This window comes from Anastrepha obliqua, chromosome 5, assembly GCF_027943255.1.
Source record: "Anastrepha obliqua isolate idAnaObli1 chromosome 5, idAnaObli1_1.0, whole genome shotgun sequence".
Classification (NCBI taxonomy): domain Eukaryota; kingdom Metazoa; phylum Arthropoda; class Insecta; order Diptera; family Tephritidae; genus Anastrepha; species Anastrepha obliqua.
In genome coordinates, this window is record NC_072896.1 from 42,144,909 (window position 1) to 42,427,731 (window position 282,823).

Genomic DNA, 282,823 nt, shown 5'->3' on the forward strand with positions numbered 1-282,823 from the left:
TTTCTTCTCAGTTAATTGCTGAAAATTATATATTTTGAAAAAACTATTTTTTTTAATTTAACGTATTTGAGAAAATTTTATTCTTTTATTTATTTGGTTTTGAAAAAATTTCATGCTTTCGAAATTTTTTTATTTTACTTTATTTCTTCAAAATTTTTTAAAACAATTTTTTTTATAATTTTCGAAAACACCCCTTTGAAAAAATGTTTTCTATGTGTCATAGTGGTATTCCATTAACTTTTAGGATTATAGTCAAATACTTACAAATATCTACGCTTTCACAAATAGCAACAATAAACAAATTTCCTCAAAACCAAAAAATTTACTTTTTTTCTAAAAAAATTCTAAACAAACAACGTAATAAATTTAGAATTTTGTGTTCACGAAAAAACAGTATTGTTTTTATTGTATTAACTGAAAACCAAAATGTTGCAAAAAATCAAAACAAAACTAAATTATTTTTTTGTGTTCATTTGGTCCATATGTTCCATAAGAAGTTGATATGGTAAATAATATGCACGGTCTGTTACACGCAAATTTCCATTGACCATTATAGTGACAAAATTATCGATCAGCAATTCCAACAGGATTTCAAAATCAGAGTTGGAATGAGTTGTTGTCTGGTGTACTTCTGAAAAAATGAGAAATTAACAAAATAAATTTAAAAATTCGAATTCCATCTTTATCTTGTGTATGTTCTTTTTACCTTTGAATTTTTCCAATGAAGCACCACTCATTTTAAATTTTCCAAGAATTTTTTTTATCATTTCGCGTTTCTTTCTATTTTCATTCGATTCCAACATTTGTTCATAGCCGAAAACATCGTTTGCAAACGCATTCATTTCCATATAGAATTGGTCAAAGAACGCATTGCTCAATTGAATTGAAACATTATTTTCATAAATACTTAGGACCTTAACTTATGCACCTTGGTACATACCTAACGCAGATATTCATCGCGACCTTGACATCGATACTATTGATGAAACAATACAAAGCGCTAGCAGAAGACACATAAATAGACTATTAACGCATACAAATCCTATGATGAGAAGACTACCAAATAAAGAAAAATCTACCCAAAGTCGGCTTAACCGTCAAACACCTACAGATCTTGCAAAATACTTGTAATCAATTGTCAACTAATCGTATATGTCATTGTTTGTTAACCACTTGTTTTTAAATAATATGTATATACTTCTTCTAAATGAGCTTGGGGGCATTGGCCCTTCAATATCACTCTCATTCCATCTTTTTGTAAATCAAATTACTTATTGTCTAACGACAGGTGTAATATTTTATGGAAGAAATAAAAAAAAAAAAAAATTTTTCATTCGAATCATTTGAAATTTCTGTATACAATACATTTCTGTATCACAATACAAATACAAAAAATTCAAAAAAAGTTGTACACATAAAATGAATGTCGATTCGAAACTTACTTTAATCTAACAATCGAGCAAGTTTTGTTTTGGACAATATTTTGATTTTTTCTTTTTTTTATATGAAGAAAATATTTAAAAGAAATTTTTTTTTGCTAAAAACCTTCCCCTAGTGGATCCCTATAATATGAAAAAAGAACGAATAAAATTGGCCTCGTATCGGCCCAAAAAAATGCGGACGAACGAACATCATTTCATTTTTATATATATAGATTTCATATTTTCACATACTTTCATTGTGGCATCCAGGTACGTTTTCCACGTCACGTCAGTCAAATGCGTGGCAAAGACCCAGTGTTACAGTCCTATTAGACAGCTGATGTGTACCAACAGGCAAGTCGTGGAATCACCGTTAGAGAAGTTCCTGAGGACCTGGACATATCGATTGGCTCGTGCCATTCAATTTTCGATATAGAGGTTTTCTTCGATTGCAGGGGCGTTGTGCATCATGAGTTCTTGCCACAGGGTGAAACGGTCAATAAGGAATATTACCTGCACGTTATACGCAATTTGCCCGAAGCAATCGCCAGAAACGTCCGGATTTGTGGAACAACAAAAATTGGCTCTTGCATTACGATAACACCCCTACTCACACATCGTTGCTTGTGCGCGACTTGTTGGCCAAAAACAACACACTAATGATGCCACAGCCACCGTACGAGTATTCCCCAAATCTGGCCCCCTATGACTTTTTCTTGTTCCCGAAACTGAAGAGGCTCATGAAAGGACAGCGCTACGCTACTATTGTCGAGATAAAGACGACATCGAAGGAAGAGCTGAACCAGATAAAAAAACAAGATTTTTTGAAGTGCTTCGAAGATTGGAAAAAACGTTGGGACAAGTGCATAATATCTCATGGGGATTACTTTGAAGGGGGCAAAAAGATATTAATGAATAAATAAATAATTTTTGAAAAAACACAAAATTTGCGATTACTTTTTGAATACACCTCGTATACTGGTGAAAGAAAAGTGCAGCTGAAAACGGTAATCACGCTCCATCAAATACAACTTGTAAGGAGTGGTTTCGACGCTTCCAAAGTGGCAATTTCGACGTCAGTGAAGACGCATGACGAACCCTTGATGATATGTCTAAAAAGTTGAATGTTGACAGATAAACCTTCGGTCAAAGTTTGCATGCGATGGGAATGGTGCAAAAAGCAGGTAACTGGGTGCCACATCAATTGAAGGAGAGGGATAACGAGAGACGTTTGGTGACGTGTGAGATACTTCTTGAACGCCAGAAAACAAAAGCATCGCATCGTGGATCGCAGCATGGATATATTATGATAGCCATAAACGTCGAAAATATTTGAGCCTGTCAGGTGAACCAGGTCCGTCGACAAGGAAAAAAATATTTATGCTTCAAAGGTTATGTTGTGCATCTAGTGGGATCAGAAGGGTGTCATCTATTATGAACTTCATAAATTATCTGAAACCATTACTGGCGATCGTTACCGACTGCAGCTAATGCATTTGAATCGAGCTCTGAAAGAAAAGCGGAATGGGACGCTAGACATGACGAGCTGATTTTGCTGCATAACAACGCCAGGCAACGCGTTGCTAAATCGGTCCAGAAATATTTAGAGGGGCTGAATTGGGAAATCTTGCCCCACCCGCCGTATTCCCCAGACAATGCACCTTGGGATTACCATCTGTTCCAATCAATGCACTTAGCCCTTATTGGAGAGCGGTTCACTTCTTACGAGAGCATCGCAAACTGGCTCAATAAATGGATCAAGTCGAAAGAACTCGAATTTTTCGTCAGAGGAATCCGTACGCTGCCTGAAAGATGGAGTAAAGTTGTAGCTTCCTATAGCACATACTTCGTAACTTTGGCTAAGAAAGAAAGGAAACTTATTCCCATACCCAATATTTACTAAACAAAATTAATTCAAAACAAAGTAAGATAATTCATTTATTGGTTGGTTAGCAGAGCTTCTATTTGTGGTGTGCCTCCTGGTGTTTTTCCCCCAACAGATGGTTTCATTTATGAGGAGCTGTTTCTGATAGAAATACATCAGTAGGTGATAATAAACAACTTTTCTATTATTTGATTTTTCATACCCGGAATTTATTTCAAACCCCGGGCACTACCGAATGCTTAGTGCGCCTTCGATTCTACACATCTCTGCCCGCTATGTTTGGGCTCTCCTCGCATAACGAAAAATTTGCATGTAAAAGTAACAACGAGAGCAAGATTCATCAAACTTCAAGGCTCATAAAACTGGTAAAACTCACTATTTGCAATGCTGCCAACTCTCTTTCAAGAGAGTTCATACAGCGACACTTTTTTTTGCTTCAGCTTTGCGAATTGTCTTTTTACGTTCCTGTTGTGTTCATACACCTTGTAATTGTTAGTTTTTTTTCTATACAACCAACAACAACATTGAGAGGAACGAGAACCAAAGAGTGTTTACAGTGCACGAGCATCACAAGTAACGAGTTAAGGCAACAAGTGTTTTCCTGTATGCGAGCGGTCTTACTAACACTCATTAAGTGCTTCCAAACAAATGTAATGTTTGGCAGCTCCTTTCCAGTGCAGCCAACATATATGTATTTATTTATGTCAGTTGCTTCATCTATTCGCCACTTGCTTGGCGAGTCGAAGACGCCTTTAGTTGCATTTATACTTTATAAAATTAGTTAATTTGTATGAGTTAATAATTTTTCATGGAAACCGAAGGCCACAGTTGCCAGTACTTTAACTGTTAAGTGCAATAATTTTTTTGTAATTAGTTTACCTCTAAATAAATAAAACCTATTGTTTACAATGGGGAGTATCTCCAAAAGAAATTTTTAATTTTATTTGTATTACAAGAACAATTCAAGTAATAGGCTTTTTAATAATCGAATGTGGTAAAGTTTTGTTATAATTCTGCCTTTATCCCTTCCTATAAGACAGTGCCTAATATTTCCTACTGCTTTTATTACTTCACCTGTATAAATCCAACAAGCGCGCAAATGAAGAAGCAGATTTTTGCAACGAAACCCACTTTATAATGAGGTTCAAAATTGTGTAGAATTTGCACAAAGAACAATTGAAGGTTAAAGGGTTTGTAATTTAATTATATGCCATATTTGACGTAGTTGTGATCAATACTGGAATATAATTTGTGCAATTTAAGACATCGCTATTTACTACCAATTATCGAGTGCTCGTATTGGGGACTCCCACCAAATGTTTCCACAACTATTGCAGCCAATTAAATTTTGTTTCATTAAAAATGTACCCGGTAACTCACACATTTTCATTTCAAAAACTAAATTTTCTTTGAAGCAAATTACATTAATAAGACAATCAACAATTATTCCTCTTCAACTTCAACTAAAGCTGAATTTCTGAGTATAAATACAAAGTTATTAGCTACTTTGTCTCAATGTGAGCTAACCAGCAGTCCAAGTAGCACACGAGTCGAGACAACTGCAATAATGTTTCACAGGCACAATGTGATGTGCATTGTAGTAGTCACATTGGCAGTTGGAAGTGTAAACGCAACCTTCAAGAAAAATCCATTCCTGCCACCCGCGCCACAGCAACCAGCTTATTATCACCCAGCGCCAGCACCAGTTTACTATCCTGCGCCCGCTCCAGTTTATCATCCAGCGCCAGCTCCAGTTTATCATCCAGCGCCAGCTCCAGTTTATCATCCAGCGCCAGCACCAGTTTACCATCCAGCACCTGCACCTCGCCCGCCGCCACCACCACCACCACCGCACCCCCCACCCCAGCAACCACCACAAATCATTATTGTACCTGTACAAACGTATCCAGCACATCCACCTGCACGCCCACGACCACGTCCGCCACCACGTCCAGTGCATCCCGCTCCACCTCCACCACGCCCAGTTCATCCTGCTCCACAGCCAATCTACGTTCAACCGATAATCGTTCAACCGGTGCCTGTTGGAACTGGTGGTGGCGGTGGTGGAGGACATGGAAAAGGTGGCGGAGGTTGTCGCCCGTGCCATGGTTAACACAAACCGATAAGAACTTAGACTCAAGTAATATTCCAAATAAAATTATCACATATGAGAATTTGCAGATATTTAAATTATTTGTATATAAAATTGGTTGAAATATACCTACAAACGCTCCATTGCTATTTTCTTTCGAGGTAATGAATCAGTTTATCAAGAAGAAGCGTTCAGAAGATATGAAACTATTTTTGCCCAGCTCTGAATTTTGGGGTTTGAAAATTTTCATTTTAATTGAAGTCAAAACATGTGACTTAACATTAATGAGATTGTTGGAAAAAATTAGGTATGCAGTTAGGAATAGTTTTCAACAGAATTCTTAAAAGTCAAAGGCAAAATTCGTTTGAAAATAATTACCTTTTATTTACAACAGTTTGAAGCGTTTTTTTTTATTAGTATTAAGTTTTTTGATAAAGTCGTGCCAACTCGCCAACTCTTAAACCACTCAGGCTACAAAAAAGCCCATTGTATTAAAAGCTCTGGAAAGTAAAAGAGATAGGAAAGAATTGAGACATAAAGGTAAACTAGTCCTGGAAGAATTTTTTAAATTCTTGGCAGATATGAAAATATCCTCCAATTTGAGAGAACGAATATTACTCATTTTTTTAACATTGAAACCCAAATTACGTAGCCTTGCTCTAGCAAAGGCAGGGCACTCATGAGAAAATGCTCAGGGCTATCCGGCTCCTCGAAGCAAGACAGGAAAATCGGGTCCAATGGTGGTCATAAACTTGGGTTGTGTCCTGTAATAATGCCGACCATCAACCGAACGTCTTTCCTTCCAAGTTTTAGAAGAAAGTTCGGCAGTTTTCTGTTCGCGCTTGTCACAAAATACTTTGCAGTTCTGCAACGTTCTAGACCGGACCATCGCTTTTTATGTAAATTGCATATATAAACGCTGATCCAATTCATGATTCCTGTAGAACTGATTTCGATTATTGGCTCTGGTCGCTGTGGATTAACCGCTGGTCCACAGTTGGCCAATTAATCGGCAATTTTATTTCTTTGAACACCGCGGTGTGCTATAACTCATATAAGTACAAGCTTAATCCGTCTTGAAACAGAATTTAGCTTCTTCTTACATTCTTGAACAATCTTTGAGGTTTGCTGTCACTAAAGACTCAAATCTGTTTCCCGCTCCATCTTCTCTCAATTATTCATTCTGCTACATTCAGAATGGCAAACATTTCCATTTAGACAGCTGCCATTCCTTCCATAGCGTAATGAAGCGGTTAACGCAAATGTAATTAACCACTGTCGGTCATTATCCTCCAATCTAAAGCTCCTTCTTCCTTTTCCCCCATTGTTCGGTATTTTGCTTCCACCATCTGTTTTTCCTCTGTATGGCATCATAATGAACGAATTTAGTTCGTTGTCCAAGTGGGCCCTCGTTTGGGCAGCCGTTTATCCAAACCTAGCCTACGCTATGCCCAAAAAAATTTTTTTATAAGTAGCAGAGAAATGCAGATGATAAAATAGTAGATGCAAAGCGGAACTCGCTTAAGCAGGGAGCATAAAAATATAAAAACTCAGTTACAAATGTTTAGCATGGAATTATTTATTCTTTCAATCGTATTAAATATCCTGATTTATGATGGGAGCGAAATTTCTAAGCTCCTCAAATTATTTATATATCTCATTTGGATTTTAGTTCGTTACAAAAACGGCTCATTCAACAATTCGTGGGGCGATTAGCCCTAGACATTACAATGAATGTCTGACTGAGATGAAGTTTCCCTTAAATTTACGATGAAAAAGTTTGTGCTAAGGTGGGTTGGGTGACGGCCGTGCATTTTTACGCATAGAGACATATTTACCGTTAGGATACGGCACTAGTTGCGACAGCATTCAAAGAACAGTTAGTCGCTTTGTAAACAAAGCGTTGACCAGACTAAGTGCCACGCATCATTAATCTTTCCACTAAGTTATCCAACGGCGCTGAAATTATGCGACATAAAATTTGCAATTGTTGTGAGGTTGCGGTAACGGATAGTTTTTAAGCCAGCGCGGGTTTCTCACACTTTTGTATGTATGTATCGACAATTCATGAGTACATACCTCAATGCATTTAGCGCTTTTATATTAAAAACTTTGCAAAACTAATCTAAACAACCAAAAACTCTCTAGCAGAAGTAATTTCTATCATTGCCGTTGCCACTTCAATTTGACTCCAACTATGAAGGAAGCCATTCTCGTAATTAACTCGGCCCTCGCGGCTGTCATAACTTAATGGGCCGCGCACCGCCACTCGCCTTTCTGCCCAACCATACTGCAATGTGACAGCTCGAAAAAATCTATAAATAAATAATAACTTCTCGAGTAAATACAAACGCAGCAGCCGACCGGGTGGAAAACCATAAAAAATGCAAAAAGAATATTGAAAATGTAATTGTAATTCAGTAAACACGTGACCAAGAGCGGTACGACCGTAGCGGCTGGAATGGTTGGTGGGAAAAGTCATCCACGTCTGGCAGGCGCTCGTCCTGCTTAATCGACCAGAAATCCAGATGCAAACAAACGGGGATGCGGATATACAGCAAGTAATAGAAATTTACCACAAAAACAAAAATAACAAGCGGAATGACGTACTCGTAAAAACCAATCGTGAGTATGAGAAAAACAGGAATAACTGTTGCAATGACAATACGATGAGTACTAGCGCATCCGGGTGCAGGGTTGAAATGAGCGGGCCAGCCAACGAGGAGCACGAATGGATGGCGTCGTGGCGCGACCTGCGTAGATTCACTAGTCGTAATGGTGTACTGAAGTATACACCGAATAGGACCTGAGAACTCTAACGCGCTCTACCAACGTACATCCAACGAAAGGGCAAAGGGTCGTGTAAACAAGCGCACGGGCCGCATGAAAACAGGAAGCGCTGCACGAGTCCAATGAGCGCTTTTACACATTTTTCGAAATTCCATTTTGCTTTCAATGATATCCTTTTCAAAAAGGATACACTCGAGTGCTACATATTATAAATAGATGCGCACTCAAACAACCGTTGGTTACAAGTTGCACATGCAACAATTGCAGAACCGTACACAATGAGTTTGAAGCGTACGAGTTCGAGTGCTTGTGTGCACTGGAAGAGCACGGCAAGTTCGTTTAGTGTTGTAGTTTGTAGCACATCTCACGTTCCGCACGCTGGCAAAGCCGCGGAGACTACGTGTGTGTCTGCTCCGAGTGACGACGACCGCCGCCGATGCGCACGGATATGTTGCTGCAATTTATTGCTGCAATGCAGCGCAGCACAATGCAAATGCGTAACGAGACTATAAATTATTTCGGCATTAACCCATTGATTGCTTCGCCACCATGTTGCACTATAGTGTGGTGCGCTGTTGCGTGGGATATTCGTTTGTGGCACAGCGCATCCTCAGAATAGCGTATGAGCACGCACAAGCTCAAGAATGGGAGCGCGTGTGGCTTGATTTTGTGCATTTTTTATTTACTTTTTTCCTTTTAATATGCATATGCAAGTATATGTATGCATGTGTGTATGTACATTCATATTTATGTACGCATGCAGTTGAGTGTGTGCAAAAGCAATATGTAGGACTAGCCCGCATGTTGCATAAATTCCACTCATGCAAGACATTCCCGTCGTTGCCAATTTTTCGTTGCACAAACACCCATATGCACGTATGTATGTATGTATTTGTATGCGCATATTTATGCACTTTTTTCGTTTGTGCCCAAAATTTATCGCCGGTAGTTTCAGTTCTTATTTAAATGAAGAAATGCTTGCACCGGCAAATTTTCGATGTGGAAATTGGCGAACTACGGTGAATCTATACATAAATTTTCCTGCACTAATTCAAACTGGAAAAATGCTTGCCATAACTCAGTCGGTAATTGAGTGGCTCCATATACGCGTACATATGCATGTGTGTTGATACACAAATTCGAGATCTTAAAATGGAATACAGGGAAAAATGTTGGCCCTTAAACCACCTGCAACGTCTCTAAAAGTCTATTGATATAAATAACTGGTAATTTTGGATTAAAAATGGACTATAATCCTCTAGTGAAAGTCATGGGCAAAATTTCATCTTCCCACTCTAAGGCACTTTGGATGCCCACTGCGCGTGCCGGGAAGAGCACATAATCAAATTAAATATAGTAAGATGATATCGCAGACCGGACTGCGAACGCCCAGAAGCTTATATCCAAATGTTTCAGCCTCTTTGGCTACAGTCATTTTCTTTATTTTGGCACCTACTGTAGAGAGAATGAGAATAACGAGAGGCAAACTTTATTGTTGCAAAAAAGTATTGCGTTGGGGAATAAGTTCATAGCATTTTTATATTTCCTTTTATTTTACAACGATTTGTTTGTTGTTTGAAAAAGGGTAAGTTTTCATTCGAACTCTTTTTGTTGATTGTGTCTCAGTAATGATTGTAATTTTGGGTTATTTAATTGTTTATTAGGTTTGAGGCTTACAAATGGAATACCCAGGAGGGAAAAATCAACATTTTCGACACCTGAACTTCTTTGCTTTCCATCGAGGTCAAAAAGTTTCCGAAGCAGCCCAGGACATTTGTGAGGTGTAGGGAGAAGATGTCACAAGCGAATCTACAGCACGAAAATGGTTTGCAAAGTTCAAAAATGACGACTTTGACATCGATGACACGTCCCACAGCGGAAGGCCTGCCGAATCCGATGAAGGACGTCTCAAATCATTTTTGAAGACGCCAGTCGCGAATTGGCGGAAAAAATGAACTGCGATCTTAAAGCAGTTCTCATTCACCTTCATTAAATGGGATTTACCGAGAAATTGGGAGCCTGCGTGCCTCACGAGCTCAACGAAAAACACACAGAAAGTCGCTTTTAAATTGCTTCCCAGCATCTCGCCCGCCATCGAGCAACACGCGCTCAGAAACAGCAGATTGTACCAAATCGTCACGGGAGATGAGAAATGGTGCCTATACATCAGCATGAAGCAAAGAAAGGAATGGCTGGCTACAAAGGATACGCCAAAGCCGAAAGTCAAGCCGGATCTTCATCCAAAGAAGATCATTATATGTGTTTCGTGGGACTGGGAGGACATGGTGCACTGGGAAATGTTCGAAAAGAGTGTCACGGTCAACAAGGAGCTCCCCTTTGCCCAGCTACACCGCGTGAATGAGGCTATTCAACTGAAAACACCTGATTGACATTGTCAAACCATACTCCTTCGCGACAACGCCAAGCCCCATGTTGTCAAAGCCCTACTCCAAGACCTCGAATGGGAGGTCCTTCAGCAGCCGTCGCAATCTCCGGACCTTGCACCGACCGATTATCATCTTTTCCACTCCTGTCAAACCATATGAAAGGTGTCACTTTCGATAATAAAGAGGTCCTTGAACAACTTCTTTGAAGGGGTTGTAAACAGCAACGACGAATATATAATTGATAAACTTATTAATATAATTATTGTTTTATGTTTAAATAAAAGTCTTCGGTAAAATCGCTACGAACTTATTCCCCAACCTAATACATTAATGTGTCTGAGTGGTTCATTGCCCATTCTGAGGTGCTATGAGGCGAATGCTAACATCGAATCTTTGATCCTTGTGCAAATCACTAATCAACATTTAGATATTTGAATATCTTTTTTACTAAATTAAAAAAAAATATTTTGAGTGATGGAAATTTGATTGACGTACGATGACATCTGCAAGAATTAAAAAAAAAAATTGTCACCACCTTGTACCAATTTCTCATTTCGCAGGTTGAAGTATTTACCTTTTAGTATAAATAAGTAGGTACAAGAAATATGTACTTTTATACTCGATTTTTTTTATTACAATACCTTTAGCTACAGTGCATTGATACTTTTTCGTGTGGCATACATTTTTACGGCAACGCTGTGAGCTATCATTTTTCAAAAGTTCATTGTTACATATACACCTATTTAGAGAAGAAGGCCTAACTTATATTTTCGCCACTCAATAAAATTTTCTATGTTTTCCCCAATTTTTAGTTGCTTTGGACTGGAAAGCCGGGAATAAATTTTTTTTCACAAAATTTATTGCCGTTTTCGCAACTAACCTCTAACTTTACCGACCTCTCTATTGCGGCGTTAAGTAGAGGTAACCATAGCCGAATGGGTTGGTGCGGGACTAACATTCGAAATTACACAGGTTCGAATCTTCGGGCATGAAAAATCGAATGATGGAAAAAGTTTTTTCTAACAGCGGTCGCGACTCGGCAGGCAATGCCAAACCTCCAAGTGTATTTCTGCCATCTGCTTAAAACTGTAAAAAAGCATCAAAACGCACACCTAAATTCGCAGGAGGAGCTCGGCCCAGCACTCAATAAAGGGTGTAAACGTAAATTATATATACATAATGTGTATATGTAAGTGCAGTTGCTTGTCGCAGTTGCATTTAATACTAATAAGTAGTTAGGTAGACATGATTAGTAACTTGTTGTTGCTCCGTATGTACTCAGGCAATATCGCCTACGCGTTTAAAAGCTCTTGAGTTGCCATTCAGTCGAATCAGTGGATTCACTTTCATGCACTTAAGTGAGCACATATTTAATTAGAGAAGATGACAACAACACTCGCAACAACAACAATAAGGCATGCAACAGTAGCTTCTTGCACTCCATTAATTAACCGCACATCGCATCAAACGCATCACACAAACGCACACAAATACACGGACGGAGGGTGGAAGATGTGACGCACAAAGTGCATTAGATACGACGACAATACTAGTCGTTATCGCCCGCCGCCCTGCCTATGCCTCAACAAACGTTACCATCCCCAGTGCAACTTGAACCGCCAATGACGCGTACACGCGCACACTTAACCCGCTTCTGCCGCGAACGAGTGCAAGAAGGCAGGCGACAGAACAGCACCCCGAACGCCGACTGCAATTACAGAAATGAAATTGCGATTTTACGGTGAATATTATAACACAGCATTTGTGTGTATGGGTTCAAGTTCGGCACAATTTTAACATGCCGCAAGTGGCAAATGCAACCAGATAGTGACACCAATTCGCCTTTATAATGTTGTTCCTCACTCTTCTTTTGTAACTGACTATTCTCACTTAAATTCTCATTTTCCCTTTCCATTTTTGCGAAATGCAAGTTTTATATGACTCGAGGGACGATAGATGCATCCTATCCTCTGTGGTGTGCAAGTGCAGCAAGGTGGCATATACCCACTCCACTACACCACTACCACTGCCGCTCAAAGCGAATACTTACAGTGAAAGTTAATTATGGCCATTAAGTCTACACCCGCGACCACTGCCAATGTGTGGCATTGCACATCGACGCCTGTTGGCGTTGGTGAATGTATGAGTGTGGCAAGCGCAACGTAGTCATTTCAGTTTTTAGTTGACGGCAATGTAAACAACTCAACTTCCGACCGCCAACAAAACACTCACGCATTACCCAGCTAACAGACATGTCGGGCGCCATTAAGGCAGCCATGCAACAACGCTGTTGCAGTTCCTGACGGTGCGGTGAGAAGCGGGAGTGCGCGGCGTACATTCGCAGCAGTTGAATTCCGAACGCGCAATACGTCATTTCGTTTAATTAAGAGGGCGGGTGCTGGGTGTTGCCTGTCACACTATAGAGGTCGGCAGGCTGCCACACGTCATCGGCCGCTGTTGCCACATTTTCGCAACATTGCAAAACAGCTTTAAGGCATTCAGTAAGCCGCTACAATGTTGATCGTATGTAATTGCAATAGCCAGCTGGCCACAAGACAGTGTGCAACACATTAAACGAGCCGCACGTGCCGCACGGCAATGAAGCGACAAAGCGGTAAAGCCGACAATATTGCGAAAGCAAATGCGCGATAGCTGGCAGGCTTACAACGCGCAACGGTCAAGAACAGGCTACTACGGCTAGCAACACTCGCCATATGGGTCGCCTGATAAAGGATTCGCCATTGTGTGTATGTTGTGCGCTTCCCACCCGGTAATCATTGAATCATTACCCACGTTGCACACTGCCTTGCCGCCCACTCAATCAGCCACTCCTTTGCCACTTTGAAGCTTTGCCATTTCTTTCGGTTTAATTAAATTGTGCAACACGCGGCATATCGCTGGTGCCACGTCGGCCCCCTCGTTTCAATGCTATTGAGAGAAGAAATATTATTTACATGTAAAGGAGAGAAATGAGCACTACGCATACGAATTCGAAAAAATAGCAGTTGAAAGATGCTGAAGATTACGGTGAAGTGGGCAGGGATGCAAAATTAAGTGCACGGCATAATTCGATTCAATTTGCTTCTTTACCAGACGCAATCAAATTAGGCGCAAAATGTTTTTCACAAAAGGCGAGATATTGGGCAAAAACATAAAGTGCGGCGGTAGTGGCAATTACAATTAAAACAACAATATTCGCAGCGCGTAACTAAAAACAAGAAACGCGAAAGACAATCGTAACCAAAGAAGAGGAAACATAAAAGCACACACGAGTACAACAACAATCAAAAGACGAACGACACAAAAAAATTTTATTGGGAGTCTTCGTTTGAGCTGTTCTGAAATACTTGCATACCTACCAAGATTGCGCCTTCCGAATTCGCTGTGACGTCACTCCAAATAAAAAAAACATAAGGAAGAAAAATTAGTTGTTTGTGAATCAGAAAAGTATTATTCATGCTTCACAATTCAGCACGCGGCAAATAAAAAAGTAATTTATTTTGCTTTTGTTGGTTTAGTTGAAAAAATTACGTTATTGGTTTTCAAAATCGCAAAAAATAAAGTGGCGGTTTTCTGTACACCGTGCATGCCTACATACCAGCTAATTGAGAGTGAAAAGTTGCTAAGTCCACTTTTTCTGAAAACGTTTATTTTAATGGAAAATGCAAGAAACATAAAAAATGCATCGTTTTCTAGAATATCAAACTACCTTTTTTATTTCTAACCATTTATATTCAGTGATAAGCAACGTTGCGTAGTCAAAAGCCACCGAAAATGTGATAAGTCGAAAAGAATCCAAAAACTAAGTGTGGAAATCAATTCGTTTGAAGAATTTTTCCCTTAGAATATTCGATCTATCGATTGTATTAGTGATGTTGCAAAATAAGTGCTTAAAGAAAATGACTTTGAGAGGTTTGTATTCTTCCCAATAAAATTTCAGAATTTTGGCTAATATCTAAATAAGTATATGTGTACGCAGAATTGGATTGCACAGCGCAAGACATAAAATGTTGACTAAAAGCGCCTCCGATTCGTCACTTCGAGCTAAGGTTAGGTTAAGTTAGGTTAACCTGGTTGGCAATAAGCCACGCATAGACCTTTTGGCCCCAGCGATACCTGATGGAGACTGACCTCTATGAATACTGAAAGTAGACATCATGTAGGATGTCAGCGCTTGGAGGTCCAGATCCAGATCTCAGAGCTGGGAGATCCGATTTTGAGACGTCCTCCAGACCCTCAAACAATGGGGCTCCATGTCGAGCTTAATCCAACAAAAAAGGTTCGCGGAAGAAGAGCCTCAAAGCAACTGGTTAACCATTTGCCTATTTTTTCGGAAAATCTGATTATGCCGGAACTGTACTATTAGAGAAACTGAAAACAGTCAATTCTGCGTGGTACACAACCATTTGCTTGTCAGAAGTTGTTGCAAAAATAAGGAAAACCAACCATCGAAGGCGGATCATCTCCTTCACCAAGCCAAAGCGAGGTCTCGCGCATCGGCTCACACAAGGGAGTTTTTGAGCAACCAAAAAAATCGAAGTAACCGTACAGCCCTGATTTGACACCTAATGATTTCTTTTTGTTACCGAACATCAAAAATAAAATGCGGGGTCAAAGTTTTTCAACGCGTGTAGAAGTTGTTCACAGCTCGGTTTGGAGGTATCAACTTGTGAGTACCAAAAGTGATTTGAAAGTTGATTTTAAACGAATCCAGAAGTCATTTAAGCCATTTTCATTTTCGCAGTAAAGCCATTTTCATTATTCTTTTACTGTATTTTCATTATTGTGCGCAAAGTATAAAAGGCAACTTTCGAAAGTACCCTGGGCTTTGTGCCAGCCACTTAAAAGATTTAAAGTAAAGGGTTTTTCAATAACAGGTGTTATTTTGAATAGTCCGCTATTTCGGTAGATGTCTCTTTTGAAGCTATCATTTTTTGATATTTGACAAGTAGAAACTACGCCATTGATAAAAATGGAACGATTCACGCTTAAACAACGCATTCAAATTATTAATCATTAAATTATCAAGTTAGTGATGTGAAGAATAAAACCAGAGCACGTCGCTCAAGAACAGCCGAAATTATTGCTGTTATAGCCGAAAGTGTTGAAGAAAACCCAGGTTTGTCCATTCCTCGCAGTTCTTTGGAATTAGGCATTCCACAAACTTCATTACATCGATTTGGGTCTTAAGGCTTATAAAGTCCAGTTAACATAGGAACTCAAATGCATAAAAATGATCCGGAATTCCATCGAAAAATCATCTTGAGTGATGATGGGCCTCATCCACCTCGGTGGCTTCGTCAACAAGCAAAATTGTCGGATCTGGGGCTCAGAAAATACAAGTGTTATTATTGAAAGGCCTCTCCATCCTTAACGTGTGACTGTTTGGGGCGGTTTATGGTCTGGTGGAGTCATTGGTCCTTACTTTTTCGAAAATGAAGCTGGAGCAACAGTTACGGTGAATGAATTGCGCTATTGAGAGATGATTAAAAATTGTTTATGGCCGGAATTGAATGGTATTGATCTGGACAATGTTTATTTTCTACAAGACGGCGCTACGTGCCACACAAGCAACAAAACTATTGATATTTTCCGGGAATAACACCTCTTATTGGAAAACCCTTTAGTTAGCACTAATCCACTTTTTTGCAAGCTGATGTCAGTTCTTAAAGTCATTATACTGTTGAAATACTCAAGCCAGAGGCTAGTTATCAGTGTAATCTTCAATTAAATGTTTTTCCAAAATTTCTTTGCACAATGTGACCAGCACCAAATGATGTAAAACGTCCCACATTTGTAGTAGGGCCCACATCTTGCAGTGGCGCCGGTTTTGTAGTTTTACATCATTCCCAAATGATCAGTCCTAAAACCTCTGCTACTTTCGCCACTGTCTTAACTCTCCGTAGTGCCCCCGAGTCTGGCCAGACTGGCTTTTTCGACTTTGGACGTGAATTTAACATATTTCTACTATAAAAAACGACTTGAGCTTCCAGATAGATTCCTAAAATTTAATTTTCTATCGATTTATGGATATAACTTTAAAAAGGATACAGGACGAAAAAAGGCCAGACCCGGGTGCCCAAACGAAGGTTTTAAACAAAGTGTCCAACGTATGGTTAAATGAAGCATTCCTATATGATTGCCTTTTCAGAAGGATTAGAGCTCCTGTTGTCCATTAAATCAAATGGGTAAACACTTGCTAAAAATTCGTTACACAAATGGTAATAAATAAGTGAGAGTTAGATATTTTAAAGAAAGCGCAAATTTCTCGCAATTAAGAGAGATGACTTAATTATATGAGCAACTAAGTACTGACTTGCCGCCAAACAATGCACTTTCACCATAAAAAATAACCAACAAAAATAAAAATTATCGCACGCGGCATTATTTAACTCATCGTACAGTTATTTTTATCAAAAAAAAAATGTAAGCTGTTGTATTTAGGGTGGCTATGTTATTTTGATTATTGTAATTTCACTACTTGACAACTTAATTGTGTGAGCAGAAGTGTACGTTCGTATGCGCAATGTTTTTATTTTGAAGTAGAGCCGAGTACGAGTACGAGTATAGCGACATGCCTTGGCAGCAACTAAATTCTTATTAACAAACAACCAAATCTGCGTATATGGGCAGCTCCCCTGCGGTTCAGCCTTATGATAAGTCGCCAAATTTAAAGTTTTTCTTTTTAATTTTTCTTCATTAATTTAATCATCTTCAATTGCTTATGTCCGTCGCCTCATATTCAAACCGCTGTTTCGATACTCATTTGGCTTGCTGCACTTCCTCTCTAGCGTTTGTGTGTCGTGCATTAAGACCTTCACAGATATTCGGCATAAAAAGTCAAAGAAACGATAAAGTGACCATCCTGGGTTATAAAAACTTATGTGCTTCATACAAATTGATCCAAGTGAATACTCTGCGGTAAAAACTTGAACTTTTAAGACAAACTTCTCTTTCAGTATCTATTAAATGCGTGCCCGTTCTTCTGTATGCCGCAGAAATATGAAGAATGTAAAAGAAGTATGACAAGTCTCAAAGTCTCTCAAAGCATTAAAGAAAAGTGTTCTCCACAATATCTGTATCATTCTCAAGAAAATAAATAAATAAATAATTGGCACGGTGTTTGACCGAGCTCCTCCTCCTATTTGTGGCGTGCGTCTTGAAATGCAGAGTCCTACAGTTTTAAGCCAACTCCGAACGACAAATAGTTTTTCATGAGGATCTTTTTTATAGCAGAATCCACTCGGAGGGGCAACGGCTATTAGAAAAAAACTTTTTCTTCATATTGGTGGGGCGGCTACGGTGGTCCCAATGGGACGGATGGGACATACTACATAAAATTGATATATTTTTTCGCAATAGCAAACAATTTATTGTTAGTTTAGTTTGTTTACGTCAAACTGATTTAAAGGCTTTAATTGCTTATTCTTCTGTTGCTCATATAGGAATTGTTTTAGGAGGTCTTATAACTCCAAGATATTTAGGATTTTGTGGTTCTTATACATTAATAATTGCTCATGGACTTTGTTCTTCAGGACTTTTTTGTTTAGTTAATATCACATATGAACGGTTAGGTAGTCGAAGTTTATTAATTAATAAGGGTTTATTAAATTTTATACCTTCTATAACATTATGATGATTTTTGTTAAGAGCTTGTAATATAGCTGCACCTCCTAACTAAATAAATGAATAGCTAAAAATAATGCGATAGCCATATCACTATCACTGAGGATATCACGCTTCCAGCTATTAGCGAGCAGAATAGTAGATAAGGTAATTATTTTCCGTATACGGATGAGTTGGTGCTGCAAAAAGACAGGATCATCACAGTGAGTATGTCGGAATGAAAATAACGTAACGTAAATGTTTGCTTTCGTTTACTTTTGAGAGACATCGTCAGTGAGTCAATATAGCAACAGCGAATCGGCAAAACACTCGTACTTATTACGCCTCCATGTATGTATGAAGTAGATGTGCACATACATAAGTGATGCTACTGGGCGGAAGGCGATTGCTTTTGAATGTATTTGGATCTCAGCTGTAGCTGTGTCGAACATACCATACTGTGGAATTTTCGCCAAATAGCAAAAAAAACAGAGTAAATAATATATGTATGTACACACATATTTCGAAATCAGAACGTGGCGCACCCGAGGCGGGAAAGACCGGCGTACAACCGCAGACAGTCGTTGGCGACCACAAAGCAAAATACACACATAAATTTGTACGGCCGGTATTTAACAATGCAAAAAAAAGTTAACAAAATATTAAATTGCATGTGAAATAAATCCACGCTAAATACATATGTACATACGTATGTATGTATGTATTTGAAATCAGATGTATGCATAAAATATAGAATAATTTATTCAATCACATATTTTATTAATTAAAAAGACAAATTTTATTTCCAAATATCATAATTTTTATAGCAAATAATTATATAGGATACATATGCACCTATACATACATATGTACATATGTATGAGAACAGATATGTGCGCAAATTCAGATATGTACAGAAATATTTATTATGGTGCGAATTTTAGGGCTGTTTAATATAAAAATTTAATTTTTCTGTGTATTAGGAATTGCGTTTCGAAGGTAAAATATCTTTTTGCGACATTCAGCGCCCATAGCTACCTTTAAGTAAAGAGCCTTTCAAAAGACGCGCTTAGATGTTGTTTTAAAATAGAACCTGTACAATTTAGATTCCTTCAGCGTTCACTATTTTTATTCAAAATACTGTACCCAACATTTAAATGTTAAAAATTACATCATTTAATTGTCCACCATGAGCTGGGACATTGGTTGGTTGGTTGGTTTAAGTGGTGATTCGTCCAAAATACAACTAGCGCTTCCGCACCATTTTGTTGACACATCCTCGTTACCAACTTGTTTACCAGATATTTACAGCATGACTATATTCAGTCTGTGCAGCTCAGGAACCTTATTAGGTTGTTGTCATCTAAGCCAGACAGTTGTTTAAGACTCTCGAACAGCGGTTTGCCCGGAAAAGGGTCGACTGAATTGGTCTCAGAGACTTCGTACCCGGTTATAGGCATCTCCCTGACTGTTGTTAAAGGGGAATTGCACAACTTATTTCTCAGGAAGGCGCAGAAAAGGTGGAGCTCCATTTCTTCATGTGCTATTGCGAAAACCCTGTGGCCCCAGTACAGGAAACGCAGGTCGCAAAAAGTCCTAAGGATTCCACTACATTGAATTTCCAAACTCGTAGCTGAGTTTACCGGTCATTGGACGATCGACACATACGCAGAAAATCTATAGGAACCTTTCGGAGAAAGAGACTGCACTTTCTCTACAGCCAGCCAGAGCTGTTGCTGTAATGTGGAAGGTTGATGGAATTTTGGTTGGCGCTCTACATCAGGCTGTCGATGAAAGGAGCTCCCAGTGACCTTAGTCGTCTAGCTACCAAGCCGCTACAACATTTTATAAGTTACTTTCAAATAGTTAATAGAAGGCGGCCGCCATAGCCGAAGGGGTTAGTGCGTGACTACCATTCGGAATTTAGAGAGAAAGTAGATTCGAATCTCGGTGAAAGATCAAATTGAAAAAAAGTTGTTTCTAATAATAGCCGCCCTCGGCAGGCAATGGCAAACCTCTGAGTGTATTTGTACCAGAAAAAAACGCCTCATACAAAAAATATCTGCCGTTCGGAGTCGGCTTGAAACTGTAGGTCCCTCCATTTGCGGAACGACATCAAGACGCACACCACAAATAGGAGGAGGAGCTCAGCCAAACACCCAAAAAGTGTTTACGCGCCTATTATATATATTATAAAAGAAGGCGGCCCTGTAATGGCCCTGAATGGGGTTGTGCAGAACTACCATTCGGTTGTTCTCAGATTCAGTGAATACTATGAGCATCTTACAAAAATCTTCTGTTGTGCCGAAGCGGTTTAAAACTGCAGAGGACCTTACTCGCAAACCCGCGTCAGGCGCAAACGGCTAATTGTAGAAATCGGTGAAAATCTTAACAAACATAAAAACGTAAATTGCTAATGTTTTCGTATGTAAAATTCAGGTCTTTTTTTAATTCGCGCCTACACCTTTTCCGGGTGTGTGGCCAAGCTCCTCCTCCTAATTGTGGTGTGCGTCTTTATGATCTCTTTACGCGGCCTCCGAACGACTATGGTACGTTGATGGTAAAGTACTCTCCAAGCGCTAACTTTTCTCATATTACGGCTTTATCCAAGAGCAGGGTTTCCAACTGTGCGAGAAGCAAAATAACGCCAAAGAAAATTCAATGTCCTTTTGTCTAGTTGCCCATTTTTCCACTTAGTTATAAATTATCGACTGAAACGCATCATGTGTTTTCGACACATCACCGACGTGATGGTTCAACAAAACAGGCTACTCGCGCATTGAGCTTTGCGGACATATCTCACAAGATAAAAAAACAATGCACTGCTTGCACTTCGGATCATTTAATACGTCCAAAAAAAATTAATAAAAAATAATAAAGAAATAGGCATTCGTTAAAGAAATATAGGGCCCGCCATTTATCGTTACGGATTTGAACTAGGTATTATTTGAAGAATGGTAACACTTAGCTGTCATCTGATTTGACAGAAAATTAGTTTTATTCTTCCGCTGAACGAAAATGGTTGTGTATACGCTCAAAGAACGCTGGGAAATATTGCGACATTACTTTGAAAATCATGGTAATGTTGCAGAATGTGTACGAAAATTACGTACGGCAATGGGAAGAAGAAAAGCACCGAATGAAGTGTATGTGCGTTACTTTGCGAAAAAAGTAAGAGAAACTGGGTTGCTTATTGACAAACCAACGCGTGACCGACCGATTTGACGCCGTTGGATTATTATCTTTGGGGTGCCGTCAAAGACCAGTGTTATGCCAACAAACCAGCAACAATTGATGCACTGAAGACCAACATACGCGATGTCAATCGAAAATGTATTGAAAAATTGGACCGATCGTATGGGATGGTGCATGGCTAGCCGAGGCAGCCATATGAATGAAGTTGTGTTCCATCATTAACCGGAAGGATTGTACCTCAAAATAAAAAAAAAACATTTTGGAAAAATATTGAGTAGTTTCTTTTTTATAGCATTTTTAATTCCGTAAAGTTATATGGCGGACCCTGTATAAACAGTGGTTGGAGATGCCACTGACGAAATCAAATGAATGTACTTAAGAATTCCAGTAGCGTAATACACACAATAAAATAATTTTTATTACAAGTAGGTACATGGCGTGGCGGTAGGGCGTGTCGGCATTTTACCTACAACTAATTTCCACTGTCCCTATGTAGTTGCTAGTGATTCGTCCACATCAGTTGTCCTCAGGCGTGCCGACTGCCAACAAAGCACACTTCACAACATTCAGTCAATTTCACAACTGCTGAATCCAACGGTAAAACAAAATCAAAACTTTGAAATGTCTTCCTTGTTTGCTTCGTCCTCCCACAAACCCCTCCCATATGTGCTTATTTAACGTTTATTTGTAGGTAATATTCACACACATTTACATACACATCTCTGTGCATCCGTTGTGGGAATATGTACGTGTCACAAACGTGCTTGAGCGCGTTACTAAAAAGTTTTCGCATTTCCTTGCCACCTCAGCCTCTTGTACAACCAATGTCACCAAATCTACGAAGTTTCCACTGTGACCCATTTCTTCTCACCACTACTCCCTTCGTCTTCTACTGTTCATCTGCGTGCCTGTGAGTCTGTGTTTTGACTTCATAACTTTATTTCTAATTTACAAGTTGCGTAAAATTATCATTACAATCACGCCCGATTTCTAACTTCATAATCGTCTAAATCCAATTTAAATATGAATGAAAACGATTTCTTGATTAAGCAGCGAAAGATCATTGCTCACCTCACCTCCACCCACGACCGAATCTGCTAGCATTTGCTTGAACAACTAGAAGACAAGCTGACATTTAGTCAGTCATTCCGTTATTTAACGAAATTCCAGTTGCAAAACACTTCGGCAGCGCATGCAAATGGCAAACCTCCGAACGGATTTGTACCATGAAAAAGCTTCTCATGAAAACCATCTGCCGCGTGGAGGTGGCGCAATAAAATGGAAAGACTTGTGAAGCCAGCAACAAATTGTAGTTCTACATTTGTTTATACATACAACTACATAGATGATATTAAAAAATGATATCATTCAATGAGAATATCAACGGCATTGACCGAATGCGCTTTGACCCTGAATGCACCCCTTGAGCCGTATTGCACCCAGATACAATATTTATTTTTGTTTTATAAAGATTTGTGCAATAATAAATTTTTTAACAAATAATTACTTAGCAACAAAAGCATTCGGCTGTCAGAAGCAATAAAAGTTCTGTAAACTTATAAAAATTTAAAATGGCATGCGAATTATTACACACGCGACTGCAAAAATTATATAGGAAAAATTGCATATGCACAGGAAGCTATAGATTTTATATGGTAATGCTGCTTACTCAACTTCTAATTTTCTCAAACTCAAATTATCGTATGTCGCACCAACTGGGCAAACATTCTGACACTCAGCTGCTCGACTCGAACAGAGTGGAAAAACGGGAGGCCTTGCAGTAAGGACGGTTGCGCCTTCCAAATTCGCTGTGTGGTAAGAGTCATGAATAAAGAAGCAAAAGGAAGGGGAATTACTTGTTTTTGAAGAGGAAGAGTAGGCGAAAGCAATGGAAACAACCAAACACAAGAAATTATACGCATACACACACACACACCTCCTTGCCACCGCGTCTTCCGCATACAAACTGCATTTGGAGGCTTTATATTAATTGTGCATTCAACAATCCAACACACGGCACTTCGTTTGCATTAGTTTGTTTAGTTTAAATCTCACAAATCACATTAATACCAAGCCATTCGATGAATTTTCACAAACATGTAATTTATCCTCCTGTTCGTTTGTTTTGTATTGGAAAGGGAACTGACGTCAGACTTATCAAAATTTCGAAAAATAAAGTAACTATTTTGGCTACCTCACATACAAAATAGTTTTGGTTCGAGATTGTGACTCTATGCTATTACTTACTCAATGGTTAAAGGGGGCATAAATTATAGACCAAATAAGAACTAAATTCAAGTTGTTTAGGATGCAAGAAAAATGTTCATTAGAAAGAAAATTTGTTAGCTCCAACACCTCCACGGGCAACATCTAACACACAATATAAAAATTATATAAGTAGATACAAAGTATAAACAGAACATAAAATATAAAAATATATCAAAATATGACCATTCAAAAATAAATTAAAATTTAAGGAATTGTAATTGAACAAAGTATTAGGTACGCAACTAAGTTCTCCCTTTTTTTTATGCAAATACAACTTTATTCTGAAAAAAGTGAATCAATGAAAGTATTGCCCATCGCTACTACTTTTTTCCCCATCTTTCTGGTAGATCTCGTAAAACTCTTCATCTTTTGAGGCTATCCACGAATCAAGCCATTTTTTGATGTCTTCATAAGAATGAAACTACTGGTCAGCTAGACCATGTGCCATCGATCGGAACAGATGATAATCGAACGGCGCAATATCTGGAAAATATGGCGGATGGGGTAGGATTTCCCATTTCAGTGTTTCCAGGTAGGTTTCAACGCATTTGGTAACGTGAGGCCGAGCGTTGTCATGCTGTAGAATGAAGTGATGGTTTCGCTTGGTTTTAACAGTTCATAATAAATAACACCAACTTGGAAGGTACATAGCATAACCTTCGCAGCGTGAATATTTGGCCGAGGCGACGACGTAGAAGCATGACCGGGCAGTCCTCATGACTTTCTTTGCTGTAATGAATCCATTTTTCATCACCCGTCACGATGCGATGAAGAAAACTCTTCCTTTTTTGCAGCTGGAGCAGTTGTTCACAGGCGAAAAAACGACGTTCAACATCCCTTAGTTTTAACTCATAAGGAACCCAAGTCCCCTGTTTCTGAATCATTCCCAAAACATGCGATCGCTTGGAAATGGATTGGGGGGTAACTCCTAATACTGAAGCAAGCTCTTCTTGCGTTTGACACGGATCCTCATTGAGCAATGCCTCCAATTCAGCGTCTTCGAAGGTTTTTGGCCTTCCTTCACGCGGACGGTAGTCAACGTTAAAATCACCGTCTTTGAAGCGACGGAACAAATCTCGGCGTGTTGTCTCACTTAAAGCAGCATCTCCATAAACTTTTGGTAGCTCTCGAATTTTCGAATGCAAGAGAAAAAACAACACTTCCCGCAAATGACGATTATTCGACACAAAATCAGACATTTTCACGAAACCAAAAGTATATGATACCAAAACAAAATCACTAATGTGTCGCAGCAGTTTCTTTACCATACCTATGTCTAAGCTTGGTTTATGATGTTTAGGTTATGTTAGAATCGACTAGCACACACTGCTGGCGGCATCTATTGACAAACAGCGGGAACTTAGTTGCGCACCTAATAATTAATAAATCCCTCCTTACAATGCTAATAATAGCTTCACATATAACTAGATTATCAACTTTTTCGAGCTTAACTCTCTCTAAATTAATTGAAAAGCGATATTTCTTATAAAAAGTTTCTCTCCCGAAACCCGAGAAATTTTTTTCAGTACTACCCTGTGTTTCCTGTGTTATCGGTAATTATTATTAGGAGAAACGTCAAAGTAAAAACTAAATAAAATGGGTGCCGACAAATTAAAGAAGTTCGTAGACATAAGGTCTGTTCTAGTAAAAATTATCTATTAACTTGCCAGTAACTTAATTTGCCGAGAACTCTCTCTCTCTCTCTCTCTCTCTCTCTCTCTCTCTCTCTCTCTCTCTCTCTCAGAGAGACTATGAAAAATAGGTACATGAAAGCAAAACCAGTAACAATTTGCAAGTTTTACGAATAGCTGCTTAAATTGTTGGCAGGAAAAATCACAAATTCACTTGAGCTACCTTTGATTGGTTGCTTGGCTAGAGGGGTGATTCATCCAGACTCCAACTAGCGCTAACGCACAATTTTGTTGCCATATCTTCGTTACCAACTTGTTAAACGGTTAATCACAGCATAACTATATCCAGAGTGTGCGGTTTATGAACCTTATTAGGTTATTTACGTCTAAGTCAGACATTTATTCGAGACTCTCGAACAGTGGTTTGCCCAGGGTCCACAATCTGTGAGCTATCTCATATTAAATTAAAAAAAATAAATAAAACAAAGAAAATGCAAAATAACAAACTTCGAATCACATGATTTCATTTTGTCCACAATAATTGGTGCCATTTCATCATCACTGACAGATTAAGAACATTCCATTAGCATTTGCAATTCGCAAATTTGTTTATTTTTACTTTGCGATCAGCTGTTGTTCTCACTTGCAAATTCTTACAAGTAAAAATGTATACAGTAAGAACTTGCAACTTCCCCTCAAAACGAAATGTCATTTTGATCTCTCATTTTCCACTAGGTCACAAAAGGTGATAATTTATAACGATTCTTACAAACTATTTGCTTCATGAACAGGCCTATAATTCTAATAAAATGTTTGTTACGCATTCGTATTACAAAAACTGCGTGCGTCCCTAGGCGCTTTGGCCTGTTATGGCTTATTATAAAATGTATTATCTAGAAAAAGACGCAGGCTTATTGGCCCTAGATGCCCTATACTCCAATAGGAGTTGAAGGAAAGAAATTTAGAAAGAAATCAAATAATAATAATTTGCTGCCATAATTTTTTGCAGCCTCAGTAGACGTCGTTCACGGATTAGTAGCAATTTGGTAGCAAATTGCACAATTAAAATAACTATTGCTTCTTTTAACTAAGCCTTTTCTTCATTTCGTTTATAATAATCAAACAAACCAAAACCACTAAAATATACCAAAAACCAAATTCCAAAACAGTCTTGAAAGGCTGATTGTCAATTTTGCAGCTAATCTGCTGTATGTGAACGGGTAGATTAAATTTGTGGATTTATTGCTAATCGCTGCATATGCGAACATACTTCAACTCATGAGATGCACTAATAAAAATGTAAAGGGAATTTTTAAGGCAAAACTGGCCGATGTGTAATTATAACAATTACAGTTGTAGAGGTAATAAACACCGATGTTTGCACAAATTGCTGATTACAAATAGCTAATTATAACAAAATGCCGTAATAACTAGAGAATTTACCGATGTGCATATGTACATATGTATATATGAATACACAAGTACATATGTACGAGCATTTAAAAGTACACTTTGACTTCCGGCTAGAAATGTTAGGGTGGGCTCAGAATCATCAAAACATATAATATTTCCCTCCTTTTTTCATAAAATCAGTAATCTAGGGGATTATGACTTTTCAAAAACTACTTTCACCTGGTAAGAACTAATTTTTAACTAAATTAACTAGAGAGTTTTCCAATAACAGGTGTTATGAATGAATGGATTGCGCAATCGAGAGATGATTAACGATTTTTTATGGCCGGAATTGGATGATATTGATCTGAACAACGTTCATTTTCAACAAGACGGCGCTACGTGCCACACAAGCAACGACACCATTGATCTTTTACGGGAAACGTTTCCGAACCGTGTATTGGCCACCGAGATCTTGTGATTTAGCACCTTGTGACTTTTTTCTTCGGGGCCACCTGAAAAAAAGGTCTACGCCAACAGCCCAGGGTCGATTCAAGACCTCAAAGATGGAATTCGTGAGGCTATCGAGGACATAGGGCAGCCACTTTGCAATTCGGTTATGGAAAATTTCATGAAAAGGATATTGTCCTGTAAGCGTGGTCGTGGTGGTCATTTTCCTGATGTTATTTTCCACTATTAACGGCATACCTTCCTCTTTATAATGAAATAAACATCCGGTCATTTATATTAAAAATAGCATTCTAGAGGTGAACGTGTAATAGTATTATTTTTAATTTAATCTGATTTTCGAAATTTCAAATTTAGTTTAAAATCCCATAATATCGTCCCCTTAGTATAACAATAGCCTATGTGCTTATAGGCTATTATTTTTTTATTGAATTTTTGAATTCTCCATCGTCGATTTTATATGTGGTCAAAATTTTATCAAATTCTAGTTCCACAAAGTGGGTCAAAACGTCAGTCAAAAAATAATAAATATTTACAGACATAACGAGATTTGAGTGAGAGCTACTTTCAACAAAAAGTTTGAAATTCATTTTCTCAAAACATCAAAAAATGTATAGGCTATTTTAATACTAAGGGGACGATATGTAGGTGTACATTCCAGCAGAATAACTTCAAAAGTTACGGATAAAACTTAGTCCTATTTTTTTCAGTAGCTGGATAACACTTGCCTGAGTCGCCGTAAGAAATTTGTGCTTGTTAGCTCATTGAGTGGGCTCTTTTTGATCTGCGTATCTCCATCCACAAGTATAAACAGAACCAAATCTGTTAAAATTTTTCGTATTGCATATGAGAATAGAAAAGGAAAAATTCGACACTTAATCGTAAATATTCGTAGTTCAACTTTAGAACGGAATTTTGAAACTGCAAATTAATTAAATTTCAAAAAAATCGTATTTGTACTTTATTTAGAGTCTATTCCAAGGCGCATTCATTAAAGGTGGCAGCACTAGACCAACAACAATGTATTGTATGTTTGAATGTCAAAGCAAAGTAATGGCAACAAAGAATGAATTCGCAATGTTTCATTCTGAGCTGACAGCCACATGGACACGGCGAAAGAAACAAAACAAATCAGCTGATTTACCGTTGTCACCTTTAATAGAGTCGCCTTGGTCTACTCTATTTATTCACATAAAAAACTTATATTTACATTCAGCATTTTTATACTGGAATATGAATATAAAAGTGAACAAAATTATAGAATTCATGTCCAAACGCATAATCGTACAAAATTGTATATCTTTGAAATATTTTACGAAACTCCCTAAGCACTATTTAGTTACCAATCCTTCGTCTCTTAAAACTATCGGCATGGATTCCACCAAGTTTTTACAAATGTCTGGCAAAATCTTGTACCATTCAAGTTCCGAGCTTCCTTCCTTTTTGAAAAACTTTATTTTTAGTTTTCTGGAGAATTCCTCCCAAACATGCGCGATTATATCGAAATCAGGCTATTGAGAAAATGTTTGGAGGAGTGCTTCGGGTCATTATCCTGCTAGAAAGCAAAACTGTGCAATACCATATACACAACCGTTCGTTACTTTGCCTAACATTAGCTTTAGGAAGGCGCAGGTATTGAAATTTATTTATATTTCCGACACATTAAACACACCCCAGAACCCAGTAATCTTTTTATTCTTTGGCTCAAATTCAGTAGTGGACTTTCCGCATACATAACACTTTCCATTGTAACCATTTTGTTTTTTTTTTTTCTTAAATATTTATTAAATTCTACGGCGGGCATAAAGGAATTTTTTTAACTTCGTTTAAATCATCAGTTCTTCGCGATCGTTAAGTTTCTTCTCTTGGTCTAGACGGCTTTTATTTACAATCAAAGAGTCTCTTTTGTATCTTCTCATTATGCATTGCACTGTAGAATGAGTTCTGGTCTTTAAACTGCCGATTTCCCTAAAAAACAGTTTGAGAAAAGAAAACGAAAATTTGACAGCTCAGGCGTAGGGCGGAATGAATACGACATTATGGCGGGAGAAGAAAACACCATTATTTTTGACATCGACCTATCGGCTGACGAAGTTCGCGCAGCGCATCTCGTAGTGTTAGGCGAAGATTAATTGTAAAAAAGAAGAATTGTATCAAAGATCTTCGCGAAAGGTGAAGACGCTGACTTCTAGACATAGGAGTAAACGTACAAATGTTGTTGGCAAATACCCAGGTTAAGAGGTTCGTATTTGCCATTATTCCATGCGCTTGGCTGGACAAGGGCGAAATAAATTTAGTTGGAAAAGATGGAAATCCCTTTGAAAGGTGTCCAAAAAAAATACCGTTGATATCACTTGATATAAAAAATTGACGTTGATATCACTAAGAAATGTAAACATGGTGGTGGTAGTATTATGGTTTGGGGATGATTCTCCTGGTATGATATGGGCAAGCATCTTTACGTTCAAATACTTTAGAAGGTTAAATGCTACCCTTTTCTGCCTTTGGGAAATGCCTTTAAAATGGCAGTACCAGCTGGATAACGACCGAAATCATACATATCTCCATCAGCTTTGACAAAACAATGGTTTTTGGGCAATAGAGTCGAACTAATGCATTATGTAATGTATAATGCACAATCTCCAAAACATTCGCCATGTAAAGATGAAAAGTAAATTACTACAATAGGTCCTAAGCTGCCTTGTTTGATACTAGTGGATTTCCCTACAGGGTACATCAGCTGGGCACACTACTACAAAACATATACATATGTACACATATATGTATATGCCATATTATCATACATAAGCACACACATACATAGGTATAAACTATGTGATACTTATTACAAGAACATTCAAATTCACTACCATTTCAATTAAATTTTGTGGTATTGATATTTATGCACCAATCATTTTGTGGCATGCAACAAAAATCAAATATTCGTAGAAACCGACATACAAATGTACATTCATATGTATGTATGTATATATGTATGTATGTATGTATGTAGGTACGTATATACATAACATTCAAAAGAGGATTTAACAATACGTCGCACAGTGTGGCGTTTCAATATATATTGCCGCCAGAAATGGAATGAACCATCGCAAAGCAATGAAATTTTGAGTAGTTAATAAGTAATAAAATATATAGAAATACTAAAAAAATTTACTAAATACGTTTACCGACTTTCCGTATATGCGAGAAATTAAATTGTTTTCCACTTTAATCATATTTGAGATACCATAATACAAAAAAATCTAAATTTTCATCGCATATATAAATTAAGGGGGCTTTTTGGGCTGTTTGAGAACTATCGCTATCGATAACTATGATTTAATAGCTGAGAATGGCAAACTGTGTTGACCTTTCTGTTCAGCAAGGATTGGCAAGTCATCATGAATCGTTTAACGTCAGCACAATGCTTCCAAATTGTGTAAATTTGTAAAAAATTGTGTAAAAATCTATCTGCTCGCGAAGTTCATATAGCGAAGTGTTGAAGAAAACGCCGAAATATACTGTCGTTCTAAACCTGTTGGCCTTTGTCCTTCGACTACGTGGACCATTTTAAGTAAGGATCTTGGCTTATATACCTATGAAATACAGCTCGTGCAAAATTTGAAGTCAAATGACCATCCTTTGAGTCGAATTTTAGCTGAATGGGCCCATTTAAATTTATTATTCAGATTTATTGGAAAAAGTAGTCAAAAATTGGACTGATCGAATGAACCATATAACTTTTAGCCGCGGCGGATATACATATGGCGGATATCATATTCAAAAAAGAAATGCCATGCAATTATCAGCAAGATTAAAATAAAAAAAGGTTTATTGCAACAATATTTCTGTTGTATTATCATTTTAAGCTCTTAAAAACCTCCTCTGACGAAAGGTCGTTAAAATTAATATTCGAAAAATCAGTTTCTGATAAAATGTATATCTTGTCTGTTAAAATTTACTCTTCATGTATTATTACAAAGAGGTTAATGTCATTGTAATGTTTTTCCTATTTGGATCGGAAGACATGGTTAAGTGTAAAAATATGTCTTCATTGCATGCTTTTCGTGAAATTTTTGTTGTGTTTTTTTATACTCCTTTCGCCATGCTTCTAAAGGATTTTCGAAAAGGCTTCGAATGGAAAGTCTAAATATTTTACAATTTTGCACCCATGGACTTCTTCATTGAAAATTGTTGTTGGAATATAATAAGAGGAGTAGTTACATACAAGTTTTTTTAATAAAAAAATCTATATAAATGTTTTTTTTTTTGTTGTAAAAATGTGTAATTAAAATTACATCAACGAAATAGAGCAAGAAAATACCTTTCATTTCATATATGTATCTATGTACGTACCATAATATGTTACATAAGTTACAACCGTTTGCTCTCTTGCTACTCGTGGGCCTTCATACAACAAAAGTTAGCTCTTTTCAACACACCTTCCGTTACAAAATACACTACGAATTGAAGGCTAGCACTTCTTCTTCTTGATTGGCGCGATAACCGCTTACGCGATTTTGGCCGAGTTCAAAAAAGTGCGCCAGTCGTTTCTTTCTCGTGCTAACCGGCGCTTGTTAGGCACACCAAGTGAAACCAATTCCTTCTCCATCTGAACTTTTCAAGGTAGATAAGCCTGTCCTCTTCCTCTGCCACTATCACCGGGTACCGCATCGAATACTTTGTGAGCAGAAAACTCGCCGTCGCTAACGTGCAAAGGTCCAAAAATCACTGATTGCGATTCACTTGGAAGTGGTCAGAACACATCTTCTGCATATGGTCCAATTAGTTCACAACTGCCGTGCTTCGCCCAAGTATCATCTGAGTAGTTCCCGAACATCTGTTTAAGTGAGAGCTAATGTAAGAAGACGAAGCAACTCAGAATATCTCTCCATCTGGTATCACTAGGGATCAAAAGGTCTATGCGTGGCGTAATGCCAATCAGGCTAACCTAACTTAACTCAGAATATCTGGTTGTGCGCTGTGTTTGGGGCCCGCCACGTAAAAATACCTCCCCAATGAAAATGAAAACTAAGCCTCGAAGGCTAGCACTTACTGGCACGAAAAGAATTATATTTTTTGAATATGCATACTAAGTCTTAACTAGAATAAGTAATTATGTGCTGGAAAAAGATGACAATACTTTGTAGTCATTTATGAAAGCGGCCGGCGGAAGTGCATTGGTTCGAAACTCCGGACACGAAACACCAACTGACAGCAAAAGTTTTTTCTAATAGGGAACGCTCCTCGACAGACTGGAAAACTTCTGAGTCTATTTCATAAATGAAAAGATAAGGACCTTAAAAACAATTCGCCGTTCGAAGGCCTCTGTTTGTAGAAAAACATAAAGTGGCACCCACAAATTGGGGAGCAGCTCGGTCAAACCTTTTTTTTTATCGTTTTTTAAAACGTAACAGTTATTGATCAAAATTAAAAAAAAAGTATTACTGTCATTAAAGGAAAGTCCCATAATTGTCATTCGTCATAAACGAATTTTTAGTACATTTCTATAAAAAAATTTGGTTTTCAAACAAATAAAAATGTTTGCTGATATCGCCGTAGTTAAAATGCGGCACGGCTGTAGTGAATTGGAAATAAATCAATAGCATCTTTTTTGAGGAAAAGCTCTGTGATGTTTATTAATTGAAGTAATTTCTACCAGTCTGATTTCCAATTTTGTTGGATTGATTAACTTTAGTCATTCCATTATTGGCCGCCATTTAACACTGTGCATTTGTATGTAAAATATTATATATGTATGGGTATACATACGTATGCCCACGTAATGCCATACAATATTGCTGGTTATATTGCTTCTACAGCTGCTGCTACTGATGCTGTCGCATGGAGACATCTGTGGCAGACACATGAGCGTTTTGGGTGAAACCGCTTCGCACAACCAAAACCGCTTGCATCAATGTGTTGCAACAAAACCAGGAATAGCAAATAGCAATAAAACTGTGACCATGAAGATTAAAAAGAGAAAAGCAAACAAAATAAAACTAAAATAAAAAGACAATTTTATTTACATTATCAGAGAAATTTTTGCGATCAGGAATAGAACTGAATTAGAAAATTTTAAACAGTAGAACGAAGCCTAAAAAAGAACAGTAGAAGAAAGAGAGGCCACATAAAACACAAGTTGACAAAGTACTATATTTTTATATCGCACAAAGTCATAAGATCCCTTCTTGATTTAGAGTTGTTTTAACGACAAAATCTGTAGTCTGTCAGCCGGCAACATACCCCTGCTAAATGCAATGCAACTTTTGTGCTTGAACAGCATTGGGAAATATTACAAAATTATTGTGAATTTATATCATATTTATTGATAAGAAATATTGGCCGAAATGAAGCATTCTGCTTAACCCGCCGTACGTCACGTTAATATTGCATCTTCTTCTACGAATTAACTTGCGGGCCAGCCTATAGCTTCACATGATGCCATGCTTAACATATTCTGTGTGGTTTCACTCAGTTATTGCATTCCTATTTTAAAATAAAGTCGTTTTAAACTTCATAGGGTATTTTTTCGTCCCACGCGACTATTTGTTTGCAAACAAGAAGCTCGCAATTTGCGTTGGTTAGAAGAAGAATACGATGATGCGGCAATGATACAAAGAATGATAAACAATTGAAGGTATTTCATAATTTTATCTGTAGAAACTGGCTGTGAAGGTTCCCAGACTGCTACTCTCAAATTTATGTACGTAAATACTTTGTCAACAATGTTGTTTACAACGTCGTCACATAAAAATCTTCCGGAAATTAGAGTTTTGCAATCTTAATAAAGGTGAGGCTGACCTTGTCGATAGTCTGAAATCTAACTATTCCGTTGTCCGCTCTTGCTGCATGTGGCCACTTCGTTTATTTTTTTCAATGCTCTATATTGGTAGTATGAATGCTCATATACATAGGTACATGCACACATACATATATAATATTTAATACTTTTCATATGGAGCAGAGAATATTTGTTCAAGTCACTGCCAAACAATTTAATGGAATGTGTAGCGTAAAATTGTTCAATTTTGGTCAAGAAATTTTTTTTTTTTTGAAAACTTTAAACTTTCTTTTAATTTTGAAAACTTTAAAGTTATAGAAATAAATTAGTTACCTTTGAACTTTTTATATAGAGGGTGGTTAAATTTCAAGGGCCACACCTAAACGTCAACGACACCGTTGGACTTCTTTTTTTGGGATTATTTGAAAGAAAAGGTGTACGTCGATAAGTCCGCAACAATTCAAGAACTAAAGGATGAGATAATTCGGCACATTAACGGCATAGAACACCAATTAAACCCCAGCGTCATAGAAAATTTGGACCATCGGATGGAGCTGTACCGCCGAGGCCGCGGCAATAATTTCCTAAAAAAATTGTATTTTATTCAAAATCAACACCGGCCCTTGAAATTTAACCAGTTTAGTTTATTAAAACAATCAAAGATTTCACATAATTTGTGAACTGTTTTGTAAATTTACTTTAAATGTGAGTAATATGTTTTGTTAAGTTAGTAAATGTGTTTTTTTTTTCAAAATATATATAAACATAATTTTTGTTAAATAAAGTTAATAATAAAATCTAAAATATTTTAAATGCAACTAAATAAAATTTGGGATCATTAAGTACGCCACGTGATGGATAATGGCAGTAAAAAGTAGCGCGACGGACGGCGGGTTAAGCGTGTGAAACTATTCCGTGCACTTGACCTTAATGATGGATAAAACTCACGACAGAGAATTCGCCTGAAGAAAATTTAGCACAAATATCTCATTTTATTCAAAATCAAATTGGTTCCGTAGGTGATGATCAACCACAAGGCGCTGCGTTATAGCTACGTAAACCTTAGAGCTGCTCAAATTGACCGAAAAATCCTTAGATGAGAAATCGCCTGTAACACATGGGCTGAAAAGTCCCGGGCCTAACACATAGACGAAACTATTTTTATTGCATTCACCTCTTTTTCAGTTAGTACTAGCCTAAAAAAGACAGCTGTTAAAATTTCATGACATCCTATTCATTGTTCTGCTAAGAGTGAATCAATAGATCAAAAAGAATTTCGTGTTTTAATTTTACACTGCTTCTCGATGGGAAAAATACGGGTCAAGCGAAGCAATGGCTTGAAAAGTGTTATGGGGACTCCGCTCCGTCAAAAACAACAATGAAACGAAGGTTTGCTGACTTCAAACGTGGTCGTAGGGGAAAAGTGAAGTCGCGTGAATTAGCTGACAGCGTAAAGATAACAAAGGGATGTGTTGGCTTTATATTGCATGAACATTTGACTATGAGAAAGCTCTGCCAGCGACTACTGGCTGTTCGCAGGCCTAAAAAAATGCTCGCCGGTAAGAAATTTCGCTCGAATGAAGAGGTTATCACTGAAACTGAGGCCTGTTTTGAGGCAAAAGATAAATTGTTCTACAAAACTGGTATTGAAATGATAGAGCGGCGCTAGAATGATTGCGTTGTTCTTGATGGAAATTACATTGATGAATACACCTAATTTTGAACAAACCAAACAAAACATGTTTTTTTGTTAGGCCCGGGACTTTTCAGCCCACGAGTTACTATATATGTAGCAGATGGCGCAAAATTAATCAAGCGATTTTGTTTTTGAATAACTTTCTTACTAAACAAATATTTTGAATGACGAAAATCTTTACTTTACAGCCCATGGGAAAACGTGATTTCCAGTAGCAACAGTGGAGAAAATTAACCTCAAGCCGAGTACTACGAGGACGTACATATGTACATATGTATATGGTAGGTATATACACATGTACATATGTATGTATGTAAATGCTTAGTGCTGAAGACATCGCTACATTAAAAAGCGCTAGATTAAGGTAACTCTGATCCAGCAAATGTGGTACCTATGGACAAGAGACATTCATAGCTGCTAACCGCAAATCGCAAATATTTACAAACATATGTAAATATGTACATACGTACACACATATGTGCATATGCAAGTGCAAATAAAGTAACAAAGAAACTGATAAATATGCCACAACCGGATTTTATTTATTGCCCAATTGAAAGGTGATCCTCAATTGAAAAGCCTTAGTGTTGCACTAGTTTATCGTAATGTACGGCGCTTTTTTTCTAATCCAACAAACTATCCAAAACACCTACATACATATGTACATATGTATGTACAATATGTATGTACATATGCATGTAGGTAATACTAAAAATGGTAAGACCTAATTAAACAGTGGCATAAATTGAAGATAAACCCAAATACTGGCCACCTTTTCTGCCACAGACAGTTTGACAGGTAAGCTAATGATGATTCAAAGATATGTGCTTACACATATATGTATGTGTGTGTGTATGCGTATATGTACATATGTATTACCCGATATTCCAGAAAATGTGCAGTTGCTGACATGATTCTATGGCGCTGCCCCTTATCAGTGTATTTACTTGAAGACAAACAGCGCCAACTACCCGCAGCGCACATACATATGTACACACATAGGCTCGAAGATATGAGTTGTTTGTATGCAGTTTACTGTTGTTCGTACTATATTTGTTGTAACATTTGTTTACAAGTTTTGTTTGCGCTTTGGTTGATCGACTGGTCGCATAATTGACTGCTCAGTGGTTCGACTGTCGGTTTGTTTGCATTTGCGGCTTTATCAGCGCTTGCCAACATATGTTTTTTGGTAATTTATTATTTACATAAAAATGCACATAACTACTTCAAATGTACATACATACTTACGTACATTCGTCATTTACACACTTATAATAAATTATCTACTGCCGACTCTCTTCCCGCAATCACCAGTACCATCATAAATCGGAATCACTTTACTTTCATTCAGGTTTAATCCCAAATGATTTCTTTATTGGTTTAAAATAGAAATATGCATGCATACATATATACGCACATATGTACATACATTCGAAAGTATACTATTGAAGTTGACTACAAAGTTGTGCATATTAAGATGGGTCGGTAACCTTAAAATCCCACACAACATTTCCTTTAGCTGCATTTTTCTGCTACAAGCGGCAAAAGAACTTTTGGGGTGATTTTCCCAATGTCGGAATATATCACTAAATGACTAAAAAGAAATTTCCCAATGGCTGGTTTGCGAACATCTCATCAGTCAACTTCTAATAAAGTTTATCGGAAAATGAACTGCTGGTTCGCTGCTAGCCAGCTAACAAAACTAAAATCTGGCAGCTGATAATAGTGAAAATAATAAAAACAATTTCATTTTCATGTTTCATCATTTTGCAAGTATACAATGATTTTATTTTAATAATGGAGCATTTGGGGTTCAGACATGCAGTTATGAAATTTAGATAGCTGGACCTTTAATTGAGCTCAATTTGCCCTACGACAACTTAATGAATCTATTTGCCATTAAGATTTAATTGCGCATAAATTGAGTCAGATTCCTGATGCAAATCTGTGCAGATTGTTTAATGAGAACACGCAATGTCACGAAAACAGAAACGAGGAAACAAACGGAAGCAACAATTTTTCTTGAGTACGGCGGCCGCCGTAGCCGAATTGGTTGGTGTGTAATTACCATTCGGAATTCACAGAAAGAACGTAGGTTCGAATCTAGGTGAAACACCAAAGCTAAGAAAAACATTTTTTAATAGCGGTCGCCACTCGGCAGGCAATGGCAAACCTCCGAGTGTATTTCTGCCATGAAAAAGCTTCCCTTAAAAATATCTGCCGTTCGAAGTCGGCTAGAAACTGTAGGTCTCTCTATCAAGACGCACACCAATTATATATTTATATATGTATATAAGTAAAAACAAGTTATGAAAAACTGAGGATAATACGGTAACTTTCTTTGATTTGTGGTCACAGTGAGTAAATCTGCGTAACCAACAGAAAAATGGACACATCTACGCAGAGATGCAGATGACCTCTCTAAGTGTTCTTTTAAAGCTAAATTCCTCGCCATTTTTCTATTTCCAAACACACAATCAAAGCATTTTCTAAGCTAAAAAAAATAAAATAAATAAGTAGTTGGCGCGTACACTTCTGTTAGGTGTTTGGCTGAGCTTCTTCTTCTATTTGTGGTATGCATTTTAACGGTGTTCCACAAATCGATGGAATTACAGTTTTAAGCCGACTCCGAACGGCAGATTTGTTTTTTTAGGATCTGTGGAGATATTTGGAAATTTAAAAAAATACATAAGACAGAACTTATATTTTTATTCCATATTTTTCAATATATAATATTTCAATATTAAGAAATGAAGAAGTAATTTAACTTGCTGGAATCGTTCTTTTGTCACTCGGTTGCAGATTTTGATAGCCGGATACGCAGAAAGAAATATAACTAAAATAAAAGGATACGTGTAGAAATCTTTCCTAATTAAATCCAACCGAAGTAGTTCAAAAAACTCAACTTAGGTTCTGCTCGCTTGACGAAAAATTTGCAACAATAAAGTTATCAAGCAAGATTCGCCGCTAACTCCCTATTTTCTCTAGCTTTCTTTTCTAATATTTGGCAATTTTCAAGGAAACTTTTGTTGCTTCAACTTTGCGAATCCTCTTTTGATGTTCCGTCATGTTCAGACATCTTGCAATTATTAGTTTTTAATCTACAGTCAGTTACAATGAAATGAAGACAAAGAATTTGGGGTTAAAACAGGTACTTAAGTCTTCCCCACCTATAGGATGTTTTTTTTTAGCTGCATATCGATAACTATGTTTTGACTGCTGAGAATGGCAAACTGTGTTGGCATTTCTGTTCAGTAAGATTCGGCAAATCATCATGAATCGTTTAACGCCAGAACAACGCTACCAAATTGCCGAAATTTCTTCTTCTTCTTAATTGGCGCGATAACCGATTACGCGATTTTGGCCGAGTTTAACAAAGCGCGCCAGTCGTTTCTTTCTCGTGCTAACCGGCGCCAATTGGACACACCAAGTGAGGCCAAGTCCTTCTCCATCTGATCTTCCCAACGCAGAGGAGGTCTTCCTCTTCTTCTACTACCACCAGCTGATACCGCATCAAATACTTTCAAAGCCGGAGGTTTGTATCCATTCGGACGACATGACCCAGCCAACGTAGCCGCTGGATCTTTATTCGCTGCGCTATGTCTATGGCGTCGTAAAGCTCATACAGCTCCATCGTTCCATCGTCTGCGATATTCGCTGTTGCCAACGTGCAAAGGTCCAAAAATCTTAAGCAAAATCTTTCTCTCAAACACTCCAAGCGTCGCCTCATCGGATGTTGTCATCTGCCACGCTTCTGCGCCATACGTTAGGACGGGCATGATGAGAGCCTTGTAGAGTGTTAGTTTTGTTCGTCGAGAGAGGACTTTAATGCTCAGTTGCCTACTTAGTCCAAAGTAGCACTTGTTGGCAAGAAAGATTCTACGTTGGATTTCAAGGTTGACATTGTTATAGGTGTTAATGCTGGTTCCTAAGTATACGAAGTCTTTTACAACGTCGAAATCATAGCTGTCAACAGTGACGTGGGTGCCGATACGCGAGTGCACCGACTGTTTGTTTGATGGCAGGAGGTACTTCGTTTTGTCCTCGTTCACCACTAGACCCATTCGCTTTGCCTCTTTATGCAGTTTAAAGAAGGCAGAACTAATAGCTCGGTTATACGCTCTTATAAAATATTGTGCCTGAGCGATTAAGTTCTGCGGCTCGTACGATGCTCTCCAACAACAGGTTAAAGAAGTCACAGGAAAACGAATCACCTTGTCTGAAACCTCGTTTGGTATCAAACGGCTCGGAGAGGTCCTTCCCAATTCTGACGGTGCTACTGGTGTTGAGCAACGTCATCTTGCAAAGCCGTATTAGTTTAGTGGGCATGGCAAATTTAGACATCGCGTCATACAGATAACTCCTTTTCGTACTGTCGAATGCAGCTGAAATGGTGTGTGTCGATTCTCCTTTCATGGGTCTTTTCCAAGATTTGGCGTGGAAATTGTGGAAATTTACTTTGGAAAAAAAATTTAATAAATCTGTTCGCAAAGTTCATAGAGCGAAGTGCTGAAGAAGACGGTGAAATGTTGATTCGTCGTCATTCTCAACTTGTTGTACTTTACCCTTCGACTATGTGGACATTTTATGTAGGAATCTTGGCTTTCACGCCTATAGAATACAGCTGGTGCAAGAATTGAAGCCAAATGACCATCGTTTGCGTTTTTGCTCATTGAAATTTACTATTTATTTAAATTTATTATTGGAAAAAGTAGTTAAAAATTGGACTGATCGAATAGGCCATGTAACTCGTAGCCGCGGAGGACATATACCGGATATCATAGACAGAAATAAATGCCATGATTTCTGATTTAAATTATCATTTTAAGTTCTAAAGCACCCGATTTCTGGCAACGAGTTCGTTCGCTATCAATTTTTGCTACTTGACGCAGTGCAAATTAATGATACTTTATAATCATATTTTAATCAGTTTTTTTATAAATAACAATTAAAGCATAGAGATGATAACAGCTAATATAAATTGTTTGTGAAAGCAAAACAATGGGGAAAGTGAACGTCATAGGGTATTAGCGTGGTGTGGTTAACAAAATTAAAATTTTAACTTCAAATAACTTGAACTATATTAGCGTCCGGCAGCTAAACGTGGGTATATTTAGAGAGAGGAGAACTCCAGCTTTCCAACGGTACCACTTTTACCGCTAAAATCGGTTGTTTCCACTTCCCCAAACTTTCCCCACTAGACATCTTGAAATGTTGCACCACTTTAACGTATTGGATATTGCCATGCAGAACACAACCAACACTAGTAATTCCTGCTCCTTTTCATTTCTGTTTTTTTGTATATTTACATGTATGTAAATGTGTTAAAAAGACCGCAATTCAAAACTATCTCACAACATGCAATTGACTTTTTAATGAAAAATAGAAAATGCCAACTTGAAAAGGGTTAAAGTTATTTCCCATTTGAGTTTACTTTTATAGTTGCTGCACAAAAGAGAGAACTGACAAAATCACTACGCTATTTTTCACTTCATTAACTTAGAATTGAAAAATCTGTGTGTCTTCCTAATGCCTGCAGTGTCTTCCAGGCAGAAGTACTGGAAATTAGGGAAGCTTGTAAGTTACTAATCGCAGATTTCTCTTTTAAGGGCAATATCGCTATTCTTTCGGATAGCCAAGATGCAATCCAGGCATCCAGTGCCAATTACCACAACCTCTAGACTGGTGGAAGAAAGCAGAAATAGCCTAACAACTTGAGTGTAAACCATAAAGTCACAGGACTCAGACACCGCAACATTGAAGGAAACGAAAAAGCGGACGAATTGGCAAAGGGGGATCTGCCCTGAATAAGATTCTTACAGAATCGATATTCACACCACTGAGTGCAATCCAGAATACAATTTCTTTAAAATATCTACAAATCGCGGATCATAAATGGATGGACCAGACAACATGCAAAGTTAGCAGAACGCCTACAATCACAAACAAATGTCAATACCGACAAATATGAAACGAAGGAATGCCTGCAGACTCACGGCAGTGATTACTGGCTTCTGGTCTATCGGAGAACAAGCAGCCAAAATGGGCATCTCTCACAACACACACTGTCATAGTTGTAAACGAAACGATTTTCCATTTCCTCGGTGAATGCCCTGTCTTATGGAATGAGAGAATGTCAACCCTGGACAAGCCACTGTTCGAGCGTCGCGAGCGACTGTCTGGCTTAGACGTCAACAATCTAATAAGGTTCATAAATCCCACGGACTGGATATAGTCATGCTGTAATTACTGTAGCGAGGATGTGGCAATAAAATGGTGCAGAAGCGCTACTTGGATTCTGAATGAACCACCACTTTAACCAACCAACCATTTAATTTAAATGTGCATATGTATGTATGTAAATTGTGTCTTCAAAGATGCATATTATTATTTGTCAACAGCTTTAAAATGTTATAATTCGATTAAAATATTTAATAATTCGATTAAAAACTTTTGATTTTGCAGCAAATTTTTTAGTCCCACAGCTTTTTCAACTTATTTGCGACCCGCTCTAATGCTCATCATACATATGTACATAGGCATACACATATTTTTATTTGTGCATTCATATTTTATTACAGCATTAGTAGAATGCAACTAATTGAGTGACCGCAGTGGCGCTACTCTCTTTCCCCATCATAGACGTCGCTGTTATCTATACGAATAAATCATTGAACAGTCAAAATATATGTGAATTTTTGTTTGTTTTTGTAAATTGATGTGATGTGTTGACTACATTGTGACATGCATACAATCGCAGATGTCGTATTTTATTAAAATTGTCACTCTTTTCAATTTCATAGTTTCGAAATGCCCACACATACATGCATATGGCCTTACACTATGCATAATCACACACATTCGACGATAAGCATTTGTACTTAGTATGTAGATATGTATGAATAAATGTATGCCGCTATTTAAATACATATAATTGAATGTGTGCATGTGTATGCATGCATGTACATAAAAATATTGTATAAATATTCACACATACATCGGAACGTAGTTAGCTGATTGTTTTCCTTTCACTGCATCACTTTTAACCCACACACATCTGTTGCACTTCTATATGTAGATCCATCGATCAATCATTCAACCGCTTGTCTATCCGTCGCTTGGCCGATTGCCTGGTTAGCTCTTCTATAGATCTGTCATATTTATATTTATGACATGTCACAGCACGACCTTATTCAACCCGCACTTCCGTTTCATCCATCAGCTGCGCAAATTATCACGATTTATTTTAACCGCACCATTAAACGACGGTCGATGGTCGCTTAATGCTTCACGCCCGTCAAGTGCATTTGCTTGAAGCAGCAATAAACAACAACAACAAAAACAACAGGAACAATGAAAATAAATAGCAGCAGGTGGTCGCACCACCAACAACGCCACTTTTGTGGCCACACAACTCCACCTCATTTCTTTTTCAGCTCCTACCTTGTCAAGCGCTTTACCACTGGCATGTGCACATATACATACATACATATGTATATACATTATATATTTATATCTGCATACTGCATTCCATAGCAATGATGAATGCCACACCGCTCAAAGGAATAAATTATATTAAATTAAATTAAAATGTTTGTAGGGACGCGTGATCGCTCATTTGTAAATGATGTGCCCACATTTGTATGTATATAGACAACAGATTATTTAATATATACTTACATATGTATGTACGAGTATGAATATTTATGCATTTATGCACTCAGGTCCCTTAGCTGCATTAAATTGGACTGCCTCAAGACAAAAGCAGTAGTAGCTTTTTTGTAAAGGTGCTAAACTGTCCGTAGTAGGCGGCAAATGCTAACCAAAACGGAGCATCCCATAGTAGCACACAAACAATTTTAAGATTATTAAATTAATTCTGTTAATTTTCTGTTCCAGTCCGTCGTCCATTCTCCCAACGACTACAAGCAATTTTAAGATTATTTAACTAATTCCGTTAATTTTTTTTCCATTGCGTCATGTATTTTCCCAATAGCTGTATTTCTTAATATTCGGAACACCATTTCTAGCAAATATCTTAAAGGAAGCCATTTACATCGCAGTTTGCACTATTTGCCTCTGGAGGAACTCGTAATAGCTGAGTAGACAGTAGTTCGTTCTACAAAGCCGCGAGAACCTTCTCCCGACGCATTTTAATCAACAAATTGTGCACAGCGTTTCTGTTAAAATGTACGAGAGAAACTGGGCTAAAACAAGCGAGTAGAAAGCGAATCTGTTTGCTGAACATTTGGAAAAACCTTTAGCTCTTTAGCTCGAAGACACTGATCAAGACGAATCTATTAAAAGTGGTATCGGTAAATCAGCTGATTTGTTTTTTGTTTTTTTTTTCTTTTTCTTTTACCCTGTCCATGCAAAGTATGAATTCGGAATTCATTCTTTGTTTCCTACTTTGCAGTGACAATCAAATGTACAAAACGTTGTTGGTGGCCTAGTGCCTACCACCTTTAACGAATCTGCCTTGGCACTGGTGAAGCAGAACCTATTGAAAATTGCCCTGAATACGATGAAAATATTATTCCAGTTACACCGAAAGAAATTTGGAAAGGAGATAAATAAAATGCAGTTTAAAAGTTTTCCTGAATTTGATTTAGTCATGGGTGAAGTCATTCGTAATCTGCCATAAAATTGCATTGCCTTTTTGCCCAGTTTATTTAACAAGGCCCTAAGCGTTAGGTACATATGTACATATCTACATATTGAAAATTCGCCGAAGTTACCACAATGAGTAAGCCTGATAAATCACCCAACGAAGTGTCCTCTTACAGGTCAATATTTCTGTTACCAGTTATATCGAAACTTAAAAAACAAAATTCTTTTAAAACGACTACAGTCACTTATTGAAAATAAACGCCTGATTCCCATTCACCAATTCGGTTTCAGAAAACATTATTCAACACTCGATCAAATACATAGAATTGTAAGTGCCATAGAAAGCGCCATGGAAAGGAAATAAGTGTGTTCAGCCGTTTTTCTTGATGTATCGCAAGCTTTCGGCAAAGTATGACACGAAGCACACCTCCAAAAACTAAAAACGGAAGCGGAAAAGCATTTTGGGTCATCTGCTATATCTCCTGTTTACCCACAACGCATCAGCAAATCCCTGTGAATGACACCGCCATACTTTATTTATTTATTTATTTATTTATTGTCTTTAAATGGATACATTCTTACAGACTATATTAAGCTAATGTACAATAGTTTAGTAGTTACTAAGAAAAGAACGATTTAAGATGATTGACTAAGATCCCATACGGCCATGTAAAATCAGCACCGGAAGAATTGAAAAACATATTTAAATCTACACATGCCCTAGGAATCGGAGCATTCACCCCATAGTTGGTTCTCGAGAAGCCAATTTTAAAGGTTTCGTACTGTCGGAGCCTCATATTGGGTATATTAAATTGAATTTCACTTAAAAGGGAAGGACAATCAATAGATCCAGAAATGATACGAATAATAAATGAGCACGATAGAATAGATCGTCTGCTATCAAGAGGTTTTAAGTCAATCAATAAACATCGAGAGGGGTACGATGGTACAGGTTCAGAAAAATTTAAAGATCGGAGCGCAAAACGAAGAAAGACTTTCTGAACTCTCTCAATCCGATTAGACAGACCTATTTGGTACGGTCTCCAAATAATAGCGGCATACTCTAATCTTGATCTAACAAAAGCACAATACAATGTTTTGAGAGTGTATGGGTTAGTAAATGCAGAACAATTTCGGCGTACGAATGCTAGCATCGCATATGATCGTCTTATGACGTGGTTAACATGGCTGGTGAAATTCAGCTTAGAGTCGAAAATAACGCCTAAGTCTTTAATTTCCTCAACGGATTGCAAAGGGAAGCCAGCAATACTATACGAAGTATGCAAAGTATTGTTTGATTTAGCATATTTTACGTGAAAGCATTTGCTAATATTTAGTGACAAACGGTTTAAATAGCACCAGTTCCGAACATTGTGCAAGTCAGCTTGCAACTTTTCAGAGTCACTAAGACTGTTAATCACCGCAAATATTTTTAGATCATCAGCATACAACAAGTGTTCTGCAAACGAAAAGCAAGAACCAATATCGTTAATAAAAAGTATGAAGAGAAGGGGTCCTAAAATACTTCCCTGTGGGACACCAGAGGACGCAATAAATGCACGGGATGTCGTATTATCAACGGCTACAACGCAGTGCCTGTTGGACAAATAAGATTTGATCCACGACAAAAACGTGGAGTGTATACCCAATGATGCAAGCTTCGACAAGAGTATTCGGTGCGATACTTTGTCAAACGCTTTAGAGAAGTCTGTATAAATTGTATCAACTTGGGATCTGTTCTGAAAGGCTGAAATGCAGTAACCATTGAAAATAGATAAATTAGTGACAGTGGAGCGACTTGCAACGAAACCATGCTGGCCGCAACAAATTACTAATTTACAAACAAATACTAAGACCGGATGGGATTTACGGCATACAATTTTGGGGATGCACTAGTCAAAAGTACATCACCTTTATTCAATATCTGCAAAACAAAATCCTGCGGAGCAAAGTAAGGAATCGCGAACTTCATCGTGAACTTGGCGTACCAACTGGAACTTAAATAGCGAAGCAATTTGTCATAGCTCACAAACAGCGACTGAAAAATCATGGCAACGATGCAGCATCCAGCTTACTTCGGCTGAATTCTTCCCGAAGACGATTAAAACGCACAACGGTACCAGACCTTATGAAAAGCGAATAGCGGTTGAATTGTAAAATGCTTCTTACTATAATTTCTTATTAGTATGCTTCGTTCCAGTGCAATCTTTCCAAGTAAGCGGGATTGGAAAGAGAGGAAAATCCGCACTGAAGCTGGTACCTCTGTCTTCACTGACGGCTCCAAGATGGACTCGGGAGTCGGAGCAGGTGGTTTCTCTAAATAAGCCAATTTATCTATTTTCTTAAAATTGCCAAATGCTGCTAGTGTTTTTCAGGCAGAAGTCTTTGCGATCCTGCAGGCAAGCAAAATACTTAGCGAACGTGAGAGTGAGGGAGATATTAACAATTTTTCCGATAGTCAAGCCGCGATCAATGCTCTGACGACGCCATGGTACAGAACCAAACTAGTCAACTCCTGTAAAAAAGTGAGCAAATCTTTTGCATGTGCAGGTAACATTTCTCTGATCTGGATTCCAAGACATAGGCACATAGAGGGAAATGAAATTGCTGTTGAGCTTGTCAGGAAGAGAGCTGAATTGGCCTCAGACACCTCCCAGTCAGTCATCGGCATCATCCTGACTGTTGTTAAAAGGAAATTGCTCATCTTATTTCTCAGGAAAGCGCAGAAAATATGGAGCTTCATTTCCTTATGCGCTATTTCGGAAACCCTTTGGCCACAGAGAAATAGCCGGAGGACTCAGAAAATCTTGGGAATTCCGCGCCATTCAATTTCCAAAGTCGTAGCTGTATTTACCGATCATTAAACGATCGGCACACACGCGGAAAAGCTAGGTTCAGCAATTAACCCCCTTTGCAGAAGCTGTGGGAATCCTTCAAAGACGGAGACTGTTGAGCACTTTTTTAGTATAAGTCCGAGTTTGGCAGTTAGACGATTATGGTCACTGGGTGCTCCTTTCTTCGACTGCCTGGGGCAGTGCGCCATCCTAAATCCCAGCTCTGGCAGGCTGCAAATATCTGCTTGTTGAGGGTCTCAAAATGGTATCAAATCGGCGCTTTAGTGCTATGTAAAAATGTGAAAGATCGGATAATTTAAACTATCTGAAATGAAGTTCAGCCATACCAGTTTTTTTCTTGAAAAGTAAAACGATTTGGTGCTGCTTATATATATTTTAATGCAGTCACACATACATACATCCCCAATGGGCTAGCTGGCATTTTTGGTCATCACCTCATTAGGTTAGGTTAGGTTAAAGTTGTGTAGGAAAGAAGAACAAAATTAACACTATAAGATTACTTCCGTGTTTCGCGATGAAGCACCGTTGTTGCTTTATTTTTTGGTCGAAATGTTGCTAAAGTGACAGTTCTTGGCTGGATTTAAGTCCAAGTCGTTCGCGTAACGTAGAGCCATTAGTCGAAGCACCGCTCTTTATCACTGTGCAACTTGATAAAAGAAGTATAAATGCGGTGAATTTCCTAAATTAATTGTTTTACCTGAAGACAATAGTGAAAATCCAAGATCGCCGTGCACATACTGTGAAATTCGACATGCAGTTCAACCAAAATTCCGATTGCGAAAAAAATTGTTATTGTAACAGGGAAGCCTAGCACTATATCTGACTTTCAAAAAGTTCGCGCTCGAAATGCTTTGAAAGAAACCGTGCTTTTTGACGCAAAAATGCAACGAAGAATGGCCAACTTTGAATGTGTAGTTATTTAACACTTGTTTGCGAAACTGGGCAACCTTACAAATTCTATTTGCATTAGTGACTTTATAAGCGCTCAAACACCGCTCATCCACAACAATAGCCTCGCCGAAATGCGTTCGTCGCATTGGTTCCGCCAATGAGTTTAGCCCACCATTCATATAAAATACAGAGGGAGGCCACAATGAAAGTATTGCAGTATGCAAAGAAATCAGTTATTCTGTATTGTATGTTGCCTACATTGTTGTTATGCCGAAAAGTAGAGAGTTATATCTTAGACAGACGACAGTGCTACTCGGGATTGCCGCCGCAGTTAGATTAAAATTGTAGTGTGGCAGACGGTTGTGTTCTGCGGATTAGTGAACCGCTGTCAGTGAAAGACAGAAAGAAAAACTGAAGCAGTATAAGGAAATGCTTTCACAATAAATCATAATTTGAGTAGAAGCTTCTAAATACACCGCACTAAAGCGGGACAAGCTTCATCTATTACCGTTCTTCAAGTACAAAATTACTGCGGTCCGCCATAGAAGTCTATAGGTATATATCGCTTCCGCGATGGGTTGCATTACTCTTTCAAATTTTTCCAAAAATTCAATTTTTTCTCATTGAAAATATAAATTTCCGGCTTGTAGCATAGTTCACTTAACCTTTTTTTGTCTTCTACAATTTTGAGAGTGCCAATTGCTATTGACACCAAGGCGTCGTGATTTATTTCCGCAGATCGACTTAAGGGGACCCGGTGGTCTAGAAATTTCAAAAAATCGATTTTTTGTTTATTCGATTTTTCGAAAGTCTAGTATCTTAGGAATATACTGTAAAATTTTCATGCGGAAATTCCCAATATTATAGCTTCTACAGCCCATCAACTAAGCGATCCGCGCGCTCCTGTACCTCAAACTTTAAACTCATTTATCTCGAAACGACTTTTTTCGGCCCAGTGTTGTCAAAAAAACAAAAAAACTATTTAACCGAATTGTCTGAAATGTTAATATGTTGTTCAATTATTGTTATTTTTATTGTTCTTATTTCAATTATTTCCATTTTTAGCGTGTCAAATTCAAAACCTCGCCATTTTATCAATGTTTTTTTTATTCTAGTACGGGACATAGCTACAGTCATACTGATTAATATTTTTTTTTGGGTTTTGGCTTTCAAATAAATAGAAGAGCCAAAATGGACAACACCGCCCAGGGTCATTTTTTAAATTCAATCATTTTTGTATGTAAAAGAAGTTAAATAAAAATCCTAAAAAATTTAAATATAGTTTTTCATTTTTTTATTGTAAAAAAAGCTCTAGACCACCGACCCCTTAATGACATCGTTTAATTACACGGCCTATATACCAAGATGTATTTTTTGTCAGCAAACTAACTGATAATTAATATCGGACATAAAATATAAATTAAAATGTATTTAGTTAAAGATCATGTTTCCCGGAAAATTTAGTGATACGAGGGGTGCCTTTTATATTTCGGGATTTGGCAACCCTAGTGTTGCAATCTGGCGATTGACAGCTGTATCGCAAAGTTTGACATTTTTTGGCTTTTACGTACTCAGAACGTTTTGAAATACCAGCGCTATTTGTGTTGTTTACAGTAACTTAAAGGATTCATCTGGGTCCAAAAATGGAATTAAATCGTAAAAATTTTCGTGCGATTATTTTTTACAACTTTCGACGTGGATTAACTCAGCAACATTGCATGGATGAACTTAATTCATTTTTTGGCGATGAGGCTCCATCAAGGACCAGTGTTTATCGATGGTATGGTGAATTCAATCGTGGTCGTAGTTCACTCCAAGACGAATTTCGCGAAGGTCGTCCAAAATCATTTGTTGATCCGAAAACCATTGATGCTGTGCGCGAACTGATATTGCAAGATCGTCATGTGACCTATCGTGAGATTGAGACAATCTTAGGCATTAGTGGGACCAGCATACATTCAATATTGCATAAATATTTGACTGTCAAAAAAATTTGTTCGCGTTGGATCCCACACAATTTGTCAATTGCTCAAAAAAAGGCTCGTGTCGATTGGTCCAAGGAAATGCTCAAAAAATACGATCGCGGGGCTTCGAAACACGTCTATGACATCGTGACAGGTGATGAATCATGGATTTACGCGTATGAGCCCGAAAGTAAACAGCAGTCGACTGTATGGGTGTTTCAAGATGAGCCAAATCCAACAAAAGTTGTTCGCACACGAAGCACTTCCAAGCAAATGGTCGCCTGTTATTTCGGAAAAACTGGACATGTCGCAACCGTACCACTAGAACAACGCAAAACAGTAAATTCTGAGTGGTACACAGCCATTAGTTTGTCAGTTGTCTTCCAAGAAATTAGGAAAACCAATCGCCAAAGACGGATCACTCTTCACCAGGACAATGCGAGCTCTCAAACATCGGCTCAAACAACTGCATTTTTGAGCACCCAAAACATCGAATTAATGGGTCATCCGCCGTATAGTCCTGACTTGGCACCGAATGACTTCTTTTTATTCCCGTACGTGAAAAACAAACTGAGAGGTCAACGTTTTGCGACACCTGAAGAAGCGGTTGCGGCATTCAGAATGCATGTTTTGGAGGTACCTCATTCAGAGTGGCAAAAGTGCTTCGACACTTGGTTCAAACGCATGCAAAAGTGTATAGATCTTCATGGAGAATATTTTGAAAAACAATAAAGTGATTTTCGATGATTACAATTTGTTTTTGTTCCCTAATCCCGACATATAAAAGGCACCCCTCGTAGTGAAAAAAAATTGCATTATCACTAAAACTTTAATTTTTTTTCACTATCATTAAATTTTCAGTGATAATGGACTTTACATTTAAACTATCACTGAATATACTATACAGTGGAGTGCAATTCAGTGGCAGTACAAAAATGCCCAACCCTGTTAGCGTAAACTAGCATTGTCTCTAGTCTTTCTTGTTCTTCTCTTTAAAAATTAGGTTATCTTTTATCCAAAATGTATATTAGCTGGCAATTTCCGGCATTGTTGGCATCGAAAATTCCCCTAATCCACTTAAAGTATGAGAATTAAGTCTACATAGTTGTCAATCCGCACTTGTTGCACTTTTCCTAAGATAATTCCGAATCAAGTCGTTAATCCCGATTAATGGCCCCCTCTGTTTAGGCTATTAGTCCGTTCCGGCAAGACTTGCAGCATGACTTTGGCAATCTCTAAATACATACAATCAGTCCGGCTGTCATTTTATTTATGACATGGCATTCTATCGGGCCTATAAACTCCAGATTCGACACCCAATGAATTCTTCTTGTTCCCGCACAGCAAAGACAAACTGTGTGAAGAGCGACTTTGGTCGCCAGAAGCTGAAGAAGTGAATCACATCATCAAGTAGAATATTAAAAAAACCAAAGCCATTTACATTGACAAATTACTGTGTTTAGTTTTGTGATTGTAATAGTTATTCCTAATTTTTGCAAGTAGGGGTTCGATAAGGCCAACAAATTATCCATTATGTAAAAATTTATAGTTCGATGCATGAACTTCGTTTTGTGCTGGATAATTTTTGCTGGTTAAAATTTCTTAAAGCACAAAGAATCGTAAAGCACATGATTGAAACAAACTAATTTATTTTTTGTGGAATCTAACCCTTTATGTACTTATGCCCTTGCGCCGGTCTGAAGTTTGTACTTAATAGTGAGAAACGGTCAAATGGAAAATTGAACAAAAAACGTGAGTATATGAAGTATATACATTTATGGTAATTTTTCTAAGCATCAGAATAATTTTTAAACAATCTCAGCGAGTATCTCTTGTTCTATCGGTTTTTGCAAATGATGATATATTTTGCGTTCGTTAACTTTTTAGCTTCTTCGGTCATTGGGAGATAATTTTTGCATTGATATGGATTGATGGCTAATTTTGTTATCGAAAACAAGTTAAACCCATAGGCCTTATAGATATCAACACAGGTCTCACAGATCTTCTCGCCGAGCTCGTTGCTTCTTTGTTCTTTGGCAGTTTTATGTTATTTTGTGTTTGCAATTGCAACAAAAGCTCCTGCTTTGCAACACCATAAAGCTCCTGATCCAAGTAATGAAGCGTTGCAGTGACAAGCTTGGCAATTTATTCGGTAGTTGGCACAATCCGCTGTTGGCATTTCATGGTCAGGCGCGGAGTTTTAAGTTAAAAATATCAAAAAGTAAAGAAAAAAAAGTACGTATATTATATATATATGTATATAATTGGCGCGTACACCCTTTTTGGATATTTGGCCGAGCTTCTCCTCCTATTTGTGGTGTGCATCTTGATGTTGTTCCACAAATGGAGGGACCTACAGTTTCAAGCCGTCTCCGAACGGCAAATATTTTTATGACGAGCTTTTTCATGGCAGAATCACACTCGGAGGTTTACCATTGCCTGCCGGGAGGCGACCGCTGTTGGAAAATGTTTTTCTTAATTTTGGTGTTTCACCGAGATTCGAACCTACGTTCTCTCTGTGAATTCCGAATGGTAATCACGGACCAACCCATTCGGCTACGGCGGCCACATTTATTATTTATACATTTTATATTTCAAGAATATTTTCTTCCAGCGGATGAAAAGAAGACAATTCGTAAGTGATTCAGCTCGCGTAAAATCCATGACCAAATTAACAGTTATAACACATTTGCCGAACTGCCAACTAACAAACCGCCAAAGTACCTCAATTGGTGTGAGTGCCCCTGATAATGAGCATCATTTGGTTAATTTTTCGTTCGACACTCAAACATTTTATACATTTTTATTAACCATATTTAGTGTTTTTGGTAAACCCAGTGAAAATATATTACCGCACGCAAAGAAAAAGTGAAGTTTGGCCCCTAAGTGTATTTACTTTCATGTACATTTGCAACATCATACAAGTTTTTTTTGTGAATAACTTTTAAACGGGGAAAAAATCAGTAAGCTCCTTCAGATTAATTAAACTGGGGCTAATAAGCCTCGATGGGAGCCACCCTCAACTTTTTTAATCCCTTTTTCCATGCGCTCCACAAAGTACATAACTTTTTTACTTTATTACATTTTTTTTATTTAACTTTATTTTTTTTATTTTACCTTATTTTCTACTTCATTTTATTATTATTATTATTTATTTATTGAATTAAATTTGTATATATATATATAATTGGCGCGTAATAAAATTTTTAATAAATTATAAAATTTATTAAATTTTTATTAAATTATAAAATTTAATAGTAGGTTACAGCGCCAGCTACCAGGGCTATATTTATTTATTTTGTTTATCTCCTTTTAGTTTGTTTAAATTTTAAATTCCTCTAGGGCATCTAATAAGGCGCAGACTTACCGATTAATCGCATCACCTCATGCAGATTCAGGTAAACGTTTAAGTGACATTGCACCAATGCTCCGTAGATTATAAATAATCCAAAGGCAAATGTTAAATTCGCTGAACACACCGGCATTTTAATATCAATCAAATGATAACCGAACACTTCTAAATGGGGATGTATGTACGTCACTTGATGCCAGATGTATTTATTTACAAATAACTGCTCATTTGTAAATGTATGTTTACATACATTCGCACATATACTGGTGGACTATTTTTTTTTTAAACTTTGCACTCTTTTATCAGCATTTATTCATTTTTTCTATTATTGATTTTTTTTTTTCTCAATATTTGAAGCGGTATCTTTGCCGGAAAGGCACTGCAGCTAATTTAAAAATTTGCGCGCTCACTTGCACATTTTTGTTTTAACATATGTATGTTGTTGTATCATATATACGAATTTCTCGAAATGAGTATATCAAAGTTCACTAAGTGTTTGCCTGTTACATAGATTCACGTGATTAGGTGTACGTGTGTCTAATTCTGCACTTTCGTTTAAACACGCAGCATCACCGAATTATTTTTTTTTTTTTTGTCCGCACAACTACTTAAGATACGTTCACCGTGACGATTTTCCAGGAACTGTCAACTGGATAAACAAACAAATCGCATTGGACCTACTTGCAACGGCAGAACGTACGCAGCACAAGCGACAGCAGTGACTCTGCCGGGGACACCTTTGTATACTCTGCATCGCGGGTTAACAACGGCAGCAACAACAATGGTAAAAACAGGAAAAGTGACAGCAGAGAAAATTAAATAAATTCTCTGGTTGCACCACCACAATAGAGGATGTGATGGCGTTTGCAATGGCGCTCACAGTGTGGATTGCGAATGCTTGGCGCCATCTGTCGGAGAAGGAAACGCACTGATAACTCTCAGCAGGGAAGTTAATGAAATGAGTAGGCGCAAATGTTACTGTTAACATTTTTAGTACATTGAAAGGTTTGCTAGTAACGGATTTTAGAACATCGACAATACAGACACCACACTGAGTTTTCATCCACAAAAATTTCAAAATACCACACATCTCTCACCTCAAGATTTCAACTATTAAATTTTTTACTATTTTCTTATTTTTGAAATGATAAGCGAATGCAAAAAAATTATTACACAACTTTTTTTTTCGATTGCATTAAAAAAATTAAATAAAATAAAATAATATAAAATAAAATAAAATAAAATAAAATAAAATAAAATAAAATAAAATAAAATAAAATAAAATAAAATAAAATAAAATAAAATAAAATAAAATAAAATAAAATAAAATAAAATAAAATAAAATAAAATAAAATAAAATAAAATAAAATAAAATAAAATAAAATAAAATAAAATAAAATAAAATAAAATAAAATAAAATAAAATAAAATAAAATAAAATAAAATAAAATAAAATAAAATAAAATAAAATAAAATAAAATAAAATAAAATAAAATAAAATAAAATAAAATAAAATAAAATAAAATAAAATAAAATAAAATAAAATAAAATAATTAAAATAAAATAAAATAAAATAAAATAGAATAAAGTAAAATAAAATAAAATAAAATAAAATAAAATAAAATAAAATAAAATAAAATAAAATAAAATAAGGAAAATAAATAAAATATGGCGGAAAAATAAATAAAAAAAATGGTGAATTGATATTGAGTCATACAATAGTGGGGATAACGACCCGGTGCTTTGATTTCTGCAACTGCATTGTGAAGCAAATATGTGTGATGCCTATACGTGCGACGAGGATAAGTTTTAATAAAGTGCTGAAAAATAATTAGTGCGGTTTTTCCTTACATACATAAATGAATGGACATAAAACAATTTAAAATGTAATACAGTGTGTCCGATGGCTGAATTAGATACTTAGGTACTAGTTAAAATAAAAAATAATTACTAATGATAAAAGTTTATTTAAATAACTAATACAAAGAAGACTAGTGCGGACTTAATTTTTTTTTTTTAATTATTTCCTCTAAATGTTACCATTTACGTGTGGTACACTCTTAGAATCTTGCCTCCGTACGCCGTGCCACTCACTGGAGAAATCATGTCGGTATGCCATTAGCCTCGCCAACTATATTTTCTTTTAGTGATGAGATGGTCGCAGGGTTTGTTTTATAGAAAAAAGTCCATAAAGGTAAGATCGGGCGACCAGGGGAGCCAGGATATGTCACCGAAACGACTTGTCAGTTTGTGCGTGCCATGGCACCATCTAAGCCATGCTAAAACCATAACTAACTTCGTAACTTGGTAGTAAATTCGGCTGCCTCGACAGCAGAATTCTGACCTCTCATTTCACACGTATTCACACACTCATCCAATGAGTTGGTGTTCAGACGGCAACGAAGTAATATGAGTGAGGACTGTGCTGATTTTTTTTTCGTTTATCACAAACCCAATCTCACCTTTTTCGGTAACAAGCCGCTGTCATGACCCCAGTTACGTCAGCCAATCAAACGAATCTTTCAATCATTCGCTGAGATCCGGTTAATCGTCTAACATTGGCCACACCTTCTGAATTTCGTTCACCATATTGACAGCCGAAGCTAATCTCACAATTTTGTCCTCCATAGCGGATGGCCAAATCGGGTAATGTATCATCAATGAGTTATACCAGTTTTATGGAACACGGATCGATTTTTGTGTAACGTAATTTTTAGAACTTCTGTATTGCATAGGGAGAATTTTATGTTTAACTAACACAGCGCCGAGGCTACTCGAAAGAAATCAAGGTGAAAATGCAAAAAATGCACCTCCAGGAACATTTTGGAACAACATTCATGTATTCTGGACCTCGCTTTGGACTTTAACTCACATTCGGCCGTGCTCCTCCCCAAATTTGTGGGGTGCGCCTTCATGTTTTTCCACAAATCGGTCCTCCGGACAGCGGATGATTCTTTCATGTGGCGATTCTTCACGGCAGAAATACACTCGGAGGTTTTCCATGGTTTGTCGAGAGGCGACCACTATTAGAAAACACTTCTTCCATTATTTGGTATTTTATGCCTACTTTGGGTTTCGAACCAGAGCTCAAACTGAGCTACGGTGGCCGTGAAATATATTTTTATGGGTAAGTATTTTCGCTAAAGCGCTAGCATATAAAGGCTGTGAGATGTAACTAGGCAGGCAAATTTCCGAGTGCATTTCTACCATGACAAACCTTACCATAAAAACCCTTTGGCATTTGGAGTCAGCATAAAACTGTAGCTCCATCCACTTGAGGAACAATATCAAGACGCACAGCTCAAATTTGAGATGACCTCAGACGTACCGGTAAATTCTCTTCCGAATAAAGTAGGAATACATTTTAAAGTACCCGAACGTACTTGACCGCATCCATATCACCTTCAATATGATGAATTGGATCGGCACCCTTGCAGGAAAAGCAGCCCCATAACATTATTGAGACCTCAACGTGCTTTGTGATTGATTGGACGAACTTTGGCTCGAATGCTGCACTTTTGGCCGCTGCACGTATTTCCTACCATCTCGATTAACTCTATTTATTTTCGTTTCATCGCTGACAGCCACATGGACACAGTGAGAGAAAAAAACAAATCAGCTGATTTACCAACACCACCTTTAATAGATTCGCCTTGGCAAAAAATCCTTGCAAACTCTTCAAGGAAAAAGAGATAAATGAGCGCATTTCATTAAATCTAATCACAGCAAACATATTCAAGCGCCAGTATCGTTACGGCTCCTTACTCGCATATACTCGTATGGTTGCCAAAGCTTTGTTCTTAAATATTTTTCAACGGCTGTATGTACTTATATGTTTACAGTGTTGAGAAATATTTCTCCTGTGATGTTTTGGATTTTAATATCTGAATAATTTAATTCACTTCAATTTCAAATTTGTAAATATTGATTTATACAACCGTGTTCGAAATAATAACAGTGGCATGTAAGCTGGATTTCAATCGAAGAAAAAAACGGTGTAGGTCATTTTTAGTTTTATTCTTTATTTTGTTTAATTCGTCCATATTCCAGCTTGCAAAGAGTATGAGTAAGTTTGCTAATAAAGTTAATGTTTCCTTTAAAATAATAAAAATGTGTGTTCAGCTGTGACAATTAATAGTAGTATTTAGTATTTACAACTATATGAAATTAATTCATTACAATATTGCAATTAACCCATTACAGCATAAAGTTCGATATATCGGACATGAGTTAAATTAAATTTGTATCAAGCAAGTGTGATGTGGAGGTGACTTAAAGGTTGTAATCGAAAGAAAACTATTTCTTCAACAATGGTAACCCTTCATTTGTCGACCCATCGCAAAGAGTTCCCGTTATTTTAAATTTTTCAATATGGCGGATTGCAAGCAGACTTTTTCGCGTAAAGGGTAAAATATTTTTATATATTTTTTTGGTATATTTTTAGCAAACAATTTTAGTGACAAGTGGTTATTAGTGCATAAGTGTGTTAGTAAGCAAAACATAAAAAATTTTGAAGTTTGCTTCATTATCAAACATTTACTGTAGTATTTAGTTGTGGCGTCCGATATATCGAACCTTATGCATAGCAGGCTCTAAGTGGTTTGGTTTTTTGCGTTTTCCAGATTGACTGTAGGTGAAATTTTGAGCCTTTTGGAGAGCGATGATGGAAATATTAACAATGAAAATATTATTTACGTAGAGCCACCAATCGAACTTGAAGGCCAAGCCACAGATGAGGACAGTGAAAAATCGGATGGAGAGCACGATGCTAATTTGAACCATTTAGGACGTAAGTTATTGGGAACTAAGTGCGAACTCCGTCGTTTTCACACAAATAGGGGATCTAATCAAGATCAGATAACAATGTAGTTACGGTTGCAACCAATTTCGAAAACATGACAATGGCAACTGTCACGCGGTGGTCACACGTAGAGTTGGGTATTTCCCGAGAAAATCCCAATCTCGAGAATCGGGATTTCCCGAAATAACGAAAATTTCAATTCTCGAGATGCGGGATTTCCCGAAAATAATTTTTGAGATTTCTCGAGAATTCTCGAAAATTCGGGAAAAATTCCAAAAAATTAAAAAAAAAAATCTAAAACCAGTGTAAGAGCAATGAATTTCATAAAATATTATTTTTATTAAAGTATAAATTACATAAAAAAATATTTGAAAATATTACTATTTCAATTATTGCAAGCAAAAAAGTGAAACAAAAATAATTACAAAAAAATTCAAAACAAAAATAATTCAAGATTATACTTATTAAAATAGGGGGAAAAAGTTATTGTAAACATTATTTCCCAAAATGGTGTTTTAAAAAACACAGACTGTCAATGGCTTCGTCTGACAATCGCGTACGCTTTTTGGACACAAAATTACCCGCTGTAGAAAAATTCCTCTCATTTTGAGTCGATGTTGGCTTAACAGTGTTAAAAGCTCCGATCAGTCTTTCAACATTTTGTGTTTTCTCTCCAGTTTTTTCATATAGTTTTAGTTCGTTTCTAAGCGACGAAAACATCTGGTTCGCCGCATGTTGCGCAATGTCTGCTTTCGGTTTTGAGCATTGCTGAACGTATTTTTCAAGCTGTTTCGCCATATCTTCTTCATCGACGTTGTTGGTTGCAAATACGTCATCATCGTCAGAACTAGACACTGCTTGGTCTTCTTGAATGCTCGTTATTTTCGTGCAGTACTTCATAACCAAACCCAGAACAGCTTTGTGACACTTTGGAAGATGAAATCCTAAGCAGCTGATACTATTACGAATGAACTCACTTTTTGTTATCGCTTTTATTGGAATTCCATCTTTTGCAGCCAATTTTGCAACAATTTGTTCAAGCGATTCAGGCGAGGAAGAAGTATTGAAAAAGTTGTGAAGAGTTCGGGTCTTCTTGGCTGGTGGCTGTTCTTTTGGAGCCTCATGTTCCCTTCGCTTCATGTTGTTTATCCTCTCCATGTGACGGTGAAGTCCAGATGTTGACGATGACTTGCATTTAATGATTTTATTGCATTTCAAACATGTTGCTTCGTGGTCAAATCGCTTGAAAAGCTGCCACACTTGGTCGTATTTGTATTCTGAACTCATGATTTTTAATGCTAAAAATTCAAAATTTGTTTTAAATTTTGTTTTTTAAAGGAAGTAACTAACCGGTACTCACAGTCAACGATACGTCGATTCAAAACTTAAAAATAAGTAATATTTGGACCACAAAATATTTTATTATACGGTGTATAATTTATACTTAATCAGGTACCACAAAATGAAATGCACCCGCTCACTACAAAAAATAAATTTACAAACGTCGTCTGTGCAGTCTGCGAACAAATTGAAATTGCTTGACTATTTTCAAAGCATTTCTAATTGCTTAACTGCTGCTACATATAAGAAACACATAAAACTAAACTTCATTAGCTTGATGTTACAGTGCTTTCCCTCGACATAGCATAGCAACGCATCTAGCATTTACTCTGTAGTCACCCTAAAACAAAAAAAAACAAACAAACAAACAAATGGAACAGTTATACTGTTGTGGCTTTTCGCATAGCAATTGAAACTATGGTGTGAATTGTATGTGATTCTGCGAAACAGTATGTAGTGTGCGATTCTTTGTAACATAATGGCCGTTACAGTTTGGTGTTTCCAGGTATTAATCATATGCATGTGTATTCTTTTACTTTTGAAAGAATTGTTTTTTCTCTTAATATTTGACAACAAAAATTTACAAAAAAAAATGGATTTCTCGAGAAATCTTGAAACATTCTCGAGATTCGGGATTTCCCGAAATGCTAAAAATTTCAATTCTCGAGATTCGGGATGGAAAAATATCGAGAATTTCTCGAGAATTCCCGTCGGGAAATTCCCGAAACCCAACTCTAGTCACACGTGAATAAAGCAAAAATTGCACTCCCCCAGCCGTCTTTAATTTCTAACTATAATAAGTATATGGGTGGAGTGGATAAATGCGATCAGGCGATTGCAAATTTGCGGACAAGGATGCGGATAAGGAAATGGTGGTGGCCAATTTTTGCCTATTTCGTTGATGTTTCAATTGTACATGGATGGTTACTTGCGAAAAAACTTGGCTGTAATAAGGACACTGAGTCCTTGTTTGCATTTAGGAGGTATGTGGCTCGAATTCTGCTTGTGACACACGGAACACCCCCCCATCAAGGACGAAAACCAGCTACACCATTGTCCACTACACGATTTGATTGCCTCAACCATTGGATTGTTCCAATAAATTCCGAACGCCGTTGTGCAAATAAGTGTGGTGGGAAATCAAAATACAATATATGCCAAAAATGTGAAGTAGGCCTCCATCCTAAGTGTTTCATGGAGTATCATGTAGAACCCAATACCTAAATATATTTTATATATAATTAATTTACTTGTATTTCTTCATTTTCAGTAATATTTTAAATAAATTTTGCTAGAAGCATTCGGTTTTTTTTTATGACCTCATGGGATAGCTTGAGGTGCCGGTATGCATAACGTTCGATAAATCGGACGGCTTGTTTACAACAAACTACAGACAAATGTGTAACTTTTGTTTCACCACTCGATTTATGTGATCTCCATAACCCGAAATTTTCACAGAAATTCATTATAAGTATAAGGACAAACTTTATGCAGTAATGGGTTAATGGCTTAATTTTTTAATACTTTGTCGAATGACTATTGTTGGATAATACAGCTGCGCATCTCCTCGGCATAGAATCCACGAAACGCTTGCATTTCTCGAGAGGAATGGCTTTCCATGCTTTCTTCCCAACACTCCACAACTGCTACGTATTTGAAGGATTTTCTTTCACTACTACTTCCTAGACCTCTGCCCAAAGATTCTCAAGATCAGGGGACTGAGCCGGCCAGTCCCTGACCTCAACTCCATTTGAAACAAACCAACTTGCTGGTATGCTTAGGGTCGTTGTCTTGTTGATAGACCCATTTCGGTGGCATCTTCCATTCTGCGTGTGGTAGCATAGTCGACTACATTATTTCTACGTACAATTTGGCATCCATGTTCTCTTTGATCCGCGGATAGCGGACCTCTGCCATAGTAAGAGAAGCATTTCTACAAATTGATTATGCCACCTCCATGTTTGATCGTTCGAGAAACATATCTGGGTTCAAAAGAAGCATTTTCTGGCCTTCGTACATACTCTCAGCGTCCTCTCGAACCAAATAAAAAATTCTTGTTTCATCGGACCATAAAATATAACGCTAGTTTTCGACTGGCCAGTGCATGTGCTCTTCGGCAAATTTAATTCTGGCTTGCACATGCCGGGGTTGGAGTAAAGGCACCCTTCTTGGGCTTCTGCCGAAAAGTTTAACTGCGATCAGCTTCTTTCTACGAGTAATACTAAAATTTAACTCATCCTTAATTTTTTTGAGGTATAAAAGGGCTTCTCTCGAGCTAATGCCACCACTTTCCTTACTCTGCCCTCGAAACAGCTTCCTTTCGACCTCTTATTTCGGCATTTGGTGTCCATTTTTTGGCATTCGCTATCGTTTTGGCTGAACATCCGAGCATTTTGGACTTCATGAATGGAACAACTGAATCATCAACTTATTTAAATACAGAGCGGTAGTATTTGGGCCTATGTTCTGGTGTGAATAAATTTAAATAATAAGTGCAATTTAAGTGTAAAAAAACTATGACTAAAATTTTCATAGACCACTGCTATTATTTCGAACACAGTTGTATATATGAAATAATGATTGGATCATGATTACAGAGTTCATATATAAAGGGTGGTTAAGTTTGAAGGGCCGGTGTTGATTTTGAATAAAATTCAATTTTTTTAGGAAATTATTGTCATTTCTCTTTATTATGATAATATTGGTACGGCTCAATGATGCCGCCGGCCCATAAACCGCAACAAACAGTCACTCTTTGTGGGTGCATTGGTTTTTCGGCAATCACTCTTGGATTATCATTCGCCCAAATGCGGCAATTCTGCTTATTGACGAACCCACTGAGGTGAAAATGTGCCTGAAATGATTTTCTTCACGAAGTGCGCGATATGCATTTTGATTTGAACGCCCGTTTTCATAATAAGCCTAAATAACTTTAACGCGTTGCTCGATTGTGTATCTTTCCATGGTTCGAATTGAGTTAGTCTAAAATTGAAAAATGTCAAATGAAATGTAGAAAAAAAGTTGACGTTTAGGGGTGGTTCACATTCAACATCGGCCCTTGAAATTGCCCTTTATTTGCAAGAGTTGATCTTTATAAGTTGATACTAATTTAGAATACGAGTATGTTGTTGTTGGTAATGTCATTTTTAGATTTTATTAAATAAGTAACGAGATATGAAGTAATTTAACAAGATTTGAAAATTAAGTGAAAAATAAATAGAAAATAATGAATTTAATTTTTTTAAGGACTACAAAGTTTCAAAGGGCAAAATGTTCAAGCGAAAGAGTATAATATCTAGCTATTAAAGAAAAAATGTGTGCTTACGTTTCTACTTAGTTCTTCTTGCTGTTTTATACAGTTTAAAAAAAAGTAGTTGAACTTTTTTCCAATGAAATAAAGTATACCCAACAGATACCATAATAAATCTGAATCTGTCATGGCAAAGAGTAAATACTTAGGTATATTCTCTCTGGTTTGATATCGATATGAATATCATAGAGTGTGAATAAATATTCAAAAAAAAATTGTTGTTAAGTTCAGTCCTTTGAAACCTTAAAGTACTTTAAAAAATTTAATTGATGAAAAGGTGAAAAACTGAGTATGCAACACGTGCATATGAAGTTTTTCCTGGATAACAAAAAATTGATTTTAGTCACACAATGTTATTCAATATTTATAGGGTTTAGGGTAGTCAGAATTTTCGAAAAATTGGATTTTTTTTTGCATTTTCTTAAAGTATAATATCTTAAAAATATTGTGTGAAAATTTGAAGTGAATCCGACAAATACTTTTCGAGTTATTCAACAATTAACAAAGGGCGCTCGGTCTCGGGCAAAATTTTAAATGCGTTTTTCTCAAAACTAGATTTTTTAAACTGGTGATCACTGTAACTTAAAAGCCGCTTGGTAGATTTCAATAAAATTTATACTGCTTTTGAAAAACATAAAAAACTCGTTTCTTTGTTTTCAAAAATTTCGATTTTTTCAAACAATTAATTGTCGGTTTTTTTCGCGAATATCTGAAAAATATTTCCTGAGGCCGCTATATTGTTAATTTTGACAAAAAAAAGCTTCGATCAGGCTCAAGATTATCTATTAATAAAACTAGTTTCTCTTGTCCGGTTGATTTTAGATGAATCTCCAAGGACTTGTGATGATCAGCGCAAGATACTTCTGGAGAAATGGGCTCCACACAAACAGCGATAACTTTTACAATTATTAGAGCTAGACGAAGACGACCGGTGATTACGCTACACTGACTGGGCAAAGGTACTGCTACAACAACAACAATCAATATATATATTTTTTTTTTGAAGTTTTGCTAAAGCCAAGTCGAAATATGATTTATTAATGCTATGTTTTTATTTTTTAAAATAAAGCAATTGACTAACAAAAAAAATTTATTGAAAATCATCTCTCTCTGACTACCCTAACCCCTTATACAAAAGAATTTCAATAATACACAAACAAATTATTGTTCGATACAAATTACCTTACATATCTAACTAGTTAGGGGGTAACAACAAAAACATGCAAACATATATATACAAAATACTGGTAATTCAAATGAAATACTCGGTACATAATTCAATACAATTTTTAAGCCTCATTTTAAGCTATTGGCTTTATACTTCATTTCTATGGCACATGCCTGAATGCTTTTCCGGTACAAAAAGATATAGTAAGCCTCAAATACTCATACACATATTAAATGGAACACACTACTCTTTAGTATTAATTCTTTCCATTGAGGAGATCGTAGTTTCTATTAGTAAATTGTAGTCCAGCTCGTTAAGGTTGGCTTTGGCGGTAAGTAGATCCAAAAATGAGTCTAATGGCGACAATGTATCGGCAGCGACATCTAAAATGTAATAAAAGTATCATGCGATAATTACTTTGACAGTGAGATCTTTTTCACAAAAACACAAGAACAAAATTTATTCTATAATATAACAAACAGTTAAACTTTTAAGACACAAACAAAGATATGCGCACTGGATTCTATTAACCCGTACGCTTTATGCTTACCCTGATTGTTTTATATAATAAGTTTAAGGTTTTAAATATGTGAAGCCCAACAACAATAAACCAATGATAATTATTAAAGCAAGGATTGATGCAAAAACCATATTGAACCCCGAAAATGAGAGAGCCTTTTCGTTATTAAGGTCTAACAGAGGAATGAGCAAAATGAAAGAATGAATAAAAATAAATGAAAATAAGACTAATTAAATAAATGAAAGTAAAACTAATTAAATAAATGAAAGTAAAACTTATTAAATAAATGAGTCTCTAATAAAATTGAGTGCTTTGTTATTATTTTGAAACTCTTTACGAACTAACCACTTCTCAATGATGTGCGGCTCTGCGTGTTGCCACTTACACCAGTGCTGGTGGCACGCTGTTGCACTGGCTGCCCAGATAATATATTAGCTGCATGCTCGCGTCCACGTATCATCAAACTCTCGGGATGTGACCAGTTCTTCAGTAAACGCTGAGCTCGAGATTTTGGAAGCGCTGATAGCAAGGAAAGTTTCTTTTCAACTCCGTCTACGGTATCGTCAATACCTGTTAAGTAAATAGTTTTACAGCAAGTAAGACTATAATTAATATTTGATTTCTCATGTTTCTAAATGTTTATTTACCGTTAACAATTGTTTTCATGACATCGACCTGCAATTCAAATACGTGATTCTCCACATACTGCAAAAACATCTCAAATGTTAAGGCGCGATATCCGAGGTAAGTAAAGAATGAAGCGAAGCCTTGTGGCAATGGGAAAGCTATGGAATCCACCGCTAAGCAATAGCGCTTCAGAATTAGGAATAGTGAATATTGTTGCCCGTTGGTCATTTGGTCTCTAAATATTAAAGAAAAACGTGATTTCATGTGTTAAACTAAACGCAAATGACGCTTACATTAATTGAAAACCACGCGCTGTTTCATTGCGCGCATCCAAACCCGCCGCGCGACAAACAAGTGAGCAAAGTGCGCGTGACAATTCAAGCTGAGAGCTCACGTATTGCGTGGCAACGGCGTGTACGTGGGCAGGAGCCTGCGAACGCTCAAAAAAGGTTTCTTTTAGCCAACGAAATCCCGTATTGGGCTTAGCTGAATGTTTGACCAAATGCACGCTTAACTCACGCATATTCTGTGAACCAAAAATAGGTTAGTTATATATATGTATGTATGAATAATATTTATAGCTGAAGCAAGCACTTGCCACGGATATAACATGTTCCTGTTTTGTAGCGGTGCACGTCTCGATCTCAATAAAAGGTAGAACTTCGTTGCAGCTACGTCTATTAGATGTAGAAAAGTCGCTAAAACTGTTGCCTCCAATTCCACTAGGCGTTAGTGGTGTTGTGCAACGCGACAGCGCTTCTGGTTGATAGCATGACAGCGAAAACATAAGTTTCTCGCTCACCTGCTCCGAATTGAAGCGGCGTTTTTCCTTTTGGCCAGCTTCGTTCAAATGCTCCCACAAGCGTGTCCAAATATCTGAATGATACGGTGATAAACGCTGATGCGGAGATAATAACATCATGCTCGTGTTATATAGACTTTCATGCGACAAGCCTACGTTAATATCTGCCACACGAGCCTGAATTGGGCGTGACGGATCAGCTGTGGTAAGGGGTAGAAATCGGGCAAGCGATGCAGCGTCAGCCGGCAGACCACGCAGGGTGGCAGCATAACTGCCCGCCACCAAAGCTTCTTTGAGCAAAGCTACTGTATCCAGCGATAGCGGTCTTTCCATTATGATACTAAGCAATTCCGCGAGCACATCCATATCATTGGAATGCAGAAGAAAGTAATGAATAATACTGAGACGGTTATCGACGGATGTGTCGTTGCGAAAAGCTTCAATCAAATGTCCTCGAGGTACATTGAGTGAGACCAAGTCGAGCGTAGCAACATCATATGCCAAAGATCCCCATTTCTGGCACGATACAAGTTGAGTCAGTGGATTGCGATTATGCGCCGGACAGACTATATGGCAACATGGCTCGTGGGTCGAACCCACATCAAGCAAATGTACGAACAAGTCCGGCTGAAAAACTAGCAAATGATGGGAACCATGTAACGCGAATGTTGGTTTCAGTAGACGAGCCTTTTCCCACGGTACACCGGGCATTACACAGTGTACAACGCATCCATGATGTAGAAGTGTTACTGAATAGGCGAAGTGCACATTAACCTTTTGAGAGGTATCCGCACCATCTGCAGGTGTGTCGTCTACATTTTTCGGCTGTATAGGTTGATACAGGTAATAGTGGCACACAAAAAGCATACCGGAGCCATTAGTCAATATAATTAGATTCAGCGAGGAATCGTGCACTCTTAAGGGAACCGCATCGTCTTCATAAACAGGTTCACCCTCGAATGAGCCTTGGGGCAATTTCGGCAAATTTAGTGGGATATTAAGCTGGAATAAAGGAAAGCAAATAAAGAACATAACTTAAACATTCAAAAATTGTGGAACATACCACCGTCTCTGTGGGTAATTTCTCATTAAACTGAAAAGCCGATAGTGTGGGACTTAATTCATTTTCTTTGGTTTTCTCAGTTTCATCGCGCTCCATAAGGCTCAAACTTTTTGCTTTAGGCTTTAGGTGAATATAATATAATGCCTGGTTATCCGAGTCCCACTGAGACCAACTGAAATTCCTAGCAATAGTCTCCGAAACAAGCATGCTGGTGTCCAAATACCAGTTATCTAAAAGTTCGCCTTCCATTGAACTGTTTTGATTTGCTTCACTAACTTCACGCTGTTTTAGGTTGCAGGCAAATTGCTTTATTGCTGTTGAGAATAAATGTTGGTAAGTTATAACCTTCAAAAATTGTTCACCAATACTTACATGTCTCATGAATAAGTAGCAGAAACTTCTCTTGACTAGGTTGCTTTTCCGCAACTTTTTCTGTTCGCCATAAAAATTGCGCCATTACTTGCCTATATGTTGGGATATCGAGTAAAGGCTTAGCACACCCATTGGGAGAGCGTGTTTCAACAATGTAGGCTTGGTAAAGTGGACGGATCTCTCCATTGTCCACAGAACACGGTTTCTTCTCAACATATACCAATAAAGTACCACTACTATTGGTGGTAGCCTGTATTATTTCGAGACACACTTTCTCAAAACGATGTAATATGCGCAACGTCTTTGCATTAGCGTTAAAAAGTCCAATGCATGACTCCCGCACTTCAACATTTAAATCCTCAAAAATCCAAGAAGTTAGCATAGACCCATCGCGTTCCTGTCCAAGTATGCGCCATTCAACTGCTTTTTCTAAATATTTTTCAATTTAGTGGTTGAGATATGTAATGGATATCTACATTGACATACCTTTGAATCCTTGCGCTGCCAAGAGACCGCAAAAATTAGCAGCTAAATTTTCTTGCCTCAGCATTTTTATTTATTTTACACTCGAACTTTTAGGATATTTTCAATACCATTTCAAGAAAATATATGACAGGAAATCAATAGCTCATTCAGACGGTGATTGCTTCGTGGTACGTTTTGTTTACATCTCCTAAGCAGTGCTGCCGGCTTAGCCAATTTCAAACCAAAGTTATGATGGTTACCAAAGTTGCCACTGAAATTTATCAATCTCATAGTTATTAATAATTCACAGTTATTACAGGTTATCATGATACTCGAATATATGGCGGATGGCAAATAATTTTGCAACGCCATTGGACTTGTTTCACTTTCAAAAATCGATCCGCTCCGTCAGGCTTCTCTTTTTTGAGTACGAAAAATTGAATTCAATTGTTTACTTCTTGTTTATGGAATTGCGGCTGCCGCTTTTGAATAGATTTTTTTGTCCCATACGATTGGGCCCTGGTCCGAAATCCCCTGTAGGCATGAAGCAACAAATGATAGACAATAGCGGTCCTTCCTCGGCTGGTATTGACTAAGCTCCGAGTGAATTTATGCCATGGAGAAGCAATTTGAATGAGCAGCTCGGCCAATTACCCAACAATGAATATGTGTATGAATATGCCCATTATACATTTTTATCTAGCGAAGGTACCATGATAATATATACCTTTCAATACTCGAAAACAGACGTATCCGAGTATACCAAGAATGAAATTTTTCAAACTCAGACTGAAGCGCTAGAGAGTCTCCAAAATGGCTTATAAAAGAGCAACTGTATTTAAAAGAAGTTTTGAAGAGGAAAGGCAGGACCCAAAGTCATCAACAAAACAAATAATAATCGTCCTAGAATGCAATCTTGCGGTACCCACGATGCCGCCACAAAAGGTTGAAAAAATATATTATCAAATGTTACCGTAGAGCACGTTTAAGCAAGCATTGTTTTTCTCTGCGCAATCCAAGCATATATTGAATGCTAATATTACCTCTTCCGATGTAATTTTATTCTCATTTAGTATCACGTCGTTAGCTCCTTCCCCGACTGTTTCGTCGTCTTTATTGCAGAATTCTTCATTTACAGCTGTAGGTTCCGAAACAGGTTCAACAATCCGCTGCTCGACTTCAGATTGGGAGACTTGCTGCGATGGTTCTACTTACCGCACAAAGTTGCTTTGCATGATCAGCATTCTGTAATCATAACTCCGATAGAGGAATGATATCGCCCCGATCCCAGTCAAACGCTTTTCAAACAGTTTTTGAAACAATGACTGAATTGAAATTGCAGTAACACATCCCTTGCACTATTTCAAAAGCATATTCAATTTTTCAGATCAATATTTCTCAGAGACTCATCGAAAATTTCTCCACAAGCAACAGTGCGACATAAGAGGAATTTTTTATATTATAATTCAATTTAGTGAGTCTTACAACATTTTGATCCATGGGCTGTAGCAGCGTAAATTTTCTCTTTGCCATTATGAGGGCACACCACGCAAAACTGTCATTTCGTCAGCAAATGAATTGTACCGTCTAATTCCCCTAAATTCATTCAGCTGATTCAATTAAAAAAATGACATCAACGGTACTTCCCCGAGCTTTACTTTAAAAAGTACTACATAAAAAGAGGCAAAGAAAAATACAAAACAAAAAATGTTGCAAGAGGTAAAAATTTTCTCATGTCGCAAGTACTAAAATGAAAAAAAAGTTGTATCGTAAGTATCGAGTTTCTACTGTAGTAAAATGCAAGATTAAATATTTTCTCAAGTTGCAATATTTCCATATTTATACAAAAATATTGATATTTACTATCCAGGGCGATGTATATTTTTCTCAAGTCCCAATATATACAGAAATATTAAAAATTTGGAAGGTTTTTAGTATTTGTAAAATCTGGCCGGAAAAAAAATTAAAATAAAAAACTGTTTTGAAGGGTTCGTGCTTATCGCTTATAGGGTATTTCTGTTACCTATTGTATTTTGCTTTTGCTTTAGGCCTATAAAATACATACAACAGTCAAATCGAGGAAATTTTTATAGCCCTAGTATGAATTCGTGAAACTCTTCAATCATTTCCTGGTTTTCTTTATAACCAATAATATCTTTTGCGGCATCTTTCGGTAGCCACATCATTTCAGTGTGCTCATCGGATAATTTCGGTTCTTGGGCGGGATTTTTTAATTGAGCTAGCCAATAGACAACTACTTTTGGCTTCCCTTTTACTGTGTAGTTCAGTACTTTAGATTTATTCTTAAAAATTATTAAATCTTCCTCTGAATATCTGCAAAAGGCCAATAAATATATATGTATGTTCAATTATTATTATAGCTAAAAATATATCATAGAGCACTTGCCCGGCTTCTTCTTTAGTCTCCCGTAAAGCTGTTGTAAAGTCGTCTTCGCCTGGATCGACGTGACCCTTAGGTGAACTCCAATGGAAATCGCCATAAGATGCGCGTAATAACAGATACTCAATCTGTTGAGTAACCCGCCGAAATATTACCAAGCCTGCAGCACGTCTAGCCATTGGAATGGGTAAGTGGTCAAAATGGAAATTGTAAAAGTGAATGTTTTGGGAAATACAGCGGCAAGAAAACGTAAACAAGAACAGCTGATTGCCCAATAAGAGTTCGTTCGGAATATTTTGTAATAGCTATGTTCGCGTACCACACATAGTTGTATTCAATAACAAAATTAGCCATCACCAGCCATCAATGTAAATCAAGAGCGTAAGTGAAAACTTTCTCTTAATGACTTAATGAGCTGTAAGTAACAAAGTAAGTGAACGAAACGTTTGTGTTCACTTGTAAAAACTGATAGAAGAAGACTACGTAACCGAGTTTGTGTAAGCATTTTTGTGTTCTCCAAAAAAATTAGCATAATATAAATCATTAGAAAACTTATTATCTTATATATAAAATTCTCCTGTCACGGTGTTCGAACTTGAACTCCTCCGAAACGGCTCGACCGATTTTTGTGATCCTTAGCGTGATTGTCGGCCAGGGTGGAGAATCGGCCAACATCTATTTTTCATCCCCCTAAATGTTAAGGGTAGTCCACCCCTATGTGGGCCCGGGTAACCTTCGGATGTGTATGTACAATATGGGTATCAAATGGAAACTGTTGGTGAATGCTTTAGTTCAGAGTATTTTTCATGCCGCTCCGTGACTAGGGTCTCGAGATAGAGACCAAAACATGGAGCCTAGAATGTGTTTGTACAATATGGATATCAAACTGAAGCTGTTGGTGAATGCTTTAGTTCAGAGTATTTTTCATGCCGCTCCGTGACTAGGGTCCCGAGATTGAGACCAACACGTGGACCCTAGAATGTGTTTGTACAATATGGATATCAATTGAAAGCTGTTGGTGAATGCTTTAGTACAGAGTATTTCTCATGCCGCTTCGTGACTGGGGTCTCGAGATATAGGTCAAAACGTGGGCCCGGGTAACCTTCGGATGTGTATATACAATATGGGTATCAAATGGAAGCTGTTGGTGAATGCTTTAGTTCAGAGTATTTTTCATGCCGCTCCGTGACTAGGGTCTCGGGATAGAGAGCAACACGTGGACCCTAGAATGTGTTTGTACAATATGGATATCAATTGAAAGCTGTTGGTGAATGCTTTAGTACAGAGTATTTTTCATGCCGCCCCGTGACTAGGGTCTCGGGATAAAGGTCAAAACGTGGGCCCGGGTAACCTTCGGATGTGTATGTACAATATAGGTATCAAATGAAAGCTGTGTGTGAATGCTTTAGTTCAGAGTATTTTTCGTGCCGCTCCGTAACTAGGGTCTCCAGATAGAGACCAAAACGTGGACCCTAGAATGTGTTTGTACAATAGGGTATCAAATGGAAGCTGTTGGTGAATGCTTTAGTTCAGAGTATTTTCAATGCCGCTCCGTGACTAAGGTCTCGAGATAGAAAGCAACACGTGGACCCTAGAATGTGTTTGTACAATATGGATATCAAATGGAAGCTGTTGGTGAATGCTTTAGTTCAGAGTATTTTTCGTGCCGCTCCGTGACTAGGGTCTCCAGATAGAGACCAAAACGTGGACCCCAGAATGTGTTTGTACAATATGGATAGCAAATTGAAGCTGTTGGTGAATGCTTTAGTACAGAGTATTTTTCATGCCGCCCCGTGACTAGGGTCTCGAGATATAGGTCAAAACGTGGGCCCGGGTAACCTTCGGATGTGTATGTACAATATAGGTATCAAATGGAAGCTGTTAGTGAATGCTTTAGTTCAGAGTATTTTTCGTGCCGCTCCGTGACTGGGGTCTCGAGATAGAGACAAAAACGTGGTATGAATAAAGAAATAAATAATGTGAGAATAAAGACATACATAATATGAAAACCATATCTTTTCTGTTCTAAACCATATCTATTCTATTTAAGTGTGCCCAGCGAAGCGGGCCGGGTTTGCTAGTTATTCTATAAAATACCATCATAATGATAATTGAAATTATAAAAGAAAAGAAAATTTAGATGATTGGTAATAGTTAGGAAATCGGTGCTATCACCACGCCTTCATTAAAATGACGCAAAGTCATTAAGTAATATCAGTACACACTTAACGGTAATTTTCAAGTGGTGTAAATGGAGTGAAAAGTCATAAATTCTAAATTTCATTCAACGCAAGCTAAATTTTGAGGAAATGGATGCTGACACGACCACTTTTAGTTGGTATAAATCCGTTTATTTCGTTGACTTAATAAATCTCGTCCAAACCTGGTACACGTTAGATTGTCTTCCGTTAGATCTGACATAAATATTATTTAGATCCTAGAAAAAACATGCCTATTTGATGATGTTACAACCTATAACTCTCATTGTCTTTGAGTTTGTTTAATTCCAAAAATTAACAGAGAGTCCTAGTTAAATTTAACTTAAACCTCACACTGTACCGAATTTAGCACTTTCTTAGTTGTTTTGAAAAATATTAATGATTTTTATAAATATTATATTATCGTCAATGATCGGTATATGAATGAATATTTTGCATGCAAACACAACAACAACGACGCAAATAATGGGAAAACTATTATGAGTGTTGAGGTGTTACAAAAGTTGTTCAGGAACCACTCCCTAGCATCTCTTCCAAAAATTAGGCCTCGAGTGATAAATTGTTAAAGTACGAATGATAATAAAGCATTAAAATGCAGTTATTCCTTACTTTCCACAACGATGTTAATTCATAGAAGGAGACTTCGCTAGAGCAACAATGCAGTTTGATTATGAAAATTTCAACGAAAATGTAACAAAGAATCAGAATTATATTTATTTACTTCTTGCGGCCTGCCACCGCGGGAAAGTAATCTTCCTTTATTCGGTATTTGATAAACAAAATCCAGATATAAAATCCTTCCAAGATTTCTAAATACCGAGCTCGGTCTTTCACATATATCATGTTTTGCGTCACCTCCTCCGATTAGCAGTGCGATGTCTGTCATATCTTCTTCTTCTTAATTGGCGCGATAACCGCTTACGCGATTTTGGCCGAGTTTAACAAAGCGCGCCAGTCGTTTCTTTCTCGTGCTAACCGGCGCCAATTGTCCTTCTCCACCTGATCTTTCCAACGCAGAGGAGGCCTTCCTCTTCCTCTACTACCACCAGCTGGTACCGCATCGAATACTTTCAAAGCCGGAGCGTTTGTATCCATTCGGACGACATGACCCAGCCAACGTAGCCGCTGGATCTTTATTCGCTGCGCTATGTCTATGTCGTCGTAAAGCTCATACAGCTCATCGTTCCATCGTCTGCGATATTCGCCGTTGCCAACGTGCAAAGGTCCAAAAATCTTACGCAGAATCTTTCTCTCGAACACTCCAAGCGTCGCTTCATCGGATGTTGACATCGTCCAAGCTTCTGCGCCATACGTCAGGACGGGCATGATGAGAGTCTTGTAGAGTGTTAGTTTTGTTCGTCGAGAGAGGACTTTACTGCTCAATTGCCTACTTAGTCCAAAGTAGCACTTGTTGGCAAGAGAGATTCTACGTTGGATTTCAAGGCTGACATTGTTATCGGTGTTAATGCTGGTTCCTAAATACACGAAGTCTTTTACAACCTCAAAATTATAACTGTCTACAGTGACGTGGGTGCCGATACGCGAGTGCGCCGACTGTTTGTTTGAAGACAGGAGGTACTTCGTTTTGTCCTCGTTCACCACCAAACCCATTCGCTTTGCCTCTTTATCCAGTTTGGAGAAGGCAGAACTAACAGCGCGGTTGTTAAGGCCGATGATATCGATATCATCGGCATACGCCAACAATTGTACGCTCTTATAAAATATTGTGCCTGAGCGATTAAGTTCTGCGGCTCGTACGATGCTCTCCAACATCAGGTTAAAGAAGTCACACGACAGCGAGTCACCCTGTCTGAAACCTCGTTTGGTATCAAACGGCTCGGAGAGGTCCTTCCCAATTCTGACGGCGCTGCTGGTGTTGAGCAACGTCATCTTACATAGCCGTATTAGTTTTGCGGGGATACCAAATTCAGACATCGCGGCATACAGGTAACTCCTTTCCGTACTGTCGAATGCAGCTTTGAAGTCGACGAAAAGGTGGTGTGTGTCGATTCTCCTTTCATGGGTCTTTTCCAAGATTTGGCGTATTGAGAATATTTGGTCGATGGTAGACTTTCCAGGTCTGAAGCCACACTGATAAGGTCCAATCAGTTGGTTGACGGTGGGCTTCAGCCTTTCACACAATACGCTCGCTAGAACCTTATAGGCGATATTTAGAAGACTAATCCCGCGGTAATTGGCACAAATTGCAGGGTCGCCCTTCTTATGGATTGGGCAGAGCACACTTAAATTCCAATCGGCAGGCATGCTTTCATCCGACCATATTTTGCATAGGAGCTGATGCATGCACCTTACCAGCTCCTCGCCGCCATGTTTGAATAGCTCAGCCGGCAGTCCGTCGGCGCCCGCGGCTTTGTTGTTCTGTAGCCGTGATATTGCTATTCTCACCTCGTCATGGTCGGGTAACGGAACTACAATTCCGTCGTCATCGATTGGGGTATCGGGATCTTCACATTCTCTACGACATGCGCAGCTGTCACTGTTTAACAGGTTCGAGAAGTGTTCCCTCCATAATTTAAGATTGCTCTGTACGTCAGTCACCAGATCGCCGTCTTTGTTCTTACAGGAAAACGCCCCGGTCTTAAAACCTTCTGTAAGCCGCCGAACTTTCTGGTAGAATTTTCGGGCGTTGTTCCTGTTGGCCAGCATCTCAAGCTCCTCGCACTCACGTATTTCGGCCTCTCGTTTCTTCTGTCGGATAATACGTCTCTCTTCCTTTTTCAGCTCTCTGTAGCGATCCCACATGGCTCGCGTTGCGCCCGATCGCAGCGTAGCTCTATAGGCGGCATCCTTTCTTTCTGCGGCAGCATGACATTCCTCGTCGTACCAATTGTTTTTTCGGGCTCGCCGGAATCCGATTTCTTCTTCGGCGGCGGTACGTAGGGAACGAGAAATGTTGCTCCATTGCTCGTGCATGCCGGTTTGTTGGGAAGTACTCTCTGAGAGCAGGAGTGAGAGTCGAGTGGCGAATCTTCTGGCTGTCTGTTGGGATTGCAGCTTTTCGATGTCGAACATTCTTTGCGTAGGTAGATGTACGTTTTTTGCTGCACAGAGGCGTGTGCGCAGCTTGGCTGCAACAAGGTAATGATCCGAGTCGATGTTGGGTCCTCGGATCGTGCGTACATCTAATACACTAGAAGCGTGTCTTCCATCTATCACAACATGATCGATCTGGTTTCGCGTTTTTCGATCAGGGGACAGCGAGGTAGCTTGGTGGATTTTTTTATGCTGGAATCTGGTGCTGCAGACTACCATGTTTCGGGCCCCGGCGAAGTCGATCAGCCTCTGTCCGTTACCGGATGTTTCGTTGTGCAGGCTGAATTTTCCGACTGTGGGACCAAAAATTCCTTCCTTGCCCACCCTGGCGTTGAAGTCGCCAATCACGATTTTTATGTCGTGGCGGGGGCAGTGCTCATACGAACGCTCCAAGCGCTCATAGAAGGAATCTTTGGTCGCATCGTCCTTCTCTTCCGTCGGGGCGTGGGCGCAAATTAGCGATATGTTAAAAAAACGTGCTTTGATGCGGATTATTGCGAGACGCTCGTCCACCGGAGTGAACGACAGTACTTGGCGACGACGTCTCTCTCCCACAACAAATCCGACACCGAATTTGCGCTCCTTTACATGGCAGCTGTAGTAGACGTCGCAAGGTCCTATGGTTTTCTTGCCTTGCCCCGTCCATCGCATCTCTTGGATGGCAGTGATGTCAGCCTTTGCTCTTACGAGGACATCAACCAGCCGGGCAGAGGCACCTTCCCCATTAAGGGACCGGACATTCCAGGTGCATGCCCTCAAATCGTATTCCTTATTTCGTTTGCAGGGGTCGTCATCAGTGTTGGAAGTTCTCATCCGAGGCTTTGTTGCTTTGTCTGTCATATACAGAAAACATAATTCGTACAATTTATTTGGCTGCACGAGTAAGATCTTGATCTCTCTTCGAGCATGTTAGTATTTTATGCAAGTGAAGGTCTGTGTTAAAAACTATTTATAAAAACATTTCTTTGGGTTGCCCTGTGCAACATATGACTTCAGAGCGAATCCTTAAAATGAATTCGCCCAAAGTTACTTCTTGCGCGTGTTCGGTTTGTTAAGTTATTTACGGAATTACATAAAACAGAAAAAATAAGGTTTTATTAATTATGATAAACACATTCCTACGTTCAAAATGCGTATCTTTGTTAAAAGAACGCCAGGTCTCTCAGATCGAAAGAGTTGTACATCGGTTAGCCTCTTTTACGGCACGACACATCTTGCAAGAAACCTCCGATGAGGCCGGTACTTTACTCACACGTTTCGCGAAGCATGTTGCGTTGGAATTGCAAAACCATGTTCCAATTGTTCCCACTGTGATAAGGTATGCCGATTATTTTCCTATAACTGACACGCGCTACTTGCAGAAGGAATTGACTGGAATATCACCAGACCAATTACCAGCATTAATTGTTTTTGCATTCACATATCGACCCAGCGCTGATCCTAATAAATACGCCACTTTATTGAATGAGTTGGATGCCACAGCAATAAAATTACTTCCTAAAATGGATCTTGACACCATATTAAGAACTTTATATGCCTTCCTCTATCTCATGCCTAATTGGATAGTCCGAATTGATTTTTATAACGCGGCGATGGAGCGTATACTGGCAAAGGAAATTTCCGAGAACTTATCTAAGGAACGATTTGTTCAAATATGCTTCTATTTGGGTTTAGAGAAAAACCGTGGAGCACAAAATGGCGAATTATTTCATAAATTGCTAAATACGCGTTTAGATTCATATCTTCCTGTATTAAGTACACTAGATTTGGTTATGGTTGCCAATGCCGCTTTCAAAACATCTACTCGTATAGAAAGCAATGCATATAACCAACGCTTAATAGAAGAAGTACTTAAACTCTCCCCCAATGAACCCAGCAACGACGCACTTCTAGTAACTTTAGTCAAAGCATTGCGTCTACAGCGCGTATATTCGGAAGAAGTTTTTGAATATTTGAAAGAGTACTGTAGTGAAGATATCATTGCAAAGCTACAAACCCGTGGCTGTACTCATTTGTTTGCCTATTTTGCCGATAATCTTTGGGATGAGCAATGCACTATTGAACCATTGGTGAAACATTGTTTACGACGCCTGGTCCCATCGCAAAAGTTCGATATGGTTAGTGAGCACATGCGTGGCAAAGATCTTGCTAAATTTTTATGGTGTTGCGCACAACTTAACTGCAAAATACCAGCAAGTGATCTTAAACGGATTGAGTTAATCCTCCTGGATAAAGTAGATCAGAACGAGTTTAGATATTTTGTGGACCAATTGGTGGAAAGCTGTCTTTCGTTGTGGATATTAGGACACAAGTCGTTCGATCTAATTGAGGCAGCTGTGAGCATAAAATTGCGATCACAATTTAGTAATAAGAATTACCAAAAGGATCTGCCTAAAGTCGAAAGTCGTTTTCAAGTTCTTCTTACATGTATTGCCATAGAGGAACCGACGTGGAGGTTTAAAAATTTGAAAACACCTACATTACAAAACTTCGATACACCCGCACCGTCGTATTTACTAAAGAACCGTAGCGATTTGGAGAAAATAACAAACAAAATTGGCGAATCCCCTATTGTTGATTTTGCTAAACTTGTTTGTCCTATTAATGGCATAAATATACCTAGCATATTAGTGAGTTATAAGGAACCAGCTAATTCAAAGATGTTTGTTGAATTTCTTTCCGAAGACCAAGAGCTGAAATTTAGCAAATCTCCCGTTGGGCTAATGCGACTTAAGATTCGTTTATTAAAAGCGATGGGATACAAGGTTACAACCGTAAGTAGTTACAAATTTGAAGTATGAAAAAGCATTTATTCTTATATGTATATGTATATATGGGCAATACAATCTTTTTTTAAATTCTGTTTCTTTATATGTAGTTGGCAGCAGATGACTATGACGAAAATAATTTAGAATATTTGTTATCCAATGTCGAGGCCGATGATGTTCCCAAGGCTCAATCAATAAAAGTGTAAACGCTAAACGATTTTGTGATGCTCATGTGTTGCTTAACACTTATAGAAATATGTGTACATATAGGTATTGTTATTGTAAATATGGAAAATAAATACTAAACTAGTTTTGAGTATAATTAACTGTTTATTAAAAAAGTATAAGGTATTTTTTTTCTGCAGGCGGAGCTCGGCCAAGCCAAAATACCTATTGTGGAAGTATAGAACAGAAAATAGTAGCTTTCAAGCTTTGGAACAATCTGATGAACTTTATCAAGGAGTTATTCGCAACTTGGTGCAAGACATTCTAATATAGGCGTGAAATTATTTCTTTCTCATCTTCATCTTTATTTTTTAAATAATTCTATTTGTTGCTTTGCAAATTGGTTTTTATTACCCTTTTTTCGTTATATTCAAAAATTGCAATATTTTATATATTTCTTCATAAAACGAGCAAAAAAGATTCGCATTTTGTTTATGATCTGAACCACGACTGATTTGAAGAGAGAATAAGAAAACGTGTGCATGAGCGGGAACAATTCTGTTGCCGAATCCCTTCTGACGTGGTAGCAGAAGTTACTTTTACAGTTTTGCTTCGTAGGACCAAACCTTGTAATCTATCATTCTTTAGGATCCCAATCATTGACCATTGAAACACGGTTTGTGTGTAGGATGCACTCTGCTTGGCTGTTGTTTGCTAGATTATACACAGCTGAGTATTTGTGATATTAGCACTGACTGAAAAATTTTTAATTTTACAGAAGCGAGATTTGTTCCACTATCAGAAACGATTGTTATAGACTTTCTTGGGTTTTGGTGTGATATCGGTCAAGAAGGAACACCCATGAGTACTGTTATACCGCTGCACCTGCGTACTAAATACTTTGTTCCCACGACAGTCGGTTCTTGTTACCGGAATAATCCTTAGATCAATTATGAATCGACTAAAACTTGTGAACCTAATGTTTTCTCCTTAGTATAGCGGGGACATAACCGTCGAACATAACATGGTCAGTGGACAGTGTGGGAAGCCGTCGGGAAGGCCTACTTTGGATCCTTGAGGTACGCCTGCTAAGCTTTGTAAATATAAGTTACGATCCGTAAAGTAGCTCTGAACTATTCTGATGATATAGCGTGGTGCATTTAATTTTATGAAAGTCTAATTCTTTTTTGTTGTCTAAAGGTGCTACTGCGCAGTACTCTTTTTCTCATCGCACCATCTTTTATTCTCAATAGCTTCTGATGCTAGGTCTACAATGCACTTTAAAAACGTCTATTGTTGAATGGGAGAGAATAATACTCTTGTCTTCAGCGAATGACGTAAGTTGCAGACGATTGTCTCAAGTAACTTTCCTGGTGTGTCTAGCAGGCATATTGGGCGGTAGCACCCGGCCCATTTCCCTTGAATCATGGACTTAAATTATTAGTCATGCATTGACATTAGTTTATTTCAGCCAATTGAAGATATGAAGCTACTTCTCCTTAAACTTTCGTTTTACTACAACTTTGCTAGCAGTTTCAGCACTGGAAAATAAAAATATTTTTATTAAAATTATATTTTTTTTACGTCTAAAAGACAGACTAATAATACATTCACATATATGTAAGTAGATGATCTACTTTTTCGCGCTTAACTCAAAATTCGTAATTAAAAAGCGCGATCCCATAAAAAATTTTTCTCCCATAATCTGAGATTATAAAATAATCCTAGATGATAACGATACTTTTTAACATACAACCCTGTCTTTTCTGTGTTATCGATAATTATTATTACGAATGTAAGGGGAAACATCAAAATAAAAACTAAACGAAATGGATGCCGGCAAAGGAAACAGGTCTCTCAACATAATTCTAAAAAAATATTTGTTAAATATTATTAATTACGGATTCATTTTACAGAAAAAAGCGCGTGTCCATAAACGTTTTGTCCTCTTATTATAAAATGTAATATAAAATTTCGCATGTATTGTTGCCATAATTTTTTATAACCTCAGTGAACGTCGCTTATGGATTTCCTCCAACTGTATATTATTAGCAGCCAATTGCGCAATTAATTTAGCTTTTCCAGCCGAAAGCCTCCGATGCTAGCGCTGCACTACTTTTAGTTTGTATAATAATTTTATTGTTATGTAAACCTTTATGAAGTAAAATAAATAAATTTAGCTTTCCTCCTCGTTGTATTTTCTTCATATCGTTAATAATAATTAAAAAAACCAAAAACACCGAAATGTTCCACCAAAATAATTTCTATGAAGAGAAACCTCTCAACGCAGTATTGACAGTTGATTGTCAATTTTGCAATAAATCTGCCATATGTGAACGGGTTGATTAATTTGGTGGATTTATAGAGGATTAATGCATATGTGAACGTACTTTAACACTAACATTTCATTTTCACTTACCCCTTCAACATGAATAGAAACAGCAACAGTATCACTACCTTTGCCAGATTTGGCTTTCTTTATCAAAAATATAAAATAATAGCGGATGTAAGTAGAAATTCTTTTGTTTGTTTGTTTTGTTATTTCACCTTGTTTTATTATAAAGGATTGCAATATTAAGAACTCTTTTGGGAAGACGCCCCCTCCAATATTCAATTCGCCTTGCTTCAGTACTCAATTCGCCTTGATTGTGCGTATGCAATCGAACTGAATTTGAATGCGGAGAGAAAATTGTGTCGATTACGAGTGTGCGAAATACGAATTAATTTAAAAGGAAGAAAAGGCTTGAATTATTTAAAAAAAAATGCCAAAAGCTACCAGGTGTCGCGCTCGCGGTTGTTTAAGTGATGTGAATGTTCGTTATTTCTCTTTCCCGAAAGATGCGCGATTATTGCAATTGTGGAGGGACAATTTGAGGATCCCGCCTTCAGAGCACATGCCGGTGCATAATGCATTTCTATGTATTAAGCATTTCGAGGATAACGCTGTGGGTCCAAAATATCTAAAAAAAGGAGCAATTCCCACCCGTAACTTGGGTAAGTAAATATATTTGCTATTGCGTCTGCATATATGTACATGCATAAGCTGATGTTCGTGTGCATGGATGTTGGATTAAATTAGAATTTCATGTCAAAATAGAAAACAGAGAAGTGATTTATTTATTTCAAACAATTTGTGGTGACATCCGAATGGACACGGCGAACGAAAAAAACAAATCAGTTGGCCTACTGCTGCCACCTTTAATAGATCTGATTTGATTGTATATATGTATGTACATATATGCGATCTTTAGTAATTGCTATAAATGTAAGAGACAAATATTTTTTGTAAGAATAAAACAACAATTTTTCATTAGGGTACGATGATGATCCCCCAAACATGTGGACAGAGAAAAAAAAGAAACGGAGCTGCTGTATTGAGAGCTGCGTTTCCAAGGAGAAAGCTATTCTGTATGCGTTTCCTAGGAACGAAGATGCTCGTAATCGTTGGGCTTTGGCTTGCAACGTGAAAGTGTCAAAAACTGACAGGGTTTTTATTTGTCAACGCCATTTTGAACCCAGATTAGTAACAAAATATAAACTTTTGAAAGGGGCTTTTCCTTGTTTAAGATTAGATCCAGTTAATAGGAGTCGGTCAGCTAGTGCTGGCTCTGATTGGGTTAGCCCACCCATCACCGAAACATATAGTACGGTAGCTAAGGAAGAAGATTTGGATCTAGAAGAGTTTGAAAAATGTTCCACATTAGAGGAAAAAAGTCAGGTTAGTTATAGGTTTGAGATCTGCCGGGAATTTGAATCCACAAGCCCTACCGAAGGATTTGCTCAGTCTACTCCCTATCAAAGCAACACGGCTAAATTAAATAAACGAATAGAAGAACTTGAAAAGGAAAATAATGACCTTAAAAATAAATATTCAGATTTGTTGAAACGTGCGATAATTGCGGGAGAAAGTTGTAGCAGCGATGCAGTCACTTTTGCGGAAATGATTGTCAGTACCGAAAAAGATTGGTATAATGAGGACGAAAAGGCATTAGCACAACAATTAAACTATATATCCACTAAAGCATATTCTTTTATGCGTGACGTTTTAGGGTTTTGTTTACCTGACAAATCGTCAGACTTGTGAACCTGAATTCAGGGTGTCGCATGCAGGTGATATGTTACCGTCCGCTTTTCGCAAAATATGCCCATACTGGTAGTACTCGCAATGTAATGTTGCCAATTATAAAGCAAAAACCCCAATTGCAATATCTGACGAGTGTTAAGATCATCGCATAAAGCCACGCGACTGTTTAATATAAGTACTTCTTTTCGAATATGCAAAATGGCTATTACGACAAGAAAAAAACCAAGTTAGGTGTCAGAAGTGTGAACATAAATTAAAAAAGTTGCCGTATGTTGTAGGCCAGGGTCCAACAAAATGAGAAGTCCGGTTCCTTCGACTTCTTCTTGATTAACGCGATTTTGGCCGAGTTTAACAAAGCGCGCTAGTCATTTCTTTCTCGTGCTTACCGGCGCCAGTTGGACGTACCAAATGAGGCCTACGCAGAGGAGACCTTCCTCTTCCTCTGCTACCACCAGCTGATACCGCATCGAATACTTTTAGAGCCGGAACGTTTGTACCCATTCGGATGATAAGACCCAGCAAGTGAAGCGGTTGGATTTTTATTCGCTGCGCTCAATTTATGTCGTCGTAAAGCTCATATGGCCCATTGTTTCATCGCGTGCGATACTCACCGACCGTGTAAAGGTCTGAAAATCTTCCTCAGAAACGTTCTCTCAAACACTACAAGGGACCCCTTATCAGATATTGTCATCGTCCAAGCTTCTTCGCCATACGTTAGGATAGGCATGATGAGAGCCTTGTAGAGTGCTAGTTGTGTTCGTCGAGAGAGGACTTTACTACTCAATTACCTACTTAATCCAAAGTAGCATTTGCTGGCAAGAGATATTCTCCGTTGGATTTCATGGCTGACATTGGCTGGTTCCTAGATACACGAAGTGTCTTACAACCTCGAAATCGTAACTATCAACAGTGACGGGGGGTGCACAGTTCCTTAGGGTAAGTGAAACCAGCTTTTTATTATGGTTTATATATGTATTTATTTATCTCTGCCGAGATTTTTAAAACACTTGGCTTTGCATTTAATGGTGATGGATTGAGAAGTGTTTAAAAAATCAGGTAAATTACATTGACGTAATCGATGTCAATATCGAAGTCGTGTGAGAAGTTGTCATTGAATGGGAGTCAATTTCGCAATTCGAGCTTAAAAACCATTTTTTTATTATATACAGTTATTTAATTTGTTTCTATTTATTTTTTATTTCATTTCAGGAAATTTTTATCTCATGACAATAATAAAAATAAATAAAAAAATATTACAATACATTTCAGTAATGGGCATTAGCATAAATTTAAATAATAAATAAATTTGCTAATTTGCCAATTCCAGCCTGATTTGTGTTAGAAACAAATCAAATTAATATTTTCATAGACACAGCAAGATGGCATATGGCACACATGGGACAGCGCGCACTTGCCACACCAACAATATGGCTATTCGCTAAAAAAGCTCAGGGAATCCAGCGCACATTCATACCTACAACATTGTGCCCAAAGGTGTGAATCATTAAGCGTCAAGAACTTTTTTTTTTATAATTTACTTGTACAGCTTTTTAGGTGTTTTCTATGAAGTAGTATATAATTTATTTATTTATTTATTCATTAATGTTTAACAAAATTCAGAACAGACATTTAAGATATATATTCAGAATTAAATTACAAATTAACAATATTTAAAATAAAAAAGTGTACATAGTAAAATTAGATTATCAACATAAGAAACCATTAAATTGCTAAAAATATATACAAGTTACAATTGAATTTTAACGAATTTAATAATTATGAAACTAAAATAACAAATATATTAGGTATTATTTTGATTTCTTACACAGAAAGTAATTTTTTAATTGCATTTGAAATAGTTGTTTGGCCCTAGAAAAGTCTAAATCCAAAAGGGTGGATACATAATTGTCTGACGTTCTAATTGACACTATATAATGCCCGACTAAAATCAACTCGAAAAATCCTTCAACAGCGAAAATTTCTGCAAGGAACATGAAACTGTATTCTTTCTAGAAGGACCGGGCAGTCAATTTTGCCTTTAATGAGATCAAGGATAAAAAGTAAAGTCACTGAAAAGTACCTCTGTCGCTTAATGGAAAGAGACTCATCAAACGACAGGGGGACTCGTATGCTGGTTTCGGGTCTGAGAAATTGATTGAATGCAATGCGTAACGCACATACATTTTTTGAACCCTCTCCACTCGATTTATATGGACTGCATGATAAGATCTCCAAAAAAAAAGCAGAATAATCTAATTTGGACCGAACAAACGCAGAGTATAATATAATATCTTAGGAATATAAGGGTCAGTGAGGTGCGATGAGTGACTTCTAACAAAAGCGAACATAGCAAGTGAATTGGAAACGGCAAAATTTAAGTGCGTTATAAAATTAAGATTTGTATCAAAGAAAACCCCTAAATCTTTTATTGCATCGAACGAAGCAAAATATGTATAATTGATGTGATAAGAGATATTAAGGGAGTTTATCAAAGGCTACAAACTACAACTATCAAATGCTCAACTACAAAACCATTCTGTCAAGGACTAATCAGACTTTAACGCTAAAATAGATACAACTTGTCTTTAACAACACATTCAAAAAGTTTAGATACAGCAGATAATTTGGAAATTGGCCTGCAGTTTGCAATATCGCAATAATTATTTGATATATAAATTTTAATACAGGGTGGCTAATGAATTTTGCTACATTAAGAAACTCAAATAACTTTTTTTTTTAGTGTATGGAATTCATTTATTTTTTTTTTCAAGTTGAAGGTCATTAAATTTTATTAAATGTAGCTTAACTAATTAGTTTTAAAAATAATTGAATTTAAATGCCCCTCATGCTCGTTGACACAAGTGCGGCATCTTAGTAAAAAGTTGTTCATTGCTGCTTTGAGAGTTGCGACAGCAATAGCCGCAATTGTTGCCCGAATGTATTGTTTTATTTATTTATTTATTTATTTATTTATTTATTTATTCTATACTTTATATAAATAAATTTATAAAGTATATGTTGGGGCTGGGCAACTAAGGCCATATTGCCTCAAGGAAAACTGATTTACACTTCATGAAGTAAGTTATGTACACTAAGAGCGTCTTTAAGGATTTTCATAGCACTTTCCTGGCTACAGTCTAGGGCTTTTGTTAGATTGATGTTTTGGTCTCCTGATACTGGACACTGTTTGAGTATGTGTTCAACGCTGAGGATGGTTGAGCACCATGCGCATTCTAATGGCCTTGACTGTTGAAAGTAATGTTGGGATGAGAACTTTGTTACGCCAACTCTCATGCGAGCCATGATTATGCAATCTGTTCTGGATAAGTTTGGATTGTATTTGGGTCGGTCGATGCCAGTGTTGTGTTTGTTCAAAAAGGATTCTGATAGAGACCATTTTTGATTTTCATTCTCTTGGACGTATTTTTTGTAATAATTTGTGATAATCGTTCTTAAACATGGAACTTCTGATATTAACGGCAACTTCCTGGCATTTTTGGAGGCATCATCGGCTAGCTCGTTTCCCTTTATCCCTGAGTGACCTGGTATCCATAACACTGTAATGTTTGCTTGGCCTGGCAGACCATTTGTAAGATATGTGAACTGCTCGCTGTTTTCATTAAGAAGAGATACAGCTACGCTGAGGCTGTCGGTGCATATTAGTGCACAATTATGTTTTGTTGCTGCATGGTGTGCTGCAAATCGTATGGCTGCCAGTTCCGCGTTGTGAATTCCAGTATTAGGTGGTAATAGTGATTCGTGAACGACATTGTATTCATCCTTAGAGTTTTGTTCGACTACTGCGTATGTTGCTGTTTCGTCGAGCAGGGAACCGTCTGTATATATGGTTATATCTGGAGCGTGCCTATTTTTGTATTCTAGAAATGCTTGTTGGTAGATGATTGCGTTGGTGTTGTTTTTTTTTTTGTCTACTTAAGGAGATGTCAATCATTAATTTTGAATGTGCTGTGATCTGTTCTATGGGTTTGGCCGGTATTGGTATGTTTGTACTCCGCATTTTCGTTGCTATCAATCTAATGCTACACCAACTTCTGTTTATTTTTTCTTTGTTTTGATTTTTGTTTATTACGTTCCAGAATTCTGTATGCAGAGCGTGTGCGGCAGATGTTAGGGCCTTTGCCGCCATATTTATAGACCTGGTGTTCAGTAGCCAAATTTGTTGGCTTTGTTTTATAAACTTCTTGTTTACATAAACCCCACAAGAAAAAGTCAGGTGCAGTAAGGTCAGGCGACCTGGGGGGCCAACGAAATTCGGAGTTTCTTGAAATCAGTTTATTGGGAAATTTTCGTCGCAACTCTGTCATAACAGTCTGGGCTATGTGAGACGTTGCCCCATCTTGTTGAAACCACACAGAGTTGAAAGGAATTCTCTTTCGGCGTAGTTCTGGATAGAAAAATTCTTTCAGCATTTTCAAATAACGGTCTCCAGTAACCGTAACGGTGTGACCATTTTCTTCAAAAAAATAAGGCCCGACAATACAGCGTGAAGAAACCGCACACCACACTGTCACGCGAAGAGGATGCAATTCCGTCTCGTGGAGTATCTGTGGGTTAGAAGTACTCCATATTCGACAATTTTGTTTGTTCACATTGCCGTTTAAATCGAAATGGGCCTCATCAGACATGAATAGGCAGTTTAACATGTTTTGGTCTTCTTCCACCATTTGCAGGATCTTCTGGCAAAATTCCAAGCGAATCGGCAAGTCTGCTGCATTCAGTTTGTTAACCATTTGAATTTTGTAGGGAAATAAGTCTAAATCTTTGTGCATTATTGTTTGCAAAGACTGTCGGCTGACACCTAGTTGAGCAGATAAGCTTCTTGTTGAAACCCTTGGATTGCTTTGTATAGCTGCAGCTACAGCAGCGATCGTTTCCTCCGTCCGAACTGGTGGGTTTCGATGATAAGGCCTTCTTGCGACTGTTCCTTGCTCGGCAAAATTATTCACCAGTCTCATTATGGTCCATCTGCTCGGGGGATCGCCGCCAAACATTCGCCTGTACTCTCTCTGTACCAAAACTACGGACTCCAGTGCGTGATAGCGGCGGACTATCCATTCCAATTCTTGTTTGCGTGTCCCAGTTATCCATTTTAATAAATTTTAAAGATCAATCTGCAAATTAAAACAAAAATGGAACAGATAACTTAAAAAGAAAAAAAGTTATTCAATTTTTTTTTGGTAGCGGCTTTCATCAGCCACCCTGTATTTAAGAATTTGTGAATTTGTTTAGGTATTAGGTAAATGCAACTTTAACGTTAATCCGGTTTATTTTACACTTTTGCTTGTTGAATGTTGTTTAACAATTGTGTTGCCTGGCACGTCTGCAAATCTAATACAAACGTTTTTCGTAAGATGAGGCTTTATATTTTAAACGGATAACAGCGAGCTATGCCAATGCCGTAGAATTAACCTACCCTATTACAAAGAGGTTCGGCGTGAGCGGTTCGTCTTCCTCATGTGATATAGGCAGGTCAGTTTAAGGACGCGTAATGTGTGCTCCCACAGCACTACTTTCCGGTTTTGTTAAGAAGCGATTTAACTATTCTTATCAAGCGATACAACACTGGAACTTGGCTTTGCTGGGCAGTTGCATATCCACCCGATATGATGTTTTGTGGCAGTTCGGATATAGACCGCAGAAGGTGTTCAGTGGATGCCAGTTCCCTTTGAGCGCCGATAAAATCGCTACCATTGCCGCTTCTTATCCTCATCGGAGTACCCCGTGAGTAAATAATACGCCCCATCTTTTTTCTCTACGCCTTCCTAAATATCCCTAAATGGTACAATTGTATTACTAAAATCGACGCTCTGTGAAAAGTGTCCATTCCGCGCTCAGGCCACCTTATGATGTACAACGATGAGGCCTATTTTTGGGCCTCAAAATCACCGTATTTAGGCTGAAGAGCAATCTGAAGCTGTTCAAGAACAGCCATTACATCCATTGAAAACGACCGTTTGGTGCGGCCTATGGGTGAGCAATTTATCTCTGGTCTCGGACCAGTGGATTGGCCACCAAGATCGTTTGATATCACACCTTTGGGCTTTTATTTGTGGGGATATGTAAAGTCTTAACTGATTTCTGGTCAAACCAGCTTCGATTGAGGGTTAGAAAACCAACTTTACTAAAGTTATTTACGAGATACCGACCGAAGTCTTCCGACGAGTCATTCAAAATTGGTGTTTACGGATGGCTGAATTATGGCGCGGTTGAGACCAACTTTTGAAAGGGATTGTCTTTATCTTCACAAAAATAATAATGATTGCTTGATTAATTTGAATTTTCGTTGCTTTATTTCAATTTAAAATCTAGTACCTCTAAATTGATCACTCTTTACAATGAACTTTTCTTCGTGAACTTACGTGACGCAGGCAAATCTGCAAATTCGTTTCCGCAATGTCCTCGTTGTACCAACTTGCATATCGCGCGATCGGCTTTCTCGATTTCTGCTGCTGGAAGTTGCGGAGATACATGCACTTCTCTGCTGTTTGAATGCACTTGAGTTATATTTATTTATATTGCCGACGGCAAATAAGAAAAAAAGGAAGTTAAAAAGTTAAAGGGTATATTCAGAAACGCATTATAAATGCGCAGTACTTGCAGCGCTAGCAGCACTGTCAATGTGACAATTCATGCAATTGATAGATTTGTTGACGATTTGCAAAAAGATTTGTTGCATTTATGAACGCGTTTTACACTAAAATGGAAGTATTATTGAGTTTAGTTGTTGACGATATATTTGAAGTAAAAAGTGATAGTTTTTTTTGCTAAATTTAAGAAAAAACAGACGTGTAAAGCTAAAAAGAAGATCACATATAGTAACATGTTCATTAAAACGAAAAATTCCCAAAAATAAATCTTTTTTTCCTAGTCGCTAATGCTTTTTAATTTATTGTGATTGTAATTCATTACTTTTCCAATTTTCAAAAAAAAAAAATCTTTTTTTGAAACAATTAGAATATTTTCGCTGCGCGATTTGACCGTCTATTTTCAAATCTTTATTCACTTTTTTTATTTCTTCCGCCACCTTATTCCACAAACCACTCTTTTTCCTCCTCCCTGAAGCAAATTCACTTTCCATGCTCTTTACTTCCGATGTACTTAGATAATCGCTAAAATCAAGAAAAATGTTATAAAATATTGTTTTAATAACGTATATTTAATATATCTTTGCATTAAAAGCTAAAAAATTAGTTTTATACTCACTTTTCATCAGACATCATGTTAGCCTAATCAGCGGCAGTATTAAAATTTTTCCTGCAAATAATGCGTGACGTTTGATACAAAAATGGCGTTTTGGAACGCGATGCATTTGCAGTACTGCCATATTTGCATTTCTGAACGCATTGCCAATACTGCAAAAGTACGTTGCGCATTATAATGCGTTTCTGAATATACCCAAACTGCCATTATTTTATTGTGCCTAACACCAAATCACGGCATTTTACATTTCAATGCAAGCACCATCTATTATCCTCTTGATTATGCTCAGTATGCTAACTTTTTCCCAATCGTGTTAGCAGAGACTGTTAATGGACCATTTCTCACCATTAACATTCTCTGGTGTTGGAATTACAAAAACTTCGTTGCCTGGTTTTGTTAGCATTTGGTATTTATGATACATGCTCATTCGTTACCGAACCTTCTCTATAAAATCAACGTTCTCTTCTATAATGCTGTTACAACAACAATCAATCAAAATTAAAAAAACAAATGTTAATTCAATTCACCATAACTTATTACCCTAGGTTTTATCTTGTTGATTGTATTTTAACTTTTAAAACAAAATATGCAGCTATCCTAAAAATCATAGAGATTAAAAATAGTGCAGCAATATCAGTCCAGTATCGATCAGGTATATCCATTACCTCCATAAATTGTTTTGGATATCTGAAAGAGTGTAATTATTGAAACGAAAAACCCACAATCGGCTTATTTACTTATAGTGACAATAAAATGCCCCGTTACAACTTAATCGGTGTCGATTTTGTCCGTAAACAGAACTTATAAGTCCTTCTAAAGAGTAGCGAAAGTACGAAAGACTTGTACCCCAGCGGAATATTGGAGGCATATCTCGACGGACAATGCTTTGACCACAAAATATTAGCGCTATTATCATCAGTTTTGTTGTTAAGAAGAAAGCATTCTGAAAATATTTATATAAAACAATTAAATAAAGTATTTTATGTATAAATATGCATCGCTTATTTGCCGCAAGAGTGTCCTTTTTAACGAGGCATAGTAAACTAAAACCAACTTTGAAACCGTGTTTTTTTTTTTTTTTGTTTGTAAGTAATGACGTTCTTCCAGCAAACGAGCGGTATGTTTTCGCTTACAGTCACATTGAACCATGCACCCAATAGAAGTCCACAACTTTGACCAACAACAATCGACAAGAAGTTCACCGCCATGAACATAGAAAAACGTGATAGTTCCATTGGTTGGCAAGTCCAAACATAGACGATTACGGAAAACAAAAGGCAACAAATAAACTATATGATTTGTTAGTTTGTATACAATATATATTTACATATGTATGTACATACATTAAGGGATTCGTTCGCAAACGCATTGTTATTGCACTACGCTAAAGGCGTAGTGCACTAAATAACCGTATTTGCAAACGAATCCGAACCCACCGTTATTGGAAGATCCATTAATGTAATGGCGGTGTAGTAGGCTTTCAATGAATACCACCGATTAAAGTGTTCTTTAAGTAAAACAGACATTTCAAGTGGAACTGAAAAAGATATTTGAAAAAGTTAATATATTATATGTACATATGTACATATGTATGTACTATGTACAGATGCGCGCTTGAACGTTCGTGTGAAATCGAATTTTACATGTGTATGTACCTATGTACGTACAAGTGTATTTAGAGCAAAATGGGAATTATGATATTTTCTATTTCTTAAAAGTTGGCATGGAGTGCTGTCCGATTTCAATAATTTATAAATAAAACAAATAAATGAAGAGAATTATTACTAATATCTTCTTGATAATTTTGATACATACACAAACATATATCGGGTGTTTTTTTAGCTGCATGAGAACTATCGATATCGATAACTATGGCTTAACATCTGAGAAAGGCAAACTGACATTTCTGTGCAGTCAGGTTTGTTAGTCGTCATGAATAGTTTAATGCCAGAACAACGCTTCCAATTTGTGGAAATTTGTTTTGAAAAAAAAAAAAAAAAAATCTGTTTACGAAGTTAATAGAGCGAATTGTTGAAAGAGACTCCGAAAAGTCAATCGTAGTCGTTATCAACTAGTTGGCCTTTGTCCTTCGACTACGTAGACCCCGGCCAAAGTTTAATCGCCAGGCTACAAAAGTCCACAGATCATTGATCAGCGCACCTTATTAGCTTGACTCGGAATTGAAAGCGTGCTGCATCCGAGCAACTGGGTGGAGGTCGTGGATTTTCTTTCATTATATCCCTGTATACTTTCCAAAGACTCCTGATTATCAGATTCCAGTTTGTTTGCGGGATCGCTCCATCGTGGGAACAGCGATAAATCACCGCCCTTTCTTTCGCTATTTCCGTAAAAGACTTCTTTACCGTGACATTAGTCGTCTGAGTGGCGGACACCGTAGTTCTTTTGGCTTCAGCCGATGTCCCTTCCCTCGATCGTTTGCGCTTGCCTCGGAGTTTATTTTGGCCTTCTTCCTGTGTTCGGTGATGAAGGCTTCAGTCTACGCCTTGGAGTCTGACTGTTTCTCCGTCAGATCCTCTTCTCTAATGTCCTTCAGTATCTCCAGGATTCTGACAGTCGATCGCTTGGTACGATAGTACCTTTCTAAAGCACTTATATGCTTCCGGAGGAGGGTGCTACCCGGGGCAGTGATAATGCCATAAGGTCAAACACCAGGAGCCATTGGCTGAACTATGTGATCCGATGCTGCCGACATTGCTATGGGTGTTTCCCCTTCCGGAGTTCCCGTGCCACCTGAAGTGACGGGGGCAGCAAGATCTGCTTGTCTTCTGACAGGGTAGCTCTTGCTTCCCAAGACTCTTGCTGCGAGGGGGGGTCTACTACTGGCACCAGACGTAGATGGAAGGTCGTCTATAACTTGTCTTATGACAGGGTTGGAATTGTTACCAGTAAGACGCCTCGCTGCCATAGAGACAGTCGCTGAAGGGAAGGAGCGAGAGATATTAGGCCCTGGCTTAGCCACAGGTTCCATTCCGCTTGCATGAGTGGTCTCTCTTATGGGCAGTCCCCTCTACTATGGCAAGGTCCCTCCTGGATTAGGAGGACAAGGAGAAGAGATGATGTCATACTAGGCTAGGGAGTAACAGTGGGATCGTCGTCGGTACGGTAATCTCCGCATGGTGATTGACTGGCGACCGTTGCCGTTTTGCGGATGGATGGCTAGCCATTATCCATATGATGTTTCTCTCTTATTTCGAGGTGAGTTAACCCCTTAATGTAGGTGTTAAACCAACACTTAAGTCTCATCCCCTCGGCAAGGACACCAACTTGCAACCAGTAAGTATGTTCGTTTGTGTATGAATAACCGAAAAAAGTAGATGAAGTTCCATATTTCAGATTATGCCACATATATTTCCATTTCAGCTCAGATAAGCTGACGCAGTTCTACCATCTTCAAGCTTTGCTTTCTTGTATTACTCGTACAGAGTGCAATGTTCAAAGTGCTTCCAAATGGTGTTTGAATAATTAAATTTTGCGCAATAATAAGGAAATTTGGAACGATCACACAGACCTTAAATAAGTACATATGTATGTACATACACAGGTATATTGATAGATACTTACATGTTACAGAGGTCAATAGTGCCGTGCCCATGACGTTATTTAACATTACAACGACTAAGCAGTTAAAATTTTGGTGCATTCGTGAAGCTTCGCTGCCCACATTGACAAAAATAGCGCCCAAAATTATACTAACAAAAACGTTCGCGGCTATTCGTAGGTGCGTCAGCATTTTATTTCGTTTCATTTTGATTAGATCGCGTCGTAAAAGAACCTGTAACTGATAGTAATAGCCGATTTCAGTTCTCGGTGGTTCGACATCTGAAGCGCTCGTCTTATGTAGATTGTCGGCTGATGTAAAGGAATCCGTGCAGCAGTTTCGAAGCCAAGCAGTACATTTGCCATTTTGAATATTCGAATTCAAGTAATCAATGTTTTCTTTGCTATTTTCTCCCACCACTAATTCAATAACTATGTATAATTGTGTAGTAAGTAAGTAGGGGCATAGGTACAATAGCTCAAATTTTCAAATAACTTACTGAAATCGGCTGGATTATGATATAGTGGGCATGGTAAATTGACGGACTCTAGAAATGGCATTAACTTATTTGGGCAGCCCTGGTACACACATTTTCCAGACCCCAATATATACACCTGATCAAATAGCTGGAAAAGTCTTGCACTCGGCTGGTGAATCGTGCAAATAATAGTTCGACCTCGCTGTGCCAAGTGTTTGCATAACTCCAACACCTTTGTACATGAACTGTTGTCCAAGCCGCTAAAGTAAAGTATTGAACGTTAACTATTCACATAAATAAATATGTTTAATGCAAGCCGCAAAGATTTAAAAATGTAATCTGTAAATCGCATTTACGTGGTTGGTTCATCGAGGAACATTATAGTGGGGTTGTTGAGCAGCTCCAAAGCGATCGAGAGTCTTTTCCGCTGTCCACCTGACAATTCAGATGTTTTTGTGTGGCGTTGCTCCGATAAACCCAGTGCATTTGTAATCTCGTCGATCTAAAAGGAAAGCAAAAACTTTAAAGGAAGCCAATAACTAGTGCTTCGAATGTTAAGCCAGACATTTTCCTGAATGCATCTTCGTGCAAGTGAATATTCCCAGCTAATTGAATTTTACCAGCATTCGATGTATAGAAAAAAGTTCTTACGATATCTTTTTTTTGCTTTTCTCCTTTTGATTTCCCCAACTTTAGTTCAGCAGCAATACTCATATTTTCTTCTAAAGTCAGCAGTTCTTGCAGTCTGTCATCTTGTGTTATGTAACAGGACATGGATCTGAAACGTGCTGAAAATTATGTTACATCGTGGGATGTTCAAGTATTCAGGTAATAAAGTAAATGTGTAAAATAAATAAAATATTCATTATCAAAATCGATTAATTTCTATCTGTCCGTCGTTGATTCTTTCATGTGGAAGCCATTAAAAAGGGTGAATCGGTTAACAGCGCCCACTTTACATATCAAATTGATTTTAAAAATAACAAAATGCTATACTTCAGTAATTTAAATTAATCAAACTTTGCATAAAGGATGATCTTAAAGAAAGATACACTAATATGTAAAAATTAAGTCTTATAAATTATTGCCCCATTTCACACATCTGCCATATACAGGGTGGGACTTATTGCGTTTGCTTTTTGAATCACCTATTTTTTTAAGAATGGTAACACAAATGACATGTGGAATGTGTTCATAATTTACTTAAAGGTTTGACATTTACGAAATGGGACGCTATACGCTTGAACAAAATTGGGAAATATTGAAAATCTATTTCCAAAGTGGTGAGTCTTCTACTAAAACTGTGAGAAATTTGAAAAAAAAAAATTCCAAAAAAAAGATTTGCCAACAAGACTGTTTGTGGATCAATTTGTTAATCGTGTTCGTGAAAGTGGATCGTTAATGGATAAAACAACATGTGAACGTGCTCCTACAATGCGTACACCCGAAAACATTGCTGCTGTAGCCGAAAATGTGCGTGAACATCCAACAATCTCAACTCGTCATCGTTCTCAAGAATTGAACATTTCACGCACTTCTTTGAGAAGAATTTTGCATAAAGACCTCGGTATGGAGGCTTACAAAGTTCAATTGGTGCAAGAACTGAAGCCGAATGACCATCCAATGCGTTTTCGGTTCGCTTAATGAGCAGAAAATCGTTTGACCGAAGATGAGCATTTTTACCGAAAAATCATCTTTTCTGATGAAGCTCATTTTCACATCGGTTGCTACGTCAATGAGCAAAATTGTCGGATTTGGGGCTCAGAAAATCCACACGTTACTGTAGAAAAGCAAATGCATCCTCAACAAGTCACTGTTTGGTGCGGTTTATGGTCTGGCGGCATCATCGGGCCATTTTTTTTCGAAAATGAGCGAGGAGCCGCGGTTACAGTAAATGGCGAGCGTTACCGTGACATGCTCAACGAGTTTTTGTTTCCAAAAATTGAAGAGGTTGACATGAACGACATTTGGTTTCAACAGGACGGTGCAACTTGTCACACTGCCAAAGTTACACTCGAACTTTTGGCTACCGTTTTTGAAAACCGAATAATCAGCCGAAATTGCGATTTCAATTGGCCGCCTCGGAGCTGTGATTTAAGCCCGTCGGACTATTTTTTGTGGGGAGCCGTTAAGGACAAATGCTATGCGAATCATCCAGAGACGATTGATGCTTTAAAACACGAAATCGAAGTTGCCATTCATGAAATTGGAGCCCAAACAATCAAAAATGTGTTTAAAAATTGGGTTGATCGAATGGCCTACTGTAAAACCAGTCGTGACAGTCATTTGAACGATATTATTTTTCATTCATAAATCACAATGTTCAATCTTCAAAATAAAAAAAAAGTTTGAAAAAATATTGATCAGTTTTTTTTTATAGCCGATTCAAAAGGCAAATTTTACATGGCCCACCCTATACAAAATTTTGATTTCTACCCACCCGTTTGTAACCCGCATTAACCAGAGCAAAAGTTAGGATATGTTTAAAACAAAATATTGGTCTCGTTTAGTTGTGATTTGAAAATTATCGGGTGGCGATGGCAAACCCGAAGCTTCTTCCATATTTGGAACAATATTCAGGCATCTAAATCAAATTGGAGGAGGAGCGTTAATTATACATATATACAAAGTGGAGCAAAAAACATTTATCAAATTCATGAAAGATATCTTCAATTTCGATTGTGCATCAGACGTTAATAAGTCAACAACACTAAGAGGCACCATCATCGATTTGCCTTTTTCAAGACACTTTACACTCGAAACACTCCCTTTCATTTCCTACTTTTTCTATCATCGTCCTATTCTCCACAGAGAAATGGTTCATTACCATGCACACAGGAAGAAGGCATATGCAAATACAAGTATGTGAATTTATATACCTACATATGCGCATATGCATACATACATATACACTCAAGTAGGACAGAGCCAGATGTCGAACGTTGCCGAACGCGGGGGCCGATTGTGGTCTTTGTCGTTCGTTCCGCGCTCTCGCTTGCAGTTCAAGCACATTAGCTTACATTTGCTTGCGTACGGAATAGATTCGTACATTTGATATGTCCATATGACTTGTATGCATCTTTACATATAGATTTGTTCTTTTTGAAAATTGCGCGAAATTGTATATGTATATGCATGTTTATATACATATAATATATTAGTATACAACATATCTTATAAGGTATGTGGTAAATATTAATATACTATAAATATTTTCCTTCATATATAATAAAAAAATTAATAATAATAACATTAAAACAACAGGCATTATTAACAAACTTGGTTTTATTTTAAATTCTTCAAGTAAATCAAATTAATAATAATCAATAAGAAGGCATATGCAAATACAAATACGTGAATTTATATATGTACATATGCGCATTTACATACATATTATATATACGCTCACTTAAATAGGAGAGAGCAAGATGTCGAACGTTGCCTTTCGTTTGCTTTGTTTGCTTTGTCGTTCGTTCCGCGCTTTCGCTTGCAGTTCATTCAAGGTAACGGCAATGAGCAAGGTAACGACACATTTTTTCGTGCGTGCAGCCTGTTAAATCGAATTATAAGACGTTATCACGTCAAAAAAAAATAAAATTCATTTTTGGTTTCAGCAACCTCAAATTAGTCTAAAAAACGTCTTTTGGTCGAGGACCATTTTTGGTGTAAACTAGTGTTATTTATGTGTTGCAGCAACAGCTGTGGCTGTCGAAGTTTCGAGTTCTTCCAAAAAACTAAAATTGACAAATACTTCTTGCTTAAATCTAAGCTATCGAGTGCATGCGCTCTGCCGACGTCGCTTTCGCTGTTCTGCAGTTAGCAGATACAATTTTGCCTATTCGACGCCCCTACTTCACGCTAACTTATACAAGGATATATACGATGAAACCTTGACGTTGCATATCAATATATACAGATGTTATAAGTATATTTGCATGTTCTATGACATCTATTTGGTCATTTCGCTCCACTGTACCTCTACCCGACACTTATGTATGTTGTATACGTAAAATATAAGCGCAATGACCTTGGCCTTGAAATTGCAAATTTATAATTGCGTATGAATTTATGTATTATGGGCATATGCTCATCTAAGCACATTATTATGCCTACATAGGCATGCACATCCAAACATATGCATGTATGCGCATACGCTCTCTTTCTTTTACTTTGCATTACCTGCTTGTACGAGTATGCATCGCTTCGCTCAGTAATCAACAAAATTACAGTTTTGTCAATAACAGAAATAATAATCAGATGTTAACTGAACTGCTAACTTCCAATCAGTGTATACGTGTATGTATGTGTTTAGTTATAGATATGTTGTATATGTATGTATGCATGAGAGAGATGCTGCTGCGTTTGCTTTGATTTTTTCTATGCTCTTAAGATGCTTTAATATTAACTAAGCTTTTCGCTTCCTGTGGTAAATTTATTTCTTTATCATTATTTGTAAATGTATAAAAATATTTCAAATTGAGGAAAGCGAACAAAGCCAGTGGAATACTACTTAATATGATTTCTTATTAGATCCAAGTGATGCAAGCAAATTATTGAGTGGCAAATTCTGCAAGGCTGTGCCATATTTTGCATAAAAGTAATGATTCGGGTCTTTCTTTGTTCTTATATTTTCTTGCAACACGTTACTTTCATTTAGCGTACCTCCCTTTTTAATTTTTGTTGTTTCGGAAAATGACAAGAATAAAGAAACTGCTTAATATCTTTGATTCTTGGATCGCACAATTGTCAAAACATTTCCCAGGCAGCGTTCGGAAATATAATAAAGTGAATTATTGTAAAATGGCCTCCTTTGAAGCAAATGAAATAGTTGAAGGAAATTTAAATGCCCACATTTAAAATTCATCAACAATTGACTCAAGTTTTCGCAATTTTATTTTGTTTCGGAGGCCGTTCAACTCTCGGCGCGACTACGGATGATACCTATCCTGATGGCAGGATCAGAATCAGGTTCGACACATTTCGGGTTTCAAGTTTTAAATGAAACTGATGACTTTCATATGATTATATACGCTGATCGCCCAACCAATAATGATCAAATGGGACAGTATGACAGTGGTGAATTTAAACGAATTCCTGAATTACATCGCGCGTACAATTCTTAATGTTTCCATCAGAAGATAACGGATATCACCTTAAAATTGCACACAAAAAAATTTCTAATCGCAATCAGCCAAAAAATGTGTGTATGCGATACAGTTTGAATCATCTGCACTTTATTAAAAGTTTGCTCAATGAATATTCTGTTGATATATGCCAAAGATGATAACTAAAAGATTAAGTTACATCCGGTTTAACCAAAGGCATTAAGCCACGACTGCAACAAAAATGCTGAAAACTTTGGACGAAAGATTATACTTCGATAATCAATTAATTAATAATTTAGTACCTGTAGTGTGCCCAAGGGTCGACACTTCTACCTAAAAAACCTGTTGTGTCCTGCTACTTGTTTTAGAACATCGATATATGCAAGAAAAAACTCTGGATGCTATGAATTATGTGGACGATTGCGGTTACCCGGATTTATTTAAAATATTTACTTGCAATCCCGGTGGGCAGGAAATTAAATTTTTATTTTCTGGTAAATAGCACCAGCCCCGTTTCGTCAGAGTTGACTCGGGGGCCGCAGTTTTCATAAGTCTGCATATGTTAATGTTCTAAAAACTTAAGAGCAAGACTACATTTTTCAGTCTGTATGTTGTTTTTCGGTTTCCATAACATAGGGAAATGCTCCGAAAATTCCCACGGAAATTTATTAATGAAACGCCAGGGGGCGAGGATGGTTAACCCACATATCGGAGAAGAGCACCTGATAATGGCGGTCATGCAGCAATGCTTAATATGCGCGTGGCTATGACGACTATAGAAAACCGATGGATTCACCTCACATAAACTTTGAGCTTTGTCACTCAGGTGAGGCCTTAAAATACATTTGCAAATACATACGTCGACAAGGATTCAGATCACGTAACATTTTCCGTTGGGAACAGTCGTGAATTTGAAGCTTATATAAATGGTCATTATATAAGTGCTTCGGAGGCTTTTTGGAGCTTTTATGACTTTCCTATACACCAACGACGGTTATTAATCCAGCAATCCATTTATTCAATTTATTTATCCAATGAACATATAGTATATATATTTTACAGCGAGGGTTACTATCGCCACATCTCTGGTTCACTGTGATAAGCAAAATCTTGACTAAACTTGATAGAGTTGGGGTGAGGGTTGTGTCGTATGCTGATGCTGTGGTGGTAATGGCATAAACTCCCCCAATCCAGCACTAAGTACTTAGGAGTAATCTTGGACTCCGAACTTAGCTGGAAAATGAACAGTGAAGAAGGGGCAAGGAAAGTAGAAATTACTCTGTATGCCTGCGAATGTATCATATGTATGATTGGAAGAAGAAGTGGTCTTCAACCTAAGTATAGTTTATGGCTGTATAAGGCGGTCATATGACCATTTTTAACATACGAATAGATAGTTTGGTGGAAAGCTCTTGGAAGAGATTACAATATCAAGATATTCAGTAGAATACAAAGATCAGCCTATGCAATTACGGTCGGTGCATATACATCAGGTCCTAGGGAGGCTCTCAATGCACGGACACATGTTATTCCAGGGATCTCGATATCACGAAGACGGCTACCATGAGTGCATTTAGGTTAAATGAAGCGGGTCGCTGGAGGGAAACAACTTATAAATAGATATGCCAGTCTATTATTGCGACAAGCTCAGTTCATCTCGGGGAGGACTGATTACATCATCCTAACGGTGACATTCAACAGCAATTTCGCCACCTACTTTCCATATCAGGAAGAATAGAGGAAGGGGCTTTTACTAAACAACTTCGGCAGTACAGTCTCATAGACTTAGAATTGAAAAATGTGTGCGCCTTCCCAATGCTTGTAGTGTATTCCAGGCGGAAGTACTGGCGATAGGGCAAGCTTGTAGGCCAGTAATTGCAGACTTTTCTTTTAAGTGCAATATCGCTATTCCTCCAGATAGCCAAGCTGAAATCCAAGTACTGGATTCAGTTGCAACAATCTCTAAACTGGTGGAAGAAAACAGAAATAGCCTTACCACCTTGAATGTAAACCATAAAGTTACCTTAATCTGGGTCTCGTGGCATGGGAACATTGAAGGAAACGAAAAAGCGGATGAACTGGCAAGAGTGGGATCTGCGGTGAATAACATTCTTGCAGAATCGGTATTCACACCACTGAGTGCAATCAAGAATGCAATCTCCTTAAAATATCTACAGATCGCGGATCATAAATAGAGAGACCAGACAACATGCAAAGTTAGCAGAGAATAAGCAGCGAAAATGGGCATCTCTCACAACATACACTGGCACAGTTGTAAACAACCGGAGAAAAACGAAATGGAATGAAAGAATGTCAACCCTGGGCAAACCACTGTTCGAAAGTCTCGAACAACTATCTGGCTTAGACGTCAACAGCCTAATAAGGTGCTCAAACAGCACAGACTGGATATAGTTATGCTGTGATTAACCGTTAAACAAGTTGATAGCGAGGATGTGGCAACAAAATGGTACTGAAGCGCTAGTTGGATTCTGAATGAACTACCTCTTTAATCAGCCAACCAACCAAAGCGATTACATTTTCAGGTAATGTAAAAAATTTCAATTCGATTTGTAATTTCAGTAATATCTGATAATACGCCTACCCACGTTATCATTGGAGGAACGCAAAATATTCCCTAAAATTGTTGGTGAAATGCTGCTGGAGTGAAAATATTTGAGAGGAAAGAAAGATGGGCCATTTCTACAGTGAGGCGATTGAAATATCAAAATTGCAATATTAGAAAAAGTTTTTTCTAACAAACTTGCACCTCCTTTCGAATGTCACTCAGTTTCAATAAAGCCGGTACGATACAAATTGCTCTGGTAATAACGTTGGGCCGCGCCCTTTTATTTGACATCTGCTGTGGAAAAATATAGTTTGATGTACCGAAGCTATGCATGAATAACGCATAAACATCATTATTTTGTTGTTTTTGTAACACTAAGAGTGACAATCGACTGTCATTGACTTGACTGTCGCACGAACCTTCAAATTAAGGAGGGGGTATAAAATTGAAGTTTGAAAGAAATTAAATGCACAATAAATAATTTGAATACCTGAGTTACGCAATGTTCCATTCACTAAAATAGATCCAGTTATGCCTTTAGTTGTAAACCCGGAAAGCACATCTATAAGCCTTGATTTTCCAGCACCTGATGGCCCCATAATGCCAACTAATTGGCTGCTTGGTATTTTTCCGCTTAATCCATGAAGAATTTCTTTGCGTTCTATAAAAACAAGCGACGTATTGGTTTATTTGTTACAATATTATTTAAACTGTTAAGGGTCTTTCAAAATACGCGCCTGGATGTTGTTTTATAATAAAACATTTAAATTCTTCACTATTTTTCAGTTAGACTATTTTTATTCAAGATGCGGCTCTTAGCAATTATATGTAGAAAATGGCATCGTTTAAATGTCCACCATAAAAGGTGGGCGCCTACAGGTAAAATCCAGTCGATTCGTGATTGCCTAATTGTTGAGAATGTCGAGAAGGTCGTCGTGTTGAAGTTTGTTCAGCAACACTTTGCGCTACAGTAGCAATATTCTCAGCAGAAAGTACAGTTTTTGCTCTGTTAGTCCTTTTCCTATCTTCGACACAACCAGTTGTTTGAAATCTTAAAGGTCGTCCATTTTCATAATAAATTTCAATAATTTTAAACCGTTGTATAGTGTTGATATTCACACCATGACTAAAATTGTACATCTACATATCTGCTTGACAAGTGTCAAAGATGACATAAAAAGGTACCGTCTAGGAATTATTCACTACTAGCATCTGGACGTCATTTTGAAAGACCCTTTATTATATTTTATTATATATTGCACTAACTTTTCCTGATGTTTCCCCAAACAACTGCATATGATAAGTCTTCGAATTCTATACTGACGGGCTCAGGTACTAAATTATACTCCTCTTGGGCGGCATTCAAGGCAATTTCTTGCGAACTTTTTGGTACAAAAGCTGCTGAAGTTTCAATGTGATCATGCATTGCTTTTTAAAAATCTAAATTGCATAAATATAAATTTATAATAAACAATTCAAGCATTTGTATGTACATATGTATGTATGTATGTATGCATCTTACTCTTGCCAGCACGTTCTGTACGTTTGTTTGTTGTGAATGTGTTCAAATATTGAGCACTTCGATAGGTTTGTACTTTTATCAAACAATTTTGAAATTAAAATTCGGTACACGACAAAACAACTGATTTCACCTTTAAAAAATATGTTTGTATTGTATATTTAAATAAAACTGCGGTACGGCGCACTTTATTTCGTAGTTTGGCTTTTTTGTTTTTATTTTTGGTTTTTATGTACAAAAATTGCGATAATGCCCACGAATTAGTTAACAACTCCTATTTGATATTTAGAACTTGTTTACCTCCGACAACATACAGCATCTATGCGTTTATACATAACTAAATACGAGTATGTACATACGAGTATATGGCATGCCGCTCATGCTAAGAAGTACACCACTTTGCGCGAATGTGTAAAAAAATGGACTAACGCTGCATAAAGTCTTCGTTCACTCAAGTGCCGGTCGTTCGGCATTTTGTTTTGCAAATTTTTATTTGTAGTAGCAGGCCCCGGCCGTCCGCGGCTTCGACACGATATTATTTAAATATTTTTTTAAATCAAAATAATTAAAATTAATAAAATAAAATATTAAACACGTCTACTTATTGAATGGACATATGTTATCATCTTTATAAATTACGAGTCTGACCTAAACGCAACCTTCCCAACTCATCAGCCCGACAGTTTTCCCGCAGTCAATCGACCACTTCTTTGGTCGCAGTTACATCCGCCTGGAAAACACTGCAGTTTCACAGATAAACCTTAAATATGTACTTATTCATATGAAACCATAAGAATTCTAAAATCATTCTCATCAAAACTCTTTAATATAGTTAGTATGTGAAAATACATATTTTTAGTTCAAAATGAAATAATGCCAGAAACGGTTCATATTATAGTTTTAAAATTATTTGCCAAATAAATGCAATTGGGAATTTTTCTATTTCTGTAGAACCATTATAATACCTAATACAACCGAATATATGTACATATGTATGTCTGTTTGTCCTTTGTGCATTGCAAAACCATTCATCCAGGGATGGTTTGCAAGCTTACTTGGATCCGCTAGATATTTATTAAAATCGTATTTGTGATCCGATTTGGCTCATATTCCAAATTTATGAAGTTCAATAATTTTTTACAAAAAGTAGACCCGCTAAGTGGCGCAGAAGCAGAATCGTGTTAATGGGCGGCTTAATTCCTATGCGGTTATACAAAAAATAATAAACAATAATAATAATTTTACAGAAAATAGACGCGCCAAGTGCCATTGAAATCCAGATAAATTAAAGTATATATTATTACTATTATTATTATTTGTTCCATACTCCTTTAGGAGCTTAAGGATTCAACAAAAGTTATCCAAACTTTTTATTTGATAGTTAAACGATTTTCGAGTTTTATTGCCAAGTCATCAGAGGTCTGCCTCTTCTTCTCGTTCCTTACAGGTTCCAAGTCAAGGCGGCATGCGGTATTGCATCAGATATGCCTCCATATTTTTTCTTCTTTATTTCGTTGTTGATGCATTTTTAGCTTGTAATTCTCTAGAGCTCTACGTTTGTTATTACTCTTGGCCACCATATCGGATTCAACGCACGCTTTAAAAATTTTAGGCTTTGTGCAAGTTTTGATGTTGAAGCGCCGTATATCGGTTGTGAAGGTCAATTTTTGAGCCACCTTCTATGGAGATGATACTTCTCAAATAGCAAAGCTGTCAACGTCAGCAATGGTTACTTCGCCAATTGTTAACAGCGTGGCGTTGTTAGGTTTGTTACGCATAAATTCCGTCTTTTTAATATTAATTTTGAGCACTGCTTTTGAGGACTCTTGATAAAACAAGTTTAATTTCATCTGCGATGTGCATCTGCATACTCCAGATTTTCGAGACTGGTGTTCATTCTCCAGGTAATTCTACGATTAACAGTTTACTAAAACGATAAATAACAGAAGGGGCGAGACATATCCTTGTCGGAGACCAGTAGTGGAGACAAAAGCTTCTCTGAGCTTTCCATTGTGAAAAACTCTACAATTAGCACCATTTCTAATTATTTATTCAAATTATTATTTCTAATAAAATTTATGATTTTCCTCGGAATATCCACCCTCTATAAGGCTTCCCATATGGATTTTCTTTTGACAGGGAAAAATGCTTCTTTATAGTCAACGAATGCTTTAAAGTATATAGGAAAGTATTATATTCAATGCCCTGCTCAATAATCACTCGCATAGTGTTGATGTTATCAATGCAAAAGGGGTTTTGCCGGAATTCAGCTTGTTGTTAACGTATTGATTGGCTCAACAATGCGATCTAGATGAGATTATTTCCGAATTTCGGATGCTTCAAAAAAGGGAGTATAATATTTCAGCTGCGGTATTCGCATAAGCTTTTAGGCACTCATCTAGAATATTGTCAGTACCGGTAGATTTCCCATTATTTTGTTGCACTACTCCTGTGGTCACTACCTCCAGAGACACATTTGCGGTTTACCTGCTTCTTAACATGACGCAACCAGGTTTGAATAAAAAAAAAAATAAATAATTGGCGCGTACACTTCTGTTAGGTGTTTGGCCGAGCTCCTCCTCCTATTTGTGGTGTGCGTCTTGATGTTGTTCCACAAATGGAAGGACCTACAGTTTCAAGCCGACTCCGAACGGCAGATATTTTTATGAGGAGCTTTTTCATGGCAGAAATACATTCGGAGGTTTGCCATTGCCTGCCGAGAGGCGACCGCTACTAGAAACATGTTTCTCTTAATTTTGATGTTTCGCCGAGATTCGAACCAACGACCTCTCTGTGAATTCTGACTGGTAGTCACGCACCAACCCATTCGGCTACGGCGGCTGCCGTAATACACTTCTCAATAATCACTCGCATAGTGTTGATGTTATCAATGCAGGAGGGGAGGCGTGTTGTTTACATAGCTTACTATTGATTGGCTCAACAATGTGATCTAGAATGATTTTATTAAATATTTGGACAATTTCCGGCAACAGTGCAATACCCCTCCAGTTGTTGTAATCCGACAAGTTACCCTTTTTGGTTAACTTTACCAATATCGCTTCCTTCCCTTCGGGTGAGATTATTTCCGAATTCCGGATGCCTTAAAAAGGGGGTATAATATTTCAGCTCTGGTATTCGCATAAGCTTTTAGGCACTAAGCTAGAACATTGTCAGTACCGGTAGATATCCCATTATTTTGTGGCCGTACAGCTTCAAAATAAATATTTACGATCCAAAATTGAGCCACTACTCCTGCGGTCACTACCTCGAGAGACACATTTGCGGCTTACCTGCTTCGTAACATAACGTAACCAGGTTCCCTAATTAAATTTAATGTTGCTGATTGATTCTAAGAATTATACTTTCACATCAAATGTACTACTTCACTATGTACATCTTCTATTAACCCATTAACTACCTACTTACGTTCTTCGCGGATTTAACTCAAAGAACAAAGTTTGAGAATTTTGGCACCCATTCCATTGCCATCATTCGGATGAAAATAATAAACATTGTATGGCAAAAAAATTGTCAAAAATGAACCCATTTTTTCAGCGACTTCAAACTTTCATCTTAATGTACTGAAATTTAATAAGTTACAAAACTGCATGTCTAAAGGTTTTACAAAAATTTTTATTCAAATTTATCGGAACGTTAATGTATAAGGTTTTTGTTGTGCAATAAACATTATTTTTATAAAACACTAACTTTAACCCGCGGCCCCGCTTGCGTAGGGGTAGTTTTGAGGGATTTAGGATATGTATATAAAAGAATTACAAACAATAATTTCATAGAAAATAATTTTTTATTAATAACCATAATATTACAATATCCAGCATCCGTTGCTATGCCTCGTTGAATAAAGTCAAAACAACCAATCAGAAAAATATCAAGCAAAATTATTTTTATTAATTTTCTATCTCAAACCGTTTTTGAACTTTGTATTTGGGTCATAGTTGAACAGCTTATGCGGATTATGAAGTCTAGAGTGTGCTATAAATAGTGGGAAATAGGAAAAACTAAGATTTTTTAGATTAAATTTAAGCAAATATTCGATTATTAGTGACGAATGAGAGTGGTGGTGCGGCCTGGGGGCTGTGGGAAGGGAGTTCCATCATAAAAACATGCCTATAACCCTCAATTGGGTGAAAATATGAATGTATAAAAATTTTTACGTCATTTGGTGTTGTCGTTTCGTAGTGATGCGCGGACAACGTACAGACATTCACCTTTATAGTATAGATTAACGAAAATGATTGGCATGAAAAATATGGTGAGTATTGTAAAAAGCTTTAGTGACTTAATTATGTGAACACAAGTGTATACTCGTATAAGGAGCCCCAGTCCCATATATTATATGTAAATAAATAAATTCATGCAAGCAATGACAGTTCGTGGCGGATATAAGTTACAGTATTCATTTAGATTTTTTAAGAACGTCAACATCAGCATTTTGACACCGACAAATTTTTACTTTTAAAATATAAATAGTGGACAACATCAATGGTGATAGTTACAATGATTTGTATTCGTTGTGAACCTCCAATCTTCGTTCTACCATTTTCACCTCCAATCTTCGTTCTACCATTTCTAAACATTTTCACATATTGTTCAAGTATTTTATCGAGAGTTGAATCGATTTCAATTCTCATTTTCTTTCGAATATGATGGATGAGACGAAATCTCAAACACGAGATAAAAAGGCATTATCAGCTTCAGAAACAGACTAGGAAAAAGAAGCAACGTTAAAAACTGTTCGATTACACAAGACAACAAAAGAGCAGTGGTGGCAGATGTGGGGATTTCTAATTTTCGGATTTTCTAAAACCATTTATCGACATATATTTTCGTGTTTTTATTTTATTTAAAATTCTTGTATTGAAATTAAAATACATTCCTATATATTTAAATTTTCTAAGAAATAAACGGTGGTACGAAACCGAAAAAAGCGGTTGAACATAAATAGATCTCTCAGTGGCAATGCTGATCAATATTTTAAGTAATTAGCGAATTTAGCCAACATTGTATGTTTTATGATCGTCGTGAATCTATTATGACTCGCCGAAATCGCCATGTAAAGGGTGATCAAATTGGAGGAACTTTTTCCCTTAAAGTTCTTTTGACGGATCACGCGTGACTATTGTCAAACTAAATATGTAATTTTTTTCAGTATTCATTGACATTTCATTATGGAAAAGCTTACGCCTCAACAACGTTTACAAATCGTACAATTGTAATATTACGAAAATTCACGCTCTTTGAAAGGTGTTATGGTGTACACCGATGAGACCATTTTTGGCTTAATGGCCACGTCAAAATTGCAAAATTGCCGTATTTGGGCTGAAGAGCAACCCGAGGCCATTTAAGAATTTTGGCCTGTACACCCTTTTTGGGGGTTTAGCCGAGCTCCTCTTCCTGTTTGGGGTGTGCGTCTTGATGTTGTTCCACAAATGAAGGGAGCTACAGTTTCAAGCCGACTCCGAACGGCAGATATTTTTTTTTGATGAGGAGCTTTTTCATAACAGAAATACACTCGGAATCCGAGGGGTAACAGCTATTAGAAAAAACTTTTTCTTCATTTTGGTCTTTCACCGAAATTTGAACCTACTTTCTCTCTGAATTCCGAATGGTAGTCGCGCACTAACCATTCGGCTACGCCGTCCGCCATTACATCCATTGAAAACAACCGTTTGGTACAGCCGGAAATTGAAGCCCGTGATCTCCACAATATTTTATTCCATCAAGACGGGGCTACTTGTTATACCAAGATCGTGTGATATCACAGCTTTGGACTTTTATTTGTGGAGGTATGTAAAGTCTGAATGCTTTGTGGGATCGATTAAGGAATTGGAAGCCAACATTTAAAGTTATTCATGAGATACCGGCCAAAGTCCTGCAGCGAGCTATTCAAAATTCGTGCCTACGGATGACTGAATTACGCCGCAATTGCGGCCAACATTAGAAAGCGATTATCTTTAAAAAATAAATGCCATGAATGGTTCTACTCGTTGTTTTCGTTGTTTTTTTTTTGTAAATAAAATCCGATACCTCTAAATTGATCACCCTTTGTATAATTAATAAAAAAGTATATGGACGTATTATTCGAAAATTGTTCAACTGCGCTTATCAGCGTCTGCCTTGATACAAGTTCATCATAAATATGTGTATACAAAAAATTAGCAGTATCAAAAATGTGGATACATACATAGGTATATTTGCATGTATATTCATGTACGTGCATATTTGTTTTCACATATATTCATATATTTATGTACATATATCACCCTGAACAAAAAGTTCCCGGATTATATTCAGAAAATTCGAAATACAAGTTTATTCCTCAATATTATTGCATTCAAAGTACTCCCCATTAACTGCCACGCACTTTTGTCAGCGTTTGATTCAGCTCTCGAAATATTTCTGGTATTCTATTTTCGGTATAATAAATGCACTGGGAGGTGAATAGCGATACGGGGTGGCGTATTCAATACCTACCTTTGTATTCAATACATCATGCGTATTATTGAGAAGTTTTTTCTGCTATATGTCCACACTAAAAATGGCTTAGGTAGTGCTGGGTGATCTGTAAACAGATCGCACTTAGCCCCCTAAAAATGGTTTACTATGATTTCAGTCAAAAATACAATATGGTAACATATCACCTGCTGTAACAACATCACCACCGAAGCAGTTCAAAAACTCACAATTCAACGAATCTGCAGTGGAAACCACAGATCTGCACTCTATGCATCTTTTTATAAAATTCGACACGCATTTATTAATGAATGCAAGTGAAAACAATAGCAAGCAAATAATGGTTGCATACTAGACTAGGACATATTTAAGTATGTAGTGGTAGTACAATACAATGTATAAGCTAACGAAAGTATGAATTAATAGAACATTCTTGAAGTTGTTTTATTGCAGAGGTCAAATACTTATTTGTATTTAGGTACAATCAGATTATTCAAGCGAGCCGATTTTGTGAAAGATAATTTCTCGTAACCCATAAAAGTTCAGTTTATGATCTTATTGCACTAATGAACTGTTCAATAAATGAATGAAATGAAACAAGTAATTTATCACCAAAAACCCCACCTTTAACCAAGTCATCTTTAAACAAATTCGTAACTTTAGTTTAGCTTTTTAACGACTCTACTAAACACTTAAAAAATGGATATTGCTTTAGAAGCGGCAGAATTAATAGCGTGTTGCTAGTCATAAAAGTTAAAACGTGTAAGTATTTCATCTTAAATGGTACTTATTATAAAGTGTAATTTTTTAAGAGATATAGGTAAGTTTTTCAAAAAAACACACGTAAAATTCGGAAAAATGCATGAATTTTTTATTTAAATCGATAGTACAGTCCATATAATTTAATGTTTGAAGATTATTTCATGCAAATGTTGACCGCGACTGCGCTTCAAATGGTCCATCCGCTTAGTCCAATTTTGGCATACTCTTTCCAATGTTTCGGCCGGTATCTCACATATAAATGCTTTAATGTTGTCTTCTAATGCGTCCTGAACGTGAAATAAAATATTCACCGAACTCGCCTCTCAACAAGCCCATTGTTACGCGTGCTGTGTGGCATGTGGCACCGTCTTGCTGAAACCACATGTCATGCAAGTCAAGCTCTTGCATTTTGGGCAAAAAAAGTTGGATATCATTTCACGGTAGCGCTCACCATTCACAGTTACGTTACGATTCGCAGCATCTTTGAAGAAGTACGGTCCAATTATTCCTCCAGCCCATAAACCGCATCAAACTGTGACTTTTGGTACATTGGTAGCTCTTGCAATTCTTCTGGCTGATCTTCACTCCAAAATCGACAATTCTGCTTACTTACGTACCCATTAATCCAAAAATGAGCTTCGTCGCTGAACACAATTTTTCGATAAAAAAGTGGTTCTTCGGCCACATTTCCAAGAACCCATTCACCAAAAATTCTGCGTTGTGGTAGGTCGTACGGCTTCAATTCTTGCACCAGCTGTATTTTGAAAGGCTTCACACCTAAATCCTTTCGCAAAATTTTCCACGTTGTTGAGTAACAGAGGCCCAATTGCTGCGAACGGCGACGAATCGATAATTGATGGTCATCATTAACACTGGCCGATATAGCTACGATATTTTCTTCAGTTCGCACTCTACGTAAGCGTGTTGGTGGTTTGATGTCCAATAATGTAAATTTGGTTCTAAGTTTAGTCACATTAGCTCGAACAGTCGCTTCAGTGGGTCGCTTAAACTGACCATAAAATGGAAGAAGCGCGCGATAAGCTTTCTTAACAGTACACGCATTTTTATAATAAAATTCAATGATTTGCAAGCGTTGTTCGTTTGTAAGACGATTCATGGTTAAATTATAGACCAAACTGAAGGTGTTTGACAGTGAAACAAAACACGAAACGTGCGTTAGCTGTTTAAACCAACTGTTTAAAAAGATAATAGCTAAAAAATCATCCGTTATAATACATTAGAAATTTACATTTAGCTCTATGAATATCTACGTATGGATGTCACGACAGTTGATCTCTTAAAATTTTTGAGATTGTACTCCAAAATACATATCGGAAGGACTTAGGTGCAATTTTGTGTCATGGTACGTGATTTAATAATAAAAGGTTGTTTAAGGTTTGACAACGGATTTCGGAAGCTAATTAATTCATTGATGCAATTTGGAAGTAAGAGAACAAGAGCCATAAGTTTAAAGGTAGTAAAAATTTAAAAAGATCGATACAAACGATAGAATAATTTTGTATTATTTTATGAATGGTACTTATTTATTTATATTTTTAACTTAACCATCCCCGTGGATTTGTCACATATACAGTCACAAGAGTCACACACCTTATCTGATGCAGATACGATTTTTTGTGAAGTGTTCTATATTTCATAATATAATAGGTTTGTTCATGTAAAAATGATCCAGTACTTGCCAGTAACCAAGAAGTCGCTCTGAAAGAGAAAAATATCAAAAAAGTACAGAACGCGAAATCAGTAACAAATTTGCAAAGTTTTACGAACAGCTGATTAAATTGTTGACAGGAAAAATCACAAAAATTAAAATTTGTTTCACTTGAGCTGCCTCGTATTAAACTAAAAACAAAAATAAAGCAAATAAAATACAAATTAACGAACTTCGGAATCACATGATTTCATTTTATCCTCAATAATTTGTTCCACTCATCATCGCTGTCAGATGGAGATCATTCCTTAGCAATTGCAATTCGCAAATTTTAATTCGTGTATTCGTATTTTTACTTTGCGATCAGCTGTTTTTCTCACTTGCAAATTCTTACAAGTAAAAATTTCTCCAGTAAAAACTTGCAACTTCCCCTCAAAATTAAATGTCATTTTTCTGTCTCACTTTCCCCTACTTTGCAAGTTCTTTGGATACATGAACAGTAAAACTTGATAATTTGTGAAAAAAGCGAAGCATACAGAGAGTTCACGCCGCAGCTTCAATGATACAGTTAAAAGTACCGCTATTCCCGGCGAAGAGTATCCGAGAGTTTGTTTGACATAAAGAAATATTAAATTTTATATACGCTTGTTTTTTTAACCATGGGTCTGCGTACTACGATAAAAATTGTGGGTTAGTTTTGGAGCATTTCGAAAAAGGAATGTCGTCTCATAAAATAGCTGAAATTGTACATTTAATTTCGGCAACAGTTCAGCATTATTGAACGCTTTATGGATGAAAATCGTGTGGTAAATAAGGGACCACAGACCACAAATAAAACTTTCACAGAGAAAGAGTGTCAGTGGTTAGTGCGCCAAGTGAAGAAAAATCCAGCAATAAGCGCTCCAAAGTTAACTAAAATGGCCAAAAAGGATTTAGGTACAGAGGGTACAAAATTTAAATGGTAGAATGGCACGTATTAAAACTTTCGTAAGTGTAAGGCAGGCAATGCCACATCTCCGAGTGTATTTCTGCCATGAAAAAGCTTCTCATAAAAAATATCTGCCGTTCGGAGTTGGCTTGAAACTGTAGGTCCCTCCATTTGTGGAACAGCATCAAGACGCACACCACAAATAGGAGGAGGAGCTCGGCCAAACACCCAAAAAAGGTGTACGCGCCAATTATTATTATTATTATTAAGGAATAGAAGTAAAAGATTACAGTTTGCGCGTGATCATCTAAATAGAAACCCAGCATTTTGGAGGACCGTACTTGTTACAGACGAGGTAAAAATTAACTTATTTGGACCAGATGGCAGACCTTTCAGAACACATGGGCTGAAAACTCACGAGCCTAATGAAGAAAACACCTTTTTTTGTTCAAAATTAGCTTTATTTGTCAATGCAATTTCCATAAAAAAAACGAAACCATTCCAACTGTACCCTCATATTTCAATACCACTTTTGTAGAACAATTTATCTTTTGCCTCGAAATACGGCTCAGGTTGAGCGATAATCTCTTCATTCAAACGAAATTACTTACCGGCATTTTTTTAGGCCTGCGAACAGCCGGTAGTCCCTGGGAGTCAAATCAGGCGAATACGCTGGATGTGGGAGCAAGTCGAAGTCGTTTTGCCATTGTTTTGATTGGCTTGTGACACGGTGCGTAGCCTTAGAATTGAGCAAACGCGGCACCCACTTTGAACAGAGCTTTCTCATAGCCAAATGCTCTCATGCAATATAAAACCAACACGTTCTTTTGATATCTTTACGTAGCTGGCATCACGCAACTTCACTTTTCGATCATTCAAAACGATTTTGTGGATTTTTTTGATGTTTTCTGGTGTTACCGCCTCGTTTGTCTCTACGACGACGTTTGAAGTCAGCAAACCACCGTTTTATTGTTGTTTCTGATGGAGCGGAGTCCCCATAACACTTTTCAAGCCATTGCTTTGCTTGAACGGTATTTTTTCCCATCCAGAAGCAGTGCAAAATTAGAACTCGAAATTCTTTTCGATCCATTGTTATGAAAATAACAAAAATTGCGTCACTCTTAGCACAATAATTTCAGCAACTAATGAATAGAAATCTTGAAATTTTAACAGCTGTCGTTTTAAGGTTAGTACTAACTGAAAAAGAGGTGAATGCAATAAAACTAGTGCCATCTATGTGTTAGGCCCGGGACTTTTCAGCCCATGTGTTATAGCACGAGGCCAATACGAACATCGTAACTATATCAAAATAGGTGTGAGTGACTGTATATTGACAATGCATGCCTAGTTACCAGGTTCTTTGTATACTATATTTAATGGTATTTTTGTTTATAAAGCTTTGATTTAGTAATGCTTCGAAATTTGCTATGCTTTTTTCAGGCTTTAGAAAGATGAATATCATAAATACAAAATCTCGTAGCTTGATAAAGAATTGTGCCAATCGAAGGATGTTCCGTCTCCGGGTTCATTCCAGGAATGCAAAATTTCGATAGCTTCACTAGACAACTTCGTCCTCTTCTGATCTGTCCCGATCTCGAGATCCATTGCCGAAAAGCGATACATGCGAGGCTTTCGCCTGGTTTCAATGTCAAAAAACTGAACGCCCTCTTTTGCCCACGTTTTGTAACACAACAAAAACAGTATTGGCTGCTAAGTTTTTTACCAAAAGTTTTCATTTTCCTGCTTTTAGGTACTTTTTCTTTAGAACTTGCTCTGGAATAAAAAGTAGTTCTTCCATTATTTTATTTATTAAGTTGCTCAAGATGGCCGACACAGGGTGAACACGCCTTACATCACCTTTATAATACTTATTGATTCAAGATTTTATCCCAATGTGAACAGTCAAAAAATAGTTTAAAAACATTAAGCCTCAAAGCAATTTTGAAAATAAAAAGTTACTAGCTAAAAGTATCTACTTCGAAATTCGCAGCTTTATAACTTTGGTGAAAGCAGTTTCTTTGCCACATCAAGCAGTACTTGCAACATTGTGTCGAAAAAATGAGACCTCAGGCGGCTTTGGCAACTAAGGGAGCAGTTTTTCACTAAAGTTTAAACGCAATCACCTTACACTTATTAGAAAAATACATTATTCGTTCTAATATATTATAAAGTGCACACATACATAAGTAATTGATCTGCCTCAATAGCATTAAGAAGCTTTAGCACAGCAAATGGTTCTCATAAAAAGGCAGAAATACATTCCGCAAGTTGTCATTGCTTGCTTATGTATGGCGCGGTCATGATTCCATAATTAAAGAACATTCGATTTTTGACACTCCCTTACAAAATGTTACAAATAGGAGTTATTAGCGCAAATTGCCAAGTCTGATATTAAAACAAGAAATTATTTCACTTAATCCAAGAATTTATTTTGCGAATTAATTTTTTAATTTAAAACCGATCGCGAAGTTGCAAAATTCCGCTAATATACAATTCTGTTAGGTGTTTGGCCCGAGATCCTCCTCCTATTTGTAGCGCGCGCTTTGTAGTTGTTCCACAAATGGAAGGACCTACAGTTTTAAGCGGAATCCGAAAGGCAGATAGATGGTTTTTATGAGGATATTTTTTACGCTGGTACTGTACTTCGCTAAGCCTACTCTGGACACTTCATCCATCCATTGGAAACAAGTTCTGTCAATATCAACTTTCTGATAATGAGGTATGCAATGTTATCGATTGCGTCGCCACTATCCCATTATTCTACCTGTCGTAACTCTTTGGGAAATGCTCTTTGCATGAATTCCTTCTAAATCACCACATCATAAGAAATAAAGCTTTTTAAATTCGCCATTTATCGATCTCGGATTGCTTTAATTACTCTATCATGTCCTGACTTAAGCGGTATGTACTCTTTAGCGGGTTGTTCCTCATAAGCAGACCAAATTGAAAATTAAATATTTTATCTACAAATTTTACCTTTCCTCCACTTTTACTCAAAATTTTCTGATGCTAGCAAACCTGTGTTGATTTGTCGAAAGGGAACGAGAAAGCTGCTTACTGAACAAAACCTTTATCATTGAATCATGGGGCGCGGTCATAAAAAAACAATTTTCCTGACTTTGATGATTTTTAAAATTTTTTATTTAAAACTACAAAATGGCATTTGAATCACCCTATTCAATTATTTTTCTAGAGCTAATTACCGTTTTAAATAAAATGTATGATATTTGATCGCTTAAAAAGTCAAAATGTTTACTGTAAAACATAGTCGTATTTTTTTGAAATACTTTCGTTCTCGTATTTTTTTCTTACTTATGAAATTAAATACTATATATAAAAGGAATAAAAACAACAATGTGGAAAAAAACAATCTTATTTTACAGAATGTATCTTCGCTTTAAGGACGACAAAAGCCACTATTCTAAAAACAATGGTAATAACACACAGAGCAATAAAATCGTTCCAGAATTGATCACCACGCATTGTAATCTCTTCAAGGAATTTCTTTGGATATCTGCGGAAAAATATAAACGTCATTTAGAATGGAAATGGAAACTTGCATTAATGTAATAGAGTACTTACCTATAATGGCAATAGGGAGCTTCATTGCAATCTAATACACCGCGGCCTTCTCCATAAATAGCGCCAACAAACCCTTCCAGACCATATCGCAGATAGGAGATATGACTGCCCCATTTCAAATAGCTGGGTAAATCACGAAGAGTAACTCCGAATCCGGCGAACATCATCATGGGAATAGTGAGTACAGGTGCCAGGAAAGTGCCGTTCTAAGGAGAAAAGATACTCAACATGAAAACAAATGAAGTATTTCGGTATGTGGTATAGTCGCTTGAATTGGATGGCTATCGTTGGGTGGCCCAATTCACATGTAACTTTTCAAAATGCTATATTTTTACGTTATTATCCCCTTGCATTTATCTATTTGCCCTAGTAGTGGTTGACGTGTCTAAGACGTAATTTGAGTTTAGACAATATTTAATATGCACCAATTACTAATATCTCTAGTATTTTAATATTTTAGAAATAAATTAATTCTTATGTTAAATGTGCTGCTTTTACATGCTACTCCAAGCAATCAAAAATGAAGTCCGTACCACATGCAAATATTTTCTCAAATAAATCCGTACCTAAGTGATCATAATTTCGTTTACATTAATTCGTATTTGTAATAGCCTAACGCAAACGATTTAGACATGCATACATGCATATAAAGGTTGTCAAAAAAGTCTTGCGGTATTTTTATTGAATTTTCAATTGTTCATAAAATTGGTTATAATAATGCGATTTAAGTCAAATATGCGCCGTTTTGTTCGATGACGAGTTTCCAACGAGATGCCAACTTCATAATGCCCCTCTTATAGAAGCTCGCTTCCCTATTGTCAAAAAACTCGGAGAGCCAATTTCCACAGGACTCTCTTGTGGACAACTTCCGATTACCAAGCTCGTTCGCCATGGACAGAAATAGGTGGTAATCACTTGGTGCGAGATCCGGACTATACGGTGGATGCAAAAGAACCTCCCATCCGAGCTCCCGGAGATTCTGGCGCGTCACCAAAGATGTGTGTGGCCTGGCGTTGTCCTGATGGAAGACAATTCGGCCTCTGTTGATCAAAGATGGCCTCTTCTGCATGAGTGCTGCATTCAAGCGGTCCAGTTGTTGGCAGTACAGGTCCGAATTGAGCGTTTGGCCATAGGGGAGCAGCTCATAGTGGATGATTCCCTGCCAATCCCACCAAACACACAGAAGAACCTTCCTGGCCGTCAATCCAGGCTTGGCCACCGTCTGGGCAGCTTCACCGCTTTTCGACCACGACCGTTTGCGCTTCACGTATTCGTAAGTGACCCACTTTTCATCGCCAGTCACCATCCGCTTGAAAAACGGGTCGATTTTATTGACATTCAGAAGCGATTCGCATGCATCCATACGGGCAAAAATGTTTTTTTGCGTCAAGTCGTGTGGCACCCATACATCGAGCTTCTTTTTGAATCCAAGCTTCTTCAAATGGTTTATAACGGTTTGATGACTCATGCCCAGCTCTTGGCCGATGCTACGGCTGCTACTATGCCGGTCTCTTTCGATCAATTCAGCGATTTTATCGCAATTTTCGACGACAGGCCTTCCGGACCGTGGCGCATCTTCGATCACCTCTGCACCAGAACGAAAACGTTGAAACCATCGTTGTGCGGTGGAAATGGAAACTGTATCGGGTCCATAAACTGCACAAATTTTATTGGCAGCATGAGATGCATTTTTGCCTTTATCGTAGTAGTACTGTAAAATATGCCGTATTTTCTCTTTATTTTGCTCCATGTTTGTGACGCTATAACTCACGAACGACTAAAAGCAAACAATAATTAATCAAACACGTATTAGCACGTGAAAAGAGCTTTCCAAAAAGCTCTAGCGTGAACCGATGCGGCGAATACAACTAGAACTACGCGCTTGCAAAGACAAGCTTGCGGAAATACCGCAAGACTTTTTTGACAACCTATATTTAATAATAACACAGGTCTGCAAAAAAATGGGTTCGGAATGTTCTATAAAAGTGTAGTGTCATTTCCGAAGTAATTTTTTGCGTAGAATCCGAATCCGGGGTTTAAATTGCTCTATCACGTCAGGACTTTGAGATATCCTAACCTAAAAGTGCAAAAAACGCTGTTTTTGCCCATTTTTGAGGTTATGTAGCTACGAAGATTTTGCTCAAACATCTTAATTTTTCACTGAGATATCGCATTTTGAAGTCTGCATGTTTGTGATTTTTTCGACTATGTAATCGACCGTATCACGTCTCATGTTATCTCAATGGATTTTCGAATATCGAAAAATTCACAAACATGGAAACTTCAAATGCGATATCTCAGTGAAAAATAAAGATATTTAAGCAAACTCAACGGCATTTAAAAGAGGAAGACTTATACTTTAAAATACTATGTTTACTTTTTTATGAAGAGCAAAATCTGCGTAGCTACATAACCTCAAAAATGGGCAAAAACAGCGTTTTTGCACTTTTAGGTTAGGATATCTCAAAATCCTGACGTGATAGAGAAATTTAAACCCCGGATTCGGATTCTACGCAAAAAATTACTTCGAAAATGACCCTACACTTTCCTAGAACAAAACGTTGTTGACCTGTGTAATGAGTGGAATTGAGTTTACCCAGTCTGACCATTTAACTTTTCATTATCTGAGGATGACTCCAGCAAAAATTGTGATATCTCAACCAACACTCACTTTCCAGAAAACGAAAATTTAAATTGAAATCAACTAATGCGATTTTCACTAGTGCTCAAAACCACTTTATCAAATAGAGCATTGGATTTCGTCTTATCAAAGACTAGTTTGAAAATGACCGCAGAAAATGTATTTAACCAAAACGTGTCTTTTGACACCATTACATTTGAATGCAAATAACTGCGGAAATATTCATTGCAAAATTTTGACTTAATAAACTTTTGTTATCAATCTCATTCTTTTTCGCCTCCTACTTCCATTCAAAATATTTTTCTCTTCTTGTTCAATGTTCGACGACTCATTTTCATATTCGCTATTTTCATGGTTACTTTCAGTAAACTCAGCTATATAATCTGTTTCAGATTGTGGGCCTTCATCAATCTGCAAACAAGCTTCCTAATTTTTGAAATTCCGGACAAGCTTGGGATTAGATATAAATTAAGAACTTTCAAGAAATTCTACACCACTGTACCTGAATTGAAGTCACTGCGAAAACACAGCAAAACTCAAAAACTACTTAATACAATTATTTCAAGAACTTATCACTTATCAATGATCGGCAGTAAAATGAAATATTGCAAACAGCAACCGAATATAAAAATTGTAACGGAAATTCCTTGATTTTCTTAACGAAAATTGCCCTATTTTCCTAGAATTATAGTGTAAGTTTGTCTATAAGTTCGAATCGAAATGGTGCTGCCAGTACTTTTAATATTAAGGTCTTTTTGAAATTTGAAAATGTTGTAAACTCGTTGAGGTATCAAAAAGACATCCCGTGGTAGAAGTATTTATTTGAGGTACGTACATACAATATATTCGAATCTAGCATCAGCTGAACGAAAATTATACTGCCAAATAAATTTTAGAGTTCTTATATAAAAAGTCAAAACATGAATTGAGAGAATATGATCACAGTCAAAAAATAATATTAAGATACAATTTGAAAGGTTTCTTTTTGACGCTTTTGATAGAAACAGTGTTAATGAGCACACCAATTTCATTTTTTCCATTTTTACGAGAATTATCGGATATAAGCGCCTATTTCAATTTTGCAACCAAACTATTTTATTAGTCAGAAAATTAAAGGTATTACTTTGAAAAATGTTGCGTAAGCAATGTGTTGGAGAGTGAGGTGGCTATCTCTTCTTCAATTTTCCGTCACTTTAGGGAAAGTGTTTATATGGACTTACTTCAAAAACGAATACCTAAAATTTATAAACGCATTTATTTCGGTGTAATTTTAATGTGATTTAAAAATTATCGAATTTAGACACCAAGCCAGCAATCCATTTTCATTTATCTCCTATAGCCGGAAGGCGTTAACCCCGACAATAATAGAGTTATCTTAAAGAAACTTAGAAGTGCTTGTCTTGAGATAAGATAGACTGTTAAGTTGATAAAAGTATAGATAGATTATAATGAAAATGGTCGATCTTGGAGAACACATATTGAAAAATTCGTTATTTTTGTGGTGGAAATAGCCATCCGAATGAATTGACAAATCAATTGTTGGTGAAAAACTCGTTCTGTCGAGGCTAGTAAAAGGACTGGCAGACCCAAACCTGGACGTCCTGTTGAGAATATTGCTGCTGCTTCATGTTGACATTTAAATGATGTCATTTTTCCGCACATAGTTGAGGATCTTTGATGCTAATGTCAGATTTACTTTATGCCTATGAAGCGTCGAATGCAATAGCGGCCGATAAAAACAAGCTTTCACTAATCGATGCCTGCGCAAAACCCTGAAAATCTTCTAGCCACACACAATCTTGAATGCTGATCTGTGGAGAACAACTCAGCAAACCCCAATACTCCTTGAGATTTGCAGAAAAAAATGGGGTTGGATTGGTCAAGTCCTTCGTAGACAATATGTCGACTTAACACGAGCCGCTATTGAGTGGAATCCCACAGTAGACGAGAAAGACGAACGAACATTTGGAGGCGATTGTTGGATTTGGAAACGTGCACCATGAATTTAACCTGGAATGAAACTAAGAGACTGAAACAACTGAATGGAAGAATTTATTTGTTGCGGCTCTTTGTTTCTCTCTCCTATAGGAAACATTAATAATTTTTCAAGTAAAATTGTTAAGAGCCACAAAGGGGAAACTTGAAAGAATCTAAATTTCTACATGTTCTATTTTAAAACAACTTCTATGCGCAAGTTTTGAAAGACCCTTTACAAGCTATCGGCTTATTGAATGAAGTGTATTGGTTTAAAATTGCTTGCAGTTGAATTGGAATTGAATTTAAAGGGGCTGTTAGGCCTTAATATATTTGACTTTTACGGCTGAGACATCAAAAATGTAGAAAAATGCTAAAAGCACTCTCTTTCTATAATTGCCTTATACTCACCACAACACTAAACCAAGCACCAATCATCAATCCAAAACTTTGACCAACAAAAACAGTCAGCAAACTCATAGCAAAGAACATCCAAAAACGCATCCACTCCATTGGTTGATAACTCCATAAATATATTATAATGGTAAAAAGCAGGCAACCAATAATCTGAAAAAAAGCGGTGGAATTAAATAATATTGCCATAACTTTTTTAATTAAAAAATCTATTAAAAAATCTTTTTAATTAAAAAAAATCTTTTTCTTACAGATATGGGCAGATCGATCAACGTTATTGACGAATAATAAGCCTTTAGAGAATACCAACGATTGAAGTGCTCTTTCAGCAAAATCGACATCTCTATTGGGACTGAATAGAAATAATAAAAAGTGCAAACATCAACATTATTATTATTATTTTTTTTTTTTTTCAATATATAAATACATATGTACAAATATACTTACATGTTAATACAGTCAACATCATCGTTGTCATTGAATGATGAATTAATATGGCAAACAGTAAATTATAATTGTCCAAGACTCTGGAGCCCTCACGGCCTGAACCAGTGTATAATGAACCCAGAATAATGGCCACAAATACATTAACCGCGATACGTAAATGTGTTAACGTTGTGTCGCGTCTCGCCTTTATATATCCGCGACGCATCAACACGGATAATTGATTGATGTAGCTCGTATCCTCCAATGAACGTTTTTGCGATTTCTTTGGAATAGGGTATTTGCGCATCAGCGCTTCGGCACGTAGAATGGAGCTGGGATCTTCAAACCATGCTAGGCTACTTCCGTTCTCTACAGCTGATTTAAGAATGTCAACTTTGTCGTTTCCATATTCGCCACAAGCCAGTTCAATAACTAAAAATGATTTTTTATTAATGTAATTTTTGCTTAAACACTCAGAAGTCGATTACATTTTTGGTTAAAATGGAGATGGATAGAGAACTAACAGTAACAGTAAAGTAACTATAGAGTTTTTGCGAATTCGCTAATAGTGCCGACAAACTGGAGACAATTCAGAATATACTAGCGTCTCCTCAGAACGCTGCCTAACAATTTAAATAGCCAGCTCTCCCTAAAGCCGCGACCCGACAAACAAATCGTGCTTGTCGACTTTTGGTCCCACAGTCGGGAAATTCAGCCTGCACAACGAACCATTCGGTAACGGAGTGAGGCTGATGGACTTCGCTGGAGCTCGAAACATGGTAGTCTGCGGCACCAGATTCCAGCACAAAAAAGTATACCAAACGTGGCTTACGTTAAATGGAACACACGCTTCTAGTATTGTAGATGTACTTGAGATTCCCGGACCCAACATCGACTCGGATCATTATCTTGTTGTAATCAAAATACGCACACGACTTTGAGCAGCAAAAAACTATGCAAAGAATGTACCACCGCCGAAGAATAAATCGGATTTTGGCGATCACGAAAAAACAAATGGTACGACGGGGAAAGAAAGGATAGAGCCACGTTGCGATTGGGCGCAACATGGCCGGGAGCTAAAAAAGGTAGAAAGACGTCTTATCAGAATGAGTATTAGAGAGGCCGAAATACGTGAGTGCGAGGATCTTGTGGTGCAAGCCAATAGGAAAACGCCCGAAAATTCTACCAGAAAGTTCGGTAATTGTCAGAATAGTACGAAGTGTTTTGAGAGACAAAACGAGTACCGAAAAAGTAACGAAAACAAACGGCTTGAATTCGCACTCAAATATACCAACAAATCGACTGATTTCTGGACGAATGTGTTGTTTAGTGGTGAGAGTAAATTCAATTTATTCGGTTGTGATGGACAACAGAAAATATGGTGCAAAGCGAATGAAGCGCAGCAACTGAAAAATTGTATGCCAATTGTCAAACAAAAGAGATGGACTGTACGTCAGCGAATGGGGTACGTGTGAATGGGGTAATTGGAGTTAGATACAACTATGGACTGGGAATTGGGAAAGGAAATTTGAAATAATCAGCAAGCAAATTGAGTCTGAGCGGCTAATTATATTTCCAACAGGAGAATAAAATCGCAAGCACACATTCCATATAGTAAAAGAATATTTGCTTTATAAAGTGCCAATAGAATTCTATTCGCCACTCCAATCACCGGACCACAACTCCTTAAATGTTCTATAGGGTGTATTAAAATCCCGTATATGCAAAATAGCTTGTAACAACAAACAGGAACTGAAGTGTGGTCTGCCACGCGAATGGAACCAAATAACAACCGAAACAACACAACAACTATTTTTTTCATGTAAAATCAGTTAAGGGCACTAGCAGAGGCAAGGAGAGGCCCTAGCAGAGACTAACTGAACCATTTGAATTTATTATATAATAAATATGTACTAATTGTAAGTAATTTTTTATAGAGTTTATGTGATTTTCTGTGTTCGCATACTTTTTTCATTTTTTACATAACTTCAAAATACTTAATTTTAAATTTTATTATCGGAATAAATATTTGTGTTTTTCAGTATTTCGTTGGTGTATTCATTTTTTTAAATAAAGGCAAATTCTCCTGAATGCATTATTTGCGCGGAGTATGTATAGTTTTTTGTGGTATAACTCTTTTGTCCACCCATCTCGATAGCGTACTTCTCTAAGAAAAACAAAAGTTTGACGAAATTTCACGGCAAGTATTTAGATTTCCAAATAAAATTTGAAATTCGGGCCTATGCAATCTCATCCAAAATCATTTATGATAATTTACATTTATTCTAGGAATTTTGTACAAAATTTGTGGAAAAATCCCCATTGCGCGGGGTTGGGAAATCCAAATGTTTTGGACAGTATTTATTATAAGTCTGTGATTCTATTCAGTGTGTTTTTTTTTAATGAATCAAAACTTACTGTAATCAGCGGGGTTGTGGTATACAGGGCATGGCAAGTCAACATTTTGTAGAAATGGCACTAATCTCTCTGCGCCTCCCTGGTATACACAATTACCAGCTGAGAGTACGTAAACTTGATCGAAGATCTGGAAAAGTTTGGCTGTTGGTTGATGGATTGTACAAATGATGGTTCTTCCCTGTTGTGCCAACTTCTTGCATAACTCCAACACCTTTGTACAGGAACTGCTGTCCAAACCACTATACAAACAAACAAAAATACAAAGATAAGTATGCACGTTGCCTCAGTAGATTTTTTCGCTTACGTTGTAGGCTCATCAAGGAACATCACTGTCGGATTGTTTATCAATTCCATTGCAATAGAGAGCCTCTTTTTCTGCCCACCTGAGAGTCGCATTGTCATTGTTTGGTCATGTTCATACAAGCCGAGCAATAGCAAAATGTCCTCGATCTACGTATCCAAATGAGAGTTCAAAAAATATACAAAAATATTGAATCTTCTTAGTTTTTTTTTTTTTTTTGCACTCAACTAACCCTGCCTTCCTTCTGCTCATAGGTTACATTTGGGCCCAATTTCAAATCCGCCGCTATGTGCATATTCTCATTCACTGTTAATAGCGGCTGCAGACGATCATCTTGTGTAATATAACAGGACATACGGCGAAATGAAGCTGAAGAACAAGAAGGTAATTGATTCGTTAAAAAAATTATGGATAATTGTAATGTTCACTTACGCAAGTCTCGACGCCGGCCATTAAGGAGGATAGAACCATCAACGCCTGTTGTTTTAAAGCCGGATAATGCATCAAGTAATGTTGACTTTCCCGCGCCGGAGGGGCCCATAATCGCAATTAGCTGACTGCCGGGGAACTTTCCACAAACATTGTGTAAAATCTCTTTCTCTCCTGAAAATATAAAAATCAAGAAATGTACTTATTTAATTAACTAGAAATATTTGGAAATGAGTCATTTAGCCTAAACGTAACATGAGTTCCTGGCCAATGTGACTTTGAGGGTATTTGCAGGACCGATGAACTAGCGAGACTTGGCACCAAGTTGACTCATCAGTATGCAGACAAGGGCATAAGTATACCCTTACAGGTCTGTAAACAAATTATTTTTGAGGAAAGCAGAATCGCCCAATAATTGTGGCCGACTTTCAATGCTAATACGCACAGAACCTTTGCTAAGCTAAAACAAGCAGTATTAGCGCACTGATTTCCGTTATAATAGAGCACTACCTAATAGGCAGACACGCCCAGAGTATAGGCCTGCAACTAAGTGACTTCTGCAGAAATTATCTAGATAAGAAAGAGGAAGAGACGAGCCCGCACCTCCTGTGCCATTGTCCTGGTCTATTCAGGTGTAGATTTACCATTTTAGGTAGACAATTTTTATGAATTGGAAGATCTCGGTACTGTGGAAATCAGGGATATTCTAAAAAAATACCCAATGGTTTTAGAAGAGCTAAGGAGAAGTTGACCACGCGGCATTACAATGGGCTATGAGCCTGAGTGTGTCCCATAGTGGACAACCGCTTCAACATAACCTAACCAAAATGCCGACTAATTTCAGATTTTTTCAGTGAACTTAAGAGTTATTTTTACGAGTTGCTGACAAAGGCCTATTTTTACTGGGTATGGCAATAAGTTTCCGCCCTTGTGAAAGAAGTATCGCTGCTGATACTATTTTTGTGTTCGCTCTAGTAATATACTGGTGATTTGAAGGTGTATATGTGAGGTCTCGATCGTAGTAGTTGATATTCGTTTGAATCGTAAAGATCCTTTTTTATTTAACGCCAAAAATGTCTACGTTCGTCCCGAAAAAACAGCACTTGCGGGAAGTCATGCTTCATTATTACCTTTTAGAGAAAAGTGCAGCTGAAACGTGTCGTATATTGATCAATATTTACGGTAATCACGCTCCATGAAATACAACGTGTAAAGAGTGGTTTCGACGCTTCCAAAGACGCAATTTCGACGTGACCGATAAAGATCGCCATATCGCCTTGATGATATGTCCAAAGAGTTGGATGTTGACAGATCAACCGTCAATAAACGTCTCGCGCGATGCGAATAGTCCAGAAAGCAGGTAACTGGGTGCCACATCAATTGAAGGAGAGGGATATCGAGAGACGTTTGGTGACGTGTGAGATGCTTCTTGAATGGCCGAAGATAAAAGGTTTTCTGTATCGCATCGTCACTGGCGATGACAAATGGATCTGTTTTGATAACCCGAAGCACCGAAAATGTTGAAGCCTGTCTGGTTAACACGTTCCCTGTCCCAATACAAAAATGCAAAATTGATCGACAAGTCCAACAGGGTTTTTTGAATAATTTGTTTTTTTTTTGTAGTCATAGGATAGCTTTAGTAATAATAATAATTAAAAAAAAAAACGGATGTAGGGTATTTCTACCTGAAACACATATGGTCCATGAGCGTAGAGGGACATTTTTGCTTCTGCACGTTCATGAAACACATTTGGTTCACATACCCCCTGACGCACATATGGCTCAGGAACGTATCAGTGCATATCAGGCGCATATTTACTGAACCATATGTGGCTCAGCGGACAGGGAACGTGTTAACCAGGTCCATCGACAGCGAAAAAGATATTCATGCTTCAAACGTTATGTTGTGCATCTGGCGGGATCAGAAGGGTGCCATCTATTATGAACTCCTTAAACCATCTGAAACCATCATTGGCGATCGTTACCCACTGCTGCCCAATGCGTTTGAATCGAGCTCTCAAAGAAAAGCGGCCGGAATGGGACGGTAGACATGACAAACTGATTTTGCTGCACGACAACGCCAGGCCATACGTTGCTAAATCGGTAAATCCGTCCAGAAATATTTAGAGGGACTAAATTGGGAAATCTTGCCCCACCACTCCATATTCCCCAGACATTGCACCTTCGGAATACGGTGCGGAGTGCGGTTTACTTCTTACGAGAGCATCGCAAACTGGCTCAATGAACGGATCAAGTCAAAAGAACTAGAATTTTGAATTTTTCGTCAGAGGAATCCGTATGCTGCCTGAAAGATGGAGTAAAGTTGTAGCTTCCAGTGGTACATACATACTTTACATAGTATAAATAATTCGTAGATTTGGCTAAGAAAAGACGGAAACTTATTCCCATACCCGATGAAATTCATTGATTTAAAACCATTTCAATGAATGTGAGCTAACAAAAAAGTAAATATAAATGTTATAAAATAAATAAATGTTATAAATGCTACTTTTTTTAAATTGCTAACAGGGCCATGTGGAATTAAACGTCGAGGTCGACATGTGTAATCTAAGTTTTACATACCCTGCTATGTTCAGAAGCGATAAACAGATGAATTAAATTTTCAAACAAGTTTACAAAACAAATTTTAATTGTTAGTTAGTTTAAAAATGGGATTATAAATAGATCCCATGGCTAGAAGCTATCTAAGCCACTTATTTACTTGTATGTATTTATATTCAAAGTGCGTCACAAAAATTTAGTTTAGGTTCCCTAGTTCAGATTTTCACTGAATAGGTATTTATAAACTATACAGCCACTTGCATTCAGAAATAAGTGCTGCGTTTGAAAAAATTTTATATTAATAATTGCAAGCGAAAGTATAAAAGTATGCTCGTACCTACATTAAAGTAAGTAATCGAAATCTTGCAGCTTACGGACAGTAAGACAGGCGATTAATTGGTTTCAAAGTTCAGAGCACATCAAAGTTATGAAGTATTCACCTGCGATGATAAGTATGTACGGGTCCCCATATATACATATGTATAAACATATGTAATTCATATTTATTTGCCTACATACGTTTATGTGCCTGAATTTATTGTTTCTGAAAATTATAATATAGCTTTGCTCATATTTTATTATTGGAGCTCAATTAAGTGCAGTATAGTGTAGTATATGTACGTATGTTTATACAAATATGCACAAACACTTTTAAATACGTGAAAATGCATAACAAGAAATTTAGCATAGAATGTATTCATCTTTCTACTGCCAATAGGATCAAATAGAAGAAATCGCTCATGCAGGTCCGACTTTACGATTTTAATGATTTTATCAACATTTGACAGTGAAACAAAACACGAAACGTGCGTCAGCTGTTTAAACCAATTGTTTAAAAAGATAATAGCTAAAAAATCACCCGTTAGAAGGGAATCTTTGGTTGCACAGCTTTGGTGTTGCATTTCATACTATGATATATTAGATTTATAAGCATCATCATCTTTTGGCTCTACAGCTCTTTGTGAACTTTGGCCTGCTGCACGTAAACTCAGCAAGCTCATAACAGTGCACCTTTTTCTCAGCCACCTGCTTCGACTCTTCTCTTTCATCTTCTTACTGAAGAATGTATTGACTTTTCTTTTTTCCACGTTTAGGTATATCAGATCGCCTTTTTTATCCGAGATTTGTTTGGATGAACATATTTTAAACCGTTATTTAGTACTAGAATTCCAGCTAAACGTAAGTGGCTTTACGTATATTTGGTCGGACAAAATTGCTTATGGCTCTTTACTGATGGCTCAAAGCTTGAGGATCAAGTTGGCTTTGTCGTCTACTGTAAGAAGCTAAAAGTAAGCGTTTGAAGACGGGCCGACTTCCTAATCACTGCAGCGTATTTTAGGCTGTAATTCTTGCCATTAATGGGGTAGATGTCTAGTTAGTCAAAAATATGACCACCATTAAAGAAATCTACATTTATTCTGATAGCCAAGCAGCGATTAAATCTCTTGGTGGGGTTGTTACTAATTCCATCATTGCTCGCAAATGCCGGACATCTCTTAACAAGATGGCAGAATATTTCCGCATCCATTTGATATGGATGCTAGGGCATAGTAACAAACAAGGAAATTGTAAGGCAGACGCATTAGCTAGTGAGGGCACTATCACTCGCCTCCCTCTTGATATGAATATGGTCGTTAGCCCTCTCAACCGACAAACTGCGTGATACAACTACAAAATATTATACTTCAGACAACAAGAGGAGGATTGATAGTCCAACATGTAACGCTACAAAAATTATTTGGCCAGCATGGGACATCAGGCGCTCAAATGCGCTCCTCCTCAATCGGTCAAGGAAAAACTTCTCTAAGTTAGTTGCTTTCATCACAGGCCACTGTCTCGTAGGTCAACATGCTCAAAAAGTGAACCTCATTTCGACTATTACAGAAGCTGCAATAATGAGGCGTGGCATGCCACTAGGGTTACTTTTAGATACTTTAGCTCTGATGACTTTAGGGATGTAAATGTCAACCAGGTCAATGGGTTTGCACTTAACACAAAGTGGTTTAACGAGGAATAGCAGGTAAGCCGCTACTGTGATATCAGAATGGATCGGTAACGACTGCCACTTCTACGTATTTACCTACCTACCTTGCCTGAGATTTCAGTAGTAGCTTTGCTATCGAGTTTTATGCAACTTATTAATGTGCTGGAGACTTAAAAGTTTCAATATAGCTCAAGCCCCGGCTGCTAGTTTGTTTCAGATTTGAAGTTATATCCAAATACATATAATATAATCAAATCAACCAAAAAAAAATTCAAAAAAAGAATTCTTATAAGATTATTTTCTACCCTTAAACAAGGTCAAAGCGGTTTGAAGGTAAGAAAATTGAATTTTCGTCGAGTTTTTAATAGCTTCAAGTTTTTCAGAAGCTATAGAAATTTTCAGTTTCACACTTATTATAGTAAGAGTTAAATCACAAGCCATTAGCCTTTTTAATTGATACAGAGTGATTTGATACAAAAGCATTTTTCGCATTTTGGATGTCTGTGCGCAATATCCGTATCACTGACATATGCAGGAAAAACTTTAATGCGCTCTAATGATTCACGGCCGCCGTAGCCGAATGGTTGGTGCGTGACTACCATTCGGAATTGACAGTGAGAACGTAGGTTCGAATCTCAGTGAAACACCAAAATTAAGAAGAACATATTTCTAATAGCGGTCGCCTCTCGGCAGGCAATGGCAAAACCTCCGAGTGTATTTCTGCCATGAAAAAGCTCCTCATAAAAATATCTGCCTCCATTTGTGGAAAAACATCAAGACGCACACCACAAATAGGAGGAGGAGAACCGCCCAACCCCCACAAAGGGTGTACGCGCCAACTATATATTTATATATATGTATGCATATAATGATTCCAACAGTCCTTGTTCAAATGTATTAAGTGCTGCTAATTTTTTGGAATTGGAGAAGCAAATATTGGAGATGGAGAATTGTAGAAACTTGTAAAACGTAGGTAAATGTTTAGACAAGACTAAAAAATAGAGAAAAAAATGTTCAATATTCCAAGTATCTACAAATGGAAGAATAACTTTTGAGTTTGATTTTAAAATTATTGCAATAGCCATTATAGACAGATTACAAGATGTATTTTTTTATTGGTATAGAAGGTCTTTGAATGGATACATTCTTACAGACTATGTTAGGCTAATATGTAATAGTGTAATAATTACTAAGAAAAAACGATTTAAAATGGTGGATTAAGTTCCTGTACGGCCATGTAAAATCAGCACCAGAAGAATTGAAAAACAATTTTAAAGCCGCACATGCCCTAGAAATCAGTGCATTCACCCCAAAATTGGTTCTCAAAAAGTCAATTTTCGCCGTTTCGGCGAAATCAAGCAATTATTACTTCTGTGAAATTTTGAAATCATTCTTCAGAAATTCTTTTCTTTGGGTTTGTGAAGTCAATAAAAAAATACTAACTCTTAAAAATTACATTTTATGGCTTCATAAGATAAAATTCGAATTCTTGGTAATCGACCGATTATATATGTATGTACATATTAGTCAAATGAAAAATAGCCAATGATTCCCTACAGATAAAAAAAATTATATTGCGAGTATTATTCACCTGCATCAGTTTCTTATCTCAATTGACCACAGCATTGCTAAATTTTGTATGAAAAATGTAAAGGCAAAGCGAGTTCATTAAAGAGGGTGGCACTAGGCCAATAAAAACATTTGATGGAATGTCACACCAAAGTAGAAAACAAATCAATTTATTTGTCATGTTGGAAAAATTAATATATAAAATGTTCTTAATAACTTTTGAATTTAATTTCATTACAAAATTTGAATTTAAATGCATTACAAAATTTGAATTTTCAAATTAAAAATTACAAAGTAGGTACTAGAAGCATAGACGATGGTGCGAATTGAACGGCTTTTCGTCATGTCATTTTGAGCTGACATCCGAATGTACACGGAGAAAGAAAAAAAAAAAACAAATTAGCTGGCCTACTGCTAGCACCTTTATTAGATTCGCCTAGTTATATTTTTTTTTTGGCTTCGTTGGGTATACATATGGGCATTTTCACAAAAAGGTCAACCACGAGTGCAAAACTCAAACTGTTCCTGAAAACTTTTTGTTGATGAATAATAAATCTTAAATGTGTTTACTTTATAAATATAAAAGAATTTTTCTTTTCTTTTAATTTTGAGCCGAAATATACAACGAATATACAAAATTTACACAAATCTAACTCTTTTGACCAAATATACCAACTTTTGTCCTTGTAATATTCCCTTATTCAAAACCATACTATGATGTTTTTATAATTTAAAAATCTTCTACTGATAGTCACATAATGTTTAACAAGCAGAGAGACTTAGTGGAGATCGAATAACGGTAGTTTTTTTTTATTACTTCTGCTTATATTCGTATGTCGCGTCCGTTACCGAAAAATAGCATTTATTGTTCTCATTAGTGCAAAAAGTGTTGAAGTATAAATTGCTTTCAGACTTTAAGCAAATAACTTATTTCACTTAAGAAAAGTAGCTACTGACTCTCGACAAAAACGATTAATAAAACTTATTGGTGTTTGAAATTCGTCGCGTCCGTTACCGCGAACCTTAAATTTTAAATAAAGTCGTAGAGATTGCACAAGATTAAAATTTTATAGAAGCCAACTTACATTCAGTTAATCAATAATTTACGACACAATATGTGTATCTGTAAGTACCATAAATTCCAAAATATGCATTGGCTAATGGGTAAGCAATCAGCGTTATCCGCACACAATAAAATACTGCTTTACAAACAAGTTCTCAAACCTATCTGGACCTATGGGATTCAGCTATGGGGATGCACCAGCTATAGTAATACAGCGCATATACAAAGATTTCAGACTAAGGCACTCAAGCATGCAGTTTGCGCTCCATGGTATATTAGGACGCAAGACCTAGAACGTGACCTTAATATTGATTCGGTTACGGCAACCATAAAGAAATTTGCAAAGTCGCACGCAGAGCGACTAAGCAAGCATGTGAACAATGAAGCCTTGATTCTTAACGATAATGCAAAATGGAAACGAAGGCTCAAACGTAAAAAACCTCTAGATTTAAACTAATAAATAAATAAAAATCAGTTAAAGTATGAATTGTATTTTGCTGAGGATTAACTCAAATTATTTGTTGTAACAAAACTCTACAAAAATTGCTCGTTAGTATATATACCTATGTAATGTTATACTAGTTGCAATGAAAATACTAATAATAAAAAAAAAAAAAAAATCTGTAAGTACCATGCAAATTTTATTTTTTACTAGAAGGCTGTACAAAGATTATACCGTAGATTCCTGCCAAAGCTGATTTATTTCTTACATCAGTTTGCTGCGACGTTATGAATGAAAAGTGCATGGCTAATACTTGTGACAGCTGTGTACGCGATATTAAAGACGATCTAGTTCCAATACAGTTTATTAATCAATTTGATACGCAATTCAAATGGAAACAGTGGAGAAAAGTATACGATCGCATAACTTTAAACTACACTATTGGTCCTTTAAGCGACTTAATTCATGATGTAGAGATTCAGCTACCAGCTTTTAAAATGCATTGTTTTATTAAACGTCACCAACAAACTTACTTTGAAATTAAAAAGAAAAATTTAGCAGCTAATGAAATTGTTATTCAAGTTGATTTTGCTGAAAATTATCGCTTGACATGCCAAAACGAAATTAAAGATGCCCACTTTAGTTATAACCAAGTAACAGTGTTTACGTGCGTAGCTTGGGTTCTTGGTGAAACCAAGTCCTATGCTGTTATCAGTGATAGATTGACTCACAGTAAATTCAACGTTTACTGCTTTATTTCCAAAATTATCAATATCTTACAAAACCAGTACAAAGGAGTTACCAGCATTTATATTTTCTCTGATGGAAGCACTTCCCAATTCAAAAATAAATTTATTCTTTCTAGTATTCCAAGACTTGCAGCTGAATTTCATTGCGGAATCTTAGAGTGGAATTTTTTCGCCACTTCACATGGCAAAGGTGCTGTAGACGGAATAGGTGACGTAGTTAAACGAAAAGTCTGGCAAATCGTTAAAGCAAGAAATATCATTCTCGGTGATGCCTTATGCTTCTATGAATGTGCTAAGAACAACATTGATGGAGTTAAAATTTTGTATATCTCTGGAACACAAATTGATAGTTTTTCTAATCAACTGTCAGAGTTATGGCAAAATGTTCTAAATATCAAAGGAGTTAAAAGTATGCATTGGTTTTCATATTTCGACAGTAAATGTAATGAAGTTGCTCGGACGGCCTATTCATTAAAGAAAACAATTAAAATAGACCATCCTAAAAACTAATAACTTTCTTCTTAATTTTTTAAGTCGTTTTTACTGTAATATTACTTGAGTTTTTATTTTCAATAAAATTGAAGTGTTATAATGAAAAAAATTCTATTTCCTAGCTCATGGAAAATTTTTTCGCGTCCGCTATGTCGCGTCCGTATTTCTTCTATACTCAATTAAAAAAAACAAAGAGAAAATTATCATATTTCATAAACCTACGAATAACAGTCATCTGTTCGCATTTGTTAACATATATATTGTATACATAAAAAAATCCTTAATTTGCTGAATTTTGTATATTTCTGAATGCGTATCACTTTATAATTGCTTATAACTACGTACTTATTTGTAAAAGATCTTTCCCGTATATATTAAAATCTAGCACTCCGTCAGCCCTTTAAAACAATATCAATATACATATATCAACTTTTACTTTGTCTTCATTGTTTTGGACGCACTTAAAAGCGTACAAATGTCGCGTCCGTTACCGTGAAAATGACCATATGTGTAAAATATACTAGCATCGCCCGTGGTCGAAATTCCACTAATAATAATTCTCTAAGTAGTAGTTTTTTTATCCAATTTCAATTGAACTATACTACACCTCTATGTAATTATTGTATAATGATTATTTAGGCAAATACCAAGAAACTCGGTATGGGAGAGAGTTGCTTTGGTATTCCTAAGCTCAAACGCATTCTCTTAATTTTTCCTGTTATAAAATATGTATGTAAATTTTTTTACATAAAAATTGTTTCAAGATTTTGAAATTTCCTTTGATTAATTTATTTTATAGAGATTTAAGCTTTTATGGGAGTTGCCACGCCCCATTTTCCAATGTCTAATGCTTTTCGCCTTAAATACGGCATTCGTAATTTATGTAACTGTATAAAATTTTAGTTCCAGAGAAAAGCTATATGAAGGCTTCACTTGGCATGGAAGGTGTTACGTCCCCTTTTCCAATAACTGTCACTTTTGACCGTAAGACAGGTATTGATTATTTGCGTAACTGTGCCAAATTTCATTAACTTAGATTTTGTGGTGCCGGAGAAAAGCGATTTGGAAATTTCAATTTGTATGGAAAGTTCCACGCCCCTTTTTCCAATATATATATAATTCATATATTCGTGCCAAGTTTCAGATTCTTAGCTTAATTGGTTTTAAAGTTATATTGGTTTTCACCTTTTGGTGTCAGATGTCAGATGCCATGTCACCTACATGTTGGGGTTAAAATTTCTGCACTAAGGGATGATGTTTCTTTGAAATCGGTGCATGTTACATTGAAATCGGGAGAACGGTATACTCAAAAAAGGAGTTTAAATATTTAAATGTGACGTATTTAAATAATGATTATATAAATTTTTAAACAAAGGTATCAAAAATGGATCCTTCAACATTTCTTATATAGAGACAGTAGTCACCGAAGTATACGAACGCACATTTAGTCACGCTTTCTCTGCTCAAAATGTTCTTAGTTTCGTGGTGTGTTTCACTACAGACATATTTCGTGATGTATTGATTTTCATGTGAATATTAACAAAAATTTTGTGAATGAACCACTCCATTCCACTCCACTTTCAAAAGAAATATTGTTTAAGAGATTTTTCTTTTAATTTTCTGTTTACTAACACATATTTCACTTATACTTATTATCTAGTTTTTCCCCCCTTTTACCTTTTCCGAAGCCCATTTGTACGGTGAGTGAGAGCTCTTTAAATTCTATATCGACAGGCTGGCGTGAAGGCAAATTCGAAAAAGGTTCATCACTGTGTTTCTCAATTCCGTTACAACCATTACTGTTATTGCCTTTCGGCGGCAGCGATTTCATCTGGTGTTGCTCCATATGGGTCTCGGGCGTTTGTGAGGCAGTATTGGTGGGAACCGTAGAAGCAAAACCACTTCCGCCATTTCTCCAACCATTCACATTGGCCATTGGCACTGTTGTTGAGTTATATACAGGAGTTGTCCGTTGTTCATCAACGACTTCAATGCCCAGCCCCAATGCCGATGTTGGCATAGTGGAAGACGTGAAAAACTGTTCTCGAGCCGATAGCATTTATGCACGTTTCACTTAAATTGATACGTCCGATAGATTCTAGTGATCTTCGCCAACTTTGGAACTGAAGTAATGAACAATTATATATTAATTAAATACTTGTAATAAATATCAGCAAATACGTTGTCTAGTATGTAAACATGTTTATGGCTATGTACTATGTGTGCATGTATATGTGTTTATAAACGATAATATTTATTATACAAAAAATAATTGATTGTAAAGTACGATTGTAATGAGAACTTTTAAAAAGTATAAATATATAGAGTAAAGTATCGAAGTGCGTCAATCAGCAAACAATGAGGCAAATGTAAATACACATATATATGTATGTATGAATGTGCATGAGCACATTCTGTGTAAACATTTGTATGCCTTTATTTAATAAATTCTATTTCCATTATTTAAAACTTTTACAATAATAAGAAATTAATAAATAAAGTATTACAACTTATTTAATCTGCTCACCACTAATGTAGTTTAACTGCACACGAATATAACGAATAAATTGTTATTGTCGCCCAGACCCCTTAAGTGCGACAATCGCATGCGTAATTTCAATTATGTACAATTATCTCTAAGTCAATACATACATACATACATATATACAAGAAACAATATCGATGTATGAAAAACAAATATTTCCTGAAACTCTATAATTTTAATATTCTTTTTGAAAAACAAAACTTTTTAAAAATTCGATATTTTCGCTCAAGAGGGGAGGGGCAATCCACAACACGTTTAATAAAGCCGAAAGACGAAGGATATAGGAAAAATAGATCGCCGAGACTGCTGAGATTTCAATCTGATAAGCGGACATCTAGAATAGTACGCGGGCATGAGTTCTTTTATATTATTATTACAGGACACAACCCTTGGGGTCAGCATATGACCACCTTTGGAATCATTGACAACCCTCTTGCTTAGAGGAGCCGGATAACACTGAGCATTTTCTCTGTGAGTGTCCTGTCTTTGCTAAAGCAAGACTACGAGTTTTGGGTTCCGATATCATGAGAATGAGTAAAATTCGTTCTCTCAAACTTGAAGATATTTTCAGATTTGCCAACGAATCTAGAAAATTCTCATGGGACTAGCTATCTCTATCGCTGATTTATCCTATCTCTCTCTCTCTCTCTGTCACTTTTCTCCTTTTCTTCTTGACTATCTACTCTTCTACTTTCCAGAGTTTTGAATACAATGGGCTTTTTTAGCCTGAGTGTTTTAGTCCCATTCTCTTGGGGCTTCTTGGCTCGCCTTTTTCAAATATCAATTTCAATTTGATGAGTCATAAAAAAAGGGAACGTACAGCAAAGCCAATAAGAACTTTTTGGATACGTTCAATTCTAGTTTTAATCTTGGGCATATGAAATAAAGTTTTTCATAAGACCCAAAATACTAAAATAATTGACGCGTATACTTCTGTTAGGTGTTTGGTCGGGCTCCTCCTCCTCCTATTTGTGGTGTGCGTCTTGATGTTCTTACATAAATGGAGGGACCTACAGTTTCAAGCCGATTCCAAACGGCCGATATTTTTAGGAGGAGCTTTTTCATGGCAGAAATACACTTGGACTGCTATTAGAAAAAACTGTTTCTATTATTTGATTTTCATGCACGGAACCTACGATCTCTCCGAATTCAGAATAGTAGTCACGCACCGACCCATTCGACTACGGCGGTCGCCGGAACCAAAATACTACTGATACAATAAAAGAATATGACTGATGTTTGTCAACAACAACCACACATCTACGATTCAAGAGGTAGGACTCCAACTAATGGAGAAAAATGGAATGGAAGGCAAGCCATGCTAATTTTTTAACAAAGATTGAATGCGAAAATTTGTCAAAAGCCTTAGAGAATTCTGTATATACATATACAACATCGAAGCTGATATGCAACCTTCTGAGAAAACAGTCAAGTTTGAAACTTTCGATCTACCAGGGATGCAGCCGCTCTGTTTGGGACAAATTAAGCTTAACCGCAAAAAAAACTTCTTATTTTTCACAATGCATTCAAATAACTTAGAGGTAGTCGAAGGCTTAGAAATAGGCCTGGTAGGCTTAGAAATAGGGTTTTGGTGAGTGAGGTAGGATTCAAAATGCCTTCGCAATTACAGCTACTGCGTTGAGTGGTGTGACCACAAAAACTATCCCTCCCTTCTTTCTGGGGAGAAAGGTAATTTCCGCACATCTATAAAATGATTGTAGATAATGAACTGTTGCAGATCAATTGGAGAGGATAGAGAATCAAACTTACTTGTTCCCTTGAACGTTCGATATTGGTACCAAATTTGGTGCATTTGAACCAAAATGGCAACCGTGATCAGAAGTTGAAAAAGAAAACGAGTTATGTTTTCTGAAAGAAGAAAAGGGAGATCGAAGCAAATGTGTTCGAAGAGCCTCAGATGGTCGCCAGTAAGAAAAGTGACCGAAAATTATATCGGGCGTTTGCGAAGAGCTTGACTTGCTATTCCAATTTTTGACTACTTTTTCCAATAAATCTGACTAATGAATCTAACTGAGCCTAATCAGCAAAAATGCGACGCAAACGATGGTCATTTGATTTCAAATCTTGCACGATAGGCACGTACGCCAAAATCCTTATGAAAAATGTTCCACGTAATCGAAGGGCAAAGGACCACAAGTTAAAAACGACAACGAATAGACATTTCGGCGTTTTCTTCAACACTTCGGCAATTTGGAAGCATTGTGCTGACGTTAAACGATTCATGATGACTTGCCAATCCTTGCTGAACAGAAAGGTCAACACAGTTTGCCATTCTCAGCTGTCGAGCCATAGTTATCGATATCGATAGTTCTTATGCAGCTAAAAAACCCCTTTACAAGAAAGCTCAACGGCGTGCGGAAGGCTTAAGAACCGAGGTGAAAACCTGTATGATATTGTTTTACGAAATTTATTGTTTTTGCGGTCACATAGCAAAACTCCTTTTTCACTTCTAACCAGTACCAACATTGCTTATGCTACCAGAACTTAATTTTTTCTATTAAAGCAAAATGTATACTTATGTATGTTTATGATTATGTGCATTTCAATATGAGTCGAGTATTCCATTCCCATGAACACTTTTTTGTTTAAGAAGCATTTAGTCAATCAATTCGCGCATTAAATTACCTACCGGCAAGAGAACGTCAGCCACAATGCGACTATTAAAATAGTCTGATTTTTTATTATCATAATAAAACAAAATAATAGACAGAATCACACGATCTTCACATGGCATTTGAAAATACACGAAATTTATTAGCTCCTATCACGGCTGGCGAAGCATAAAGTCATAAAAATTTGTCAGCTGATCATCAAACTAATTTATTTTTATTCATAAAAGCAAACTGTCTGTCTACGATTTGTGAACAAATGAGGCGATAGGATCATTTATTGCATTATCATTGGTGGGCATATTCATTAAGATTTCTAAATTTATATATTATATCTATTACATATATGTTACATTACATATTTCAAATTCCTGCTGATAACTGCCTGGGTCCATTGACACCCTTCATTAAGGTTAGAGATCGCCAGCTTATTTAGTTAGGAGCGTACTTTTTGCAGTGTCTGCCTTCAAATGAAATTTTTTCAATAGAAATTCTGCGAACGCTAGAATTTTGTCTCCTTATTGCATTTGTTTCTGCAGGCAGTAATCACCTAAGTTAACTTAGGAAATAATTGAATCTACCAAATTCTACTAATAAAATTCCATGCATATATGTACAAGGTGGCGCAAAACTAATAACCTTATTGGAAGAGTTATAATTTTTATAATTTTTGCACACTTGTGAATTGGACAGCTGCAGTATACAAACAGACAAGCAAAGATTTCCATCACTCAAAATGATTTTTTTATATAGTAAAAAGTTATTCGAAAAGAAAATTGCGGGGTTGTCTATGTAGTGGATGAGTCATTTCGCCTAAGGATAATATGGGTTCCTGGCCATCGCGACATTGAGGGTAACTGTAGAGCCGATGAACTAGCGAGACTCGGCACCAAGTTGACCGATGAGTGCATAGACAATGACATAGGCATTCCCTTACAAACATGTAAGCTACTTATCCTTCAAGAAATCGTAAGGAAAGCAAACGCAAGATGGCGTAATGAAGCCACCTGCAAAATCGCCCATCAACTGTGGCCGACTCTTAGTGCTAAACGCACAGAATCTTTGCTAAGCCAAAATAAACACAATCTTAGCACACTGATTTCAGTCATAACGGGACATTGCCTAATAGGTAGGCACGCCCAAAGGATGGGTGTGCAAGGACACGACTTCTGTAGAAGTTGTCTTGATGAGGAAGAGGAGGAGACAATCTTGCACCTTCTGTGCCATTGTCCTGCTCTATCCAGACGGAGATTTGCTATTCTAGGCAAACAATTTTTTAACGAATTGGAAGATCTCAGTTCCACAGAAATAGGAGATCTTCTAAAATTTTTGAAAAGCGCACAATGGTTTTAGGAGAAATAGGGCAAGCTCCCCACAAGACAACCGCTTCAACCTAACCTAACCTAACCTATGTATGTAGTGGATTCTTTTTAAAATCCCAAAAAACTAACAAAAATATAATTTTCCCGATATATTGTTAGCTTATTCGAAATAGCAAACACACCCCTCGTTTATGCAGCACAATTTCATTCACGTAGCTGTCTTGATTGGCTCGCTTCCTGTTAACCCAATTTTCAAAGACTTTGGTGACGGTTTCTAACTCTATATCACAAATGGCTTGCTCGATATCCATCTTAAGGGCTTCAATCGTTAAAGATGATTCACGTTCTATCGGTCCTTCACGGCAGCCAACAAAGAAGGTATAACAACGTAAAATCGTACCTCTGAGCTGGCCAGTTCACATCGATAACACGATTACCGAAATGACTCGCAAAGATCAATTGGGACATGTGCTGCATGGCCTCCTGCTGAGACCACAGATCATCCAAGTTCATATTTCCAATTTCCGGCCGCGAAAACGAGAAAAACGTTTAACATTTTTTTGCAGTGCTCACTGTTGGCCGAAAGTTCGTTTCCAGTACCATTTTCAAAGAACAAATGGGCCAATATTGTCAACGCTCCAAAATCCACAGCAAACTGTCATTTTCTGAGAAAGCATTGGCTTTTCAATGACCACGAGCCGGTTTTTCGATCCCACGATGCGGTAGTGTTGCTTGCTAACAAAGTCGCCGAGATGAAAATTCGCTTCGACGGAAAATATGATTTTGACTTCTTTTCAACAAGCGTACTTTTGGGTATATTGATATTAAAAATACGTTGGAAATATTCTCCAAAGCTGTTCAAGAGTAAAGCGATTCTTGTCATTCCGCGGAGATGCGATACTGCTTTTCTATCAAGATCTCCAGCGGGGAATCGACTTGCACTCAAGTTTTATGCCGCCTCGGAATGGCAAATGTTTTCTTATGAAGAGCATGAAATTTTTCATGCCAGAAATACACTCGGAGGTTTCCCATTGCCTGCCGAAGCGTGAACGCTATTAGAAAAAACACTATTTGGTGTTGCGTGCCCCCCGAGCGTGTCGAACCCGGGCCCTACCGGCTGCCAACTCATTCGTCGCAACAAAACTCCATATCTATGTAAAATCGCTACCTTTCTGGTAATGTCTTTTAAAAAGTTATTGATAAAAACATATTGGATTAACGTATAGGCCTCGGTATTTCATATGGGCATAAAAAGAGGCTTTTCGCGAAAATATGATTTTCTACTTAAGCCGTTATTTCTTGTGACCACATTTAAATATATTATGAACTTGTAATCGAAAGCAGCATCATTTTCATGTCGGCTAATTGATTCGAATTTAAGTTGCCTTGTGCATTTAGCTCACTCCATAAGTTTTTATTTGTTTAAGTATCAAATCATGACTTTGAAATACTGTAACTGAGCGACAAATTTAGGGTTATCAAAGTGATTGACTTGAAAGTACAAACTTATGCACATATGTTAAATATACTCGCCAGTTGGTGGGATATGGAAGTCGGTTAAATTTTTTTGTAAATCCGATTTATTGTATTGAAAATATTCCCTTCAGGCTCTAAGAAGTTTTTCGCTTTCCTTTTGTCGGCAAATACATTTGTAAGAATTGATATCACTCGAAGTGATATTCTTCTCAAATGTACGGCTAGAACGCGAAAATTTGATATTTTTAATGATCAATGAAAATTTTGGCTGCTATTTGACGAAGTCATGCAGAATTTTAATATAATACACTTTTAGGGTGTGCACTATGCGTAGGAACACTGCTTCAAATCGTTTTTCATACACGGAACACACTTTGTAAAAACAATATTCGCTTTCTAAATTTCTCACAAAATTAACAAATTGCACAACGCGCATTGCGAAAAGGATACGCCTATTTAAATATTTGTATAACGAACTCTAACACAGAATTTTGCCGGTCACGCTTCTATTAGACAGACTGTACAAATGTATGCGCAGGGGAAACAAAGCCGTAAAAAAGTGCGCTGATAGCAAATAAATATTAGTACATACAAGGTGAAGTCCAAAATAAACAAGACTGAGCTAAAATAGAAACAACAAAAGCTTTGTTCTGATAACTTCGAGTTTATTTATTCAATATAGTCCCCTCTGGTCTCGATACGCGATCTAAAAGTTTTCCAAAGAGTCTTTCAGGTCATTGACTTTGGATGGCCTCTAGGGACGCAAAACGTTTTCCTTTCATGACCAAATGCGATTTTCCGAATAGGTAGAAGTCATAGGATTGCGATTTCTAGTCAAAAAATCAGTCGCAAGAGTGGATCGATGAAATGGTATAGGGTTTTCCAAACAGAGGTGTTATTTTGATATTTAAAGAAAAATGCTATTTTTTAATATAAATGATCGGATGTTTATTTCATTATAAAGAGGAAGGTATGCTGTTAATAGTGGAAAATAACATCCGACTAATGACCATCACCACCACGCTTACAGGACAATATCCTTTTCGTGAAATTTTCCATAACCGAATTGCAAAGGGGCTGCCCTATGTCCTCGATAGACTCACGAATTCTATCTTTGAGGTCTTGAATCGACCCTGGACTGTTGACATAGACCTAATCTTTCACCTGACCCCAAAGAAAAAAGTCACAAGGTGTTAAATCACAAGATCTCGGTGGCCAATTGTGATTACCTCTTCGAAAGATTACACGGTCCGGAAACTTTTCCCGTAAAAGAAGTTGCTTGTGTGGCACTTAGCGCCGTCTTGTTGAAAATAAACGTTGTTCAGATCAATACCATCCAATTCCGGCCATAAAAATCGTTAATCATCTCTAATCTAATCTAAATAACACCTGTTATTGGAAACCCCTTTATTATTTCTCTAAAATATTAAAGCTCCTTTCGTTGATAAATAACGGCAATTATTTATTTCACATTACTATTTACAGTTTGGTCACTGCGAATAATTTGCACACAAGTCAATAGCATTTTTTTGGTCGGCCCAACTGGGGTTCTAAATAGCTCTAATATTATTGGCTTTGTTAAAAATCAGTCGACAAAAGGGTGTGAGAATTTTTTGTGAACAAGCAATGAAGAGGCATAATAAATTTCTAAAGGAGTTCAAAATTTAATTGCAGGCTTGATACTTTTTTTATTACATGAGCTCAAGATTTTTAAGGATCCATATTACGATAATTATATATTATATAAATATGTTTGGTCGAGCTCCTCCTTCTATTTGTGGTGTGCGTCTTGATGTTGTTCCACACACGGAGGGACCTACATTTTCAAGCCGACTCCGAACGGTAGATATCTTTTTTATGAGGAGGCAGAAATACACTCGGAGGTTTGCCATTGCCTGCCGAGGGGCAACCGCTGTTAGTAAAAACTTTTTCTTCATTTTGGTCTTTCACCGAGATTCGAACCTACGTTCTCTCTGAATTCCGAATGGTAAATTCCGATAATTGGTTCTATTAAAATTAATTCAACGCTTGTGATCATTTGACTAAAACTTCGGCCTATACAGTTCCAATTACTATCTCCTGATTTGCTACCTGGCTATTCAATAAACTAAAAAAACTCCTTCAGGACTGTCGTTTCGAGTGCATATTCAATGTAAATGGCCGCAAGATTTTAAACCGTTTGGCAAATCTAGTTTAACAAGTGTTTTGAGAATGGGAAAAAAAACCTTGGCATTAGCGTACTTCGTTAGAGGGGTATTACAGTGAAGGAAACGCATAAAATTGGAAGATTAAATAAAGATTTTTAAACTAAGTCAGCGAGCAAATACCCTTGCGTATTCGTACAATTAATTACAAATAAAAATCCAGAAAATGTGTCCTACTTTTGAAATTACACAGCATACATATGTATGTACTTATGTAGATATGCCTTGGCTGTGCAGCTCTGCACCGCATACCATCGCTATTGATAACCGACAAAGACCAATTAAGCCCGCAATAATATTAACATTATTTTCATGAGTTGAAAACAAATCTAAAAATAAGTAGTAAGGATGTTTATGTCTTCGACTATACTAAAGAGTAAAAATTGCGCTGTACAGATTGTGAACGGCTGCAGATTTTGTTGAAGATTTTTTTCAAGATCAGCAGACATAACCTCACGTCTTCATTTGAGATGAACTATTGCATGAGAGCTGTCACTTTCATTGCATGCGGAACAATTGTCGTAGGAGTATTTTTTACGTGTTACCGCAAAAAACATGTTTGCTTTTGCGAGCAAAAGAAAAAAGTTTATTGAACGAACAATAAAAAAAATGTCGGTATACCAATCTATTCGGCGCCTTTATATGTATGTACCAGGGTTGTCTTTTATATTTTACACCTTTGCAACATTACGTGTGAAAAGATGTAATTTAATTTTTTTATTCGAAAAGTTTGGTAGTTTGACCACTTGCAAGCTTTATTTGTTTTTTTTTCAGTGAGTTGAAAAATTTATCTCGCTCAAAAGATGGAATCAGCTCGAGAAAATTTTCGTGCGATGGTTTATTACAATTTTCGACATAGATTATCGAAATAGGAGTGCGTTGATGAACTTGTTTCGACTTTTGGCGTTAAAGCACCACACATAGCCAGTGTGAAACGCTGGTACAACGAGTTCAAAAGTGGCCGTCGAACTTTGCAGGATGAATTTTGTGAAAATCATCCAAAAACGGTTGCTGTGCCACAAACAATCAGTGCTGTGTGGCAATTGTTAACAAGATCGTCTTAGATCTTATCGCGGGACCTGCATACATTCAATATTGCATGAACATTTGGTCGTCAAAGAGATTTGTTCTTGTTGGACAATGGGACAATTGCCCAAACAATGACTTATGTCGATTTGTGTAAAGAAATATTGATGAAGTTCAGTCGGGGTAGTTCAAAGCACATCTTTGACATCATAACAGGCGACGAATCTTGAATCATGAACTGGGAACAAAACAGCAATCGACAATATGAGTGTTCCAATGAGAGCTTAATGAAAAGTTGTTCGCGGAAGAAACACTTCATAGCAAATGGTAAAATGACCGCCTATTTCTTTAGAAAGTCTAGTCATGTTGCAACTGTACCACTAGAGAAAAACAAAACAGTCAATTCTGAGTGCAAACAAATGATTGAAGTTTACCAGAAGCTTTTGGATAATTAAGGAAAACCAACCGCCGTAGCCGAATGGGTTCGTGCGTGACTACCATTCGGAATTTACCGAGAGAACGTCGGTTCGAATCTCGGTGAAACACCAAAATTAAGAAAAACAGTTTTTTAATAGCGGTCGCCCGTCGGAAGGTAATGGCAAACCTCCGAGTGTATTTCTTCCATGAAAAAGCTCCTCATAAAAATATCTGCCGTTCGGAGTCAGCTTGAAACTGTAGGTCCATTTGGGGAACAACATCAATACGCACACCACAAATAGGTGGAGGAGCTCGGCCAAACACTCAAAAAGGGTGTACGCGCCAAATATATATATATAACCGCCGAAGACAAATCACCTTTTACCAAGTCAATGGAAGCTTTTACGTATCGGCTAAGACAATGGAGCTTTTGAGCACACCAAAGATCGAATTACAAAACTATAATGGCACCTAATGATTTCTTTTTCTTTCCGAACATTAAACATAAAATGCGAGGTCAACGTTTTTCAACGCCTGAAGAAGCTGTCGAAGCCTTTAAACCGCTCATTTTGGAGGTATTCGGAAGTATTAAAAATGTTAAATGGACTAATGGGTTTAGGTGAAGTACTTCGTTTTTAAATTTATCTTTTGACTTCACCCAAATCTCATTAAACCCAAATTAGAGGGAAATGTCGGCCTACACTAATTTTGGTTTTATGAGCCACAATATATCGGGTGTTTTTAGCTGCATGAGAACTATGGTTTGACAACTGAGAATAGCAAACTGTGTTGACATTTCTGGTCAATATGGTTTTAACGCCAGAAGAACGCTCCAAATTGAAAAAAAAAATAATAATAAATACATCTGTTCGCGAAGTTTATAGAGCACTTCATCCACTTAATGTGCGGTTTATATGTATGCTGGCGGCACACAGTGCGGCCGATTCCCGAAAAGCTGGCCAAAACTCAAAAAATTAAGTAATTGATTCAAAATTTCTTACTCGGGGGTTGTCGGGGTCGCTGATTACGAATTTGATCTTAAAATTTTGAAAATCCACCCCCTTCCACACCTATTGGCCACCCCCTCACGTGAAATAGCGTATATTCAAGAACATAATCAAGATTATATGTTAATTTATATGTTTTCGGGGTCGCAAGGTAGCAAGTGGTAGCAGCTGAATCTTGTTTTATTCAGTAACCATTACTTTTTTGAGTAACCTTTAATAGGTTTCAAAGCAGCATATGACGGCGTTGTATTACTATACAGTTTGAAAACTCAAATTTTATAAAAAAAAATTGCAAAAAATGTATCTACGTATTGCTGCAGCTAAAAATTTTGTGTCGAGGTATTGATATGTACTAAAGATTTCTCGTATTTTGCTAACCTTCCGAAGATGATTCCATTTGGTTTTGTTCAATTTACTCCATTACAAAATCTTTCAAATGTGTACAACTTTCACTATTCATCGACAGTAATACGATGCTTAAACGAAGGCCACGTTGCGACTGAAAATACAGAGGATACTTAGGGTACAGGACGTTGCTATGAACGGTTTTCAATACTCAAGGCATTACTGTAGCCAACCCAAAGACAAAAAAACTCTATCTAGAAACTTTTTTTTCGACTTTTGGTCAGCTTTTTGGGAATCGGCCGCACTGTGCGGCATCATCGGTCCTTATTTCCTTCGAAAGAACAAAAATAAGGGTGAAGCTGCCGTTACGGTGAATGATGAGCACCCTCGAGCCATGTTGACTGAATTTTGTTTCCAAAAATTAATCAGCTAAATATCGACGACATTTGGTTCCAACAAGACGACACAACTTGCTATACAGCGTGCTTAGCAATCGATTTACATATTGCAATATTTAAGCCACAATACGCCCAGATTCATGATAAAAAGTAGTCAAAAATTTGACTTTTCGATTGTTGTACCGGATATCATGTTCAAAAAATAAATGCCATGAAATTATCTACCAGATTATAATAAAACCAAAAATTTATTCCAACAATATTTATGTTTTGTATTATCATTTTATGTTCTCAAGCTCTTAAAAAAACACCCGATATTTGTATAGTACATACATATATTATATCCACGAGTAAGCATTCTAATTTGATTGCATATATATTTGTAAGTTTAACCATTTATATTTTATAATTAAATGAGGACATTAACTCATATTTATTACATAATTAAGAAAAAAGCACATAATCTCTCATAACGACTCGAGCCAGCGGCTTATTACATCAAAACCCGCAACATGAGTAGCGAAGCAGGTTCCATTGATGAAATACTATTGGTACCAAACTAGGAACGAGTTTCACTAGTTTAGGTTATACGTACGGCATATCTGTAATATTCGCTTATGCACCTACATACACATACATATATACATTTAGATTTTACATTTGTAAGCCCCGCAAAAACAGTTACAGTTGTATATTGGACTTTCGCTTAACTAAGAAAAATATTATGGCAACATTTGATAGCCTTAATCTATGGTGAGTGAGGCGAAAATAAAGCATTTTAAATTTATTTATTCTATTTTCGGTTACAAAGTTATTGAATTTCTACGTTAATATGGTGGGAAAACAAGTTTTGCTAACGAACCCAGGCGCGCATTTCCATGTGATTACACCTACGTATTTTTACAAATATACTTGACATTTTCAGTATTATCGAAAGATATATATAGCACCGATCTCTTCCAAAATGTATGAATTGAACTTATGGAAATATGTAGATTCGGTTAGAATTAGGTATCATTAAAATATGTTAGGCAAAGAACTTCACATAACAGTGTGCAGCAAATGTTAAATTGGCTCGTAAATTATTTTCGAATTTTGGACTCTATAATATATGTAGATATACAGACCTAGGGGTGATATTACTTTGCTTCTGACTTGCTTACATATACATACATATCGTACGTATATATTGCACCCTATCATCAAGCCTCACGCGTGGACGGCACATGACTCATGGCTAAAGTTGTACTTTTGCTTTTCTGCATTAGCCAGCGATCAATACAACTATGCTAAACAACATACATACATACATATGTACATTCAAAATATCTACATTGTGCATATACAGTAGCGCACACTGAAATCCGGGCATCCGAAAATCAGCATAATTTTCATTGTATATATTTTGGCAACCCAAACCTACGCCGAAGTTATTTTTATCCCTTTGCCGCATACAGGCTCATATATGGTATTGCAATTTTGAATCAATTTTGTTTCCAAATTAAATATTATAAAAAAAAATCAAACTATCTTAATGCGACCAATATATATTTATAAATAATAAAACGCAAAAAAATTGTCTAAGATTTTATGACATTTCGAACTAACCTCACTTTTTTGCAAGATAATGAAAAAGCAGAATTGAAGTGCAAGTTCATTTCCCGCAAACGTTAACAGAGTATAACGTAAGTAATTTATGCACTTTGCACTTTGCCCAGCATGTGGAGAGGAGGATGAGACGGCGAACTACTTTCTGTGCGTCTGCCCCGCCTTCACTCGTATCAGGCTTGAGGTCTTTGGCACTGATGTGTTAAGAAGCGACCACCTTCGCACCTTGGCACTCCACCATCTATTCAGATTTCTTCGGAGGTTGAGTAGATTTAAAGAAAAGTAAAAAGGGAATCCAAGTGCAGTACAATGGATTTAATTGTGTCTGAGAGCTGCACTTGCCAGTCTGTCCCGACAAAAAAACAGTAATTTATTTTCATGGAGTCGGTGTACTCATCTTTCTAGACGGAAAATACTTTTTCCGCTTTTGAACTGTTTTCTATACTTTACAACTAGTTTTATATTATATGGATCCGAGAAAAAAAAAAAATTAAAACTTTTTCATTATTTCTGTTTTAATATGTCCTATTGATAATTAAATAAAGCTATTTCCATCGTGAAACAATTTTTTTCAATGCTTTATTAATTCATGTATTAAAGGGTTAAAAGTTAAAAACGGATATCTATACTAATACCTTAGCTGATTTAATATAACATTTAAAAAAAATTAGAGCCTGTGGAAAAAATTGGAAATTATTTATTGAATGAATTTTTGAAGTGTTTCATAACAATCATTTTGAGTATTTTTCACAGTAATATTTTTACTATTTGAAAGTTGAAATTAGTTTGAGGAAAAATTATAATCTTACTAAGTCCAATTTTAGCACTAATTTCGCTTAGGCTATAGTTTTCGCGATGTAAAGTTAAAGTTTTAGTTTTATTACACTCGCTGCTGGTATGTGTATGGTTCTGCATTTTTAACTTTTTTTACAACCTAACAATCGCACATTCAAATAATGATAAAACAAAGGTATGCGAACAAAAAAAAAGCCAAATCTACTAGACGCACAATTCGCACAGCGGCAATAGAAATACTTCTCCACTGGCATCCAACCCAATTGGTGGTTAAAAACTCAGGTAAAAAATTTGCACTAAGACTGACGATGACTTTGCTCACAAAGGTATTTTGGTCACAATAACATGCAGGACATAAGCGGAAGGTCAGATTACGTTATTCCACATGTAAACTTTGACAAAAAGCCTGGTTTTGTAACAGAACAGAATGGTAGGCAAAGGGATTTGGATTCCTATTACCCCGCATACAATTTCTTTGCTGATGGATCCAAAATGACGGAAGAAGTAGAATCAGCTGTTTTCTGCCCGTAGTTTGATATCCAAAAGTCTCTCAGGCTTCCCAATAACTGTAGCATATTTCAAGCTGAGATCTATGATGTATCCAAAGTAGCTCAATTAGCGTTGGAATTTATTCCCTTCGACACTCCCATATACATCTTCATCGATAGTAAAGCTACTATTTAAGCAATAAAGGCTGTAATGACTAGCTCGGAATGCGTGCAATACTATAGAAGCAAGAAAAGACAGGTTACATTTTACTGAGTACCAGGGCTCAAGGGAATAGAGGGAAATGAGAAAGTTGACGAGCTTGCTAAGGCAGGCCCCCGCTTGCCTAGGATGAGTACGTCGAACATTCTCAGTTTTGAAGACGGCACTAGACGAAGAACTAACTCTGAAAACACAGTCCCACAAGATTGCCAAAATAATGCTACGAACTTGCAACACGAAAATTGTATTCCATTACTGATTGGTGTACTGACGGGACATTGTCTTATTCCATATCACGCAGCTAAAATGGGATTGGTCCAGAATGACGCGTGTAACTTATACGAGGAAGAAAGGGTGCGTTAGAATACCTCCTTTGCCACTATCCTGCTCCAAGCAGAACTCGTTACAACAGCCTGGTATTGGAATACTTTTCATCTCTGAAGGGTATTGCTGACAAAAATTTCAACTATTTATTAAAACTCATGTTTAAAACGACTCCAACAACACTAGTAAAACTATGGGCTCTTGTGGTCTATGTGAGATCTATTCAGATCAGCCAGATATATAATATGTACCTAACCTACTAGACGCTGTCAAAATTAAACTATAATTGATCGCTACACAAGTGTCCGGATTTCAGTGACCGCTACTGTATGTGCGCGCATAATTTATTTCTTCTTTAGCTTCGTAATCATAGTGCCAAAGTCCAAATTTGCTGAGTGTGAAATTTTAGATTTTTTTCCGTGTTATCAATTTACGTATGTATTTCTACTTTGAAGTGTTAAATGAATATTTGTTAGTCGAACACATTTACATATGTACATATATAGTATGTGCATATATCATATGAACGACTAATACGAGTATGTATGTGCATATGTGCGATTAATGTGCACAAATAATATGAGTAAATATTATATTTACATTTATACATATACCCATATATGGACGTATGTATGTAAATACAAGAGTAAATAATTTTAATGTGTTATTTTATATTTTTGATATTTCTTTGTTTTGACAGCAAGCAATTAATTTCTTACAAAAAATTTGTTCAAAATTTTTAGGCTTTAGTCTACATGTCTACATATCCACATACATACATGTGTACATATGTTCCTACATATATTCGTCTGATAGTGAAATGAAGTAACAGAATTGTGGCAAGTGGATGTGCATACATATGTATGTGTGTGTGCTCTAACACATACGAAAGAGAAGTTCGTCTGCCCTTTTTCGATAGCCGCCCAATGCTTTGATAAAACGGAAGTTCTCATATTTGTATGACAAGATGTCGTACTCGTATATGTAATAAGATAATATGGTAGACCCAGAAAAAGCTCTGCACATGCATTTTTAAGCCCCTATGCCAGAGACGAGTATAGGATTCCAAAGTCCAAGCGGACGTTGCACTTATGTATGTAAATTAATGGAGCCCTTAAAACGTATCGTTTCATCTGGGCAAAATATAAACAAGGGTGAACATTTTTTACATACATATGTATGTATGTATGTATTTCCATTGATTATTATAGTTATCAATCTCAGGAAAATAAGTTTCGACAACCATCTTCCAACGGAAATACGAAATACTACTTCCCAGGAAAGCATTTAAAAAATTACTGGTTACTGATCAGGGCGCATCTGAGAAAACTGAATTAGGCCACAAGTTTCTTTACTTAAATATCTATGTATGTATGTATACATAAATAAGCTTCCGTATATCCTATGAATTTACTGTGTGAAGTTAATGTGGAAAACTTAAATGATTTATAATCTTGAAAATTATTGTAGCATATGGAATATACAAATAAATTTAGTAAAGTCAGCAATAATGGTTTTCCGTCAAGAAGGAAGGCTAGCAAATAGAGAGAAGTGGACGTTCAAAGGCGAACAAATGCCAATATCGACAGAATATAATTATCAAGGTGTGAAATTGACTCCAAAGTTAAGCTTTAAAAACCATGTTTTAAATAGATGCAGCGTAGCAAAAAATAGTAAAAACGCTACATAGCGATATAAAATTATCAACAAAATGAAATATCTTTTTTGCAGCAACAACAGAATACAAAGTTATGCCACTCTAGTTTGGGGTCTTGACCTATTTGATGAAGTAAATAAAACTCAGTTGTAATTTTTAAAAAGAATTTTGAACTTGCCTCCAAATACACCATTTTATTGTATTCTTTTAGAAACTTGCTTTCCGAATTGTCATTTGTATACATTACAACTCCACCTAAGAAATATTCATATGTAAGACCTTATTTCAAAGACGAATCTTTTGGGCAAAAGCAGTTCAGGGCTTAGAAAGAAAATTAAATCTATATCTGACTGCGACATTTCAAATAGGAGGCTGTGAAATACTAACGTAGATGTACTTATACTTCTTTCAACTCTGAGCTAGAGGAACAAAAAAAATTTGTGGGAAAGAGCTTTGAAAAGTACTCGCATATACAAAATTCTAAAACGTAATATTGGTAAAAGCTATTTCAACGATTTACGAGTATATATAGGTTCGCATCTCAGGGAAACACCAAAATTAAGAAAAAGTTGTTTGTAATAGCGGTCGCCCCTCGGTAGGTAATGGCAAACCTCAGACGGTATTTCTGCCATGAAAAATCTCCTCATAGAAATATCTGCCGTTCGGAATCGGCTTGAAACTGTAGGTCCCTCCATTTGTGGAACCACATCAAGACGCACGCCACAAATAAGAGAAGGAGCTCGGCCAAACACCCAAAAAGGGTGTACTCGTATTAATTTTTTATTTTTTTATACATATATAAATGTCATCTTCTGGTGTACGTATAAAATTGTCATCCGATTAGTTTTTGATATCGGTGTATCTTGAGTCTAAGCCTCGTCTTGGAGTCTAGGTATGGTTCCATGCCATAAATTAAATAAGAAGTTGGATTTGAGGCATATTATCTTTAACTACTGTCACTAAATGTGGCTCCCAAGCCACTACCTAATAGGACTATGAATAAGTTCGTGCGGTTTTTTTTCGAAATTTGAAACTTTATTGACGTAAAATGGTTACAAATTTAATATTCAAAGTATTGTCCATCGCTTACTACTACTTTTCCCCATCTTTCTGGCAATTCACGGATTCCCTTTGTGAAAAATTCGGTCGGTTTTGCCGCAATCCACGAATCGATCCATTTTTTGACTTCATCGTAATTACGGAAGTGCTGGTCAGCCAGGCCATGTTGCATCGATCGGAAGAGATAGTAATCGGATGGCGCAAGGTCTGGACTATACGGCGGGTGGGGTAGGACATCCCATTTGAGCGTTTCTAAGTATGTTTTGACCACTTGTGCAATATGTGGCCGAGCATTGTCATGTTGCAAAATAACTTTGTCGTGTCTATCGGCGTATTGCGGCCGTTTTCTCGCAGTGCTCGGCTCAAACGCATCAATTGTCGTCGGTAGACATCCCCCGTAATCGTTTCATTCGGTTTCAGTAGCTCATAATACACAACACCCAGCTGGTCCCACCAGATACACAGCATAACCTTCAGGCCATGAATATTCTGCGCCGACGTCGATGTTGAAGCATGGCCAGGGTATCCATACGTTGCCCGACGTGGTAAAAATATTGTTGTTTACGCTTCAAATAAAAAACTTATACTGACGTTTGTGCCTTACGACAGTAGCTCTCCAATGAATGTTTGGAAATGTGGATCGATGGAATAATAATCAAGTTACGCCATCTGTTGTAAAACCGCACGAACTTATTCATAGTCCTATTAATTAGGGCGACGAATTTGGGCCACATTAAGTTTTAGTTACCACTGCCAAGTGTGGATTTCAAATCACCGCCTTATCAAATGGCCAAGTTCGGGCCACATTAGGTTTTGGTTATCACCGCCAGATGTGGCTTCCGAACTACTGCCTAATCAGGAAGCCAAATTACGCACGAATAGTCAACTGCGTTACTTTCGGGACTTGATCCTAGTTTGGCTGCCTTATGAGGCGCAAATTTGGAATGCAGTCTGCCTTATTTGCGCCTAATCACCGCCTTACCAAAATTTCTAGTCGAGTATATACACACTTCTTAGGAAGGTGCCCTACTTTGAAACAAATCATATATCAGCACTTTGGGCATTTCCACCTAGGCCAAGAAGTAGTTAATAATAGATTGAATGGAATTGGTTCAGATGTATGGAATAGTCTGGTTTGGTTTGTCGCTAGTGCTTTAAAATATAGACAGTTAACTAATATAATTAAGCTTTGCACATTTTATTTGGAACAAATGTGGTTTTCAATGTCAATATAATTGTGTTTTCCGACCCAAATAGTCGTGGACGTTATAAATAGTTTTTACGATATTTGTGTATATTTCCATAATAAAGAAAATAATCTGTCTATATATCTATCTACTTCCACTATTACTTACTTTCTTTATTAATTGATGTGTCGATAGTGCTTAGTAACTTTTTACCAGAAAATTAACTGTCTGATTTAATATCCTTAAAACAGGGCGCACAGGTGTGATTTACTGATGGGTTCAAAAGGGAAGACGGTAGTGCCGGGGCTGGAATTGTCGGACCACGTTTCAAAACAGCAATAGGAAAAACCACTTCCATTTTCCAGGCGGAGGTCCACACCTTAGCGCTGTGAGCCAGAAAGTGTCTCTGGCACAGAAACTTTGTTTCCTTCGTATGGGTTCCGAGACATAATGGGCACAAAGGGAATAAAATTGCGAACACCTTAGCGAAAAAGGGGGCAAACACTTCCTTTGTAGGCCCTGAACCTTTCTGCGGTTTAAATAACAGCTTCAAAAGTGCCTTTCTGCGTGAGCAGGAACAACGAGGCGTAATCGATTACCCAATCGGGCATGCGGCAATCGAAAGGACTCATAGATTCAGAACGGATAAAGGCAGAAGCAATCCTTAACCTAAGCAGAAAGGACATACAACTTTACACTGAACTACTAACAGGACACTGTAAACTAGGGCGGGTCGATTTAAAAATCGCTCATTGCTCTGTGAAAATCGTATTCTAGGGATCAAAATAAGAAACTTTGCCGAAGGAACCATACCTCTAAAACGAATTCTGATGTCCCCCAATTTGGGTCGAACGAAAAATCCCACTTTGACCCATTTAGAGTGCTCCAATCGAGTCTAAATGTATGACCGACCCCCACTAACTTTGGACGGCCGATCCACCCATGCCAGTGGCACACCCCCTGGAACTCCCCTGGGGGGTTCCCCATACAATCATTTCAAAATATCACAATTTTTGGCCTTTACATGAGAAAAGAAACTAAAAAGTTAGACCCAAATTGGGGGACATCAGAATTCGTTTTAGAGGTATAGTTCCTTCGGCAAAGTTTCTTATTTTGATCCCTAGAACATGATTTTCACAGAGCAATGGGCGATTTTTTTGCCTCCCCACAAATCGACCCGGCCTACTGTAAACTTAATTATCACAAAAAGATAGGTGCGATAGAAAACGATTATTGTAGACTCTGCAAAGAGACACAAGAAACGACAGAATATTTCCTATGCGACTGCCCAGCACTAGCACGACGTAGACTAAATGGAAGCTACAGATCCAAACCTCCTGGTAGAAATTAAGCCTACAGCAGTTTTAGGATTTATTAAAAGAATAAAACTGTTTAAGTAGGCTTCCTGGCTGTACAATAGATCTCTTCAAGCGCAGTGCACAAATAGCCAATCATAATAATAATAAAAACTGTCTGATTTAACTTAAGTTTTCTGGTCCAAAAATAATCGCTTTTCTTTTATTGTAAAATAATAATTTATTGTTGTTTTCGGTATATTAAATAAATATAAAAAATGAAATATTTATTATAAGATGAGATTATAAATAGATAAGATTATGTATGTATGTGTGTATGCATGTAAATCTACAAAATCTTATGAATTCATACTTAAGCATCTCCATCAAAAAAGTATTCAAAGATTTTACAAGTTTTTTTTTTCAAATTACAGTTCTGTCTTTACATTAATAAGTTTTGATATAGACATCGAGAATCGCCATCATTATTTTTTAGAAGAAATTCGGGAGACACGTTTCATAGTGAGCTCAACGGAAATAAACAACTCTGGCTGTCAGAAGATGTTTGTAGTTAAATACATGCACATGTATCTAGCTACACGCATACATATAATACATACAATGGGTGACGGAAAATTAATCACCTATTCGGCAGATTTATGATTTTTGCAAATGGCGTCGTACAGCTGCAGTATATAAGACCAAACAGACAAGCAATGGAGCGCGTAAAGGCTAAAGTAAAAATTTCCATCACTCAAAACCGTTTTTTAATTATTAAAAAAGGTATTCAAAAACCAAAAAGTTATTATATTAGTTATTAGTTTCAGGTCTTCGGTTATTTTTAACATAAAAAATGTGTTTTGAATTTTTGGGACAAAATAAACATGCATCGTAGTCGAGTCGGTTGGTGCGAGGATGCCATTCGGTAGCGTCAGAGTTCAAAGCTCCAGGCATTAATCACTAAACGGTAGAAAAAATTGCTTCTCCTCGACAGGTAACGGTAAACTTCCTTGTGTAATTCTGCCATGAAAAACGTCCTCATAAAAAACCATCTGACGTTCGGAGGCACCATAAAAGTGTTAGTTCCTTCATTTGTTGGAAAACATCAAAGCGCACACCCCAAATAGGAGGACGAGCTCGATCGAACAACCAACAAAAAATTTTTTTATATATAAATATATAGTATGTACTACAAAAAGTTTTTTGGAAAACATATTTCTTTTTTTTTATCTTTTGGAGAATGTTTTTATCATTTTTGAAAAATATTCCCCTCATATTTAGGTATAGGTATTATACATTACGTCAAAATACTTTTTTTTTAATTTTTTAAGTTTTTTTCTTATGGTATGGGAATAAATTTCCTCACTCGTAAAAGAGGTGTCGCTGCTGATACTATTTTTGTGTTCGCTCTAGTAATATACTGATGATTTCAAGGTGTATATTATATGTGAGGTCTCCATCGCAGTAAAAATCTGTACGTTTGTCTCGAAAAAACAACATTTACTTTCTAAAGATGAATGCAGCTGAAACGTGTCGTATATTGATCAATATTTACGGTAATCACGCTCCATCAAATACAAGTTGTAAAGAGTGGTTTCGACGCTTCCAAAGTTGTAACTTCGACGAGAGTGATAAAAATCGCAAAGGGGTACTGAAAATATTCGAAGATACTCAACTACAACAATTATTGGATGAATACGTATGTCGAACCCTTGATGATATGTCTAAAGAGTTCGATGTTGACAGATCAACGCCGGTAAACGTTTTCGCGCGATGCGAATAGTCCAGAAAGCAGGTAACTGGGTGCCACATCAATTGAAGGAGAGGGATATCGAGAGACGTTTGGTGACGTGTGAGATGCTTCTTGAATGGCAAAAAAGAAAAGATTTTCTGTTTGAATCGAACTGTCAAATAAAAGCGACCGGAATGGGACGGTAGACACGACAAACTGATTTTGCTAACAGTCCTAAAAACAAGAACATTATTCCCATAGCGAATTTTGGGAAGCTAAAACTAATGGTATTGTATATGATTTATTTGCATCAAAGGTATTGGTGAAATTAAAATTATTGAAGACAACATGGCAAAAGAAATCTATTTAGGGAAAAGATTTCATAGAAATATGACCTGAAAAAACTAATTTCATCAATCCCAGGAGTTTCCAAGCGGTAATAGATGCTGCAGGTGGTCACACCAAATATTAACATAAAAATAGTCATGTACATTCATTTGATCTTTCATTTTGTTGATATGTGAAAATTCACATAATTTTGAAATATAACATTTTTTTTAATTGTTTTTCTTCTAAAACACTTGAAATAAATAATTATCATTTTTTTTCATAAATAACAGAAAAAATAGGATAAGTTTGTTTTATTATAAAAATACATATGTAAATAAATAACTGTATTACTTTCGAAATCAACTTCAAACATTTTGCTTGTCAAATAATATATTTTCATATGAAAAGATTTATGAGACAAACTGTATGCACATAAATCATAACCTATATGGCGCTTGTTCAATAATTCTAATAAAAATAATAAAAAATCACTTTTGCTACATTTCAATGACGCCGAACCTGAAAAGAAAATTATTTTGTAATAGAACAAATACTATGCGCCGTAGATTATAAAAAACATCGTTTCAAGATTTCAGTAGACCTTAAATTAATAGAAATTATATCTGGTTACACATGGGATTCCCTACCAATCGAACTAATATGAAAAAAAAGAATGGTGTGAAATTATTATTGTTCCACCTCTAGAGGTGTAACAAAACGCACAGTTGCGAACACAAAAATTGCAATACCTAAAAATGCTAGATTTTAGCACAAAAAAAAATTGTAATAATAATAATACGGCAAGATAACATACTGCATTATTTCCACATAAATATTGGTGCCCATTATGCCATCAATTTTGTGGCGCGTACACCCCTTGTGGGTGTTTGGCCGAGCTTCTCCTCCTATTTGTGGCGTGCGTCTTAATGTTGTTCCGCAAATGGAGGGACCTACAGTTTCAAGCCGACTCCGAACGGCAGATATTTTTTATGAGGAGCTTTTTCATGGAAGAAATACACTCGGAGGTTTGCCTTTGCCTGCCGAGGGTCGACCGCTATTAGAAAACAAAAATTCTTCATTTTGGTCTTTCACCGAGATTCGAGCCTATGTTCTATCTGAATTCCGAATAGCAGTCACGCACCAACCATTCGGCTACGGCGGCCGCATTATTTCCCAAATAAATATTGGTGCCCATTATGTTATCAATTTTGTGTATCGGACCTGTGCCACAATATTAGAAACATCCCTATATTATTATTTTTGAGACCCCCTGTTTTTTAGAGTTTATTGTGGCTGATTTTCGGTGCCAGGTATTCATAAGATATTACCCCAGTGCAGCCCTACAAATTCCAAAGGTTTTGCTTTATGTTTTGGTGTCAGGAGTGGCTTTCATGTAGGCTGCGAGCTGCTAATCCGGTTTCCCGTAGTCATGTCATAAACATTTAAGGTCACCTCTTTTTTTAATTTGAATGGCTGACGTCATGGGATTATCTTTAGAGCACCTTACAATTCTGGGGTCATATGGCAGGGAAGTTTTTCGTTTTCCTCCTTTTTTTTCGGGTTTTGCACACATTTAATTGCATTTGTAATGATTTTTGCTGAACGTGAAAGAATATTTTGTATCTCTGTGTAAGATCTCCTATCCATTTCAGAATCCGCTTTCGTTGTTCTGTGGTGCAGCATATCGCTCGACCCGCTATAGTCAAAACCTAAGAAATATTATATATGTATGCATGACACTCACCAAAATTAAACAAAGTATTTAAATAATTAACAAAAAACGTACTTTCATGTAAAGCTGTGCAAAATTTTATTAAAATTTCTTGTATAGCCTTAAAAAACTATAGCCTAAAGAACTGTTATTTACGTAGTTGCCAGATTTATTCAGATGAGCTCTACACATCTGAGATCCTTTAAAAATTCGTAGATATTTTCTATTGACATTTTTTTTTGTATGATTTATGTATAAGGAAAAAATAAATGACTTCAAAATAATTCTTTAAGGGTACTGCTACTTTCATGTTAACAGCAGTATGTATTCTTCGAAATATTGTATTAATCACGCATTTGTCGGTGCTCGCATTTGTCGTACAGATGTCAATTTGATTAGATAAACGAATAAATGCGACGCAAAATATTTATACTGTGTGGAAATGGAACATTTCTCAGAGTGCAAGTGAAGATGGAAGCGCGAAATACATTATTCGACGAGCAGTTGCACCTAAATAAATCTTCATGCCGAAGTTGTTAAATTCAGATTACGATTAATTATCAAAACGCTTAGGTGCTTTATTAATCATAATAAGTGAATATTCTTTCTGAAAAATCAGAGAATAGTATTCGATTTTAATTAGAAATAATGAAAAATATTAGTTTTTTGATTATCTTTGACAGCTTACAAAAACAAGAAAAAAAACACGTTGCACTAAAAAATAAAAGCATATCCTATTCAGTTAAGATTAGAAAACAATTAACTGTAATCTAATTTGATTGTTCTTAATTACTTTTGATTATATTTAATTGTGCTCTATTATAATCTGAAAATAATAAAAACGAATATACTTTTCTTATTTATGATATTATAACGTGTTTGTTTGCACTGATCCACTACGAGGAGTCGCAATAAAGTTTGAAGAAATTGTCAATAAAATGCGAACAAACTAAGTTACGAACAAAGTTTTATTATCAACCTTTTCTCTAAAGCTCTAACTCTAACTCAACACAATCATTCTGCCATTGCTCCGATAATTGGAAGCAACCTTGGTAATCATTCGAAATTAACGAATTCAGTAATGCGTATACACTTCCTTAATCTGCTTTAGAGACAACTTCATCGTTGAAGAATAAGAAAAAAAGTCAGACAGCGACATTTGAGTTATAGGATGGAGCGTCAACTTTGGAAATTCCGTTTTTCATCAAAAAACTCTTGATCAATGAATGAGGAAGGTGCCGGCACGTTGTCGTCATGCAAGTTTCTGTCGTTCTAGGCGAGTTTGTATAAATGTAATAAAAAAACAATTCAATTAGGAATTATTAGAAATAATAAGCATTATTTCGCAGGTCGGCTTCATGTAAAATTTTCTGTTTCTACCTCAAGTGGCTTAGCGGAGCGCTTTCTTTCAGTCAGGCAGTCCGTTCGTCAAAAAAGAATTCATCGAAACGAACCAATTGGCGCTTAAACACTTTTTGGGTGTTTGTTCGAACTCCTCCTCCAATTTGTGTGTGCGTCTTGATTCCTTTCCACAAATGGAAGTTTTACGCCGCCTCCGCATAGATGGTTTTTAGGTAGTGATTTTTCATGGCAGATATACAGTCAGAAGCTCGCCATTGCCTGCCGAGAGGGCGACCGCTATTAGAAAAAAAAATTTCTACCGGTCGGTGTTTCGTGCCTAGATTTCGAATCTATGCACTTCCGAATGGTAATCACGTATCAACTCATTCGGCCATCTCAGCCGCAGACTAACCTACACCAGGTCATATTACTAGAGCAGCTATTTTTTTCTCTTGCGATTTAGTATTTTGAATCTCAAGTGACCTGGTTTGTTTGTTTGCTTACATTCTGATTGAAATTTTGACATTCAATTTATTGAATTCCAAAAACGAAATAAATAGTATTTCAAAAACGTGCCTAAATGCATAGTTTTAAAATAAATCTTGAAAATTTATTATAGATTCTTTCAGGGCTCACAATTTGTATTCAAAATACGGCTCTTTGAATTGCTAAATGTGAAAATTTGTCATTTAAATGTCCTCCATGTGCATATCTACAGGCTGTTATACGAAAATTAAAGTTTTCAAGAACTTGCTCACACATTATCGCATTGAAAACTGCAATCTGTATGCTATTTTCCAGTTCTGGAATTGTTGTTGGCATTGGTTGGTCACATAGAATTTACTTTTCACTTACTATCTATTCTCGATAGAATCAACCTTAGAATTGTCGACTTATTCGGACGATTATTTCTACCAAAATAAATCACGAATTTCACGGTATGCTGTTCTGAATGATCGACAATTTTCATAATAAGTTTCAATCATTTTAACGCGTTGTTCTATCGTATAAAATTTTACATCTTATGTCAAAGATGACTTAAAAAAGATACCGTCTATGAATTATTGACTACTGATATCTATGCGTCCCTTTTGAAAGACCCTTAATACTTATACTCGTAAAATTTGCATTTGTGAATTTAAAATCCGAATTTTGAAACACGACTCTTCCGACAAGGGCGAATTCGCACAAGGTGGTAGTAGTAGTATACAATCAAAATTATATGTTTTTTGGTGTTTTCAATTTGGTGGTTTCAATGTCAGCATCATCTGATTACTTTTGAATTGAACGAATTTCAATCAGAAGTAAACGAAAAATATCACTTTGCAATTCAAACCACCAAAACGAAAAAAAAAGAAACAACTCAGCTGCTCCAGTAACATCATCTTGCATGAAGTGGTCTTGCTTCCGGCTGACTGACAAACAAATGTTGTTATAGAAATTGTTCATCATCGCGTCATATCTGTTCAAAAATTTCCCAGAATTTCTCATTTAAATGCAATCAAAAATTATGTTTTTTATAATTTGTATATCTGCCAATTGCTTACGTATCACTTTTAAGATAAGTTCTGCATAATCGCTTTCCATACCATTGCTTAAGGTTTTCTGTGAATAGCTCTGTAGCAGAGCAGCAAGCTGATGTATAAGTGGAGCTCATAGAACCACTTATTATGACTTATATGGTAAACAACTAGCTGCCAAGTCACCACTAAGACTATATTAAAAAAATTGTCCACTATTCCAGCTACTACAGTTTTTTGTAACGCTGTAAGGCTTCATTTTCATTAGCTCTTTACCACAATATTCGCTTCAAAAGAGGACTGGGACAAATCTAAGCTTGATGAACAGGTTGGTGGAGGATTTTACTATTAAAAGCTAAGCACCAGAATATCCTTTCGCTTTCCTAGGGCCTGAAGTGTCTTTCAGGCGGTAGTTATCGCCTTAAGATAGGCCTTATTGCTTTTTAAAGAAGATACCCCTAACTACGAGGAGAGTATACTTATATATCTACTCGAATAGTCAGGCAGCTCTAAAATCGTTAAAGTCACAAAACTACAAAATATTATGCGAAGTATCGCAAAATTTAAAAATAAACCTGATCTGGGTGCCAGGCCATAGAAATACAGAAGATAATTGCAAAGCAGATGAGCTTGCAAGAAAAGGTGCAACACTAAACATTCACCCAGAAAATGTAGTGATACCTATTTCCTTTGCTACGTGCAAATTATTAATAGATTGACACTCCATCAATGTTGCGAATGCACGTTGGAGTCAATCACCTTTTTGCCAAATGAATAGGCACATTTGGTCAGCATGAAACCACGGCCGCACAAAATCGCTACTAAATCTTAGCAGACAGTATATGAGAAACACGATGGGGGTACTAACGGGCATTGTCTAATTGGAAATCATGCGAATAGAATGGGAAAGATATTGAAGAAGAGAAAACCGGGAAACACCTCCTGTGTACATGCATTGCTCTATACAGAACAAGCTTTCCACACTCGGATTCGTCTTTCTTGACATCATTGAAGAGATCTCACAAATAGGGTTGCCGAAATTAATAAAATTTATTTAATCCACAGGTTGGTTCAGAGAAGGCGCAGGAGTGTAAAAGATGAGCTCCAGTGGTATCACAATCAGACTATTCAGGCCTAAGTGTCTCGGATGGTAGCCACTCAACATAACCTTCTTCTTCTTTTTAGCGTCACAGTCCTTGGTGAACCATTGCTTCCTTCACAGCTTCTTGCTATCGATCTCGATTTATAGCCACTTCCCTCCAACATTGCACGCGCATTTTCCTAAGATCAGCTTCCACATCTTCTAGCCACCTTTTCCTCGGGCATCCCGCTTTTCTTTCTCCAATTGGGCGAAGATCTAGTGCCTTTCTCGTTGATCGCTCCCTAGCTCTATAGAATTTAGGTGAGCGAAGAAAAAGCAGCAACAAATAAAAGTAAGAAGAATTGAAAACTGAAATTGCGAATTCTTCAGCATGACAATACACGGACGCGACTATTTGAGGTTTTTACAGCTTTATAAAGTGTATTTGTTACTATAGAGATGACTTTGGGGGCGTAACATAAATATTTGAGCGGTTTAAATAAGAAATTGAATGGTTTTCATTTTAATGGCAAAGCTCGAATACATTTGAACACAAATATATGCATACATACATATGTATGAGTCTACTCTTTACTTACATACATACATATGAATTTATGTAAATAAGTACGAACGAAAGCAAAAATTAAAGCAAACCAAAATAAAGCAAACTACAGTTAAAAAGCGCGGCATTTAATCTCATATATGCACGTATGTATGTACATATGTATACAAATGCACATATTTACGGAGAGGTATAGAATTTGTATTTGTTTAGTATTCAGAAGCGAAAAAAACCAAGTAATGCATACATATGTATGTACATATATGTATGTAAATAAAGAAGAAAAAAGTAAACAATCGAAGTATTCACGAATTGAATGGGGCAGGTGGAGTTTCGAAAAGTGTCTGGTAGAAATCAATCTCAGTTGATCTAGAAAAAATTATTTGCCAACATTTCGCTTACTGCTAAAAGAGGACAGAATAATAATAACAACACTTTTACTCCATACAACGAAAACTTGTTCATAACTTCTTTTCTACCAGTGATTTTGGAAGTGTATAGGTAAGCATCATATTTATTGGCATGTACATATGTGTACAAGTACGTATGTGCGTAGAAGCGTGCGAAGTATTTGTGCGAAATATATCACATTCACCACATTCACCACACTCGCACATACTCCCAGGCCACAGAACAGACAAGAGACATATCTGCATAGCTTTTCAACTTCTTGCATTGTTAATCAAACTGCACGGGAAGCTGCTATTTGGTAAATTCGCATTGCAAGGCTCAACACAGCTGCAATCACAGTGAATAAAAACTCAGTTAGCGTACACTTAACTTGACTTAAGAAAAACACGATTTGAAAACGGGTGCACACGAGGCCAATATTTTCGTTGTTTTTGTGTCTTCGATTACTCGTACATCTGTTTAACAGTTTGTCTGCTATAATAACACATCAAATATGTAAGTTATTTTCAAAATCATTTCTACTTGCATATAAAATAAATTATTTTGAAGAATTATAAATTTGAATTTATTGTTTTTTCATTTATTTTTTAAATTTTAATTAAACACTAACACAGCTTTCCTTGTAAAAGGTTGAGCAAAATATTAAGTTAAGTTAAGTAACGTAAAATAAGTACAGACTAACTGACTGACTAACTGAGCTCTAAGCGTGGGTTTCACTACAACTTAAATAACAACTGTGAGAGATTGCAATAACTTTCAATTTCAGTAGTTGTAGAATGCGCATGCGTTCGCATAAACTGCTCAAACACTGCAAAAAAATCTTGCAAAACATTAAAAACACAGATCGCTTAAACACACAACGAGCGAGTGCGAGCATAGACATATGTATATACATGTGGATTTTCCCCGGTCTTAGATATTCACATATTTCAATACATTTTTGTAATATTTTTAATTTCTTTAGACTTACATTTGTAATGTAGTCGAGAGAATAAATTCTTATTTCTTTCTTTTCTAATATCACTTTACATTCCCGATTACGTTTTATTTGCTCAATACAAGCGAACGCGTTTGTTTGTTGTCCTTATTACAAATCGAAAAGCGAACAAAAATTCAATCACTCAACCACTCCGATCGAGCGCAGTTAACACTTTGGCTATTCTTGTCGAACCAAAGCGGCAATGAGGCGATGAAGCAGCTTAGCGATCGAATTGCTGTCAAGCAAGTGTGAATAAGTTGGAAGCAAGAACAACAACATCGGCAAATACTGAGCTCAACAAAAGTGGTTAAGCAACAATAATAATAGTAACAAAAACTGATCGGCAACACAAACATAATTATTGTAGCAGTAAAAGTGGTGGCAGCGGCCGCGGAAGCGTTCTACAAACGCAAGCTCATTAACACACATACACATATTCTTGTGCCAATCGTCGCGTTGTATGTATGTGTTTATGCATATTATCAGCTGATAGTAACAGCTGTCATAGAACAAAAGCTTGCGCCATTTGTAGGAGTACAGTAATAAAAATGGGGCGCGGGGTGTTCCAGTGTGAGCGATCGTCGATCAACAACTGTTAACAGTAATGAAATTGATAACAACAACAAATAAAATGCCAATTAGGTACATACGTAGATTCAAGAGTCGAGAGTCCAACATTATCGAAATTTTTATTATTAAAAGTTGTATTTTCTTTATATTGTTGAGTTCGTCAGTTTATTACTTTGTTCACATTATACAGTTATTAAAATTGTGTATTTGTATACGATGTGCATACATGTGTGTATGGATGTATATATTCGCATTTGTAAACATACACACACACCCACTTACAGCTGCGGTCTAGAAAATAGAAGTGCTTTTAATCAGAAATGTACAGTTTTGAATCTCTGTGGATGCAGAATGACAGAAAACGTTTTTTCTAATAGCGGTCGTCTCTCTACAGGCAATGGCAAATCTCCGACTGTAGGTCCCTCTATTTGTGGAAAAACTTCAAAACACACACCACAAATAAGAAGAAGAGCTTAGCCAAACAGGCAATAAGGGGTTTTTGAGCCAAATTTATATACATACTAGCAAACCCGACCCGCTTCGCTGGGCAAAGACACGGTGGGTCCACGTTTTGGCATATATTTCGAGACCCTAGTCATCAATAGGTATGAAAATTACCCCACGTTAAAGCACTTATCGACAGCTTTCATTTGATGCCCATATTGCACATCCACAACCAAAGGTTACCCGGGCCCACGTTTTGACCTATATCTCGAGACCCCAGTCACGGAGCGGCATGAGAAATACTCTGTACTAAAGCATTCACCAACAGCTTCCAATTGATATCCATATTGTACAAACACATTCTAGGGTCCACGTGTTGGTCTCTATCTCGGGACCCTAGTCACGGAGTGGCATGAAAAATACTCTGAACTAAAGCATTCACCAACAGCTTCCATTTGATACCCATATTGTATATACACATCCGAAGGTTACCCGGGCCCACGTTTTGACCTATATCTCGAGACCCCAGTCACGTAGCGGCATGAGAAATACTCTGTACTAAAGCATTTACCAATAGCTTCCAATTGCTATCCATATTGTACAAACACATTCTAGGGTCCACGTGTTGGCCTCTATCTCGGGGCCCTAGTCACGGAGCGGCATGAAAAATACTCTGAACTAAAGCATTCACCAACAGCTTCCATTTGATACCAATATTGTATATACACATCCGAAGGTTACCCGGGCCCACGTTTTGACCTATATCTTGAGACCCCAGTCACGGAGCGGCATGAGAAATACTCTGTACTAAAGCATTCACTAACAGCTTCCAATTGATATCCATATTGTACAAACACATTCTAGGGTCCACGTGTTGGTCTCTATCTCGGGACCCTAGTCACGGAGCGACATGAAAAATACTCTGAACTAAAGCATTCACCAACAGCTTCCATTTGATCCCCATATTGTATATACACATCCAAAGGTTACCCGGGCCCACATTTTGACCTATATCTCGAGACCCCAGTCACGGAGCGGCATGAGAAATACTCTGTACTAAAGCATTCACCAATAGCTTCCAATTGCTATCCATATTGTACAAACACATTCTAGGGTCCACGTGTTGGTCTCTATCTCGGGACCCTAGTCACGGAGCGGCATGAAAAATACTCTGAACTAAAGCATTCACCAACAGCTTCCATTTGATACCCATATTATATATACACATCCGAAGGTTACCCGGGCCCACATTTTGACCTATATCTCGAGACCCCAGTCACGGAGCGGCATGAGAAATACTCTGTACTAAAGCATTCACCAATATCTTCCAATTGCTATCCATATTGTACAAACATATTCTAGGGTCCACGTTTTGGTCTCTATCTCGAGACCCTAGTCACGAAGCGGATGGAAATTGTGAATCTAAACCATTCTCGAATCCCATTGAACACACACAAAAAATTTCATCAAAATCGGTTCAGTCGTTTAGGAGGAGTTCAGTGACAAACACACGAACATAAGAAATATATATATAAAGATGTACATATATATATTATATTAGTTTAGGAGAAGAGAAATTCATTATTTTCTCGGTAGATGCCTGTAGTAATCGATATCTCGTAAAATATCGATCAGACAATTTAAAGTTTATGCTCTTTGGGAACTCGTCAAGGTGACATTTCTCAGTAAAAAAGTTATTTTGCTGTTGTTTGTTTGTCCATTCAGTTGTGAGTTACAGGCTCTTAGCAATGCAAGTCAATAAAGAGAATACAGTTTTTCTTTGATAAAGAGGAAAACGCAAGCCAGGCCGACGAAATTGTGAATGGTGTTTATGATGTGGATACTATAACAGCAAATTACGTGCAATTTTGGCTTCGTCGATTCCCTTTAGGCATTTTTGATGTTAAAGAAAATGTCGATAATATCGATAATATCAATAAAATCACAGAAATAACCGAAGTTGACCGGCATATTAGTAATTATCGACCAATTTCTAATCTTTTTGAAACCAAAGCTTTTGATAGAGTATCTCACAACATTTTATAGTATTGTATAAACTATCCTCGCTTGGACTTCATTTGGTTTTTCTGTAGTGGATCAAATCATATTTATGCGGAAAGCGTTGTGTGGCCATAATTGATTGTATATCCTCTGAAACATTCATTGTCTGTTCTCGAGTGCCCCAGGGCAGTATTTTACAAGGACGTTTGAAAAAATAAAAACTATTTAATTGCTTGGAGTAAACCTTTCTTATTTTTCGACAGAGTCACTTCGGCCAACGCTGTTCTAGTCTGCTGATCACTTCCGAATAGCCACTCGTTTATGAAAGCCCCTCCTCGTTTGAATAAAATCTTTTTCCCGCCAGCCATTTCTCAAATTGTGGAACAAATAGTAGTTCGAGAGATCCGTGGGTGCCAAGTCGGGAGAATAAGGGGGATGTGTAATTAGTTGAAGCCCTATTTCCACTAATTTTGCGACCACAACTGCTGAGGCGTAAGCTGGTGCGTTATCGTAATGGAAAAGGAAAATCACTCGGTTTCCTCGATTCAAACAAACGCCAAACACAAAGAAATTGACTGATCTAGCTGAATTTTAGTGCGTGTTCTTCCAAGAAATGCTACTAATTAAACATAACCTCACTTCGCGTCAGTAGTGACTTTTCACATTAATTTGATCTTATCAAAATCATATTTTTACGGAATAGCTCAAATTCCCTGAACGTTCCCTTATACCAGGCAATGGTAAACCTCCGAGTGTATTTCTGCCATGAAAAAGCTCCTCATAAAAAACCATATGCCGTGCCGTTCGGAGTCGGTTTAAAGCTGCAGGTCCCTAGATTTGTGAAATAACATCGCAATATTTATCTGAAATAGTACTAAAATTTGCTAAATTAAAGTTTGCTGATCCCATCCCATCTTACAAATTCCGCTTGCTATTGATCAAGACCTCAATTTTAAAAGATGTCTTGAAGTAGAATTTCGTTTCTTGCTCTCTCGTTTGTTTTCAATTGTATATAGTATACTAAGGGGGGCAAATAGGCAATCATCCATGCTTCAAAGTGTTGATTTTCTTACACCTCAAAGAATTCTTCGTAACACTCTTCCTTTTTATCTTAATAACCTATTTACAAATACAAATTATGCTCGTAATGCTCCTATTAATGAGATCTCCAATTCTTACTTCCTAGATTTCTAAGTTTCAAAGTTTAAATTTGTGTATTCCCCCGGTAGCACAGCGAATTAGTGTAAAGGTCGTCTCAATATTCTAGACCTAGTTCGAGTTCCGCCATCCGCTCCGAAAATTGTTGTGATTATTCGACGCAGGATCCACTGCTGCGGACGACGACAAGTTGACTTGGCTGGACGATGGGCTACGGATGAAGGTCAAGGTGACTCTTTGACCACGCGCATCAAAATTGTTGCTTGTGAAAGCAAATAAGCTGCCATATCCCTAAGTAGCGGTTGTCGGGTACTTGCTCTGGTGGCAAAGCTCGTAAGGAGCAGCCGATTAGCAGGTGCACCGGCTTTAGCGCCTCGCCGTTGTTTGGGTTGTTGCTTGACCCTATCCTTAGGCGGTTAACATCGCATTGATTGCGATGCGAATCAACAGCTGACTTCCCACAGGGCGCCGAAGTAGGACACCCTTGGAGGTATGAAGGGAAAGGTGAATCCTTCGTCGGTGGCATAATCAAGAATCTCCTTTTTCTACACCATAAGGCTTTCTAGAGCTCCCTCAGCTTTTTCTCTGCTCCGACAAAGTCCATCGAGTTGTTGCAGTATATTGTGGCGTCCAATGAACCTTTGCGAGCAAAAATAAATAATAGGTGAGTACATGAAAAAGTCAATTTACATTTTCCAAGTTATGTGAATGGACCCACAATAATCCATTCCACATATTGCTAATGGCCCTTGCCCGCATGTAGTTTTCCCATGATCTGATTTTGAAGTTTTGGCGTATAATGGAAACAGTAAATGCATTATCTAACAGTTCGACTACGGGCTTCCCGAGGGTTTGCCAGCCATATTTTCGTACCTCCTAGGCACATCAGAATTCGTTTCCTGCAAAATACTCTAACGAGTATTTATTAAATAACCACTGGACTCGACGTAATATAGACAGACTTCTCAAACACTCACTATAAAAGTTGTGTCAAAACAAAAATAATCCAGTGCAGGACATATACAAATATGCTATACATGTCGTATGGCAAGGAATAAATTTAGGTAAGAGAAAACATTTTGCTCAAGAGCTGAAGTCAATGTGTGGGCCATAGAGTATGAAAAATTTTGTAATATACTTTGGGCGTGTGTCTGACGCCCTGAAGAACAAGAGTTCTACTCGCGGTACACAAACAAAAAACAGTCAAGCACGGTGGCGGCAATATAATGGGTTGGAATGTTTATCTTGGTATGGAGTAGAACCTATTCACCTCACAATCAATAAAATTGACACGATTATTTACAAAGACATGCGTTTTATGGTAGAGAATATGATACTTCGATGGCTTTTTACGCAAGATAATGACCCAAAACGTTCGTACGGGAATGATTTTTACACAAAAAAAAAATAATTAGCCAAGCCCATCTAAAATCTATGGGGGATCTTTTCAATAAGTTTTTAAAAAATATTAATAATAAAATATTGACAAATAAGCCCATGACAGAGTTTTTTTGGAGATATGTTTTTCGAGAGGTGCTCTGCGGTGCCAATCGGCATTCGTCGTAGAATCATCTGAAACTAAAAAAGTCGAATTTTTCAGTTAAAATATGACGTAATGCTCCCCCCTACATTAATAAATTTTTTTTTTTTCATTTTTGTAGTTTTGGTGGCAAAAAAACGTAAAACGAGCATTTTTGGCGAAACATTTCGCCATATTTGTAAGTGAAAAACAACCTTAAAAAAAAAAAATGAAAAAAAAACAGTGTAGGGGGGAGGTATTTTTAATTTAGAAAACGTGTGCCAAATTTGAAAAGAATCGGTTGAATAGTTTCGGAGTTGTGATTGGCACCGACTTTTAAGAAGTCGTTTCGGGAAAAACGCGTTTGAAAAAATGACTCTGAGAAATTATCGATGCTCCGCATTCGAGGTAGAGTGCCTACAAAGGCTATAACTTTGAGAGTTCTGCTCCGATCCACTTAAAATTTTGACACAACATTCTTGAAATGATTTACTATAAGATGAGTGAAGAAAAAAAATTTCGATTTTGTGACCCTACCCCCCCTTAATTCTATGCCAAATAGAATACAAAAACTCATTGACAGTCATAGCGGACGCAGTGGTAATAGATTAAACTTCGTTAATTGAAACAGCAGTTTTAATAAAATCACTAAGTAATTTTTGTATCGTATCTATTTCTATAGTATTTCGTACAAATTTTATTGACCACATGAATATTTCCGTTTTTCCTACTGTCACTTGTTCAAGTTTTAAAAAATCCTTGAATTGTTATTTATATTTGTTATATATTTGTTCTATGAAATAAAAACCGCATACAAAATCTGTTATTATTAATCTAAAACATTTGAATTATCCATATTAACGAGAGGGTTACCTATTTTAATGACCATATGACCCACGACAGTCTGTTCTACGTTACCGGAACGACCCGAGTTTACATCCGGCCAAAGACTGTCACTCCAGCAGCATTCACCGTAAATGCATGGGAAATGCTAATGATGCTACAACTACAACAACAACCATTGCTTCCCAAAGCATGGCGTGTAAAGTATGCAAAATATAATAAAAAATATGGCTACTAATATTTAAGCTGAGCAGCTTTACACAAAATCGCTTGGTCATCGCTAAATTGTTGCTGGTTTCACATATAAGTTTTTCGCTTGGCGAGCAGCGAGCAGAGAAGTGGTGAACCGAAAGCTGAAATTATTACACTACTAGTAACTATCCGCAGTTTTATGTTATGTATATATAAATATAAGTATATGCCAAAACATCCTCATTATGGCCTTTACCAAAGGTTAATTATAGTTAATAAATAAAAGGTAATCAACATAAATTGTTCACGTCAAATCATTAATGTTAAAGTTCAGTATTTGTAACATATTTTAAAATTTAGCATAACACATAAATTTATTTGTCGTCGCTTTCAGCGCTTATGGACCCTGTATCCTTTACCCACATAAAACAATATTTTGTTTCGTCAGAGCGAATACTTCCAGAGCTGGAGTAATTTGTATCCATTTTTACTGCAAGGTCTAGCCAGCTGAGCAGCTAGATTTTTGCTATCTATATTATGTCACTGTAACTCGCACTTAGTTTATCGTTCCATTATATGCAAGTCTGCATTGTTATCGCTATTAACTCTGCTTCCCAAGTAAATGCAGTTCTCTACTACTTCAAAATTGTAACAGTCAGCAGAGACGTGGTGACGTCTGTGGACGTTGATATTTTCAATGTCATCGGTATTTACCAACAATCATCCAGCCATATTCTGCACAACACGTAAGGCATATTGTGGTTGGTGCCTCTGTATTTGGTGGTGTTGTTATTTTTTAGTTCCGCTTTTGATATTTGTACTTCGTCATAGCTGAGTAATGAAATTCCGGCGAGAAAACTGTGATTTCTACATCTTCTTCTTTTATTCCACTGTAAGTACCAAATTTCATAGTGGATATGTGCTCCCTACATAATTTTAGTATGATGTAAACGCTAGTATAAGCGTAATTATTTTATTGTGACTTGATAGCGACTGTATATTTTTAGGCAATCCACTAGGTGGCCACTAATCTTTTTGATTTATGAAATTCCGTTCTTATCGACAAATATCGCCAAACTCAATGGAGTAACATTCTAATAAAATAAAATCCCCTAACAATACAGCCCTACAGATTAGAAAAGTTAATAAACCCTTTGGCTACTCAGCAATTAGGAGCGTTGACACCCCATGTCGATAGCTATCAGTACCAGCGATGATTTTGTCAAGAAATAAAAAGCCTTAAAAACATCCAAAACGTCCTGGGAATTGTGAACATATTTCCGACTCCTTGATCACTAGAGTTTATATCATATCAAGTGGAAATTTGGGTATACCAGTGCCCTCTGCGAAACAAAGCACTAAAACTTGTACCATTTGGACAGCAAATGTTAAGAATGAAATCTCTTTACAAATCTTACAGATTACAGTATAATTGGCATACATCCTAGCATAATAGGAAAGCGCGAACAAGACCACTGTAGAATAAAAAAATATATCGCAAACTGTTGCCTGTCACTCGCCAGCACTAAGCAGCAGAAGACTGTCCATGCTTGGTAAACCCTTCTATGAATCGTCGCTGAGAAGTAACAGATCATAAGAGAAGCATTGGCAAAATTTGATGCGGAAAAAATTGTTTGATGCTTTATAGGCTTCCCAAAAGAGGAACATCTTGAAATCGAGCAGAGAATCGTCAAAGGTTTTGCGGTATTGCTCTAGTGAAGCAAGCGTACGCCAAATGTGGTCAAAGTGTATTATAAATATTCTTTGTGAGTATTTCCAGTGAATATCCTAAGTACGGGAGTAATTTCACTTTTTTACATTAATGTTCTATTAACAGCTATATATTGAAAAAAAAAAAAAAAAAAAATGTATTATTATACCTACTTGTATAAACAAGTATATCTGCAATGCGGCTGAAGTTTTGATGAGCAACCCAAATATTCTTCCTCCAGCTTTGTGGTTCCTTAAGCTCAGTATGAGTATGAGTATGAGTATTTCAGCTGTAGGATTTAGTTAGATGAATGCTTTAAGCTTTAACAAATGGGCATCCGACAATGCACTAACTCATAACCCTGAGAAATCTCAAGTACTTGTTATTTCCAGAAAGCCAATCGACACCTCAACTTTTCCAAAAATCTTACTTGACGGCTTTGCTATTAATTATGTGCATGCGGCTAATAATCTCAGAATCATTTTCAACCAAAGATTAACTTGGGCTAGTCACGTAAATTTTGTCGTAGATAAGTTGTACGGAATGCCTCGCGAGTTACGTCACTCGGCCATTCCACTCCAAAAATTGAAGTTGACTGGTCGTCGTAACACGACATCCAACCAAATAAGTGTCATTGCACCACTTCATTTCACAAGTGATATGCCAATTAGCTTGCAATGAAAGAAGTTCAACGATACTTACGCAAATGTAGAAATGTAAAATTAGTAATAAGAAATATTTCGTTGATTCACCAATTATTGTACAAGTGAATCAACTATTGCCAATAAGTATAATTTCTATGACGTAGGCATAAGATCACTATAAATGTTATATTAGTTGTAAGAACTCATTAAGGGGGTGGTAGGGTTTAGCGCTAAAAAAAAAACGCTTTTTTTTTAATTTTTTACAGAAATATGGCTTAAGATACTTTAATAAAATCAGTTGCATGTTATTGTACATCTTTTCAATAAGTTTTTAAAAAATATTAATAATAAAATATTGACAAATAAGCCCATGACAGAGTTTTTTTGGAGATATGTTTTTCGAGAGGTGCTCTGCGGTGCCAATCGGCATTCGTCGTAGAATCATCTGAAACTAAAAAAGTCGAATTTTTCAGTTAAAGTATGACGTAATGCTCCCCCCTACATTAATAAAATTTTTTTTTTTTTTAATTTTTGTAGTTTTGGTGGCAAAAAAACGTAAAACGAGCATTTTTGGCGAAAAATTTCGCCATATTTGTAAGTGAAAAACAACCTTAAAAAACAAAAAATAAAAAAAAAACAGTGTAGGGGGGAGGTATTTTTGATTTAGAAAACGTGTGCCAAATTTGAAAAGAATCGGTTGAATAGTTTCGGAGTTGTGATTGGCACCGACTTTTAAGAAGTCGTTTCGGGAAAAACGCGTTTGAAAAAATGACTCTGAAAAACTATCGATACTCCGCATTCGAGGTAGAGTGCCTACAAAGGCTATAACTTTGAGAGTTCTGCTCCGATCCACTTAAAATGTTGACACAACATTCCTGAAATGATTTACTATAAGATGAGTGAAGAAAAAAATTTCGATTTTGTGACCCTACCCCCCCCTTAAAGTATTGTATTGTATACCGTTGACAAATAAAGACGCAAATTAGCTTTTTTTAAGCCGCGACTTGACCTTAAAATTGTCTCGCGTGCTCTGGACTACGCGACAGTTTACTCCTCTACGCATTCGCATTTTAATGATTAAATATAGTTTTTTTAGGGTTGTGAAATCTATGCGAATTGTGGTTCTGCATGTAAACATAAGCGTAATGTTTTGCTTAATAATATTACTCGTTATAGGTTCGGGATCAAGGCAAGAGACCACGGTTCTCATCTTTCTGACACAATTCAGATTCCTCTTACTTTTGGGCAAAATCTACTCCTCACCCTCAGAATAACTGTCACGAAGTCAATGAGAAACTCTAAACTTCTCCCTGCTAGAAATAAAACACTAGCGCACCAGACAGGTCTTGGTGCATGTGACCCGATTTTGAAATGCTCTTTCCCAAAATTTAGTATCTATACTTGTATGTATATTTGCAGAGCATCATCAAAAAACCCACCACAAATTGGAGGAGCTCGCCCAAACCCCTGTCAGAGGATGGCTCATCTTAGTCATAGGAACAAAATTGCTTAGGTTATGACCCACGCTCTATGTATGTACGCGTCAGTAAGTATGTATACTTAAATACTCCACGTTGTCATGAAAATCGATAATTTATGCTTAGGTTGGGACCGCAAATTTATAGTAGTTGAGAAATTCCAAATTCCAATTTCAAATAACTCGTATCTTTATTATCCATCATCGATAAAAATATTATTTTACTTACATAAAAACTTATACGAGTACTACTACTTTATGACCAGATACTTATCAGCAATTTTTCAGCAACAACTAAAAAAATATTTCTTTCGTTAGATAAAAATAACGGGTGCTTTTTTAGAGGCGTAAATTTTTTTTAACTAAAGTTCCAAAAAAGGGAAATAATCAATATTTCATATTTTTTACCTTAAACTTTTTTAGCTCAACTATTTTTTACTTTGAAATACTTAATTTTTATAAATACTAATTCGGGTATACGGCTAATGATCTAACTCGACTGTGCTTTATGAAGACCATCGGTCGGCGTAATTTTTTAACACTTCCTCCTGCATAATCTTCTGAATATTGGCGTCCAAGTCGTCAATATTAATTGGTTTATCTGTATAGATCAGTAGCACGCCTTAGACGGCTATTTCTTGGTTTCACGATCGGTACTGACATGGTTGGTTGGTTGGTTTAAGTGGTGATTCCTCCAGAATCCAACTAGCGCATCCGCACCATTTTGTTGCCACATCCTCGTTACCAACTTGTTTAAAGGTTATTTATAGCAAAACTATATCCAGTCTGTGCGGTTCTGGAACCTTGTCAGGTTTTGGACATCTAAGCGAGACAGTTGTTCGAGACTCTCGATTTTTCAATTTTAAGTCTATGAGAATATATACCAGCTCCAACACCACAATTCATTTTACTGCCATCTGTATAGACTATAGTGTTGAAGTTGTTTAGTGAAAATCCCTTATTCCATTCCACCTTAGCTGGAAAGAAAGTGGCGAAATTCCTATTGAATGTTACCGCCGGGACCATGTAATCAGTCCTCTCCGAGATTAACTGAGTTTGTAGCAGTAATAGCCAGTCTATGGTCATGAGTTTTTTCCTTCCAGCGACACGGTTAATTTAACCTAATGCACTCATGGTTGCCATCTTCTTGATATGTAGATCTACCGGAATAACCTGTGTAAGTGCGTTTAGAGCCTCACTAGGACATTGTCTGATTAGACCGACTGTTATTGCACAGGCTGATCTCTGTATTGTGCAAAGTAATTTTATGTTGTACTTTCTCTCTCTAGAGCTTTCCACCAAACCACCGAGCCATACGATAAAATTGGTCGTGTACTGACATATGAAATTAATTTATTTAATTTAAATTTTTCACACTTTTGAGTTGGAGACCACTTGTTAAAATTGGATGAGTAACTGAAAGTTAAAATAAAAATTATGTTTATCAATTTTATTTAATTTTAACATATGTTTTTGTTGTAAACTAGCTTAAATCCTCGTTTTCATCTACGTAACTTTAGTGAAATACGCGTGCAGAGTAAATCATTTTAAATTCCATTTCTTTGCTTCAAACAAAGAACAAGAACAATTCAACACTCCCTCAAATTATATATTTAATATAATAAAATATATATTTATTCAATTCAGTGAAATAAAACTTTTCGTGGAGGGTACAGCAGTTTAAGGAAGGAACGGTAGCGTTTTATTGAATATGTTGAAAAGAGAAAACAAAAATTGTACAGCTCTGACACAGAGTGGAATAAATGCGAAAAAAGAAAACGCAACTAGTTTTTTAGAAATCAGTAGAGAAAGTACAAACAAGGACTCTCTCCGAAACATGATTTTTCTCAATTTCCACCATTGTCGATAATATATCATACTAAAATACCATATATAGAGAAATAGAACGCTTTACTTATATTTCTCTTTGTACCGATTAAGGGGTTAGGGGTAGTCAGAATTTTCAAAAAATCGATTTTTTTTTTGCATTTTCTTAAAGTATAATGTTTTAAAAATATTGTGTAAAAATTTGAAGTGAATCCGACAAATACTTTTCAAGTTATTCAACAATTAACAAAGGGCGCTCGGCCGCTCCGGAGCCGATAGCAAAACTTTAAATGCGTTTTTCTCAAAACTATGTTTTTCAAACTGGTGAACACTGTAACTTAAAAACCGCTACGTAGATTTCAATAAAATTTATACAGCTTTTGAAAAACATAAAAAACTTGTGCCTGATCGAAGGATTTTTTTTTTCAAAAATTTCGATTTTTTTTTAACAATTAACTGTTGGTTTTTTTTTCTAAAATCTGGAAAAAATTTTCTGAGGCCGCCATTTTGTTCATTTTGAAAAAAAAAGCTTCGATCAGGCACAAGATTATCTATTAATAAAACTAATTTTTCTTGTCCGATTGGTTTTAGATGAATCTGCAAGGACTTGTGATGTTCACCGCAAGGGACTTCTGGAGAAACGGGCTTCACACAAACAGCGATAACTTTTGCAATTATTAATTTTTGTTTTTGAAATTTTGTTGAAGTCAAGTTAAAACATGATGTTTTTATGCTATGTTTTTATTTTTGTTAAATAAATTAATTAAGTAGCAAAAAAAAATTCGTGAAAATCATCATTTTTTCGGGCCTCTGACTACCCCTAACCCCTTAAAGTTTTTGTACAACTATTTTGGCGAACTTAAATACCCAGATAAACAAAAATCAGCTGAACAATTCCCACACTCACTTTTTGTAGTGGAAAGAAAATTAGCCTAGTGCGAGTGCAAGAATTTAAGAAAAGAAAACACTACGCTATGAATGTGCAAGGAAAAGAAAACGAAAATTTTACAGCTCTAAAACAATCAAGCCGAGCAATCAGCAACTCACCCAGCAGCGGAGATCGCCCCCTGCTATTGAATTTTCTTAAAATCCTAATACACAACCCCAAATTCAAGTTTTTCTCAGCTTTTCCTGAGCTTTCATGCTTTTATGGTTATGTAACTGCATTTTTTGCTTAAGCTGGTTCATGGCTGGTTTTTCAGTCGATAAATGCGACATTATTGCGAGAAAAGGTAACACCACTAGTTTCTTGGAAATCAAGCAAGGACTCTGTGTGGCACCGAAATATGATTTCTCTAAATATCTCTAACCCAAACCTTGTCGATTGACGGATTTATTTTCTTCTTGCATTTTACTTAATGTGTTGTCGATATTTAAAATTGTTAATAATAAAAACTTAACTTGATTCCGCTAATTTCTAAATAATATACATACATACATACACTCGTACAGTATGCATGTAGATGTAGTGACTGTGCAGGCGACGTAATCAAATAAATTTTTAAAATAGATAAAGTGGTAGCGGGTGCGGCTTCTCTTATATTGGTATGTAAACATTGAATAACTTGTGACATCAATGTACAATATTTCAAGTCAACTGGAGCAACAATTATAGTACGATACTAATAAAGAGCTACAAGTTAAGCGCATTCTTAAAATGGATGATTGTTTTTTCAGCTTGAATTTGCGCACCGGTCACGTTCTACATGATGGAAATATCCAAATGCCGACGATTGTCAATCACAAGGGATTCTAATCGAATAATCTAACTCTTAGTAGTGATGAGTACACCGAAAAAACATCGAATAATTGAAAATCATTGAATTGGGGTTGCAAATTCCTCAAACAAACGTATATCGCATTTTCTGTAGGTCTTCTTGAGGCCAATTCAAAAACTGTGCCACCCAAGCTGACAGGATGAATAGATTTTTGACAAAAATACAAATTATTTCGTTGCACTATTTACCGTATTTACCCGATTTGGCACTGTGCAACATTTTTAAAAAGGACGTAGATAGTTCGCATGTCATCTACGGTGACTTTTAGAACAACTAATTTTAATTTTATTTTTTTATATTACTAAACCAGATCTTTGAAAGTATCATACTTTCAAATCGTACCAGCTCTCGTTAATCTTAATCTGTTTTGGAAAATATTTTGGCCAAAGTCTTAAAATGTAATAGATTTTACAATTCCGATGGAAAAATCGTAGATACAATATATTCGCTCTTGTAAAATTTAGTAGACGCAGATGGCGAATATATTGATTAATAAAAAATATTTGTCACAAATACACTGGTTATTTATGTTTGTAAAAGACTCATTTTTTTTAACAGACGTTCATATGTCCGCCGAAATAAAAATGCGAGCTTCAGAGCTTCGAGCTATTCTACGGTCCCAACGAGGAAGATTTCCATGATGGTTTCCTCTACTAAAGCAGCCGTGCGAGCTTACTGGAAATTTTTTATTACAGTTTATAAAATCAGCTTATAAAACAAAAAACCTGGTCTTTGCATCACGCAATAGAGAAAAATTAGAGAAATAATTTACAATTTACATTAGCTGCAGCCTTTTCCATCCAACGTGCTCAAAGAACACTTAGAAATTGAGCTAATAACGTGAAATGCAACAACTCAAAATAACCTTCCAGCTAAACGTTAAACTGCTAGATACATAAATAAAACGAAGCAAAATGGAGCAACTGTAAGTAAATGTAAAAAAAAAACCGATTTCGTGTTTGCTTTTGCAGGTCGCATGTTAAAGAATATTGAGCCATACATATTTCATTTTCAAGCATTTTTTTCCTACAGGGGCACATTTTAAATTACGTGTAGTTAGTCTTATACAACATTGTATGTTTACGATTACAGCGTTTATCCACAAAATAAAAATATTGTAAAGCAAAAACGTTGCGATTTTAATTGTTAGTATGTGGTTGCACACACATCCATATGTAATTAACTATGTCGCTCAATGCCGGTGATATGGAACAATTGAAGATTTGATTCAAGTTTGTACTTTGGACAGGGTTCAATTCTCAAAACGTTATTGACTGTATGTATATACGTTAGAGATATTAATCCCGTAATGCCGAAGTTAATTAATATGAATCTAGAAATAATTTATTCATTTTTTCAAGATAAGTGTTGGAAATGTGTAGGAAAGGAAGCATTAGCTCAGATTACAAAACTTTATCTTTGCAGCTTGCAAAAACAAAATAGTATAGGTAAGTGGCAATTCGTTGTTTCCATCAACAGGCTTTATCTGGCGCAAATTCAGATTATTTGCTCTTCTTAAAGACATTTTATAAATCTAATAAATCATATTATTATTTTGAACAAAATTTAATGAAACTTCTCGAATTTTTTACACAACATGAATTTATTATATATCTAGGTAGGTCGGTATAGTGGTTGTTGACACACCTAGGCCTGCTGTGGGCCCACTGTAATACCACCGGGGCTGTCCCCTCCCCTCACTCTACATTGTCCTCATTGAACCAGCCTGTGACTTTAATATATCTAACAAGACTTGTTATTTTTATATTGGCTACTTCTGCTAAGTTATTCAGGGAACTTTTTTCTAAAATATTGAACCTTCTTCTATCTCAGAGCCGAGCACCCGCATAGCAAGTATTCTATAGTCTCTTCTTCTTCGATGTCGTTACAGCTTCTGCAATAGTCGTTATAGGGCCCTCCCAGTCTGTTGGCATGCCTGCCCTGTTAGGACCCCGAGAAGATTTCTCATGTTTTTTTTTGTTTAGTTTCAACAGTCGGTTTGTGCGGCCCATTTTCCATTCCGGCCACGTCATTGTACTAGTTGCACAGATCAGGGACTGAGACCATAGCCTGTTCGCTTTGTCTGGTTGGATCGGTAATGTGGTGCCCAATCTCGGTAGTTTATCTGATTTTTTGCCGTTGCCTTCTATGTCTCTATGACCCGGCACCCAGAGCAGGTTTATTACAAAGTACTGTGATAGGTCTGTCAAAACGTCGATATATTCTTTTACTGTCTTCGATTTAATATTAGGCGATTTTAAAGCTTTCAGAGCCGATTGGCTATCTGAATATATGTTTATATCTCTTGTTGTGAGGACACTTTTAGTTAGGGCTAGCAGGTATTATATATCTATAAAATCATTAAATAAAATTTACACTAACTGCAATAACCTACTCGATCCGGGTCCGGAAACGATTGCATGCCCCAGTTAAATGCTCCTTATTCATATTAATTGCAGCCTTGAGAGAAGAAATGGTTTCACGCTCAACTACGCTCCATACGTAGTTGGGATTAAGGCCTGGGGAGTTAGCCGGGCATAAATTCGGTGTTATGTGGTCATGGACATTTTCAGCCATCCAATCTCTTGTCGCTGTCGCCTTGTGTTAAGGACCAGAGTGTTGCAGAAAGGTGTATGGGCTGTCACTATCAATCCAGGGATTCACTAACGTTTCTAGAATTTCGATATGCAAGAGAATTCACTTGAATTCCTTCAGTAAAGAAGTATGGGGTGGCACGGCATGAACAAAACCGTAACTTTTCAGGCACTTCAGCGTGTTTAATTTTGTTTAGAAGTCGCTTTGTTTGCTAGTGTTTACTCCGACATAAACTGTTTTCTACTCAAACGCAGGATCTATGCCGGAGATCTTCATGGGTAACTCGGTGGATAAAATCCTGAGAAACAAAAAGCTAACTGGCAAGGGCTCTGATTGAATTTGAAGGGTCATCGTCAACGATCACTTGCATTTCCTGAATAAATTTTGAAGCGTCCGTTAGAGTGCTTGAGAGAAAGGTTCTACGGAAGATTTTTGGGTATTTGCACGTTGGCGACGTCGAATATCACAGGCGATGAAACGATGAGCTGTATGAGCTTTACGACGACATAGACATAGCGCAGCGAATAAAAATCCAGCGGCTACGTTGGCTGGGTTATGTCGTCCAAATGGATATAAACGCTCCGACTCTGAAATTACGGCGGTAGCAGAGGAAGAGGAAGGCCTCCTCTACGTTGGAAAGATCAGGTGAAGAAGGACTTGAATTCACTTGGTGTTTCCAACTGGCGCCGATTAGCACGAGAATAAAACGACTGGGGCGCTTCGGTAAATTCGGCCAAAATCGCTTAAGCGGTTATCACGCGAATCAAGAAAAAGAAGAAGATATGGGATTTAAGTTTGTATGGGCGATCCTACGCCCACTTTTCCAATACCTACCACTTTTCACCATAAAATAGGTATAAGCAATTTGCATCAACTGTATCAAATTTCATTATCTTAGCTTCTGCGGTTCCGAAGAAAAGCGATTTGGGAATTTCAGTTTACTTGCATACATAGGTACACTTTTATACGGCACCCTCAGAAAAGGGGTTTAAATATTTTAGTGTGGCGTATTTATATAATGTTGATAATATTTTATATATCTTCGAACATATTTTTAATATCAAACCATATAATATACATACATTAAATTGCTTATGTTTTTAGCATAAAACTAAAAGCTTACTGAATTTAAGAAATTTATATCCAAGATCGAAACCCATTAAAACGTGTTATAATATATAATATAATAATCCTCTTAAAAACATACATTCATATGGAAATAGTCTTTTTTCTTTATTTCTTTGTCTTAAGCTACACATTTCTAAGCTTAAGTTAAAATGCATATTCGAATACATCTTGTGAATGGCTTATTAAAATCGTAATTAGTCGTGTGTACCTTTTCAACGAACAAACGATCTCTTCTTAATTCGCGGTAAGGGGCTTGAAACTTAACTACATCAGAGATTTGTGAGCAGTTAATATTATATTAGAATTTAAAAGTATATATACAAATAAAATTGAAAAATATGTTCTTCTATCTTCTAAACTCTGCAAACCGAGTAATTTACGTTTACCATAATGCGAGGTGTGTTCAAAAAGTATCGCGAGTTTTGAATTTTCGCAGGTTACATATACTCGAATTTCGATTTTTTTGTGCCGATATGTTGGTACTCATATCTCTCACTCATGCCGACAAGTTCGGCCATTTTCAATGGTCAGTTAATTGTTGACAGCTGCTTTGCTTGCACGTGTTTCGGATCGTCTTCGATTTTTACCTATTCAAAAAGATGGATCAAAGAACCTGTATCAAATTTTGTGTGAAAAACGAAATTAAGTGCGCGGATGCATTCCAAATGTTGACTGTGTCATACGGAGAAGCTAGTTTGGACCAAAGCAACGTTTATGGGTGGTACAAAATGTTCTCAGAAGGCCGAGAAGATGTGAACGACAAAAAACGTGCCGGACGCCCGAGCACTTCAACAACAGACGAAAAAATTGATGGAATGAAGAAAATGGTATTGGCCAATCGTCGAATCACCGTTAGAGAAGTTGCTGAGGACCTAGACATATCGATTGGCTCGTGCCATTCGATTTTTTTTTCAATGATTTGGACATGAGACGGGTCGCCTCACAATTCGTACCAAAATTGCTGAATTTTGACCAAAAGCAGCATCGCATGAACATTGCTAATGAGATGTTGGACTCTGTCCGCAACGACCCAAATTTGCTCCAGAGGGTCATAACTGGTGACGAATCGTGGGTTTATGGTTATGACGTGGAAGCCAAAGCTCAATCATCTCAATGCAAGTTGCCGCACGAACCAAGACCGAAAAAAGCGCGCTAAGTTCGGTCAAAGTAAACATTTTGCTTACCGTTTTCTTCGATTGCAGGGGCGTTGTCATCATCGGTTCTTGCCACAGGGTAAAACGGTCAATAAGGAATATTACCTGTAAGTTATGTGGAATTTGCGTGGAACAATCCGCCAGAAACGCCCGGATTTGTGGAAGAACAAAAATTGGATCTTGCATTACGATAACGTCCCTACTCACACATCGTTGCTTGTGCGCGACTTTTTGGCCAAAAACAACACACTAATGATGCCACAGCCACCGTATTCCCCAAATCTGGCCCCCTGTGACTTTTTCTTGTTTCCGAAACTGAAGAGGCCCATGAAAGACGATAAAGACGGCATCGAAGGAATAGCTGAACAAGATAAAAAAATGATTTTTTGAAGTGCTTTGAAGATTGGAAAAAACGTTGGGACAAGTGCATAATATCTCACAAAATAGATATTAATGAATAAATAAATAATTTTTGGAAGAACACAAAATTCGCAATGCTTTTTGCACACACCTCGCACTTATAGCTTAGGAGACCATGATAAAGTACGCAAAGCATTTTTGCAAAAATTCGTTAAGCTTTTTAAATTTTATTAGTATGGATTGCAGTTTATGCAGCAGTAGTCCAAGTGACTCCGCATTAAGCATAGATACAGCGCTTTGAGAGTTAACGGATCAATAAAGTCAACAGTATTCCCACGTATGAAATCGATAATCGTGAAGCCTTTCGACACAATACAGTCTAAGTGGCTGGAAAATGTTTGTTTCGAATCAAAAGTGAAGCCCAGATCCTTGATTGTGTTATTGTGACACAACTTATGACCATTTAGTGCATAAAGAAAAATTATTGTTTCAGTCACGACACAGCACTTATTAATATTCAAATGCAAATTATTTGAGGAAAACTAATCAATGATATTGTTCAAATCACATTGGAGGCACTTCAAAATAACGGGACTATGCACATTTCGAGCTCAAAATTTCCCACGAGCGAATATTGTCTCATCGCTTTATGCATATACATATGAACGAGTTTGGCATACAAATACTTTAGATTCTTCTATTCATAAATTATGCCGTTTGTGATTCATCGCAGCCGCATCTACAATATAATTTTTATAAACACTACAGCATTCAACAACTTAGTAATACAATTCTACTATAAATAAAGGGAAGAAAGAGTATTTCAGTTCGTAGTCCATAGCGAAAAAGTAATTTGAAAGTTATTAGATCTAGAAGGATTATAATGACCCATTTAATAACAAACTTGGAATAATTGGATAACAACTGGATACCATTGAATATTGAATATAACTAGAACACAAAAAGTTATTATTATTTCAGAGCAAGCATCAATATTTATAAGTTAGTTTATGTATATACATATGCACAGTAATATGCAAATACGTTGATTTCATATACAGCCTGGATGACTTGATTAGAGGCAATAATTTTTTTTTAAATTTGATCTAGTAATCCAAGGTTGTCTGATAACTGAAGTGAAGACTGTACTTTGCTTGGTTGCTAATATTGTGACTGATTTATAGGTTCACTTGAATATTGGCGCTCAGTTAGCCTTCAATATTTGCGCATGAAATTGTGAAAAGGAATGGTTTTTTAAGCATTCATTGTGTTTGGTCGAAAACTTCATAAGAAAGAAAGAAGAAAGGTTTAACAGATCGCGAAAAAGGGCAAATCGATATTTTGACCTCAGAGGAACTTTCAAATCCTCAAATTGCCAAAAAGATTGTTCCAAATGTTGTGCGTCTTTACGTGAAACAAGGTGCCTCCTATGGTAAGAACTACAAAGGCAGAACTGCGATGGTTTTGACAGTTGGTTCTATGTTATCGGAACGACCCAGATTTATTATATATTCGGCCAATGACTGCCACTCCAGCAGCACTCCTCGCACATGTATGAGGAATGTTTTTGCTGCCACAACAACAACATGGCTTTGAAAAGGAAGGAAACACACAAAATCCTTAGGATTGCTTCAAATTCCGCCCTTCTGAAAACAAAAATTAAAGAAATGGCAAATGTTGCAGCCAGCAAATCCATTCTATTCTAAAAGCGCCCCATCTGAAACATAAAAAATTAAAAAAAAAACGGCTTTGAATAAATTTTAGCTATATTGTAAAAAACGTGATTGCTTAAAAATCCTTTTCTCTAATCCTTTTCACCCAATGGATCTGTACAAGAGCTAAAATTTACTTTATATCTATTATTTGATTTATTTCATTATGTGTATGACAACCATTCTTTACAATAATTTGAAAAATTCGGTTTGGAATAGAGTCATAAAGTGATTTAAGGTAATATATATTATATATGTATATACATATAAATATATATACATATATATATATTATATATGTATCTATACATATTATATAAAATTCAAATTATGTATGTATCTATAGATCGACTTGCGTCCTAAACGCATAAACCGATCGTAACCAAATTTGAAACTCGAACTGGATACCTTACCGGGATGGTCATAGGCTAAAAAATATTTTGATATATATAGGGGGCGTGGCACCTCCCATACAAATGGAATTTTTAACAGTCCGTATTTCTGGAAGTATTTACGTTAGACTACTGAGATTTGGTGAGGGGTTATATGACATTAATCCTTACCACATCCAGAAAAACTGCGTATAACGAAAAAGAGGGCGTGGCACCTCCTATACAACCGGAATTTTTTATAGTCCATATCTCTGGAAGTATTTAGGCTAGACCAATGAAATTTGGGAAGGGTTTATATGAGGTTAATATCTAACACCTCCAAGAAAACTGAGAAAAACGAAAAAGGGGCTTGGCACCTCCCATATAAATGCAATTTTTCATTGTCCATATCTCCGGAAGTATTTGGGCTAGACAACTGAAATTTGGTAAGAAATTATATAAGGTTAATACCTAACACCTGCATGAAAACTGGTGATAGCTAGAAATGGGGCGTGACACCTCCTATACAAATAGGATTTTTCATACTGCATATCACTGGACGCATTTATGGTAGAATACCAAAAATTGGTAAAAAGTTTAATGAAGTTAGTATTTAGTACTCCTAGAAAAAATATGAGCTTAGAGAAAAATGGGGGATAGACCATTTGATATAGAAACGAATTTATATTATCAACGGTAGAGGTATTGCTGAATTGAATGCATTCTCTTATTGGTAAAGCTTTATCGGTAAGTAAATAGTCCAGCAATCTAACCAACTCATGTTTTACCCATGGCCAATTATATGTAGCCTGCTCCAGAGTTGGCGCACCGAAAAACCTTTTTATTTATACTCAAAATAATATAACAAAAAATGTCGTATATCCGATCGTTTTAAATAATACCTAAACTGACTTAAAAAAGTTAAAGTTGTTTTATTTATATTGCATAATTTTTGATAGAAATGTGGGTGAAACGCACGGGTATAAGCTAGTATATATATATAATTGACGCGTACACCCTTTTCGGGTGTTTTGGAAGGGAAGGTTTTTATTTAAACGAAAAAACAATACTTATATCAATAAGTTAATCAATTATATTTTCGCCGTTACTGTTTACAACCTCTTCCCACATATCGACCAATTTGTTGATGACGTTCCGCCAAAAATCGCCTGGTCTGGTGTCGAAGAAGTTGTTTAAAGACCTCTTTGCTATCGAAGGTGACGCCTTTCATATGGCTTGACAGGGAGAGAAAAAGATGATAATCGGTCGATGCAAGGCACCTCCCATTCGAGCTTTTGGAGTGCAGCTTTGACGATTTGTGCAACATGGGGCCTGGCATTGTCGTGAAGGAGTGTGGTTTGACTATGTAGATTAGGTCTCTTCAGTCGAATAGCTTTTCATGTGGTGTAGCTGGGTAATGTAGAGTTCCTTGTACACAGTGGCATTCTTTTGAAGCATTTCCCAGTGTACCATGACTGGGAGGGCAGTCCCACCACCATGATCTTCTTTGGATGAAGATCCGGGTTGACTCTCGGTTTTGGCGTGTCTCCTGGGCACCCACTCCTTTCTTTACTTCAATTTTATGTATAGACACCATTTCTCATCTGCTGCGATGATTTGGTACAAAGAGCTCTGTACATGATCGCGTGTTGCTTGATGGCAGACGACTTTCATTGTTTTTTTCGTTGATCTCGTGAGGCACCCAGGCTCCCAATTTTTTCGGTAAATCACGTTGAATGAATGTGATTGAAATTCGTTTTATGATCGCCTTTAATTTTTTCCGCCAACTCACGACTGTTTTGGCTACCGTTCTCATTCAAAGGGGATTTGAGACGTTCTTCATCGAATTCAGAAGGCCTTCCGCTGCGGGACGTGATATCGACGTCAAAGTCGCCATTTTTGAACTTTGCAAACCATTCTCGTGCCATAGACTCACCTATGACACCTTCTCCATATACGCCGCAAATGTCTCGGGCTGCTTCGACAGCCTTTTGACCTCAATGAAAAGCAAAGAAGAGCAGGTGTCGAAAATTTAGATTTTTACCTCCTGAATATTCCATTTCTAAGCCTCAAAACTAATCAAAAATATAACTCAAAAATACAATTAACATACATAGTTTTGTAGAAGAGAAAGAGTTCTATCAAATGAATACCTACCCTTTGCCTTTGGGATCGGGTACTTTTTCCCCCGGGCCCGGAGTTTTCAGAGGGGCCCGGACTCGAGATTATACGTATTTATATGAATTAGACATTGGAAAGGGCCCGCATTTGCAATTTCCCCCCGCGGCCCGGGTATGCTCTCTACGGCCCTGACTAGTTGTAATATAAAAACGCTATAAACTTATTCCCCAACCCAATAATTTAAAGAAACAAGCTGTTTTAATTGCATGAATGAATAAAATCTTATCTTCAAATTGTGTTGCATTCTCAAACACTTTTCCTTTCATTCTCGCAAGTTGCTACGCAAGAGTTGATGGAGTAGCTGATAAATTATAAACAGGTGTTTTTTTCGGCAGATTTCATTTCGTTTTGAAAACTGTATTTGACCTTTCCTTGGAATTCATGTTCCAAATTATTTTATGCCAAAATTTAATTCTGAAGCTCCTTAAAACCTCTTTCTAAGTCATCACTATAAAAAATATGGATTTTTTTTTTAATTCAATATAGCAAACTTTAGTTCTGATGTAAAGAAATGTTTGGGGAAGGTCCAACATAAATGCAAGAGGTGAGTCACTTTTTGATTTTATTTTAAACGAAGATTTGTTTATTTACAACAGGGGTAAGGACCCCACTTTCATTGCTGCAACCAGGGAAGAGGTGCTGGATCTTACTCTGGCCTCCTCCTAATTGCTACACCGATATTCCGATTGGAGGGTGCTTAACACCAACTCCTTCTCGGATCACAGGTATATTCAATTTTCTTTCACTGAAACTCTCCCTCCAAAAAGACCCTCCTACAGGAATCTGAGGAGAACGGCCCTGGACACATGCGGCAGGAATCTGCTGACCCTTCTCCCCGAAGCATCAAGGGGAAATTTAGATCTCTCGGAGGGAGCGATCGATGACCTGGTGGAGATCTTCACTGCAGCTTGTAATAAGACTCTCGAAGGATCCTGTCCACTTAGAACGCTCCCTACGAAGGAGAAACCACCTTGGTGGACAGCTGAGCCCTTTTTAATAGGACTAAAAGAATTAAGTCTCCCTCAGGATGGGAACTGTATAAAGTAGGGCTAGGAATCTATAAGTCCGAAATTAGGAAGGCCAAGAGGGACTCTTGGAGAAACTTCTGTGGAAGCGTGGAGGAATGTCATGAGTCTTCAAGATTTAGACGAATACTCACGAGGATATGATGCTGACACCTTCGTGACCGATTTATGGAAACGCGTTTCGGAGCCGAAGAACCACTCTTAAGATTATTGTTTTGTTTTAAGATCGTGGTGATAGACTCAAGTTTTATCCATTGTGAGGAATTGATGCACAAAATCCACTTTATCTTTTTGTAAACTCTCTAAATGTGGCTGAAAAATTTACTTTGGAATGTGTTTTTGTTTCATTGTTTGCGAATGCGACACCTATTGTGCACAGAGCTTTCTGAAACCACATACTTTAGTCAAAATATTGCTTACATTACCCAATGAGATGCCTGGGGCTTCTACAAAATCAATTTCAGTCATTCGACGATTTTCCAATACGATCCTATATTTTTTCCACGATTTCTGATGTTGCTGCTGTTTTTGGACGTCCTTGACGTGGATCTCTTCAAGGCTTGTACGATCACGTTTTAATTCAGTACCCTACTGTACTAATTGACGGCGAAAAGTCCTTATACACTTTCAACATTCGTTCCTAAATTTCCTTTTCTTTTAAGCCTTCCAAAAATAAAAATTCAATCACTGCACGATGCTTGATTTTTTCCATTGTAGAAAATACTGTGACACGTCGATACTAAATGGCTTATAAGCAAAGAATTAATTGGCTGATTAAATCTCATCAGTGTACAATCTGCTGTCAAATGCCCCATATAATTACGAACACGAACGCCAGAAAACCAGAAACGTTCTTTTTTCGCTAAATAAATCCTGAAATCCTGTCATAACCAATTGGACAGGCTCGCATAAACTTGAAGGGGATGTTGATAATTTAGCTAATTGGTGTCATAACTCGCGGCTCTCTGCAAATATGATAAATACAAATGCTTTAAGATTACCTTTTCGAAAATAGTTAACACTGACCCGATACACCCTATTTCATCTCCGATATTGTATTGCAACATCATGTTAATAGAATTAAAGTTTCTTGAAGGAATTATTTATAAGGGACGAGTGCTTTCGTTAAGATCTTATTTCTTGTTGTGGCTATTGCATGATATTTTTATACACATTTCACAATTTAAAAGGTTCCTTAAGGTACGATGAGTAGTTTCTATTAGCAAATAAAAAAATTTCATGCGGATAAAATGACTTTTTTGTACAATACACTATACCGAAAGGAATGCATCTATCTACCGAGGAGGATGCTATTATTCTATTTAGGGAATAGAGAGTCTCAGTTCGCAAAATAGCGCCAAAAGTAAATCGAAATAAAAAAAACCATCAACAAATTTTTGGAAAATCCGGCTGAGTATAGAAAAATTAAAAGGACTAATCCAAATCCTATGCGGCCGCCGGAGCCGAATGGGTTGGTGCGTGATTACCATTCGGAATTCGCAGAGAGAACGTAGGTTCGAATCACCGTGAAACACCAAAATATAGAAAAAGGTTTTTCTAATAGCGGTCGCCCCTCGGCAGGCAATGACAAACCTCCGAGTGTATTTCTGCCATGAAAAAGCTCCTCATAGAAATATCTGCCGTTCGGAGTCGGCTTGAAACTATAGGTCCCTCCATTTGTGGAACAACATCAAGACGCACACCACAAATAGGAGGAGGAGCTCGGCCAAACACCCAAAAAGGGTGTACGCGCCAATTATATATATATATATAATCCAAAGCCTAAGATTGACGACAGCTGTAAGAGATGAACCAGATGGTTAAATAAAAACCGTCCGTAAATAAAAACCTCAGCCCTAACTTTCTCTAAATGTTACGAAGAGAAGAATGCAGCGAATTTGAGTGAAGACTCCAATTTTAAATATCAAAATAGACTAGCTGAACCGAAGCTTACACCATGCAATAAAACAGCTAGACTCGAGTTCACCGATAATCATAAGTTTTGGGATGATCAATAGCACATCCATCATTTTTAGCGATGAAAAAAAATGTATCTCTACTGGCCTGAGGCTTGTTAGAAGTATTGGAGAGATATTAGCGAGCCACAACAAACGCGGCACTCCCGAAATTTCCACGGTGGCTCTCTTATGAACTGGCTCTTATGAATTGAAACTGAGCTACCGTAGCAAGACCGCAGTTTGTTTTATTTCGCATAAGATGAATGCAGAGAATTGCAAAAAGGCCTTGGATAATGTTTCATTGAGTTTTGCTGAAGAATTTCCGGGTAAGTCTTGGACGTATCAACAGGAGAATGTTCCAATCCACAGCTATAAGCGTACAAAGTAGTTTTTCGCGTCGAAAAATCGTCCTGTATTGAAATGGCCTGCAGTTAGTCCAGACCTAAATCCAATGGAGAATCTCTGAAGTTTTTCTAGCAAGCAAGTTTATAAAGGCGGACGGAAGGAATTTACCTATGCACCTTAAAAAAGCCATTCAAGAGGAAGGGGCTAAATCGACTTTATAGTTCTTCAGTAACTCTTAGATTCTATGCGACGACGATGTGAGTATCAGATACAATAAATAATGGAGGATAAGTTTAGATTAGATTTGTGGGGGGTTGGACAAGTCCAAGCACTCAGTCAGTAGACCATTGCACTACACCCCGATAGATATCAGTAGAAAGAATAGAGATAGGAAAGGTAAAAAGTGGATGGTCAAACGGATAAATTAGTTTGAGGTCACTCCTCCACAAATCTCTTGGATTCACTGATGAATTTTAAGAGATCCGGAAGAGGAAGAGTATGGACAAAGTATATCGCAACCCAATATCCTAAGTCTGATTCTGGAAAATGCAGTACAGCTACAGAGAAAATGTTCTACAGTGTCGTCATTCTCAAGACAGAATAGGCATATCGGGCTGTCTACGACCCCCATGGCAACCATATGCTGACCACAGACGTTGTGCCTTGTGATTTGACTCACCAGTTCACCGTACTCTCAGGCCCTTTCTGCTGAGTTTTAGGAGAAAGGTCCCTATTTTCTTGTTTGATTCTTTCACAAAGCACTAGGCTACTCTGCACGAGTTCAACTCAGACCAACGACCTCTGTGGGTAGACGTCACGAAGTCGTCAATCCATAGTTGAATCGATGCGGAATTGACACCTAGAAAGGGTTCAGGGCCTAGTGGCATACTTGCAGAGCCTTCATTTGCCAATTTATGGAGGACATACAATATAAATATTGTTTTATATTTTTTTCTTAAGATTTAATTTAATATTAGTTTTTATCCTATATACTATATCTATTACCTTTTTCAAAAGATAAAAAAGGTAAAAATGAATAAATTTTTACAATAAAATACCAAAATAAATCCTTTAGCATATTTTATTCTAACGCTTATGGTTAAATTCTTTCAATCCAAGTTTTATAACTCTCTCTTTTTTTCCTCTGATTTGCTTGAAACTTGTATGACAAATTACGAATGCATTAAACTTTTTAAAAATGAGAAAAACACACAAATCGGTTTTGAAAAAAATCGCTCAAATGATTCTAAATCCTCACTAGCACCAAGCTGCCCTGGCTAAATTCTTTCAGTCGAAGTTCTATAACCCCCTGAGTTTTCCTCTGGTTTGATTGAAATTTTAACACAAAATTACGGAGGCGTTAAACTTTGCAAAAATGTGAAAATCACAAAAATCGGTTGTAAAAAAAAAAATCGGTCTAATGAGCCTTGTGTACTGCAAATAGAGAAGCAAATTTGAAATTCGACGAAACAGCGATTTTTGCTACTCTTTTTCTTGATTAGTGACAAGTTCTTAAATAAATAAGTAAATAAATAAATAAAAAATTAAAAATAAATAATAATTCGCTATAAAGTTCATACAGCGTCGCGATATTCGCTGTCTCATACCTGTAAAAGTCTAAAGCGTTGCTTTTATAATTCATAACTTAGTCAAATTACTATTTATTTCGATCGATGCAATCGGCCTTTTTTGGATTACACTTTGATTCTTATGAAAAGAATAAATTTGGTTCTAAAAATCAATTATTCAGATGGACGCAGAAAAATACATACATACGCAAGATAAATTAATGTCGTAGCTTCCGATCGAGCATACTTCGCTTAGTATCAACAAAAGTTGTTTCATTATTTTGTCTCGAAAAATGCAAATTTGTTATTATAAGCGCATTCAAGAAACTATAATTACATATTAGGTATAGGGTTATTCAATAGGTGCGCTTCAACTTTTTTCCAATAGGGAGGGCGAACGACGCAATATTTTTTATTTTTCGCTTGTCATTTGTAAACTTCATTAGTATACATTTCATCATGGAACGCTACACACTTGAGCAACGATTGCAAATCGTGCAAATTTTTTATGAAAATAATCGTTCTGTTGCTGCTACTTTAAGAGCATTACGGCCATTTTACGGTCCATTTAACAAGCCGTCCCGTTTTGGGGTTATGTGAAGTCATTGGTCTACAGTAACAAGCCGGCGACGATTTGTGAGCTCAGAGCCAATATTGAACGCGAAATTGCTGGAATTTCGGCCGATTTATGCAAAAGAGTGGTCGAAAATTGGGTTCAACGATGCAAAAGAAATCGGTTTTCATACTTAAATGTATATGTTCAAACTCGATAATAAAAAAAAAATTAGTTAAAAAAGTCAAACCGTTTGTGTTTTATTCAAAAAAGTTCAAAAGTTGAAGCGCTCTTACTGAAAAACACTATACAAAGTGGCGCAAGGAGCGCGTAAAGATCAAAATAAGAATTTCCAACACTCGAAATCATTTTTTTATTTATTAAAAAGTGAATCAAAAACAAATTTGAATGGTTAATTTTGCGCCAATCTGTAGAAGCACCACTTTTTAAGAAAGTGCTGAGGCTAGAGTCCCTTTGATTACCGTTACTGAAAAAGATAAGTAAAATACCATCAAACTCTTCGAGGTTTCTTGCAAATCATTAAATCAATTCACAAATAACAGAAGTCTGCATAATTCAATTTTATATAGAACTGATTTTCGATACACATTTGTACGCTGAATATGCTTCTGGAGTCCAAAAGTGCTCATAATATCATGGATTTAAGACAATTTGGGTTAAAAGCCCATAAAAACGAGTTTTTGGTTATTTTTACCCCTCCTTTCCTTAAAAGCCTGCCGTGGTATAGAATTCAACTTTACTCAAATTAAAGTCTGAACTCAAGCTGGATATATGGCGCGGCCGCCGTAGCCGAATGAGTTGGTGCGTAGGTTCGAATCTCCGTGCATGAAACACCAAAATGAAGAACCTTTTTCTAATTGCGGTCGCCTCTCGGCAGGCAATGGCAAACCTCCGAGTGTATTTCTGCCATTCGGAGCCGGCTTAAAACTATAGACAACCGAACTGCATAGGTTGTTCCTATGCATTTTCTAGTCATAAATTATTCTAAGTTTCGTGGCAAATTTTGATTGTTAACGATGGAGTGGGGAGCTAAGGAAAATCGCGTTGCAGTGATTGCATTACAAAGTGTGGTAAAAGTGCAAGTGAGATTTACGAATTGCCGAAATTTAATATTTCGAGAAATTTAGTTTACCGCACGATCAATCGTTTTTTCCCAAACGTGTGAAGGGACAGATAAAAACAGAAGTGGACATCCTCGCGTGGTTCGAACCAGTGCAGCCATAAAACCCGTTCGAGAAAGAATTCGCAGAAATCCTCTTAGAAAGTAGAAAATCATATCCAGGGAAATGAATGTATCGACCAGCTCCATGTCAAAACTACTTAAAGATAACCTCCACATGAAAGCCTTCCGTCGCTGAACTAGTCATCTTGACTCATCTAGACGCGACAGATGCAGGCAGCTTCTTCGGTAGCATACGGTCAACATTCATGAAAATACAATATTATTTTCACATATGAAGGAATGTTCACTGTTGAAGAAGTTTTTAATAAAAAAAACGACAAAATCTATGCTAAAACTTCTAAAGACATAAAATGTGTTGTTTCAAGGCTTCAGCGTGGCCACCATCCAGCCTCCGTAATCGTTTAGCGGGGAGTTTCTTATAAAGGCGTCACATCTCTTCATTCACCGTGGCAAAAATGTACCAGGAGGATGTCTAAGAAGGCATGGTAAAGCAATTGAGCAGTGCTCCCTTTAATGGAGAGCATTGGATCTTCCAGCAAGACTCCGCTCCAGCCCATAATGCAAAAAGCACACAGCAGTGCCTAAAAAACATTATTCGTGGGTTCATAGCCGCAGAAAATTGGCCGCCTGGAAGTCCAAAACTGAATCCATTGAACTACAGTTTGTACTCAGAATTGGAGAACATGACCTGTCGAAGACCTCACAGAAATTTGAAGAGTCTCAAACAATATTTAGTTCGAGCAGCGACGTCAATATCCATGGAAACCGTGCGTGCTGCAATAGCTGAATGGCCTAGGATTGTGTAAAAGCAAATAGTGGCCATTTCGAATGACCACTTAAATTTTTTTTAATATTTACTTGATTAAATAAAACTAACTTCATTAAAAAAAGTAATATGATATAATTTCATTGTGATGTCATACAGAGGAAAAACAAAGGAGGCAAAAAAAACGGAAAAGGGGGTCCAGTAATTTCGATCGAATTGTAAATTAATAAGAGTTAAGATTATAAAAATTACTACGCCGGGATTTCTGTGGTCGCTGATTACAATTTCGATGCCAGTTTTTTCAAAATTAAAAATGGTGGTAATCAGCAACTGCAAAATGCTCAGTCAGTTTAATAACCGTTGATTTTGCGCTCGCCATATTGAATCCTCCATTTTTAATTGAGTAGTAGTAATTTTAATAATTCGCAATTCGATCGCAATCAGTATTTAATTTCAAACCAATTATTTTATTTTATTTGTTTTTTTTTAACTTGTGTATATAGATAATAGCCAGTAGTTAATAGGCTCAATAGTAGTCAAGGCTCAGGTTTTATTTGAGTATAAATAGCTTAAAATCTCGAGCAAAAGACGTAAAGCTCACTTTTGGACCCTATGGAGTCCAAAATATGATTATAATAATGTTCAGCTCACAAAAATACAAGGCAAAGCTATATCATATCAAAAAATAAAAAGCAATGCAGACCTGCGAAATTTCCCGTGAATTACATACTTTGCTCTCTGAAAGATAAAATTATTCAAAATAGCACTCGAATGAGAGAGTTCCACGCATAGATAATTTTCATGAGCGGCTGATAGTTTTATGAAATCAAAATGGTTATATGAAGAGTTTTGAAAAGCTACTTGGACTAAAAGTTTTTACTCAAAATTTGCTTATTTTTATTCCAACCTTTTACACCTCACAAGCCTTATCTTCAAGCACGGTTTGTCCGCAAGTGATTGACAATTCACCATGATCGTTTTTCACTTGACGTACATAGCTCAATGTCGCTCAGTTGATCAAGACAAGTTTCTCACACACCTGAAATTTTGCTCAACCGGCAAGCCATATATGAAACGGTTCAGCAAGATACAGGCGCGAATGAAAAATGTCGACGTAAGCATGGAAAGCACACAAACACATGTACACAGATTTATTTAATACTTTATTTTAAGTAAATTATAAAGGAAATCCCTTTTGACGTCCTTAATTATTTTGGTCACCTCCACACAAGTCAACTGGCCTTAGCTTACTGATGAAAGCTATTCTGTAACGACTGGAGCCGTTGGCTAACGTATGGAAAATAACGCATGCTCATTTGGCCAACAACCTGGTCACCGAGCTAATGGAAATAGAAGTTAGAATTAGATTTAACAAATAAAACAGCAGATGACCCACCCACCTATGAACAACAAAAACAGCGACGGGCATCAGCACACATAAGCGCACCACAATGCAAACATTTATGTGTCGCAAACGAAGCGTTAAAGGCGAGGCTGATGAGAACGTTGTTAGATAGTTATTGGAAAGGACAGACATCAGCGAAATATTCAGCAAAAGCGCATGCTTTGTGGCAACAGCGTATAACGGCACACATACATATATATAAAGATAGGTAAAAGCGCACAATGTGGTATGTACACTTTAAAGGGCTGAACGATAGCTTTTCTTGAAAATAGTATTGACGTCATTATTTCCAACCAGTGCTACGCTCGCCAACCATAAGTTTTTAAAGGGCAGCTAAATTTAAAACTGCAGACAAACCAACTAGAGAAACCAGCTCATTAACACTGTTGGCATTTAACTTCCTTCTGGGACTCTCATTTTAGTTATGCCACTTCCTCTTTTTCGTTATCACAAGTTACAACATTTAGCGTTCGTCTATTTATTACACTATCCCCTAACTTCCTTTGCATTGCCATCAAACAAATAGTGTATACATTTAAATGTTATTAGAGTCATAACACACCTTGTTAAAGCCAATCCCTAAAAATGCTACAGCTATCATAATATACGAGCTACGGCTAGCAGTTAAGGCTGTGGCAAGGAAGGAGAATGCTCTTTGGCACACCTCAACGCGCGCGCCGCTCCTGTCACACTTAGACGCCACGCATGTCCTTACATCACCGCGCTGCCAGGCAGTCGTTGCTTGAAGTGAGTAGACGCCAAGACGCTCCACACCCTCATTGTGTATCATATCACTCATATGCCATATTTCGCCCGCACAGCCGAATAAACAGTCATCCCTTACCGGTCAGCGTTTGGATTCGGTTTTACATGGGGAAGCAGGAAGCGCGAACTGATAGCACAGTTCATACATACCAGTACTTATGTGTATATGTATGCATATACAAGTATATGCCCACATGATTTGTCCGCTTTGGATGACAACACCATTCTTCTATTAATCTATTACAGCGAAAGTTTCACTGTAAAGCTGATTTTTCATTACACAATTTTCATTACAAAATTGGAACTCGAAATTGTAAATATATAAGTATACCTATGTGCATAGATACTTATACGTAATACATAGAATTATACGGTAACAAAAGCTAGCGAACAGCGACAAATTTATAGTTGAAACTGGGATCGGCATCACCTATTCAAAAATAGTACATTTGTACATCCGTTTGAAACCGCCAAAAACCCACCATACAAACGTTCATTCTAATTTACTTGTATATGCAAATAAGTACATATGTATATATGAACACGTATGTATGTGTCCACATCTAAAATATGTGTAAGTGAAGCTGTTACTAATAAGCATCTTGTCAAAAAGAAAGATGCAATGCCTTAGTGTCGTCACCTACACGAGCAAAAATCAAAAAAAAAAAAATTAAATAAATGCAGTGCAACCAATTATACATACCCGTAAAGTCGTAATGTCCACGTTCAGTCATTAAATTGTTAAGCAATTTCTAATCAAACTAATTAATTATCTATTAGTTTGCTAAATCGTTCGCTTTTGTGTGTGCACAGTGGTAAAATGTAGTATACTTATGAGCAAATTTTTATTAGAAACTAGCGCATGGCTACTGCCACAGAAAGGAAAGCATATGTGCCCTTCTTCTGGCTGCAATTGGCCAAGATATCTCAACCATTTCCGCGCTATAGCGCTGGATTCCAGGATAAGGTGCATTGGAGTCCCTGAGATTGGTCGCAGAAACGACAAGAGTCCGTAAACCAAATCCTGATCAAGTGCTGTCTGCAGTATCCCGTGAGAATGCCCGTGAGCATTCACAGTTTATCCTTGGGGAGGGTTATGAGTTTTTTAAACCTCTTTTGGTTATACCCTCCCGGTAAAGATTTCGCCTGGCGTAGCCCCCCTCAGCCCTAACTCTTCACTCCTGAGCTTCTCCTTGAAGGTGTGTTGTTCCATAGCAAGGAAGGGCTTGGGTCCCATTAAAGGCGAGGCCGCAGCCTCTTTCGCCAATGCGTCCGCTATTTCTTTTTCAGTTATATTCCTATGTTCTGGGACCCAAGTTAACCGGATGCAATTGTTCATTCCTAGTAGGTTAAGTTCCTCGATACACTCAGGGTCTAGTGAGGATAGGATCTCACAGGACGATAGGCCCATGAGTGCCGCTTGACTGCCACTGGCAATTCGCTCATTCTTGACATATCGCCCTAAGTTTATCACTGCACATAGACAGACAAATGGCATACATCTCCGCTTAGAAAATGCTTGGAAAACTGCGTATCACCACAGCGTGCTTGGTTGTGGGGCCGTAAAAGCGCATATGCCTTCTGGGGTAACTGCATTATATGGGCTTATAATATTATATTTATAATACGCAATAGTAGTAGTAGTAGTAATATATATTTATTTTTTAGAAATTAAAAAAAATAAATACAATTCATTTTGTTTATAATAAAGGGTTTTCCAATAACAGGTGATATTTTGTGTGTGATTGCGCTATCGAGAGATGATTAACGATTTTTTTATGGCTGGAATTGGATGGTATTGATCTGGACAACGTTTATTTTCAACAAGACGGCGCTGCGTGCCACACAAAGTTTCCGGACGGTGTTATCTCTCGTAGAGGTGATCACAATTAGCCACCGAGATCTTGTGATTTAACACCTTGTGACTTTTTTCTTTTGTGGCAACGTGAAAGAGAAGGTCTACGCCAGCAGTCCAGGGTCGATTCAAGACCGCAAAGATGGAATTCGTGAGGCTATCGAGGGCATAGGGCAGCCACTGTGCAATTCGGTTATGGAAAATTTCATGAAAAGGATATTGTCCTGTAAGCGTGTTCGTGGTGGCCATTTGGCTGATGTTATTTTCCACTATTAACTATTCCACTATTAAGGAAGGTGTGCCCTCTTTATAATGAAATAAACATCAGATTATTTATATTAAAAATATAGCATTTTTCTTTGAATATAACACCTCTTGTTGGAAAACCCGTATAAATATAAGCATACCTATAATCATAAATAATGAGAATTTGTGTCTCCACTTTTCATCATTTTCTCCATTTTATACGCTTATAAATTCTTTTTCTGCTAATTCTGATTTTTCTAAATAAATATTTCTAAACTCAGCGAGTACAGGACACCTTGCAGTACAATTTTTTACATTTTCTTCTTCGTTCAGATTGCAGAGGCTGCACATTTTTGGCACGTTTTCGAATTTATTGGCATTTAACATAAACAGGTCACAGCGTGATTTGAAAATCATTGAGATATCCTCAATCCGCATCCCTTCTTTTATGTAGGTTGAACCCTTTGCTTGGTCTAAGTATTTGTATAGGCGTGATGCATTTCGAATTGCCTCTTCGCTATGTTCTCTGGTGTGTTCGCTGAGCCACTGCGTACTATTAATTCATTCGTCGAAAGTTAGTCCGAGTTCTGAGCCCATTTCATTTAGATGTTTATACCAGAAAATGTTTTTTTCGTATCCTATACTGCGACAATTTATGCGGAAGTGTGCTTTCTTAATACATATACATATAAAGTTTTAAAAATATATTTCATGTGAAGACTCAAGGTAAAAAAGTGGCTTTCTTCACTTCCAGGAACAATTAATTCTTGCCTTGACTGCGTTGTTTTTGGTTTCCAAATGTTTTCCGAATTCATTTTTGATGTAAGTATGGCACGGCCGACGTAGCCGAATGGATTAGTGCATGATTACCATTCAGAATTCAGAGAGAACATAGGTTCGAATCTAGGTGAAACACCAAAATTAAGGAAACGTTTTTTCTAATATCGGTCGCCTCTCGACAGGCAATGGCAGTGTGTATTAGGGTGTCCCGTCAATGTATGAAATTTTTTATTTTTCAAGATATCTAAACGCAAGAGTTGTCAAAATTTGCGTAATTTTACACAGATTACGAATATCATAAGAAAATTTGAATTACATATTATCTTGAGGGCTCTACAGAACGTTAAAGTTTATTAAATCTTACATTTTTACAAGAATGAACCATATGCCGAAAATAAAACAAAAGTTAAATTCATAAGCTGGTTTATTATGCAAATTAGTGAACTACAGAACAATAAAATAAAATAAACGAAGTAAAGTGGTCAATTAATAAAAGAATCTTAATATTTAAAAAGATTTTTGTGCCCAAAATTTGGCATTTCTGCTCGAGATTGTAGCCTGGTTCTAATGAAACCATCTCTAGAGCTTGCGGCAGTTACACGTTGTGAGGCCTCTGTTACCACTTTTACACACCTTTCCACTGATTGTGTATGACAAGGAAAGTCATCGATTTCCAAGATCTTATCTTTTGCCATGTTTTTTAGCTCCTCGTCTGAAATGTGACAAAGAACAGGGGGTGTTGTAGTTAGGCATTCGTCCCATAGAATCATTTCAGTGTAATCTCGGGCCGAGAAGTTAAGTTTTGGTGGCCTGAATATTCTGAGTTTTGTTGACGATTCATTTTCTCTAGCTGTTATTATTTTCTGTAATGCCAGCTCCCGAATGTGATCCCTCTCATCAAATAACATACTGACAAGTAGGTTTTCTTTCGATAACAGGATCCACAACAGATTTCAAATTTTCTGGCAGAAATCGAGAGTACTAAGTCAATTGGTAAGTATGCTTCGCGCCATCCTTAAAAGAACTTTGTTGCATGATAAGGAACCACATCGGGGCGTATGCTTTAACAACATAATTGACAAGCAGTTTCAAATTTTCTGTTGGATGAAGAGTACTTATATAAAGTCTGAGTATACGATTAGCAGTAGTAAGCCATCTCGAGTGCGCCATTTTTCCAGGTTGACGGTTTGCCAGCTCAGGAGCACAGAAACCAGTTGATACAGCATTACTCATCTGATAAAGGTATTTTTGATCTGTACTAAGATCATCGATCACATTTCTCGGCAAGTCAGGCAAATTACCAGCCACCGCACAGAAAGACACGGGGGTTTTAGTTTCACAGCCAACTAATTGTTTTCCGATAGGTCCAGAATATTCTTTAGGCCCAGAAGTGGGGCCATCTAAAGTAGAAAATAGATGACGAAGCGGTTAATTCGTTAGCATGAAGTAAACAAACACACCATTGGAGTGGCCGTTTTAAATATTGCTCTAAATTTTGAATCACGCCACCCTTCCAACCGGTATTAGTTGCAGTTCCGTCACATCCCACGCAAATCAGGTCATCTATATTAACTTCCAACGTTGTCCTTCTAATAAAGTTGTGATCGAAATCTGAATTTCCTTCCCAGTCCCACGATTCGGCGTTGTGTGACCTAAATAAATTGATCCAGGTTCAGTCAAAACTGAGACGTGTTCTTCTAAGTTCTTCTTTATGGTTGGTAGCTGTCGATCGCCAAGTTCTTCGTAAGGTCCCAATATAGCACAAGTAGTTTCACTACGCCTCAAACTCATTATTTGATCCACTTTTAAAAATAAAACAATCGCAACTGCACTTTAACGACACAAGAAACTGAGTGGCTTTGAAGAAAACACTCCCTAGTTAAGGTAAGAAACACTTCGAATTATGTTGAAAATTGAGGGTATTTGCAGGTTGAAACCTAGCAAAGATTTAGTGATTGGGAACTTGTCAATGCATGCGAATTAAAATATTATGTTTACATTATACTTGAATGTAATAAAAAAGTTAATATTTTTGTATATTCAATTCAGTTCAGCGAAATTAAAAAATGCGAAAAATTACAAAAAAAGGTAAAATATTCTAAAGTTTGAAGATCGGTAGAGACCTGAAGATATAATTTCATTTTTATTTAAAAATTATTTTTGGAATCTACAATTAATTACACAAATTTTAAGAGGTCTTGCGTTTAGAAAAACTAAAAAAAAATATTTCGGGACATCCTAGTGTGTATTTCTGCCATGAAAAAGCTCCTCATAAAAAATATCTGCCGTCCGGAATCGGCTTGAAACTGTAGGTCGCTCCATTTGTGGAACAACATCAAGACGCACGCCACAAATATGTAAGAGGAGGAGCACCCAAAACGGATGTACGCGCAAATTATATATATATATAGGATGTACGCGCAAATATAAAGGGTGTTTTTTTAGAGGTTAGGTTTTCAAGTTGGCACTACTTTTTTTTATGCTCAGTTTGGTTTGCCATTTCATAATGAATAGACTTACACCTGAACAACGTTTGCAAATCGTGCAAATTTATTACGAAAATAATGGTTCGGTTCGCGCGACGCATCGAAGAAAATTTTGTTCAGCGATGAAGCTCACTTTTGGTTGAATGGGTATGTCAATAAGCAAAATTGTCGCATTTGGAGTGAACATAATCCACAAGCCATTGCTGAGACGCCGTTACATCCTGAAAAAGTCACTGTTTGGTGTGCTCTATGGGCAGAGGGAATCATCGGTCCATATTTCTTTAAAAATGAAGCCGGCCATAATGTTACAGTCAATGGAGAGCGCTATAGAGCCATGGTTAATGACTTTTTCGTGCCTGAATTGGACGATGTTGATGTGGACGACCTTTGGTTCCAACAATTCGGCGCTACATGCCATACAGCCAACGCAACAATCGATTTATTGAAGGAAACTTTTGGTGAGCGCACTATCTCGCGCCGTGGACCTGTGGCGTGGCCTCCAAGATCGTGCGATATAACACCGCTGGACTATTTCTTGTGGGGCTATGTGAAGTCGCTTGTCTACGCAGATAAGCCCGAGACGATTGACGTCTTGGAAGAGAATATTCGGCGCGTTATTGCTGACATACGGCCCCAATTGCTGCAAAAAGTGGTCGAAAATTGGGCCTCTCGGCTGGAATTTATTCGAGCCAGCCGCGGCGGCCACTTGCCCGAAATCATTTTTAAAACATAATGGCAAACCCTTATCTTTATAATAAAGCTAAATTCTTGGCCATAACATTAAATTATATACGTTTTATTTCATCTTGAAAACCTAACCTCTAAAAAAAACACCCTTTATATATATATAGGGTGGGCCATGTAAAATTTGCTTTTTAAATCGGCTATAAAAAAAAACTAATCAATACTTTTTCAAACTTCTTTTTTTATTTTGAAGATTGAACATTGTCATTTATGAATAAAAAATAATATAGTTCAAATGACTGCCACGACTGGCTTTACAGTAGGCCATTTGATCAAACCAATTTTTAAGCACATTTTCGATTGTTTGGGCTCCAATTTCATGAATGGCAACTTCGATTTCGTGTTTTAAAGCCTCAATCGTCTCTAAATGGTTCGCATAGCATTTGTCCTTAACGGCTCCCCACAAAAAAAAGTCCAACGGGCTTAAATCGCAGCTCCGCGGCTCCTCGCTTATTTTCGAAAAAAAAAATGGCCCGATGATGCCGCCAGACCAAAAACCGCACCAAACAGTGACTCGTTGTGGATGCATTTGCTTCTCTACAGTAACGTGTGGATTTTCTGAGCTCCAAATCCGACAATTTTGCTTATTGACGTAGCCACCGATGTGAAAATCAGAAAAGAAGAAGAAGACTCACCACTTTGGAAATAGGATTTCAATATTTCCCTATTTTGTTCAAGTGTATCTGGTCTCCAGCGAAAAAAAAAACGATTTTTTTTTTGCATAATTTTGTTGTATGTGTATGCGAGAATACGCCACAGAAAGGATTTTTTGAAAATCGCATTTTTTCACATTTTTCTGGGCACCGAAGTGTACCCTCCTCCGGCCGTTTTATCATAAACTTTATCTTTAAACGCGTTTCCCCGAAAATCGTGTTTTTTAAGCATTTTGGTCACACTTTTCATAGTAGTTATACTCCGATTTCAATGGTTTTGGTTTCCCCGTGTACGATTTTTGAATTTTTTTTTCATTCCATTTTTATAACCTTTTAAAGTTCAAAAAATGAGCAAAAAAAAATTTTTTTTGCAAATTGTTGCATAACTTTTGAAAAAAATTTAAAAAAAAAAATCTGTAACGGGAAAACTTAACCAGGGCAACTCTGAAGACAACGCATATCTATCTAATTTTTGCTTTCTGATTACCCAGGTGGAAAAACCGTGACCAAAATGGAGACCTGTTTCGTTTGGAGGTGGACGTCTTCAGCGCCATTTCAAGGTCGCGGGTGTTAATTTTTTTCAAAGTCAAAACCATTTTTTAAAAGCCAAGACATGTACCTTTAAAATAAAAAAAAATTTTTTTTTAAATATTCACAGGATTTGTCACAATCAATCCCCAAAAAAACCCTTCATTTCAGGTCCTCGAGACCAGAAGACCCCCTTAAGTAAAGTATGAACACACTTGACATGTCATTTGTGTTACCATTCTCAAAAAAATAGGTGGTTCAAAAAGCAAACACTATATGGCCCACCCATATATGACACCGAAATAAGGATATTCCGCCACAATCCCTATATCTTCGGCCAACATTTTTCTTACTGCGATATCCGGCCGCCTTTTCTAAAAAACATAATTTCCGATTTACTTGGATTAACTTCCATATTCCATTCGGTGCAATATTTTTCTGGTCTATACATGCATCATAGCTTGCACGATCCTTGGATTATCTGCTAACAGCACAATATCGCCTGCGTACAGCAGTAGCCTTATATTAATGTTTTCAATCATTAGACCATTTCTCCAATAATCACGTAGGTCGTTTAGGTACAGCGTAAATAAGATAACGATTTTTGTGGATATAACCACTTGACATAGTTTATACAGCAACGGTTTTCTGGAGACTCTGTCAAAAGCCGCTTTGAAATCCACAAAAGAAGCGTATACTTTTTTGTTTTCGTTGAGTTTTTAGTGTACAATGCACGCCAAATTATAAATATTGTCCACAGTTAAAATGTTGTTTCTGAAACCTGCTTGAAACTCTGTTAGTATGATATACTCTTCGATCGAATTTGCTAACGTTTTATTTATTATTCCCATCAGCATCTTAGCAGCACAATTCATGAAGGAAATTCCTCAGTAGTTACTGGCCAAATTTGGGTCACCCTTCTCCAATATGGGAACAATTATTGTTTTTAGAATTGTCTTATCTATTTTTACTTTTTCAACAATCACATTATACACCTTTTTCAGCTCTTGTAGAAATTCCTGTGTGGCATTTTTTAGTAATTCATATGTTACTCGATCCTGTTCGGGAGCTTTGTTATAATACGCAATATATTAAATAAAATGTATAGTTACCACCAATAGCTATAATGGTTGCACATCTTTGAGTCATACTTTGTGTTAATTTCTGTGCACGTTGTGGAGGTAATCGGCTCCAAACCAGTGGAATTCGCCTTGGTAACTATTTGAGCGTTCATTTTTCTCCTTTGATTTTTGGCTTAGCTATTGCTCAAACATTTGCAATAAGATTGGCATCAGGCGACTGTGCAGGCCAATGCAACGTTTCAATCGCATTTTGCTGCTTCCGCTCAACACGGTGCTTGGGTTTTAATTTCCTCTTTTAAAATCCAATGGCTAGTTCTTTCAAATATCTTCGCAGCTGATGGCAATGATGCTTTTTGGATGATTTTATTCATCAAAACTGCATTCAAATTGGCGGTAAGCACAATTTCTTTCCTTTCGGAGAAACAGCCCTAAACATGATCCTCAACCGGATGTTGTCGATTTTCAGCAGAACACCATGACCGACGCGTGCAAGTATTCGCCCAAAAGGAAGATTCATGCGTGAATAATACGTTTGTCCAATTTCGTTCTGAATTTTCTTCAAGTCTTTTTTCAATGAGCTCCAGAATTTGACGTCTTCTGTACGTAAACGTCCTCAAAGCGTGTCTTTGGATACACTACTTTTCCTTAAGCTAAATACACACCAGGCAACCGTTGCAGCAACTCGGCCATGTTGAAGCATGATTTTCGTGTTGCTGCAACCGTTGCCTGAAATATCAAATAAATTTGATTTTTGGGATAGGTTGCTGCAACCGTTGCTTCGTGTGTATCATTGTTTACTGCTTTTACTCGTTCAGTTCGTTGGAAACAAGCGAAGAAGAAGGTTCGTGCGGAGTAAAATAAAGTGAATAAGGAAAAAATGGTAATTGAAAATAATGAAAATTATGTTAATTTTATTAACGAATATAAAAAATTGAGAGAGCTGTGGGATATAAGTAGTGAAAAATATAAAAATAAAAATTTTAGAAAATAAGCATACGAACAATTAAAAAATGAATACAATAAAATTGATAAAAATTTCAAGTCCGCAAAAGCGTTTCCTGTTGCAAGATACCGCAAAGTTATTGCCAGTCTAATTTCTGCTGATATTGCCTCTCTCATTATGGTATCTTGTTTCGTTGTTTTGGCCTTTACGAAGTCCAACAATTTTCTAAACAGGGCTTCGTCCATCCTCATGTAATTTTTATAGTCCGCTGGCTCATTTTCCTTCAGTTCTTTCAGCAGCCTCTCGTTCGAAAATTCGATTTTTTTAAAAGCCAATTTTTGGACCAGATTTTTTTCTCTTCTTTTGTTGCATCTCTTCTTTCTCATTTTCGTACAAAAGTTCGTCAATTATAACAAGAGAAGTAATTTTACGCATTTCGTCGATCATTTAAAAAATTTAATTTTACGTATCTTCCGCTTGTACCTTTCCTGCATCACAGTTATACACAATACTGAGATTGAAGCAACGAACCCAACGTTGCTTCAACGGTTGCCTGGTGTGTATTTAGCTTTAAAACTACTTCAGCTTCACGCAACGGTAAATTCGGATTTGTCACAAGCAAAGCAATAATCTCCTGACTTTACTATGGAGAGGTATATTTTTTGGAACTCGTCCGATGAAGCCGTTAAAGTTTTTAACTTCGGTATACCGTTTCCCTATTTATTTATGAACGTTTTCGACTTCTTCGAATATTTTTCTGTAGTTGCACGTGACATTTTTAGACCATTAGGGTTTGTACAGAGGCACACTGTTTCAAATCGTTTTTCATGCGCACAGCTCATTTTGTAAAAATATCGTACGCTTTCTAAATTTCTTACAATAGTAACAAATCGCACAACGTATATTTGAATTTTTTTATAACGAAACTCTAAGTTTGAATTTTGCCGGTCACGCTTCCATTAGACAGGCTGTCTAGTATATACAGTGGCTCAAAGGCTTAATCGTACATATAATACTTAGCGTTCAACTTTAAAACAGATTTTCAAAGCGATAAATTAGTTTTATTTGCAAAAGAGAATGTTTTTCATTTATTTATAGTCCACTCAATTTATACGCACATTAACAATTTCAGAAATAAAAATAAACAAATTCGGAGAATTCATATGGAAACGAATATTCAGTTATTAGTTAGTCATATCTAGTCCGCAGTCATATGCGCATCAAATTTCATAAAAAGCGCAATAGTTTTTAGAATGCTACAAGTTTCTTGGGTAAGGGCTCCGTCGGGAAAACAGGCAACTAAAGAGGAATGCCGGCTGATTGGTAAATTGCATGAAGAAAGGAAAACTTTTAAGAAATCGGCAGTTGGCAGAAGCAGGACTCATTCTACAGTGCAATAAATAATGAAAAGATGCAAAAGTGACCTTCAATTGCAATTAAAAGCCGCCTAGGTTATGGAAGGAAATTCCTTTGCGTAGGCCGTAGAACTTAGAATAAAATGTTTAGGGAGAATATCAACAAAGTGGTTTGTGAGAAAAGAAAATGTTTTCGCGAAAGCAACCCTTATTAGTGTTAAAAAACAAGAGTGCCCGCATAAAATTTGCTACTGAATTGACATGCTCGTAATTTACAATTAAATATTACAAATTAGTTTCTTCACAAATTTCTCCATTTACTAGATATCCTAATTAACTCATTGATTTATTAATTTCGCTGACAATGGTTCTTCGCCGCATTGTCTTCGGTCGCCCTCTCCTTTGTTGTCCTTGTGTATTCCATTCTAGCACTGTGTGTTAGAATGTGTGTTGCCACACACAGTGCTCTTTCTTAATGTATGACCCAGCCACCGATATTTTGCCTTTTTGATTTCTGTCTCTGGCGGCATTTCCTAAGTGCGCTCCCATAGTTGTTCATTCAAGATCCCCAGGGCAACCAAATTTGCAGAATATGCCTGAGGCATCTATTAACAGAAGTTTGTAGCTTCCTGACGTTCCTCTTTGTGGTTGGTCTCACATCCGCATGGCACAAGCATTAAAAACCTAGATTTTTGTAGGCAAAAGTACCGAGTTTGATCTCCCCACTAACGATATAGACTTGTGGAAAATAGTAAAATATTATATAACTAAATTACTACCTTGTGTACTTATTTTTTTATTTTAAGGTATTTGAAATTAAATATAATTTAAATGGATCGGATGGAAACTGTTATGTCTGGTCAAAGCGCATTGCTGAAGAATACAAAGGCTAGTGTAAAGCATAGAGTGTGTGTTTCAAACGCAGGTGGCGGAAATATTTATTTTGTAGAAGGCAATATAGATAAATTTCAATACCTGAAAAGCTAATGATAGGCAAACTATCGAAAGGTTGTGTATATTGCACAAATTTGCTTCCTATCTGTCCCTGATCGTCAAGGTGTGGTTTATCTACAACTGCCTGAAAGTACTCCAAACACCCGCTCAATTGACTGATCTTAATATAAGCGGTTAAGAGTAGTCAGAATCTTCAAAAAATTTGATTTTTGTTATGCATTTTTTTTAAGTATAATATCTTAAAAATATTGTGTGAAAATTTTAAGTGAGTCCGACAAATACTTTTCGAGTTATTCAACAATTAACAAAGGACGCTCGAGCGCTCCGGAGCGTTCGAGAGAAAGTAGCTAGCAGTAGCTGCAAGCAACCGACTTCTCGGGTTTTATTGTTATGAATGTCCAATTTGATGTATATATAAGTATACCTAAATATATATATATCCCCTATATATATAATATTTACAATTTCTATGTAGTACAAGTGCTGAAAAATATTTTTTTGCTGCCAGTATGCCTGTGGTGGTTGCACTGAAAGTGGCAGATAAGTGCGCTAACGATAATACTCGAGAAGGTACGGGTAGGCCATATAGCGTTTGCTTTTTGAACCACCTATTTTTTTGAGAATGGTAACACAAATGACATGTCAAATGTGTTCATAATTTATTGAAGGTTTGACATTTACGAAATGGGACGCTATACGCTTGAACAAAATTCTGAAATATTGAAAGCCTATTTCCAAAGTGGTGAGTCTTTTTCTTCTTCCGCGGTTACAGTTAATGGCGAGCGTTACCGGGACATGCTCAACGAGTTTTTATTTCCAAAAATTGAAGAGGATGACATGGACGACATTTGGTTTCAACAGAACGGTGTAACTTGTCACACTGCCAAAGTTACACTCGAACTTTTGGCTACCGTTTTTGAAAACCGAATAATCAGCCGAAATTCCGATATCAATTGGGCGCCTCGGAGCTGTGATTTAAGCCCGTTGGACTATTTTTTGTGGGGAGCCGTTAAGGACAAATGCTATGCGAACCATCCAGAGACGATTGATGCTTTAAAACACGAAATCGAAGTTGCCATTCATGAAATTGGAGCCCAATCAATCGAAAATGTGCTTAAAAATTGGGTTGATCGAATGGCCTACTGTAAAGCCAGTCGTGGCAGTCATTTGAACGATATTATTTTTCATTAATAAATGACAATGTTCCATCTTCAAAATAAAAAAAAAAATTTGAAAAAGTATTGATTAGTTTGTTTTATAGCCGATTCAAAAAGAAAATTTTACATGGCCTACCCTATAGAGTGCCTACCCTAGAAATGCAACAGCAAATCGATATTTTTCAAGCTCTTATGACGCCTGAAGAACTGTTTATGGCCCAGGAATAGATGGAACATTGTAAGTAATTAAATAATTCGTATAACTGTACCTTAATCGATAGGAAAACTTTAAATACGTTGTTCTCAAATCTATGTTTTTTGAAGTGGTGATCACTGAACTTAAAAACCGCTTGGTTGATTTCAATAAAATTTATACTGCTTTTGAAAAGCATAAAAAACTCGTTTCTTTGTTTTCAAAAATTGCGATTTTTTTAAACAATTAAAAAAATATATTTCCTGAGGCCGGCATATTGTTAATTTTGAAAAAAAAACTTCGATGAGGCACAAGATTATCTATTAATAAAACTAATTTATTTTGTCCGATTGATTTTAGATGAAGGATATCATCACAAGTTCGCAAGGGACTTCTGGAGAAACGGGCTCCACACAAGCAACGATAACTTTTACAATTACATATTAATTTTTTTTTTTTTGAAATTTTTGCCAAAGTCAAGCCGAAACATGACGTATTAATGCAATGTTTTTATTTTTGCAAAATAAAGCAATTGACTAGCGAAAAAAATTATCGAAAATCATTATTTTTTCGGGCCTCTGACTACCCTTAACCCCATAATCTATACTATAAAGGTGAATGTCTGTACATTGTCCGCGCATCACTACGAAACGACAACACCAAATGACGTAAAAATATTTATAGGTACATTCATATTTTCACCCAATGAAGGTTATAGAAAGGTTGTTCCACAAATGGAGGAACCTACAGTTTCAAGCCGACTTCGAACGGCAGATATTTTTATGAGGAGCTTTTTTCATTACAGAAATACACTCGGAGGTTTGCCATTGCCTGCCGAGGGGCGACCGCTATTAGAAAAATGTTTTTCTTAATTTTGATGTTTCAGCGAGATTCGAACCAACGTTCTCTCTGTGAATTCCGAATGGTAATCAAATGATCAAATAATCAATGGACTTTTTACACCGGGCCCGGAGTTCTCAGAGGGGCCCGGACTCGAGAGTAATTCGAATATGAATTAGACATAATTGGAAAGGGCCCGCATTTGCAATTTTTCCCCGGGGCCCGGATATGCTCTCTACGGCCCTGTATATATGATAATAAAAAAATGCATTTGAAAGTACAAATACAATTCAATTTCTGCTGAATTACTTTGTATGTAGCTAAAAAAGGTCACGTGTCGATTAGTGTAAAAAAATGTTGAAGAAACTCAGCCGCGGTGGTTTAAAGCACGTCGATGACATCGTAACGGGTGACGAATCTTTCATGTATGCATATAAGTCGGAAACAAAACAGCAATCGACAGTGTGGGTGTTCGAAGATGAGCTTAATCCAACAGAAGTATTTCGCGGAAGAAGCAGTTCAAAGAAAATGGTAGCTTGTTTTCTCGGAATATCTGCTCATGTCGTAACTGTGCCACCAGAAAAATTAAAACAGTCTGAAATTCTCCATTATCATCCATGCTTCACCACTCGAAAGATCAAATTAACGGGTTATCCGACTTACAGCGCTAATTTAGCACTTAATGATTTCTTTTTGCTCCTGAAAATGCGAGATAAACTTTTTTCAGTGCTTAAAGACGCTGTTAAAGCCTTCAAATAGCTCGTTTTCGAGATATTCACTTCTGACTGACAAAAACACTTTGAAAATCGGTTCAGGCGAATGCAGAAGTCTATTCACTTCCACAGGGAATATTTTCTCAAACAATTAAGCCATTTTAATTATTATTTTTCTGTTTCCGTCATTGGGTGCAAATATAAAAGAGAGTCCGCGTAATGCGAATAAATTTTAAATAAACTAAATATGTAGAGGACATCGATGAGTAGTGAGCCTGATTCTTGGACTCCAAAATGAGTTTGTGTCCAGAGATCGGCCAAGAAGGTGTTATCATTAGTTTTTTGGGATGCGAAAAGAATTTAATTTGAATGAAAAAATATGTGCAAAAACACCCAGTTTTCATAAAGTAAAAATAATGCACTGTGTCACAAGAGCATTTTGACAATGTCTAAAATCCATGAATTAAAGTTCGAATTGTTCAGATGAAAAAAAAGTATGTCCCACAAAACTTATCACTTCTGACCAGAATCGCTTAAAAGAACAGTAAAAAATTCAAAATTATTGCTTTTATTAGTATTTTTATTCTTTATTTAGGTGCTTTATTCGAAAAAGGCTTTAAAAAAATATTTTTTTATATCTGAAAACGACTGTTTGTCTCGCTTAAGTGCAGAGATCTCGGTCAAATTTTAACAAGAACTTCATTCGTTGCATTGGTTTGGTAAAAACTCTTTTAAGGGTTTAAACAGAGCTCCCAAGTGTAGGAAACGCTCCTTGCTAGTGGATTCTGAGAGACCTACTTTCCAAATTGTAGCGCATACCAGTGATACAATCTGGCGCATCTTCACTAGGTGTTTCTATTCCTTCCACTTGATACAGTTCCATTACGAGTTGTGGACAGCAAATGTTCCTCAAATAAAATGCTGCTTAAATCCGGTTCCCTTAAAGTATGTTGTTCTTGTTGTTGTTGTAGCAGCATAAACATTCCCCATACTTACATACGGTGAATGCTGCTGGAGTGACAGTCCTTGGCCGGGTATAAATCCGGGTCGTTTCGGTAACGTAGAACCGACTGTCGTGGAAACATCCCCTAAAGTATCAAAGCCAATGCGTGTAATCAGTCTCTATGTTACCGCACTAATGAAATCTGCTGCTTTGCATGATTTGTAAGCATCGAGCCCCAATGTATCATGCAAAATTTGTAATGTTGCATTTATTTTGCACCGCATATTCCTAGAGTAAAATTCCAACATTTCTAGGTTCCTACGACGAGCGTTAGGCATTCCCCTAACATTTCGGAAATGTTTATGCTGTTACGATAACAACAGATCCGCGTTACTCTGGCATATGGATACATATCCAGAATTGATCCCGACCTCAACTTATGTCCAGCATGTGAAGGTACGCCGCATAACACCATAAACCATCTCCCCACACACCCGCTTAAGCCTACTCATCTCTGGTTATACCTCATCGAAAATTCACTTTTTTCGAGCCTACCGTCAACGTATTTGACGACGACTGCTGGTTCGACCGTTTTAAGCAGAGGTTTGTGAGCTCATACAACACGAACAGCCAAAATACCCCAAAATCGTCATCATTATAACGCACATCATCATTCATCCACTTATTGAATTGGGAAAGGCCACCCTTCGCCAATCGAAAATACTAGTTTATCGAGTCTACCGTGAGCTGATATAATTCAGTGGACACCGGACGACTTTAACTGATTCAGTGTTAATGTAATCGCTGGAGACTAGCTTCGTACAGTTCAAGTACTAAAAGCCAGAACGGCTTATTCTAGGCTATTCTATGACTATATTTATGTATTGCGAACTCATTTTAATAATTATAGCCATTATGCTCCAGGGTGAGGATCGCATAGTTCCCTATGCCAATTTACCATAATAATTTTCAAAAGTGGGGCACTTTGACTTATGTACTTAATTGAACTATACACCATTTCATACTATATATAACTATACATTTATTATAATTAAAGTATATTTGTTCTATTTTTACGTTAAATTGTTATTTAGCTGTTCTATTTGCTCATTATCATTTCTTTCTTCTTTTCTTTTGAAGGTTTTTCGTACTGTTGGAAGTGGCCCGCCCAAGGTAATTGGCAATCTGTCCCCCCAGTCACTCGCTTTGGCACATCGGTAGGCATGCCTATAATTAATAATTAATAAAGAAATATATTTACAAGGGAATTACTATGAATTACCTTCCATGCTTTGATTGCGTAAAGATGACTTCTTGCAATTTGGCATCCATTGTACACATTCGGCAAACTACGTGTTTTGAGCGCGGCAGAGTGGGACGAACAAGCCTAGGCCAGTTGCGGGTAGCATCTGAAATTTCCCCTTTCTTCAATACAACATAAGCGTAGCGAGCGGTGTGACGTTCATCATTTATGTCGCCCAAACGCAAAGGCGCATAGGCAACTTCAAAATTACACGGCGTACGATCGGCAATATTTGCAAGTCGCGGGCATGCTAAATTGTGAGAACACTACAGAACTTTATTAGGATATTTCCTTATAATAAAAGTATGTACAAAAACTACAATATATAGAATTGTAACTTACCGGGGCAAAAACTTCACCCTTGAGTTCTTCGCTCTGTAGGTTCAAAATAAAATCTCGAGCTTCGTTAACTAATTCATATCCACGTCGGGTACCTTCTTCTGCAATGACCAAATAACCATTGCATTTTTTCCACAAGTTAAGTAGTACTTCTTTCCGACTTTCTGAGCTTGGAAGCTCAAAAAGTGTATAAGATAATACCACCAGGTCATACATTGTCTAAAAATCATAATAAAAAAATATTACGTAAAATATCAAGTTTTAAAGATTGTGCCATTATATCCAAACCTCTATAGCAGGTAAGAATTGTCTGTGATAAACATTACGCAGCACCATTTGCTTATTTTCATTGCCTTCGCGCAATATTAATTCAGAAAGATCGTTCATACTGCGTGAACTATCCACATTGTAGTACTCAAAAATCGAATCTCTCCACAAATTGCTAGCCGCCCACATACCAGTGCCAACCCCCGAACCGAAATCAAAGTAACTTCGCGGCTGAAATCCAACGTCGCGTGTTTTCAACTCGTTCAAAATGCTTGTTAGGACACCATACTCCCTTACACCTCGACCAATGGCGTAAACCAAAGACTCATATGTTCCATATTCAATTGGCTTCCATGCATATGTACGCTGTGCTGTTAACCGCTTAATTAAATTTTCACGTTTTCTTCGCCATCGAGTTCCGTCTTCTTCTCCTAGTAGTGACAACTGTTCAGGCGGCATCCGCCGATCAACTTCTTCCATAATTGACTTTGTCTTAGCATTTAATTCTAGCTGCTCAATAGGTGGATGACGAGAATGAATGTACTGATCGAGTTCTTTACAGTCCTTCAAAATTTTTTTCACTGGATAATCGCCGATAACACGTTCCAAGACATTGCATAAATTACTTGGCAATTCAACTCTTCCTAATTTGACAATGCCTGGATGTTGGCGCGGTTTTAGCTCATTATTATCTAATCTTGTTAGCAGACTCTCATCTACCGCCACTGCGATTTTGCACGTGTTCCGCAATAAATGTTTTGGAACCCCATATTGTAAAGATGTAATTAATTTGCGACCCACATTCATAGCTATTCAAAAAATTCGAAAACTATTCTAAAAAAGCAAAACTCAGCTGTGCTGAAATATGTATAGTTGCCAACTCTTGGAATAATCCTCTGTAATAAAATAAGTTTGTTTCTTTACTTGGATTGCAATAGATGAATAACGAAATGTTCATATTGAAGGGGTTATCGCGGACGGATTTAGATAATTAATCTATGCGTTTGCCTATTGGCTGATTAAAAATACGTTCCCATATGCATTAATTACCAATAATTCCACAGAATTAAGCCACCCGTTCACATATGGCAGATTACCTGCAAAATTGACAATCAGCTGTCAATACTGTTGTGAAAGGTTTTTCTTCATAGAAATTCTTTTGGTGGAATACATATTTCGGTGCTTTTGGTTTGTTTAATAACTATTAATGATTTGAAGAAAATACAAGGAGAAGAATTGCGCAATCAGCTGCTAAAAATAAACAGTTGGATGATATACGTAAACAACGTTTAATGAGGTTTCAAAAAATTATGGCAGCAATACGCAATCGAAATTCGATATTATATTTTATAATAAGAAATAAGAGGACATGCTTTTTCTGTTATATGAATGCATAGTTTAATAACACCTAACAAACATTTTATTAGAATTATGCCTACAAACCTGTTTTCTTTGCCGTCATCCATTTTATTCAGTTTTTACTTTGACGTTTTACACTCGTAAAAATAATGATCTATTACACAGAAACACAGGGTTGTATGTCAAAGAGTTTGGTTATTATCTAGGATTATTTTATAATCTCAGATTTTTGAAGACAAATTTCGTATAGGAAATCTCGCTTTTTAATTGGGGATTGGGAGTTAAGCACGAACAAGTACCTAGATCATCTACTTATATGTGAAGGTAGTATTAACCCAATAAGTAGGTAATAAATGTGTAAAATTATTTTGTATGTTTCCAATCAAATATGTTGTGCATCTTATATTTGGGAAGTAGAAAGTAAGAATGTAGAATACCATATTGCGTCGTATGAATTCGGTGCGAGTCTGGCCTCAAGAATATACAAACAAAATAATTTGTTTGGCTGAAATCTGAATTTTCACAAAAATGTAATTTCTCCGCCTTTTGTTTGACGTGTTCGTTTGTTTTGTATTGGAAAGGAGCCTGACGTCAGATATGTCAAAATCGCAAAAAATAAAGTAACTGTTTTAGGAAGACACCACCTTTGGCTTTCGATTCGTCTTGCATCGTGACCATGTATTCTGTTACGCCATATGTATTCTGTACGCCTTACTACTCTCTACTTCATTGTGTCTTGACATTCAAAACTCTGTTTGAAACATTTTGTCGTGTACCACCACCCTAAATACATTCTCTAGATTTGGCAAAATTTGTAACAATTTATACTAATTCATACCAATTACTTGAACTCCGAACACACTGATTGTTTCAAGCGTAATCGAACAGAACTGTTATATTTTGCTTAAAATTGCTTCAAAATATTGAATGGATTGGTGTTTTTGTAATTTGAGATGGATGTAAATATAAGCGAGTACGAATCACAGGTAATTTTGTAATTAATTTCGTATACTAAATGCTTATTAAGCACTCTCAACTATTTTAGCTCCAACGGGTAGAGCAATCTTTACATGCCACCGAAAACGAGGATGAACGTATTGCATTAAGTGGTCTAAAGGCAGATCTTTTGGAACTTATCGAATTAACGAAGCAGACGTATGCAGCGGAACACTCCCATAACGAAGATGGCTGTGTCTTCAATGAGGAACTAGAACGATTTAAAAGTGAAATAGCACAATTGAATAACGATGGCACAAATGGAAGCAATGATACAATAGATTGCAAAGGAGATGATGAAAAGCAAATGGAGGAACTCAGGGTAACAATCGAAGGTTCCTAGAGTGCTGAAATAATATTTTTTATTTATTAAAAGTCTAATCTAGAAACTATGGTCGGTCAAAAGTGTTCTGCACCTCACCAACATACATGGGGTGCAATAGGTTACCATAACGCTTTGGTCTGTGGAGTAGATAATTCTGCCACTATAGACTGCAAAGGGGTATTAAAGATACGCTTGCGGGTACTTTTCACTAATCCTACCCATCGTGAGATGTTGCCTTGTTTGTTTTACCTGGAAGGAGAATGCCGATTTGACGATGAACATTGCCACTACTCTCATGGCGAGCTTGTAGATGTTGAAGAATTAAGACCTTATACGGAACCAGATTTTACACTTCTTGCCCGTAATTGCGTTGTACTTGCAAAATTACCTGATCGCCTTTGGTACCGAGGTAGAGTACTTTGCGCAAATTTCGTAGAAAAGCTATGCCGAGTTCGACTTGATAAGAGAGATGAAAATAAACGTGAGCGGGATTTTTCGTTCGAAGATTTACTTCCAATATTCCATGGTTCGAAAAGTTATTAAATTGCCTAAAATGTGTACTTATGTTTAACTTTCAAATATATAGATGACGATCTGTCTAGCGGAAGCTCGAGTGAATCGAGCAACGAAGATGACGTTGGGTATTCAGAAGATGTGAAAAACGCTAGACGAGCACAATTAACAGAGCAACAATTATTTGAATTTAAATCAACACAACCGCTCGGAGAGTGGGAAAAGCACACACGGGTAGATATTTTATACTATTTCTTATTACCTTTATAATTAAATCTTTCATACTGTAAAGGGTATCGGGTCGAAGATAATGGCCAAAATGGGTTATATTCACGGGACAGGACTAGGTTCAGATGGAGGTGGCATTGTCATTCCCGTCACAGCCCAAATTTTGCCTCAAGGGTACTCGCTCGATCGCTGCATGGAGTTGCGAGAAGCTGCCAACGGAGATAAAAACTATTTCAGCGTAGAAAAAAAAATACTGCTTCAAAAGAAAAAGCAAGAAAAATACAACGTGAAAGCATATGAGCGAGAATCTCAACGTACAGATGTATTTACATTCATTAACGATAATATATTGGGCAGAGAGACTGAATCGAAGGAAGCAAAGAAAACGCTTTCACTAAGCAATGAAACCACAAAATCTCTAAATGTGGCCAGCGTGCGAATTGCCGACGATATACGGCGAAAAGAACGGGAGATTATAAAGTTACGACAATCGATGGACCGTAATGCCAACGGCACGGATGTTCACAAACGATTAAAACAACAATTACAAACAAAACTAGAGGAATTAAAAGCTTTACAAAAAGAGGAAAATAAGCTTTCCACAGAGCAAGCGTCAAGGAAAACAAAAAATAAATTATGCATTTTTTAAGAAACACCTGTGAATTCCTTGATATCAATAAGCATGGCAGAATAATAAAAGCGAAGTAATAAGGCAGCTTTCACTGTTCATTTTTTGACATTCGATTGCCTTATTATTATAATTTATAGGAGATACCTATACACAAGGAGATACCTATATACAATATAACCCTAACTTATATTTTACAATGTCCCCTATATACATTGGATGTTGCATGTATTGCTTCTTTGGAGACATGTATATATATGGGACAACTTTGTTATTATCTTCAAAATATTATTTTTTGACTTGTAGCATTGTTTTTCCTTGAATTCTCCATTTAAATATTTGTGAAAAAATTCGTAAAATCTGTGAAATGTCATTTATTTGCGAGTAAAAAAAACTAGAAGTGCCTAAGTCAAGCATGGCAATTTAAAAACGTAGAATTATGAATGCATACGGTTTGTTCCATGCACCACCAGCGTCATTTACGCAGCATTCTAGAGTATGAGAGATACACTTTTAATTATTTATTTAATTCTTTTGGAAGAGATATTTAATAGCGAAATCATTTATGACAGTAACCACTCTCTGAGAAATTATTATAGCGCAGCAATGAAGTAGATCTTCCAGTAAACCAATTGCTAGTACTGATTAATAGCATAACATCAGCTTGATTGATAGACCTGCATAAGCATAACGGCAGGTGGCAATCAGTTTTGGTGGTTATATTTCATCCACCATTCGGTTGACAGATGCAAGCGTCATGTTACCAGATGGTTGCACAACCTGTCAAGTAATACACCGCTTGCTCTCTCCAGCGATTAGGTCCAAGTGGCTGACAGGAAAGCTAAAGCTTCCTCTGACGGCATTAATTTTTTCATGCTGGAAAACTTGTATCCTTTGGGAGTGGCATATCTCACAAGGGTCTTCAATCTGTCTTTGTATCTGGCTACTCACATAATTTCTGGCAAATGGAGAGCAGGGAGAGGGGTCCCACTTTTTAAACCTGGGATATTCGCCAAACAATGGGAGTCCTATTTATTCCCTTCCTCAATAGTGAGGGCACTTGAGGTCCTCCTACTCCCACTTTTGACGAAACTATTGACCCCCAGCTACACATCAGAATGGGTTCCGTAGAGTGCACAGTACCACCACAGCTCTCACTGCCATAAACATGCAAGTTGGAGAAGAAGCCTGTCCTAGTAGCGTTGAACTTGTCGAACAGCCATTTTATGCTACTAGATAATGTCCAACAGTCAGCCCTCCCGCCCAGAACTGAAGAGGTGGTCCGCGAACTATTTGTGTGATCAGCAATCACCCGAGACTAAAGGTCAAAACAGAGGAGGACAAAGCAAAGAGAGCAGCACGGTGGTGTAGTTTCCTCATTGTTTTTCAACTTCTACTGGCGATTCTCTTTGCCACCTGGAGGAAGGAGATCAAACTGCAATTAAAGGACGATACACCAATACCGATAGTAAAAACCTCAAAATTCAACAAAAAACAACCCCCTTCGACAGTTTGCTCTCATTCTCATTTGGGGCAACGACATGTTGGTAGCGACATTTAAAGCAGTTATCCGGTCAGTTCCGAATTACGCTACACTCGTCCGGCCGTCTGACACTAGTTTTTCGGTTTCCGGTTAAGGAACACAGTAACATGCAGGCACTTGATAGAGACTGAGCCATTTCCCAAGTGATTCAGGAGACATCTCTTCGACTATGCTGACGAGATCTAGGATCAAATACAACTGCAACTACTAGATTCGACAGTTTACAGACATATGTATGTACATTAAACGTCATTTATCGGAAAACTCTCATCTCCTTCCTAAGCTTCCGACCCTCGAATGCAGTCATCGGAGTCCAACCACCACCCCTCGTAAACGAAGAGTTTCAGCTGCCTCGTGAAGCCCGCGTTCAATTACATTCTGGATATTGTAACAGGTTAAACTCCTACTTATCCAGAATCGACCCTGACATACTCAATATATGAGTGTCCAGCATGCCCTTAAACCCACTCACCGAACACCCCTCTCCCAGCCCGTGGAAACAGTAAAATGTTTTTTACCAATTTTCCCATTTTGATAGGTGTTTTAACCTGAAGTCATTAGAGTTTTCAATCCGTCGGCGGCCGGACAAATTTTTCTTCGTGTTCGATGCAACAATATACGATGTTCGCCCAAGACAAATACAATACAGAAGGGACGTCAGGCACCTTAACAAAACAAATAAAAGGAGCAGAAATCACATGTTTGTTAAAATTCAGTCAATGGCTTTGTAGAAATTTGATTTGTGACATTTAAACTGCGCTTCACTTCAATTTCATTAGTTTATTAACTTTAAAAATAACAAATCTTTAAATCTCAATATGATCAAGCCATTCATTGAATATTCACAAACAAGTAATTTCTTTTCCTTTTTTGTTTTATTTGAAGCAATGACTTCAATCGGTTATCAAAGTCGCGAAAAATATATATGCGGTTTTTGGAAGACGCCACCTTTAGTTTTTGTACACCGTGCAATCAGCTGATTTTGACATTCAAAACACCAAATTGTATAAACAAAATGTTTGCCAATTTTGTTTTCGTACTATTGCTACCACCTTGTATGAATTCGCCTTGAACTTAGGTTTTGCACATATTTATGATAGTATTGTTTTCGTAGGTCATATATGCGTGGATTCAATATTTAAGTAAAATATTAATTCAAGTTAGGAATAATCAGTATTACAGATTGTTTTACACCATCAAATGCGACCGTGAAATAAGTATGCATTCAAAGCAAGTACTGTTTTGTTATTTGGTGTCTGAAATTAAAAATTGTTAAATTGGACCATCATGCCCAATCGGCAGCTGCCAACTCAATTGCGGTTCAGTTAAGAAATTTTAATCTCGAACTTTTTTACTGCATAGAAGTAATCTGTATATATCTGCATCTTTGGAGTAAATTGTAGTAAACAGTGAATTTCTGATTCAATGTGTCCCATAAATTGGCGACGCTTTTGTGAAGAGTGGCGCATCTGGATACGACCACTTTTGATCGTCACCTATGGTATATTTGCAATTATCATCGTACCATTGCTTATTGTCAATTCCGTAAAGGATGGATTTACGCGGAAAGATCAACTTATACTCATTGGAGGGCTTTTTGTGTTGTCCGCTGTACCAGTATCAATTTGGCACATCATACAGCATGTAATACATTTCACTAAACCGATTTTGCAGAAGCATATTATACGAATTTTATGGATGGTACCAATTTATGCCCTCAATGCGGTAAGCATAAAATTCTAAAAGGCATATCTAATGATTTATTTTTATGAATATTTTTGATATATTTACAGTGGATTGGACTATTTTTTCCTAAGCATTCTATTTACGTAGACTCTCTGCGTGAATGTTACGAAGCTTATGTGATTTACAACTTTATGGTCTACCTATTGCGCTATCTCAATTTAGGAATGGATCTAGAAGCCACCATGGAATATAAACCACAGGTGTACCATTTCTTTCCGCTTTGTTGCATGAGACCTTGGCCTATGGGTCGTGAATTTATACACAATTGTAAACACGGAATTCTTCAATACACAGTGGTCCGACCTATCACCACATTCATTTCTGTGTAAGTATAAGCCATTGCTTACTGTGCATCTTGCTTTATAATAACGAGATTATCTACTTTTTCGCGCTTAACTCCCAATCGACAATTAAAAAGCAAGATTACCCATACAAAACTTCTCTCCCAAAATCCGGGGTTATAAAATAATCTAAGATTATAAATATAGTTTTTGCTGTACAATTCTGTGTTTTGCTTAGTTATCGATAATTATTATTTCAAATGTAACGCTTTAGCTTATGTTAGGTATTATAAAATGTAAAATGGAATTTCGCACTCCGTTTACGGATATCCTCTAACTATCTAAACAAACCAAAAACATTAAAATATTCCACTAAACCAATTTCTAAGTAAACCCTTTATCAGTTTACAGCTGATTGTAAATTTTTCAGCTAATGTGTCTGCCATATGTGAACGGGTAGATTAATTTTTCTGTATTTATTTCTAATCATTGCATAGGTATGTGAATGTAGATACTTTTAGCTAACAATTAATTTTGATTCATATGAAAAGATTTAACAGCATGAAAATTTGTATGTAATATTCGAGAAATTTTTGAATTTCAATTAATTGCGCGAACATGTTCATTCAACGTAATAGTCCTAATTTTCTGGTAAATTGCAGAAAAATCTAGGCTCATCAAGTAAATGCTTGCGGCCGCCGTAGCCGAATGGGTTGGAGAGAACGTATGTTCGAATCTCGGTGAAAGACCAAAATAAAGAAAAATGTTTTTCTAATAGCGGTCGCCGCTCGTCAGGCTATGGTAAACCTCTGAGTGTATTTCTGCAATGAAAAAGCTCCTCATAAAAAAAATATATCTCCCGTTCGGAGTCGGCTTGAAATTGTAGGTCCCTCTATTTGTGGAACAACATCAAGACGCACGCCACAAAAAGGGTGTACGCGCTAATTATATGCGCGCAACACTCTTTTTACACGGTCTTTTTTTTACATGATTTTGAAATAACACTAATGAATTTTTTACACCAAATTTTCGTTCTTGCACGAATCTCTAAATAAAATAATTTTTTTTTTTTAACAAAACATAATTCCTAAAAGGATGTCTTATCAAGCTAAAAAGTTTTCGTGTAAGGGCAATAAGTACATTTAAGAACTAATTAAGTCCAACTGTATCTACATAAAAATTTCTACGTAATCTTTAGTTAGCGTCTAGCTGGATAATAAGTACAAAGGACAATGTGGCGCTAAATTAATCATCCAATTTCGTTTTTGAATCAGTTTTTATACATACAAAAAAGTGATTTTGAGTGATGGAACTTTTTATTTGACCTTTACTTGTCTATTTTACCATTGTTTGTCTGTATATTGCACTTGTTTAGTTCACAAGTGCCAAATATGACTGACGTACGACGCTATTTGGAAAAAAATATAAATTTTCCGATAGGGTGATTATCGAGTTGGAACCCTATTTCCATGAATCATGAATTTTAGGACCACAACTGGTGAGGCGTGAGCTGGTGCGTTGTCGTAAGGAAAAGGAAAATCACTCGACTTTCTCGATTCAAGCGAATGCCAAACACAAAGAACTTGACTGATCTGGCTGAAACTTGTTGTGTATTCTTTCAAGAGATGCTGCTAACTAAACATAACCTCGATACGCGCCAATAGTGCCATTTCCCTAACTTTACACAGATTTTTCAAACGACCCTCGTACTTACAAATAAATTGCCTTACCTTTCAAGCCCATTTTGCGCTCAGTCATCGTTATTTGGTTTTTAAAGAGCCGAATCATTTAAGTTATTTTTCTTATTTTTTCTCTTTCGAGTAGAAAACTATTTGTAGGCAAGTAAGAAAAAGGGGAACCAAAACTTAGCTTGTTCTGAATCGGAAAAAAGTTTTCTATAACGAAATTGTAGAGGAAAACTGCAGAATTTTGATAAATTCAATGCCGAAATGCATACAAATCGTTTTTAAAGCTAAAGGATGCTTGGTAGAATATTAAGAAAACTAGATAAGTTTGCATCAATATTTGCAATTTTATATGATTTTGTTTGTGAAAATGCAGGCATAGTTAAGCAAAATACATAGAAACTTTATTTCTAATCATCCCTTTTAAAAGGCTATTTCACAAATTTATTAAATCAAAAATATAAAAATATTCTCATGTAAATAAGTAATCAGAAACTAAAATTTTGGGATATCTTCATTATTTTCCTTTAGAAAATAAAAATTAATACAAGAAAAATAATTTTAGGTAACAATATGTATTAATTGTTTTTTTTTCTTTGATTTTATTTCCATATATTTTTATCCTCAAAAGTATTTGCGAGCTATGTGGTGTCTATGGAGAAGGAACATTTGCGGGAAACGTGGCATTTCCTTACATCATTGTGATCAACAACATTTCACAGTTTGTTGCCATGTACTGCTTGGTGCTCTTCTACAAAGCTAATAAAGTAAGTAATTAAAATGAATTTAAAACGTATTGTGAAATATTTTGTACCTTTTTTTTTATAGGAAGACCTTAAGCCAATGAAACCGATACCAAAGTTTCTTTGCATTAAAGCAGTGGTATTCTTCTCATTTTTGTAAGTTTGTTTTTTACTTTCCTTATTTTTGCAAATAAAATATAAAGGTTTTTAATATTTTGTTTTTTTCAGCCAAGGTGTAATATTGTTTTTACTAGTCTACTATAAGGTTTTGCAAAAATTATTCACACTTGGAGACGATACGAACTTGGCGTCAATGCTGCAGGTATTTAAAACTACTAAATTACTGTACATATAAATATTTCCCTGTTTTTTAAGTTTAGTGAATCTAAATTAGTCCTAATATCTATAATAATGAATAATAACAATTTTTGAATAATTTGAATAATTTTTACCATATTACAAGAGCGAAACCACCATATCGCAATTTGAAGAGTACACTCATATTTTTATATAAAAAATTCCTGTTAGTGCAAGCTCGTTCTTCTCCTTCTAAATATCCTTATCGATTATTGTGTATTTATGGGAGCATCTGGATGGTGCTCGACTATAGTTGGACCTGGTATTCAATTTTCCTCTGCTACTACCAGTTGGTACCATTGGATTTCAAGGTTGACATTGTTATGGGTGTTAATGCTGGTTCCTAGATAAACGAAGTCCCTTACAACCTCGAAATCATAACTGGCAACAGTGACGTGGGTGCCGATAAGCGAGTGCGCCGTCTTTGTTTGATGACAGGAGGTACTTCGTTTTGTCCTCGTTCACCACCAGACCCATTCGTTTTACTTCTTTATCCAGTTTGGAAACAGTTATTAAACGTTATATTTAGTAATCAATTCGATGCATTGTTCAGTTGTCATTTAGTATAGGCAAATATTTCAACTGGTCAAGAGGCTGTGTAAGTTCTGGATTTTTAAGCCAACTTGTAGGTTCTTCTCTTACAAAATCACAATTAATTTTGAAAGCATTCCTTTTAATTGAAAAGGGTACTGCAGGGGTCGAAAATAGAAAACGCAGTTCCTACAGGTGAAAAATTCCAATTTATTATCAATGCTTTTATAATCACATATCGATCTTAAAAATAAAAAGTCATGATATGGTTCTTGGATTGCAAGTAGAACCTCAAACCATACTTTTAACGTTTATATATAATTGGCTCTTACACCTTTTATTGGGTGTTTAGCTGAGCTCCTCCTCCTAATGGTGGCGTGCGTCTTGATTTTATTAGCTCTGATCGAAGCTAGTGGTGCCTACCAGACAATTACAATAAGTTTCTCTCAAGTAACCTCTCCAAGTTAATGCAAGCGTCATTTTTCTTTCCGGTGTTACTTGCGTTTGTGCCAAAACAATGAGCAGCTACTCGCTCAGCAATCCCCCATTTGGCATGCAAGGCGTTTGCCGTTTCAGTTCCCTTTCCGCCTGTTTTCGGAACTCCGTTAGTCGCTCAATCGGCTTAAATGTGATTATATGGTATTACGAGACCCAACACTCAAATCCAAAAAGGAACGCTGAAGAGTGGTGTCCTCCCCTCTTCTATATCTTCTAGCTCTTCCAATCTCCAGAGAGAGTCATAAGCCGATGATTGTTCGATAATGATATCCGGCCTTAGCAGCGATGACTTGTGTTCGAAAGCAAACGATTTATTCTCTGAATTTAATCTCTTCTTCACTGCCAGGAGTCTTACACTCTTTCCTACAAAATCAACGGTGGCCCTTTGTTCAGCTTGGTCGAAAGAGGACAAAAATTATTCCTCCAGGAAGCCTACTAAGCGATTGCGAACTGAACAAATATCGCCTGCAGCTCCGAAATCTTATAAAAAGTGGTATTATCTGGTAAGCGAGGGAACCTCTAGTTCAGAACAAGCATTAAGGGAGGAGTACAAATCCAACAAAACGCGTTTATTGCTCCAAAATAATTTTGAGGGATAACTCGTCTATTTTTTGCTTTGGAAAATTACATTTCTGGTTTTAGAGGATACTTCAAAAGTGAAAATATGTAAAGGGTGTTTTTTAGTTTAGTAAGGTTTAGCAAGTCATCAGAACAACGCTTCCAAATTGTGAAAACTTATAGAGCACTGGCGGCACCATGCTGACTTAATTTTTGTTTCCAAATTAATCAGCTAAATATCGAGGACATTTGGTTCCGACAAGAGCCCTAGAGCTCACTTAACTATCGATTTATTGCAACATTCAAGCCACCATTGTCGCTTTACGGCCAGATTTATTGGAAAACTTTGTCAAAAATTTTACTGATCCAATGGACTATGTAATTAATTTATGGTCGCGGCGGACGTATACCGAATATAATAATGAAAAGGTAAATGCCAGATTTAATAAAAAAGCTTCATTCCAAAATATTTCTGTTTTGTAGTATCATTTTAATTTCTCAAGCTTTTAAAAAACACCCGATATATGCATAAAATATAATAATACATTAGGGCGGGTCAAATGTTTTCTCTAATTTGTTTTGGGCGACGGAAGTATTCTACTGATAATTTTGAACGAAAAAGTTCATGGAAGAGCATAGCTCTGAAAAAGACTTCGTGCCCTTATTTTTCATTTGAATCCTCAATTTTTTTTTTATATTGTTACATTTTCTTTTTTAAATGTATGTATTATATTATATATTTGTAATTTTTGGACACGATAAACTCATTTCTGATATTTTATTTTGATCAAACCCCTTCGCTTAAGCTCCATTGCCCCACTTGTTTTAGATTTGTCCAATGCATCATATAAATAGATAACGAAATGACAGCCCATTAATATATAGCTGGGCAACACAACAACAAATGTAATGGCATTTTTAGCTGTATTTCGAGCCGTGTAATTACACTATACAACAAAAAATTCTTTTCTGGCAATTTATTCTAGTAGTGGGGATGAAAAAGGACATGTCATCTAGGTCCATATGGTTCAATATGAAGGTTCAAGAAATTGGAAGGGCCACCACGTCTACCGAAAAATGGGCGCAATGCGCGCTACGTTTGTGTTAATGAACACTCAATTTGATAATAAAGTTTTATCATTTGAACGTGCTCAATCGTGTAACTTGTCATGCTGATTTGGCATAAACAACTTAATAATAAACAATGTAATAATAAAAAACATATGTCACCAAAACAAAATGGCTGCCACGCAGTGTAATATTACAGTGATAAATATAGTGAATAGAATTATTTCTGGAACATTCTCCTGCTAGTGCTAGTGCTAGTTTATTATAAAATACTTTTAGGTTAGGGGTTTCAGGCAGAAGTCTTTGCGATTCTGCAGGCATGCAGCATGCTTAGGGAACGCGGGAGATATCAACATTTTTTCCAATAGTCAAGCTGCGATCAAGGCTCTGACGACGTCATGGTGTAGATCCAAATCGGGCAACTCCTGTAAGGAGGAGATGAAGTATCTTGGGTGTGCAGTTAACATTTCTCTGATCTGTGTTCCAAGACATAGGCACATAGGGTGAAATGAAACTACTGATGAGCTTGGTAGGAAGGGGTCGACTGAATTGATTTCAGAGGTCTCACACACTCAGATAGTCTTGGGGACTCCACACCATTCAATTTCTAAACTTGTTGCTTCTCGGTCTTTGGACAATTGACACTCACGCAGAAAAGCCGGGTTTACCATTTAATACACATTTCAGAAGCTGTGCGGACATTTTAGACAGCCAGACTATTAAGGTCACTGGGTGCTCCTTTCTTCGGCAGCCTGGGACAGTGCTCCAACCTAAATCCCATCAATCTCCGTTACATCAACAGCTCTGGTTGGCTGTAGATATCTGCTCATTGGAGGTCTCATAATGGCGCTTTAGCGCCACTTGAGGAATGCCAGTCCGGTACTTCAACCATTTCACCTACATATTATATTTTTTTAACTTAAAATAAAATATCTGCAATAAGTATTTTTTTTATTTATTTAGAAATTGGAAAAATTGTTGATTTTCTTTTAAAAATAGCCAATTAAGTAAACTTGCAATTTTAAGATCTCTAGTGGAGAGTTTTAAGCAAAATTAATATCAAAAAGAATTTCTCATACTCTGAAACCATTAAAAAAAAATAATTGGGGATTAATAACTAAAATTAAAAATTAAGAGGGCTCGAAATTAATTTTAGAACTGTACTTTCATGGCCTGTTTTTTGTTCAGAATTGCCAGTAGAATACTTCAGTCGCCGAAACAAAGTCGGTTACGCCCCAATTGACACGCCCTAATATACATATATGAAACTAAGTTATAATTTTTTTTTTTGTTTCAGAACTTTCTCATTTGTATTGAGATGTTCATCGCAGCCGTGGCACACATTTATAGTTTTCCGCATCATCCGTTCCATATCAATTCTCCTCAATATTGGAATAATCCGAATCATAATTGGTGCCGTGCTTTTCTCTCCATGATGGACATCTCGGATATGCAACAAGATGTTACCGAGCATTTGGGGGTAGTAAGCAGCTCTATTAGCCGACATTTTCAAGGTCGAAGCAACTATCAACCTTTATCGCGCGGTACCCGCCGATCCAGTGGTGAGACGGAATATTTAATCAGCAAACGACAAGATAGTGACAACAATCCGGAGGCTATAATCAGTGACATGCCGACAGCGAGTTCAATGGTCGGCGATGTGATGATAGTTAGTAGCAAGGGCGGCGTTGTTGGACAAACAGGTAATAGAAAAAGACATAATTCGAATTTCGCTAGTAAACCATTGGCTAAAGCCAATCGCTACGGAGCTACAGATAATCTTGCATTGCCTGTTGGCGAAATCGCACTAACCACTGATTCTACATCTCACATCCACATAGCAGACATGCATTCAGCCTACAACACATCGTGTGCCGTTAACGCAGAAGCCGCCGGAACGCATTCCAATTTCGGAATAAATATACAGAAACGAGAGGTAAACGCTCGCGAACGCTCACCTCAGCAAGTGTATGGCGCCCCCGTACCTGGTGGCAATAGCTTTTTACAAGCACGCAACGTAGGTGTACATTCCAGCAGCATTCCCGACACAGGCGACGATTTTGTTTCGTTAATTGGGACTGGCAGATGACATCGTAATATAGGAAGTAGTAGCAATAGTCAAAATTATAATCCATCGGCAGTCGATTTGACATCAGTGTCAGTTTCGGCGTCGATTGGTATTTCTAGTAGTCTTAAATTATCGACAGGTGGCAGCGGTAATAGCAGTTCCCCTGATTGGCTAAGCACGTCCCATTCTGAAGATGATAACGATAATGACAGCGACGACGACGACAATGATTACAACAACATAACATTAAGCGATGGTAACGTTAGTGACATTCGGCGCACGGGTGACTTTGGGGGAGGCAATTTTGCTGCTAGCGCATATGTTGATGAGCAGCGTGGCCACAATGAAATGTCACCAGACTACATCGCAACGAGACGATCACCACACAGACCTACTAACAGCGGGCACATCACATAGATAACTCAACAGCCGTGGTACTAAGAGCAATATGTTTATTTATCTTATTATTTTATTTCACTGTGTATTATTTCTTTTTTACTTACGTAATTTAGAAGTTCTTGTTATTTCGTGCATTTATGAGTTGTATATTATCGGCAAAGTGATGTTTTTGCTCATTTTATATCGATTTTGCTTTTTGCCTAATTATTTTTGATTTTCCGTTTGAAGAGCTGAAACAGTTCATCTTTTTTATGTGGAAGAAATTTCAGGCATTAGTAACGTAATCATGTGGCCTTTTCATACGGAAGTAGAAAAAAGTGTTATTTTCTTATTAAGCAAAAAAGACTGGGGTTCAAATTATTTACTTAGAAGTAGCTGTTTCTAAAGCGAACTTACGTTTTATTAAAATTAACTATAGACTTTTTGTAGTTGACCACGTGAATTAATTTGGGAAGTTTATGTGTAAGACGGAATGACGAATAGAAATCTTGAATATCAATCAAAAAATTCGATTATGAAGTTTATTTAAAGCGCATAATTAAACTATAGGCACCTTAAATAAAAAAGAAAAAATATCAAAAATGCTCATAAATTCTTGGGTACGATTCATGTGATTAATTATACAATATATAAATCCGTTGTCGCATTAATGACTGTAGAAAAGGCGCGGAACTTTTAGTGCTTTCCGGTTCTTAGAAAAATAGCAGCAAGCAAAATAATTGAACAGTAATATAATTTGCCAATATTATTTATAATAAATGGAATTTTAAAACACAAATTTCACTATAAATTTGTGTTCTATTTTGAATAACTTTAAGCCACCGAAAAAAGATGATGTCAAAAATATAAATATTTATACATTTAAAGATCGAATAATGAAACGAAGACATTTAAAGGTAGTTAATTGGAAAGTGCACTATATCCACATATTAATTAACATAATATAGTTTTATTCCGAAAAAGCAAAGTGCTTAGAGATCAACAGAATATATAAAATAGGATGAAGAATTTATCTAGTTCTGTCAGTTTATAAATGTGCGAATAAAAAAAATAATCGATTTAAAATAAAAATGTATGTGAATATTTAGAAAAGCATAGAATCTTTACAACGAGCTAAACTATGGACTCAACTAACTCGATTTATCAGGCTTTTATGTTGGGAATATACATAATATTAATATTATTTTACTTGTTGGAACAGAAAAAGTAGCAGCTGGAGCTATAAAAACAGTCATGGAAGCGTCATTAGTTATTTCTGATATTATTTAATTTTATTAATTTGTATCATTTTATTATGTATTTTTTATTACAATTAACAATAAAATGGACGTTTCAGCGAAAATAATTAATATATCGGATTATTAAGTACATACTTGGACAAATAATGCAACGCCACGCATTTAGAGAAAAATTTTGACGTTCCATTCTTAAATAAAAAATATAACATATATCGTCTACTGCAAATAGAACAAATTTCAACACTTCAACACTTTACAATCGGATAGACCAGAGCGAGTATATACATACATATATATTGTATATATAAGTACCCATGCTACATAAAAACACTTTAAAGACAAACTAATATTAGGTTGAAAGATCGTTAAACACTTAAAAAGTAAGACACTGGAATTGTTGACTGACCGAACAATACGTCGACACATGTCTTTTCTGCTTGAAGGTCTTCAACTGCGATAACTGCATATCGAAACTGGTTCATTATGTACTCTAATAAATATTGATAGTTATATTGCTGATGCCAGCGGCTCAAGGCACGTAAAAGTTTATGCATACATTCGTCAACAAAGGCTTATGGCATTCAATTGTTGTAGTTTGTGCGACCTCCCAGTTCTAATAAGTATCGATCGGGATGATCCATCCAATCGGCGGCAGTTAATTTAACTGTACGTTGTCGTTCAGCTTCTTTTATTTGCCATTTTTTAATATCCAATTGCACATCACGTGATGCCTTATCACCGCAGCCCCACACCTTTAAAAGAATTCAATAGACGAAAGTATGAAAATACAAATGATATGGTAATTTTTTACTACATTTAACACAATTTGATAATGAATCAAGTAAACAATTTCAATGTGCGTCCGCGATACATGCTTCTCTCTTTCATATGTATAAATATTTACCAACATTACCCCAATGCATAATTAGATATGCATTCTATTGGTATTGACTGTAATTCTTTGTGTCGCATTCATATGTATTATATTGATAAAATAAACGTGAATTTACGCTTTATTACGATGCTAAGGATTGTTTCATTTTATTATTAGAAAGTTGTATTCCTTATTGTTGGAAATCATACTTGTTGTGGTAAAAATACCGGTATCAAGATATCAATGAAGAATCGGATTAGATAAACGCGTGCAACAGCATTAGAAAATAATTTTTTAATAACAATTGGTGCATACCTGTTTGCAAACATATTTAAATGATATCACTTGCACCTATAGCTTCGTACCTGCTGGGTACACTACAAAGTTACGTGCCGCAGAGAAATCAAGCAGCCTTCCTCTGTTATCGGCCGTATTCTCAAGCTTGATTTTCCCTACTGTTGGGTATTTAAATATAAAATAAATAAATAATTGGCACGTACACTTCTGTTAGGTATTTGGACGAGCTCCTCCTCCTATATGTAAAGTGCGTGTTGATGTTCTCCCACTAACGGAGGGGATTATAGTTTTAAACTGAAAAAAAAAAACTGATATCCATTATTGGCTAAGAGCTTTGCGGACTATCTGCCGCTTCCGTACAATTTCGGACGATGCTTCCTTTATTATTGCAGGTCAAGTCCTCGTAGACGTTTTGGCGAAAGAAATGCAGCGAGTGTATATAAGGCTATACAGAAGAAAGGCGTCATTCAATCGCCCACAGACAAGACCGGTGGAATAGGTAACCGAAAAGTAGATGGACGCATGGGCTAATACCCATTCTTACGACGTGGTAAGAAAGGAATTATGGGGAAACAAACTTCCACCTAACCCAATTCCTTTCAGGACACGGGGTATTTCGAAAATACCTCCATAGATTCGGCCATTACAGCTCGCCAAACTGCCCAATCTGCACGGAGGGAGAAGAGCACGCTGATCACGTCTTGTTGCAATACCCACCCTATGCTCCCGAGACCTGTAGCATATTAAACGGAGAGTATGTTATAGATTTTATTCTGAAATCGGGTGATAACTGAAAGCGAATCTGCGCCCATGCAAAACATATTCACAATGATTTGAGACGCGCGGAGCTCCGTAGACATAAAACCTAGCAGTCTATGAGCTAACCAGCCCCTTGAGGTAATACCTTTTTGGCAGTTCCGCGGAGAGAGTGGTAGATTGTGGAGAGGTGTTTAGTACGCAGGTGTAGCTGTAAGGCTATGCCAGTATAGCAGTACTCATGGTAGTTTCCTCTTCACGGGCGTCATCTCGAAAAAAAAACAGTTTTAAACCGACTCCGAACGGCAAATGGTTTTTTATGAGGGGCTTTTTCATGGGAGTAATATGTACACTCGGAGGTTTGCCATTGCCTGCCTAGGTGCGACCGCTATTAGAAAAAACCTTCTATAATTATGCTGCTTCGTGCACGGATATTCGTACCTACGCACTTCTGAATAGTACACATGAATTTATATATATCTTCCTGAATATATTTATATGAAATCGCTAAAAAGTTTAAATATTGCGCCCATATGCTTAGGCCAGGAACTTATAGAACTGCTCTTTGGTCTCGTCGCCCCTTTTTCCATCGGAACAAAAGCACAGCTGGGCAACTTCATTTACTAACTGGGGGACAAGAAGGAGAGAAGACAAGAGGTGTTCTCACCAATAAAAATGAGCATGAACTCTGAGTTGGAGCTCGAGAGTTGCTGAGGTTAAGTTTTAATTTAAATTTTGCCCGCATAATACTGGTTCGAGCTTATTGCATGAAATTCAAGCTTAAAGCTTATGTTGTTGAGTTAAAACTTAAAGCTTGGCTATATTTTGTTGTAAATTTATTGTCACATGAATTCGAGAATGAGAAGATTTTGTAGGCGTTTTAGTAGACAATATATGTATAAAGAAACAAATTTTGGTAATAAATTTTATTTGTTTTTGGATGATTCGACGAAGTTTGTACAGTGGTGTCGTTAGAAGGTTGTGTAAGAATACCCGTAAAAATGACTTAACACTGCCTCGTTTCCATGACAGTCGGTTCTATGTGACCGGAACGTCCCGAATTTATATCCGGTCAAAGATTCTTACTTCAGCAGCATTTCCCGTACATGTATGGGGAATGTTTATGCTGCTACAACAACAACAACTTAAAACTGCCTCATGATTGCCTTGTACTTTTTTAAAAGAATTTCACGAAGTTATAAGAAATTCACATGAAGTGAATTCACCGCCTCGAAGCCTTGAAGCTATCAATATTAAGTTTTAAAATTTATTCATGCAAATTTATTGACACGATCTTATCAGGACTTCTGGATATAAAGAGTTGTCGCATTATGAACGGTTCGTCCGTTGGGGCATTTGTATGAAGAACACCTCATTGGGAACATATTTGTTGCCGAAACGGATGAAAGTCCGATAACCAAATACAAATGAGTTTGTTTGCAGCCAATCAAAAAAAGTTGTTTACAGTTGCCACGGCAGTCGGTTCTACGTTACCGGAACGATCCGAATTTATATCCGGAAAAGGGCTGCCACTTCAGCAGCATTTCCCGTACATGTATGGGGAATGTTTATGCTGCTACAACAACTACAGCTGTTTACAGTATCGCTTTCACTTCGGAATCTATCCATATTTAGTGCAACAAAGCAGTCAAATACTACAGACCCAAAAAACTTACAAGGTATATAGAATTCATAAGGTTGGTTTCTTTCCAAATAATTAGCTAAGTTTCACTTGGCAATTCATTTCTTAATTGAAAAAGGCTAGCAGAAAAGAACAATGCGAGAATGAAAAGCTATTTAATTGGCTTAGGGAACATTGGAAACCGAGGATACTGAAGGGAGAAGGAGGGCTATCTAAGTTTTTTTGCTGGCTTATTTCTTTCAGCATACAATTCCGGCGGCCGGCGTAGCCGAATGGGTTGGTTCGTGACTACCATTCGAAAGAGCACAGGTTCGAAACCCCGGGCATGGCACAAATTGATAGAACAAGTTTTTCTAATAGCGTTTGCTCCTAGGCAGACAATGGCAAATCTCGTTCGGAGGCGGCGTAAAACCATAGGTCATAAATAAATAAATAAATAAAATAAGTAAATAAATAGGAAGAGAAGCTGGGCTAAACTCCCAAGAAGAGCATAAGTGCCAATTATATACACGGATATATATATATATATAGGTAGCTCCGTATGGCCTCTTGGTGCAAGAGTGGGACTTAACCCCCTTTTTTCGTAAAGCATTAAATCTTCATTGATTGAATAATTTTATACTCTGATCTATCGTCAACTTTTTTAAGAAATATGCTGACCGAATTAATTAAAATGCATTCAGCATAAAAAATCCATCTCTCTGTTTTTAATATTTTTTGCAAATAATGCTTTTCACTGCTTTTGATGTATTGCAGCAAACAGGAATAGTTCGTAAGAATTTTGCAAATAGTTAAAATCAATTCATTCAAAGAGTTATCCAAATTTATCAATTTTATCTCACATTCTGACACAAATATGAAATTGTTTTTAATACTAAAATAGAAGTGATAATGTATTTTTCGTTGATTTGGCTATAATTTCAAAGCAAATTATAAACACCATTAATCTTTACGTAGTATAATTGTATTTAATTACCTCTATTGCCAACAGCACTGCGGCCAGTCCTTTGCAATCTACACTTTCGAAATGTTCGTCTACGGCGATAATAGGTTTTCGTGGATCTGAACCAGCACGCAGTCCTTTGGGGTAGCCACGTATGCTCGTATTTAAGTACAAAATGTTGGGTTTTTTCTCCAATATCACAAACCTTAAAATATAATATAATATGTAACGCCCGAGGTAACACAATATATATATAAAACAACAGAAATATTTATATTCTTACTTTGGAAAAAGTTGAACTACACTACTGCCTTCACCACCCGTATACAAATGAGTTTCCTTCCATTCATTTGGCGAAGCAATACAATATGTCTGATCGTCCTTGGTATGTATTAACACAAGTGTTGGTCCGCGATAGCCAAGAACGTGATGCAAAAAACGATTAGCACCCAGTCCATGCTCATTTGAGTTGTACAATAAAGTCCAATGTGATGGTATCATAGAAAGTTTTTCTTTGAAAATTTGAGCTGCAGAAGACTTATTAGTGTTTGACGACTGTATCGTTTGGGGTTTGGAGTAAAGCGGAGGAAGCGCTCCAGCTAATAACCATGCTTGAGATAATGGCATTAATGAATCATAGTTTGAATCTCCCTCATCTCTGCCAGCTGCATCAGGGAATGGATTACGTTGTTCCAACACTGGTGTTTGAAGTTCAATGCCGCATGTCTGACCTTGTTGTTCGAGACCTCTATAAGATGTTGACAACATATGTACGCAATATTTATGCACCAGCAAAACCAATCGAATAAGATTCTGCTCAAACCAACGACAAACAAAGCCTACACTTAGGTTGTCGTGGCTAAAAAATATTGACTTGGTCACCGAGCCAAATGTTCTATTAATCTGTAATCAAAGGGTCAAGGTTATCCACTACTTTTGATAGCTATATATCAATTTACTTACTGCTGGGCACAACACTGCGTTGCCAGAATGTTGCATAGCTATAGTGTAGCAAGTAAAAAGTAGTCGAGTCACACCCTCTTTAGTAATGAAATCTGGATTATCCTCTTCTGCAAACATTTTTATATAGCATTCTAAAATTTTGTCATCGTCCATTATGCCAAGAAAACGTTCGCACTGTTGCCGGAATGCCACCGTGCCTAGATAGGCTGTGGTTGCTTTCGATGCACTATGCATTAGGCGAAAAAGTCGTTTGCCTAAATCAGCATAATGAGGAAACACTTGTGACTACGAAAGAGCCCACAACACTTAATGCCGCAATCAGTATAAAATAAGCATAACAATAATATTACTCACCACAAACACATCCGAAACTATACCATTGACCCCGTGCTTGACTGACTTCTCCTTAAGTATTTCAGATAACTTTTCAATTGGCACGAGTTGCGTTAAATACTTCTCCGTGACATCTGCACCCGATGCTGATCTACTCATTGCCTTCTCGGCTTTTAACGTAGCATTGCTATTTGCTACGGAAGATCCATCGCGTATGGGAAGCGTAGTTGTTGATTTAGGGGGTTTTTCCTTGGCTCCAGCTGGGGCCCCATTTGGGCCATCGCTGCCAGAGTCACTTCTTGAGTTTGAGTTTCCCATCGCACACTTTTGTTGAAGTAATCATCCACAGCTTAAGAAATTATAGAACTTAAAGTGCACAATATCTTTGTGAAAACAAGGAAGTTCGTCGACTCGACGACGATGACAATGTCGATCGCAATACACACAAATCAAATGGCGAATTTTTCCAGCTTTTATCTCTTCGTATTTTTTTTTATAAGATTGGCATCAGCTGTCAATATCACATCGTCCACAAACAACCGAACAGGGTTGAATTTAAAGTATTTGGCATTTCATTATCTAAAGACCCAATCAATTCTTCTCCGTTTAGTAACGGATTAGTGCATAATAGGTTCGTTACAGTGCATCCATTGTGAAACGAGTTTAACTTGCATAATCTAGTTTTTGAGCCGAAAGCGCCACATATACGTGCCGTACGGCATGTCGAAATGCAAAAAACCTATGCAACTATTTTCTTATGGCGTACGGCAAGTCCGGCGCAAATGACAACTGTTTAAAGAAAGAGAATTGTGCATCGCGCAGATTTTTATCGGTGGTAGGTTTTCTTATATCAAAGAAAATACCAAAAATTAATGGAATTTAAACTAACTCAAATACACTGTTATCTTTTCGATAAAAGCTTAGAACAGTATAAAAGGCTTAACCAAGTTCTCCTGAAAAAATGAATATGCGTCCATATCTCAAAATTGTGTAATTCATGGAAAAAAGGCACATTTTTATGATTTTTTTTTTGATGACACAGTTAAAATTTATTCGTCAAATCTTTTACTACATAAAACTATAGCATTTGAAGTATATTTTGTGAAATTTTCATCCAAAAATATGTAAAAATACGGCAATGGCAAAAATTATTCGGACGCATCTCAAAAAAAAGTAGTTTTGCGGTGCCCCTCATAACTCGGTGTTAAATCATCTGAAATCAAAAAACCAAAGTTATTTCGTTAGATAATCGTTTTCTCCGGGTAACGCCGAGAGGGTTTTTTGAAATTAAAAATTTTTCGATTTTTGGGAACACGTTAACGTCAAAAACACGATTTTCGCGTAAAAAATCGGTGAATTAGTTACCGTAAAAACAAAAGTATCAACAAATTCGAAAAAAACTCTTCGGCGTTACCTTGTAAAACATCTACAGAAAAAGTGTTCAAAATTTCAAAAGGATCGGTGCAGTAGTTTCAAAGTTATGAGGGGCACCGACTTTGAAAACGTAAGTTGTGGGAAATACGCTTTAACGCTAACGCTAAACGCGGTTGAGCCAGGTAGGTAGCAACACTTACATGGTTGTATCTTTGTAAGTTTTGCTCCGATTCATCTAAAATTTTCACAGAATATTCTTGAAAGGTTCTTCATTTAAAAAATCAAATAAAAAAAATGTAAAAAAAAAAAATTAAAAACGTTACCTCCTCCCCCCCTCAATAAATTTAGTTCGTTAAAATTACTTTTTATACAACACAAATTCACGCGCCTACAAAAATATTTTAAAAAGGGATGCGATGTACACCCAAATTTGAGCAGCTAAAATAGCCTGATAAGTAAGAAACTATACATTTTGTTGCAAAAATCATAACGGATTTTGTTTTATTTAGTAGAGTGCAAGCAACGTAGACCGGTATGGTCGGGGAAAAAAGCAAAGCCACCATTTGGAAATATGTAGCTCAAGCCAACGTGAGGAATGGGAAATTTTTTCAATTCTTTAATATTTAAATGACTGTAAGTAAATAAAGAAAGTAATAAATATTAATTATTGTAATGGTTTTACTTTGAATATTTGTACTTATATTAATGCAAACCTTTTTACGAGGGTTGCCTTTTATATTTTGCGTCCAATAATAAAAGCACAGTAAAACAATAATGAAAATGGCTTATTTTTTCAAAATATTCTCTTTTGAAGTCAATACACTTTTGCATTCGCCAATTTTGAAACCACTTTTGCCACTCGTAGGATTCCCTCAAAACGATTCCTCTTCAGGCACATTTTATTTTCGATTTTCGGGAACATAAAGAAATCATTAGGTCCAAATCAGGGCGGCAAGGCCAATGACTCATTAATTCGATCTTTTGAGTGCTTAAAACACTCTTGTGTGAGAACTCGCATTGTTTTAGCAAAGGATGGTTCATCTTCGAGGTTTGGTTTTTTTTAATTATCCGAAAACTTTTGGCAAAAAAATTAGTGTGCACCACTCAGAATTGACTGTTTTAAGTTGCTCTAGTAATATGGTCGCGACATGACCAGATTTTCGGGAAAAACATGTTACCATTTGCTTTGGGCTGCTTCTTCCGCGAACAGCTTTGTTAGATTAAGCCCGCTTTATAGCACTCGCAATGCCGACGGCTCATATTATAGGCGTGCTTTGAACAACCGCGGCTAAATTTCTTCAACATTTCTTTGCACCAATCGACACGTGCCCTTTTTTGAGATATTTGTAAAATTATGCGGTATCCAACGAAAACAAATCTTCTTAACGACCAAATATTTATGCAATTTTGAATTGTATGTTGGCTCATTAAAGCCAAATATGGGGTTTTTGGACAAATTATCAGATGCTATTCATGAAGATTTTCCATTAAAGATGATGATAATGGTATTTGGAAAAAGCATGCCTGCCGATTGGAATTTAAGTGTGCTCTACCCAATCCTAAATATCGCCTATAAGGTTCTAGCGAGTGTATGGTGTGAAAGTCTGAAGCCCACCGTCAACCAACTGATTGCACCTTATCAGTGTGGCTTTAGACCTGGAAAGTCTACAATTGACCAAATATTCACAATACGCCAAATCTTGGAAAAGACCAATGAAAGGAGAATTGACAAACACCATCTTTTTGTCGACTTCAAAGCTGCATTCGACAGTACAAAAAGGAGGTTCCTGTATGCCGCGATGTCTGAATTTGGTATCCCCGCAAAACTAATACGGCTATGCAAGATGAAGTTGCTCAACACCAGCAGCGCCGTTTGATACCTTGATGATATTAACATCATCGGCCTTAACAACTGCGCTTGTGAAAAAATTGAGGGAATAAATGTTTGCGAATTTAACTTTCTGTGCGTGCGTTTATTTCGCAGTGTGTCTATCTACTCCCTCCGCTGGCTAACGACTGATTTTTTAAATTGTACCAGTCATTAACGCAGCGGCAAATTCGGCGAAGGACACACTGCGGTATTCATATGCAAATTCCCGCTAATTCTATATATGCGCGTTTGTACATATGTATGCGAACAAGAAACAACGAAATAGGAACTCTGCATTGACCGTTACCTATTGTGCGGACATACTAGTTGTGTACAAACACGCATACACAGAATTAGCGGGAATCAAATACATAAAGTATATAGTACAACATACATATATTTTTACAACTAATCAAGGGTTCCCAACATTTTACAAGTATCAGGGGTTCCCAATATTTTACAACTAAGCAGGGGTTTCCAACATTCCCGCCTCCGTGAATCAACCCGATTCACCATAATCAACGTCCAGAACTGCCAATTTAGAGACGGCACGGCGCTTTAATCCACTCGAAGTGCGTACGTCAGCTCGTCTGACCTCACCATCCGCTCCTGCATACAAGCGTTCCACCTTGCCTCGACCCCAGTCCCAACGAGATATATTGGGGTCGCATATGAAGACGAGGTCCTCTATCTGCAGAGGTTTTGTTCGTTGGCACCACTTAACCCGGCGTGTCAATGTCGGAAGGTATTCCGCTATCCATCGTTTCCAAAAATGGTCGCTTAGTTGTCGAGCAAGACGCCACTGTTGTCGAAGAAAGCATTTGGTTTCCAGAACTTCGCTGGCAATCGGAGTTCGCGGTGTGTTGGCTTCACCGAGAAGGAAGTCATTTGGAGTCAGCGGCTGCTCCTGGTTGACATAGATGGGCAAGTGCGTCAACGGCCGAGAATTCACAATATTTTCCGCCTCGATTAGGAAGCAGTTGAGCGTGTGCTCCCGTGGCGACGTTTCCTTCAAAGTGCATCGTAGTACTCTCTTGACGCACTGCACCAATCGTTCCCAAGCGCCCCCCTCTGCCGGGTTGAAAGGCGAGTTAAATATCCACTCTACACCCCTTTGCGACAGCTCACCCTGCAGGCGATTGCAATCGAAGACTTCGCTGAAGCGCTTTGCTTCCATGTCAGCACCGACGAAGTTCTTCCCATTATCGGACCTCACACGTACGGGAACGCCGCGACGATTTATAAAGTTGCGCAATACGATTATACATGAGTCAGTGCTGAGGTCATGAGCCAACTCCAGATGCACAGCCCTGACTGTCAGGCACGTAAATAACGCCACCCATCTTTTTTCGTTGGCGCGGCGAACAGTTACTGTTATCGGTCCAAAGTAATCGAGGCCCGTATAGCTGAATGGCCTGACATAAGGAGTTAATCTATCAATCGGAAGAGGGCCCATCAGTGGCGATACGGCATGGATTTTTCTTAAGCGGCAAATGGCGCAATTGGCGACTATACTGCGCAGCAAACTCCTGAGACGTGGTATCCAATAAAGGCGACGTATCTCACAAATAGTGGCTTCTAGATTTTGATGATGCATTTTGACGTGGTAGTGCATGGCGACCAGATTTGAGAAACAATGCTTTGGCGGTAGTATGATAGGGCGTCTCGCGCTTATTGGGAGCCAGCTGGCAGCTTCTATGCGCCCTCGTACACGAAGAACACCATCTTCGTCTATATACGGCGAAAGTTGAATGAGCGAACTGGTGCGTGGCAGGTTGCGACCGCTTTCGATGTGTTGAAATTCTTCGGCGTATTCACCGCGTTGAACGAGGCGGCACAAACAAAGCTTTGCAGTCTCAACTTCTTTGGCAGTCAACCCATAGCCTCGGTCTGGCGGTTTACGGCGGCGGCAAACGTCAATGAATCGCAGGACCCATGCTGTCGTTCTCACCAGTTTACTGAATGTAGAGAATCGGTTGTAGTCTAGAAATGTACAGCTTACGATTGCAAGGGCGAATTTAGGACGTAGTTCCTTGTCAGCTTCCTCATGATGATTGCATGTAGAGCTCTCTGTCGGCCAATACTGCTCTTCTCGTAACAAAAATGGTGGTCCGCAGGACCAACGGGCGGATGAGCTAAAGTCGACAAAGTTATTAGCTCGAGTAGCCTCGTCAGCGACATTGTGCTCGGTAGGTAGCCATCTCCAATTTGCAGTAGTAGTTGTGGCTAATATTTCAGCGATCCGATGCTGTACAAATGGCTTATAGCGCCGATGTTCACTGCGAAGCCACTGGATCACTGTTTTGGAGTCACTCCAAATGACGCAGTCATCGATGTGCAAGGAGTGCTCCTCTCGTAGGCAATTCATCAAACGCGTACCCAATACAGCTGCCTGAAGCTCCAATCGAGGGACCGTCAATGACTTCATCGGCGCGCATTTAGTTTTGGCAGATATAAATGCGACTTCAACCTCATCGGCGGCATTAGTTGACCTCCAGTAGGCTACCGCGGCAAAGGCATCCTCGCTGGCGTCGACGAAAACATGGAGCTGCAAAACTTTAGGTTTCCCATTTCGATAATAGTATCGAGGGACGGTATATTCGGCGACCATTGGCAGTTGTTTACGCCATCCTTCCCATGCGGTGTTTACGTTGCTTGGCAGTGGCTCGTCCCACCGGATGTCATTCTTCCACACTTCCCGCATGAGGATCTTAGCGCTCACTACAAAGTTGCTAAGAAAGCCCAGTGGGTCGAAGATCGACATGACCACACTGAGAAGTTCTCGCTTCGTCGGACGGCGCCCTCCGTCCAAAACGTTGGAATCTACGTTGTTGAATCTCAGTTTAAACCCAAAGGTGTCGGTTGATGCCTGCCAAAACAAACCGAGGACTCTGTCCACCAGTACTCCTTCTTTATTTGCTATTTGACGGATATTCCCGCCACCACTAAGTGCTTCTGTCACTCTTAATGAGTTTGACGCGAAATTGCAAAGATCGAAACCGGCCATCTTATGTATTGCTCGAACTTGTTTCGTTATGTCAGCTGCTTCTTCCTCTGTGTCAAAGCTATCGACGTAGTCATCGACATAATGGTAGTCCAGTATCGATTTCACGGCTCGGGTAGCACCCTTGACTTTGTTGCCATACTCCAACGCATTGATCGTCTTCACATAATTGGCGGCACAAGGCGAACATGCTGCTCCAAAGGTCATTACGCGCATCTCATATACCTCGGGCTGTCTGGTACTATCACCTTGACGCCAAAGAAATCGTTGCGCACATCTGTCGTCACGTTGAACCAGCACCTGGTGAAACATCTCTTTGATGTCCCCACACACGCCCGTTGCTCCTTCCCGAAAGTGGAATAGTATAGCAGGCAAGGACCGATACTCTTGCGGACCCTTCATAAGCTGTGAATTAAGGGACACACCGTCCACTTCAGCAGCTGCGTCGAACACCATGCGTAACTTGCCTGGCTTATTTGGATTCTTCACGGCAAAATGAGGCAAGTACCATGTTCTGTTGCAAGTTAAAGCAGCTTCTTCTGGCGACAGCTTTCGTGCGTAGTCCTTCATGACGTAGGAACTTATGATTCGGTTATATTCAGCGGCAAAGTCTGTATCGCGCCTCATTTTTGCTTCAACACCCGCTAATCTTTTCAAAGCCATAGAATAGCTGACAGGTAGCTGTATGTCGGAACGTTTCCAGAGCAGACCAGTCTGGTATCTTCCTTCAACGCGGCGTGTAGTAGACTTCAATATTTCCCGAGCACGGACGTCAGCTTCACTCTCCATGATAGGCGCAGCTCGAACCCCAAAGCTTTCCGTCTCGAAGTATTCAGCAACCATATTATGAAGAGATTGATCAGTGTGGCAGTTAACGAATAAGCATGATGGCAATGATGGATCGGAGTTCATTGTTGACCCAAATACGACCCATCCTAGTTCAGTATTCGCAGCGAATGGCCCACACTTGTTTAGCTGCATTGTTGTTGACGGCAAACCGAGGTGGCAGTGGTCGAGTCCGATTAGCAGCTTTGGCTTGACTTGTGCGTATGGTTCAACTGCCAGCTTATTCAATTGGCTTTCATGGCAACGCAAATCGGCTTTATTCAGACTCTGAGAAGGCAGCTGCAAGTTTGAAACACCATAAACCCTTCGTAACTTATGTCTCTTTTGCATACCGGCACCACTCACGAGTAGATCTACCACCATGGCCGACTCCTGAGCGGCACGTCCTCCGAACCACTGTAGGTTCAAGCGTTCAGTCCGGCCACGTAGGCCGAGCTCTTCAATTAGTGTGCTATCAATCATTGTTATTGACGAACCTTCATCTAAAAGTGCGTATGTCTCAACGCGCTTTTGGTTCCCATACAGCACGACCGGCAGAATCCGAAATAATAACTTACTATTGTTATCTGTACTGCAACTAAGGACCGCTGCACCCGCATCACCTTGCTGTTCAATACGAGACGCTGGCTGCGTCCTCGTACTAATACCTGTATGTGTATCGGCAATGGAAGTACGTCGTTGGCGATCTCGAGGCCGCGGTGACTGGTTTGATGACCCATCGATTATTTTCCCAATATCGTGCAACAATTTATGATGCCACCGTTTGCACCCGTCAGTTGAACATAGTTTGCGCCGTTGGCAATTGCGCGACCCATGTCCAACGTTGAGACAAGAAAAACAAAGGTGACGTCGTTTCACCTCCTCCCACCTTTCCGGCACTGTAAGTTGACTAAACTGCGTACAATCGGCTGGCTTATGTTGGCCCTGGCAAATAGGGCAGGCTGAGTGACGTTGAGATTCGGCAGCGTGCAACACAACCCGACGCCTCGAATCTTTCGCTGCTTCCCCATCGTAAACCGTGCAGATGACATTGGCAAGTTGAGTGAGCCAATCGCTAAAATGCTGAACAGTTGCGTAAGGCTGTAAAGATGACGCAAAGACTGCCCATTCGATACGCTTGCTCATGGGTAACTTTCCGACGAGCTCATCGAGGAGTGTTGGATTCACTAAATACTGCTCTCCGCCACACGCGGAACGTAAAAATGCACAAACGTTGCTAATCTTCGTCGCAAATGGTATCAACTTTACCACTGAGCTTTCCGATATCGGGGCAATTTCTCGAACATGGGCTAGCTGGCTTCGAATTAATTGCTCTGGGCGACCGAATCGGAACTTAAGTTGCTCTATGATATTGGCCACGTTGTTTGGATGGATTAGTAGCGATTTAACAGCTTCTCGGGCTTCACCCCTTAAGCACTTCTGCAGGCGTAAGTTGTTTTCAAAGCAACTGTACCCATAGACAGTGGTCGACTCGGTGTAGGCAGTAAAAAATATCGGCCAGTCCTCTGGTTTCCCGCTAAACTCCGGCAAATCTTGCAATTTCCTTGGCTGGGTTGAAAACTGCAAGGGTAAGGAGCCCACGTTAGCGGAAATTGGCACCGTTGACGGAAGACTGCTAACAAATGTGTCGCACGGAGGTAAAGTCGAGCTGTTGTACGTCCCATTTGTTGAGGATGTGTAAATAAGCGGTGAGGAACGAGTGGCGGTGTACATCTGATAACGTGTAACGTTCTGAAGTGGCGGCGGCGGCGGCGGCTGCATCGTATGCACACAGGTAGCAGCACATGTTATTAACGGCGATTGCGGCTGAAGCAACTGGATCTGTGTCATCGGCAGGCTTGATGACGGCAAGGCAGATTCGTTGGCGGAACTGTCGCTGGGTGCACTGGCTATGCTTTGCGCATCAGCGCGCTGGGCTTCGTTGGTTAACTCGTGTTCCCTTATTTTGTCTTGGGCAACTTTCAGGCTACGTTCAAGCGCGGCGATGCGTTTTTGCATAGCCTGAAACATCACTTCTTGGCGGGCGGCAGATGAAGCACGAGTGGTGACTCCCTCGGCAACGGGAGCACTTGGCAAATCCACTACACCGACGGCAGTGCCAGCATCCGACACCCTTTGCTGGTCGGGTACTGATGCAGGTGTAGTGGCCTTTGAAACTGGTGTCGCCATAGTTACCTAGGTCCTGGCTGGAACAAATGGCGAACAAATGTACTTTCGAACGGACTTGCGAAATAAAAGTTTGTGAAAAAATTGAGGGAATAAATGTTTGCGAATTTAACTTTCTGTGCGTGCGTTTATTTCGCAGTGTGTCTATCTACTCCCTCCGCTGGCTAACGACTGATTTTTTAAATTGTACCAGTCATTAACGCAGCGGCAAATTCGGCGAAGGACACACTGCGGTATTCATATGCAAATTCCCGCTAATTCTATATATGCGCGTTTGTACATATGTATGCGAACAAGAAACAACGAAATAGGAACTCTGCATTGACCGTTACCTATTGTGCGGACATACTAGTTGTGTACAAACACGCATACACAGAATTAGCGGGAATCAAATACATAAAGTATATAGTACAACATACATATATTTTTACAACTAATCAAGGGTTCCCAACATTTTACAAGTATCAGGGGTTCCCAATATTTTACAACTAAGCAGGGGTTTCCAACAGCGCTGTTAGTTCTGCCTTTTCCGAACTGGATAAAGAAGCAAAGCTAATGGGCCTGATGGCGAACGATGACAAAACGAAGTACCTCCTGTCATCAAACAAACAGTCGGCACCCACGTCTCTGTTGACAGCTATGATTTCGAGGTATATTATATACATACTTTGTATATTTAGGAACCAGCATTAACACCGGCAATTGAGTAGTAAAGTCCTCTCTCAACGAACAAAATTAACACTCTACAAGGCTCTCATCATGCCCGTCCTAACGTATGGCGCAGAAGCGTGGACGATGACAACATCCGATAAAGCGACGCTTGGAGTGTTTGAGAAAAAGATTCTGCGCAAGATTTTTGGGCCTTTGCACGTTGGCAACGGCGAATATCGCAGGCGATGGAACTAGCTTTACGACGGCATAGACATAGCGCAGCAAATAAAGATCCAGCGGCTACGCGGCTGTGTCATGTCATCCGAATGAATACAAACGCTCCGACTCTGAAAGTATTCGCTGCGGTACCAGCCGGTGGTAGCAGAGGAAGAGGAAGGAATTATATCTTAAATTCCTAGGGACCTTAAGCGTAGTTATAGTTATAGCATTTCGCAATTGCATAATAGCATAGTTGATGAATTTTATTGCGATTACCAGATGTTCTGTGAAATTTCCGATCTTTTGGTCAGGAATATCGTCAAGTCTTAGTGCTCTTTGGGTCAGAATTGTAAATGAAATAAACAAATTTAATATACCTGAAGTTTTAAGCCGACTCCGAACGGCAGGGCAGATGGTTTTTACGAGGCAGAAGTATACACGGAGATTTGCGTTTGCCTACCGAGGAGCGACCGTTATTAGAAAAAACTTTGTATGTCATTTGGTGTTTGGTGCCCTATTATTATAGTAGTTGTCATTATTAGTCTTATATATTAGTTTATTATTTAGTGATAATTTTGATAGTCTTCCGAGGCGCTAGTAAAGTTGTTTGCTTTTTTATTCTTATTTTGTTTTTTAATATGGCTTAATGTTTTTTTCTTAAATCAAATCTTAAGGGTCTTACTGAATATCAAAATAAATTTTAATAGCTTATAAATTATGCGTCGGAACGCTTTTTTAAAAAATTTAAATTTGAACTAAAACCAGTTTCAAATATGTTTTTTAAGTTTAGGCAAAATTATGGACATCATATGGCCATAATCATAGATTGATTAAAAAAGCAGCCCCCAGCTTTTTTCTGTGCGATTTCACGAATGCTTACTGTACGTGGAATTCGTTCTCAAGAGATTTTATTAGGGAAATATTGTACACTAAGTGGAAATACAGATATTTGTGGGAACTACACAAAAACAAGTTGATACTTACTTGTATAAATATATATATATATATATATATAAATTCAGTTTATAACGAACTAGAAATGTACGAAGTTATATAACTGCGTTTATTTACTTTGAGTTATAACTAATAATAAAATATTAACAATTACTCCACTCGTGCTCTAATCAAACTTATTATCGTTATTATTATGCAGAAAAAGAATTGCATCGATTAAATTGCCTGTAAGCATATATCGCTTATGCTGTTCATAAATTTGCTGCTTGACATGCTTCTTAAAATTCATGTTCACAACGCATGGCATGCACTGGTAAATGGGTGCCAGACGTTTTAAGCTCCCATACATATGACCAAATTTATTCCACCATGAAAACGGTGATTCATCTAAATTTACATATACTTCCGTTCGGTAACGTTTCAGATCACTTTCTAAGTTACACTCTTCTTGCGTTGCAGATGAAGGGACCGGCTCATCCTGAATATCAAAAAATATCTCCAAATCTATAAAAAAAACAAACGCATAATTAGAAAGAACATAGATACCTAGCCGAAATACAAAAATGCATGAGTAACATACTTGACTTCCTTGAAGTGGAAGTAGCAGGTTTATTTTCGGTTGAATCTTTTGTCACTGTCACATTACCTCCATCTTGTTGGTGCATTTTGTTGTAATTATTAGTTAAAATTTGGATACATTTTCCTAGATTTTTAACAGTTGTTAGTCGATGAAATCGAGGGTCAAGCAATGCCGCAATGGTCAAGTGGTGATCGGAAATTACACTACAAACAGTGGTTTCGTTAAATTTGGTGAAACTGTTTTGAGTTTTTATTATAGGAATAATTACTTACACGTCCTGAAGTTCTCTGCTTATAGTTGTTTTTATATTCGCCACAAATTCATCGTCAGTTTCACATAAAGCTAATTTTTTATTCACTATTTTGGATGTTATAGGCGATAACATACTACTGTGCGGAATTTCCTCACCCTTAAGCGTATCCAAAGTTATCTGCAATAAATCGACTTATGAACAGATCATGTGCTCCGCACACATATTATTTTTCATCTTACGGCTAAGATATTTAACGTATCCACAATAACTTTCGAGGAAGAAACTAGAATATCAACGTCTTCGGGCCATGATACGGTCTCGGAAAAAAATTTTAAAAGTTCGTAAAACGTCCAGGGAAATTCATCATTTATTGTGGGAATGTCTACATCCTGTTGAAAATACATTGAAATTAAATTAATTTTTTAAATAAAAAAATTTACCTTTGAACTAATCTCCGATCCATAGCGCATTATCATTTCCTTAACTTGATCAATTATTGAAGCCACATCCGGTAAAGCGAATACACATTTCAAGCACTTGTCCACAGTGACATCGTACGACAATATAATTGGGACATCTGTACAAAAAAACAAAAAAAAATATCAAAGGCAAATGTTTTGAATCTTGTTGGCGAATTTAAGAAAGTCCGATATATATCGACGAGCTAGAATGGATGTGCTATCTGATCAGTTTTATTGAAAATTTTCGCCAAGCAGGCAAAGCGGTGGTAAGATTCTTAATAGCCTGTTCTTACTAATTTAAATATTATACATACTTATTTTTATATCTTATAGCATTCCTGGAGTACTTCGCCAATTTTTATAAAGGTATGTTTGAAATTTTTCATTGAGCTTGGACATTAACCATTTATTCATCAGCGAGTAAAAAGCTAAGGGTCAGCAGCAGCAAGCACATGCGAAAATACCAGTTTCCAAGTCAGTAATTAGAATCATTAAAATTAATTAAAGATATGTGTAAAACCAGTCGGTAAAAATGTAAATAAGTGCAGTGAATTGTATTATCAAATGTGTTTTTCTGTTATAAAGTGCATCACATCTGCTCCGGCTAATTTATAAATTACGATGCAGCTTTCGATGCAGATTGGATTGCATGAAAAATTGCGTATTTGTCGCTATTGTAGGAAACATTTTCATCTAACTTTCTATTTTTCAATGCAGAACCAGCAAAACAGCAAACAAACAACAAAAGTTCCATCTCTTCATATCCTAGGAGGATTTTGAATCGCAGTGATCGGTTGAGGTGCAATTGTACAAAGCACAGCAAAAGGCCGCCTATTATTTTTAGTCCATTATGAATGTTGTTCTACGGGTGCACAAAATATGTGAAGGACAGAAAACAAGTTTCCACAAAAACACAAATTTAGTTTAGTTTAGTTATACGACCACCCATAAAGAAATCTGACGATAAGAATGCGCCTGCTTCGCATTACATAAATTTGATAAACGTAACGATTTCACTGTCAAGTGTGTTCATTTTATAATAAACCCTTTGTACTTGAGCGACGTCGATACGGCGCCAGGCTGATTTGAGGTATGAACTCGAGCGACGCTTTGTTCTTTTTGACATATACATAAATTAATAATTATGTATATTGGAATTGTATTATTTGTATACGCTTGTTTGTTTATAAATGTTTTAAAGTATCTATAAACGTTGACCTATTCTCCGGCTCTGAAAGTATTCGATGCGTGGTAGCAGAGGAAGGCCTCCTCTACGTTGGAAAGACAGAAGGACTTCGCTTCATTTCGTGTTTCTAACTGGCGCGGGTTAGCACGAGATAGAAACAACTGGCGCGCTTTATTTAACTCAGCCAAAATCGCGTAAGCGGTTATCGCGCCAAGCAAGAAGAAGAGAAATGTTTACGTTTCCACGACAGTCGGTTCTATGTTACCAAAACGACCCGGTTTTATATCCGGTCAAGGGCTGTCACTCCAGCAGCATTCCTCGTATGTAAGTATGGAGAATGTTTATGCTGCTACAACAAGAGAAATGTTTACCTAATTTGACCGAAATCGTCTCGAGTTGCTGGTTCGTACAAGCGAAAAATACCTCGAGTGGAAACGGTTAATATTAACATCATAATATCTCGGCCGCCGTTGCCGAATTAGTTGGTGCGTGATTACCATTCGGAATTCAAAGAGAACATACATATGTAGGTTCGAATCTCGGTGAAAGACCAAAATGAAGAAAAAGTTTTTTCTAATAGCGGTCGCCCCTCGGCAGGCAATGGAACACCTCCGAGTGTATTTGTGCCATGAAAAAGCTCCTCATAAAAAGTATCTGCCGTTCAGAGTCGGATTCAAACTGTAGGTCCCTCCATTTGTGTAACATCAACACGCACGCCACAAATAGGAGGAGGAGCTCGACCTAACACCTAACAGAAGTGTACGCGCTAATTACTTATTTAATATCTCTAAAATATTTATATTCTTAAATTTCAGATAAAAAAGTCCGCTGAGCGTAAGGTACGTAATTCATAATTACTGCGTTTGGAGCTCGATAAACGGTTACATAGAGATGGATGCCACATGTGTAGAAAATGTCATAAGAAGATAATATATATAATAGTATAAGCGTAACAAAAAAGTTCCCAACAGCAGTATAAGCAATGTAAGCAACAACAAAAGCAGAAGATCGTCTGCCAAAATCATCACAATGTTTAAAGTCTTAAGGCAGGCTGGCATCAGATTTATGAGAGCTGAGATTTTGAGGATATTTTAATTAACCAGGATGAACGCATTTAACTAAAGTAACGTTAACAGTCAATTAGCTAGTGGCTACCGCCCATGCGATGAAAATTTTGGAACTATCTGCTCTTGTTATATACGAAAGTGGTGCAGCAGCAGATCGGTTTCCGCGGCGACGCGAATGGCAGAGCAAGGGAGCGGCATGTTTGAAGACATACATTTGTCAATAGAATAGAATATTTGATCAATCAATTTTAATTTATTTTCCAGACATTATCATTATACGACGGCCGCGACAAAACTCTGCCGCATACAACTTTCTACAGACCTAGGTCGCAATTCTTCTTATACTTGAGATGGTAGCCATGTTCCACAATTTATAAGACATCAAATTTTACGTATGTATATATCATATTCTGTTTTAACAGTGACAGTTCTTTCCCACTGGAAATCTTACTGCTAGAAATGGCATTTCGGTCAACGGAGAGTGATAGAAGCATTATAAATAATGTTTTATGGCCGGAAATCGAAAGCATGGACTTGGACGATCTTTGGTTGAAACAGCGTAGCGCACCCGACACCCCATGCTACATTCGATATACTGCGCGCCAAGTTCGGAAATCGTGTTAACAGTAATAGAAACCCCGCTAGTGTAGGGCATATCATTGGTCATCTTCGTCTAGCTCATCTAAAGGTATGCCCAGGAAACATGCTGTTTCGACGAATTGGATCCAGAGGGAGAGGGGTGTTAGATGATTCGGTTTTAGAGGGCATGTGAAAACGTGGTTAGTGTCGTGCGGAGTGCCTTCACATGCCGGACATATGTTTAGTATGTCGGGGTCGATTCTGGATAAGTAGGAGTTTAACCTGCTACAGTATCCAGAACGTAATTGTGCCAGTGTTACACGTGTCTCACGGGGAAGCTGGAGCTCTTCATCTGCAATAGGTGGGTCAGCCGTCTCGTCGATGTCAATTGGTAAATATGGGAGTGATTTACAATTTGACGCAATTATACAATTTTTGTAGGATGCCATTAAGAACCGACCTTATGTGAACAATCCATTAACAAGTCAGACCCTTAAGGCGATTATCGAGCATGCCATTCGTGAGGTAAAGTCAGAAACCGCCCCCAAGGTCTCTGAAAACTGGGTTCACAGAATCCACTACTGTACTGGCAGCCACATGATTGAAATCGGGTTCTATATATCTATAATGGAGATGATCACTCTATCGAATAGACCACATTATATACAAAAAAATTGATTTTTGTTCATTTGTTTGAATTTTTAAAAAGAAACAAATATCCGTACAACCCTATGTATTTAATATATAAAAAAATATAATTTAAAAACTTACTCTTGGATTTCAAAAAGTGTTTAAGATAGTCATCATATTCATAGCTAACAATAGCTGCTGCGCAATTTTCCAAATTGAATTCTTCAAATATTTCGTCGATGGATGTAAACTTGTTGTATTCAACTGTGCAGTACAATTGATTTAGAAGATTGTATTCCGGTGCATCTGTAGTATAGTTGAAATATATTGACATAAAATGTTTATTTTCAACGTTCTTCCAAATTTCAAAGCCCAAAGAATACGGTTTTACTTGTGAGCGCATTTTAATTTGGCTTGCCAGTGTAGTCAACTTGTCGCTATGTAATTCGCGAATAAGCGCCTCAATCTGCAAATAAATTCAGAGACATTATAAACCCTGACTTGGATCGTAGTTCATTTTTATGTTAAATTAATTTAGGTTTTTCTGAATAAGCGGAAACGTGTTTTTAGCGGACACTTTTGCGCAAATAATGCAGATTCTGACATATCTTTCGACCTTAATCCTTAAGACTGCTTTAAAGACCCACAATTTCTTATTCTTTTAAAATCGTCACAATTTTCAAAAATATACAATTACGTTTATTGGGAATATTAGCGGGATTTTACTGAGCTCCAAATATATTCAATAAAAAAAGTAAAAAGTATTAAGCACTTTAACACGAAATGATTTAGGCAAAGTTTCCCCCATAAAGTTTGCCATGCTTGTCCTATGAATGGAGGATTCGAGATTTTACAATATTATGTCGTCCTGGCGGAGATGTTTTTAACGAAAAGATTTTGCAGTCTGTAGTTCGACCTTATGGTATTTTGTGCTTCCTACTTAGAGCAGAACCTCATCCAAATCAATAAACCTAGGAGCTGGTTTGCACTTAAGGACTAATGTGGATTGAACCTCAAAGGCTGAAAACATCTTGAGTGCCATTTAACTGGCGCTCAGAATCGCAACTCGCTATTCCGGAGGTTTTATCTAAATTGATCTCTGCACTTACGACAGATCCTCTATCTACACTTCCGTTCGAAAAAACTGACCATCAGCATAAACGACTTTGTTTAGAGGCGATATTTTCTAACGCCTAGGCCTTCAGCTGTCCTCGAACCATGTAGCAGATGTAGGGTAGGTGCGAATCTTTCCCGCGATGTACACACATGCTAAGCTGTTACCTTAGTCAGTGCTGCTCGAAAAGGCGGGTATCAATGCTGTTTTATGCACGGAGATTCGAACCTACGCGCTCCCGAATAGTAGTCACGCACCAAACCATTCTGTTACGGCGGCCGCAGTCAACTATTCTCAACCTTTAATGCATAAAGAATTCAATTGTTATAAACATTTTTTGATTTGTAGTTTATTTGAATGAAAAAAAAACCCCCCAACAATAGAAATGAGTGTCAGACTAAATAGTTTGTAATCATCAATAATGTTAAAAGTGCCTCTTAGCGGTTCTACCCTAATATATTTTTATTATGGATCTAAACAAGGTCATTCAAAAAGGTAAAAGTGATTTCGACATTTCACTCTTTTGAACTACGGCAAAAAAAAAAAAACAATTCGTGCCCTTCACGACTCGTAATTTAAAATTTTCCCATTCCAGTTTCAAATTTCGATCTGCGCGACTGATTATAAATAATAAAATTATAGGTATTACGGTATTAAAATTAAAAGGTAAACGAGAATGAAATGAAAGTATAATGTAGCTGATTTTAAAATGATTTGAAATAATAGTGAGGTATGATAGTTGGAGTGGATTGTCACAACTACCTTGTTGAATGTGCCTTGGATATAACTTTTATCGGCGAAATAAAGAATATTTTTAATCTAATATCTGTTATGAAGCGACGTGCTTGTGATTAAACTTGACTGTTATGTTCCTAGTTTTTTATTTTGAGGCAGAAGTGCATAGAGTGGGATACGGTACACTAGACAGGGCTAGTTTACTGGGGCGGCAGCCCTTGGCCGGGAAAAGCCCGAGTGATTCCGGTAACGTAGAACCGGCTGCCATGGGAGTTTTGTCATTTTCAGCTATTAAAAAAATTGGCAAGCCCATAGAATTTATATATCAATATAAACAACTTAAATGTATGCACTCTTAGGGTAAATATTACCTTTTTGTCCAATGGCAATGAAACATTGCCACAAAGGGTGCGAATAAATGTCGACATACCCTGATCATAAAGTGTATCCACGTTGCGTACATCATTTATGACCATATTTACCAAGGCATCTTGCAACTGGTATTGGTTCACCATCTCTCCCATTTCCGACCGATAGTTTGGAACTGCACTATATTTTGGCAACATAGATATTACTTCTACAGTACTATGTTCATTTGCATTCTTAACTTTTGACAATCCGTCAACACTTGTATTGCCGGACACTTCTACTTTCACGAAGTGATCGTTATCAATTACGTCGTCGTCGTCGTATGTCATGGGAACCATTGTCTCATAGAGCATTGATGGCTCTTCTCCCGGCAAACTACCTTGGTTTGATGTATCTTGCATGGATTCCCGAGACTCTATTTTAACCTTTTGACGAAGAGGGTCGCGCTTTGTGCTCATGCGGCCAGGTCCCATCCCAGAATTGTTAGGTTTAGTAAGTGGACGTCGAGGTGGTATTCTTATACCATTTTCGATGCAAATTTTTTGAAAAATGTCTTTGTGCCGATGTTGCAAGTGTGCGCGCAAATTTGTTGTATTTCCATGGTTAGTCAAAACCTTGTGGCACAATGTGCACACAACATTTTGTTTAGTGATGATGCGATCATGTTCATTAGTAGGAAACCCAAAATGCTGCCAGTAAACACTCTTCATTTTAGGGCTGTGCAGCTTAACAAATTTCAGGTCAGACAGCTCTGAAGAGACCACAGTTGTCCGGCCGCCTTTTTTTAACGGATCACTCATTTTTTCACCGAAAATTAGTAACTATTTTGTTTAAATTATAAAGAAAATATTATTTTTCAGCAAAACAGAAAAATATCTAACGCTATCAAAATCGACGCGAGCGCAGGGTTGCCCAGCAATATTAACACTACGACTACGGCTGTAATCGATCATTCCTGAGTAGCTGTCACATTAATATGTTATGCAAAATTAAACAGGCTGTAGAAATTATAGGGTGTGATATTTATATAATGCAGAGTATACAAGATGAATATACCATGCTGTACAATCGATTTCCACGTTTCTCTAATGGTTGAATGAAAATTAAAATGTTTTAATTTCTGGTGGGTGGAGTTAGTTGTTGTACAATGAGTTTATTCCCATATTGCACATCGAACTTTGTATACATTTTCTTTTTAGTTATTTATACAGAAAAAAAAACAAATAATAAATAAAATAAAATTTCATCAATTATTATTATTGAACCTTTACACTTGATTCCCTGATATTGAAAAATGTTCAACATGACGAATATGAGAACAATAAACAGCCATCCAGCATATTGTATAACGTGTTGCTACAACGGTTGGAGCGTGTATACACTACATAAGAACTTCTAAGTTTTACAAGGGCCCACAGCCAAAGAAAATATAAATTATAGAAATTTCAGGCTGTGAGTCAAGTTGTTTGCTTTATATTTAAAATGTAAGCTAACTTTGAACATTTTTTAAGGGAAATTAAAAGTGAAAAAAGCGATCAGAAATATTACATAATAAGTGGCAAGAAATTTAAAAATGGCATGCCAGAAATTCTCTCTCTATCTTTGTCATTCCATGATATGAAAAGCAAGGTAGTTTCCAAGACGGGTTGATACAAAATGTTATCGATTTTACAAATATAGCGATTTGGTAACTTATTGTCAAATTTTTATTCAATTCTTCCTTGAAGGCAATCAAGTCAGCTGATGAGAAAATACCACTTGTCTAGATTCACCTTGGTAGTTTCCTTGCAATTTTTCGGGCACCATATTACTACCTGACGATTAAACACTTTTGGTATTTCATGCTGCCATGCCCAATTCCCAAAAATCATGTTTTCATTATCACACGCAACTGCGCCAGTGATACGTTACGCGTTTCTGATGGGCGCTATCTTATTTCCTGCCATAGACTTCTAACCTAGATTAATCGATTATTTCTTCAAGAATAGGGGAAATGTTTGGCTCTGGCAACACTGTGTGGTGAGAGAGCACTCAGCTGACACGGTTTCATGGCAAAAATCTAAATTTCTCAGATTACAAACGTTAAATGCCTCAACTGGATATTATTGTATGGATTTGCCTATTACTTATGCTTGCAGCTCCTATAGAGTCTCAAAGACTTCGAAAGCCACAACGCCTGAAAGGACTGGTGTGGAGTTCTACCCCTAAAGTATTTGCCTTAGTATATTCTATTTTTTAAGATTAAAAATATCACCATTTAATCATATATACATATAAGACCTAAGATATTTTGGCCACGGGTGCGAGTTAGCCACACCAAATTAAGCCGAGTCCTTCTCCTCCAGGGGAAACTACGATATTTCAAATTAAGATGGATTCCATTCCTGCAGCAGCTTTATTGGTAGAAGGCGAACCTACACAAAAACTGCTTGTAATCCCTTTAATTCTGACGAAAAATTGAGTCCGTTATAAAAAAATAATATCGAATCCAGTAATTTTTTTAAAGTTGCATTAAGAGGTTCCGATTAAACAAATATACATTATTTAATGTATTTATTTTAACAAATGTATTTTAATTTCATATTTACTTATTTTTATTTACTTTTTGTCTTCCCCCGACAAACTAATCCAATTATATAAATTTGTCACGAAAAATTGTCAGAGTTGTGTTTCATTCATAATTACAATACTCATTTCACGAATTTCGAAATTGCGGGAGAATGTCGAGATCCCATCGGAATCGATTATAGTATTTTTTCGGCATTGCCAAGTGGGGATCTCCGACGTTATTAATAAAGGGTTGCCAATCATAGGATGCAATGTACTTTTGTTACGAACTACTGGTGTAGACCTGTTATAAAGGCGGGAGAGTTCGGAAAGTGGGCTTAATTTCGAATTAGATATTCGAGTATTTTATATATTCGAATTGAAGTTGGTTGCAATTCTCCTTTTTAATTCGTTGTTGGGTAGGAAAGGTTTGTAAAAATGAAAATTTTCAAGATTTGTGCATTATTTTACTCAAATATGCCTGGAAAAGTTGCCATCATGCTAATATCAATTGGACTTTTACTTGCTTGATGAAATATATGTGAATAATTATTAGTTTTTAGTGTATTTACTGTTGTAATGGCATTCATATATGGGCCACGTGGTGGACTGTTGTCAGATGTATAACCACCAAATTAACTTGGCACTTCAATTGGAGTATAACCATTTTTTCTCTTTTTTATTTTCCTATTAGACTTAAACAGCAAAAATGGGTAAGGGAAATAACATGATTCCAAATGCTCACTTTCACAAGTGGTGGCAACGAAATGTAAAGACATGGTTCAATCAGCCTGCACGCAAATATCGCAGAAGGCAAAACCGCATCAAGAAGGCTAAAGCTGTGTTCCCACGTCCAGCACAAGCATTGCGCCCTGTTGTACGTTGCCCAACCATCCGCTATCACACGAAATTGCGCGCAGGACGCGGCTTTACACTTGAAGAACTTAAGGTATTAATAAATATATTTATAATATTAAGCGGTATCTATATTTGTATTTCTTTTTCGTGATTAGGGTGCCGGTCTGACATATGGATTTGCCAGAACTATTGGTATTGCTGTTGATAAGAGACGTAAGAACAAGTCACTTGAATCACGACAACGCAATGTCCAGCGTTTAAAGGAATATAAGAGCAAATTGATTCTATTCCCCATTAATGAGAAAAAGATCCGCAAGGGCGAATCCACCTTGGAAGAATGCAAGCTGGCTACTCAACTTAAAGGAGATGTTATGCCCATCAAAAAAGAACAGCCCGTTATTGAGTTCCGTGAAATCGCTAAGGATGAACAGAAATTCAAGGCTTTCGCCACTTTGCGCAAGGTAATTTGGAAGAGTCGAATTTTCTTATATTATGAATATTTACCTTTCAATTGTATTTATAATTAATTTTTAGGCTCGTTCTGATGCTCGTTTGGTTGGTATACGCGCCAAGCGTGCCAAGGAGAATGCTGATAATCCTGATGATACGGGAAAGGATGCGAAGAAATCCAAAAAGTAAATTTGTCTAAATAATTGAAATAAAATAAACATTTTTACAGTTATTCGACCCTGAGTTTTTTTCGGCCAAAATTTTTTTTTTAGTATGGTCAAAAATCATTAACAAAATAAAAGTTTTTGATGGCTTATTTGCAGGATAGCTACATGCCTCAGTTTAAAATAAGTTGTTCATATGTGGGTGAATAGAACTTTATGGAGTGAGTATAGCGGTATAATTTGTTTTGAATGAAGAATGTCTAAACTCAAATTAATAATTATAAAATACATGAATTTACAAAGCTTTGATTTCACTGAACAGATGATATATGTATTATGCATACACATATATGTATAATGAAATCATACAGATAAAAGAAAAGGGGTTCTGATTCGTTATACCTTAAAGGTATCTCCATAAAGATAGTTCGTCTGCTCATAACTTCAAGATTCCTGTTTGACATATCCTGTTCTGCAAATTGAAAAATTCGTAGCACAGAATGTAAATAACGGGTAAGTTAAAATTTCATAGATTTTACTCCGCATTGGCGTTGTTGTCACACAATTCCTTATTTACTCCAAATATCTGTCATTCATCGAATCAGCAGTGATTAGTTAGAATAAAACGAGGACTTGATTGGTAACCGTATATAATAGAATAGTATTCGATATATATTTATTGCAACTCTTGTGCTCCTTTTTAGCGGGTAGTGGAAAAATGAAAATATGAAGAAAAACGCATTGTTCAGTCGTGAAAGCGGGCAAGATCTGTAAAGAAATAGAAATAATGGTTGGATTCCCTGACACCATAATATAATAATTTTACCAAAGATGATAGATTACTTCAGAAAGGAATTGCGGTGGAGAGAATACAGAAGGTGTGGCCATAGTTATCAGAGAACGCTAAGGTATTATATTTAAGGTATCAAGTCTAAGGTAAGGAAGTCTCATAGTTTTTTCAGTTCATGCAAAGGTTTTGATATTCAAAGTAAATAAGTTAATGCCAGACCTTGCGTATACAAAAACAAAATACATTCATAGACGCAAACGCAGACGCATTGATTATTTCAGTCGCAACGTCGCTAAACAGTTTAAAATATTGTGTTACACAACAAAAACAAATTCATTCAAAAGTGCGAGCTTGTATTTCTAGGTGCGAGGTACATATATTTTTTAAAATTCTTATTTATTTATGCCTAGAGTTAAATGGTACAGACATTAGGAAAAATTCCGAAATATAATTTTTTTATATAAATTTATAAAACATACTCTCTGCATTTCCCATCACACGCAAGAAGCCGTCCATATTCCAATACTGCTCGACGACTACAAAAATTCTAAATCTAAAATTGAAGACATCACTGAAGGCCCCTCGATAATAGCCAATATTGGATTATTTTTTATAATTTAAAATTATTTGCCTGCTTGCCAATATTTGGTAAATCGAGAATTTTTGTCATGGCAGGTGCCTGCGCCGGTATGCACTCATATACATATGTATGTATGTATGTAAATAAATATGCCTTCTAAATGCTCGACAGCCGCAGCAGCTGTGCGTCAAGTGCGCGCATAATCATAGATCAACAAGTAGCTTATAAAAAGCTTCTGTTCCGAACATTTCGATACTAGAGAAGGCTTTGAAATAATTATTTTTTGTTCTCTGATAGTGGGTAAATATTAAATTGGTATGTATTTTTTTACGCTTGTGGTTCTCCAATTGAAAAAAGTGCACAGAGACATATGTATGTATGTACATATAAAGTTTAGCCGCAAAGTTAGAAACTTAATCTGAAACAGGAGTGCGACTTTTTTGTGCGACTGTACACAAATTCAGCCTTCGGATGAGTCCCCTAGCGCCAAGCATCTAATATTAAAGAACTCACTAAAACTTGTGTGAGTTGTTGTTGTTGTAGCAGTAACTTGTGTGAGTTGTATTTACGTACAGTAATGTTCAAAAAAACAGGAACTACATTCTTTTTTATCCATATGCACTTTTCAAACTTATTTTACTTATTTGAAAACTTTAATACATAGTTTTAGTTCAGAGAGAACGTAGGTTCGAATCTCGCTGAAAATGAAGAAAAAGTTTTTTCTAATAGCGGCCGCCCCTCGGCAGGCAATGACAAACCTCCCAGTGTATTTCTGCCATGGAAAAGCTGCTCATAAAAAAACCATCTGCCATTCGGATTCGGCTTAAAATTGTAGGTCCCTCCATTTGTGAAACAACATAAAGATGCACGCCACAATTAGAAGAAGGAGCTCGGCCAAACACGCAGAAAGGGTGTACGCGCCAATTATATCTACATATATAATATAATACGTAGTTTTCAATTAATTTAACCTAACCTTCAATTAACAATTCATATATCAAATAATGAAGTAATACTTCAAGTGAAGACTTAAAAAGTTGTCTAATAAAATTATGAAACAATTTTGTTAACGCTTCATAATTCAATTTCTTTGGGATATATAGGGTTTTCCAATAACAGGTGTTATTGGTGAATGGATTGCGCTATCGAGAGATGGTTAACAATTTTTATGGTCGGAATTGTATGGTATTGATCTGGACAACGTTTATTTTCAACAAGACGGCGCTACGTGCCACAAAAGCAATGAAACCATTGACCTTTTACGGGAAAAGTTTCCGGACCGTGTTATCTCTCGAAGAGGTGATCACAATTGGACACCAAGATCTTGTGATTTAATACCTTGTGACTTTTTTCTTTGGGGCCACGTGAAAGAGTAGATCTATGCCAACAGTCCAGGGTCGATTCAAGACCTCAAAGATGGAATTCGTACGGCTATCGAGGACATATGGCAGCCACTTTGCAATTCGGTTATGGAAAATTTCATGAAAAGGATATTGTCCTGTAAGCGTGGTCGTGGTGATCATTTGCCTGATGTTATTTTCCATTATTAACTATTCCACTATTAAGGAAGGTATGCCCTCATTATAATGAAATAAACATCCGATCATTTTTATTAAAACATAGCATTTTTCTTTGAATATCAAAATAACACCTCTTATTTGAAAACCCTTTAGCTATGCATATCAGTATAATCTCTCATAATGGACTCGTCTTTAAGCCGTACACTGCCCTTGGGCGGACATTTTATTCTATACCAAATCTTATTTATCCGAAGAAGTTGCCTTCTCTTGAGGGGTCACCTCTATTAGGCGGACAAAAGCTTACTGACGATGAGTCCCTCCCGGTCCGCCCAAGGGAGGTTTCACTGTCTGCTTATGTACATATGTTCTGTTGCTGTATGTAAGTTTGTATGCATGTACAAAGGCGTATTTATGTATGCTCGTTGGCTTTTGTTTATATGCATAATTTTCATATGAAGATATTAATTTGATTTAGTTGAAGGAATTTAATAATATTGTAACGAAAGTTTTAATTATTTACACAGTTGGTATGTTTTTGAATGATTTGCTTTTTCTAATAATGAAATTGAATTTAGTGTTTTTTGAATGATTAGGTAGATATGTAGGTAGGTAGGTAGAAGTGGCAGTCGGTCTCTAAGCCAACTCACTTAGACCGTTGACGATGCATTGTGATACCACAGTAGTAGTTAACCCCCTACTTCTCGTTAATCCTATTTGTTTTAAGGGATTACATACGTCCAGCAGCGCCAAAAATGCGCTAAAAGAAAAACTGTTTTTAGAATGGATAGCAATAGAAATAAATATACAACAATTTTATACATTGTTTATTAGTAGTTAAACTTTATAAAAAAATGCATTTTAATTTTTCTTTACAAAAATTAGTGTATAAAAAATCTCGTGACCCAAAATACAATTAAAAAAAAAAAGATCCTTGAAAGGATTTATGTAAAATAAAGTTAGTTAAATAATAAAAACTGTATGAGTTATCAAGCAAACCGTGCCGGAAAAAGTAGTGTCGAGAAAAACGAGTTTTAAGTTTGAGGTGTAGGAGGGCGCGGGCCGCTCTCTACCTAGTTAATGGGTTGTAGAAGCTATAATATTGGAAATTTCAGCATGAAAATTTTACAGCAAATTCTTAAGATACTGTACTTTTGAAATACCAAAAACAAAAAACTAGATTTTTTTTTAATTCTGGACGCATGTAACCCCTTAAGTGCAAACCCATAGATCTGACCGACACTTATGCCCCTAAGGTCATCGATATCATTCAAGAACGATGAGTCAAAATATCTAAACATAGTGACATGCCACGCGAGACAGAGAAGATGGCTGAAAGACTCTTCTTCCTCCTTATTCTTGTAGCTTTTGCAATAGTCAAAATGCGGTACTTCCAAGCTTTGAGCATGCCGACCTCGGAGACAGTAACTTTGATCAATACAACTAACATAGAAACTGATTGAGGAGCGCGTTTGAGCGCCTGACGTTCCATGCTGGCCAAATTATTTTTGTTGCATTGTCATGACAAACTATTATATTAACCCATCTCGTGTTGGCTGACGTGACAATGCTACTTGCACCACGTAGTTTGTAGGTTGAGAGCGGTATACCTACATACAATCTCCATATCAAGAGGGAGGCGAGTGGTAGTGCTCTCTCTCGCTAACGTCTGCTTTACAATTTTCTTGAATGTCACCCATATCAAGTGGATGCGGAATTATTCCACCACCTCGTTAAGAGATGTCCGGCAGGAATGATGAAATTAGTAACAACCCCACCAAGAGATTTCGTGGCTTGGTTATCAGAATAAATAAGATTTCTCTAAAAGTAGTTACATTTTTGCCTAACCACACCGCTACTTCATAAATGGCTAGAATTTAAGCCTAAAACCAGTTGACGCCAAAGCCTTGTTTATCGTCACACTTCGAGTCATCAGTAAAGAACCGTAAGCAGTTTTTCCGACCAGGTATATTGTGAACCCACTCACGTCTAGCTGGAATTCTAGTTCTAAATAATGCATGCAAATTTAAAGTGATTAAAACTTATGTAAATTTGTGTTTGCTTTTTTCTTGAAAATCGGCCGAAATTCGATTCTGTTCCGGATTTCATATTCAAATAAATGCATGAAATTATCTACCAGAATAAAAAAAGAATCAATTCAACAACAATCATTTCTAATATCGTTTTAAATTCTCAAGCTCATAAAAAAACATCCGTTACTAAGAAATATTTTATAGGTCACTAGCAAACCCGGCGAACTCCGTTTCGCCACCAGTTGGCTTCGTTTTTTATAATATAACATTTCGTTTGGGGTTTAAAAGATGAAGAAAAATTATTTTTTTTGTTTTATATTTGAAAAGCAAAAATTTTATTTAATTTCAAAACAGTAACGAATTCATTTCGATTACAAAAATGAAGTGTAATTTAGTTGAACTTCTCTAAGTAAAAAATGAAAGTGAATCCAAAGTAAAAACTGAATCGAAGCGTTATACGTGTCCGCAAATTATCCGTTTCATTGAAGTGCTCTTTGGTAAACCACATTTTTTGTTCTTTGGTCTGACGTTAACACAAACAAAGCGGATGGTTTCTCAACTCGTGAATACGCAACGTATAGCTGCTCATGTGAAAAACAATGATTTTCTAAATTTTTTTGGCATTCGTTCCAATGCTGTTTTGAACATATTAACCACAGCGTTATTAGCGTGAAAAAATGCTTGCAACTTTTCAATAATTCGTCTCTTTAACTGTTGTGTTCCCGGTATATTGCACCGCACATTCAGCTGATCCACTTTAACGCATTGCAATATCGGCATACAGTCGTCGTTGGTATAATATCTAAATTGTCATCATCTCTGTAGTTCGCAGTGGGATCATATTGGAATGCCAAGTGATTGTATTATACCAATGATCTTCGTGAGCTCACGCGTTGTCTCAATTGGGCATTTTCTCTTATTATATTTTGTCTTTCTTCGCTTAATTTCTGTGAATACACTTGTTGCTGGCTTGCATGTCTTGTGCGGCGACGGATGTTCGCACGTCGTCCTCTCGGCATTTTGGACTATGGGCAGACTGGAGAATTTAACCTCAAATGCACGATCCACATAATTTATTCAGTTCAACTTACCACCTTAAGGACAAAGGCCTACTGTTGAAGTTGAATAAAAATTTGCACAATACACGTGATTGATTTGATGGTTTCCAATTGAACTGTTAGGAAATGAATAACTTTAACCTCAATTTCACAATTTCACAGTGAACACAATACCGGTTTTAAGTTAGCGTTTGAAAGAACGTGCGCATAATAAATGTCACATGAAATTAACTGAGCAGAGTACATGCTATGAACCTCACGGAGCCCGAGACCTTTCCAACGAATGCAAAACCGTGGACATCGGTTCGTGCGTTCTGGAGTTATAGCGTCAGGAAAACCCGACTTATTTTTATATTATAGATTTCTACAAATAAATCGAAATGTGTTAAGTTTTTTTTGTTGTTATTTTAAGGGGTTAGGGGTAGTCAGAAGCCCGAAAAAATGATGATTTTCAATAAATTTTTTTAGTCAGTTGCTGTATTTTGCAAAAATAAACCCATAGCATCCATCATGTTTCGACTTGACTTTAGCAAAACTTCAAAAAAAAAAAAAAAATAATAATTGTAAAAGTTATCGCTGTGTGTGTGGAGCCCAGAAGTCCCTTGCGGTGATCATAACAAGTCCTTGGAGAATCATCTAAAATCAATCGGACAAGCGAAATTAGTTTTATTAATAGATAATCTTGGGCCTGATCGAAACTTTTTTTTTGAACTTACAATATGGCGGCCTCAGGAAATATTTTTCAGATTTTCGCGAAAAAACCGACAATTAATTGTTTAAAAAAATCGAAATTTTTGAAAGCAAGAAACAAGTTTTTTATGTTTTTCAAAAGCAGTATAAATTTTATTGAAATCTACCAAGCGGTTTTTAAGTTACAGTGATCACCAGTTCAAAAAACATAGTTTTCAGAAAAACACATTTAGCTATCGGTTTATGTAGAGTTATACGAATTACTTAATTACTTACAATGTTCCATCTATTCCTGGGCCATTAAATAAAGGGTTTTTCAATTGGCGTGGGTCGAATTTGGCGCCCTGTGGCAGCCATTTTGTTTTGGTGACATCTGTCAAATCTTTTGTTTATTATTCAATTGTTTATGCCAAATTATCATGGCAAGTTACACGATTGAACAGTACGTTCAAATGATAAAACTTTATTATCAAAATGAGTGTTCATTAACGCAAACGTTGCGCGCATTGCGCCCATTTTTCGGTAGACGTGGTGGCCCTTCCAATTTCTTATGGCCCATATTGAACCATATGGACCTAGACGACATGTGGTTCCAGCAGGTCGGCGCTACGTGCCACACAGCAAACGCCATTTTATTCCATTTCAACATCTACCCGCCCTTATTGAAAAACCCTATAGTTCTTCAGTCGTCATAGCAGCTTCCAAAATATCGATTTGCTGTTGCCTACGTAGCATTCTGCCTTCTCGAGTGTTATCGTTAGGGCGCGTATCTGCCACTTTCATACGTGCAGCATCCATTTTTTCAGCATAACAATGAGAATTAGACCCACAATTAAATCCCAGTGTATTCATTATAACCAATAATGAATTTATACCTTCATTGAATATACAAGTAGCTATGTATGCAGCAATTTGTTCGATAGTATAACTAGAATTTACCGTTTTCGGGCATATTTTCCATACTAGTTGATTAAAGCTTTCATTATTATTAGCTACTTGCTCTGGAATGCCCCGAAGCGCCCAGCGTCCTTTGCTAATTCTTGAATAACTCGAAAAGAACACTTCAAATTTTCACACAATATTTGTAAGATATTATACTTTAAGAAAATGCAAAAAACTCCACTGTTTTAACAATTCTGACTACCCCTACCCCTTAAATATCAACTGAAATGCATATGATTTAAATGTAAGCTTATTTCCTCGCATTAATAAATTTATAAAAAATTCTGGCCCATATTTTGAGTATAAGCCACACATCAATTAATTTAATATTATAATTATGAAAGGATTTTTTTTATATTGTACAAAAAATACTCATTATTCCAATAAATAATTTAGAATAATGTAACCTAATCTTCAATACCTATTCCTCACCCCACCTTTCCCATCCTATTGCTATCAACCAAAAACCATTTCAAAGAGCAAATTGCCATGAATTGCATCTAAATCCCCCCTTAAGTACGCGTGGAAGATGACGGATGGGCATAAAAAGCTACATAAATATGTACCTATATTGAGGCAAAAAACAGGATACTTGCCACAAAAAATGTGCTACAGCGATACCAAAGTGCGTCGTAAGTATGTATGTACATATGTATTGTATATTTGCTAGCAGGCTTGATCGACCCTTAAAAGAGGAAATTTGTTGTGGTACTGTATGTGGTAAAAAAATGCAAATTTCCCAATTGACATGGCCAATCGATCAAATATATTGCACCACTTATTGGTATGTTAATTTGAGGTGCCGCAACGCCTGGGTAATGTTGGTGGTTTATTTGCATACTTAATTTTTTTGCAATAGTAAAAACAAATCATAAAAAACTATGTAAATGCTTATAGCCCACAATAGCACACTAATCAACGCATGCAAATTTAATGGGAGTGAAAGTGAATAGAGCAATTATAATTGGCAATCAAATTTGCATATGCAGATTTGGCAAAGGGAAGCCTTCGGAGGGTTAAAAGTGATAATACTCGTAGAAGGTATGCAGTTTTGGGGTTTTCCACCTTACTTACGATTAGTTGTTTTTACTATTTGGAAAAAGTATTCGATAAAAAATTTAATTTAATATTTTTAATAAAGGGTGATCAATTTAGAGGTATAGGATTTTAAATTGAAATAAAACAAAGAAAATTCAAATTTATTAGGAAATCTTTATTATGGTATTTTTGTGTAGAACCATTCAAGAAATATATTTTTTAAAGATAATCCCTTTCAAATGTTGGCCGCATCTGCACCGTAATTCGGTCATCCGTGAACACCAGTTTGTAATGACTCGCTGGAGGGCTTTGGGCGGTATCTCGTAAATAACTTTAGTAACGTTGGAATCCAATTCCTTAAGGGGTAACACCACTGTACACGCGTAAAATAAACACGATTTTTAAAGAATTTTTTTGTATAGAAAGAAAGGGAAAACAATTACTCTGATTTGGGAACTTATTACATATATACTAAAATACAAAACTACAAAGTTTGATCGAAAAATTTTACAAAATGGCGGCATTGGATACATTTTTGTATTGTGGTTTCTCTTGAAGGAGCTCCGCGGCACGCAGCACAGAGGGTACAAATTTTAATCTGGAACAAAGAAACATTTTTTTTCTTAATCTAGATAAGAATAGCTGAAGAAACACGTAGGGGATTTAAAAAATATTTATTTTTGTGGAATTAGCAAGCATTTGAAGGAAAAAACTCTATTTTGGACTAAAAAAACGGCACTTAAATAATTATAACAATCGTTTAAATTAATCTATCGAAAATCCCCTACGCTCTTCTCTTAAGAAGGTTATTATACAGACGTAGTGAAAAACCTGATTAAAAATATTTAAAATTGTTTGAGTTATGCTGCGTGCCAATTTCAGAAAACGTGTTTTGAGAAAAATGCGTTTAAAGTTTGGAAATTTGGAGAAGTCGTTAGGTAGCACTCACTAACGCTTGGTTAAAAGCTTAAAATATTTATCAAATAGACTTCGGTAACGTATAAAACTTTTTGTTCTGTATTTTAAAAGGTTCAAAGAATTGTTTAAGCATATAAAAAAAAATCAATTTTTTGAAATTTCTACAGTGGTGTTACCCCTTAATCGAAGCTGGTTTGTTCACAAAGCTTTTATACTTTACATATCCCCACGAATAAAAGTCTAAAGGTGTGATATCACACGATTTTGGTGGCCAATCCACTGATCCGAGACGACAGATGAATTGCCCACCGAAACGATGAGGCAGTTAATCCATTGTTTCACGGGATGTATGGCCAATAGTGCGGTCTTGTTAGAACCAAATATTATGGAGATTACGGGCTTTAATTTTCGGCATCAAAAAGTCGTTTATCTTGGCGCGATAGCAGTCGCCATTCACTTTTACATTGACGCCTGCCTCGTCTTTGAAGAAATATAGGACGACCAAACGGTTGGTTTCAGTAAATGTAATGGCTGTTCTTGAATGGCTTCGGGTTGCTCTTTAGCCCAAATACAGCAATTTTGCTTATTGACGTAGCAATAAACCAAAAATGGGTCTCATCGCTGAACACCATAAGTTCGCATGAGCGCGCGATGAACATTTTTCAAAGAGCGTCGATTTTCGATTTGTACGATTTGTAAACGTTGTTGAGGTGTAAGTATTGCAAAAAGTACCCCCAAACTGATCACCCTTTGTATCAAGAGAAGAATATCCAGCTCAGGCTTGAAGTAAAATTAACCAATGAATATAATTATACCGCGGATATTTAGAAATACATATATGCACATGTAATGGCTATGTAAGTACAGGGTGGGTGATGAATTTTGCTACATTAAGAAACTCAAATAACTTTTTTTTTAGTGTATGGAATTCATTTATTTTTTTTTTCAAGTTGAAGGTCATTAAATTTTATTAAATGTAGCTTAACTAGTTTTAAAAATAATTGAATTTAAATGCCCCCCATGCTCGTTGACACAAGTGCAGCATCTTAGTAAAAAGTTGTTCATTGCTGCTTTGAGAGTTGCGACAGGAATAGCCGCAATTGTTGCCCGAATGGATTGTTTTAGTTCATCCAAATTTGTTGGCTTTGTTTTATAAACTTCTTGTTTACATAAACCCCACAAGAAAAAGTCAGGTGCAGTAAGGTCAGGCGACCTGGGGGGCCAACGAAATTCGGAGTTTCTTGAAATCAGTTTATTGGGAAATTTTCGTCGCAACTCTGTCATAACAGTCTGGGCTATGCGAGACGTTGCCCCATCTTGTTGAAACCACACAGAGTTGAAAGGAATTCTCTTTCGGCGTAGTTCTGGATAGAAAAATTCTTTCAGCATTTTCAAATAACGGTCTCCAGTAACCGTAACGGTGTGACCATTTTCTTCAAAAAAATAAGGCCCGACAATACAGCGTGAAGAAACCGCACACCACACTGTCACGCGAAGAGGATGCAATTCCGTCTCGTGGAGTATCTGTGGGTTAGAAGTACTCCATATTCGACAATTTTGTTTGTTCACATTGCCGTTTAAATCGAAATGGGCCTCATCAGACATGAAAAGGCAGTTCAACATGTTTTGGTCTTCTTCCACCATTTGCAGGATCTTCTGGAAAAATTCCAAGCGAATCGGCAAGTCTGCTGCATTCAGTTTGTTAATCATTTGAATTTTGTAGAGAAATAAGTCTAAATCTTTGTGCATTATTGTTTGCAAAGACTGTCGGCTGACACCAAGTTGAGCAGATAAGCTTCTTGTTGAAACCCTTGGATTGCTTTGTATAGCTGCAGCTACAGCAGCGATCGTTTCCTCCGTCCGAACTGGTGGGTTTCGATGATAAGGCCTTCTTGCGACTGTTCCTTGCTCAGCAAAATTATTCACCAGTCTCATTATGGTCCATCTGCTCGGGGGATCGCCGCCAAACATCCGCCTGTACTCTCTCTGTACCAAAACTACGGACTCCAGTGCGTGATAGCGGCGGACTATCCAAATTCTTGTTTGCGTGTCCCAGTTATCCATTTTAATAAATTTTAAAGATCAATCTGCAAATTAAAACAAAAATGGAACAGATAAATTAAAAAGAAAAAAAGTTATTCAATTTTTTTTTGGTAGCGGCTTTCATCAGCCACCCGTATTTAAATTTTCCCTTCGGAAGTTGGACGGGATGATACCGTCTGTTCCGTCACAAGGCACCTTTGTCTTTGGGAAGTACGGCCAGCCATGTCCTCAGACAAGCTGGTAATTCTGTCTCTGCACTACATACTGAGACTGCACTCATAGGGGTATCCTCGGTTTCGATATCGGTGAGACACGTGGCTAAGCCAGTGACCACCACTCTGGTTCCACGCCACCTCTACTACGAAACAAAGTTGGAGCCTCCAGGAGGTTTTACAGTATTCGGCTGCCAGCGCTAATAGTCCTCGATAGACTAAGGAACATAAAGAAGGAGGACCGTAAAGGAGGATCATATAGAGCAAGTCGAAGTTGTAGGCGGTATAATAGCATCTCCTTGCTGCTCAGATGTGGAATGGGTCAGAAGTGTCAAAATAGTAAAGTATGAAAATAAGTTCGTTTTATGCTATACTCTTAGAATAGGTTACCTTTGTATCACTCACATGAATTAACGAAGAGGAGAAGGAATTTTGTTGTGTTGGAAGGTAAAAAAAGGAAAAATTACTTTTAAAATCATTCCGATATCATTATTGAACTTTCTATTTATCTTAGCGAACCTAAGCTGTTTGCCAATCGTAGACGTTTGTCAAATTCGAAAACTAGCAGGCTCTTTATTTAGCTGTGTTCAGACATTTAGGTGCTTATTACTAGAAGAGGCCCTTTATTTACCGGACGATATCTTTCCAAAGTAAGATCAGAAGATCGTTGATCTGTTTGTTGCAAAGCCGAACGTAGCGTAAAATTGAAACAGTTTTAAGGAAAAGTTGTCTTAATTTATCCAAAGATAGGATTCGACGACGTTTACGTTCGGTAGACTTAAAATTCCGAATCACATTGAAAAAGCCGCTGCTCTCAGTATCACGCATTGAACAAATATTTGCAAGGGCTAAGGCAAATTCAGAGTGGAATTGGACAAACGTAATATTCACGGATTACATACAGCGGTCCTGATGTGCTGCTGATCATCGACAACTTCAGCAAACGGATAAGCATACAGTTATGGTTTATGTTCGGAGCTGCTTCTCCGAAAAGAGATTTGGTAGATTTTTTTTGTTTATCGTTAATTTGAATGCAGTGTTGTTGAATAAAATGTACCAAAAAGCATATTACCGTCAGCTTGACATTTGATTTTGCAAGAAGCCGACGAGCAACCTAGTATCGAAGCCAAAGATGTATAGAGTGGAAACAGCAAATTGGGATTGATTCGCTGGATTGGCCTTCACAGTCGCCTGATATAACGTTATTGACAATGTTTGGGCAATAGTTAAACAAACACTCGAAGGGAAACAAATAAGGACGTTCAAACAATTATCAATTCAAATTTGGCTGATTTGAAGTCCATTCACTCCACAACTTGCGCAGAAATTAACACAAAGTATGACTCGAAGATGTGAAGCCATTACAGCGGCCCTCGGCAGGCCATGGCAAATCTCCGAGTGTATTTCTGCCATGAAAAAGCTCCTTATAAAAAAACCATTTGCCGTTCGGAGTCGGTTTAAAGCTGTAGCTCCCTCCATTTTTGGAAAAATATCAACCTGCACGTTAAAAATAGGAGGAGAAACTCGGTCAAACAACCAAAAAGGGTGTATGCACCAATTATATATATATATTCACGTCATTCGACCAGATTTTTTAGAAAATATAGTCAACTGGACCATCGAATGGACCTTGTAACTCTTAGCCGTCGGATATAACAAATAAAAAAATAAATCTCCTTATCATTTTAAGTTCTCAAACTCTTAAAAAACATCCGATAATTTCGAAGTTATTTTGGACTCGTTTATATTAGACAGACTGTATATACATACATATAGTATACAGTGAAACCTTCCTTGGATGGACACTCACCGTCAGTCAGCTTTTGCCCGCCGAGAGGTGTCCACTCAAGGGAGGGTAACTTCTGCCGATATATAAGATTTGGTATAGAAAAAATGTCCGACCAAGGAAATGTCTATCTAATAGAGGTGTATGTTAGGACCGATTGCACTGTATATATACTCTCATATATGTTTTTTGTTCAGTTCAATAAGAATAATCGAATAAGACATATAAATATGTACCTAGGTTAGGTTAGGTCAGATTAGGCTTGTCTAAGATAAGACACTCGGTGGCCCTAATGCACATGCATGACACTTGCATCTGATTTCCGTCCCCTAACTGAGTTGCTTTAACCACTTAGAACTTTTAAGAAGGTAATTAGTCAATCTAATATCTAATCGCCATGACATTTTAAGACTCAGTTTTGGCCAGAGCATTTTGGAGGAAATCCTGCAGTTAGTAATCAGATACCAACATCTGTTGGTTTCCGCGATTATGCTCAAGTCATTCGCATTGTATAGTTCGTTTAGAGGAATGCTAATTTGCTTGCACACTTTTCCGTTCTTTCATTGCCTTCCACTCCAGAGGGGCCGGGAGCCTAACAAAGTGTTGTGTTGTTCGATAAGCGAGAACATTCTTTAATTGATGGACGTTGAGTCTAATGCTGAAGTGCGAAATTTTTTCGAAATTCAATATTTCAAAAAGTTTATTTTTTTTTTTAACTTTTTCCAAATCATGAGGACACCTCAAACTTCAATTGAGCTGAATGCCCAGTTGCTAAAATCCGTTGTTTTTGAGTAATGAATTTTTGAGTAAAAAACCTGTTTCGCACTTTTTGTTTTTTGCAAATAAAAAATTTTCAACTACTTTTTTGCTATTGTCTTGCAATTAATGACAATCATTTTGAACCCAGAATCATTAAATCGGTTCATTTTTGACTAAGTTATGAGCAATTAAAAAAAATTGGCTTATATAATTAAAAAATCGATTTTGAGCCGAAAAACTAAATTGCCGATAAATCTTGAAACAAATTTTTTCCGGGCGAACAAAAAAATAGGCGTCACATTATTTTGACCAGAGATCAACATATTTGAGTTACATCGAAATCGAAGAACATGTCCCGAATAGACCGGTTGAATTGAAATGGAAAGCATCTACAGTATTTGCCGCTTGCCGCTTGCGATTTTGCTATTCACAAACTTATGTTAACAAACACTAAACAACTGTCTTCTTCTATTTATGTATTTAAACTGATAGAGAGGGGCATCTTTGTCAAATTCAATATCAAAATGAGCGAATAATGCAAAGAAGAATAACAAAAAGACAGATTAGCCAAGCTATTAAATTAAATTTTTACTGTTTTTTTAATTTTATTTAAACAAAGTAAAATAAAATAATAGTTTATTTGAAATTAATATTTACTTAATACTTTTTGTATATTTATTGCTTTAAGATATCATCGACAGCTCCTAAAAGAAGCCGCACCACAGCCGAGCAATTCAATCAAAAAATTCTTTTGTCGCTTGCCGCTCGTTTCATACGAAACCCCTAACCTTTGCGCAAAACATCGAACGGTTGATTTCATTTAATGCACTATGCAACACCTACGGGTATTTGATAATATCCAATTGCATAAAATCCCAGTGCAGGTAGAACCTAGTAATACGAGTATAAAAGTACAATTTCGGATATAATTAGCTTGAAAGTTTCAACATTTACCTGTTTTTCAGCCGCAATCGCCTTTATTCTGGAACCTCTCAGATGACTGTCAATTTGAGAAATTAGGTACTCAGTCAAGCTGGAGTTAATAGTTTTTAGAACTCTTCTGCAGCCAAATATAAAGGATTGTCTACATCCCGTAGCAAACGTTGATTCACTTTTTGAGAGTTCACTACCTCCTCTCCTCGCGATAAGTCATAAGCCAAATACTCAAAGGACATGTTCCCGTTTTTTAATAATTTTTGTTAATGTAATTCAAAATTTTTATTCAAACTACAAGTTTTTGTTTTATCACTTAATTTAACCACAAAAATATTGTTGTCGTTTAATTCGCGATAATCGACATGTTAACAAAATAGATGATTTTATCTTATCGATTTTCGTTATGGGCTTCCGAATAGCAAAATCGTTAAAATTATGGTTAAGCAGAGATAACAATGCGAATATCGTTGAAATGTATTAGTGAATCGCATTACTGGGCAGGCTGTTGATAACTGAGTCGGTAGTCATTTACATATGTATGTATGACATTGATCCTATAATAGCTTAAAAATTAGGTAGACATCAATTTTTAATCAATTAACCTTACCGATTGACCATTCAATTATAGCTACAGGATAATGTACTATCTAACTACTGCACATTGGACACATTTCCATCCTCCGCTTAATAATATTGTGATCGAACTAAATCTGGATGCACTTCAGCGACCCTTTCACAAATGAGGCATATTCAAACATACATACATGTATATATGTACATACGTACATATGTATGTATGCATATTTGAGTATGGTATCGGAAATGCCTAAAAAATGTATCATCCCTTCGATACATAATCCAATAACAATATCCTCATCATGAACACACTTCACTCATTTCACACATATGCACGCAATAATATACGAGTACATATGCACATATATAAGTAAATAGTATAACAAACTGCATAATTCTAATTTCAATAAAAAAGGCCAAGCACTTGTGCACAATCAAATTCAGAGCTGGTGGCACACCGATTTCAAATATGTCAATATGTGAGCATTTGCATTGTGACATCGTCCTTTGCACTACATTTATATAATATGTAGGTCCTTGCCGTAGATCTTCTGTCATATTGCACTAAATTCAACCATAAAACGATTTTGATTTTTTCAGGCATAAAAGCGAAAAAATACATAAATTACAATTAAACGGGTTTACCAATGGAGCATGTAAATTGAATATATGTATGTATGTATGCCTAAATATCCAGTACAAATGTCCGTATGTGTCTATACATGCATAAATATACTGGGTTAATAGAGAAGGGTGTGTTTTTGGCAAACGAATACATTTTGTACAATGGAATACAACAATGCAGTATAAATCTCATGACTATTGTCGTGCCCTACTATGTTTTTGCATCATGCACCGGTAGTACGAATCCAGGGCGATCCTTGCGGTCGACATTGAATATCAATTTTCAGGCCTGAATAATTTATAAAGTATACTCATCTGCACGACATGACTCAGTCAGCGGGCCGCTGCACTTGTATATTATCATATTATCTACGCTCTGCCAGTGTCGTTATGAAGCTCGTATTCACCATCGCCAATGCGCAAGGGCTCATAATTTTTTCGGAGAATCTTTCTCTCGAAGACACCAAGGACGTGATGAAGCACGTGCTGTCATCACCCAAAGCTTTTGCTCTATACAATATGAAGGGCATGGTCAGAAATGTATGAGGTGTATTTCATTGACAAAGAATTTAACTACTCCGTCCAAAGTAGCGCTTTTTGGTGAGATAGAACTTTTTTCACACTCAGATGCTTCAATTCCTATGCAAAAATATATTTTTAAAATGTTTTACGAGATTTAATGAGACTAAAAATGATTGTATTTATGTAAAGAGCCTTTCAAAAGACGCGCTTAAATGTTGTTTTAAAATAAAACTTACCAAAATATAGATTCTTTTAGGATTAACTATTTTACGATTCGTAACAATTATAATATATGTGAAAAATGACATCATTTAAATGTCCACCATGACAGGTGGACGTCTATAGGTAAAACCCGCCAAACAGTTGATTCATGAATACCTAAATGTTGAGATCGTCGATATGTCGATGTAAAAGGTTGCTCAGCAAAACTTTCCGTTACAGAAGCAATATTAGATCTGTTCATGGGTTTTAGTGTTCATGTACCCAAAAAACTTGCAAAGTAGGGGAGAGTGAGAGAGCATAATGACATTTCATTTTGAGGGGAAGGTGCAAGTTTTTACAAGATAAATTTTGACTTGTAAGAATTTGCAAGTGAGAAAAACAGCTGATCGCAAAGTAAAAATAAACAAATTTGCGAATTGCAATTGCTAATGGAATATTCTTCATCTGACAGCGATGATGAAATGGAACAAATTATTGCGGACAAAATGAAATCATGGGATTCCGAAGCTCGTTGTTTTGTATTTTTTTTGCTTTATTATTATTATTATTTTTAATTTTTTTAATTTTTACTACTTTTCCTGCCATCAATTTAACCAGTTGTTCGTAAAACTTACAAATTGTTACTGGTTTTGCGTTCATGTACTTTTTTATGCTTTTCTCTTTGAGAGAGAATGGTCGAAAATTAAGTACTAGCAAGTCACTGGATAATTTTTACATGAACAGAGCCATTATCAACAGAACGGACGTTCTGTTAGCCCTTTTTATATCCTCGACAGAACCAGTTCCTTGAAACTTTTACACCAACCTTTGAATTGTCGACTCTTTCGACAATTATTTTCACCAAAAAATTCGCAAATTTTGCAATATTTTGTTCTTAAAGATCGACCAGTTTCATACCAAGTAATAATAATTTTTTCTATCATATAAAATTGTGCATCTGTCTAGTTGGTAAATGTCAAAGGTAACATTAAAAAAGGTTAGGCTAGGTTAGGCTAGGTAGTGATGGCAGCCCAGAGAGTGGGCCCACTTGGCATAAGAAGTTTGTGATACCATTGCAAGAGGGGAAAAAGAGGTGAAGGAAAAAGGACGAATGGAGAAAGGGATGAGGAGGGTTAAGTGTTTGTGGACTATGAATGGTGACTAGTCTGCGGTTGTGTTAACCTCTTTATGCTGCTGATGAAGTTCATCAGATTTTTGTTATCAAGACCTGCTATATCAGCAGGCGCAGAAAAGAAGTGAGAATCCAGATGCTTGAATCTTAGTCCCGCGAGAGCTGGGCAGCTAAAGAGCAAGTGCTGAGATGATTCCACCTCATACTTCATCCAGCTGACGCAAAAACGACTCGAAGCAATTCCGAGTCTCACGGCATGTATACCCCGCGGACAGTGCCTCTTGAGGATGCCCACGAAATTTGAGAGATGAGATTTTGTCATCCTCAGAATATCCCTCGAACGCCTCCTGTCCAAACGTGGCCAGAAGGACTTCCCGACCTTGCACGTTCGTGTACTTGGCCAGCGCTCGCGGAGTTGGTGCAAATCCCATCCTTCCAGGAGTAGAGCGCAGGTTGTCAAAGGGATCCCGATCTTCTCCTTTCGCGGGCTAACTACCTCACAGGTCTCTTGTCACTGTGACCAGGTACCCAAATTATCTTTATATCGAAGAATTCTGATGGAATCGAGAGAGAGACCAGGCATTCCCTGACCAGTTTCGAATGCACCATAATAGAGTCTAGGGCCCTACTTGCCGCTTGGCTATTGGAGTAAATATTTACTTCTTAACAGTTATTACGCAAGTAAGTAGCCAGTCAGCTGCTTCTTTAATTGCGGCTACCTCTGGTTGGAACACACTGCAGTGATCCGGTAGCCTGAATTTGAGTTTGATGGAAAGCTCTTTGCAGAATACTCTTCCTCCAACCCTACCGTCCAGCTTCAAGCCATCCATGAACAGGTTAACTAGACCCTGTCCCCAAGTGTTGCCCCCTGTCCACTGCTCCCTTGGTGGAATATGGGTGAAGGACCTTTATTTGGTAAAATACGTGTTTCGTACTATACTTCTATAACCTATCAGAAAAATATTATTATACCCAGGAAATAAAATTTTTAATTTCAAATAGAATTTATAACAGACCTCTGATATTTCTTACTTTCTATTTACAATACATCTATTTTTTTCATTTTTCTATTGTAAAATTAATTAAAAATTATTTTGTTTACCTATGTAGTAAAAATTGTCAAATCCTTGTGTTGATTTTATGAGAAAAATAATATATTCTGTGTCATTTTTTAATACATTTTTTTAATATTGCGACCATAAGTGAGATTAGAACAAAACAAAAAGTATTTTTATATTAAAAACTTAAAAACAAAAAAATAACTCCATATAAAAAATATAGCATTAGAAACGAGAAATAAATATTAGACAAAAAACCTAGAAGTGTTAAAGTATTAAAGTGAAAAAATCTAGTTGCGCACTCCTTGTAAATCCTTTAAAAAGTTTCAATTTTTGTCCCTTTTTGAAAGTCCAGGAAAAGTTTTAGCTCCATTTCTATACCCTAAAAAAAACAAAAACACAGAAGAGTATCATAAATAAAAACATCTAATAATCAGTTTTATATAAAACGATTTGAAGTCATATCCTACATAAATTTTTGAGAGCATCATGAACAATTTCATAGCAAATATAATAACAAGAAGATTTTTGGAACATTGAATTATTGAAACTGCAAGATTTTGCAGTGAACGAATTTTACCACGTCCTTGTACCTATAAAATAACAAAAATTATACATATGTAGATGGGTAATGTTATACACTTATACACATACATACATAAATACTCTAAAATGCGCCAAAACCACGAAAGTTGTTATTGAATTGAAAATTCGTCATAAGCACTTCAATTGAACTTAGACGAACATAATCGTATGCACATACATACATACACTAATATGTCTTTAAATATTGAAGTGTTAAATTCCAGTTAATTCAATTAAAGCTGAACATTTTAAAATGTTCTGAATCGAATTAGTCTTTGCAATACAGAAATTTTCAAATGCACTCTCACGTAAAATTTGATATATCGCGAAATAAATAAAAAGTAACATTTGCACAGACGAAAGTTGGTCATTAAAAATTAAACGCTCTGTCACTTTTGATAATTCATTAATTTTGTGTCTGCGGTCTCTCAAGCACACATTTATTAAGTCTGGATGGTACTCGCACGCAGCTTTGGGGTGGCTAAGAGAATCACACACATACATAAATGTAATAGTACAGATAATGGATCAGCTAGATATGTCTTTACATATGCGTACATGTGCGAGTACATGTACATGAATGTGTGTGATGGTGAAAGTGACCTTTTGTCAGGCAATGATGTCCAAAGCTAATTAGATTTTATTCATATGTATGCAACTACTTGCATGCGATGCATAGCTTTCAGCAATTGAGGGTGGAATTGAACGTAGGTAGTTCCTTGCAAGAATTACGTCTGAATTTTCTCACTAATAACATAAACTCGATAACTATAACCCGTTTTTATTGGTTAGTGGACATCTTATCAACTGATTATTATTCCATAGATGCCCTTACTGTTTTTTTGTACTTTGAAGATTTTTAAAGAAACTCCGCACTAAGAACATACAAATGTGATTTATAATATAAAATTCGATGATAATCGTTGGTTTCACAATCTCTGAAATTCATCATGGAATAATGTTAAACCCCTCCAGTAACCGCTATGGTAACTGTTGTAAAAATATTTTTTCTCAGTGCGTTAATTTGATTAATTGCGCTTCTTTGTTTGGACGTCCGCGAAAATTCAAAAGAGGGTGGGTTGGTTTATTGTTTGGAAAATGGGCATCGAATATTTAAAAAACCGGATGGCGGGAAGGAGTATTCGTTGCAATAGAATTTCAATTGTTATTTTTGGCGTGATAAGTGTTGCAGCCGGTGTTAATGTGGAGGGGTGGTGCAAGGTGGACAGATGTAAGCACTTTTATTAACATACACTCGTATTTGGCGTGGTGTGGTCGAGAATAACCACTAAAACGGTACACCAATGAATATGGTAACAGGCGGTGGCAGACATTGCGTTAGGTAATACAAAAGTTAAATTGAAAAAAAAAAACAAGAACCATCAGACAAGTACAGGTTCATCAATGATTGGAATTTCATTTGAGAAAAAAACATGCATTTAAATTTAAAGAGTATCATTTCAAAATCACTGGGAAAATTGTTTATAAACCCTTGTTTAGTTTTGTGAGAGCAAACAACAAACAAAAGAACACCCCTGCGACATGCTTTTCCTCCATGCAAAAAACTTGTAAGCAAACTGCTCTACTGTATTGAATAAAATAAAACGGTTTGACAACAAAACAAAAATGATGTGGTTTTTATTTTTAAACTTACTTACTTCGGAATACACCTTGTACTAGATTAAAAATAATAGATAAGTAAATATAGGTTTTTAACTTCAAATTAAAGTTTTTTAATTTCAAATTAAATTTTGTTAAAAGCAAATTAAAGTTTTTTTTATTTTAAATAAAACTTTTTTAAATTCAAATTTAATATTTTTAATTTCAAATTAAAGTTTATTAATGTAATATTGAAGATTTACAATAAATAATTAATACTAACAAGAATAAGAATAAAAAAAGTTAAACAAAGCATTTAATGCAACGGCTCTTCTGCTACAGACAGTGGTAGTTTCCTAGAAGTAACAGTGGTCATAGATTCTTCAACAAACTGTACCAAATTTCGTGCAGACAATTTTATTTTTGAAAATACCTTTTCTATAGGATTTAACATGGGGGAATATGGTGATAGAAAAATTAACGTATGATTAGTCT

The 282,823-nt window shown here is 37.0% G+C and overlaps 14 protein-coding genes and 1 long non-coding RNA gene across 23 annotated transcripts; 7 read left to right on the plus strand and 8 right to left on the minus strand.

Moving 5' to 3' along the window:
• The first annotated feature begins 4,829 nt into the window (after positions 1–4,829).
• On the plus strand, positions 4,830–5,530 carry LOC129248199 (uncharacterized). The gene has a single exon (XM_054887661.1). It carries the CDS (start codon positions 4,874–4,876, stop codon positions 5,417–5,419), a length of 546 nt encoding a protein of 181 aa, XP_054743636.1. The 5' UTR covers positions 4,830–4,873; the 3' UTR covers positions 5,420–5,530.
• A 56,938-nt stretch (positions 5,531–62,468) lies between these two features.
• On the minus strand, positions 62,469–67,947 carry LOC129247986 (protein pigeon). Its single transcript, XM_054887376.1, has 8 exons — positions 67,776–67,947; positions 67,290–67,718; positions 66,918–67,231; positions 65,651–66,856; positions 65,346–65,578; positions 65,073–65,287; positions 64,771–64,995; positions 62,469–64,288 (listed from the first exon to the last, which is right to left on the minus strand). Exons 1-8 carry the CDS (start codon positions 67,837–67,839, stop codon positions 64,149–64,151), a joined length of 2,826 nt encoding a protein of 941 aa, XP_054743351.1. The 5' UTR covers positions 67,840–67,947; the 3' UTR covers positions 62,469–64,148.
• Positions 67,948–69,733: 1,786 nt separating this feature from the next.
• On the minus strand, positions 69,734–70,413 carry LOC129247795 (bis(5'-nucleosyl)-tetraphosphatase [asymmetrical]). Its single transcript, XM_054887106.1, has 2 exons — positions 70,162–70,413; positions 69,734–70,088 (listed from the first exon to the last, which is right to left on the minus strand). The coding sequence occupies exons 1-2, from the start codon at positions 70,332–70,334 to the stop codon at positions 69,842–69,844; spliced, it is 420 nt and encodes a 139-aa protein (XP_054743081.1). The 5' UTR covers positions 70,335–70,413; the 3' UTR covers positions 69,734–69,841.
• Positions 70,414–76,430: 6,017 nt separating this feature from the next.
• Positions 76,431–78,819, plus strand: LOC129248439 (uncharacterized). Of its 3 annotated transcripts, none has more exons than XR_008582619.1 (3): positions 76,431–78,202; positions 78,307–78,466; positions 78,545–78,819. XR_008582619.1 is itself a non-coding variant. In XM_054887987.1 (2 exons), exons 1-2 carry the CDS (start codon positions 76,532–76,534, stop codon positions 78,400–78,402), a joined length of 1,767 nt encoding a protein of 588 aa, XP_054743962.1. In that variant the 5' UTR covers positions 76,431–76,531; the 3' UTR covers positions 78,403–78,518. The 3 variants fall into 3 exon arrangements, 1 of the variants encoding a protein (XP_054743962.1); XR_008582618.1 differs by having other exon boundaries at positions 78,562–78,819; XM_054887987.1 differs by lacking the exon at positions 78,545–78,819 and having other exon boundaries at positions 78,307–78,518.
• Positions 78,820–81,051: 2,232 nt separating this feature from the next.
• Positions 81,052–116,162, plus strand: LOC129246910 (uncharacterized). 3 transcript variants are annotated; one of them, XM_054885642.1, is made up of 4 exons: positions 81,052–81,355; positions 81,676–83,381; positions 94,400–94,531; positions 116,110–116,155. In XM_054885642.1, the coding sequence occupies exons 1-2, from the start codon at positions 81,124–81,126 to the stop codon at positions 82,443–82,445; spliced, it is 1,002 nt and encodes a 333-aa protein (XP_054741617.1). In that variant the 5' UTR covers positions 81,052–81,123; the 3' UTR covers positions 82,446–83,381; positions 94,400–94,531; positions 116,110–116,155. The 3 variants fall into 3 exon arrangements, with proteins under 3 accessions (XP_054741617.1, XP_054741618.1, XP_054741616.1); XM_054885643.1 differs by lacking the exon at positions 94,400–94,531 and having other exon boundaries at positions 116,110–116,162; XM_054885641.1 differs by lacking the exons at positions 94,400–94,531; positions 116,110–116,155 and adding an exon at positions 83,655–84,140.
• Positions 90,189–103,134, minus strand: LOC129246908 (ATP-binding cassette sub-family G member 1-like). 3 transcript variants are annotated; one of them, XM_054885638.1, is made up of 11 exons: positions 102,897–103,134; positions 102,641–102,814; positions 101,865–102,035; positions 94,355–94,491; positions 94,060–94,205; positions 93,725–93,963; positions 93,249–93,656; positions 91,103–91,203; positions 90,800–90,955; positions 90,404–90,609; positions 90,189–90,353 (listed from the first exon to the last, which is right to left on the minus strand). In XM_054885638.1, the coding sequence occupies exons 2-11, from the start codon at positions 102,798–102,800 to the stop codon at positions 90,215–90,217; spliced, it is 1,863 nt and encodes a 620-aa protein (XP_054741613.1). In that variant the 5' UTR covers positions 102,801–102,814; positions 102,897–103,134; the 3' UTR covers positions 90,189–90,214. The 3 variants fall into 3 exon arrangements, with proteins under 3 accessions (XP_054741613.1, XP_054741615.1, XP_054741614.1); XM_054885639.1 differs by lacking the exon at positions 90,189–90,353 and having other exon boundaries at positions 90,499–90,609; positions 90,800–90,836; XM_054885640.1 differs by lacking the exons at positions 90,189–90,353; positions 90,800–90,955 and having other exon boundaries at positions 90,477–90,572.
• On the minus strand, positions 115,975–165,650 carry LOC129246907 (ATP-binding cassette sub-family G member 4-like). Its single transcript, XM_054885637.1, has 11 exons — positions 165,437–165,650; positions 135,450–135,895; positions 124,915–125,085; positions 124,715–124,851; positions 124,486–124,631; positions 124,182–124,420; positions 121,785–122,195; positions 121,589–121,689; positions 121,335–121,490; positions 116,309–116,514; positions 115,975–116,240 (listed from the first exon to the last, which is right to left on the minus strand). Exons 2-11 carry the CDS (start codon positions 135,829–135,831, stop codon positions 116,099–116,101), a joined length of 2,091 nt encoding a protein of 696 aa, XP_054741612.1. The 5' UTR covers positions 135,832–135,895; positions 165,437–165,650; the 3' UTR covers positions 115,975–116,098.
• A 43,578-nt stretch (positions 165,651–209,228) lies between these two features.
• LOC129247620 (uncharacterized) lies at positions 209,229–215,522 on the plus strand. The gene is made up of 3 exons (XR_008582568.1): positions 209,229–209,339; positions 215,312–215,388; positions 215,436–215,522. It is a non-coding gene; the product is annotated as an uncharacterized LOC129247620 (long non-coding RNA).
• On the minus strand, positions 215,217–216,949 carry LOC129247619 (methyltransferase-like protein 17, mitochondrial). Its single transcript, XM_054886805.1, has 4 exons — positions 216,102–216,949; positions 215,817–216,032; positions 215,454–215,740; positions 215,217–215,398 (listed from the first exon to the last, which is right to left on the minus strand). The coding sequence occupies exons 1-4, from the start codon at positions 216,885–216,887 to the stop codon at positions 215,245–215,247; spliced, it is 1,443 nt and encodes a 480-aa protein (XP_054742780.1). The 5' UTR covers positions 216,888–216,949; the 3' UTR covers positions 215,217–215,244.
• Positions 216,950–217,782: 833 nt separating this feature from the next.
• Positions 217,783–220,286, plus strand: LOC129247618 (zinc finger CCCH-type with G patch domain-containing protein). Its single transcript, XM_054886804.1, has 5 exons — positions 217,783–218,425; positions 218,485–218,757; positions 218,812–219,286; positions 219,347–219,507; positions 219,566–220,286. Exons 1-5 carry the CDS (start codon positions 218,393–218,395, stop codon positions 220,148–220,150), a joined length of 1,527 nt encoding a protein of 508 aa, XP_054742779.1. The 5' UTR covers positions 217,783–218,392; the 3' UTR covers positions 220,151–220,286.
• A 2,471-nt stretch (positions 220,287–222,757) lies between these two features.
• Positions 222,758–232,158, plus strand: LOC129246935 (transmembrane protein 184C). 3 transcript variants are annotated; one of them, XM_054885691.1, is made up of 7 exons: positions 222,758–223,397; positions 223,466–223,743; positions 226,016–226,151; positions 226,213–226,283; positions 226,356–226,449; positions 230,437–230,842; positions 230,981–232,158. In XM_054885691.1, the coding sequence occupies exons 1-7, from the start codon at positions 223,098–223,100 to the stop codon at positions 231,226–231,228; spliced, it is 1,533 nt and encodes a 510-aa protein (XP_054741666.1). In that variant the 5' UTR covers positions 222,758–223,097; the 3' UTR covers positions 231,229–232,158. The 3 variants fall into 3 exon arrangements, with proteins under 3 accessions (XP_054741666.1, XP_054741667.1, XP_054741665.1); XM_054885692.1 differs by having other exon boundaries at positions 230,984–232,158; XM_054885690.1 differs by having other exon boundaries at positions 230,437–232,158.
• Positions 232,159–232,821: 663 nt separating this feature from the next.
• On the minus strand, positions 232,822–239,170 carry LOC129246936 (uncharacterized). The gene is made up of 5 exons (XM_054885693.1): positions 238,674–239,170; positions 238,320–238,604; positions 237,640–238,259; positions 237,390–237,561; positions 232,822–233,596 (listed from the first exon to the last, which is right to left on the minus strand). The coding sequence occupies exons 1-5, from the start codon at positions 238,968–238,970 to the stop codon at positions 233,426–233,428; spliced, it is 1,545 nt and encodes a 514-aa protein (XP_054741668.1). The 5' UTR covers positions 238,971–239,170; the 3' UTR covers positions 232,822–233,425.
• A 3,225-nt stretch (positions 239,171–242,395) lies between these two features.
• Positions 242,396–247,915, minus strand: LOC129248709 (uncharacterized). The gene has a single exon (XM_054888337.1). It carries the CDS (start codon positions 247,913–247,915, stop codon positions 242,396–242,398), a length of 5,520 nt encoding a protein of 1,839 aa, XP_054744312.1.
• Positions 247,916–249,824: 1,909 nt separating this feature from the next.
• LOC129247175 (uncharacterized) lies at positions 249,825–257,632 on the minus strand. The gene is made up of 7 exons (XM_054886167.1): positions 256,713–257,632; positions 254,634–254,958; positions 251,010–251,146; positions 250,809–250,958; positions 250,589–250,746; positions 250,317–250,519; positions 249,825–250,240 (listed from the first exon to the last, which is right to left on the minus strand). The coding sequence occupies exons 1-7, from the start codon at positions 257,508–257,510 to the stop codon at positions 249,903–249,905; spliced, it is 2,109 nt and encodes a 702-aa protein (XP_054742142.1). The 5' UTR covers positions 257,511–257,632; the 3' UTR covers positions 249,825–249,902.
• Positions 257,633–259,605: 1,973 nt separating this feature from the next.
• On the plus strand, positions 259,606–260,797 carry LOC129247181 (60S ribosomal protein L13). The gene is made up of 4 exons (XM_054886173.1): positions 259,606–259,685; positions 259,952–260,206; positions 260,271–260,576; positions 260,650–260,797. The coding sequence occupies exons 2-4, from the start codon at positions 259,967–259,969 to the stop codon at positions 260,752–260,754; spliced, it is 651 nt and encodes a 216-aa protein (XP_054742148.1). The 5' UTR covers positions 259,606–259,685; positions 259,952–259,966; the 3' UTR covers positions 260,755–260,797.
• The last annotated feature ends 22,026 nt before the right edge of the window (positions 260,798–282,823 follow it).

Excerpts from the sequence above, each read along its gene's own strand:
- LOC129248199 (XM_054887661.1), top strand. The coding sequence starts at position 4,874 with ATGTTTCACAGGCACAATGTGATGTGCATTGTAGTAGTCACATTGGCA.
- LOC129247986 (XM_054887376.1), bottom strand. The coding sequence starts at position 67,839 with ATGCTGAGGCAAGAAAATTTAGCTGCTAATTTTTGCGGTCTCTTGGCA. Across the intron at positions 67,232-67,289 it reads GCTACTTATTCATGAGACAT|CAATAAAGCAATTTGCCTGC; the intron begins GTAAGTATTGGT and ends TATTCTCAACAG. Across the intron at positions 64,289-64,770 it reads CCGCACATCATTGAGAAGTG|ATGTCGCTGCCGATACATTG; the intron begins GTTAGTTCGTAA and ends ATTACATTTTAG.
- LOC129247795 (XM_054887106.1), bottom strand. The coding sequence starts at position 70,334 with ATGGCTAGACGTGCTGCAGGCTTGGTAATATTTCGGCGGGTTACTCAA. Across the intron at positions 70,089-70,161 it reads GAGACTAAAGAAGAAGCCGG|ATATTCAGAGGAAGATTTAA; the intron begins GCAAGTGCTCTA and ends GGCCTTTTGCAG.
- LOC129248439 (XM_054887987.1), top strand. The coding sequence starts at position 76,532 with ATGATAAACACATTCCTACGTTCAAAATGCGTATCTTTGTTAAAAGAA. Across the intron at positions 78,203-78,306 it reads TGGGATACAAGGTTACAACC|TTGGCAGCAGATGACTATGA; the intron begins GTAAGTAGTTAC and ends CTTTATATGTAG.
- LOC129246910 (XM_054885643.1), top strand. The coding sequence starts at position 81,124 with ATGCCAAAAGCTACCAGGTGTCGCGCTCGCGGTTGTTTAAGTGATGTG. Across the intron at positions 81,356-81,675 it reads AATTCCCACCCGTAACTTGG|GGTACGATGATGATCCCCCA; the intron begins GTAAGTAAATAT and ends ATTTTTCATTAG.
- LOC129246908 (XM_054885638.1), bottom strand. The coding sequence starts at position 102,800 with ATGCATGATCACATTGAAACTTCAGCAGCTTTTGTACCAAAAAGTTCG. Across the intron at positions 102,036-102,640 it reads TTGGGGAAACATCAGGAAAA|AACGCAAAGAAATTCTTCAT; the intron begins GTTAGTGCAATA and ends TTGTTTTTATAG. Across the intron at positions 94,492-101,864 it reads TGGAACATTGCGTAACTCAG|CACGTTTCAGATCCATGTCC; the intron begins GTATTCAAATTA and ends CATAATTTTCAG.
- LOC129246907 (XM_054885637.1), bottom strand. The coding sequence starts at position 135,831 with ATGCTATCGGCTCGAGAACAGTTTTTCACGTCTTCCACTATGCCAACA. Across the intron at positions 124,632-124,714 it reads ATGAGCAGAAGGAAGGCAGG|ATCGAGGACATTTTGCTATT; the intron begins GTTAGTTGAGTG and ends TTGGATACGTAG. Across the intron at positions 116,515-121,334 it reads GTGCTTGGTTTAGTGTTGTG|AACGGCACTTTCCTGGCACC; the intron begins GTGAGTATAAGG and ends TTTTCTCCTTAG.
- LOC129247619 (XM_054886805.1), bottom strand. The coding sequence starts at position 216,887 with ATGAATGTGGGTCGCAAATTAATTACATCTTTACAATATGGGGTTCCA. Across the intron at positions 215,741-215,816 it reads AGGGTGAAGTTTTTGCCCCG|TGTTCTCACAATTTAGCATG; the intron begins GTAAGTTACAAT and ends AAAGTTCTGTAG. Across the intron at positions 215,399-215,453 it reads ACGCAATCAAAGCATGGAAG|GCATGCCTACCGATGTGCCA; the intron begins GTAATTCATAGT and ends TATTAATTATAG.
- LOC129247618 (XM_054886804.1), top strand. The coding sequence starts at position 218,393 with ATGGATGTAAATATAAGCGAGTACGAATCACAG. Across the intron at positions 218,426-218,484 it reads TAAGCGAGTACGAATCACAG|CTCCAACGGGTAGAGCAATC; the intron begins GTAATTTTGTAA and ends CAACTATTTTAG. Across the intron at positions 219,287-219,346 it reads TTTACTTCCAATATTCCATG|ATGACGATCTGTCTAGCGGA; the intron begins GTTCGAAAAGTT and ends TCAAATATATAG.
- LOC129246935 (XM_054885690.1), top strand. The coding sequence starts at position 223,098 with ATGTGTCCCATAAATTGGCGACGCTTTTGTGAAGAGTGGCGCATCTGG. Across the intron at positions 226,284-226,355 it reads GTGGTATTCTTCTCATTTTT|CCAAGGTGTAATATTGTTTT; the intron begins GTAAGTTTGTTT and ends TGTTTTTTTCAG. Across the intron at positions 226,450-230,436 it reads ACTTGGCGTCAATGCTGCAG|AACTTTCTCATTTGTATTGA; the intron begins GTATTTAAAACT and ends TTTTTGTTTCAG.
- LOC129246936 (XM_054885693.1), bottom strand. The coding sequence starts at position 238,970 with ATGGGAAACTCAAACTCAAGAAGTGACTCTGGCAGCGATGGCCCAAAT. Across the intron at positions 238,605-238,673 it reads TAGTTTCGGATGTGTTTGTG|TCACAAGTGTTTCCTCATTA; the intron begins GTGAGTAATATT and ends GCTCTTTCGTAG. Across the intron at positions 238,260-238,319 it reads ACGCAGTGTTGTGCCCAGCA|ATTAATAGAACATTTGGCTC; the intron begins GTAAGTAAATTG and ends CTTTGATTACAG.
- LOC129248709 (XM_054888337.1), bottom strand. The coding sequence starts at position 247,915 with ATGGCGACACCAGTTTCAAAGGCCACTACACCTGCATCAGTACCCGAC.
- LOC129247175 (XM_054886167.1), bottom strand. The coding sequence starts at position 257,510 with ATGAGTGATCCGTTAAAAAAAGGCGGCCGGACAACTGTGGTCTCTTCA. Across the intron at positions 251,147-254,633 it reads ACACTTTTTGAAATCCAAGA|ATGTCCCAATTATATTGTCG; the intron begins GTAAGTTTTTAA and ends TTTTTTGTACAG. Across the intron at positions 250,959-251,009 it reads GATCGGAGATTAGTTCAAAG|GATGTAGACATTCCCACAAT; the intron begins GTAAATTTTTTT and ends TATTTTCAACAG.
- LOC129247181 (XM_054886173.1), top strand. The coding sequence starts at position 259,967 with ATGGGTAAGGGAAATAACATGATTCCAAATGCTCACTTTCACAAGTGG. Across the intron at positions 260,207-260,270 it reads TTACACTTGAAGAACTTAAG|GGTGCCGGTCTGACATATGG; the intron begins GTATTAATAAAT and ends TTTCGTGATTAG. Across the intron at positions 260,577-260,649 it reads CTTTCGCCACTTTGCGCAAG|GCTCGTTCTGATGCTCGTTT; the intron begins GTAATTTGGAAG and ends ATTAATTTTTAG.